Here is a 287,172-nt window from a genome sequence, read left to right as displayed (position 1 = left end):
TTGGAGAGGTGATGTTTTGACATTGTTTCATTTCCTCCTGGTGGGTGGGCTTAACTTGTTTCACAATTTAGGCAGAGCAAAAGGGAGAAGTATTTTAAATTGCTTTGATAGTCCAAGTTGGTCTCACCTTCTAGCCCCTGAGAATGAGCCCCAAATTCTCTCCTATTCTCCTAAGATATTTTGGCATTTTCCAATGCCTCTAAGTGCCAGTTTCCTCCAACGCTCTCCCTTCCTCCTTTCACCTTGTCCCTTGCCATTGAATTTTTTTTTTTTTTTTTTTTTTGACCAGTAAGGGGATCGCAACCCTCGGTGGGGTGTGGTCCGCACCACGCTCAGCCAGTGAGCACACCGGCCATCCCTATATAGGATCCGAACCCGGGGCCTTGGCGCTAACAGCCCCGCACTCTCCCGAGCGACCCACGGGGCCGGCCCTTAACAACGAATTTTGAAATAATATCTTCATCACATTTCACATTCTTATGGTGCATTTTTGTTCACTAAGTCCTTTCATATCCACTCTTCACAACTGGAAGGTATTATCCGTCCCACTGTATGGGAGGCACAGCTTAGGCTCAAAGATGTGAAACAGGGTGCCCTGGATGTCTGCCTTCAAGCAAATGCCACTGTCTCCTGGTGCAACAGGAAGACAGTCTTTACGAAGACAGACACTTTTCTTTTTATTGTGCTAAAATATATGTAACATAAAGTTTACCATTTTAGCCTTTTTAAAGTGTACAGTTCAGCGGCATTAAGCATGTTCATGACGCTGTGCAACTGTCTCTATCATCCACCTCCAGAACTTTTTCATCTTCCCAAACTGAAACTCCATACTTATTGAACACTAACTCCCCAATTTTTCCTCCCCCCAGCCCCTCAACTCTCATTGTGCCTTCTGTCTCTATGAATTTGACTACTCGAGGAACCTCATGTAAGTGAAATCACATAATATTTGTCCTTTCGTGTGACAGACACTTTTGCATCAAGATATCTGGAGAAAGGTACCAAGTCTTTCCTCCACTGCATTTGTTTTGGCTAATGTTGCACACTGGCCAGAAACAGTGTCTAGTCTTAATCCTAAAGTGACCTACCCTCATGGACTTAATGCCATTCAGGCACACAGTGGGACTTTGATATGACAAGACCTTCAAAGCAGACGTTTTCTAATGTTTTGTTTTACACCAAACGTTGTTCATTCCTCTTGTCCTCCGAGTAATTACTTGAATTGTGGCCATCAGGAAAGAAATTTTTAAAAGCTCCTGGAGAAAGACATAAGGTATTGGCACGTTCCACCTCCAAAGATCCCAAAGCCCCCTCTCTCCTTCATTTGCCTGTGTGTGTGTGTGTGTGTGTGTGTGTGTGTGTGTGTGTGTGTGTGTGTGTGTGTGTGTGTGTGTGTGTGTGTGTGTGTGTGTGTGTGTGTGTGTGTTTGGGTTTTTAAAAAATTCTGTGATCCATTTCAATTCATCTTTTGCCCAGAAAGCCAACACAGCTGCAAATCCTTTCTGCCCAGAAGGCCGTCCAGCCTTTCCAGAAGACTCTTTGCTGGTTCGCTGGCCACCTCCCTCCCTCTCAGGCTGGCCTCTCCCAGCCCACCGTCCGTGTCACCCCCCACTCCCACCCCACCTCCCCTGGCTGACCGCCCAGCTACTGAGAGGGCTCCACTTTCTGGAAGAGACTAAGCCTTCTCTGTGGGATTCTGTCACTTGGAGAAGCACAGGCTACCCTGGACACCCCTGCCCCCTCCTTGGGCTTCCCTCTCAGAAAACTGGCTCTGCTGCCGGCTGGTAAACAGACTGGCCGTCACCGTGGCAACAGCCTGGCAGGGAGCCGGATGACGCCAGGCCTGACTCCCCTCCCAGCCTCACCCAAGTCTGTTTGTTTGGGTTCCAGCTGCTTTTGTTGGGCTTTGTTTGGCTTGTCCGTTTGAGGCAGCTCCTCTGCTGATTGGCTGCAGGGGGCTGGGATCAGAATCCTGGGATACCGGGAAGTCAGCTCCCTGCCCGGGCAGGAATTTCCCGGCACACTGGGGTATCTCCCCATCACAGTAACAAGCTCTAGAAGAGCCCAGTCTGATGATCACATCTTACCCTCCAGGCAAGGCAGAGCTCCCAGGAAGACAGGCATCAGGTAACCCGCTAATGCTCTGTCCCCCACACCCGCTTCAGTAAAGAGCCCTGTCATTAAACCAGGTTGGTTTCACACATGCCACATTCATGACAAAAGGCCAGGCTGTCATCTGATAAAATTAAAGAAGCATAGAACCTGTTGACAGAAAAATCCAGCTGTGTAGAAATATCACAAATATGTAAATCCAGGAAGCAGAAACAATTACATGGATTTTGAGGAGCAGTTTAGGTGAGTAGACATCTCAGTGAATTTTCACCTCAACAATTGGGGCAGTTTTGCTTCTGTTATTTGGATAACTATAGAAGCAGGAATCTGGAATATGGTATGCGATTAATTTAAAACATGGCTTCTAGCCTTTTGTCATTTCATCAGGTTTTTATCTCCCAAATAACTCATTTTAATAACTTGCTTTGCCCCCCAGGGCCCCCGAGTTCACCCCTAGATCCTCTGATTTGTGATATAAAAGGTGTTTCTTGTGTATTATGCTTTGAAGCTGTGTAAGGGCAGCCTCAGCCCCTCGTTTGTAAAATGGGGATAGATAACACCAGCCAGCCAGGTTGTAAATTTAGCTCCGTTTGGGCACTTACTTAGCTACGATCATTATCGTTAACTCCCATCTGTGCCTTCTTCCTGAGGCCCCTGATATTCTTTATACAAATTGTGTCATTGAACAACTTTCTACTAAACACCTTCAATGAGCCAGGCACTGTGCTAGACACCAGGGATAAAATAATAGACAATGAAAAGACACAGTCCCTGCCCTTTAGCAGCTTCAGGACTAGTGAGGGAAATAGACATTAGTCAAATAGCCACACAAAATGGAAAATTACATTTATGTCATGTGGGTCAAGCTATCTCAGGTTCTCCAGATCAGCCCATCCCCCAGCTAATACCACAGAAGAACTCAGTCATTGCCATGTTGAGCAGAAAAATTTCCCAGCCAAGCCCTGCCTTAATCCCTGATGCACAAAATCATGAGATATAATAAACTAGTTGTTGTTTTAAGCAGCACCCACCCAAATAAAAATCATTACACGTATAGTAAGTGCCTAAAACATTAAAAGAAGATAAAATAGAGAGGAAATCAACCACATCTTAGTCCCTTTTCCTAGTTAGGAAACTAGAGTTAAAGTAGGTTTAAATATATGAATGGAATGATTTGACCCCCTAAGTCCTAAAGCCTAAAGGAAAACCCAGAGATGCAAATTCTCGAACAATACTGCAGAAAGATCCCAGTAATTCCTTGTATCAAACCTTGTGTCACTGAAGAATGCCCTCTTCTGGCTCTGGACCCTTTCTCCAGCCACGCTGCCTCCTACTGTGGTAGCTTTTATTTTCATTTTTTTCCACAGTTTTTATTTATTTTTTATCAAAACCTAGTTGATTGTACACATCTGTGGGGTACAGCGTTTAATATCAATACCTGTGTGTAACATGTGATGGTGAAATCAGGATAGTTAGTATATTCAAGATGACACAATGTAATCATTTTTTGTGTCCCTTTGCCAATTTCTTCCTAACCCTCCCCTCCCCCTTTCCCACCTCTAGTGGCCTCAGTTCTATTCTCTCCTTTTGAAAGTTCCGTGAATTATTGTGATTGTTTTATCTTTCTTTCTTTTTTATTTATTTATCTTTTTAGCTCCCACTTATGAGTGAGGACATGCAGTATTTCTCTTTCTGTGCCTGGCTTATTTCACTTAACATAATTTTCTCTAAGTTCATCCATGTTGCTGCAAATGGTGGTATTTCATTCTTTTTTATTGCGGAGTAGCATTCCATTGTGTATATATACCACATTTTCCTTATCCAGTCATCTGTCGATGGACATTTAGGTTGGTTCCAACTCTTGGTTATTGCAAATAGAGGTGCAGTAAACATGGGGGTGCAGGTATCCCTTCAACATGATGATTTCCATTCCTTTGGGTATATACCCAGCAGTGGGATTGCTGGATCACATGGCAGTGCTATCTGTAGTTGTTTGCGGAACCTCCATACTGTTGTCCATAGCAGTGGTGGCAGCTTTTAAAGGGAATGATAAGATATGGTGTCTATTCAGCACTTAGGCCCCAAGGATACAGCCTGAATTGGACACAGGCTCCCCATCCCTACAGGGTTGACAGTCTTTTGAACATCCTGACACCTCTTGAGATTGTAGAGCAAGCTTCCTAACTCCTATTTGATAAATAAGAAACTGAGACAGAGAAGGCAGATAAAATTTTGCTATCTTATTGATGATTTAGGACTAGATTTTAGGGCTTTAGGAGATAAAGAACCTCCCACTGGACATTAGACTGGGCCCAAATTCCTCATTCTCCATAACCACATCTGCCTCCTGGCCCTCTGCTTCCTAACCTTGAGTTCCCTCCAGATTGGGAAGTCTCCTCGTGGTCCCCTAAACATGCCATTTTTATTCTCACCTCCACATCTTTGTGACCCTAAATGCCTTTCCCTGCCTCTTCATCTCTGCAATTACTCTTTCTCTAAAGCTGCCTCCAGTCTCCCTGTTCTCTAAGACTCTCCAGCCCTCCCTGACATATTGTCCCAGGTAGCTCTGATACTGTGGACTGTAACATACATTTGGGCACATACATTCAGGAAAGCACCTCATTGCATATCCATCAAGGGCACAGTCTTTGGAGGGGATCAGACAGGCCGGGGGTTCAAATCTCAGCTCTGACACCTAATAGTTGTGTGAGGGGAGGAAAGTAATTTCACCCTCTCAACTCTAGTTTTCTCATTGGAACCCTGTGGATGGTAGTTCCTACCTAAGAGAGATGTTCTGAAAACTAAATGATGTGTTTGAAGCACTTAGTACATAGTAAACAATCAGCACATTTTAAGTCTAAGTTGTTTAAGATATTCAGTGTGGTCACCTGTTTAAAAAACAACATGACCCTTGAAGCATCTAGTAATAATCTTAGGCTCACTATAGAGGGATATAACCCCGCCATCATGTGGAGAACAGGCGCACACTGGAGGCATGTGCTTAAGGTCCACGATATTTTTAGGAATCCACAGAACTGTTTTAATTTCTTCTAAAAATTAGAAGAAAAAGATAAACATTTAGGTCAAAAGAATGTTTTAGTATACAGTATTAATATATTCATCTTTATACCAATGCAGTCATAAAATATATTTTTAATGGTCAAATGATTTTTTAACGAGTGTCTCTAGACCATTCAATGAGGAAAGAACAGTCTTTTCAACAAATGGTGTTACAAAAACTGGATATCCACATGCAAAAGAATGAAGTTGGGGGCTTGCTAGTTAGCTCAGTTGGTTAGAGCACAGTGCTATAACACCAAAGTCAAGGGTTCAGAACTCAGTACCGGCCAGCCACCAAAAAAAAAAAGGGGGGGGGAATGAAGTTGTACTTTTACCTAACACTATATGCAAAAACTAACTCAAAATGTATCAAAGACCTAAAACTATAAAACTCTTAGAAGAAAACATAGAGAAAAAGCTTCATGACATTGGATTTGACAATGATTTCTTGAATATGACACCAAAGGCATAAGCAATCAAAGAAAAAAATAGACAAAATGGACCTCATAAATATTTTTAAATTTTGTGCAGCAAAAAACACTATCAATAGAGCAAAAAGGCAACACACAGAATGGGAGAAAATATTTGCAAATCATATATCTGATAAGGGATTAATATCCAGAACATATAAAGGACTGCCAAAGCTCAACAACAAAAAAGCAAACAACCTAGTTCAAAAATGGGCAAAAGACTTGTATAGCTATTTCTCCAAAGAAGACATACAAATGGCCAATAAGCACATGAAAAGATGCTCAACATCACTAATCATTAGAGAAATGCAAACCAAAGCTACAATGAGATAATCCTCACATGCATTAGGATGGGTATTATTTAAAAAAAAAAAAAAAAAAAAAAAAAACAGAAAATAACAAGTGTTGCTAGGATGTGGAGTAATTGGAATTCTGTGCATGCACTCTTGGTGGAAATGCAAAATGGTACAGCTGCTATGGAAAATAATGTGGTGGTTCCTCAAAAAGTTAAAAATAGAATTACCATGTGCTGCAGCAATTTCACTTCTGGGTATATACCCAAAAGAATTGAAAGCAGGTCTCTAAGAGATATTTGTACACCCATGTTCATAGCAGCATTATTCACAATAGCTAAAATGTGGAAGCAACCCAAATATCCATCAATATATGAATGGATAAGCAAAATGTAGTATATACATACAGTGGAATATTATTCAGCCTTAAAAAGGAAGGAAATTCTGACACAAGCTACAACAACGATAAACCTTGAGGACATTATGCTTAGTGAAATAAGTCAGTCATAAAAAGACACATGTCAGGCTAACCGGTTAGCTCAGTTGGTGAGAGTGCAGTGTTGATAACACCAAGGTCAAGAGTTCGGATCCTGCCCTGGCCAGCCACCAAAAAAAAAAAAAGACACATGCTATATGATTCCACTTACATGAAGTCCCTAGAGTAGTTGAAATCATAGAGACAGAAAGTAGAATGGTGGTTGCCAGGGTCTGGGGGCAAGGGGGAACAGGGAGTTATTGTCTAATTGGTACAGAGTTTCAGTTTTATACGATGAAAAGAGCTCTGGAAATGGATGACAGTGATGGCTGCACAACATTGTGAATGTATTTAAAACCACTGAGCTGTACATTTAAAAATAATTAAAATGGTACATTTATGTGTATTTTACCACATTTTTTTTAAATGGGAAAAAATATGTAGGAAGCCTGAATAAATTAATGCAGAGGAGTTCACAAAGGCAAAAATGTCTAGAGCCCACGAAAGTCATAATGCTGATGACAAAAGTCCTCTGCCATTAAAAAAGAAAACAAAAAAGTGGGAAAAGCGAACGACAGTGGCAAAAAGAAAAGAAAACTGCTCATCACATGAGTGTAAGGGTTCCTCCCAACCCTAACATCCTTCAGTTCTAGAAATTCCTTTCATCTCAGGATGGCAGGGATCTTTTATGTAACATATTCTTAAATCTCCTAACGCTATCAGAATCTGTTTGCCCATCTGCTTTTAGCAGAAGATCTGGTTCCCCAAGAATTTTGTGTGTTTTTAAATTCATGCATGCTAGGAAGCACTCCGGGCTCTCCCGAGCTGGGGCGGTGCGGGGCCTCGGGCCTTGGCCATGCCCCCCCACACCCACAGCCACAGCCAGCCCAGCCACGACCACCCAAGCCGCAGCAAGAAGGGTCCCGATTTCCCAAGCTGTGGAGGTGGGAGGCAAGGGCTTTTGCCACACCCCCTTGACATCTGCACCCAGCCTGGCAATGACCAAGCCACCACTGGGAGTCCCCTGTTTCCCCCGTGGGAATGTGGGAGGTGACACAGACCTTAATTTCACTCCCCCTCCTTCTTCCTTCTTCCATCCCTTTTCCTTCTCCTTCCCCCTCTCCCCCTGCCTCCAAGCTGCTCCTCCAACAACATCATAGAATGCAAAAGAAAATATTCATAAAATAAAATAAATATAAAAAAATAAAATTCGTGCATGCTGTCTCATCTCCATCAAAGATTTTCATATCCCTTATTGACCAATAGGCGGCGCAGCGACTCAACCTGAAGCGTGGAAATCACAGTGGCCTGCAGAGCGTTCCTAACGCCAACTGCATGGGCATCGCCCGGGAGCTTGTTAGCGATGCAGAATCTCGGACCCTACCTCGGACCTCCTGTGTCACATTTGCATGTTAAGAGCCCCCGGTAATTTATACACACATTAATGTTTGAGAAACACTTTCTCAAGGGAAAGAAAGGGAGAGGAGCTGGCTAAGGATCCCTCACAGACCCCAAATGTGTTCCTTCAACCAAGCAGCCAGCATTATCAAGATGGAATTGAAGCCACAGGAGGGGATGTAAAAGCATTTTGCAGGTCATAAATGATCTGGCTTATTCTTCACCCTTTTCAATAAATGCTTATTGAGTGCCTGCTCTGTGCTGGGCATCAGGGATACAACAGTTAGCAAAAAACAGACCCTGTTCCTGCCTTCGTGGAGCTTTCAGCCTAGTGGGGACATGAAGGATGCATAATCTGCATAATCCCACAGACACACATAATGACCAACCTCAACCTCACTATGCAGGTGCAGAGAGAGGGCCATGAGAGAATAAAGGGAGGGAGGGGAGAGGAGGGAGATCTGCAGGATGCATGCGAGTTCGGCAGGAGAAGAGTAGGAGTTCCTGGTGGGGGGAACAGAGTGTACAAAGGTCACACAACGGGGAGGAACATAGTGCACTTAAGGAACTGAAAGAAGACGTGCATGGAATGATGCAAGACGAGGCTGAGAGGAAGGCAGAAAGCAGCAGCCTCAAGGGAGCAGGGGCCAGAGGACACAGGCTCTGCTCCAGACCTTGCAGAGGTGGCCTCCCAAACCCCAAAGTGACTAGAACATGATTGTGTTTCCCAAGGTCCCTGCTGCAAAGGGGCCATGTGGACATGTCACCTCTGTTTATTGCGTTCCCATCTTCCTTCAGGCTGCTCTCTCTCTCCTACTGCTCTCCTCTCCCACCACCACCAGGCCCTCCTCTACGGCTTGTATCTTCCAGCATCTTCCCTGTTCACCATTTCAACCTGCTCCAGTTCTGCTCCCAGTTTTCCCAGGAAACTAAACCTCAATCTCCAAGACAACTTCTTGCCCTGAAAAAAAGACAATCTATAAATTAGAAACAACCACATTTACTGAGAGCTCACCATATGCTCTGCCAGACACCACTTTACACATTTCTTTCATCCAGTCCTCGCAAGTCTTACTGGATGTCTACCACCATTCCAGATCTACCGTTGAGGAAATTGAAGTGTAGAGAAGGTACGTAATTTCCTCAAGATTACGCAGTTACAAACTGGTTGAGCCAATACTACCTTCCTATTTGACAACAGGGACTGCACGTCGTACTATCTGACACTGTACTGACTGCATGGCTACATTGCTAAAGCCTTAAAAACGAGCACTTCCTTTGGCCCCCTTCTAAAGAAATAATCTTGGATGTGCACAAAAATTTAGCCACAAAGATATTTACAGCATGTCTATAATAGCAAAGAATTTAGAAACAACCCAAAGGTCCAACAATACAAGATTGGTTAAATTGTGGGATGTTTATAACTAGAAACCTATTTGACTATTAAAGCGATCATGTAGAGAAATATTTGATGTCCATGATCTACCATATAGAAAAAGCAGATTACAAAACGGTATTATGTCATGGTCCTATTTTTGCAAAAACTACAGTATATAAACTGAAGTATAAAACTAAAATGTATATTGGAAAGGTAGAATAAAAAATGGTGACAGTGGTTATCCCTGCGATGGGATTACAGTTGATTTTTATTTTCTCTCTTTTTTGCTTGTCTGAATTTTTGACGGTTTCTATCAGGAGCATCTACTTCTTTTGGAAAGAGGAGAGAAAGCAAAAGAAAAAAAGTGAGGGTGTTTGAACCTTCCCATTTTTTACGTTCTGTTATCTACTTTAAAAAACAAACATACTGTTCTGCTGAGAACATTTAAAAAAAATTTTTTTTCTTATTACAAAAGCAATATGTACTTGCCAAAGACAAACAAGACAAAAAAAGCAGAAAGTACAGACAAGCAAAAAGAAAAAATAGTTGATAACACCCAGGTCAATGGTTCAGATTCCCATACGGGCCAGCAGCCAAACAAAGAAGAAAATAAACACACATTCTCTTCTCTCCAGGGACAACCAGTATTATCACCTTTGTGACTCTTCATAAACTGTGTCTTTTTAAAGACAGTTTCTTCCCTCAAATTCTGCTCTAGGGGCAACTCATTAGCGCACACCCTGTCACCATCACTGGAAATATGCGCTTGGAAGGAGGCTTACCGATTCCTCTGTAATCCCCAAACCGTTCCTAAAGTGGATTTGTCCAGGACTCAGACTATGTTTGGGTTCCCTGAATAACAGCTTACTTCGTGGTAGACCCCCTGTCCCTAGCCTGTTTAGGGGGCACAAAGTTCCTTGTGCGTCTCGGGAGACAAGAGTGTGAGGTCCGTAAGAGTGATTCCCAACATGTTTGGGATTACAACACCCTATCACAGTGTGATTTTGCAACCTTCCCCCCTGCCAAAAAGAACTCAAAGGAATACATACGGTATTTACATATTCTGTTTAGTACTTTTCCACACATGTAGTTGAAGGGAATTAAGATTAATTTGGCTTTTAAATGATCATCCCCCCACCCCTCGGGAAATTGCTGGCAATCAGTCTGGGGTGTCCTCCACAGGGTCGGGAAAGGCAGCTCTTAGGAGCTAGCTGTGCAGGCAGGTTCTGCCATGAGGGAGTCCACACCAGGCCTGGGAGTCCATCCCAGGGCAAGATATCTCTGGGCCATTCCCACACACACACACACACCCGCCCCATATACACACACACACACTCTCCAACAACAGGTTTCCAAGGCCCACCCAGCCCACACCTTCTCCTACTAAAGGCCCCCCCTCAGGGGCCTCGGCGCCTGGCATCTGGCCCCACTGGGTCCACACCCTCTGCACAGCCCTCAGGCAGAAAATGTTCCTGGAGCTGATGTGCAAGTCAGACCATTCCTGGTTTCTTCAGATGTTGTGATATCTGCTCCTGGCCCAGACCCAGGGCCCACCTCCCCCCAGGCTCCATAAGTTGAGCTAGTCTCACTGCTATTTAATCTTTCTTGAAATGTCAAAGATTTTGGAAATTCTATTCTTTATATGTGGCTCCTCATGCCCATAACAATAACTATAGTTTCTGTTTATTAAGCTCCTTATGTGCCAGGCATTTTACAAACATGTAACACTCATAACAGTCTTTTGAGGTAGACACAACTATTTCCACTTCGCAGATGTGAAAACTGAGGCTCTAAGAATTAGTGATCTGTGCAAGGTCACACAGCTACTGACAGAGACAGGAGTCAACACAGACCTGCCTGACCCCAAAGCTTATGTATTGCTCTGAAAGGTCAGTGCACAAAGGAACCAAGAGATCATATAGTCTTCCCCACTCCATTTACAAGACAGCTAAACTGGAAAATTCATTTACAAACAATTATATAGTAATTAGTGCATGCCAGAAACTGTACTAGCACTCTATGAATACCGACTCAATTCATCCTCATTGTATTTCTATGAGATGGGTCCTTATTTTTACACATGAAGAAACCGAGGCACAGAGAGGAGAGTAAACTTGCCCAAGGCCACACAGCAAGTGGTGGAGTCTAGATGTGAAGCGGGCTCTAGAGCCTGTGCTGCCTCTCCAATCCCAGGAGCAGAGGCCCCCCCCCCCCCCCCCCCCCCCCCCCCCCCCCCGCGCCCTCTTAATTCTTAGTCCTTTGACCTTTGCACATGGCTACCTCTCTTCATCTTCCTGACAGTCCACTCCAAACTCCAAACTTCCTCATCCGCTCTGGGTGGTGTTGGTATTCGCTTGTGAAACTGCTTTATGAAGCAACTTATTGTGCAAAAGCACATTTGATTAAGTCACTATCTCAATTACCCCCAAGAACTAAGAATTCTGGAAGGTTTAGGCAAGAAAAGACTTGTGACAATTTCTGTGGAAATTAACCAGTTAATAGTCAATCAATAGGCAAGGGTTTATTGAGAGCAGTTTTTGTCCCCAGCCATGTTGGGCACTATGGGGTCATGAACACAAGACACACAGACATGCCCCTCCCCCCCCCCAAGGAAACCACAGTAAAGAAGACAGCATATAAGTGCGCACTGCGTGTTGGGTCTGTGTACAGCCATATTTCAAAAGGTGTGTAGAAGAGGAAAGTCAGAAAAGTAGTAACGAAGGAGGTGGAATTCGAAGCAGTGTTTAAAGGTGCAGGGTTTGGATAAGAAGCAGTCCTGGCAAGAGAAACAACGGAAGTGTTTTCTGCGTCTAAATCTACTATATCCTCAGAAATAAACCAGATAGAGAAAAAACTGGAGTGGTTTGTGTTTTGGTTTGGTTTGATTTGGTTTCTTTCTGCCAAGTTTTGCTATTTCCATGAGAATAAAGAAAAACTCTTCCCCTAGCCAGCCCTACCATGATGACGCTTCTGATATTGGAGAAGGGTGCTCTGCCCCTCACGTCCACCAGGTGGCAGATCTACTATTTGCTGCTATAGCTACGACGTACAGAGAGAAAATTGAAGGATCTCCGACCCTCCCTCAGATCGGCCACTTGGCATGGCAGGCGGGCAATTGGTGGGAACGACTCTTCACTCTGAGCTTCATATTCAGCCTAAAAGTTAGGGAAGAGATGGAGTGGGAGAGGAAGACGGGAGAGACTGAAAGGGAAAAGAGAAAAAGAGAAGCATTCAAGAGGCACTCTTCTCAGCAACGCACCTCCATGTACCGTGAAAAGACCCTTCGAACAGCAGGAGTTTCCATGCGTTCAGGCTACTGGTGCCTTCTGCTGTAGTCTTAGCTGAGAAAAGTTTAATGCAAGGCTTGGGTGACTATGAAAAATGACACTGCTGGTCTAAGACTGGTTTCAGACAGCTGACTCCTGTTCTCTGGACAGGAGCAGCCAGTCCAGCCTCTGTAAAGAGGAATGCTAGTGGCTTTAGGGAGTAAAACACCTCTTGGCCATCACCCCAGGCTCTGGTGTCATGCTGTGGGCTGTGTATGGCAGACGTGTCGGTGGCATCCTTCAGGACCCCTGAAGTCAACATTTAGGCTAACTGTACTCGCTCCTCCTCCCCCCACCAGCTGAGCCAGGCGCACAGGAGGTTAGAAGTATCTAAGTGAGGTGGAATGGACACGATTTGTAGCCAGAAATCCTGACTTTTATCAAGTTTGAATGGGTGAACCAACTTCTCTGACCTTAATTTCCTCATTTGTGAAAGAGATTAAATTAGATAATATCTCTGATGTGCCTTCCAGCTCTGAATTGTGAAAACGCACACTCCTTCGGCCAGAGGAACTGGGGAGTCAGGGGAACGGGAGCCGGGGGTGGGGGTGACTGGCATCGTGAGGATTAGTCCCCGCCTCCCCTCGCGATCACGATCGGCCGCCGAGCGGGGGCCACTGCGGCACGGCCCGCCCACCCCCGGCGGTGCACACCCACGGCACCCTGAGAGACTTCTGGAATCTCGCTGGATTCCTCCCAGGAATGCTCATTGCCCTTTACATCTGCAAATCGCTTGACATCAGCAACCCTACGCGCGATTAGTAATCATCGCAATATTCCCTCCGCCCGTAAGAGGAATTACAGGGGTCCGGATGTATGCAGGTGAAATCCGGAGGTAATTTGGCAAGGATTATTACATATCATTCATTCAATCGTCAGTTACCTGAAGTTAATTAAGCGCCTAATACGAGCAAGGCGCAAAGAGACACGCAAACCCAATTACTGCAGGGGTCGGAACTGTCAAGGTCCTCAGAGAACTGCACTGACATTCCCATTATGTCACGGAGTGAGGGGAATAGTTAGAGGTAATGGAAGGTCTCCCCGCCCCCCCGCCTGACAGCAGTGCGACGACGACGACGGCCCCACCCTCCACAGGTCATTTTTCCAGGCCAGGGCGAGGAAAGTGGCCTTCCCAAGGTCACTTATCCCTGAGGGGCAACACTGACACCAGAACGTCGGTCCTCAAAACCTTCCACTACGGCATGGGCGACAATTTTGAGTTCAAGCCTATAAAACATAAAACAGAATTAGGCGAGGGGTGGGTGTCTCCACGACTTCCGGGCAGAGAGTGAGAAAATCGTGATCCCAGATCGCCCACCCAGAGCAGACGAGACAGCCCCAAGTCTTTACTGCAGCCGCGACCCGCAGAGACACACCGTCCATCAACCACCCTCGCCCTCTACGGGGGTGGCCAGCGCCCCGCCCCCCGCCCCGGCTCGGGTCTCGCGGAAGGGCGGGGGGCGCGCAGAACGCAGGCCCGCAGCATGCGCGGGGGCGTGGCCGGGGCGGGGGGCGGGGCGCGGCGGGAGTCCCGCTCTCGGCCCCCTCCGGAGCGCCGGCGCAGGGCGCTGCCAAATATGGGCAGAGCGGAAGCGGCGGGCAGACGTCACGGCGCCGGGTGGGGGCAGAGCGGCGGGGCGGGTGATGGGCGGTGCAGACGGCGCCTACGTGTCACCGTGGAAACCAAACAGTAAATAGAGGACTCGCGAGCTCCTGGCACCGCCTGCCCTAGCGACCTGACCTGGAGCAAAGGGCCGGAAGCTGGGAAGGGCCAGGAGAAACCTTGGCCTCGCAGACGAGGGCAGGGGCGCCGCGAGGGAGCTGAGAGAGGGCGGCGGAGGGGACGCCAGAGAGCACCTCCCAAACGTCCCTCCGGGGAGGTCCCTGGGAAGCCAGCTCTCCCTCCGCCCGGGAGCCGGCAGGGGCTGCTCAGGAATGGAGAGGAGCCCTCCTGTCCTTTCTGAGAGCGTGCAGCGGCCTGCAAGGTTGTTGGGGATTTTGGTTTTGCTTTGCCTTTCCATACTGGTGGCTAAGAGTGCGGGCATTGGAGCCACACTGACCAGACTGAAATTCCAGCTCAGCCACTGGATGATCTTGAGCAGATCACAATCTTCTGCGCACCAGACTATATTACTATCTATAACATAAGGATAATAGCAGGGCCTACCTTTGAAAGTAGTTGTGAGGATTTTTTTAAATGTGTGTGTGTGTGTGTGTGTGTGTGTGTGTGTGTGTGTGTGTGTGTGTGTGTGTGTTGGAACAGTGTCTAGCACATCGTGAGCCCACTTCAGTGCTAGCGTTTATTTTTATTCCAAGGCAGCACAAGAAGCTTACTTAGTATTAGTGGTACAACTACTAAATCATACTACTGATGTAATGATTTCTCGATTTGTTCTTTAGCTTTAAAATAATTTGAAAGGAATTTTCCGCTTTCAAGATATTATTCAAATCTAGTAAAAATATTTCATATATAAACTAAAATGTGCACTTACCAAATAAAAACATGACAAAACATTACATTTCACTGCCTCACAATTTTAAATTTTAAACACAAATATAAACTCCAAATAGTTATATAGCATAACAGAACTAAAGTAACTCAAGTTCAGTTTCCTTGTCTTCACAGTCACTATGTTATCTTTCCTTATTTCAGATCTACTGGTATGTACTTCTGTAGGGGTTGGAGACATTTACTGCACCCAAAAATGTGAGATCATTCTGAACTATTATAAATTTATTCTTAAATGAAGGCATATAGCTGAGTTCATATGTTGGGGGCCAACTCTTAGAGTAACTGGGAGTTCACTTGCATGTAGAATACAGTTCTTATTAAAGGACAAGTAATTTTTAAAAGAAATTTACAGATTCGTTATTCAAAACAGTAGTAATCCCAACAGCTGTTTAGAACTTAAAACTACAAAAGATTTTTTCAGGAAGGAGTATTTTGTCACTGACACCTGGAACTGCCAGCTCATGGTGTTCATAAAAAAAGCAGACCAACTTTAGTTGATTTTTTAATTATTTTTAAATACTAAGTAGGTAATGAGACCCCTTGTGAATGATGAACCCTAGGGTGACCCCCAATAATTCCTGCTCCCTGACGTCCACACCTTCGTGTAATTCCCTCCCCTTGGGTGCAGGTAGAACCTGAGACTTGCTTCAAAACAATAGAAAATGCAAAGGTGATGGGATGTCACTCCCATAATTATGTCACAATACGTATGTCTCCATCTTGCTAGCACCCACTAGAGAGGCTCTCCTTGCCCCCTTGATGGAGTGAGCAGCCATCTTGAAGAAGCTCACACAGGAGCCTCTAGGACCTGGGGGTGGCCTGCAGCCAACAGCCAGCAAAGAGCCAGAGTCCGTAGTTCTGCAGCCACAAAGAAAGTCTGCCAAGAACCTGAATGAGCTTGGAAGTGGGCTCTTCACCGTTCAAGTATCCAGCCAAGAATGCAGCTCATCTGACATCTTGATTTGTACCTGTGAGGCCTTGAACAGGACACTGTCCAGTTCAGAAGATGGGTGGAGTTCGCCAGATGAGCAAGTGGCTGTGCCTGGACTCCTGACCTGTAGAACCTGTGACATAATAAATGTGTGTTGTTTTAAGCTGCTAAGTTTGTGGTAACTTGTGATACAGAAGTAGGACACTAATAGACCCTCATCGCCTGCAGTGGGACAGACTGCTCCCACCTCTCCATGTTTGGTTCACCACTGCAGCACTGCACACACTGCTTGGGTACTAAAAAGGCTCCAAGAGAGGAATACAAGAAGTGTCAGCCACAGGGCATGCCCCAGCATTGCTACCAAAACATCAAGTACCTAAGAATGATGTGGTATGGGCCCCTTTAGTGTGTTTCCCAGCAGTCATCTGATGTCATCAGAATTTTGAAACTGGAAAAGGAGTTTTGAGATTTTTGAAACCCAACGCTGGTATGGCATAAGAAACAATATCAGAGGGATTAGAGGCTCACCCTAGGTCACGTAAGTACATCTTTGGGGGCAGATTTTAACATTCCAGCAATGTAGTTAAGCACTTTGGGCTTTAGAGTCACAAGAGCTGGGTTCAGATCTCAGATCTGCTACTTACCCAGTTTTGTGACCTTGATCAACTTATTTAACCTTTCCTAGATCATTTTCTGCATCTGTAAAATGAGGATATTAATAATATCTGCCTCCTAGGACTGTTGTATGAACTAAATGAGAGCATCCATTCAACAAAATAATTATTGTATGCCCATTACGTGCCAGTTGCTAGAGGTACAATGATAAGCAATGCAAATCTGGTCTCTGATTTAGCATTGCCTGTAAAGTGCATAGCACACCCTGGCACATGTGAAACATTAGCCATTTTCAATATAGAATCCCAGGGCTCCAGGTTCTATGCTGGCCATGTTCCTCCAAACAAGCTCTATAAACTCATATCATAGAGTAATTTGAACTATTGTGTAATCTGAACTGCCTCCCTATCCCCCTGAGTATTCCACAGGCATTACAAACTCAACAGGTCCAACATAGAACTTGTCTTTTTGTCCTCCAAGTCTGCTCTTCTTCCTATAGTCACAAACTCTTTGGTAGAACCACAATTCTCTTTGTGTGTCAAGCCTGGTAAACCTGAGCGTGAGCTTGGATTCCTCCCTCTCCCTCACATCCCACATCCACTCAATCACCAAGTCCTGACAGTCCTACCCCTTAATTACCTCTGGTTCCTCTCCATTCCCACCACCACTGCCTTGGTTCAGCCTACACACAACTGAGTTAAGTAAATACCAGGCTCTTCATGATCTGGCCACAGTTACCTCTTCTTGACTTATGTCTGGCCCCCTCCCCTTTGATGCTGCAATATTGATGTAAATGAAATTAAATGTACTTATGTGATGTTCTGTACTTTACATCTCCACCCTCTCCTTTCCCTCCCCTGTCGCTTCCACCCCCCACCCCACGCACACACTTTATAGTCCAACAAAACCAAATTCATTGTTTTATGAGTCTGTTCCTTTACAGAGCTATTCCTCTGCCTGGAATCTTTCCACCCTGCCACTTGCTCATCTAGCAAACTCCAACACTTTCAAAGCCCAGCTAGATAGAGTTTGGGGGAGTCACATTTCCACATGACCCCTATATCTGGTGTTAATTTCCATCGGTACAGTGTATTATAATGTATATGTTTACATGTCTTTCTCCCTTACTAGACCATAAACTCTTTGAAGATGGGACTGTGTCTTGCTCACACTGAATCTAACACCTAATACATAGTAGACACCCAGAAACTTTTTATTGAATGAAATGAAGCCCATGCTTCCTAGCCCCTGTTACCATAAATTATAGGGATAATAAATAACAGCTAACCCTTCTATCATACTTCTGTGTGCCCAGGAACTATAATAAGCATTCTATACATACTAACTTATTTAATGCTCACAACAATCCCAAGAGGTGGGTACGATTTATTATCCCATTTTACAGAGGGGACACTAAGGTGCAGAGAGGTTAAGTAACTTGCTAAAGATAAAAGAGCAAGGATTCAAAGCTGGGATTCAAAGCTCTGGACCACTATGCTTTATGGGATCCAATTCTTCAAATCCAGATTATTTTATCATATTGTTCTGATACATTTAGCTGTAGTAATAGTCACACAATTGACCAAAAAGCTGGAAGATGAATCACTGTGTCTGTAGATCTGACCACAAATTACTCCCCAAAGTAAACATGGCAGCAACTGGAACCTGGGTCATTTGCTATTAGGAAAAAGATGTTGCTTTTTGCTCCAGACCGTTTGGCAGGGCCCCCTTCCTGTGAGTCTACTTCTAATGTAACGGACAATTAAACTCCTGTAGGTTCCCAGAACTCCTAATCACCTGATTGAACCAAACCCAAGCACCATGCGCTGAAAGTAAAAAGGGCTTCTTCATTAGGAAGAGCTGTTGGCCATCAGGGCAGGCAGCCTTCTTGGGAAAATGTCCAGAGCCCTTTCTGCTTTGCATCCTCTTGAACAACTGAACGATGCTTCTTGGGCAAAGAAAAGGCAGCTTATTGCAACTAAACTAGTTTATGTTTCTGTCGCTTTCTCCTGTATGCAAAGAAAATGGAAATCTATCCAACCAGCCCCCTTTAGAGACTTTGAACTCGTTCATCAGAATTCAGTGCACCTGGGCCGGCCTGTGGCTCACTCGGGTGAGTGTGGTTCTGATAACACCAAGGTCATGGGTTCGGATCCCATATAGGGATGGCCGGTTAACTCACTGGGTGAGCATGGTGCTGACAACACCAAGTCAAGGGTTAAGATCCCCTTACCGGTCATCTTTAAAAAAAAAAAAAAAAAAAAAAAGAATTCAGTGCACCTTACTGCCACCTGCTTTTCCTCAGGTCTGGGCATATTCTTGGCAAATGATGATTATTATGATATTGATATAGATAATGATAATGATAGTAGCTAGCCTTTTTCTTCAATTCTAATGCAGACTAAATTATAGGTTTTATTATTTGGCCCACTGATTGCTAGGAACCAATGAACTCAAATGAATTTGTGTGATAGTCTGAAATTTTTATAGCAATAAGAATGAAAAACAATTTTGTTTGTTTCTTTGAAGATGATTATACCTAGATTTATATATGCATTTATTCTGCATCTGATGTTGAAACAATTCCTAAATCTATAATTAGTCTAGAAGGGTCACTGACCTGAAGATTACTTGTATTTTTTGTACCCTTTAAAATTCCTTCCCAAGGGCCAGCCCGTAGCTTACTTGGGAGAGTGTGGTGCTGATAACACCAAGGCCACGGGTTCGGATCCCTTTATAGGGATGGCTGGTTAGCTCTCATGGGAGAGGGTGGTGCTGACAACACCAGGTCAAGGGTTGAGATCCCCTTACCAGTCATCTTTTCTATAAAAATAAAATAAAATTTCTTCCCAAGCTAGCTGGTTCCTCATCTTAATATTGCAGAACCCTTGACAGAGTTTTTTTTTTTTTAAGGGGCATGCTCTTCTCCCCTGAAAGAAATCTATGTATTAAACAGGTCATCTTCACTTTTAAGTTCTAGTTGTCTCCCTTTAGACATTTTTTTTTTTTCAAAAGATGACCGGTAAGGGGATCCCAACCCTTGACTTGGTGTTGTCAGCACCACGATCTCCCAAGTGAGCCAACCGGCCATCCCTATATAGGGATCCAAACCTGTGGCCTTGGTGTTATCAGCACCACACTCTCTCAAGTGAGCCACGGGCCGGCCTTCCTTTAGACATTTTTGTAATTTTCATTCTTCATTCATTCATTCATTCATTCATCCATCTTCATTCATTCGACAAGCGTTTGAGTACCTAATAGACACGGGATACAGATGTGATCAAGGACAAAAAAGGTCCCTGCTCACATGGAACTTACAGTTCAGTGGTGAGGGGCAGAAAGTTTTTAAAAAAGAAAACATAGATTAGATGTTGCAGATAGTGATAGATGCTGTAAAAATGAACCCAGCGGGTTAATAAGATAAAGAGTACTGGGCAAGGAGAGTGTGCAGAAGTTACCCTAGATAGAATGACCAGAGGAGGCCTCTTAGAGGAGATGTCCTTTGAGCTGAGACCAGAATGACAGGAAGGAACCAGCCTGGGAAAAGAGGCCAAGCACAGGGACAGCAAGTGCAAAGGTCCTGATGCAGGAGCAAGCATTATATGTGTCAGGAACGGAAGGGGAAGTCCTGTGAGCAGAGTGACTACAGGGGAGAAGGACATGAGATGGAGTTAGACAGGAATCAAGTGTCAACTCTTTAATGTTAATAGCAAAACAGCACAATTTAAAGCACTCTTCTATTCAGGAGTCAAGTGATGCTAGTATCTCATTTACTTTTTGAGGAATTTGGTTATTCTATATTTGGAAGGAGTCTGATACACTGTTTAAAGATTGATTTTGTGTTAGTGCCTCAGTCTCTTCTCTGTCCATTAATTAAAGATAACATAATTGATTTACTTTCATTCATGTGTGGGAATTGCTGGGGATACAAAATTACTGTTATTAGAACAAATTATTAAATGCTACTCTTTAATTTTGATAATTAACAAGATGCAGTGATATGCAAAGACGATGCAGAAGCTACAGTCCACTGTTCTACAGAAATATTTTTTTCTTCTACCCATATTCCATCTAAAATTAATTTGGAGCCAGAAGTGCGGTGGTGATGCATTCACTTTGAAGTTGAGTTGGCAGAGGTAATCCAGGGGAGGCGGTGGAGGAATTCCAGGAGCAAAGGATGGAGGTGGGGTGTGTGCTTACAGCCAGACGTAAAAGATGTGAAATTCCCATTGCCTAATATCCTAACAGGGCCTAGAATAGGAGAAGTTGGAGAATATGTGTGGGATATATTTCAGCTTGTGGAACTAGTGCAGAATTTATTCATTCACCCACTGAGCAAAATACTCATTAACCCTGTACGATGTGCCAGGCACTGAGCTAGGTCTGGGGATTCAATGGTGAGCTAATAGGGTCCCCATAGGAAATGACTCCTGCCCCCATCCCCTTCTATTACACGAGTGAGTCTTTTATCAATGTTGAATGGTGGTGCCCTGAGATAGTTATTTTATTGAGACTGGTGTGAGGCCATGTCTTGTGGGTGAGGATTGAAGTCTTTTCCAAAAAAAGTTGACATTCCCAGTATCAGTCATCCATGGGAGTGGTTGAATGCTGAGTCAGTAAAGGAGGATTTGGAAGGAGCCTTTTAGCTGGAAAGAGAGGGAATTCCTTTCTTCTCTCAATTCCCGGGAAGTGGTCAGCAGGGAACTCAGTGTGGTACCAACCCTATGACCTCTGAGAAGTCTGTTAAAGAGATTGCCTCTCCCTGGACAGTCTTGTTGCTGGAGCATCCTGGTCTGAGCTGGGCTATGGTGAACTAGAGGAAGAGTCTATGTCTGGCTTCGGCCAGGGCTGCCATAGGGAAAGCGATACTCTCACTCCACAGGCAGCATGGAGCTGACCAGAGCCATTAGCAAGATCCCTAGGAGCAGGTCAATGTTTGGGGCTGGAGGTCCAGCTGCCGCTCTCCATCTGGGAAATCTCCTTCCTCGGGTTGTTATTATTGCGCACTTAAGGGAGTTGGCTGCGTACAGAGTATCACCTGGTTATTTCAGATCCGGCTGGTAGTTATTAATTCTGTATTTACTTTAGGTCATATTTAAAGGCTATAGAATATTTACCCTTTGAACAGCAAACAGGGAGCCTAAGGCCACTTTCATTATTGCAAGACTGGCAAAAAGAATACTCAAGTGGTATGTGATAGGAGAGTGACCTAAAGAGCCATAAGTAAGTTGCTCTCAAATATCAGTTACTATGGGAGGAGCAGGGAGATCATAGGTGAGAACATTAAGCTCAATGGAACTGTCATTTTAAATTAAAATTTTTGACTTGGCTGAGTGTGACACTCCATAACCACCCCGTGATTTTCCTTATCACCAAAGTATTAGAAGACTGGCATTGAAGCTCCTCTTCCCCCTAAGCATGAAAACAGTCTCTGGCTTTCAAGCATGGTGCCTGCATGATACTTGAGAGCAGGAGTAGAGAGGCCACAGTCTCTTTTCTATGTGGTTATTCGTGTAAGTGCCCCATTACCTGAGGTGTCCCAGACAAAGCCATGTTATTCTTTAAGACGATAAAGTTTCTAAGTTAAACTTATTCAGAGTCATGTTGACTTCGCCTTATTGAGCTATTATGTAACTTTTTGTTTACAGAATGATCAACCATTATTTGTACTGTTTGAGAGCTCTTTCAAATTCTCAGAGCCTTTTTCTTCCCCTGGCATAAAACTGAATGAAGGGCACATGGCATTAAAGAAAATTCAGAAATTACAATACATTTATCACTATGGGATAGGACAATAGCCCCTTTTCCTTTCGAAAATAAAACAGTCCAACCAAATGTATTTACGTTAAAGGACTGAAAAGTTTTTTTAATCAAGTAAAAACTTATTTTAACCAAATATTAAGAGGCTGTTCAGCCTACCGGATAGGATAAAGGGTGGGGGGTTAAGATCTAATGCCAGTGGTGGGATACTGAAAGCCATTCATTCCTACCATTCTTCAATTTGCTCACCTTTAAGGTAGGAGCAACCCTTCATATGATTTTGTCGGAATAAAAACTTAAATAGTTTGTGCAAAGCTTAGTTCTGTTTGCTGAAAGAATTCTTTTAAGATCAAGACATCTAAATTTAGTATTAGCATGACTAGATTTAAATATTTCCCCCTTTGACTGTCAAAACAGGTGGGGAAAAAAAAAAGCAGAAAGACGTGTTCCCTCAAAAGCTATCACACAGCAGGTTGCTGGTGCCAGAATCAGTAAATAGACAATTTCAGTATTGCAATGTGAAGATGAGTATTTGTAAAATATTCCCAAATCAGCTTTAGAGTTTTCTTCTCCTCTTTGATAAGGGACCAAGCAAAGGGTGTGTCCCCTTCCAGAAGCTACCCTTCTTGACAAACTGGTCTCCAGCAATACCTTTCAGAATCTTATAAAACTTCCAGAATGAAAAGAGCACAGGGTTGGTCGCATTCAACTTAAATGCTTTTATTGACAATGTTTTGGAACAATAAGCAAACAATGCTTAAATTTTTCATTCAAATTCACTTTCCACATGTCAAAAGACCTCAAGGTAGAAAAAAATAAAATAAAAATATAAATATCTGAGAATCCATCTTAATAAATAAATTAAAAACACAATAAAACGTTTTCATGGAAAACTGTTAATGTCAGAACATTCAGACCACCTCAACAATGCATGATCAGTAACATTACAATGAACGTTGATGTTGAAGAAAAACTACAGTACATGGATATAGCTATTTATTTCTATCTACTAGAAAATAAAGTCATATCTTTTCTTAGTTTAATATTGGTCATCTCTAATCAGAACACACTATTGCCAGGAACACAGTAGTTATTGTTAAAATCAGCTGCACTAGATACAATTTGAAAATATCCAGCACCAGGTTAATTCCAATAATGAACCCAATAGATTAGTTAATGCTATGAGAAGACTAAGGAGAAAGAGAAAAGAGACTCAGACCCAGGCCTGGCTCAACATGCTACTAACTACCAGCTCTCTGATGTGTCACTGGGAACAATACACATTCCATGCGTTTTGCTACATCTCCGGAAGAGGTAAGGACTTGAGTCCACACGTGGATGCTTTCAAGTCCTTGAGGCCCACAGCCTGGTGTGTTTCACGCACAGACAAGGTCCTTCCTAGGTCTACAGGAACCCTCGAGGGAAGACGTGTTTCTCCTCTCTGTGATGCACCGACTCAGGCAGTGGCACCTGGGTGTGCCGGCTGCCTCCCCTTGCCCATCCGCTCACAGGGCCAGCAGCGTGGGTGAGCTGAGCGAGTCAGACGAGGGCTCGTTGCTGCTGCTGCCCTTGCGGTGGGCAGCCGCACAGCTGGGGAAGGAGTCAGCCTCGGGGTAGGTGAAGACGAAGGAAGACGTGTAAGTGGTGCAGCTGGGAGTACAGGTGACCACTGGGGTGCAAAGGGGCTCCAGCTCTGTGGCCATGGGCCCCATCCCCAGGGAGCCACTGTGCAGGGGCTCCCAGTCTGCTGCATAGAAGGAACCAGACAGGTCCATGTCTGGCACAGAGCGGGCGGTCTCAGAGCCGCTGGGCCTGGATGATGCTGGGAACAGGAAGTCATCAAAGGGCTCGGCCTTCAGCTCCATGCTGCTGATGCTCTTGACAGGCTCCACCGAGGGTTTGGGCTCAGGGTCATTGAGGAGGGGCAGAGTGAAGGCCTCCTCAGACTCTGGGGTGGCAGCCTCCGGCAGGCCCCCACTCAAATCAATGGAAGCCACAGACATCTCTTCTGGGAAGCCCAGATCATCGGGGATCTTGCAGGCAGGGCGGTGAGCTGCCAGGATGAACTCCAGTTTTTCCTTCTCCTTCAGGAGGTTGGCAATCTCGGTCTGCAAAGCAGACTTCTCATCTTCTAGTTGGTCTGTCTCCTGTATACAGAGGGATAGAGGAAAGCATAAGACACAGTCTTAATCAAGGGCTCTGCTCCCTCATGCTCAATTTCCAACTTTCCCCTTAAGTTTTACAACGGAATGACCCACAGGGTCTACCTACCGCTTGGAGTGTATCAGTCAATTCCCTCCTCCGATTGCGGCATTTGGCTGCAGCCATCTTATTCCTTTCCCTTCGGATTCTCCTTTTCTCTTCTTCTTCTGGGGATAACTAGAATAATAATTTTAAAAAGATCAACATTCAGTAACAGTGTCTGCCATCACCCCTGTTCTCCCAAACTGGCTCCTGCAGCTTCCCAGCTTCCTGGCACCTCTTCTGTGAAGCCATTTCTAACCTGCAGTGGCAGGCTGGGTGTGACTTGCATTTAAAATAAGATCCTCAGCAAGAGAACAAAGAGCACAGTCGAAAAGCATGAGATAAGAAACTATTAGGGAAGAAGCTCTTAAGGTACTTCTTGGTACCTGATAGTGAGACTATCAAGGGTCTGACTTGTGATGGAAAGGGTTTGGAGCTAGCGTTCCTGATTCAGGATGTGCAGTCAATTCCACCAGTGGCTTCACCTCTCTACCGTGTTCCCCATCTCCAAGGCTGTCCCCCACCCCCAAAAGAAGGTATAGAAGAGCTGCTCACCTGTTCCACCTTGCCCCTCCTGCCAATGCTCTGCGCTCTGCCTCCTGTCATGGTCTTCATGACTCCAGCCCTGGAGTAAGCTCCAGCAGAGGGGGTGGGGACTCCATAGGGGTGCGGGGCTCTGGTCTGTGATGGGGCCACGGAGGAGACCAGGGTGGGCTGCACCAGCCACTGCAGGTCCGGGCTGGTCGAGATGGCAGTCACCGTAGGGATGAAGTTGGCACTGGAGACGGCCAGATCCGTGCAGAAGTCCTAGAACAAAACAGAAGCGGAGAGCTGACGTGAGCGAGCAGGTTCCGGACACAGGTGGGGCGAGTTCCCAGTGCCGCATGCAGCAGGGAGAGAGGGAGAGAGAAATGGTCCTGCCACGGACTGCTCGTGTCTTCCTCTAAGTCCCTTATTGCGGATGAAAGGTCTCCCTCTTTCCCCGCAAGAATTACACAGCGCAGCGCCTTTGTCCTCCATCCTGGGGCTGTGTTCCCGTTATCCCTTCAGCATCACGCTTGAAAGGGGGTTTGTTATAAATATCCCTGACGTCTGCGCTGACGCAGGCGCCGCTCCGGAGTCTCCAGAATGAACTCGCTTTTTATCAATGAAACTGCCTTACACACCCGCCTGCTGCACCCTCCTCCTCCCTCCCTGCTCCAGGCTGCCCGGGGAGGGGGGATTGCCGCTTTCTGCCGCCTCCCCCGAGGAGCCAGGCTCTAGTTAGCGAGTCTTTGCTCGGGACACGACTGCCCCAGCTCATGTCAGAGACCAGCCGTAGAGTACGGACCAGGGGCCGCTCAGGACGAACCGATTCTCACTCTGACGAGCGTGCGTGCGCTCAGAACAAGTCGGGGGCTCCCGGGTTAGGGCTGCTCCGGACGTGGCAGCCTCCCTCCCCGGCACGAGGGAGACCCCGACTGGTCTCCCTGAGCGTCCCGCCCCGGGGTCTCCTCCCCGGCGGCCTGGAGCCCCGGGCCCCGCGGCGGCGCGAAGCCAGGCTTACCTGCGCATTGACGGGAGAGCCCATGCTGGAGAAGGAGTCGGCCGGTGAATGGTAGTAGGAGAGACTGTCCCCCGCCGGGGAAGCGCTGCTGCAGCGGGAGGAGGACGCCTCGTAGTCGGCGTTGAAGCCCGAGAACATCATGGTCGCAGTTAATCAAAGGCGGGCGAGGGGCCGAGGGGCGGAGACAGGTGGGAGCTGTGGAGCGGAGCTGGGTAGGAGCGCGGTCACTGCTCGCTCTGTGCGCCGCCGCCGCCGCCGGCTCTGTCTCGGCTTCTCGGCTGCTCGCTGCAGAGGCTGTTGGAGTACGAGGCGCCGCAGCCACCGCTTTTATAACAGCATTTTATGAATGAGCTGAGCACGTCACCGGGCGTCAGTATTGTGGCGCTGGAGGGGTGGCGCGCGGGCCGGGTCGCCTGTGCGACCGCCTTGCCGCCTCCGCCGCGTTCCCAGCCCCCTGCCCTCGCCTTGCCGTGTCTCCTTATCCCGTGAACGTTCCGTGTTTGGGGTCTTAGGGGTCTCTTAGACCCCCCCGACGAGGGACTTTGGGGCTGGCTCCCCCCGCGACTCCAGGGAACGGCCGTGGAAACCTGCTGACGCAGATGTCCTAATATGGACATCCTGTGTAAGGGGGAGGGATTGACGGGAACTGCTCGCAGGCTGCAGCCAACACGGACGGTGCAGCGCGGGGGGGCGGGGGCCGCGCCGGGGTGGGGGGGGAGGCGGGAAAGGCGGAGAAGGCGAGCGAACGCTCGCACCTGGTTCAATGCGGACCCCTGTTCCCGGGATCGGGGGGGACGGGGATGGGGCGCGGGGGGGCGCGCTTCTTTGCCATTGCACAGAAGCTGGGAGCAGCTCTGAGGCTCAGGGAGGGGAGAAACAGGTACAGGGCCCCGAGGGCGAAGCCTGGGCTCCCGAAGGAACGCACCCCTACCCGCATGTCCCACTGTAGCCCTCATTCAGAGCAAAACGTGGAAGCAGACCCTCACCCCGTCGCCTCGAGCCCCGGGCTCGAGCACTACTAGGACTGTTACTGCGTCTGGAAGCAGAAAGTGGAGGATCCGAAATAAATGAACACGATCACCTACTTTACGATCCTGGGTCCTGTCGTGTTAAATTGTGTTTGTTTTTAAGGAAGACAGCCCGTCTGTTATGTGTCTTGGCCGTATGTGGGGATATTAGTGTCACTGTCAGATCCCTGCCTGAGACGCTAGCCGAGAGACATCGTGCAAAACCTCTGTGCGGGGATGTGTGAAGGGCTCGTGTGCCTGGTTCCCAGCTCGGGCTCGGGGCGGGGGTGACGGGGAGCGTCATGTGGGCCGGGGGGCAGCTCGGGATAACACGGCGGGGTGAGTTTCTTGTGGGGAGGCAGGGGGCGGTTCGGTGCCGCCAGGAAGCTGGGTTTACAGGGAGCCGGCAGCGGGTGATTTTCCAGCTCGGACTTGGAGGGGGGAGGACCGCGGGCGGGTGGGGGCGCTGGAAGGACCGCGCGCAGCAACTCGCAGGCGGGAGGCTTCGGTCGCTGGGACCCCAGGCGCGGCTCCGTGTCCTGGAAAACGGAGCTTTGGGCTGGCAAGGTGCTCCAGAGTGTGCCACGCCCCCAGACGCCCCCAGACTACTGCCCTGCTGCAAAGGACAGCCGGGGTCACTCGGCCCCAGCGCACCGGTCACCTCCGGGGCGCGAAGCCGCAGGTCCCCGCAGAGCCCCTGTGCCCCTCCCCCATCCCACGGGCTGGGGAGTCGGGACCAGCGGCGGGCACCCAGAGAGGGGCGAGGCGGGACTAGGGCAGCGGGACCACGGACCGGCCTCCCGCCGCCGCGCCCGGGAGCCGGGCGATCCTGCTATAGATAGTAACAGGGAAGCGGCTGTTTACAGCAACACAGCGCCGCCAGGGCCGTCTCCAGGCGACGCCGCGCGGCCCGGCGAGGCCACCCTCCCTCGCTGCTCCCCGGGGGCCGCGGCCTTCCCTGGCCGACTGCGGCCGCTCCCGCCGCCTGACATCATCCGCCGGTCCGGGGGCTGAGCGCGGCTCGCGCGGGGCTGTGCGCTAACCTCCATTCTTAGAGATCCAAACCGCGGGAGCCGCGAGGGCAGGAGGCGGAGATTCGTGGAACTGGGCCACTTGCTATTTTTGCATTCTCTGTCACAGGCAGAGGTGAAAACAGAATTTCATCATTGTATGTCATTGGTTTATGTTGGGAATTTAGGCGCTCCCCCCCACCCCCACCCCCCCCAGTCAAAAAAAGGGAGAGAAAAGGAAAAACACACATAATACGTAAACACAGACTTGGAGCTGCTCTGAATCCTAAAGCAATTCTGCTGCCTTCAGTTCTCCTAATTCTGTCATCTGTCAGGCGGCTTCAGTGTCCTTGATTATGAAAGCGAGAGAGAGAGAGAAAGAAAGAAAGAGAGAAAAGAAGGAAGGAAGGGAGAGAGGGAGGGAGGGAGGGACGGAGGAAGGAACGAAGGAACGAAGGAAGGAACGAAGGAAGGAACGAAGGAAGGAAGGAAGGAAGGAAGGAAGGAAGGAAGGAAGGAAGGAAGGAAGGAAGGAGAGAGAAAGAAAAAGAAAAAAGATTATGAGGGCAAATCCATCTCTCCTTATTGTTAGCTTCCAACGAAGTAGGTCAAGCTTTGAATTCCTCGGTCTGGCCTTGCCTTCCATTCACAAGTGGATCTCAGGGCCACTTAAGAGAAAACCTGGAATGATTTGATTTACTTTCCCTTCAGGTCTGAAGCAGCTCAGGCCAGCACCTAAAAGATGTGTCAAGATTTTATATCCAGGATTTATTTCATGTATCACTTATCCTGCCTTTGCCAATAAAAAAGGAGAAAAGTCTTTGGTGAGCCTGTCTCCTCCAAATAGCTTAACTCTTTCCTTCCTGGCACCATTATGACCGGAGAGTTAAAGACTTAATAAATCCATCCTCTGAAAAGGACAGACCACTTATTAATTAATTCATTTATTTATTTAACAAAGAACTATTGAAAGCCTCCTATGGCCCAGCACTGGGCTGGGGGCTCGTGCTGACTGTAATGAACAGGGTGAACCTGTCCCTACCCTCAGAGAGATTCCAGCCTCATGGAGAGAACCAACAAGTCAATAGAGGATTGCAGGGCAGCAGTCAGTAGTTCGACAGAGGTAAGAGCAGGGTGCTACAGAACACAGAAGAGGTTTTGGAAACAGGTCCCAGAGGAAGTGACTGCAATGCAGAGATGAGGCCTGGATGCTCTGTCCTCGGGGTAATGAAATGATAAAGATTGAAAAGAGCCAGAGCATCATCTAGGGAGGCAAGCACTCAACCAGAAACAGAACAGGATGATACAATCTCAGGCTCCCTCTCCTGCCCCACTAACATCTTTTTTTTTTTTTTTTTTTTTGCACCTGGCCCATTCAAGGATCTGAACCCTTGACCTTGGTGTTATAACATCATGCTCTAACCAACTGAGCTAAACGACCAGCCCCGCACTAATATCTGAACCTGTGATCATTCTAACATATCCTAACATCTCAATTTACTCAGGGTATCCATTTCGAGACTGCAAAATAACATTTTAAAAAGTGGAACTCATACAATGTCACCTAAAAATAAAGGCAAATCAGAACATGTGATATTATCTTTGCTATCTGCAAAGGTCAGGGTGACTTTGAGACAGGTGTGTTTATGCCTCTGTGAGCATGGTGCCACCTTAAAGCAGGGCAGGGATTCTGTGTTCTGGACAAGTCTGAACATTTAAAACCAAAACTTCCTTAGTTTGTGATTATCCATAGCTGAGTTCCTCCTATCCAGGAATCCAAAAGTGAAAAGGAAGGTAGAATCCCACATCTGATTTTAACCCAAATTGAACACAAATTTTTCCTCTGAAGTTTTTCCTTGTCAGATACAGACTTTTCTTATTTTGTACTCCCCCTGTGGCACTTGATTGTAGAGACCTGAACTACATCAAGATGTTCAATAACTTTAAAGTTGGTGCACATTGTTTAGCCTGGTGTTATTGCAACATTAAGTGAAAGGCTGCTGTCTGTGCCACCTACGTAAATGCTGCCGCACACAGCCCATCCCAGCATGAAGAAGTAGCTATTTGTTTGGGGAAGTGTGGTCTAGTGGTGAAGGGTTGTGGTTGGAGCACGGGACCAGAAGTCAGGAAGATGTGTATACCAAAATCAACTCTTTCAGGGACTTGGGGAAGTCACTTGTTAGATTCATTTGGCAACTTTGGCTTTTGTCTTTTTCATATACTGATATTCACTTAGCACCCGGCGCAGTGTCTGGCACATAGTAGGTGTTCAATAAATATCTGTTAAAGATGAATGTGTGAATGTCCTCATCCAGGCAAAGTGAACATAGATGTTTGTCCTTTAAAGGTAATTAGAAAGCGAATAGATAATGTTCTTTAAATCTTTGGAAAGACTGAACAGGCTCCCTTTTATTCCCGGGTATGAATAGGCAAAAATTGGGGAAGACAAAATAACAAGATGTTTAGGCTATTTTCAGCTGATGCAGCCTCTGTGTACCACCATACCCAGTGGTTCATGATGAAAAAATCAAACTTACCCTTGTTGTTGAGCCCCATGAGAAAGACAGCCAGTGCCCATACATAAATACCACATTGTCTGCAATGACAATGACTGTGTTACCACCACCCTTTAATTTATTCATCCTAAATGTCTGGACCCAACAAGGGAGAGAAATATTCCACAATTCCTGTGGGACTCACACACACGCGAGCCTAATGAAGGGTCTTAGGGGTCAAGGTTACTCACCCTATGGCTCAGACTGTGAGCAAAAAGTTTGCCCCCATTTAGAACAATGAAGGCACAGGATTACACCATTGCTACCCCCCACGAACACCACCACTGCAACTAATTAGTACTAGGGAATTAGTCTCTTTGGGAAAAACTGTTTTCATTCTGAACAACTCTTGGCTTTTTGACAGGAGATGATGATTCAACGGGATCCCCGTCCTTCTGCTAATGTGAGCATTCAAACAAAGCTCTGTGTGGTCTCTGGGACACACTCCATCTGGAGCTGAGGAAACTGGGGAACAGCTATGGTGCCAGCGACAGACATACTCCAGCCCAAGCTTGAGGCACCTGTCACTGCCACCGACAGTATCGGACACTCGGTCTGGCAGTTAAGTCGAAACCTGTGGCAGAAACAAGAGCTCCCCATCGGCAGACAAGCAAGTCTTCTCCAGGCTGTCAGCTCCTCAGATGTCCCCAGCTGACCTCTGTAGCTCTGGTGGACTTAGCTACTGGAATTCCAAAGAAACCCCATCTACGTCACTAAACCTATAGGACAACACACACTAAGAAACCTCAACTGCAGGGCTCCCATCCAATGAGAAATCTCATAATCAGCAATGGGCAGGGCCAGGGTGGCTAGCATGGGCAGGCACGTGACGTAATCCAAGGTGTTAAGACATCTTTAGCACAGTTTATGCCATTTTATTCACCACCTTACTCAACAGGACACATCTTTTAAAAAGACATTGAAAAATTGTAATGCAAAAAAAAAAAAAAAAAATCCCCTTTCCTAAACCAGGAACATCCTGACCAGTATGCAGGAATTCAGAGTTATGCTGCTTTCTGGTACATAGATCATATAGTTACATCTCAGATGTTACATCTTTTTGTCTTAGTTTATTATTTGATTGTGTTCTACAAGAAAACTTCCAGTTGCAACTCCCAGCTGAGGTCTGATTTTCTCCATTGATGTTTTACCTGGAGAATTAATGAGTCAGGGATCACTGGTGAAATTCACAAAATGACTCTACTGAAGAATTCAACCTTCAGTCTCAGGTCCACCCCAGACTGTGAGGTAATCAGAACAAGGACAGCTCTTATACTGACAGCATCTACTTCCCCAGTTAGGGGGGCTCTGAATTAAATCATAACACTGAACAGACCTGTCTATCCCTCCGATCTGTTTAGAAGCCAATTTACAGAATGACACAGAAAAAAATCTCCACTCCTTACCGGGGTCTTCCGAGTCTGTGGGATACAGCCCTGTCTAGCTTTCCGACCTCCCTCCGCTCCAGCCACATTGGTCTTCTTTCTCTTACTCAAATATTCCACGTTGGTTCTGCCACTGGGTCTTTGTGCTCACTGTTCCCCTTCCTCCCAGATCTTGACAAGTTGACTCTTTATGATCAACATCTGCTCAAATATCACCTTCTCCAGGAAGCCTGTCCTGCCCCCACCCCATGTTGCACTCCTCCTCCTTGCCCTTCAGTCACTTTCTGTCACATTACCTGGTTTTCTTTTCTGTCTAGCACTATTGCCCTGTTTGTTTACTTATGTACTTTTTCATCGTCTGTCTTTCTCTACTAGGCCATAAGCTCCACACCAGCAGAGACCTTATCTGTCTCATTTAGTAGGATCAGTCCTCAGTACTTAGCTTCCTGATGCTAGTAGGCAGTCAAGAAATGTTTGTGGAATGAATGAATGAACACTAAACAGAAGGCTCATCAGCTATCATCCTTGTGGCTGAGAAAGCAGTGTGAATTCTCTTTTTTTTTTTTTTTTTTTTTGGTGTTTGGCCAGTATGGGGATCTGAACCCTTGACCTTGGTGTTATAACACCACACTCTAACCAACTGAGCTAACCAACCTTTTTTGTGGGGGAGGATTCCCTTTTGGGACAAAGAGTCTTGATGGGTGACTTCCTACCTGAGCCCTCCTCAGGTGAGGGGAAGCTAAATCCTGCTCAGCACATATCAGGCATCATAATTTAGATGCTTATAAGCCCCAAGGGGTATACTGATACTCAGAACTGCATAAGCCCATCACACCTGCTGTCTGAATGTTTTCACTACCTGCCACAAAAGAGGGTATGGGATGCCTTCATTTTAAATTCACAACTACCCCACCCAGAAACAGTGATCAGCACAAAGAGAAATTTCGCCTGGGGTGGGTTACACCCCGGATCCTTTCTTTCCCACAAATTCAGCCTAATACTATAAGCAACTTTTTAGAAAATGTTTGGACATAAAATTCAAAAACCTAACCAACTTTTTAACTTAAAAGCACTGGCCACCCGGCCATAATAAAACTTTTATGACCTCGATACTAAACTGGTTATAGTCTCCCCAAAGTAATTCAAAATAAAAACAATATTGAATCATAAAATAAATTTTTATTTTTTAAAAAAGTGAAACTTACAAGTATGCTGAAATAATGCCAGGATGTAAGTTCCATGAGGGAGGGAGAAATTGCTGTTTCCCCAGTGCCAGGTACAATGCGTGACCCAATACTAAGAACTCAATATATAGAATAGTGGATACAGCTTTCGTATTTATTCCTTGAGTGCCCCCCATCCCCGCCCCAGTGCATGCTTACTTCTTGAGTAATCAATCTGTGACTGGGCATGTGGCTGGGCCAGGGAAGTATTTGTTAATTGTTTGAATTGCACAGATCAGAGGGACTGGAGTATCACATACCACAGGATCACCTGAGGCCTGGATGCAGCATTACATCAGCCCCATCTGGGCTGCAGCTGATCTCCGCAGCTATAAACAGAGCAGCACGCATGTTCCTGCCTGTTTCAGATTGGTTAGCGCAGAGGGATGGGATGGACCCACAAGATTCCTCACTTGAATTGTTTGGCAGAACCATGCTATTCCTGTCTCCAGATTCATCAGGTGGCTTGGAATAAATCATGGGTTACCTGCCCAGAGGGTGTCTGTGGGTGAAGAATCTTTGTTTTTACCTGGACTCTGCTTGCTGTGAGTGGGAAACTTCACAGTATGTGGGGATTTTGGAATTCATTTGCTACTAGTGCTTCCAAGTCAAATTTATTTGAACCCTTGGCTTCATCCAGCTGATGTCTCTCTGAGCTTAGAACTTGGAAAAGAGGGAAGCAGGGAGTTGTGAAATAGGCTGGGGAAATACCAAAAAAACAAAAAACAAACCCCAAAACTGATGTTCTTCACCTTGCACTCTACTCATTGGCCCACCCATCAACAGGTTCACCAAACGACAGCTCCAAGCCACAATGAATAATTTCCACATTTCTTACCCATTTCTGGCCCTTATGGCAAAATGACCAGAGAATAATGGAGAAAGTCAAAGAGTTTCAAATTAAGTGGTTTTAGATTGTTGTTGAGATAAGAGAAGCTTTGGGCCGGCCCGTGGCTCACTCGGGAGAGTGTGGTGCTGATAACACCAAGGCCCCGGGTTCGGATCCCATATACGGATGGCCGGTTCGCTCACTGGCTGAGCGTGGTGCTCACAACACCAAGTCAAGGGTTAAGATCCCCTTACCGGTCATCTTTAAAAAAAAAAAAAAAAAAAAAAAAAGAGATAAGAGAAGCTTTGAGGTGTTTATATAACACATCTAGTTTGAGATTAATTTAGTTGTACTCTCTTATCAGATATCTCTATCCTGCTTTCTATTTTTCCATTGGTTTCAGAATTCCCTCCGGGAAAGAAAGGGGTTTCACATACCTCAAAATATTACTACTCTGTACAAGAGCCAGAAAAAAACAATTACCTACAGGTTCTGGGGTATGGCCTCTGCAAAGTTAATTTTTTCTTAACTCAAATTATACAGTCAACTATCTTATTCTTTATTCTTCATTCAGTGCCTTTATTGAGCACCAACTGCATGCCAGTCAGTGGTATCCTCAGGAAACATACAAGCTGCCTACCAATATAAAGCTTATAGTCTAGTAATGAATTACAAGAAAACAAACAAAAATGTCAGATAAAAGTAAGTGCTAGGAGCAACTGTGTTGCTACTTTGGATTGGGTGGAAGGAGATGATATTTTCCTTGAGAAGTGAATGAGAAGGAACTAGCCATGGAAGAACAGGGAGCAGAGCATTCTGGGAAGAGGAAATGCTTCCCAGTATAAGGTTTTGTTATGAGAAATATAAGTGCCCATCCCCCCACACCTCTGAGCCCAGCTGTCCTTGCAAGGTGAGCCTCCAACCCTACTCTCTGACTTACCAACAACCATCTCCCCCTCCTCCAGACCCTAACAAACAACTTTTGGATCAGTTCTACCAAATTTGGAAATTTCCCAGCTACTTTCAGCTCAGTTTCTTTCCTAGCTGTCCCTCCACTTCAAACAGGATATGGACAGTTGTCTTTCATTCTCACAAAATCAAAACCCATCTAGATCTTTCTTATAGATGGCTCCACACCAATATCGATGGTTGGTAAGATCTCTCTCAATTGCTTAGACAGTCTTAAATGAAAGCACTGAAAAGTAGTGAAGTAAATCGCCCTAAGCCAGACTTTGAGGCTTTCCAGAGCCCTTTTTTTACAGGAATTTGAAAACAGGCACATTCCATTTTGTCCTTTGTTAGAGAGCTATTGACAATAAACAGAATTCAGCTGGGAATTTGCACTGTAAAACAGAACACTGAACAAACCAAGCTTTCTCACCCAGTGTACTACTCCCCCAGATTCTGCTGATCCTCACACAGGGTTCAAGCAAGTACATTTATTTGGAAGTTTATGGGGGACTAAACTCTCAAGCATTTGTTTCTTGAATTCTTTGTTATTTTGACTGGGCTGGAGACTGGTCCACAAGCCACTATCAGAATCCACCCATCTTCAGTTCCTGTAAATATTATGTCTACACAGAACTATGTGAACTATTTCATAGCTAGAATACAAACCAGGCTATGAAAACTTGCTAATGGGAATGATGTAAGAAGAGCATTAAAACTTAAATGAGAGAAAATTCAGTAGCAAAGGGAAAAGTGGGCTAAAGGATTATATATGTGTTGAGGGAAGAAGGAAGCTCAACCCTCAGAGATTGATTATTCAGCCCATGCTTGATTATTTAAATCCAGCAGCAAATGTATGCTGACACATTCCTGGGTGCATTAGGGTGACTTTCATTACAGCAAGTAAAATAAGCCAAGTTCAGTTCCCAGAGAGGTCATTCCTATGGTAGTTGATACTAATTGTTCCAGGCAATGGAGTCCTAAGGGAGGCTGAGGCAGCAACTGTTGAACTCTCAGTGATTCCTAGGAAGAGGAACTATAGGCAGCTGCTGCAATGCATTCTGGAGCCGAAGACTAAATTCAATCTGACTGCAAACTTCTGTATCAGGGACCGTCTCCCGTCTTCAGCAGGCCCGGCCTCTAGAACATTTGTGAAAACGCATCATTCCATGAAATTAAATATGAGTTACTAGTATTATACATATGTTCTCTGTCCCCACCTCCCACTCATCTCATTTCAGCCTACTCTTTCTCCAGATCTCAAAATGTCACATCCTCATAAAGTATTTCTCCTGAGCACCCAGGTTGAATTAGGAACCTTTTAGAAGCCCTTACTTCACCCTGGGCTTTTCATTATTAGATCCTAACACCATTTGTAAAAATATATATTTGTTTAGAAAACAATTAGGAGGGCCAGCCCGTGGCTCACTTGGGAGAGTGTGGCGCTGATAACACCAAGGCCTCGGGTTTGGATTCCTGTATAGGGATGGCCGGTTAGCTCACTGGGTGAGCGTGGTGCTGACAACACCAAGTCAAGGGTTAAGAGCCCCTTACTGGTCATCTTTAAAAAAAAAAAAAAAAGGAAAGCAATTAGGGACTGATCAGTTAGCTCGGCTGTTTAGAACACGGTATTATTATTATTTATTTATTTATTATTATTATTTTTTTTAAAGATGACCGGTAAGGGGATCTCAACCCTTGACTTGGTGTTGTCAGCACCACGCTCAGCCAGTGAGCAAACCGGCCATCCCTATGTGGGATCCGAACCCGTGGCCTTGGTGTTATCAGCACCACACTCTACCGAGTGAGCCACGGGCCGGCCTTAGAACACGGTATTATAATACCAAGGTCAAGGGTTTGCCTCCCCTGACCCACCAGCTGCCAAAGAAAAAAAAAAGTAGTAAGCAACAGTGCCAATATCTAAAAAGATAAGATCCATAAGAGCAGGTATCTTTGTTTTGTTCACTGATGTACCCTAGAGAAGTCCTGTTACTAACAGCTGTTAGTTGATGAATGAATTTGTTGGTGTCTATATCCCCCCTTCAGGAAGGCAGACTCCTTGCCTATTCTGCTCCTCATAGCTCCTAACACAGTATCTGGACCATAATAGCTTCTCAAAAAATACTTCTTGACACAGCCTTATAACACCAAGGTCATGGATAGGTTCAGACCCCCCTACCTGCCAGCCGCCAAAAATAAAAATTTAAAAAATAAATAAATAAATAAATAAAAAGCCTCTTGAATAAATGGAAATAATAATAACTAACTTTTATTGAGTACTTGCTTGGGAATTACGTTAAGTGCTTAACAGATATTGTTATGTTATTTAATATTCACAATTCAGTAATATAGGAATATTATTATGCCATTTTGGTTAAATAGGTTCAATATTTTTAATCTTTTTTTTAAAAAGATGACCAGTAAGGGGATCTTAACCCTTAGCTTGGTGTTGTCAGCACCACGCTCAGCCAGTGAGCAAACTGGCCATCCCTATATAGGATCCGAACCCGTGGCCTTGGTATTATCAGCACCATACTCTCCCGAGTGAGCCAGGGACTGGCCCAAGGTTCAATATTTTTTAAAATAATAGTCTTGTGATTTTTCTAATCCCCCATGGATAATTTGGCTAAGTATTCTCCCCAGTGTAGTAGGTAGAGTTTTGGTGACCTGAATAAGTGAATTTATTTCCCTAGGTACTTACCAGGAAGTGACAGAAAAGAGAAATTCAGTCTAATGGGTCTTAATTATGCTTATGTTGCTTGGAATTAAATTATAGCCTCTGCTTCTTGATACATTGGGCTCTGGAGAAAAATAAATGTATATATATATTTGTTGTGCTGGTTGCATTGGGTTCATATACAACCACAGAACATGTAGAATTCTTCCACTTTTGCCAGATTCGGAAACTGAAGCAGGAAAAAAAAAGTATGGGCCAAATCTTGCCCAAGATGTTGGTTAAACTGGCTCTGCCAGTGTCTCCTGAACCTGAATGGGACACCAGTAGGAAAGCACACTTTTTTCCTCCTCTGGGAACCAGTCAGCCCCATCTGATCTGGCTGAACCAGGCACATGACAGTGAAGAATCCCACCACCCAGGTAAAACTGGAAGTGTTCAGGGGTGTGGCATGATCCAAACAAGGATTGGACCAACTGAAATGAAACTGATCTTCCCCCGAGTGGAAGTAATTCCAAGAGAATTATTTGAGGTATTGTATTGCTGGCACTGGGAACCCATCCTGGAGAGATTATGTTACTCTCCTTTACCAAAGAAATGTGACCCAAGGATGCATGTCCTTTTGACATTTTTGCTAAAATGTCCTCTCATTTATGACATGATGGTGATAAGTGGTAATTGTTGTTTGGTAAAATTAAAAGTTGGCAACCGGTGTCAATTCCCTAACTTTTAAAAAGACTTTGCTCCTATAATCCAACAGTCTGGGAAGCCCTGGATTACCATGTAGTGGTGCCTTCAGAGGCTTTGGGTGAGAATAGGGAGAAAAGAGTCTCCCCCTCTCATGTGTGAGTGGAGATACAGGTCTGCTGGGTGGACTCCGTGTATCCTCTGTCACCAACTGGCACAACTGTGAGGGTTGACTTTGATTAAAACAAATAATCTTCTCTAGGCTTCCAGCATCCTGATTCTCAGAACTACCCAAATGCCCACCGCTCCTGTCTGTTTCCATCTCACCTGTCGGGGAGGAGCATATCTGGTAACCTAATTTACATTAAACTTCAGGAGCTTAGTGTTCACAAGAGAATTTGTACTTAAAACTAAGACCTGGGGCCGGCCCATGGCTCACTTGGGAGAGTGTAGTGCTGGTAACAACCAAGGCCATGGGTTCGGATCCCTATATAGGGATGGCCGGTTAGCTCACTTGGGAGAGCGTGGTGCTGACAACACCAAATCAAGGGTTAAGATCCCCTTACCAGTCATCTTTTAAAAAACAAAATAAATAAATAAAACAAAGACCTGAAGTGAGTGTCAAATGCTTAATCCAAAGGAATATATTGCTGATAATGGAATATTAAGAACAATGAGAGAGCTCTCCTTGACCTAGCGCATATCAAATCACATAGGGGGCGAGGGGCACTCATATAGTCTGTCTGTGAAATACACCCTTCCAGTCCACCTTGACCCTGCTCCATTTACAGATAACCTCATCTTGCAAAATATTTTTAAACTTTAAAATGCCTTGTGCTTTATGGTTTTCAAAGTCCTTCCACAAGCATTACCAAGTGTGACCCTTATACCAGTCCTGAGAGGTAAGTAGGGCAGGTAGCAATGTCTCCATTTTTATATCTGAGAAAAGCCAGACTTGAGGAGCATGAGTTGAAGAGATAAATCCCAACATGGCTGGGATGTGGAAGAGGTACAGTGTGCACCTGCATCTTGGAAGGCCAGGTAGGTCACTGTTCCTATACATCCTGATCTGGGCCAAGGCCTCTTTGCTATGGAAGCTTGGTAGGTGAAGGCTCTATTCAGCACTAAGATGGAGACGTGTGGGGGAAATTGTGCCCACTTATAATAATCAAGCATTTACACAGCATTTAGTATATCCACAGTGCCAACTAATAATCACTATATCATTACAATGCTCTTGGGTCAAAGCAAGCATGTGAGGTCAGTGAGTTCTCCAGACCCCATTTTACAGATGAGGAAATAGGTTGGGGAGATGAATTATCTCGTTGTTTAAGAAAGTCAGCAGTATAGAAGGACATCATGGTCCTTATGCTGAAGGCGGTCAGCTAAACAGAGCGGATCAGTCAAAAAACAGGACAGGAAGAATATGTGCATGTGTGTGTACATGCAAGTACATATGAAACAAACAAACCACTTCTTACAGTGCCATCAAAACTATAATCTATTTGGTATTTCCCGGATGAAAAACTCCCTGGGCTACACACCATGGCCCATGACCATGTTTGGGTCTAAGAAAAAGAAAGAACTAAGACTGGGAGATGGAGAAGGACATGGAAGCTTGGAGGTTATAACTGATGCCCTTTGGACAGAGTCATAAAATCTGGTTCATGTGCTAGAGTCAAATGAACGTACTTAGAGACTATAATCTTCCACTTTCCTCCACAATTCCTCATCCATAAGAGAAGGCCCTCAGTCACCTCTTTCAGCTTTTTAGGTCATCTTGAACGTGCAATGTAAATATTGCCTCATTATTCCTCTTTTGGTGTAATCCAGATTTAGTGGCTCTCAGAGACCAAGACACTCTGTATTCCTGGAAACGAAAACAGAGATGATAGAATTAGAAAGGGATATTTGATGGCCTAAAAATGATCTTATATCAGACTTTCAAATATTCCCTGGCAGTGTCAGGACAGGAGGGAGACTTGCCTGGCAATTTAATATATTTACTGGGTAAATAGTAAGCACTCACAGTCCTTGACTTAATCAGAATGAAGTTCATTACGATAAAGAGCTGTGCCCTTTGGTCCTATTTGCATTAAGCAGGCTCCCAATTTCATTTAATTTCACTCACATCTCCGAAGAAAATTATAGGCTAAGAGGCTGGCCAAAGGGTAGGGGGAGGACAGTTAGCAAGGATATTCACCAGAGCAGATAAAGGAGGAAGGAGGTAGTGGGCTAAGATTAGAGCAGAGAGAACAGATATCCTCCTTATCAACCTCAATCTATGAAAGTAATTTTACTTTCTTATTTTTAACTTGAGGTTTGCATCAGTCTCTCTCTCTCTCTGTCTCTCGCTCTCTGTGTTTTGAAAACATGTTATCAGGTCATCTAAACCCTTTATGAAACATTTGAGACTTGTATGTGCTTGAGCTGGTGGAGATTTATTATATTTGACACCATAACTAAAGATTTTAAGGCATTCTTTTAAGCACAACTTGATTGAAACCCCTGAGGCTAGATTGTTATCTCTTCCCAGATGTTAACTCGGTTTCACTGATGGGAACCCAGGGTAAGGTTAAAACTGTTTCTGGAGACATTATTTATGCCTTGGAATGTTTAATTCTATCAGTATATTAGTATTATATATCAATAAGTCTAGGATCTTGATGTGTAATACTCTGTTCATCTCTGTCCTCAATTTATTTCTATTTCTTTTAGAAAAATCAAAGGCCTCGTTTTGAATTAAACGGGCAGAGAGAAAAGAATAAGATTCAATGAGTCCATGAACAGAAGTACCCACCCAGGTCCTTTGGGATTCTTGGTATTTACTCAGGATACAATAAATCTGGACATCTCTCTGTGGGAATATGGATAAATGATGTCATTCAACAGAATTAGGACCAGGGAGGAAAATGTAGCCAAATCCTGCAGGGGGCTTCTGGCATTAGGTATGAAAGGCCCTCAAATGCCCTTGAGAGCACAGACAACTGTAACGGCGAAGGCAACAGTTTCTGGGATGTGGCTGGGAGGGGGGACGGCATTTCTGACATGTGATGAGGGTTGGGGGCAGAGATTATAACACCAAATATTGGGTTGTGACCGACACAGGGCATGAGGGCCACGACTCCCACAATGAACACGGTCACAGTGGAACTATGTCATCTGTTGGGCTGTAATCAGTGGGAGCAAGCTGCACGTTGAGCACGTTTTCTCCTGGATCCCATCCTTGGCGACGGATCTAGACTTCAGCCTTCAGGATCTGTTAGAGAAATAAACAAGGGAGACAACAACCAAAACAGCAACACAGTAGAGCGGGCGCAGGAGACGAAGCTCCGCCCTTGGCAGCCTGGGGCCAATCAGAAGCCTGTTGCTGGGGCCCGGTGTTTGGCCGCCTGACGTTCCCATGGAGACGGAAGAACGTTACACACTAAACACTGGCGACGTTGACGTCTATGCATTATATCCAAGGAGACGACCGAGTAAACGTCATCCACCCGTCTCCCCGCCCTCCCTCGGAGCCAGGGGCAGAGGGAGCGACGCAGGCGTCGCCGTCACGTGCAGCAGACCGGGAGCGAGGCCGGTGGGCGGGGCCTGTTGCTATGACTGCGGCTGCGGCTGTTGTTGTTTGGAGCTGCAATTAGAAAGTGCTGAGGCGGCAGTGGTGCCAGAACCGATTCTGGAACAGCGTCTCACGCCCCCGGGCCAGAGAGGGTTCCCCAGCCCCTAGAAAGTCAGGACACCCCCTGCGCTGTCCCGGCACGCCTCAGTCTCAGGTCCTGAGCCAAGATCTCCTTGTGCTGCCTGTGACTCCAGACTGAGGACGAAACCTAGACACGTCCCTCCACCCTCAGTGGGTCATAATGGTCAGGGTGACCTCCCTAACCGCAGTCTCTTCCAGACAGCAGCCCACAGAACAACCACTGACCACACTGCCTTGCCCATGAGACAGGAACAAAACCCAGCTTAGAAAACTTTCCCACTGTTGGAGTAAACCCCAGAATCAAGGAGAATCAAAAAAAAGTTTGGATTTGTCTTATGTAGTTTAAAAGCAGCAGAACTTGAGACATTCATTCCTCAGAATTTTGTTGAAGCCTTGAGAAAGAGTGCTTAATAACCCCATTCAAGAGCGGTTCCTCTCAAAGGGAGAGAAAACTTAGAAATCCCCCAGGACTGCCACACTCAAAAATGGGAAGGCCTGGGGCCGGCCCGTGGCTCACTCGGGAGAGTGCGGTGCTGATAACACCAAGGCCACAGGTTCGGATCCTATATAGGGATGGCCGGTTTGTTCACTAGCTGAGCGTGGTGCTGACAACACCAAGCCAAGGGTTAAGATCCCCTTACCAGTCATCTTTAAAAAAAAAAAAAATGGGAAGGCCTGAAAAACCTAGGTCAATAGGAAACGAAGCTTTGATTTCTACATTGCTTAATTGTCCTGACGATACACACCAGCAGAGTGTGAGAAACCTCTGCATGCCAGCCTCCCTTTTCTTCACACAACTCTGGAAACAGTTATGGGAAGATTGCAGCAACAAACTGTAAACAAAACCAGATCAAGAAACAGGAATGAAGGGCTCAGGTGACCATGCGAAGGCAACCACCCAGAACAGAATGTAACGTCTGAGGGGCCCAGAACTTTGAATTTTCTCCAAATATCACCATCTTCCAGGCTGGCTGAATTTAAATTGTCTTTTGTGTTTTTGTGGGGTCTTTGGGTGGGGGTGGGATCAGAGGGGGTATTATTTGCTGGAATTAAACATAAGCCATTGGGGTGAGTACACAGGGTCTGTTTCAGATAGTGGAGTATGGAGAAGACAAATTTCATAAAAATGAATGGCATTTAGGATCAGCCTGGGATCCTTCCATTCTGTCCCCAACACATATCTAATCCCATTTTCCATCTCTGACAAATCAGCACCTCAGGGTTCCTTCCCTGTCACTCCACAATAGCCCTCCCTGGGCTCCCCGTTGAGATATTTTAGGATATCCGTTCCTTTTCAACATTCCCTTGCTCCATCCTCTGACCTACCTATTACTCACTTCCCTGACTCCCTTCTCTAAACAGTTCTCTCCTAACTCCCTACCTACTCTATTGCCATTCCCCTGGTTTCTACCCAGTAAACCAGCACTCCCCAAACCTTTGCCCCATCCACCTGTCCCCACCATGTTTTCATGTCTGGTCCACACTTAATGGAAGACAGTAGCCTTTTGAAGGAAGGAAGAGCATAGAGAGTGGAACAAAACCACCACCAGCACTTAAAAAAAAAAAAAAAAAAAACCTCCAGATAATTATTGAGATTCATGCCACATATGTTCCCACAATGCAGATTCTGATTATCATAGGACTATGGGCAGGACAGCAGTTGACTAATTCTGACATTTTCAGGGAAGCAATGATAATTTCTACTTTTTCCTGTCGACCAATGGTCAAGCTAGACCCCTTTGAGCAGGTCAGTTGCCTCTTCTGACTCCCAAACTCCACCTAGAGCATAAGGCAGATAGAAAAGAGAGAAACCTCAAATTCAGGTTAATGGGAAAGCCTGACTTGTGGGTAGATTAGATTGAATCTGTTTTTGGCATGAGAATGAAGTGGTTTGTGTTTTGTCTCAGATGGGAAAGCATTGATATGATTGACCTCCAGACATAGAAATAACCCATCTCTCCATCTAGAGAGATCTAGAAAAGAAGTGGAGTAGCAGTCCTTATCTTCCTTACTTTAAACTCAGAGTTAGGTTAGAATAAGATCTTTTTTTTTTGGCAGCTGGCTGGTATGGGGAGAGAATAAGATAGTTTGGTTTACTGTACTATTACATTGCTCTCAAGATCTCTCTTCCAATTCTTCAGGACAGTTAAGGACCCAGCAAGCCACTGAGTGTGGGGAAAGGGAAAAATTAAGGCAAGACTGATGGAGTACTTTTGATGTGCCAGGACCATTTAGAGTACTCTCATATGTTATCTTAAATCCTCTTCACATCCCTGAGAACTAGGTCTTCTTATGCCTGTTTTGGCAACTGAAGAAACCGAGGCTCAAGAATACAGTGCAAAGCCAGGCTTCCAACCCAGGTGTCCATTTTCAGAACTTTTGCTCTTCCTCCATCCCCATGATGCATGGAATGCAGAGAAAACCTCCTCTTGGATCATTCCACAAGCTTTCCTTGCCAGGGGGAGACTCTAGCCCCTTTTTCCAAATTTACTGAAAAGAAAAGATGGCAGGGAGATTGAGGATCTTTTATGAGATCTTCTAGAACTTCATGAAAAGGTGCTGACACCACAAAGTAAGAACATGGATTCATCCTTGCTTCTTGAGACTAACCTGTATTCTCTCATTGGCCCAAGATCCAAGGAGGCAAAGAGAGACATGCCCCAGAGCACACGCAGCAGAAAAGTTTGGGCGGGTTCTGGGAGACTCTGACCTGCTCCGGGCTAGGGAGGGCACTGCCTGAGTTCACTGGCTACCTAGAGAGTTCTGCCCAGATTTATCTGAAGCTGTCACTTGGAATCAGCCCCACCTTCATTTCCTCCCTCCTCCCCCATGCCTGACCCTGTAGGGAAGCACGTCCAGCACGAATTCCTTCAAACCTCAGATGCCTTTAGGATTTTAATGTGTCTGAAGAGTTCCCTCTTTGACATGCAGCATTAGCCAGGTTGAGTGGGTGGAAAGGGCATTTCCCAGTGATCCAGGGCTCCAAGGAAGGGGAGACCCTCCCCCTCTCTGCTTTGGCAAGCAGCTCCTGGAGAGATCCATGTGGGTGGCAATGAGTACAGACAAGCCACAGGGTTTCTTGCTGGGCAGGAATGCCCACGGGCCACACCTTCCTCAGCCCTCAGAGCACCTCATCATGTCTGGACCCGTGAACGGGTGGCAGTGCCAGGGAGTAGGTTCTCCTGTGTCTGGCTCCAACAACCGGTTTATTGTGATGGTTCTATTTGTGTTCTATGTGTTCTGTTTGACTTGGCAGCAGGGAAGGGAAAGGGCAGCAGGTTCACTCCAGTTTGTGCTGGGTGGTTCCTGTAGCCACACCCAGGCATTAAAGCAGAGGCGGCTTACACCAGGGATGCCTTTACCTGGGGGCCTCTGCTGTGCAAAAGCAAGGTGTGGGAAGTATTTCCTTTTTATGGGCCAGCCAGGTGTGGCTGGCATTTCACCTATTCCCATGTTACTAACGTCACCCAGATTCAGGTCAAAGGGCAGGATTACCAGACTCCCACCACCCTGAGATCCGGGATCAGGGGATAGTTGGTCAAGTCCATTTGGGCTGGATTATCCTGAGTTTCTACTACCCATAGGCACCTTAACTCCTGCTTCTAAAACAAAAATTCAAGGCCTAACAATTGTGCTCTACTTTGGGGGATCAGTGTCCTCAAAGTTGAAATATGAGCTTTTCTAAAGCATACAAAGTAGGGATTATTTTCACACAAAGAGACCAGACTACGGACTGGCCGGTTAGTTTAGCTGGTTAGAATGTGGTGCTGGTAACACTAAGGTCCAGGGCTCAATCCCTGTACAGGCAAGCAGCCAAAAAAATAATAATAAAAGTCACAAAGAACAGACTTCAAGGATAAATAGACTTAGTCTAGAACTCTGAATTTGCCCCCTTATTTATATGACCCTCTGTACACAACTAAACTCTCTAGCATATGGGAAATAACAGCTAACACTTATGCCACTACATGCCAGGCACTGTTCTAAGCATTTTTATAAAAACTCATTTAAGCCTCAAAATAAGCTAAACAGGTGAGTAGGTGAGTACTAGCATCCCTGCTTACAGATGAGAAATGAAGGCAAAGAGTGGTTACGGAAATTGCCAAAGGTCACCCAGCTAATAAGCAGCAGTGTCAGGATTCAACAGAAGGTAGTCTGGCTCCAGAACCCATACACTGTTACACAGTGGTAATGTCACTCCTGGAGAGCCATACTGTGCTGGGGCTAGATGCCGAGGAGAGCAGACCTGGACACAGCCCCCCCAGTCCCTACCTCCAGGTTTCATTTTTAAGGCTCCCAAGTTACCTTTGAAAAGGGCCTTTCTACTAGCTGAAAAATTGCCCTTGCCCTGGACCCTGGGGTAGCCTTTCCTTGAATATATGGCTTTCCTTGCTGAATGTTGACAGTCACGGTCACACAGTCTGGTCAATGAAAGGACCTTCGGAAGTGCACTAGCTTTCATGGGCTCCTCAGTTGCTCCAGGGGCAAGAACAAGGTCTAGCATGATGACACTCCAGGCCAGTCATGAATGAGCACTCTAACCAGCAGGCAGGTGTGTGCCTTGCTGTGATCCTTCGCACCATGGGGGCTGGCAAAGCCAGGCTGAGGTGCTGGGCGTAACCAACCATGCTGAGCAGGCAAGGCCACAGAGAGCCCTTCCCTGAAGAAAGTGGCCCTGACCTAGACAGCTGGGTGATGAAACCATTTCCTCTCCAAGAGAGGCCTGAGCACAGGCCTGCAGGGCCTGGCAAGGCCACAGGCTTTGTTCCTGAAGCCACTCCCTACCGGATGTGATAATGTGCATTGCAGGGCTTGAGACAGTTAGAATAACTTCTTTTTTTTTTTTTTTTTTTTTAATAAAGATGACCAGTAAGGGTAGATCTTAACCCTTGGCTTGGTGTTATCAGCACAGCACTCTGCCAAATGAGCTATGGGCCCGCCCATAGAATTAGTTCTCAAATGGAGGTAAGGTGTAGATAATTACCATCACCTACATTTATTGAGCACTTAGCATGCTTTAAATGGATAATGTAGATTTGTTTATTTAATCCTTAAAACAACAATCAGGTAGGTTCTACTATCCCCTCTGACAGATGAAGAAATGGAGGCAGAGAGAAGTTAACTTCCCCAGGTCAGCACAGGAATAACTGATTTCCCAGATTGTGCACAATGATCTGAAGCAAAATGGAGGCCCTTGCCTGAGAGTGAGTGAAGACACGAGACCAGGGAAGAGTCGTGAGACATTCCTATGTCAGACTGGGTATTCAGGGCCCCAAAGTCCAGTTTACTGGGGATCCTTGGGACCCACGTCTCCACAAATGTCTGATTCTGGCACCCAGGCTCTCATTGGCCACTCTGGAGCTCCATTAGCCAGAGTTGACTCCAGTAATCCCTCAGACTAACTAGATCCTTACTAAGATCTAAAACTGGGCTCAGACAATGCAAAGTTGTTGCAGGAGCCAGAAGTCCCCAGGGTCCTGAGGCGGCAGAGGGAGGCACCACCACAAGCCTCAGCCAGCCACCACCCACCGCCCAAGCAACCAAGCCAGAGACTGAGCCAGCCATGGGGTAGCCCCGTTCCCCTTCTCTTTTCCCCCATCCCCCTCTTTTTTCCCATCCCCCTCCAACATCTTAGAATGTACTTTTTAAAAAAATTTTTAAATAAGTAAATAAAATGGGGCTGGAACATGGTGGGCCCCAGGAGAACAGAAAAGAATGGGGACAGAGTAAACACAGATCTGTGACTGTTTTATCTTTGCTATTTGTCTGGATATGCCCTTGTCCATCTGGGCTTGAATTCTGTTCTGTGACTGGTTTGGTATCATGCTAGGCCAAAGCCAAAGCCCCCAAGACACCTTTCTATTTCTGGTCTCCTTACAGTGCCTCCTTCCTTCTGCCTTCCCCCAGTAAAGTATACATACAGTATCTTGGTAGTACTTAACACCACTAGTCCTGGAGCCAGACTCCCTGGGTCAAATCCTAGCTCTGCCACTATTTGTGAACTATTTATCTTCCAAATTATTTAATCTTTCTATGCCTCGGTTTCCTTATCTGTAAAATGTGGATAACAATAGGACCTTCCTTATAGTGTTGTTGGGAGGACAAGATAATGTGTGTGTGGCAAATGCTCCATAAATGTTAGGCATTAGTATTGTGGTGGTGGTTTATAATATCTTTGCCTCCTTTCTCAGAATACTGAGATGCTTGTTGAACACTGGCTATAAATTATAACTTACCGGGCTGTTTTTACTTCTCCTTCCAGGCCCTCCTATTGTCAATCCTCGTGTAGTCCTTTCCAGAGAGATCAAGGGATAGGTACTCTCAGAATGGGACAGAAATCTCATTAGATTAGGCAAGGGGTCTTTGGGAAATTCCTTAAAGCCAATTTTCTTTAGAATTTTAATGGGCCAACCTGGGAAAGCAGCCAAAGCTACTAATTTGTAACAGCTGCTGAGAAATCGTGTCAACACCGCAGTACAGATCCTCTCTGCTGGGGCCAGAGGTTAGGTTGAAAGTCATAAAACCTAAAATAATTATTGAGCAACAGCATTGGTGGGGATTACTGATGGCAAAATAAACAACTTTTTGAAAAAAACATTCCCCTTGGCTGTACCCTTCTGGAGACTCTCACCTCCTTTTCTTAGATTGTCATCTCAGTCTGACTACAAACCATGTGTTAATAGGTTTAACTTCTATCCAACTTCTAATATAAGGGCAATACAAACCCATGTGCCTACTAAATATAAGCTGCTGATGATACGGGCCTAGGATAGAAAGTGAGCAACTTAATGGGTGAGTTAGTGCCGCAAAGGAGAGTCAAGGTGAAGGGGTGCCTTATCTCAAATCTGAACAAAGGAGTACATTTCCTGTGAAGTCTGATGAGAAAAAGTAGAAAAAAATGTGGTTTGACTCTATCATACAAGTTACAGTGGGTCCTGCCCCGCCATAGAACTTTAAAGACCTGAGCGGCACATTTGTGGTTTGGTTGTGTTATCCGATTCTGGGGCTTATACAGGCTGCTTTTAGTTCATGGCTGTAGAGTTTCCAGTCCTCCTTTGGGCTCTTACGTTATGGTTTCAGTGTGGCTGCACATCTCTCTCCACTATTCAGATGGAACAGCTTCAAGGGTACCCCCAAATAGAGACCATGATAATAACAGTAGTTGCCACCAAGGGCTGCCACGTGCTAGATACTGCTTTGTCTGCAACATTTCATTCATTATGCCCACTCTACGGGTTAGGAAACTGGGGTTTAATACAAGTAAAATAATTGATCCCAAACCACACAGGTAGAAAGGCACCAAGTCTGGATTCATACCCAGGACCGTGTGACTGCCGAAACTGAGAGCTTATACACCAAATTTGCTGCATCGACATATTCTTTCCTCACGCTACAATTTGTGTATGCTGTGCTCTGACCCTCCTGCACACCTACCGAGGATGTCCTCTTCACTCTCCAACTCCTCCAAGAACTTCCTCCTCTGTTCTGCTATCTCAAACATCCCAGTCTCTCAGCTTCTGAACTTTTTCGTCTGAGTCATTTACTTTGGTACTTAATTATGCATTATCTTGTATTATTATTAAAATGTTTGATTGCACAGGCTCTGTCTCCCCAACTAAATTACAAGCCCCCAGAAATCAGGATTAGCTTCTCATATCTCTTTGTATTCCCCCCAGCACTCGGCCTATAATTGTGCACACAGTAGGTGCTCCATTAGAGTCTGAACAAATGAAAGAAAATCCAAGGTAAATATTCCAAACGTGGCCTCTACACAGAAGTCATTTTCAGCAAGTAGAACTCATTTTGCGCTCAGTTGCCTTCAACCGTAAATCTTTTTATTGTGCCTCAACCAATACATAGGTGACCAACAAATATTCAATGAATGAAAGAATGAATGAAACCTCAGTTCTAACACTTATGAGTTACTTGGGCAAGTCATCTTAACTCCTCCAAGCCTCAGTGTCCTCATCTGTAAAATGGGAATGATTCTTGGAGAGCTTATGCTAGAATTAGAGATCTGTGAGGCAATTCTCACAGTCCCTGGCACGGGATAGCTACCGTAATTATCAACATCAGCATTATTTATCCTTTTAAAAAATGTTTTTTTCTTAAAAGATCAAAGAATAAATCACCATTATTACATTCTAAACCTTTCATGGGAAATGGTTCCAGCAGCTCAAAAATAGAGGACACGGCCATTAGTCTAATGAGTCTGAGGTGGAAAATTGCTGCATGAGATGATCAAAACAACCCAAAGCAAACTTATGGCCCACAGTCTTCTGCATATCGCTGTTTATCAGATCCGGGGTTATGTTTTGTTTTTGCTTGTGGCCAAGTCGGAACCCCCGTGGTGTCTTCCTATGGAACCCAGCGTGCCGTTGCTGCGGGGGCCCACTTTTCCTTTCTTTATTAAGAAAAGGAAACAGGAAATCGAATGTAAAACCCTCCGACGGTTAGTGTCACACCAAAGTTGTGAATTTAACCACACCCCTGCCAGGAAATGAAAGTACAGTTCTCACAATGATGTTCCCTCACCTTTCGTGGCCTACACGGTGTTTTTCAGATTTTAGTTAGATAGTGTAGATGAAAGAGCTGAACTTTGGTCAGTGGGCTGTCATTGGGTACTTGTTGATTTGGGCAGAGATTGGCACAAAGATTTAATATTGCAGAAATGGAGAAGGGACTTTCATTTACTGTATGTCAATACGGCTCCATCAGATGTCACAAACAGGGAGGGGGGAATAGAGAGAGAGGTGTCCTCAAGCAGACTCTGACCCATTGATATGTTTGTTTCTTTTGACCCATATAGAGTTTGTTTGTTTGTTTGTTTGTTTACCGGTAAGGGGATCGCAACCCTCGGCGCGGTGTTGTCTGCACCACGCTCAGCCAGTGAGCGCACCGGCCATCCCTATATAGGATCCGAACCCACAGCCTCGGCGCTACCAGCGCCGCACTCTCCCTAGTGAGCCACGGCGCTGGCCCATATAGAGTATTTTTAGATTTGCTTCAGTGGCCAACATTTAAAAACAGAGAGATTGTGCATATGTGTGTGCACAAACATCCAATCTGGATTTACAGCCTCTCTTGGGGAAAAAAATGGTGATAGTGGGTGACAGCTGCCCCCTTTAGGTAGACACACGTCTTGGGTTTGAAGCAGCAGCCCCCTGCATTCTGCCTTACTTGGCTGCCCTCAGGGACATTTGAGATCCCAGGCTTATGTCCCGTGTATCTGAAAGGTAGTCACAAAGCTGCCACTCCCAGGGAGACAGGTAAAGATTCCTGACACCTCAAGTCTGGCCATCTCCTGGATATTCAGTCCTTTACTTTGACCTACTTGTCCCTGCATGAGTCTTCTGATTCCAAGTCACTAGTCCTGGCTACCCCAAATATAGACAGTTGTTTATGCTCCGCCCTAGCCTGAGCATAAAGAAAGTTTGTCATTTCCTTCAACCTCCCTAGGGTAGGTCTGTATGTGAGAAATGTCTACAAAGAGCTTTGCCAATTTGGATGAGCAAATCAATTGAGATATGGTACCATTAGATCACCCCCCGAACTGCACGTTTTCCTTAGTCGATGTGTTAGACCTTTTGCTTTGCCACCCAACACTCATTCATGCTTCTGACAACTACCATCCCATTTTCCTCCAGGGAATCACTCATCCCCACTCTCAATCCCTGTGCATTAAGTGGAATTGATTCTACCTCTCACTCCATAGGCGAGCATGTTACAAAGGCCTGGCCAATCAGAGCACTGCTCAATTTCTCTACTATAGTGATTGGTCCAGAGGTGGGCACATGACCCCAGTGAAACCCAATGAGAACTTTGCAGGGATTGCTGAGAGAAGAAAATGTGCTGTTTTCCCACTGGAGGTAAACCTGGGAGCATAGAGACCTGGAGTTGCTGCTGTGAGCCACATTGTTAACATGAGGATCCTGAAAATAGCACCAACATTGGAAGAGAGCCCTGCTGAAAGATAAAGAGAGATGGGTCCTCGAGCCCTAGATAAAGCCTTGCCTGATGCAGACTACCCTGGACTTTTCAGTTCCATGAACTGCTCCATAGAGAAACTAGCCCTGAAACTTTCTAGGTCTCCTACCTGAAATCAACTTTTCCCTGGGAAACAGGCACAGGGTAGGAGAAGGTGGAAGTGGTACACTTTTTATGTACCTCCCAGGTGACCCACTACATTTCAACAGGGGCCTCCAGAGGAACAAAATAAATAGTTGGTTTGCTTTTTTAATTACAAAAGCAATACATGTTTTCTTTAATTTCAATAATCAAGAAGTAAATGACACAAATAAAAAGGCAAAAGGTAAAGTCCTTCCCTCTTTCTCTCCCCAAGTCAAACCCCAGAGGTAACTATGGCTCCTAATGATGTTGATACAAATAATCACTAATGTTTACAGAAGGCTTACTGTGTTCCAGGCACCATTCTAAGAATTTTACATGTATTTTCTCATTTAGTCTTCACCATATCCTATGACAATCATTTGTGCTTTACAGGAAAAGAATGTGTGGCATAGAAAGGTTAAAGCTGCAAAGCTAATAAAATCCAAATAATCTGACTCCAGAGCCCAAATTCCTAGCCACTGGGTTAACTGCCTACAGTTTGATGGTTAGCCATAAATACACATATAAACATATCTAAACCACAACAGATTCATGTTACACATTCTGTTCACAATTGTCTATCTTAACTGACCATCATCTTTTATATCACTCCATGTCGCTTTGCTGATGAAAACTTCAAGCTCTTGGGTGGGAAAACATTTCTGGACACAGGTGAATTTCAGGGATGACAGCCAATTCAACTTGTGGTTGGGCTTCCCCTAAGGCCTCCAGCAAGTAGTAATAACCCTTCCAACAGAGGCAGGTGACAAATGGACAAGACATGGGCATCAGGATTAGGATATTGTTAAGCTTTTAACCCACTGGTCATTGGCTGAGAGATGTCCGTGTAGTCCATGCTTCTTGAGAGCAGGAACTGCCTTAGTCCCAGTTTGATTTCCAAAGCCTAGTACAGTGTGTCTGACAAGCGTGGCGAACAGTAAGTGCTCAATAAACATTTACTGAGTGAACGCATAAGGGGATCACTTGTTGAATACTTTGGGGCAAGGCATCTAAAAATGAGGGTCACCTTGAGTCCTCTGTGGAGATGCTGCAAAACCCTGAAGGTGACGTGACTGACTTGGATTCATAAGCACTTATTAATAATGATGCCATGCTGATGTTCTCATAGGATTTCTCATTCATATGTGCTGAGGTAAAACACACACCTTTCATCCCGCCAACAGTTTTAAGCTGGCTGATTAGCCCAGTTTGTTAAAGCACAGTGCTGATAACACCAAGGTCAAGGGTTTGGATACTGGCCAGCCAAAAAAAAAAATGGTGGTGGGGGGATGCATATCAGCTACCCCAAAGGTAGTATAGAATAGTGGTTACACGTTTGGGATCTAGAGCCAGACTGCCTATGTTCAAATCCTAGCTCTAACATTTACTAGCTGTGTGGTCTTGGGCATGTTACTTAATCTCTCTGTGGTTTCATTTCCGCACCTGTAAAATAGGGATATTAAGAGTACCTACCTCTAGGGCTGGCCCGTGGCTCACTTGGGAGAGTGTGATGCTGATAACACCAAGGCCACGGGTTCGGATCCCTATATAGGGATGGCCGGTTAGCTCCCTTGGGAGAGCGTGGTGCTGACAACACCAAGTCAAGGGTTAAGATCCCCTTACCAGTCATCTTTTAAAGAAAAAAAAAAAGAGTACCTACCTCATAAAGTCGTAAGGATTACCTGAGCTGATGGTGTAGAATAATTGGAAGAGCAATAAACATGCAATTAGCACTCAAAAAATATTAGCTATTATCCTCGCTATGGAGAGCCCTGTTTTGTGACTTCTGGGTGGGGGCACAGCTGGCTAGTACAGGGATTGAACCCTGGTCCTTAGTGTTACAGCACCACACTCTAACCAACTGAGCTAACCGTACAGCCCTGTTATGTGACATTTACTTTATTATTATTATTATTGTTATATTGGCGGCTGGCTGGCAGAGGGACAGAACCCTGGACTTTGGTGGCATCAGCACCATGCTGTAACCAACTGAGCTAACCGGACAGCCCCATGTGACTTTTAAAAAGAGACCAAATTAGGCTGGCTGGTTAGCTCAGCTAGTTAGAGTGTGGTGTTGACAACACCAAGGTCAAGGGTTCAGATCCCTGTACTAGCCAGACTCAAAAAAAAAAAAAAAAAAAAGGATAAAAAGAGACCAAATTAAATGACAAGATGAGATCCTTACAATTTCTCCCTCATCATGCCCCGTAAAGCCAAATGTGCTACTGATTTTGAAATATCATACATGCTGAGTACAGAAGATATTGTTTTAACTTGTTCTCATTTCTGGAAGGTGTTCCAATTCATGATTAGTTTCTTGGCAGTTAAAGAACATGCCTCTCTGAGTGATGATAATACCAGCTAATACACATAATCTCTCGTACCCACCCACTGCGTATACCGAGTTCCCTCTCCTCCTCGTCATCATTCCCCTAAGTGGCCCAGCGTCATCTCATTCTCTGCTCTAACCACTGCAGCTGTTCTGCAGTTGTGAGCATGCCAACAGCCATCTCCCTCCCCCCAAGCTTCTATTCCCCCAGACTCCTATTCATGCAGGCTTTCTCCTGGTCCCCCTCTGTCGCAGCAGGCTGAGAGTCTTTCAGGTGTCATAAGCCTAAAAAGACACTGTCTGAAATTCTGAAAGTTTCTCAGAAAATGCCAGTTATGGGCTGGCTGGTTAGCTCAGTTGGTTAGAGCATGGTGTTACAACACCAAGGTCAAGGGTTTGGATGCCCGCCGTGGAGGCCAGCCACAAAAAGAAAAAAGACATGTTCCCAAAGGACTTAGGACAATACTTGCATGTGTATGTGCACATGCATGCACACACACGCACAGATTTGTCTTTGGAAGATAAGTAGGCAGGGTTTTTTTCGTTTGTTGCTTTGGCAGCTGGCCGGTACGGGGTTCCAAACCTGTGACCTCGGTGTTATAAGGCTGCACTTTAACCAACTGAGCAAACCCGCCAGTCCAGTAGGCAGTTTTGACACAGTTTTTTTGTTGTTGTTTGTTTGGGCGGCCAGCCTGGGGATCTGAACCCTTAACCTTTGTGTTATAACACCATGTTCTAACCAACTAAACTAACCGGCCAGCCCTTGACACAGTATTAAACAAAAATATTTGGGGCAGTGATGTCTTGAGAATATAGAAAAGGTAGTCCCCACTTAAATAAAGCCCAATAAATGCAAATGTTAAAACAGATGAATTAGGTGGTGATTAGCCATCTTATAAAAATTATTTTCTATATGAAGACTGTATCAAGGATTTAACTAAATAGCCTCTCTCAGTGTATTTGAACCTGATTTATAGTGTGGGGCCTTCTCTAATCTTGTCTGTTTCCTCAGAAACACCAGTGTCAGCTACCACCAAAATTGCTAAGCTGAATTCCTTGACACAAGGTGGCCTAGTTCAATTCTGTCAAGTATTAGGTGCTCAGCATGCTGGATGATTCTCTCCTGTGCCCAAGTCCCTGAGGTCAGGCTCACCAGGTTATGGCCTGGGCAGAGGGAGAAGCCAGACCTCTGGGATGGAGCTGTGAAGTCGTGATGGGCTTGGCAGTTCCTTGGTGGGACAAGGCCAGAACAGGCCAGGTCTATTCTGTGCCTCTATGTTTTAGGCTTTGGAGACAGATGATTGTAGGCCTACTGGTTTTATTCATGGTCAGATTTCTCAGGACCTGGCCTTTTTCCTCTTCACCTTCATTGACATTTCCCACAAACACTATCCCTCACAACATTTGAGGAAGCTTTAGTTCTAAAATGTGGCTTCTGCCCCAGTTCAGTCATTCATTCAGCAAACACTTGTTGGACATGCCAAGCAGTTGGCCAGGTGAGGAACCACATGGCCTTGTCCTCTAGAAGCCCACAGTCTAGGCAGGAAAGACTTCAGAGCATTTAAGCACTCCAGGAGAGGTGGCAAAGATGCCAGGGGACAGGCACCTGACCCAGGCATGGAGGGGTTAACACGACTTGCTTGAGTTGAGGCCTGAAGGAAGCTTAAGCATTTTCCAGGGGGTGGAAATGGCAGGAAGGGCATTCCGGGCTGATGGAACAGTCCGTGCTAACACATAGAGGACAAGAGAGTTTAGCACATTCAGCTTTAAGGTGTCAAGGAGTGGAACAGGGAGAGGGGGCAGTCCACATCAGGAAGGCTGTGTAAGCCAACCCAGAAAGAGAAGCAGGCCCAGATCACAGAGGACCTTGTCTGCCTGCTAAAGCATTGGGGTTTTCTCCAGAGAGAGAAATGAAGGGCCACTGCAAAGATTTCCACAGCAGGATGATCAGATTTGTGTTTTATAAAGGACACACTGACAGCAGACTGAGGTGGGGATTTGGAAGGCAGCAAGCAGACCACCAAGGAGCCAGAGTGGTGAGTACCTGCCCCCAGACAGGGCTGGAGGGGAAGGGCATGAGTGGTGAGGTTCTGCTGAAACCAATTTTTTTTTTTTTTTTTTTTTTTAAAGATGACCGGTAAGGGGATCTCAACCCTTGGCTTGGTGTTGTCAGCACCACGCTCAGCCAGTGAGCAAACCGGCCATCCCTATATAGGATCCGAACCCGTGGCCTTGGTGTTATCAGCACCGCACTCTACCGAGTGAGCCACGGGCCGGCCCTGAAACCAATTTTTAATGAACTACACACAGTCATCTAGACCTTCTCCATTCCTAGGTTCATTTCACCACCAGGCCCCTAGAAGCCCTGTCTTTGATTCTGGTCCATTTCCCCTTCCTTCTTTTGTTAGCAGCTCCCTTCACTGGAAATCTCTAAGGTGCCTTTTCCCTTCACTCCTATGTAGCTGGCTGCCAGATTCTCTGGTTTCCTTCTTGGAAACCTCCCGAGTTTTACTCTCTAAAATCCCTTAGAAGTGCTTTGGCTGGTGGAAGAGAAGGGTCTTCAACACCTTTCAAAGAGCAGCTCGGGAATAATGCCTCTGTCAATTTACAAGTTCCGGGAACCCCACTGGTGGTGACAGCTGCCAGTGTCGGGAACCCAAATCAGCAATCTGGGCACCAGCCTCAGGCCTCACATGCTGGCAGGCTCCAAGTGCCGAGATGTGTACATGCCAAATCTTCATTCCTCTGGGGAATATTTTACGGGCTTCATCACGTCAGTCAGAATATACCCTGGGAAATTATATATGGGAAACACGTAGCTCACCAAGTATGGGACATCTCTGGTATTGGGGGGACAGGACAGACAAATATCTGTGTGATGAGCTCATTGAGCTCTGTTAGGCTTGTTCTATGAATAATTTATATTTTGAGAAATTTTCAAATTCATAGAATAATGAGTTGTGTTATATTAGAATTCTGTTGTATGTTCTTCGATCAAAATTTATATACGTAAAAACAAAAATAAGAAAACATTTATATATCTAAAAATATTAAGATTCAATACTTGGAGATACAAAGGTAAATTAGATATCATACACAATTAACTCAAACAAGCACATATCTTTACACAATAGTCACAATACTAGTAATACAGGGTTTTTTGATCTGTAAGGCAAAATTTCCAGGTGAGATTTGTCCCCGATGATGTAGGAAATGCCATCTTCTGCCATCAACCCATACCTAAATTCAGACTATCGTGTTTGTTCATGTAGATGCTGCTCCTAATTCTAGATGAAAAATTCCTGCCATTCAAAGCCAGAGCCAGTTGTATATAATTTATGAAACCCTTGGGTTCCTTTGAAATGAAAAGAGTTACTGAAATAGAAGTTATTCTTATCACCATGCCAACAGCAGACAACACACAACATCAGCTCACAAACACACTCTGTCTTAAACCTTAAACCACATAGCTTCACATTCCTCCATCAGAAAGATTTTTCCATTTCTTTCAAGAACAAGCCTCCTTCGTGTACAATACCCCTTCCCAGGAGTACATGCAGGCCTCATCCTGAGGGGAGCTGGCAGGAACACACACACACACTCACACACACACACACACACACACACACACACACACACACCACCCCTCCAGCACACACCTCCCTTCTCATTCCCTAAGAGACCTGGGGGTGTGTATGTGAATGTCTGAACTGATGACATATTATGACAGAACGCGCAAGAGTGAGGCACAGCCTCAAAGCAATGCAGGTCACAGCAATAGGCTTTATATAACCCAGAGCCACGGAGAGACCCAAAATAGCAGCCTCCCTGCTGCTCAGTTAGTCTCCTCCATCAACCAGGGATAAAATTAGAGCAGGCGCTGACGTGCACCTGCGTCTGCAGAGGGACTCCAGGGAGACAGTGAGAACAGGCTCGACACTCTGCCATCGGCCATGCAGGCTGCCAGATTTTTCAGACCCAATCTGTCGCCAGACAGAGCTCGGTGTGTGGGGGGTGGGTGGGGGGTATGGGTATGGGTGTGTGTGTGTGTGTGTGTGTGTGTGTGGGTGGGTGTACATGCATTCCATGTGGAGCCCTATTCTGGGGAGAACATTCCAAGGGAACGACCGGAGAGCTGGTGGCAAGGAGCTCGACTGCAAGAGGCTTTGAGAAGGATGTTCCAGGCTTTTCAGGAGGAAGTCAGTTCCCACACAGTCCCCATTTTACTCCACAGTTCCTTCGCACTGCCCTCCACACCACTTCTCTCTGGCCTATGCTGGGTCATGCTGGGCTGGGATGTCTCCCTTTAAAACTTCATTCTGTAAAACAAACAAACAATAAAGAAAAACAAAATCCTACTGAGTTTATTTCAGTCCAACCAAACACACACAATCTGGAGATTAAAATGTTGTGCCAAGAAGTCAAGAGGTAAGACAAGGCTGGGTGAATTTGGCTGGCCGTTCTATAGGCCTTGGGGCCTTGATCTTGTCTGGAAGCCATGAGCACTGCTCATAGGTGTGATGGGCAGAAATCCTGCCCAGCTGAGGCATCCGAGTGATTTGTTCTTTTTCTGTTGGAGAGAAGGAAGGGCAAAAGAATCCCTCCATCCCCTCCCCCCACAAAAAATATGTAGTTAAAGATTTGTCATCTTGATCACTGGGTACCAGATATAAATTCAGAGAGGAAGCATGGCTGACCTCAGGAACCAGAGACCAGAAAAATAGTACAGACTAGACAGAATGAGACAGAGCTGTGTTTTTATGAGGAAAGAACGATTATCCCATACCATGACCTCTGAAATTTTACTATTACACGTTCATTTTTTGGAGGTGGTTCTGTCCTTGGAGTTCTCTTTTAAGTAAATACTTCAGAGAGTGGTAACATTAAACTGTTCCTTGCAGAGTGAAATCAGTGAGGTAATCAGTGACTTATTAGATTCTTTTCCTTTTAAGGTAACCCAAGTAAATCCTGGAGTTCCCATGTAACCCAGGATCTGTGCAATGTCATCTTTCAAAAACAAAACAACACACACACATACACACACACAAGTTTAAATAATTTAAACTAATTTTTTTTTTTTTTAACAACAAACGTTTATTATCTCACAGCTTCTGTGGGTCAGGGATTCAGGAGCAACTTAATTGAGTGGTTCTGGTTGAGGGTCCCTCATGAGATTTCAGCCAAGATTCTAACCAGGGCTGCGGTCATCTGAAGGCCCAGCTGGAGCAGGAGGATCCAATTCCAAGATGGCTCCCACGGCTGTTGGAAGGAGACCTCGTTTCCTGGCTACTCGAGCTTTTCCATAAGGCTGCTTGAGTGTCCTTACAACATGGTAGTTGGCTTCCTCCGAGCATGTGACCCCAGAGAGAGCATAATTCCCATTTTTATTTAAATATTGAAAAGGGCAGTGCATTAGTCCATTTCTGTTGCTTATCACAAAATACCTAAATCTGGGTGATTTATAAGAAAACAAAATGTATTTGCTTATACTTTCTGAGGCTGGGAAGTCCAAAGTCCAGGGAACACAGCTGGTGAGGGCTGGCCCGTGGCTCACTAGGGAGAGTGCGGTGCTGATAACACCAAGGCCACGGGTTCAGATCCTATATAGGGATGGCCAGTTGGCTCACTGGCTGAGTGTGGTGCTGACAACACCAAGTCAAGGGTTAAGATCCCCTTACTGGTCATCTTTAAAAAAAAAAAAGAAGAAGAACACAGCTGGTGAAGGCCTTGGTCGTGACAGTACCATAGAGGTCTCACATGGCAGAAGATGGTAGAGCAGAGAGACCAAAAGACTTTGTGCCCCGCTTTCAAAGTCCTCAAAACCACATCCCTGACCACCATTATTAATCCATTCACTATGGCATGGTCCTATAATCTAATTGTTTCTTCAAAGCCCCGCCTTTCTATACCTTAATAGGATTTCCCACCCTCAAGAGTTACAATGGAGATTAAGTTTTGGTGGGACATTCAACCCACGGTAGGCAGTAAAAAGGATCTGATCGGTAAGCGTAGCCACACTTCTGATCCTCCTCTTTTCTTTTCTTCTCCAGACCTTACACCTGCTCTGAGCCCTGTAAAACTTCCAGACATTCATGGATATTTCTCTCCCTCTTCCAACTTCTCTCTTAGCTCTTTCTTTTTGTGTAGATTGACCAGCATCTCTGGCTTCTAGTCCTCTCCAATCGGCCCACTGTTTGTCTTTCCCACACACAAAAAAGAAGCATCCAGAAGCTGACTCCGTCAGCAAGAATCTGTTCCCCCTTCAGGCATAAAGGTCCAGAGAGAGTGTGAATACTCATCTTGCTAGACCAACAGAGCTGTGATGTCCTTGATGGGTGAGGTAGGAGAGACCACTGAAGAAAGGACTTTGCTAAAAGAGATGGAATGCGGGTGGAGAAATGTCGTGGAGGGAGCTTCAAAGTGAAATTTCTGTTGTTTGACAGTTTTTGTCTTTAGCCTACTCTGTATGTTCACCAAGAGTTGCGACCAAGAGCCTATTGAAAGAACAGGTATTCAAGGTGGTATTCTATCCACCTTCTCTGTACTACACATCCCCTTTTATCCTATGGCCCCACTAGCCCCCCTGGACATTGACTCCTCTGGACAGCTCCACTGCTGCCGAACAGGTTTCTTCATGCCCTTTGTTCATAAACAATCTCTGTTCATGGTCTTCTTTCTTTCCATAATGTCCTTTACCCTACCCACCCACCTCCCTTCCCTGGCAGCCTAGAGAACTTAAATTCATTCTTCAATACTCAGCTCAAAGGTTACCTAACCTGGCACTTTCCTCTCCCCTCCCCTCCCCCACTCTGGGTAGGCAGAGTTCTAAAATGGTCCCCAAGACTCCCTCCCTCTGGTGTACACATCTTATATAATCCCCTCTCCTTGAGTGTAGGCAGGACCTGTGAGTATGATGGGATATCACTCCCTTCATTGTGGCAAAAGGGATTTTGCTAATATAATTAAGGTCCCTAATCAGTTAATCAACTAATTAACTAATTAACTAATCAGCTAAGTTGATTAACTAATGAGTTAATCAAAAGGGAAATTATCCTGGGCAGATATGACCTAATCAGATGAGCTCTTCGAGAGAGAGTGGGACCCTCCCTGAAGTCAAAGAGAATCTCCTGCTGGTCTTGAAGAAGTAAGCTGACGTGTTATGAGAGGGTCTCTGGAAGGGGCCACCTGACAAGAACTTGAGGGCAGCTTCTACTTGATGACACCAGTCCTTGTGACAGCTAGCAAGACAACAGGGACCTTAATCATACAGATGCAAGGAACTAAATTCTGCCAACAACCATGTGAGCCTGGAAGAGGACCCCAAGCTCCAGAAAGGAATGCAGCCCAGCAGACACCTTGATTGTCACCTTGTGAGACCCTAAGCAGAGGACCCACATAAGCCATGCGTAGACCCCTGACACATAGAAACTGTGAGATAATAAAGGATCATTGCTGCAAGCTAAATTTGTGGTAATTTGTTACATAGCAATAGAAAACTAATACCACTCCCACATCCTCTGGACTCTATAACATACTGTGCTTACCAATGTTATGACCCTCCTCACCCCACCTCATACTCACCCCTTGCACATCTGCTGTCCTATTATCACCGCAATCCTAGGCAGCCTTCTTTGGCCTGGCACGAGTATCTGGAAACTAACAGCTAGGAAGTAATACATGTTTTTTGGTCAAGCAAACTCAAAATTCTCTTCTATTTCCACTTGCTAAGTGTTTCAGAGGTATCTCTTTGACCTCTTATGTGTACAGGGCTGGCTCAATTCTCTGTGTATGGAGAATTAGTTCCTTGCATCTGTATGATTGTTTCAGATCTCCCCTCTGGCTTTCGTCTGTAATATTTCTCTTGAATGATCTGGGAATATCAGATCCTCCATGACGACATCATTTGGTGGGGGTGGGAAGGTGGCCAGCTGGTACAAGGATGAAACCCTGGACCTTGGTGTAATTAGCACCACGCTCTAACCAACTGGTCAACATTTTGAAATTTGCTTATAACACTTATCCTTAATCAGCTGTGGGCAGCCCTCAATTCTATGCTTACATATCCAGGCCTCAACTCCTGGCAAAATATTATCTCTCTCAGAGGCCTCTAGAATGCCCCCCAAGGCACAGCAGAACACACCTGCTGATGTGTTAGCCCGCAGCCTTTGTATCTCACGTAGATGGTATCAGTTTCGCTGTTGTTACACTGTCTCTCAAAGGCCAGTTCATGTGTCCTGACTTTTGGTTCATAAATGCAGTCACTGTAGCCACATACAAACCCAGAGATGGGGAACATGTCTGTGAGATTGATTTGCCTAATTTCTACCCCACCTCTATATACATGCGTGTGTACACACAGACATGGGCATGCACACACACACACCCCTTTACTGGCTCCACTGATAGTACAAAATACCTGTAACAGGGGACAGAGTTTTTATTTCTCTGTGTAAAAAGATTTATGGGGTAAATCCCCTGAACGGGACTCTGGATACACCCACGGCACATATTTTCTTTGTCACCATTTTGCAACCCTGGCCAGATGTTCCTTTGGCCTTACAAAAGAGGAGGAAGGATTCCTCATGGATCAGGAAATCTATGCCAAGGGCCTTGGGACAGAAGAAGGGGGGGGGGGGCATGGCAGCTGCCGTCTGTGTCTTTGATTCAGACATTCTTGGTGTTTACTGGGTGTAGACACCTTTCTCTTCTCCAAGCCTGTTTCCTTGTGTGCAGAATGGGTGTCATAATCATACTCCCCTCATGAGGTTGTTTTAAGGATCATATGAAACAGTGCAGGTAAGGCACCCAGCACCAGGCTTGGCATGCAGAAAGCCACTCAGCACCCTTTAGCTATTACCATTATTTGACCTGTAATCAGGATCAAAGGGGGTCTCAAAAACTGGATGGAAATTGGCCCACCCCCAGAGTTGCAGGTCTTAGGGTTTCTGCAAAGTAAGTAGATCTGACAGATTCCTCGCTATAGGCTGTTCCCCAGTGACTTCACCCATTTCCTGGGAGTGGCAAGGAAGGCATTTGGCAAGAACCCCAGGAGCAAGACAATAGGTATGAATGCCGCAACAGGAAGTCTGGGTTGGAAGTGAGCAGCAGTGGTAAACCACTCATGGAGAACACCTTACTCAGGCCGCTGATGGGGCGCTGAGCCATCCCTCAGATCACGCTTCAGCGGGAAAGTTTGTATCAGTGCCCAAAAGTTAAAGAATGTGGACCTTCAGGTCACCAGGCAAACTGATTTGACTGGTGACCAGGGCTCACTTGAGACAGCACAGACTTTGGCCTTGTGGGTTCAAATCCTAGGTCACCCCATAACTACGTTGGGCACGTTATTTAACTTCTCTGAGTCCTGGCTTCCTTAGCTTTGAAAGGGATATTGGGAGGGTTGAGATAACATGCAAAGGGGCTAGCACAGTGCCTGACCCACTCCATAAATGTCAGCTTCCTCCCAATTCCCCTCCCAGGCATCTGGGAACACCTCTACCCCTTCCCTGTCTGCCGGGAAGACAGTTGACCTTGCTGCCTGGGGATGATGCTGGTTCTTGATTCGTTGATATTGCCACACCATCTAGCCTTATCATCGGTTATTGACTGTAAGACTGGCTGCTCTCTGCTCCACCTGTCTCCTTCCTGCCAGGTGGCTTCCTCTGACGTACTCGGACAATGGTGAAGGGTTGGGCCAGGTCACCTGGTGACACCAGCGTTATGTGAAAAGGTTTCTGCTTAATCCAAACATATGGGAAGAGATCACTTTTAAAATGCATATATATATCTATGTGCCTGTAACACACATGCCTTGACAAGTTTATCTCTTTAGGGTACTTGGGCTCAAGCCCTTCCTGTGAATGCCTTGTCTGGTCCTCCCTCCAACCACTTTTGTAGTTTCCAGGCTTCTTTTCAAGATTATCTATGGGTTACTCTTCCTCAGTCCACCCCCTAAGTGTTGGGGCTCAGGGGGCTCCACTCTCAGCGCTCTTCTCCTGCCCCTCCACCTGCTCGCTGGGTGACCTCAACCACAACCGTACCCTGTTGATTTCTGGGTCTGTCTGTCTGGCTCAGACCCCTCTTCTGCCCACAGATCTGTACATACAGCTGCCTCCTGAACATTTCTCCCTGTGGTTCCACAGACCCTGAGACTCAATGTGTATAAAACAGAAGTGTTGATCTCCTCAACACCCACCTAACTCTTCTGTATTTTGTGCCCCAGGAAATGGCACATCATGAAAAACCCCTCACTCGTCTCCCTCTGCTGTGAATTCTATTTCCTTGGTAGCTCTTGACTGGATCCCTCCTTTCCATCTGCATTCCACCACCTCCCTTCTGGCTCTCATCGTATCTCCCCTGTAATACTGCCTGAATGGACTCTCTGCTTGTAGTTTTCATTCTTCACAATTGCACCTAGAGATCTCTCTAAAACGTAAATCTGACTGTGCTCCTCCTCTTACTTAAAATCCCTCAGCCACTCTCCATCAGGTAGGGTCTACACAAGGAACCGAAAGCACACCAGCTATTTTAACAAAGACAATTTACGATAAAGAATTGTGTGCTAGTTCTAAAGCTGTCAACTAGGAAAGTAAAATGACAATGGGAGAACACTAGGGTATCAGCTACCCACCCACTGAGGGATACCACCCTAGGGCTGCAGAGCAAAGGGAAGAAGTTGGGATTATTTATTTAGCAGCCTAGAGGAGGGGTCCATTGTCTTAATGATAAGAAACAAACTAGTTTGACATGCGGAGCCCTCAGAGTCTGTCTCCTGCTTACCTCCCTGGCCTTCTCTCTCTAGGTAGACATGGCACCAAGCTGAGCCCTTCTATTTCACACCTCTGTGCTTTTCCACACGTGCTGCAGCTGCCTGAAATGCTGCTCCCTGCCGTCTTCCCTTGTAATTCATCCCTCATGAACAGCTCAGTGAAGCATCATGTCATTCAGAAGTTTTTCCTGACTTCTATCCTCACTTCAGGCTGAATTCAGTGGCCAGCTCCAGTGATATCCTGGCCATATCACTACCACATCACACTGTATGATCACTGTCATTTTAGTCATTTATGAGCTCCACGAAGCTAGACTCAGCAGTCCTTTTTACTCTTTGCATCTCCAGCTTTCAGTACAATGCTTGGCACATAGTATGTGATCAATAAACAGATGAGTATTAAAATTGAACCCACATTGCCTGTCACATAAATAATATTCCTCTGCCTGGTTCCCTCGCTAAATTCATCCTTCCTAAGGGCCAGATCTAGTCATATCTCTCCAATGATTAAAAAACCTTTAGTGGCTCCCTATTGTCTGTAGAATAAAGTCCAAATTCCTTAGCCTACCATGTCTGGCACTTGTCTCTGACCTTCTTATCTAGACTTACAGCCCTCTCCACCCCTGAATGTACCACAGGCACCTCCCATGCCAGGCCACTCGCTATTTCCTCAACACCTTGTACTCTGTCCCTCCAGATCAGAGTTCACTCTGTGGCCTTCACCAGGAATGCGTTTGGAGGCTACCTTGCCTGTTGCAGTTCTCTCCAACCTTCAAGGCTTTCTATCTCTAGAAAGCTTCCTGGATCCTCCTTTAGTGGTAGGGGATAAAGTCTCAAATGTTTCACAGGGCCTTCATATCCCTGTGGGGCCTGGCACCTGCTCACTGGTCTAGCCTTCTCTTTTACCTCCTTGCTCTGTCTGCCCTATAGTGCTGGCCTTCCCTGGGTTCCTGGGATGTGCCTTGCTTTTTTATGCCACTGAGCCATTGTGCATGCTGTTCCCTCCACCTGGAAAGCAGTCCCAACCCTCCCTTCACCCCCCTCAGTTTCCTGACCTCCAGACCAAGTGAGTGCTCTTTGTTCGACACTGTCATGGCACCCTGTATTTGTCCTTTCATTCAGCTATTGTCCCTATGTCTTTCAGCTCTGCTGGACTGGATGCCACATGAAAGCAGGGCCTGTGTGCGTCTCACTATCGTCATATCCCTGGTGCTTGGCACAGTGCCTAGGCACACTCTAGATGCTCAAGAAACGTTTACTCCCTAACAGTTCTCCCGTTGTTAGCACTCTCAGCAATCTGTAACAAACTAGTTTTTTTGTGTATACTTCTCCCCATCTTGATCATAAGCTGCTGTTGAAATTTTTATTTTTATTTTTATTTTTTATATAAAAATGACCGGTAAGGGTATCTTAACCCTTGACTTGGTGCTGTCAGTACCACACTCTCCCAAGTGAGCCACGGCCGGCCCCTGCTTTTAAAATTTAAAAAATCCCTTTCTGTTATGGACATTTTCAAAGATACACAAAAGTCAACAGAATAATACAATAACCCCCCTTTTCCATCATGCTGCCTCAACAATCATCAACACTTGGCCAGTTTTGTTTCACCTGTTCCCCATTTTTTTCTTTCTAAAAAGTTTTAAAGCACGTCTCAGACATCATAAATCAAACGCTTCTTGTGGGTTGATGTGTTTTGTTCATTTTTACTTTTCTCATAGATTTTAACTTAGCATCTGGCCCCTAACATGATAAATGTTAACTGAACTCATTACTAGAGAAAAATGTCATTTGTTCAGAAATTCATTCAACAAATATTCACTGAGCAGCCACTATATGCCAGGCACTATTCTAGGCATTGCGGATAGGTTCTAGTTGGGGGACACAGAGAATGAATAAATGAAAAAGCACCCCGTGGTGGTAAGTGCTATGCAGATCATTAAAACAGGAGGCTGGGATAGCAAGTGGTTAAGTGGCTACTCAGAACAGGTGGTTAGGGAGAGCCTCTCTGAGAAGGTGACGTTTAAACCGAGTCCTGAATGGTAAGAAAGAATCAGCCATGGGAAGCTGGGTGGGAAAAGCAGTCCAGACGGAAAGAACAACGACTGCAGTGTCCCCAAGGTGGAGCCCATTGACAGTTTGAGAAACAGAGAGAAGGGCAGCGTGGCTGGAGTGGGCAGGCTGGGGAAGTGGCCAGCGTGAGGTCTGAGAAGCAAGCCGAGGCCACATCCCGCAGGGCTTTACAAGCCAAGGCAAGGGGTTTGGGTTCTGTTGAAGGTTTGTGGGGAATCCATTAGGGGCTTTTAAGCAGGGGAGTGATATAATCTGTTTAAAAGGTCATTTTGGCCGTGGTGTGGAAAATAAACTGTTAAGACGGCAGGTAGACCAATTAAGAGACAATTGCTATAGTTTAGGAGAGAATGATGGTGTTCTAGGCCAGGGTGGGAGCAGTAAAGAGGGAGAGAAGTGGAGGACTCAGGAGATGTGTTAGAGGCAGAGTCCACAGGTCTTGCGGATGGATTAAATGTGCAGGTGAGGGAAAGAGTCAAGAATGATTCCTGAGAGGCAGAAGGTCACTCTTACAGAATGAGGAAGCGCCAGTGGTGGGGGAGGGAGGTAGAACCTGCTAGTGAACAGCAGTGTGGCCATACATGATGACACCAGGTGGAGTCAGCTGTGCTCACACAGTTGTATTTCAGAGGCTTTGGCACCAGCCTCAGGTTCCTCATCTGTAAAATGGGCACGATAATACCATCCTGAGAAAATGTGTAAAGGGCCAGCAGTGTCTGGCACACAGCCAAAGCACAGCAAATGTAAGTTTTTGTCCACTGCCACTCCCTGGAACGTACCCCTCCACCCATCAGCCACAGTCTGTCTAAAGATCCATCCTGGGGAGTGGGTGTACTTCCCTTGCTCCTCCAGGAGAGTCACAACCCCCAGGGAGAACCTGATTCACCCACGCCCTTGTTAGGTAATTCTTATACTTTTGGTACCTCCAATAGGAAAGGCTGGGACAACAGGGAAATCGTTGCCCCAAGGCTAAGATTTCTTTGGGTGAGTGAGATCCAGAACTCTTGGGGGATCTGGACTTCCTGAAATATGGGTAAGAATGAGAGGGGAGCTGGCACAGTGGGAGACAATGTGTACTGCTCCTCTGCCCCATGTGGGATCCAAGGTGACAGGACCCACAGAGACCCACTGCTCTCTGCTCATGGATCCTCCCCCAGCCCAGTGACTCAGTGAGCACAAAGGGCCCCAGGAACTTGCCTCAACGTGCATTCAGGGGAGATGCTTCTGGTTCTCCTACAACCAGACCAGTGAGCAGGGCCCAGGGTATCCAAGAATTGCTCTTTCCGTCCTTCCTCCTGGCTCCCCACACAGCACAAGTGCTAATCTTTTTAAGTTACACATGTGTGTGTATATGTACGTGTATATATATACATATGTCATATTTTCTAAGTATATATATATGGAAACACTAAAAAATAGACATTAAAATGTTAATGGTAGATTTTTCTCTGAGTGGCAGAATTATAGTGATTTTTATTTTTATCTTTGCAATTTTTCTGTATTTTCTGCACTGTATTTTTTCCAGCAAGGGCAAAATATTACAGTTAAAGAATTTCTAAAATATCTCCCTTTCAACATGCTCAAAATCTTCCATGATTCTAATCTCTTCCTGAAACTATCTAGGTGGGGAATATTTGTATGAGAGCAATGGTGAGAAAATTCATTCACTTGTTCCTTCATTTCAAGCGTTCATTTCATTCATTCTTTTATTCAGCAAATATTTGAGTGTTTGATGGCTATTACTGCTGGATCCTATGTAAATAAAAGACATTCAGAATAGTTTTTTTGTTGTTGTTGCTATTTTTTAAAGATGACCGGTAAGGGGATCTTAACCCTTGACTTGGTGTTGTCAGCACCATACTCTTCCAAGTGAGCAAACTGGCCATCCCCATATAGGGATCTGAACCCGTGGCCTTGGTGTTATCAGCACCACACTCTCCCAAGTGAGCTATGGGCCGGCCCTAGAATACAGTTGTTTTTAAGTTAGATTTTAACAAATTTGTTGGCTCAGTTGGTTAGAGTGCAGTGTTATAACACCAAGGTCAAGGGTTCAGATCCCTGTACTGGCCAGCCACAAAAACAAACAAGCAAACAAATTAAAGCAAAATAAGGCTAGGAAATAAACGAGTAATGCAGAAAATTAAGGGTCTCGAGGAAGATGAGATAGCTTCCATCTGGAGGCATTAAAGGCAATTACATGCAAGAAATGGGATTTCAGAGGCCTATGGGATGAAAAAGACTTGGAGAGTGGAGCAGGTGGAAGCGCATTCCAGGCCAGGTGAATGGCATGAGCCTTTCTGTGAAAGGCACAGAAACAAGGAAGTATCGGGAGTAACTGGAAAACAGCAAGTAAAGGACATTGTGCCTCTTAACTGCTGTGGCTAACAAGCAAGAATTTACTATATGTAAATGTATACGAGGGCTCTTCAAACAGTTCATAGAAAGATTCTTACCTTTTAATTATATTTTCCCATGAACTTTTTGAAGTACCCTCATATATCCTCGAGAGTTTTGCTCAGAGTAATCCTATAAAGCAGATGGGGCAGAGGCATGCTCTCATTTCATAGGCGGGAAAACTAGGACTCTGAGGAGATAATGGCTTCTATCCAGTGAAAGATATAGAAAGAGAAAGTTTCCCTAACCCCATGGGTGCTCACATCTGGGGAAAAAACCTGTGGATATAGACACAAGATTTCTCTATCTATAGCCACAAGAAAGCCAAGTTACTAAGAATATGTAGCAGCATTCCATTACTTATAAATAAATGACCAAATAAGCCCTCTTTGTGTATATAGGCTGTATATCATTGCTGGAGCATAGAGAAAGGCGGAGAAAAATATATACTGTGCTGTCAAACATTTGTTTGGATGGAGGAGAGTGCAGGAAAAGAGAGAAGGAAGGTGGAAGAAAGACGTAAGGAATGAATAAAAAGTTTTTGAGGGGCCAAGCCTGTGGCGCACTTGGGAGAGTGCAGCGCTGGGAGCGTGGCGACGCTCCCGCCGCAGGTTCGGATCCTATATAGAAATGGCCGGTGCAATCACTGGCTGAGTGCCGGTCACGAAAAAGACAAAAAAAAAGCTTTTGAGAACACAATTAGAAAAAGCATAAAGATGCATGCATGTTGCAGGCGTAGTTTATAATGGCAAAAATGTGAACTAATATGTTTAGGTATAGATTTTAGTTAAAATAATCATGGCACGTTTATACCATCAAAAAGCTTTTTAGCTCTTAAAAATGATAAAGAAAATATGTATAATTATTAACAAGAAATAGCGTTTAGAAAGAATATATTTAAGTGGGGGAAAAAAAGATTATGTAATAGTATTACATTATGAGTCCAGAGCCCAGGTCTTTATGTTAATTTGACCGCGGAAGGCAATTTAACAACAGCTGTAAATGGCTGTAAGATTATGTATGCCTTTCCCTTTTATTTTTGTTTCACTTTATTTTGCAGTTTTTCTAAATTAATTTATGTATTTTTAATAGGCAATCTGTTTTTTGTTTTTTGTTTTTTTTAATAAAAGATGATCGGTTAGGGGATCTTAACCCTTGGCGTGGTGTTGTCAGCACCACGCTCAGCCAGTGAGTTAACCGGACATCCCTATATAGGGATCTGAACCTGTGGCCTTGGTGTTATCAGCACCACACTCTCCCGAGTGAGCCACGGGCCAGCCCCTGCAATCTTGTTTTTAAGATAGGGAAAGTTAACAAGAATTCTAATCTTTTAAATTACATTTTCTTATTCGCGGCACTTAACCTTAAGGTTCTCCTTCCTTTGTTTTCCTAACTGTTCTAATGGCACAGCTGACCCCAGCAGCACAGGGTGCCTGCCAGTGCTGCATTTTCCCTGAAAGGTCCCACGTGGGAAGACTTGTCCTACTGCCCGACCTGGGGCTTATTCACAACAGATCCTCAGTCCCAAAATAAACAGTCAGGGTGTTTCCTCTTCCTAAAGGGGAAGCAGAAGCCCCTGATGAGCAGAGGGAAGGGTGAGCCCTGTCTAGACCATCATCCAGGGGGAATTCTGTCCACACAGTTCCCCGTGGAAATCCCCCAGGCCCAGAGCAGCTGTGCTGACTCAGGCCACCCATCATAGTGGCACCCAAGATCCCAGCTGACCTTCCCTCTCCAGCACCTCTCCTCCATCTCATACCTCCTGAAGAAAAGCAAAATATCCAGGGACACCTCGGTCCAGGGTAATCTTCAAAAGCAGAGTTTGCTCAGATAAGGTAATGGGTCCAACTAGAGTCTTCTTCGTTGATTGGGCTATCAGTGGTCTCCTTGGGCCCTGCCTGGAGATAATCCTCTCCTCCCATCTCTGGGAACTTTTGCTAGCTGTGGCATGGCCTGAAAGAACCCTAAGAACAAACACATTTGAGGCCGGCCCGTGGCTCACTCGGGAGAGTGCGGTGCTGATAACACCAAGGCCACAGGTTCGGATCCTATATAGGGATGGCCGGTTCGCTCACTGGCTGAGCGTGGTGCTGACAACACCAAGCCAAGGGTTAAGATCCCCTTACTGGTCATCTTTTTAAAAAAAAAAACACATTTGACCAGTGCAGGTACATAAGCTCCATGTCCATTTCTGGTTAAAAGAATCAAGTGGGCCGTAGTTCTCAACCATGGGTGATTTGCCCCCCAGGAGATATTTGGCAATGTCTGGTGACATTTGGGATTGTCACAACTGGAAGGGTGTGTGTATGCTACTGGTGTCCAATGGGTAGAGGCCTGAGATGCTGATAAACATCCCACAGTGCACGGGATGGCCCACAGCACTCCCACTGCACCAAAGAATCATGCAGCCCCAGATGCCAGTAGTGCTGAGGTTGGGAAACCCTGGTCTAAGTTATGCCCTGTGCTTTATAGATGCAAAGAAAGGGGCTCTGGGGTACCCCAAGACTTGGGGAGAGTTGAAAAGGAGACCTACTTGGAGGAGGATTTTCCTAAAGAATAAAGGCAATGTTTCTAAGCTGCTGGCTCCCATCAAACCATGGTATAGCTCGGGCCGGCCCCATGGCGCACTCTGGTGAGTGTGGCGCTTGGGTGCGCAGTGGCACTCCCACCGCAGGTTCGGATCCCATATACGGATGGCCGGTTTGCTCACTGGCTGAGTGTGGTGCTGACAACACCAAGTCAAGGGTTAAGATCCCCTTACCGGTCATCTTTAAAAAAAAAAAAAAAAAAACCATGGTATAGCTCTATTTCACAAGCATTTCAAAGCAACTGTCTTATAACTACTTTTTTTTTTAAGAAAAAAAAAAAAGAATGTGGGAAAGTGTAGAGGACAGAAAGAGAAAGATCTGGATTCTGGCCACTAGCTTTGCTCCAATTCGGAGCATTTGATGATTACAGACAGACTCTCCTGTCAGGAATCTGGCAAATAAAGCAAAAGAGTAGAATCCCTTGCTTGTCATGTTAACACTTATAATTGTCTGGAACCTTGGAAATATCTTTGACTGTGCCTGAAAGTGTATCAACACAATACAAAGTGAACTAGAAATTTAATAACATTCTGGTTCGTTTAGCTAATAAGTACTAAATGTCTATGGTTGAAGTTTTGAAGGATTGAGTTAAGGATGTCTGCAGTGATAACATTTCCAGATCTTCACTTTGTTTCTCCCTGAAAATCCGCGGTATTTACTTGGATATCTTGAGCTCATAGTAGGATGCTGTTACGTGTCTTCCTCCTTCAACTCCTTTCACAAGATCTGATTTGGTGGACAAGCATTTAGTGAGTCCTTACAATCAGTGTCCCTCGGAGCATGCTAGCTGCTGTAGATTCACACATGGTGTGTGGATGCTAATTTGGGATTAGTCTGGGATCTAGAGACTGAAGGCTTGGAAAGATGGTGTTACCTCTAATGGAAGAGGACACTACATGAGTGAGTGGGAGCTGGATTGGTCTGGAAGACAGTGACTCAGGGCAGGAGATGATAAAGACACCCCCCTGGAAAATGTTCGTAAAGGTGTTGGAGCTGGAGGATTGAATGTCAGGCAAGAATATGAACTCAATAACTAAATGTGTAAGTCTTCACGTAAAGATGAGTCCACTGAGACAGACAGAAAATAGGACAGAAGCCCAGGGGCTAGACCTTGAGGTGCAATTCAGAGTTGAGGAGTAGGAGGAGAAAGAGAAAGCAGCAAAGGAGATGAGTAAGAACAATGAGAGAAATAGCACGAAAACCAGGAGAGCTCAGCACTATCGCAGTTCAGAAGGGAGAGTTTTTTGTTTTGTTTTGCTTTTTATATTTTTTTAAGGGACAATCAGAAAGTGTCAAAGCTGCATAGCATGAACACTAGAAAAATACCCTGGGATGTAGGGCGACCCACCATCTGAGTTTGCCCAAGACTGCCTCAGCTCTAGGACTGAACGTCCCACGTCCCAGGAAACATCTCAGTCTGGGTAAACAGGACAGTTGGGATGTGCAAAGCTGTAAGCTGGATACTAAGTCGCGGCACCAAAAACGAATAGCTCAGCTGCCGGTAATGTCCATATATACCCTCTAAGAGACCACATTTTAAAAAATCAAATTCTGCATTTGCCACATTCTCTGGACACGACCTTGGCCCGGACACAGGCCAAGGTTAATAAACTGAACTAGTTGGATCCAGTCTTTGAAAACCTTTGATCACTTTTGAAGTTTTTGGCCTCAAAAGAGTAGAAGCATTTCCTATCATAAAATTTAGTTAGTCAAACTCTTATTTGGCTTAAGTACTATTTCTCTAAATTGCCTTCACCCAAGTGATTGCTTTTACTGGAAACTCAGCTGTCAAGATAGAGTTGATGGCCTTTCAGAAAAGAAAGTAAACCTCAAAACTGACACACCTGATAGAAAGATTTAAGAGAATTAGTTCACTCCATCAAAGCTGGAGATACAGTTTTGTGGAAACTGCAACAGATTTGGGAAACGACAGGGGATATCTCTGCCAACTTCCAGAGCCCACAGCTTTTCTAAAGACTAAATGTATTGTGTTTTTGTTAACAGTTGTCACAAAGCTCTTTTCCAGTAGTATCTTGCGGTGCTTGGAAATCAGAAGAAACTGTGAATGATTTTCATGTGTTTTGTTTTTTGCTTTTTACATGCTTCTAGTTCTGCCCATTTCCTTTAAGCTGTAGGCCAGAAACTGGCAGCTTGTGGGCCAATTCACCCTGTGAATGTGTTTTGTTTGGCCTACAGAGTGTTTTTCACAATTCTGAATTAGTTACCAGCATTTAAAAATCAGATTTCACATAAAAATTCAGGTTTTCTGCTTTTCTTGAAAAATTGGAAGACCTAAAGACATTGGGGCTGCATGTCCACATGGCAACAACCAGCAGGAGCTGGGCAGCAGCTGCCCCCTTGGGATGGGGCATGTGCCCTTTCCTTTGCCCCATCCCCACCTAGCCTGCACTTGCCTTTACCTACAAGACCCGTTCCAAGACTCCACAGAGAATGAGGCTTCCCAAATACCTCGGTCATTAGTTCTGAACCACTTGCCTTGGCCTGTTTCCTGTCCTACATCCCAACATGTTCCCAAGCCTTGGAGGTTCTGACGTCATGAATGATTTCCTGTTTGTGGATTCGACTCATCCTCCAGGCTTGACACCTGGCACCATTCCCCCAGTCTACCTGTGCTTCCTGCCCACTCTGTCCCTACCCCTCTGAACTAGGAAGACCCACCCATGTTCCATGCTGCTGGCATCCACAAAACCCAAACCACAGGCACCCCCACTTGGTTGGCTCTCACTTTGTATCTGTCCCTGGTTTTTTTCCCACTCTCCACTTCTTTCAGGACCCACCTGAATGCTGGCGCTTTGACTTTCTCTCTTGTTTCCATCCTTGAGAACATCCCTTGGACTTGACCAACAGAATTCAGCTCTTCTTGTTTCAACTCTCAGCCTCTCCCCAAAGCGTGAGCTTTGCTTGTGCCTCTTGCTACTTAACAAAATCTTCAGCTCAATCTGGATCCAGCCCTTGGAATGTATTATTGAGAATAATGCTGGCCACTGTAACAAATAAATCCCCAAAATTTCAGTGGCTTAACACAATGAAAGTTTATTTCTCATTCATGTAACAATCAAATGTGAGTTTTTCTGGTCTGAAGGCAAAACCCAGTCTCCTTCCAGCTGTGGCTCTGCCATCCTTGAGGGCATCAGAATCCTCCCTATCCAGTGGGTGGGTAGCGAAAAGGAGAGAGTGGTAAAGGAACCCCTGCTTCTTAACTGCCTCCCAACCTGGGAGTGACACACATCACTTTTACTCACATTCCACTGGTGAGAGCTAACCACGTATATCCACCTAACACAAGAGGAGACAGGAAATGTAGACTGCAGTGAAGTGCCATCCCCCAGTGACGGTGTCATGCAGTGGAAGGAAGGGCCTGAATGTGGGGTGGACAGCTGGCTATCTCTGCCACAGTACCCAGTCCAGGCAGAGTTCCACATAGCTGCTCTCTGGCTGAGCTGGAACTGGTTCCCAATAGGTGTGGGAAGGAAATTGCACATTTTTCTCCAGGATCATAGAAGTACTCAGAACTCTCCATGGCAACTGACAGAAATCCAAATCAGCCAAAGGGAAAGGGCATATGTTGGCTCTCAGAATCAGGCAGTTCAGGTGGTTGAGGAGGCCTAAAGAGCAACCGGACCCAGGCACTCAAACACGGACATTAGGTCTTCCTTTCTCTCCCCATTTCCCCATCTTGGCTGAGTCTCCTCTCTCCACATGGCAGAGAAAGTTGTCTACAGATGTTCTTAAGTCACATCCTCCCAAATCCATGCTCAGAAAGGCAAAAGCCTCTTCTCTTCCAGCTCCAAGTTTTAAAAACCACAGAAAAGGCTCTGACTGACCTGGGAGAACTGTGAGCTCCTTTCCCACCACATGGGAAAGCAGGTACTGCAGGACAGACAAAGCAATGAAGAACTGACACAAACATAATACAGACTCTCCTTTGACCATGCAGCCTCTGACCATACCTGTATGGCCGGCCTAGACCCTGGGCCTCAGTGGAGGTGTCAGGGAGCAGCCTCCTGAAACCAGAGCACACTCACTATGCACGATTTTAGAGTCATGGTTTCTATAAAAGTCAACAGGATCTTCATGACTTTCTATGAATTCACCAGAATTAGAAAAGGCCTATTGATAAGTTTTGGGGTTGTTTTTTTTTTTACAAGATTTAAAGAGAAAGTCATTGAAGGAGTATATTCATGACATATCACTGGGAAATTCATGCTTTTAAGGCAGGAATTTACTCCAAATGTTAAAGTACCTCATTTAGTCATCCATCCAACAAATAATTATTAAGCACCTTCTACGTGCCCAGTTTGGAGTTAGGTGCTGGATGTGCAATGATGGGTAAGTTCAAGTCCATGGCCTTGCCAGATTCAATGTCTCTAGCACAAAAAGAAATGCAGTTGAGGAAAAATGTGATGCCATGACCAAGTGATGTTTAAAATAATGTTATTACACAAACAAGCAAAGACATTTTGAATCCTGAGTACAGAATTCCTGGATTCCCAAGAATGGAAGAAATTCCTGCTATGCTGAAGAAAAGAAGATAGGAATCAAGAGCAAATGGCAATCAGAATATCTTGGAATTCATAATGTACAGCAAATCACCTCCGGAGTGTAGGTACCACCTGTATGCTACCTTGTAAGTAAGCTGTTGGGACCAGCCACGCCACCATTTAGCCCCTTCCTTCATTGCTACTTAGGTTTGATTAGAGAATCTTTTCCATGAATACACATCTCCAATTTCACATTGTTATGTCAATGGCAATTGTTTTATATTTACAGAATACTATTATGCAAAATGAAGAAAATCTATATAGTCTAGCTCGTGATTTTTTTTAGTAAACTTTTTATTTTGGAATAACTTTAGATTTACAGAAAAGCTGCAAAGATAATACAGAGAGAGATTGTCGTATACCCTTCACCCAGTTTCTTCTAATATTAACATTCTTCATTACCGTGGTACATTTGTCAAAAATAAGAATCTAACATTATCAATACATTGCTATAACTAAACTCCCTACTTTATTCTGATTTCATCGGTTTTTCTCCTGATGTTCTTTTTCTGTTCCAAGATCCAATCCAGGATCCAATCCAGGTTACTACATTGCATTTAGTAGCTCTTGGTTTTTTTGTTGTTTTTTCTTCCCCCAGGGCCTACTCACCATATAAGCATTAGGAAACACACATTAGAAAGAACATAAGGGGCCATCATCCCCGAGCCCTGAATGGTGCGTCAATGCAAACACAGGGATTTCAACACAAAACAAGTCGTTCCATCAGGCTCATGTTGCGACCTAGTAGCTCTTGATTTTTAAAGATTGTTATTATTCAGGCATAGGTTAACTCTGCTTTTTTTCCGCCTTGCTGCCAATGTTTTAGACATTTCACGGTTCATTAGCACCTACACTAGAATGTGAGCAAGGGAAGGAAACAGTTTTGAAATGCAAATCAGCCAAATGTTGTTATTTATTCGTTTGTGGCAGCTCAGTTGTTAATAAGGCCAAGGTTATTGACTTCATCTCTGTAATTGAGTCAGCTGGCTTAGCAATGACAGGGGAAATTTTGTCCTGTGGCCAATATTTACACCCTAAACCCTGTCCAGCTTCTCTTAAATGCAAACTTTTTTTGCCACAATGAAGTAATAGTGGATGAGCCTATCCTGTTACCTCACTACTCAAAGTGTGGTTGGTGGATCAGCAGCATCAACATCACCTGGAACTTGATAGAAATGCAGAATCTCAGGCCTTGCACAGATCTAAGCATCAGAATCTGCACTTCAGCAAGATTCCCACGTGATTCAGAAGCATGGCCATTCAACAAATCTTTACGGAGAGCCTACTCTGTGTGAGGTGCTGGAGTTCCAGAAGTGAACAAAAGAAACATCTCTCTGGCATCATAAAACATATAGTCTAGTAGGAAATAACAGTCACAATTACAAAGACAATTGTCATGATGGGGTACTGCCAGGGAACAAAAGAGGGCCTGATCTTGAACTGGAGGACCACGAAGGCATTTCAGAGAATGTCATATTTGAGCTGAGACCAAAAGAATAAGAAGATTTAACCAGTTGAAAGAAGGAAGAAGATACAGGAGGTGAGGTTGGAGAAAGGCAAAGTAGGGACGAAGGAACTCAGAGGCAAGGGAGACCACGGTGTCTCCTGGGAATTGCACGTAGTTCAACATAGCTAGAGCACCAAATACCAACATTCGGAAGGTTTGAGGGGGATGATCTGGGATTTTCCTCTCTCTAAATTCATCAGCAGCAGCATCACATATTATTGAGCACCAACTATATGCTAGGCATCATGCTAGGTGATGGGGATATGGTTAATAAATGTCACAGTCCCATTAGATATAGGACTGCAGTCCAGGTCTGTTAGATATTGTAATTATCCAAACAACTGGAGGGAAGAGCTGCATGGTAGATCAGAGGCATTGCCGGTATGGCTCAAGGATCCCCCACTGGAACAGTTCAAGGGAGGCCAGGCGAGTGTTCACATAGGGTCAGTACAATGTGTTAAATATTGAGGAGCTAAGCAAAGGGGTCCCAGTTAAAGTATCCCATAATGAAAGGGTACATGGGTTCAATAGAGCCAGTAAGGGCTGCCAAGGTCAACACTGGGCAGGGCATGGGAGGTATATTAGTTTTCTGTTGCACTATAACAAGTCACTACAAACTTAGTGCCTTAAAACAACACCCATTTATTAGCTCACAGTTCTGTAGGTTAGAGTCCAGCAGGCTCATGTGGGCTCTCTGCTTAGGTTCTCTTAAGGCTAAAGTCAATTTATTGACCAGGCTGGGTTCTTATCTCAAGGCCCTGGGGAAGAACCCACTTCTAAACCTACTCAGGTTTGGCATAATCCAATTCCTCTTGGCTATAGGACTGAGATCCCTGTTTTCTCACTGGCTGCCAGCTGGGTCTCTGCTCTGTAACTAGATGCCACCCACATTTCTTCTCAAATGGCCCCCTAAATCTTCACAGCCAGCAACAGTGCATCAAATATCCCTCATGCTTTGAATCTCTGATTTCCTCTTCTGCTGCCAGCCAAAGCTCTCTGCTCTCAAGGGCCTGTGTGATTAGATCAGGCCCACCTGGATAATCTCCCTATCTTAAGGTCAGCTGTGCCATGAAACATAGCACAATCACAGGAAAGAAATCTTATATTTAGAGGTTCTGGGGATTAAGACATCTTTAGGAGACCATTTCAGAAGTTTTGTCTAGTACAGTAGCTAGGAATCAACATGGAGGTTTGGAACACTAACCAGCAGGTCTCAGAAAGCAGCCAAAGTCCCAAATGAAACTTACGGGAGGGTGGAAGTAGAATCTGTATTCTGACAACCTCCCAGGTGGTGTGCCTTTGCACCATCTGATTGCACACATTCGTAGAAGGTCTCATACCCACCCCATGATTTCTGTTATCTCCTGGGGGATTCTGGTGATCACGGTTACTTCAGGAGCCAAGCTCCTCCTTCCCCTGAATGAGGTCAGTATGTTCTCACTGTCCCCATGAAGGATCCCTATTATGTCCCAGGACAGCCCAGATCTGGAGCTCAGTCCTGTTCTGGTCTTGGCACAAAGACCCACTCACTGTGGCCTTGGTGGGAGCAACAGTAGACCTTCCTGAGGGTTTGGGACAAGCACCCCATCCTCCTCCAGCAGCACCACCCATCCCTCTCCTTAGCGATCCTTCATCATTCGTGGCTCTCTTCTCTCTCTCTCCCCCACAGCTTCCCCAACTTCCTTTCTATAACTGCTTTTCCTCTTCCCTGCCTCTCAGAAGCCAACCCTGTTTCTCTCTTTTTCTTTGCTTTTTTTTTTTTTTTGGCAGCTGGCTGATAAGGGGATCTGAACCCCTGATCTCGGTGTTCTCAGCACCACACTCTCCCAAGTGAGCTAACCAGCCAGCTCCTCCCTTTTCCTTATGCAGAGAAATTCTATTTTCCTTACCTCCGGAGTGTCTTTTGCACATCTAATGATTTGGCTAAAACTTTGGGGTCACCACTTGTGAAGATCTACCGGACTAAATCCTTAAATCAAGACTCTCCTCCCAAGCCTTTGTCTTGCAGTGGGAGTGAGGGCAGAGGTGGTTTCCCTCTTCCGGCTTCACATGCTATGGCCATGAACACTCAGTCCAACAGGAACACAGGGTAAGAGCATCTGCCCAAGTAGGTTACAGAGGAGCAAAGACTTGACAGAGTGACTGGGAGAATGGAAACCAAGTCCCAACTAAGGGAAAGGGTATGTCCTAATACAAGGAGAAGGCAAGAGAGCAAGTCATGTTCCAGTGCGCCTGGAAGGAAGATTAAGACTCAAATAAGTGAGAGGAAGAGGACTTGGCTTTGCAGGCAGCACTCTGTTGACAGGAAAGGCAGGGAGGGGGACCGTTTTGTTGTTTCTTGTCCAGTCACTGGAGCTGTGTGACTGGACTGGAGGGCTATTACACAACACGCTGGGTGTTAAGATTTGAGAGGTGACTAAGGGCGAACTTGTAAAAGGTATAGAACACAAGGCTATTACTTCCACAGGCAGTGACGAGCCATTGAGGTTTGGACACAGGATATCAATTCGTGCTACCAAGGTCACTTTTATTAACTTAACCTGTATTTTTGCAAGTGTTTACCTTAGGATTACACAAAGCCTTGTTTTATATATACATACATTCCAATTCACAAGAGAGTGACTGTTAAGTAACATAAGAACCTGCATTGGTCATGATTTTTTTTCCTTTGGCTTAGTGATTTCTTAGTTCACAGGGAATCTTCAGCAGAGATGCCACAGATAGACAATGTGTTGGATAGAACTAATTAGCTCTCAGCATCCATTCACACTTTTTACTGGGCCTTCTTACATTGCAGAAGCTGGAGAGCTATAAACTATGTTTCTCAGACTCCCTTGCAGTTAGGGTTCTGGATGATGCAAATTAGTTTCCATCAAATTAGATGCACTCAGGAGAGATTTAAAAGGCAGAGAGAGTAGAGTCGGGGACCTCCTCCCTGCTGCTTTGGCTATGTTCTGCTGGCAAGCAATATCAAGAAGATGTGGGGATCTGCAGCAGCAGTCCAGAATGCAATTTCCAGATCCACAAGTGTCAAGTAGAACTGTAGCAAAGGAGGCAGAGGTGGTACATGATCCCTGGATCACAGCTGTGGTGGTGAGCTCTTAAACTGAGCCATCTCATTAGTAGTCTCCTGACTATGGAGGAGGTAAAGTTTGCCTGGAAGGTCAGTTCTGGGGTGCTCTGGTACTCAGTGCCAGAGGGAGTGCAGTTCCCAACCCTTATGATAATTATAAAATTATTAATTTCCTTCTTGCTTAAAATACCTTGAGTAGTTTCTGTTTACTACTCTGAACCTTGACTTCTGCAGCAAGAGGATATGAAAGTGTAGCTTTTCTGTAATAGACTCAAAAAATATTACAGTTGGCACCTGTATTAGTCCATTTCCTGTTGCTTATAACAGAATATCTGAAACTGGATAATGTATAAAGAAAAGAGATTTATTTCTTACAGTTTTAGAGGTCAGGAAGTCTAAGGTCTAGAGGGCACATCTGGCGAAGGCCTTCTCGGTGGGGGTTCCATGCAGAGTCCCCAGGCAACATTGGGTGTCACCTGGTGAGAATGGCAAGAGCATTTCCATGTGCTCACTTCCTCTCCTTATAAAGCCCCCAGTCTACTCTCTGATAACCCATTAACCCTTAATTCAGGAGTGGATTAATTTATTCATGAGGGCACAGCCTTCACTATCCAATCACCTCTCAAAGGCCCTGCCTTTCAAATACTATATTCGGAACTAAGTTTCTACATGAGCTTGGGGGGACATTCAAACCATAGTAGCATCCAAACTATGATGAATTGAGGGGTCTGGACACATGCCTCCTACCTCATGCACTTTCCTAGGATGATGTTCCCAAAGTGTGCTATTTATACCTCTAGTGGTGCACAAGAGGATTTTAGATAGTTCACAGATGAACATCTATATACTTTCAATAAGTATGTATTTATTTTAATGTGCACTAGAAAAAATGTATAGGTAGTATATCCGACTCAATTTCATAAATCAGTGATTTCGTGAATATCATTGCTTATGGCAAGGCTAGAGTGGGTAGTGATTATTCCAGCAAAATGTGTTAATCAATTTAATAAAAAATAAAAAATAAACATCAGATGGAATGCAGATTTGGTAAAAATCATGAAAATGGTATTCAAATGACTGAAATTTGGGAAAACTTTCCAAGTTACTCATTCTTATGAGTCCCCTCACTGTAGAATGGGGAGGAGCATGTTGGAACCATGAATCCTGTTTTCCCACCTATACCATAACTGCCCTCCCCCCAAAGACCACTACTCTTTCTAACTCCAGCTATTACCAAAAAGTCAATACTATTCTGCAGTGTCCCCCCCTCCCAAAGACCACTACTCTTTCTAATTCCAGCTATTACTGAACAGTATTGACTTTTTGGTAATAGCTGGAGTTATGGTTATGGTTATGGTATGGAGAATACCCAGACCTGCAGGCTGTCACAAGCCAAGGCTGGATGAGCCCATCAGCAGGACCAAAGGTGGAGTGGGGAGGGAAACCTGCATAATGAGCCTGGCTCTGGGAACAGTGTGTATTCATCACAGAACCATAAGTTCAGAAATACCAGACTTGGATGTGTCTGTTATAGAAACTTAATGTAGTGAAAGGGAGGCTAAGAATCCAGGATTAATATCCTCACAGGAAGAGCTGACAAACTCATCTTTGAAGAGTCCATTTTAAAAGCCACAAAGCCCCAGATACACTAACAAAATAAGGGGACAGCTAGGAGCCACCATACCTCTCTGTCCTTGTTTTCATCCCAAAGACCTCAGAAGAGATCCTGCAGATATATGACTCTAAATGTAATGAGCACAAATTGCAAGCACTCAAAAGCTATGCCTTGATAACGCTTAACTGCAAAAGCAAAGAGATAAGATGAGAAACTGGACTAGAGGACATTTAGAAAAAAGGGTCTAATAGGTCAGTGTTTTCCAAATGCCCATCTACAGACCATGTCCAGCTAGCTACAGAATAATCACTCCATAGAAGATGGCTGTTGTTTTAAAGTTACAGATTTCCAGTCACTACCACCCAGAGAAGATTCTGGTTCAGGGTGGAAATAGACTCCTGGGGTCAGTATTTTTAAGAAACTGCCCCAGATGGTTCTAATGCTCAGTCAAGCTGGCAAGCTATTTTCTGAGCCCTTGTGCCTCATACCTAGTCACTTCCTTCCATCCCCCACCAGCTCAGCCTGGTTCCTTCCTTGCAGGCTGGTTGGACAGCTTTCTAACTCATCTCCTGCTTTGCTTTCTCTCTAAACACTGCAGCCAAACCAATGATTCTAAAAACCAGGAAAATCATATAGTAAAAAAGAAACAGGATTTAATGTCCAAAGAGAATTTTACCTCTTAGGAAAGTAATTTAACCTCTCAAAACTTCGATTTTCTCATTTTCAAAAATAGAGGTTAATATATGTGTCCACATCTCTGGGTTGCTGTAAGGATCAAACAAGACTATCAACTTAGTACTTAGTGACATATGATCTAAGTTAATCACATGACTTCTATGCTCAGAAATGTAGCTACTAGAACAGATAGGTCTTGTCTGTCTGGCCACTCCTTTGGAAATGGTCTCCTTTTCCCTGTTCTGTAGAATTCTGGATGACAATCAATCCCAGGTTTAGGTGTGGGGGTGGGGGGCACATGACCCAAGCTAAGCCAATCAGACACTCTCCTGGGAATTTGAATTTTGAGGGATGAGCAGTTTGAAGTTGAGTCATAAATTCACCCTCTGGAGATCCCCTCTTGGCTGGTCAGTTTTTCCTTCAATTCTGTAAACTCCCCAATATCCTTAAAACAGAATCCTCTTCTTTTTTTTCAGTTAACCCAGAATTGGTTCCTCTCTTCTGAAACCAGAGCCCTGACTGATATAGCTCCCATTGTCTATAGAATAAAGCATACAAAGTTCTCATTCTGCTTTACAGATTCTCCACATTCTGTTTATATCTCATTTAATGGCTCTTCCCTAACTAAGCTTTAAGCCCCTGTATAACAAACTCCTGAGAGCTGGCTAAAATGTTTCCATTTTATAGACAAGAAGGATATCGTCTCTGTCAGACCTTGAGGTTCCATGCTTGATGGCTTGATATATTTTAATCAGATTTAATTGATAACTGGCTCTGACATTTAAAAATAAGAAAAGGCATCTTTCCATTTAGAAATGGTTGCCAGAGACTAAGATTACAGACAACCTGGATATAAACTAAGTTCTGGGGGTATTTTAACAGGCATTTTGGGGGGAGTCAGAGGGGGCGGCTGGCCGGGACAGGGATCTGAACTCATGACCTTGGTGTTACCAGCAACATACTTTACCAAGGAAGCTAACAAGCCAGCACTTCTGGGGGTATTTTTAAAAGTATATTTAGGGCCGAGCCCGTGGCGCACTCGGGAGAGTGCCGCGCTGGGAGCGCGGCAACGCTCCCGCCGCGGGTTCGGATCCTATATAGGACTGGCCGGTGCACTCACTGGCTGAGTGCCGGTCACGAAAAAGACAAAAAAAAAAAAGTATATTTAAACAGTAAATTCTATCCATTTGGCTAGAAATTAAATTTAGAAGTTTAAGATAGAGGGCCCAAACTAACCAGCCTACTAACTCTCAGTGAGGCCAGACCTCTTTGGGTTGTGCATTTTGGTGTTCAGAAAAGTTGTTTGTACCCTCAGGACATCCTAATGACCCAGGAAATCTTACTCAGAGGTGTTGCAGTCTGGGAACTTAAATCAAGCAGGCTATATATAGGGTTTTTGTTTCTGTTTTTGTTTTTCTTTAAACAAAAGCAAAGAAGTGGAAATTCTTAACTGATCACAAATAAAATTGAGAAACAGTTTGATTCTAGATTGATGGCAGGACTATTAGTAAATTCTCTTTCCCTTCCTTATCTGCCCTGCTCCCTCTGCCAATGTTATTTGCTTCAGTCACCAATTAGCCATTGCAATCCAGGGCCACATTTACCAGAGTTTTTATATTCCCTGATAGTGGAGAGAGGTAATGATTAAGGCAATTTCTCCTTCAAGAACGATACAGTGAGCAAGACTGCCTTGGAGTCCAATACACACAGGTTTATATCCTGCTCTTGCTCTCATTAGTAGATTAACTTTAGGCAAGTTATTTCCATTTTCTAAGTCATAGTTTCTTTATCTGTGAAATGGGGCAGTAATGCGGGCCCCCCCAGGCCCAAGATTCTGATTCTGCTGGTCTGCGGTGGCCTGGCCCCTTGGAATTTTGTTAACAGCGCCCAGTAGGTTGTTGTGAGGAACAAATGTATGGAAAGCTCCAGAATAGTGCCTGGCACTGAGTCAGTGCTCAGTAAGTCAGTGCTTTCCCTTCGCTTTTGATGCCCTCTTTCCTAGTACAATGTGTCCATTTCCACTCCAGACCTCTAATCGCACTAGGTACAGGTACATGTATATGTCTATGTGCATAAAACCACAGCATTTTAATATACAAACATATCCTATGTGCATAATCACTCGTTTGTTCTATAAATAGTTACTTTCCAAGAGGGGAGTATTCCAGGTGATGTGATAAGGAGGGACAGGTGCTGTAGACTAGGCAGGTGAGAGAAAGCGTCTCTGAAAAGGGAGCCTCTGAGATCCGGAGGATGAGGAGGAGCCAGCCACGCACAAACAGACTGGGGAAGAGCACCCAGGCACAGAGCACAGTAAGGGCAAAAGCCCCAGTGCAAGAACACTCAGTGTCTTTGAGGAACAGAAAGGTTCTAGTGATGAGGGTGATGAGAATGACAGGGAATGGTAAGCGAAGAGCCACATCACGCAGCAACAACGTTGCCGTTGCCAGAGGTGAGAAGTCGGGATTGAAATGTGACGCTCTGCAGATATTGAAGCGGGGATGGGATGGGATCCGATATGTGTTTAAAGGCATCACTCTGGTTGCTGCATCTCAAAGAATGGATTGCAAGGGGCCAGGATGGAAGCAGGTCCACGTGATGACAACACGCACACACCTCATAGCAGACATGTGCACTCCTAGAGTTAGAAAGGAGTGCAGAGGAGCTCTGGTCCAGAGGCACAGGAAAGCCTGGGGGCCACCAGCCTCGGGAACACTGGTCCCCATCCCCACCTGCAAAATGTGGTCACCTGGGACACTGTTAACAAAATTCTGAAGATCTACAGCCACCACAGACCAACAGAATCAGAATGTCCTAGATAGGGGCCAGGCTAATGGTATTTTTACATAATTCCCAGAATATTTTATGACCTTCAGAGTGGAGAACCATAGTGGTATCTGGGTGAACTCTCCAGGGCCCTCCCTCGCTGCTGCCTGAGACAGCTTTCCAGTGTGGGACATCTCCTTACGACAACATCCTTTTCCATAGTGGATTGAAATCAGCCTCCAGGTACCTTCCCTGTACACTCACTCTTGTGGAACCAGCCAGGCCCCTGCTTTCTCTACTAAAGTCGCCTCTTCTTCCACCCCCATCTCTACCCACCATCACCCAAGGATAATATTGGAAGGGGAGTGAGGGAACCCAGACACAGGGAACTGTGATGGGGACGGGAGGAGTTGCCAGGCTTCTGGGCATCCCCTCCACCCCCCTGGCAGTCTAACAGTCTCTTGTACCCAAGGGCACTGGATGTGCTGCTCAGAAAGTGACCAAAAAGTCCCTCAGAAGTGAACTGTCTTCTCCCCCCAGTCCAGTCATATTACCAGAGAATTTTAGAATTTTAGGGACTTTAGCATAAATAGCTTCATTTTAATTTAACTATGGCTTGGTGGGAGAGGGAGCCAGACACTAAATAGAGTCAGTCCTGTATTTCTGGGGCATTCCTAGAAGCTTGAGAGCGGTGACAGGAACTTGATCACCTACATTCTGACTGTCTCTGTGTTATATAATTTACAGTTTTCACAAAAGCTCTATGAGACAGATGTTATTCTCACTTAGAGATCAGGGTGCTGAGAATCACAGAGATAAGGTAACACAGCCAGTCAGTGCTGAGAGCCCCATGAAAATCAAGGTCAGCCTCACACCAAACCTCACTCTCTGTTCGTCACTGCACTGTGCTCTTTCTTGGTGTCCTCTAGAACGTTCCTTCCACAGAGGGATCATCAGCACATCCTCTTTCCCCACGATACCCATTTGAAGCCAGGAGGGCAGCTGGCCCAGCTCTCCGATTCCTGCTGCTCCCAGCCCATCACTCCACGTCCCCTGCTGCCCACTCCCCCAGTGCCTTCCACCACTGTCTAGCACCTTCCAGCCCTTCTCTCCTCTTCCTTCCCATGTTTCCTACAAACTCAGGCTAGAGCACAAAGTGACCCTAAAGTGTCAAGAAAGAACCAAACTTGGGTGCTTGTTTTGACAGGGGTGGGGGTGGGGTGGAGGGAGGGAGCCGTTTTCACTTTTTGTGTCTTGATATGTTGACGATTCCTTTCCTGGGTTGCTGTGTCTCCCCATGCTGACGCCTCAACAGTGAGAAATTTCCCGACTGCTCCAGGTCTGCAGTGATCTCTCCAATACAGGCTGTTCCCACAGAATTACCATTTATGGAGGAAACAAACTTATCCTTTAATATTCTCTTGTTGTTGCATTTGAGTATACACACCTCAGTTCCACTAGGGGGTTATGTTTTGTACTTCATTTGTGTTCCCATGTTATCCAGTACAGAGCCCAACACATGGGTTTTTAAAGCACCCTTGTTCACTGATTGGCTGACCTTGTAGGAGGCAGGGACCGCTCAGTGTATACCTGAAAGGGGGCATCACATCTACTCTTGGCTCCTGGAGCTAATGCCCTTATCTCAGGTGCTCCACCAGGCCCTTCATAAATCTTATCTTAGGAACCAGCCATCCATCCAAAAAATAAAATCTTATCTTAGTTAATTCTCACAACAAATCTAGAGAGCATTATTCCCATTTCACAGGTAAGGAAATTCACATTCACAAAGGGTAACTTGCTCCAAGGTAAGACAGTGAGTGACAGCAGAAGTGGGATTAGAAGGCAGGTGTGTGGGGCCACAAGGCACCACAGCAGCTCTTATTGGTTTGTGTGCTTCACCTCTGCCAGGCTTGAGGCCTTAGCGCAGAAGCCTGCATAGGGCACTTGCATAGTAAATGTTTGCTCAGTGAATTGCCAGAGGAAGTTTACCCTGATTACCGATTGTGTAGAACAAGTATTGTGGAAAGAGGAAGTGTTTGCACAGCGATAAGACCTGATGGTACCCTCCATGCCCTGGGCCAGTGACAAGGTGTGGGAGGTGGGCAGCAGAATGGGGCAGTGTGACATGCCCTGCCCTGACAGGGCTGAGGGAAGGCTTAGGGCTGGCCAAGGGACCTGGGATTTAGTGAGGGATGAGAAGGGCAACCCGAGGGTCGACTGGTTGCTGGCTTCCCTGGCATATAGACTTACAGGTTTCCACCACCAGAAAGAGCGACAGAGACAGGCAAGAGGGAGACAGCCTCTCCATGGACAAGGGTCACCTGGGGGTTGTGGGAGAAGCTTGCCAGAGTGGCTGTGTGTGAGGGGAGGACTCTGGGGATGTGGGGGAGGATTTGAGTTTGGGAGACCCTGGAGACAGAGGTAGGATTTGAAGTAGCTCCACAAGAAGATGGGGGAGGAATATAGTCTGATTCAACAACTCCAAGAACAGGACGTTTTCTTGGAAGGCCCAGAGGCAGAAGGCAATGGAAAAGTACAGCATGAAGGGATCAGAAAAGATGGAACTTGATGTGAGGAAGCCATGTGAGGGGAGGTTTAGGGAGTTGGTTTAGACCAACAGCTGGGCCTGATGAGAGTAGGGGAATGTCTTCCGCGTGATGTGGAAGTGCAGGGTAGCAGTGGAGGCGGGGCCCAAGCGGATGCTTCACGTCCCTGCCTCTCCGTTCACGGGCTGTAGGACTTTGGGCAAGTTACTTAACCTGTCTGACCCTCAGCTTCCCTATCCACAGAATGGGCGATACTAATACCATAAGCCTTATGCCATTGATGTAAGGATGAAAGGAGATAAAGCATGTACTACACTTAGTACAGTGCCTGGAAGAGAAAAACATCCAATAATTGTTGACGGTGGGAAGATCAAGGTGTGTTTCTGGGAGGGAGGAATCTAGGAATATAGTGGCAAGAAAAGGCTACTGCCAACCTGTTCTGTCTCACAACAGCTTAAATTTACTGGGACATACCATGTGCCAGATGCCATTCTAAGCCTTTTACACACTTTATTTCATTTAAACCTCACCACAACCTTATGAAATAGGCACTATATTTATCCTAATTTACATGGAAGCAGAGACACAGAGAGTTCATGTAACTAGCCTAAAGTCATGCCATTAGTGAATAGCAGAGCTGGAACTTGGTTGGTAGCAGAACTCAGGCATTCTGACTCCAGGGCCACACACATAAATCCTGCCTCCCATCAGCTTAAATAAATAAATGTAAGACATCTAGGGATACAGCAGAGAACCAGTCATGGAGTTCACAGCATGTCAGGGGGTGCTCAAGCTTCAGGTACATTAGAATCTCCCAGGGAGATAATATAAAATGCACACTCCTGGGCCCTACCCCAGAAAGCCTGACTCACTGGCAGCAGTGATGGTGGGGGTTGTGGTAGGAAAGCCAGAAATTTGTATTTTTAACCAGTTCCTTAGGAGATTCTGATGCAGGTGGTCCGGAGGTAGGAAGAAAAGACATGGACAATTCAAGAGTAACTAGATAGGTTTTGGAGTGAGCAAGTCTGAGGCCACGTTGGAACCTGAAGCCACATGGGCGCTAAAAGACTTTAAAAGGACACAGATTTTAGGGCCGGCCCGTGGCTCACTCGGGAGAGTGCGGTGCTGATAACACCAAGGCCACAGGTTCGGATCCCATATAGGGATGGCCAGTTGCTCACTTGGGAGAGTGTGGTGCTGATAACACCAAGGCCACAGGTTCGGATCCCATATAGGGATGGCCAGTTGCTCACTTGGGAGAGCATGGTGCTGACAACACCAAGTCAAGGGTTAAGATCCCCTTACCGGTCATCTTTTTAAAAGAAAAAAAAAAAGGACACAGATTTTTTTCTTGGATACCATTTTTCTGAGCTCTTTCTTTTCCCATGGTTATTTGATATTTTGAACCTTGGTTACAGGGTAAGATGACATTATTTGCATGAATGTAAAGTTGTTTTCCAGTCAGCCTGGAGCTGCAGGCTTGCATGTACTGTCCACACCCTGGGAAACCAAGGAAGACATCAATAAAGTTACGCTGATTCCACTGCTCTAGCAGGACCTGAGATAACAGCAAGGACGGGAACAGAAACCAGACCGAGCCTTGGCAAGACCTTGCACCTGGCTCCTTGCATGGAGCCCCCACAGCTCACATCCCCCTCCCTCCTGCTTTTCGTTTCCCACACTCTTATCCCTCAAGCCCCTCTTTAAAAAACCCTCAGTAAATCTGAGTCTATGAGATGGCTTTAGTCTGGCCATTCTCTGGTTTACCAGAGAGATGGGTTACCTAACATCTCTCCTTGGGTCACTGGCGTTCCTGAATAAAAGCTGGCTTCCATTTTCACCAACATTTGACTTTTGAATGATTTGCTTTCGTCTGGGGGCAGGCAGCCAGACCTGTGCCCAGTAACAGAGGAGGTCATGTCTGTGTGTCATGAAGTGGCAAGGCCTCTTGGACAAGGCAGCATCTGACCTGGGCTTTAAGGGTTGGTAGGATTTTGCACATCCCTCTACTTTCCTCCATTTGGAAGTTATATTGGGTTGAATTGCGTCATCCCCCCACCCCCACCCCAAACAATACACGTTGAAGTCCTAATTCCTGGATGGTGATCTCATTTGGTAAAAGGGTCTTTGTGGATGTAATTTAAGATTTTGAGAGCATCCTGGATTATCTGAGTGGGTCCTAAATCCAATGACAAGCATCCTTATAAAAGACACACAGAGCAGTGACACAGAGAGAAGAGAGAAGGCCATGTGAAGACAGAAGCAGAGATTGGGGTGATGCAGCCACAAGCCAAAGACTGCCTGGAGCCACCAGGAGCTGGAAGAGGCAAGGAAGGATCCTCCACTAGAGGCTTCAGAGGGAGCGTGGTCCTGCCAACACCTTGATTTCAGACTTCTAGCCTCCAGAACAGAACAGAATATATTTCTGTTTTAAGCCACTTAGTTTGTGGCTATTTGTTACAGCAGCCCTAGGAAACTAATACAGAAGCTTTTCATCCTCGTTGCACAAGCTGCCCTGGGGAGATCTTTGCAATTAGACTGAGCTGTGGAGGTCCTAGCCTGCGGACAGCTCAGCTGTGCTTGCCAAATTACCAGCTGGGACCCCAGACCCTGAAGGAGGATGGCAAAGGACAACTGTTAGTGATGTAGTGTCATCGCCTTTGTGAACTTACTATTTCTCCATTCTCTTTGGATGCAGGTTTGTAAAGTCCAAAAAAAGAGGCTCCGTCTTCAGTCTCAGATTAACATTTTACAAAGCAGGAAGTCAACACCTGGAAAGTATAAATATCAGCCCAAGGTCACCCGGTGGGTGGGTGGCAGGGCAAAGCCAGAACCCCTGCCTAGAGCACAAATCACCTGTGGGATGCCCAGTCTATGCCACTAAGACCTGGTTATGATAATGCTGTAATGTTACTTTAATTTAACTCCCAAAGAGTTGATTGCTTCTAATGACTTTGCTTGGTGGTCGGTCTTCTTGTCCCTGACCAACATGTGGGTAGTGGCTTTTGACCTCTGGCTTAGAGACTCAGATGGTTCCCTTCCCCATAGTTGGGTCTTCTCCTTTAGGGATGCAAGTCAAAAGCCATCATCTGAAATGCAGAAGTTGGCCATCTGTAGGACTGACAGCACTGGTTGTGGTCTGTGAAACACCAAATGTTGGAGAAGTATATGTTTAGAAAGATTATTAATACTTCCTTTGTCCATGTGCCACAATGACTTTCTGCAAGGGAGAAGACAAAGGCTTCCCCATGTGCCTGTGCAGAGAGCTTCCTCCTCTTCTGGAGCCCTTGCTTCCCATTCCTCCCTCTTTGCTGACACTTGAGCTGGTGGCATGTGGCCAGGAGAGGAATGAACCCTGTCCTCAAGCTGGTATTGCAGGTATGCTACTTACCAGAGGACAAGTTTTGTGTTGTGTTCCCGGTGAAAGGATGACAGTGCTTCCGCAGGAGAAACAGGGATGTAAATCAGACTGAGAAATATTTATTGAGGGCATGCTACTTGAAAGGCATGGAAAGGTTAGGTGCTGAAATAGGCGTGGTCAAGGGTTAGGTTGGAGCATTTTAACCCTGGATGCACATTGGATCACAAAGGAGTTTTTAAAAATCCTGATGCCCAGGTTGCACCCCATACCAATGACATCAGAATGTCTAGGAGTGGGAGCCAGGCATTGGTATTTTTTAAAGATACCCTGATGATCCCCATGTGCAGCAAATTTAGGGAACCACTAGAACATGCTGTTCCCGAGCACCATACCCAGATATTCTGTTTTCATTTGTCTAGGTTGGGTCCTACGCATTGGTAGTTTTTAAAAAACTGCTCAAGTGATTCTGGTATGCAGAGGCTATTCCAGTAGATAATTAAGGGAAAGCAGTCACACAGGTCTTAGCAAGATACCTGCAGCTAGTGCTCTTTTTCCACCTGTATGGTCTATCACTCTCATAGGATGGAGGCTTTGATGAAAGAAAATGAGTTTTGGCAGATTTCAGAGACAGCATGCTGATGGACACCAGATACTGACCACTTGATGGCCTGGCAAGGAAAACGCGTTGAAGAGGCAACCCAGAACTTTCTCAGCAGCAGGAGTGAAGCCCTATAACAGTATGGTTCTCCATTCTAGGTCACCAAGCTTTAAGGTTTCAGAGACCTTTTGAAGTAATCCCAAACTCTCTGAGATCTGCATGTGTGCAGGTTTCAGGCATGGCTGTGTCCAGGTGCAGAGTGTAGCTAACGTTTGGGGGTAAATGCCTTTTGACTCTCTATTAATCCTTCTTTGGTGGTCTTTAACTCCTGGGGCTACGTCACAAAATTTGAGCAACTTTCCTATTTCTTTCTTTGTAGCATAGCTAGCTAGAGACATAAGGTAAACAGGGGACCCCTGCAGTTCCCATCTTACCTCCCTGCCCCTACATCCTTCTTCCCTAGAGACCCATCTTTACAACTCTATGCTCTTTTTCTGTCCCTTGGTTCCTCCACTCCAACTGGCCCCGTGGGTTTCATTTTATCTCATTCCTGCCTTGGGATTCTGCCTTCCCAGCCTCCAAGACCTGATCTCTCTACACTGGGCTCTGGGGCCAGTGTTCTCTACAAGCAAATAGTGCTTACGGGGCAGAGGAGACACCTCACTTCTTCCAGTTCTGTTCTTTTCAACTTTTATCTGTTCTCAAGGCAAGTGAGTAGTGGTGATGGTTCATGTGATGATTCTTATGTTTTTTGAAATATGTTCTTTTGAGATGCATTTTGTATCTTTTGATTGCATCATCTCTAAAATTCTTCCTAATAAAAAAACTTTTATAGGTTTTTATTTTTGTTTTTTTGATTTTTGGGGGTTTTTTGGCTGCTGGCCAGAATGGGGATCCAAACCTTTGACCTTGGTGCTACCAACACCATGCTCTAAAAATTTTTTGTTAAATCCAGACTTCTTAGTGTTCTCAGCCCATATATATCACTAGAAGAACTTTGATCCCGGCAATTGGGGCTTACAGGCTGTAGCATATAAGGCAGGGCCCTGAAAGTTTATCTCACAGTGTTCTACAGACAACATTGATGAAGGGCATTAATTGCCATGGGGAAATGGTGAGGGGCTCATGTGTTCCACCTAGAAAGATAAAAATGTAGCATCGTGGGAATCTGGAGAGGAAGATAACTCTTGTTCTTCCAAGCAAAATGAATTGAGGAGAGATGGTAGTGGATACGACATGTTTCAGTAGTAACAATTAACATCTTCATGGATGCTGTGGAAGATTTAGTCACGTATAAACCACAAATGCTGTATTACGAATATAAGTGAGGGTACAGAAAGACTACCAAGGAAACAAAAACTTCTTAGTAGAGTGTTAACTAGATAATAAATACCAAGTTTTATCAGATGTAATGATAGTTATATCTGAAAACTGGTCTGCAGTTAGGAGCTCTCATTTCTATTTTCAGCTTTAACACTGACTCATTGCATGGCTTTAGGCAAGTCACTTAACGGCTTTGGACCTCAGCTTCTCCATATGAAAAATTGCAATTAAAGTACTTACAAGATAGAGGAACTAGCATTTATTGAGCAACCGCTCCATGTTCATCATGTGCTAGGAGCTTTATATCACGCTGTAGTATTTCATTCTATAATTCAACAAATATTTGTTGAGCACCCACCATGTACAGGTTGTGTCTGATCTCAGGGATCTATCAGGCAAAAAAAACAAAGCCCTTGCTCTTGTGGAGCTTAACTTCCACTGGGGTGGGGTGATAATAAACAAGAAAATAAATATACGAGATACTCTCCATAGTGACAAGTGCTGTGTACAGAATAAAACCAGATAATGTGATAGAAAGTATCCTGGGGACACGGTTACTTATGGAGAGTGAGCTCTCTAGGAGGTGATGTTGGAGTGGGACCTGAATGGTGAGGAACAGCCTGTAGGGGCCGGAGTCCCTGAGACAAGATCTGAGGAGGAGAGCTCCAGGTACACAGCAAGTACAAAGACTCTGGTGCAGAAAGGAGCTTAAACTGTTTGGAAGACCAGGCAGCTGTGGAAGAGTGAATGGCTGGTGAGAAAATGACTAGGAGGAAGTCATCATTGGGTAGGATGAGATTAGAAGGCAGGAGTCAGACCACAGTGGCTTTTTGGGCTGCGGTAATGTCTTTGGGTTTTATTCTAATTGACCTGATTTACATTTTTAAAAAAATCACTCTGGGTGTATTAGTAAGTATGACTGTAGTTAGACAAAAATGGAAGCAGAGATAACAGTAAGAAGGCTGTTGTGTGAGAGAAGTAAAATTTTTCTGTAAAAGTCAGTAAATATTTCAGGCTTTCCAGGCCACATAAACTCTGTCATACGTTCTTCTCTTCTTTCTCCTGCTCCTTCTCTTCCTCTGTTTTAAACAACCCTCTAAAAATGTAAAAACCATTCTTGGCTCTTAGGCAATACAAATCAGGAGACGGCATGTTGGATTTGGCCTGCCTAGTTGAGCAGTAGTTTGTAGAACCCTAGTTTAGACAGAAGAGGAAATTGATTAGCATAGATTTAGGACACAGAACTGATAGGACTTGCTGATGAACTTGCCCTTCATGGGTAGGGGATAAGAGAAAGAGGAAACAAGGATGGTCTCAGTGACTGGGTAGAAGGTGGTGCCATTTAGGGCTGGACCGTGGCTCACTCGGGAGAGTGTGGTGCTGATAACACCAAGGCCATGGGTTCGGATCCCTGTATAGGGATGGCCAGTTGGCTCACTGGCTGAGTGTGGTGCTGACAACACCAAGCCAAGGGTTAAGATCCCCTCACCAGTCATCTTTTTATTAAAAAAAAAAAAAGAAGGTGGTGCCATTTATTGAGATGGGGAAGAAGCAGATTTGGGAGAGAGGGGAGAAGGGAAATCAAGGGTTAAATATGAGTTCCCTATTAGTCGTCCAAGTGAAGATGTCAAGTAAGGAGCTCAACATAGACTCTGGATCTCAGGAGAGAGGTCAGGGCTGGAGATCCAGCTTGGGAGTTAACCTATGGGTGCATTTAAAGTCATGGGATTGGATGACATCACCTACAGCACAGCACAAAGTTTCTAGGACCAGGTTCTGAGGGACTCCAATATTTAGAGGACCCATTGAAGGGATCCTTGGAATTACTCTCTCGGTTAAAGAGTATGACACATGGCAGACTGCCAAATTGCTTTCCAAAGGGGTCATTGCATCATCACAGAACCCATATTGTCTTAGCTATGTAAATACACACTGCAAGTGGAATTGTATACATGAACGGGCAAGGACACCCAAGTTAGGAATCCTTGATGGCTCTTACATTGAAGCTGTGGAGCTTCAAGCCACACTGGAGGATTAGGCTGGTTAAAACAGGCATCAGGAGAGAGCCAATGCACTTCCAAGGATTCCCACCAACCACAGAATTGCCCAGCAAGTTTGTCGCAAATGCATATTTTTAATAAGAGCTTCTGATTCACTGTCTGGGGTGAGGTGTGTTTTAAATATGCTCCCTCTTATACAAAGGAAAAGTTGAGAAACCTGTGGCTTAGGGATAGACTGGGCAGAGGGTGTGTCCTCATGACATTTCTTCACTTCCAGAGGCTCCAGTTGCTCAGGAAACTTAGGTAGGTCTAGTTGGGAAAGTTTTATGATCAGGGGATGGCAGAGGACTGCTGGCCAAGAAGCAGCATTTACTCTAGATGTGGGACTTTATATTTGTTCTCCGATTCCAAATGAGGCCTTTCTCCCACACAGATGTAAAATGGTATCTTCTTCAATGCAGGCACAGAGTTTAAAAGTTTCAGTTCCCTAGGGATATCCCCCTGCCTTCTAATTCCACAGCATAGAGGGGAGTTTTTGTTTTTGCTTTTGTTTTTCCTGTGTCTTTACTTGGAAACAAGAACACGTTTTCCAATTTAAAAAAATGCATGTTGTTGGTGAAACTGAAAGCATACCTACAGTTTAGATAAATTGTCAATTAAATAAACTCGTGTGAAAACAGCTAAGGAATAATGTAAGGAATTTGCTATTTTGCCTTCTGCTAGGAGCTAAGGAAACCGTCTTGAATTCACTGAACCATTATTTACTGTACCTAAGTGCTAGGCACTTATTTTAGGTTCGGAAGATAAAGCAGTGAACAAAATAGACTGAAATCCCTGCCCTCACAGAATAGATATTCTAGTTAGGAAGACAGATTAATAAACACAATAGATAAGTAAAACCTATGCTATATTAGATAGTAGTGAGTGCTAAGGGGGTAATATAAAAGCGGGTAGGGAGACAGGAAATGTTGTGAGTTGGAGCTATGTGAGAATATAGGACAAGAAAGGACTTGAGAGCTGTGAGGTAGGAAAGTACCTCAACTTCTCTAAGTCTCAGTTTCTTCATCTGTAAAATAAGAAATAATAGCATCTTCCTGAGGAAGGCTCAGGCCCTCAGACTGCCTTCACCACTTTTAAGCTATGGAATTTTCAGTACTGAGAAAAATTCTGTCCTTGACCAAACTCTACTCAGGCTTTTCTTTTTTTTTTTTTTTTCAATATATTTATTTATTATTATTTTTTACATTCTAAGATATCATTGTAGAGCAGTTGGGAGAGAGGAGGAGAATGGAAAGGGGGGGTATAGGGTGGGAGTCCTGGAAGGGGGGACATGGTCAAGGCTTGTGGCACCCCCTCATTCTGACAGGGGAGCCCAGGGGACTTCTGGCAGTGGCTCAGTTGTGGCTGGGCTGGATGCAGACTTTGGGGGGGCATGGCTGAGGCCCTTGGCCCCCCACTGCCCTAGCTAAGGAGCCCAGGGTGCTTGCGGTGGCAGCCTGGTAGTCTTTGCTGGGCTAGATGTGGACTTGGCAGCCTGTGGGGCTTCAAGTCCTTCTAGTTTTGTTTTTTTTTAATTCAATCATAATTGATTATACATATTTTGGGGGTTCAACATTAACATATGTTGATCAAATCAATATTATTAGCATACATATTATTACAAATTGTACTTATTCTTCATGCCCTTTACCTAATCTCTCCCCATTCCTCCTCTGTTCCCCCACCCAGCTCTGATAACCCTAGATTTCTTGTCTCCTTCTGAAACAGTAACAGGCCCTGTGGAAGTGGCGGCGTGCCTGGTTGCAGGAGGAGAGGTACTCAGGATTTTCTGAACTGTCTTCTCAACTAGGCCCTGACTTCTGGACTTCCGTGTCTCTGCATTGTCCAATTATAGCAAGATCCTGCTAAGTCAGTTTAGCCAGACTCTCCTTTACCCCTGATATTTTCTCTTAATCTTCCATCCACTGACCCCCTACCCTGATCCTTGGCTATAAATTCCAACCTTTCTTTGTATTTGGAATTGAGCTCCATGTCTCTCTACTAAAAACCCCTTTGTAGTAGTCCTCCTTGAATAAAGAAAGTCTGCTTTACCATTCTCTAACAAGTGTCAAGAATAACTTTTTCTTTTAGTCCAAACATTCTCTGGCCTCTCAGAACCTCAATTTCCTCATCTGTAAAATGAACAGACTTGCCCAAATCATTTCCCAGGGTTTTTTTAAAATGTCAAATGAGATCACTAAGGTATGAGAAAATATTTTAAAATTCATACCCTATTATGTAAATATAAGATGGAAATTTAAAGAAAACACACACATGGGTATTTCATGGGTTGCAAATCTCTTGCTAATGGTCAGCAGAGCCTCAGAACTTCCAGCAAACAATGAATTAGATATCTGCTTCTACTGATTCCTTGCATTGGCAGGGGAAAAGCCAATGCATGTTATCAGGATGTACTGAGTAGACTAGCAATCTTATCTTAGATCACGGATAAAACAATCAAACTAAATGTTCCTAAATGGACACCTCATAAAATAATTATTATATGGCATTTGTTAAATTTTAAAATGCTGAACAGCTCCTTTAAGTTTGTTCTTCTTTTGTTTGTGAGACTTCAGTTCCAGGAAAAGAACTAGATAAACTGAAAGGAGTTATTTTTAAAACAACTATCATTTAAATTACTAATGGCAGATATTCCATCTTCTGGGTATTTCTTAGATGCTCAATAAACATTAATCAATGTAGATAACATTTCCAAACATAGGCTGTTTTATATTTCTTGTCTATTTTTGTATATCCTTCAGCTCTGAATATTTGATAGCATCCCAACAACAGTTTATTAAATCAATAAACATGTTGGTATACATGCATAGTATAGTGTCTGGCACACAGTAGGTACTTAGTAAGTATTTACTGAATGAATGCATGAATGATTACTGTGTGAATTTACTTACTATAGACTAGCCAATTTGATCCCTAAAGTGTCAATGCATTTAAAACACACAAATACTCACTTCCCCTGACAACGCTCATCTGCTGTTTGTAAACCCGTATCATGTCCATCTCTCAGACTGGACCAAAACACGGTGTTTTAGTCAATGTAAACACAAACTGCAGATTTAGTTTGAATATAACCTAGCATGGTAGACACTCGATGTTTGCTAAATAAATAAGATGCACATTCAGAAGGCCAAACTCCAGCCCAAATACCCCGCTCGAGGGCATGAACTGGACGCCTGCCCAGCTCACATTCACCAGGTGACCTCTACACCTTCTCTGATACACTGACCCACACTCGCTAAAAATCAAATTAGAATCTTTCCTAGAAATTCCCCTCTGGGCCTGGCCGGTTAGCTCAACTGGTTACAGCGTGGTGCTGATAACACAAAGATCAAGAGTTCGGATCCCCGGACCGGCCAGTTGCCAAAAAAAAGAAAGAAAAGAAAAAATTCTTCTCTCAAGTGCCTCAAACTCGCGGCTGTCATCTAGACGTCTAGGCGCTCAGGGTGGCTGCAAACCTCCCCAGCCTCAGTCGGACGCATAGCTTCAGGCTCCGACTCCGCCCCGGGCACCTAGGCGTCCGGTGGGCGGGCCCAGCGAAGAGCCCCTGTGGCTGTTCCTCATTGGGGCTTGGTTGCTATGGTGTCACCGACATTAAAACTCGCGGGTACAGCTTCCGGAGGTTAAAAGAGAATTACTTCCAGGGCTGCCCATACTTCCCATGGCTGACTCGGTAGTCACTAACCTCAACAAAAATAAAACTTTTGCGGCAAATTTCTAGGAAATCTCCTTTAACCACTTAAACTTGTGGTTAATAACACGGTACCATGTCCTTTCTTTGCCTTCAAAAGATTCGCTCTATAGTCTTCGTCTATTTGCCAGTCTCCAAAACGGCGCCAACGGCATCGGTAGGTCAGAGGTGAGTCACGTGGGTCCTCCCGGTTCCGGCGCGGTAGAGGGCCGGGGTGGTGAAAGAGTCTCCGGCACCATGTCTGGTTTGTCTGGCCCGCTGGCCCGGCGTGGACCTTGCCCCTTGGCGTTGCTGCTTTTGCTCCTGCTCGGCCCCAGCTCGGTCTTCGCCATCTCCTTCCATCTGCCCATTAACTCTCGCAAGTGCCTCCGCGAGGAGATCCACAAGGACCTGCTGGTGACGGGCGCGTACGAGATCACCGACCAGTCTGGGGGCACTGGTGGCCTGCGCAGCCACCTCAAGGTGCGGCACTGGGCGACGCGGGGCCGGGAGGGGAGGCTTGGGTTCGGGGGAGTCTGGCCGGCGGAGGCCTCGGGGTCGGCCTGGCCTCTCGGTAGCGCCGAGGACGTGGGGTGGAGACCGCCCCCTCACCCCGCCGTTGGCGTTCGGGGGCGGGGCTGGGCGCCAATGTCCGGGAACTCCTAGGAGGGCTGCGAAGCCTTGGCGGATGTGGTGACAACTGAGCTGTGGCGGCCTCGACTTTGTGTCGTTGTCGAGGTCCTATACCTGTTTTGCTCTCAGATAGCTTGAACTGTAACTTGGTTTTTCAAAGAAGTCTTTGGATGTTGAGTGTGGAGATTGGCATCATGACGCCGCGATACCTGCAGGAAAATAACGGAGACAACTGTGATTAATAAAGTCTGTATTGACTGAGTATCTGCTGTGTCAGTTCCTGACTACTTTACTTAGGTTATCATTTAGTTAGTACACCGCCCTTTGAAGTAGGTGGGTACTGGTAGCCCCAATTTACAAATGAAGAAACTGAGGCTCAGAGAGGTAGAATAAACTAGTATCAGAAATGGAATTGATTCTTAGTTTGGTTGTTAAGTATGTTGAAGGGAAAGTGCTGCAATCTTATTCTCACCTTGCTTTTGGTTTGTAATTCTTGTGCTTGATTAAAGTCGATTATTGGTCACAAAATGATCTCAGTCTCTAGTCCTTTCCCTCTGGTACACCAGAGTCTGGACTTGGCTCAATTTTATATAAATCTCAGCTGTACTCTTGGATGGTGGCAGCTGCTAACAATGCCAGTTTAGTCCCATTTTGCAGTGAAGAGCGACCTGGCCTGATCTTTGAAACGTTTATATGATTTGCTGTCAGTCAAGATTTGATTGTGTTTTCCATCATTTTAGTCATTCACAAGCACGGTGGAGGTTTTTGTGTTTTTGTTTTTTCTTTTTAACAGAATAGGGCTTTTCTTAGACTAAACAGGAAGAAATATTTTTACTTTTTAATATAACTTCAGATATAATAAGCTTCAAACATAATTTATGTTTAGGGTATTGGAACCCAGTAGTGGTAATAGATGTAATTTACTTCTACTTTATTTTGGAGATGTAAACTATTTTCAGGACTATCACTATGTGACCCATCCTTTTATTATTCTCCTCTGGTACCAAACTTCCGTCTACTCAAGGAAGCAATGATGGCATAATTTAACAGTGGGTTGGTGGGTCACGCTTATGGCTTTTCAAAGGATATAGTTCATGGAATCAGAGAATTTAAGCAATAAAAGAGACCTTGCTCTCAACTCCAGTGTTGCTGTCTCTGATTTGTTCTTGTATTTTTGTTGTTGTTGCTGTTCTTATATTTTATAACCCTTCAGTGGCTCTTTGTTGTTCATCTGATAGTTTAAATTAACCAACATGCTGTGTAGTGCTCTTCATGATCTTTTCCTGAAACTACATGTTGTCACTTCCAGCTTTGCATTCTACACAGAGCCACCCTGAACTGTCCCCTAAACTCACTTATTTTCTACCTTGTATTGTACCTAATACTTATGTTTATGCCTTGTCTTCCTTATTAGACTGTTACTATCCTGAGAACAGGAATTATTTTCATGTTCATATTTTATTTTCTTTTTGGCGGCTGGCCAATGAGTTACCAGCACCATGCTCTAACCTGGTGAGCTAACCAGCCAGCCCTCATGTTCATATATCTCTGAGTGTCAAGCATATTGCCTTGATTCTAGTAAGTACTCAATAAATACAGGAACTGTAGTGTAGCATGATCTTGTGGGAATGATGTCTGGACCTAAGGCCACTGAAGGGACCTCAACAGCAGGAGTTTGTGCATGTATGATAGCATTTTGCCATCACTCGTGGCTGCTCTGTTGTCTTGCTAATAACCAGCTTAATCAGACTATCAGTGTCCTAAACCCAAATGCCAAGTAGGTAATCTCACATGCCAAGTAGGTAACATAAATGAATGAATTGGGCCAGGTATTTAAAAAACAAAAAACAAACAAAAAACAGAAATGAAGGGCCGGCCCGTGGCTCACTTGGGAGAGTGTGGTGCTGATAACAACAAGGCCACGGGTTCGGATCCCTATTTAGGGACGGCCAGTTAGCTCACTAGGGAGAGGTGGTGCTGACAACAGCAAGTCAAGGATTAAGATCCCCTTACTGGTCATCTTTTAAAACAAAAACAAAAAAAAACAGCAATGATGATAAATGAGGGATAACTGGGAGTAGTAGAGATTATTAATTTGGAGTGATCAGTACTCAGCTCTTGGTGAGACTTGCCATGCAAGCATGGGGGCCCTTTTGCCGCACTGATTCTTCAAACGAAACCAGAAATTCAGATTTTGATGTGAAAATTTCCAGTTTTTAAACGTCACCAACCAATTCAAATTGGTGTTGGCATTGGTTTGTTTTCAGTGTTACAGAGAATAGTATAGTGAATCCACCTTTATACCCATTACCCAGATTCAGCAAGCATCAGGATCATGCCACACTTGTTTCATCGTAACTGCTACCCCCTTGTCAGTTTATGATAAACTGTTTTAAAGTAAATGCCAGATGTCGGTATTTCAATCCTGCATACTTCAGTGTGAATTTCTTTGAAAATTTGAACATAACCAGCAATGTTATGTGGCTCTACTCACACCTCACAAAATTAACAATGATTTCTTAGTACCAACTAATACTCAGTCCATGTTCAGTTTTCCTCACTTGTCTCAAAAATATCTATTTAAAATTAATTTGTTGTATCTCCCAAGTGTCTTTAATCTTTAAGTGGAGCAGTCTGCTCTTTCCCCTGCCTTTTTTATGCTTCGCAGTTGCATTGTTGGAGTCAGTTGTCTTTAAAGAATGTCCCATATTTTGGATCTGTCTCTGCTTCCTTGAGGTGTCATTTAACCAGTTCTGTCCCCTGTATTTCTTATCAAATGAATCAGGTATAGAGATGTAATCAGATCCAGATTTATCTTTTTTGGCAATGGTACTTCATGGATGGTGCTGTGTACATTGTGTGGTATTATGGCAGGAACACAGAGTACTTTTTGTGCTAAGTGGGTTCAAATGTGTATTAGTATCCTACTGCTGCTGTAACAAATTACCACAAACTTAATGGCTTAAAACAGAATCTTAACAGTTCTAGAGGTCAAAATTCCTAAAATCAAGGTGTCAGAAGGGCTGTGTTCCTTCTGGAAGCTCTGGGAGGGAATCAGTTTCCTTGCCTTTTCTAGTTTGTAGAGACCACCTGTGTTCTTTGGCTCATGACTCCTCCCTCCATCTTCAAAGCCAGTAAGTAGCCTTGTATCTTCAAATCTTTCTCTCTCTCTCCCCACTTCCCTTCTTTCTTTCTCTCCCTTCATCCTTTCTCTGATTCCAACATCTCATCTCCTTCTCTTACCCTCCTGCCTCCCTCTTTCTGTTATGAGGGCCCTTGTAGTATCTTCCCATCTCAGGACCCTTAATTTAATCACATCTGCAAAATCCCTTCTGCCATGTAGGATAACATATTCACAGGTCTGGGGATTAGGATGTGGACATCTTGGGGATGGGGGGCATTATTCTACCTATGCAGATAGTAACAGCCTGAAGCATCCATTGTAAAGCTTCCCATTAATCTTTCACTTTTGAATCCACTGATGACTGTTGTGTGAATTTATTATTTCATTAAGTGGTTGTGAAATTATTTTTCTAATTCTTTTATTCCTTCAATATTTATTAGCTGGAATTATTCTTAAGGAATTCATCAGTTAAGACAATTTGATTAAGGGGCCGGTTCCTGGGTCACTTGAGAGAGTGTGGTGCTGATAACACCAAGGCCATGGGTTCGGATCCCTATATAGGTATGGCCGGTTAGCTCACTTGGGGGAGCGTGGTGCTGACATCACCAAGTCAAGGGTTAAGATCCCCTTACTGGTCATCTTTATTTTAAAAAAAAACCAAAAAACAAAAAGACCATTTGATTAACAGAAAATTTACAATTCATATAGGCAAGATGAATGCAGAATTCTTTCCTTTTTAAAATAATAATAATTTTATTGTTGCAGTGACTTGGAAAATTCATTCCTTTTAATTGACAATTTTCAGAGTAAGGAATTTTTGCCTTTGTCATTTGCAGTGTAGTCCAACGAGGGTTTTGGGGTTAAAAAAAAAAAAACATTATAATGAACTTTTTTGTTTGTTTGTTTGTTTCTATTTTTACAGTCATTGTGTGTTTGTTAGTCAATTGCCTTTGTCTTTTATGCTCAAATTGTCCCTGCATCTTCTTCATATTGGTTGCTGTATTTTTTGGCATGATCCCATTGCTGTATTTTTTGGCATGATCCCATTAGGCTTTGATAGCTTTCTTGGCACAATAAGGTGTCGTAGGCTTATCCTGTAAGTGTCCATCTGCTGACCTCAGAGCAGCTGTTTCTCCTAGGAGTTCTGGTTCATTTTTGTGGGGAATGGTATTTAGAGACCACAAGCTGGGTGTAATTTTTTAAAATGTAGTATACTGTGTAGGTCACAGAAGACACTTGTGGGCTAGATCCAGCCCCTTAGCCCCAGTTTGCAATGTTTTTCTTAGTGTCTGTTCACTTAGTTTCGCTTTTTATATTTTGATCACTTGTGGTCAAGGATTCTCTTCATGCGTTGTTTCAGCTTCTGAGGTGCAACTCCTGAGAGCAAGAGCTCCTTTTTATATGCCAGGCCACATTCTAAGTCTCCGATCAACCTATGGATTGTCTTCTCTTTGGTCACATGTCCCCCTCTTTTTCACGCAGCTGTGGTTTGAGTTGAGTTAGGAAAAGAACTGGGGACTTTGTGTAGTGCAATCCCTGGCTAATTGGGCTCAGTCTTTGGTGGTCACTCTGAATGAGGTGGTCTCTCTTAGAAGGATCTCTGTGAATATAGTGCCTTGATAAACCTGTCTGATTCCCCTTTTTCCTGTCTGGGAGCATCCTAATGTTCAGTGAATGCACCTGTGTTATATGATGGTACTTCAGAGGGTCTGTGGAAAGATTCATGTTATCTTTTAATTCTATTTTTTCATGAACTTTTGGAAATGCCATTGTATATCACTCTTTGTTGCAGTTGTATGTTTACCCATCTCCTTCGATAGACTTGAGCAGAGACTATGTCTCACTCATTACGGCAATGCTTGTATCTAATATAGTGCCTGGCACATAGGACTTAAGGAATGAGTGAATAAATGAACGGGCACCGTTGTTGCCTCATCTCTGATCTTTCCCTCTTCCTTCCGCTTCACTTCCCTCCTCCCATTCCCTGACTTCAGCGATACAGAACACCTGGCAGTTCTTTGAGTATAATGTTCTCTTAACCTGGATCAGTCTTTGCCTTTACGCTCCTCCTGGGTACTTCCATTACATCCTGTTTAATATGGCAGTTTTCATGTAGCATGATTCTTATTTTGTAAACTCCTTAAAGTCTGATTCATTTTTGTGTGCTCAGTTTAATGTACACATTGTTGTACGAGTTAAATGTTTTAGTCTTCTTGAGGAGCCCTGTGGTATTGTGGAAAGAGCCTGGATCTGGAGTCAGATAGATTTGAGTCAAATCCCAGCAGCTCTTCTTCTTCAAGAGTGTGTGGTCTTGGAGGAGATTACTTAACCCTTCTGCTCTGGTTCCTTATCTGCAGGATGAGGATGATAGAGCTCATAGAATTGTTAGAAGGACTAATTGAGATGTATGGATTCTTTGTCGTGCAGGGCCCATCATGGTGCTTTGTAGATATTAGTACTCTTTTCTTTGCTCTCTATTGAGTGAAAATTGAATTGCTTATCTGAGCCCCTCACCCTGTCACTGAAGTGATCAGATACGGAATTTTTAATGAGAAGAATTTTGAGTATTTTGTTTGTGATTCTCCCATTTATTCAACACATGTTTATTTAATATTTAATATGTGCCACAACAGGCTGGGGATGAACAGGGGACAAGGTCCTCGAGCTCTCATGGGAAACAAAGGCAAAAAACAAATTTAAAAAATATAATTTCAAGTAGATAAGTACTATAATGAAAAATCAAGCAGTAGGGGCGAGGGAGTAATTGGGTAAAGAATATTTGAGTGGTCATGGGAGGAATGTCTGAACAGAGAGAGAGAAATGCATTGAAATGATGGGGTAGGACTCTGTTGCAAAGATTTGTTTCAGGCCTATATAGAGATGCATTTTATGTTGAGATTTCCAGTTGAATTTCTCCCGTATCCCCCTTCTCTACTCATTTCACAAAATGAGGCTAAATCAAGCTAAATATTATCAGATATAAAGACTTTGCTGTTCAAAATTGAAGCAGGAAGTATCAACTCATCATTCATAGTGAATGTAAAAGTTTCCTCATTGCTTCAGTTCCTTAATAAAAGCCTGTCGTAGGGACTCAAAATCTTAGCTCCCTTGGTTTTGAATTGAAAACTAGATTTTCATGAAGACTAGATGATACCATAACAGTTTGATAGGATCCAGTACTGTTTAGTATTTAGAATGCTTGTTAATAGTGAAAATTGGGGAATGAATTAATTTTAGGGAATGAGAGGAGATGTTGCCTAAGGACAATTTGTATTTTGGAAATAGATTACAAAAAGAAGAAAAGGAAAGAAGAGCCTGATGGTAATAATTTGTCATTTATAAACACTTTCTCAGCTTCTTCCAAGTACTCTAATTGGTCTAACTTTTTTTACATTGTCTTTTTTCGAGCCTGCTAATGCTAATTAACAATTTTACTAGATGAGACTTTTAAAAATTTGGATATTATACCCACCTACGCTCTAAATCCTTCACAATTAGCTTATAGATAAGAAAGCCAAACATCATTTGAAGAGTTCATCCTTGAGTCCCACTGCAATTTAAACCTAAAAATTACGAAGAAGCAACTTGGCAGTTGGGAAACCATTGGCTTATAACTCCCCCCGAAAGCTATATGAAAAGATACAATATATGCTATAGTTTTCAGATTATTTTATTTGGAATGATTATACTTCTGTTTATTATTACCGGTTAATGTATTGAGGGCTGTTCTGTGTTGGAGAGGAGAAAGAATAGGGTGCTTGTTGCTCATTTCTCAAAAGTAGCCATCCTTTTTATGGACCCTTAGGCTAATCTTTTTCTCTTGAGAAAAATTGGCCCTTTCAAATTTGTATTTAATGTAACTGTTTTCTAATGGGTTAGAAACAGTCAATAAATAGATGGTTCAGTATAGAAAGCTAATTGATACATTAACACATAATAGGATTAAAATCTAGTTTCTTTTTGTGTTATATATAACATTTCCAGCTTTTAGATAAAACCTCACCTGTGTTTCCTTTATCATAAAAGTTAAAGGATACATTACTTCATTTAAATCTCTTAATCAATGTGCAGTTGTCCACAGCCTTCCCTGTTTTTAACTGATCTAGAGAAGGAAAGGTGGCTGCTTAGAGTTTGAAAATGCTACCCTGTATCTTTATGATGACTTCTGAGGACTGAGTCTAGTTTCTAGGAAAGTGGAGCAAATTTATAAAGGTAACCAAGCAGGATGCAGTGACTTCTGTGTTGTTTCTTGTATGAATTGCTGACTGGTGGTTGATCTGAGCCATTGCCCCCATATGCATACACAGCCTGGCAGCCTGGACAGTAGAATCCTCTGTGAAATTAGCTGGTTGGCCACAGATCAGGATTTGGGTTCCCAAACAAGCCTCCGACTTGAGGGAGGTTGATGTCATCTGCTTTATCCTCTGCCCCTAAACTCATTGTTCAACATAACGTGTGGGAAATCAAGGGACTGGTTGTTAAGAAAGAACAAGGCTTTGTTTGTGCCTAAGAGGGTCATGCTGGAGGTTTTTACCGTAAATAACTTTGGAACAGTATGAAAAAAAACATTTGATCTGGCTTCGCCCCCGCAGTAGTATTGTTAGGGCAGCGACTGGTCTTTCGTTCTCATTCTCCTCCCTTCCTCCCTCTTTCCTCCTTTTTCTCCCCCTCCTCCCACCCCCAAGTCAAGCATGACATATTGCCTATGTTAAGTTAATGTAGCAAATGCTGATAGAAGCAGAAAGAGAACATCCATCTAATATCATACCAATGCCTGGAAATTTTCTGTTTCTGGTTTTCAATACTTCTAAAAAAGCCTCCTAGATGATATTTTAGCTTAAGTAATACTTCTGTACTGTGCTATAACATCACTGAATTGTGTTGGAAATTTGAAAGAATTTAGTGTTGCTAAATGCTGCTTGTGGCCCAATTTGACTTTGTTCTGGGTAAAATCTGGAAATGATCCTTTGATTTCAGAAATGTAGTTGACAGACTTTATACTTGCTCTTGTTTGAAAGATCAGGGTAAATTCATTTTGTGCCCATTAAATATAGCTTCTACGCCATCAGAGTTGTCTATGTTCTTCATTTTTGAGATACAGTGATTTGTGATAGCCTTTTGAAAGTGTTTCTGATACTGTTTTTCTAGTCTAAAACTACAGCATCTGTAATGAGTTGGTATTCTTTCTGCTTTTGTATGTTTTAAGTTATTAGGCCCCTTGGCTCAAGATTCATTTGTGAATTCTTACCAAATGAAGTACATAGACCCACAGCCCTTGATCTTTATATGTGCACATACAATCTGCTCTTTTCTTCCCCCCATATCTGATGTTGGATCCTTTATGTAGTTTACTCATTATCAGGTTAAAAACCACATGCAGGAAATGCTGAAGTTATCTTGGATTCCTTACTATCCCTTTTTATCAACTAAAAGGATTGAATACCTGCTCTGTTAGGCATTTTGTATCCCTTTGGTTTCTAAATCTTGCTGCTGCTTCCTTGAGAGTTTACCTGTCCTTTTCTCTGTTTCCATGCAATAACCATTTGGGCCCTAATCATCCCTGAGTTTAGTCAGTGTAGCATACTTTATCTGGTTTGCCATCCATTAGCACTGTTAGGTTGGAAGTATAGTTAATGACCTAAATGTTTACAGAGTTCTGCGTTATCGATAACAAACAGTTATAATAACAATAATGCTAACAGTAACAACAATAATAGTAGCATTTATTGAGGCTCTCTATGTGACAGACACTGTTCCAGGCACTTTACCTGTATTACATTTAATCTTCACAGTACCCTTATGAAGTGTGTATATCTATTGTCCTTATTTTACAAATGAGGCACAGAGAGGTTAAGGAACATGCCCAAAGCTTTATAGCTCGTAAGTGGCACAACTGTGATTTGAGCACAGACCGGAGAGTCTGACTCTAGAACCTTCCATCTTTACTATGCTGTACTCTCTCTCAAAGAGAGAAAAGGCTAGGTGTTCTGTTTTAGTTCATTTTTATTCAATATATAGAGGTTCAACAACGGACTTGCTGTTTCTAAATTCCTGAGTTAGTCAGGAACTACAAGGTTAGTGGTTATCCTTAAAATAATATGTATACATTGTATACTCAGTATTACACCACAGACTGATCATAAACTTGAAGACAGTACAGGAGGGAGCCTATTTGAAGGAAATTACATCTTCATGCTATCACCAGCTACACCAAAGCCACAAGCTGATTGATTGACCTCTGCTGCTCCCAGAAAAGAAGTTTGTTTTGTTTTGTTTTGTTTTGTTAAAGTGAATCAAGGGGAACATATTCTTGCACTGGTGGGGTACGGAGCTGACTCAGCAAAAGAAAGCTATGTGTGACCTGTGCCGATAGGAACACAGAGACTTGCCACCTTCCCTATGGGTCATATGTCATTTTACATGAGTAGATACAGACTTGTCCAAGTGAACTATCTGCATATACTGAACCTAATGAAAAGTATGTGAAAATGCTTGTTCACTGCTTGGCTCTGAGTAGACTAAATTTCTTGAGGCTCTAGAGATGTGTGTGTATATCTGTATATGTGTTTGACTTCATCCTTCTGTGTAGTGTTTTTTAAATAAACTTTTTATTATGAAGTTTGAGATTTTCAGAAAAATAGTGAAGATAGTATAGTTCCCACTTACTCCATACCCAGTTTCCCTGCTGTTAACATCTTACATTAGTATGGTACATTTGTCACAATGAATGAACCAGTACTATTACTATTAATTACTTCATTCAGATTTTCATAATTATTGACCTAATGTCCTTTTTTCTGTTCCAGGATCCTATCCTAGATATATTACATTTAGTCATGTTTTCTTGGGACTCCCCTAGTTTGTGAGTTTCTCATTTTCCTTGTTTTTGATGACCTTGTGAGTTTTGAAGAATATTGGTCAAGTATTTTGTAGGATGACCCTCTGTTGGGATTTGCCTGATGTTTTTCTCATGATAAGACTGGGTTTATCGGTGTGGGGAGGAAGACCACAGAGGTAAAGTGTCATTTTCATATGAACATGATTTATCACCGTTGATATTGACCTAGATCATCTGGCTGAGTTAGTGTTTGTCAGATTTCTCCGCTGTTACCTTTTTCTCACTTTCTATACTATGTTCTGTGGAAGGAAGTCACTTTATGCAGCCCACATGTAAGGAGTGGGAAGTTATGCTTACCTCCTTGAGAGCTGCAGTGTCTACATAAATTGAGAGTCTTCTGCGTGGGAGATTTGTCTTTTCTACCCCATTTATTTACTTATTCAAACATTTATATCGGTGAATTCATGGATATTTATTGTGTATTATGGATTATAATCCAACACTACTTTATTTGTTTCTCCAGTTGTTTCAGCTTTGGCTTTTGGAAACTCTTCTGGTTGGCTCTTACGTTCCTTTGACATACTCCTGGTTTTTTTGTTTGTTTGTTGTTTTTTTTTTTATTTTTGTTTTTGAGCACTTCCTTACTTCTGGCACTACAAGATGTTCCAAGCTCATCTTGTACATTTCTTGCCTTAGTCCTAGAATCAGCCATTTCTTCAAGGAGCCCTGGTTTCTGTTATTTATGGGGTTTTTTTGTTTGTTTGTTTGGGGTTTTTTTTTTTTTTGCGGCTGGCTGGTCCTGGTTTTTTTAATTGAAGAATGTATTAGAAACCAAGATCTGGATGGAAAGTATTATTTTAAGACATGTTTTCCTGGTGCTTTTTTCTTTTTGAACACAATTGTGGTAGCACACAAAAGTGGCCAATAGTAGTCCCATTTTTCTTGGAACTTTAGAGTAAGGCTGAAATTCTGTGAGCAGCAGGAGTGGAGGGGCCTAGGGTGAGGAGAAAAGTGGTAGTGCTAAAGGGCAGAGAACCAGGGCATGCAAGCATTCATCTAGTTCCTAGGTCCCACCTCTGCATTAGGTCAGGCCATTCATTGTTATGGAGGGTCACCAAAAGCACCCATTTGAACAATATAGCAAGACCATGGATGAAAATGAGGCTAATATTGGTCACAGTTCTTTTACAAGGACCTTCCTGATAAATTATTCGTTGTTTTTTTCCTTTTTTTTTTTTTTTGTAGCTGGTTGATACAGGGATCCAAACCCGTGACCTTGGTAAATTATTCGTTTTTAGTTCCAGGAAAGTTGTCCCTGAGATAAATTTGTCAGCTCTCCTCAGAAAACAAATGATGTATAATCCATCTTGTTTCTCTTTTAATCTTGACTTCCAGAAAACTTAAGAGGCAAATTTATTGTGCAGATATCATTTGCTCAAATTGGGTTCTTGATAATGCCTATTTATTTCTTCCTCCAGGTGAACTCTATTCTGTTTTATTCCTAATTGCTTTATTGGCCTAAGATACTTAAAGATCCCTTTGAAGTAGGCCAGAGAATTATGTTGAATATTTGGTAAAGGGAATTGGGGGCAGGCTCCAGGATCATGACATGCGCAAGAACATATTTCCAGCTACTGGCTAGAATGGCCCAAGACAATCCAATTCTAAATGAGTTTATTTTCCCAGTTACCTGTCTTCTCACTTATTTGACAGTTTCAGTGTGAGTATTCACATATTCTTGACATCAGCTACTTTGTGCATACAATTAACACTTTTTTCTCTATTTCTTAAGCTGTGAACTTTAGTTTTCTTTTCTTCAGAAGATGTTATCTAGAAATAAATCTTTATTACTTACCATTCCTTGATGTCATATGGGCAAATTTTATAGCTTGATGTTACCTTTGTTTAATTAAAGAACTTTATGAATGATATTATAAGTATTTTTATTGTTAAAAGGGAAAAAATCCTTTAAATACTTGCTATTTTAGGAGGTGAAAGTAGCAATTATTAAGCATATTACCAAGGTGGTTCTGTAGTAGAATTTAAGAAAGAAAAATAAAACCTCTCGATTCTTGAGAAACCAGATAATCTTTTAAGGTGATCTGTAATCAGAACATTTTAATTAAAGGAAATTAAAAACCATCATTTCAGCTTATTGGACTTTGCCAGCTTTGGTTAGTCATTTAGCTTGGCCCAGTTTCCTGTTCCCTAATTTTGGCTACCTGCTGGTTTATGTAATGATGATGGGGTTAGGGGGTGTGATTTTTTTCTCCCCTTAAGACTAAATGGCTTGGTTCCTAAATAACTGCAAAGTTATATCAACTAGATAGGAAACTCTACTGATTTTCAGAAAAATCCTAGGACCTTTTAGAGTGCCTAACATTTCTTATGATTTTAACCCAACCTGAAAGTTCAGTTGTCAAGTTGTCTGCCCAGATTTCCACCTATTCAGATACTTATGTTCATATATTGCATCAGCTTAAGGTTATAGGGAGTATAGAAATGTGGAGTCCCTGAGAGACTTGCGAGCATTATCATACACTATTTCTGGGAGGTAAAATTTTCATGCTGATGAAAGGTACAGACTGCAGTGGTAGGTCCTCTGCCTTCAGCTTCTTGTGATGCATTTGAGTCCTTGCCCTAGAATGAATCTTTAATAATTTTTTTGATGTCATAGAGCAAAGCACGTGGTTCTTCTATGATTGCAGTTCTCAGTACAACATGGAAGAGGACAATTTAAACAGTTTTCACCCCTTCTGAATACCAGTTGAAAGTGTGGATTGTTCTGGAATCCTTCAGAAGAACATAGCAGACTTCTTAGTTCATTTTGCAAAGTATTCAACAATGGATTTTTACCAATGCCTTAATAAACGTTTTATGATCTGCATTTAAGCCCCTTTACAATCTAGAGAGACTCCTCTCCTTAAATTAAAAAAAAAAATTCTTTTTTTTTTTTTTTTTTTTTTTAGGGGATCTTAACCCTTGACTTGGTATTGTTAACACCACGCTCTCCCAAGTGAGCCAACTGGCCATCCCTATTATAGGGATCTGAACACGTGGCCTTGGTGTTATCAGCACCACACTCTCCCAAGTGAGCCATAGGCCGGCCCTTAAATTAAAAAAATTTTTAGTCAACTTTCTTTTTTTTTGGTGGCTGGCCAGTATAGGGATATGAACCCGATACCTTGGTGTTATAAGGCTGCACTCTAACCAACTGAGCTAACTGGGCAGCCCTAAATTTTAAAAATTTTCGAATGATATTTTTAATATCATAGAAAATAAAGAGATTATAATCTGTTCTTCCAGGAAGTAAGGTGATTGGGCAAATGTGTGCCAAATCTTGTAAGCCCTGTTTAACTGGGTTGTCCTAGGCCGGTGACTGGTTTCTTTCCTTGCCTGTGTGTGGAAATGACAAAATCATTCATAACTGTTCGATGCTCTAAGCTTAATGCTTATTTTCTGCTGTCCTCTACCAGTTTCACTTAAACATTCCTAGTAACCTGTAATTCTTATCTTCTCCCTTAAGAATTAAACTAGTGTGGTGAGCAAATCTGGAAACTTATTTTACCTGAATTTGCCTTGGAGAAGTTTTATGTTGTCTGCAGCTTTATTCATAGGAGCCAAATCCAAATTAGGTTTTCAGACCAGCTTGGAATGTGAAAATCTGTTATTCCTGCCATCTATTTTTTTGAACTTCCTCTTTGCTTTTAAGGCTTGTCATTGGGCTTTGGGGGCTAGGGAGAGTGTAAGTGAATATCTGAGAGTCTGAACTGATTCTGAAGAAAGGCAGAGTGGCACCACACTGGTGACTATACATAACTTTGGGATTTTATTAGTTCCTAGACCTTTTTGCCTTATTTGTGTATCAGAGATTCTAAAGTATTCCATTTTTATGCTTTTTCTTTTAGTTGGTGATTCAGTAAAAGTATCACATGAACAAGAGGCTTTAGGAATCTTTAGGGCTAAATTTTCCCTTGCAGATTTTTTAGCTATTGCTGACTTCAAGGTCTTTACCTTGTGGCTGCCTGCTGATATTCTAATGTGGTGAATGCAGACTGAACAGTGCTGTGTCCCATTTGAGAGGACTCTGGGCTCTCTGATTTGCACTGATCCCAAGAATCCAAAGATTCTGTTAAGTCTTTCTTGACTTCTCTGCATTCTACTTCTTTTAGACATTCCTTTTGGGAGAAGGTAACATGGAATGTGGAAAGAGCATGGGTTTTAGACTTTTTCAAATCCACATAACAATTTTTTAACAGTGATAATGGGCAAGTTACTAAGTTTCCTCATCAGTAAAATGGGGATAATAAGATTGGCCTCCATGAGATTATTGAGAGGATTAAAGATTAAGTTTGTAGAGTATATAGCATGATTTCTTAATTCCTTTATCCTTCCAAACCATCCAGTTGTGGAACCCCAGGCTTAGATCAGTTAATAAACGTGCCTTTTCTTTGCTTCTGCATCCCAGCTGCTAGGTTTTGCCACTAGAAATTTGTGGTCCATGATCTCAGCTGAAACCTCAGTTCTTCCCAGCAGTTTTTCTATGTGATTTTAGTCAGCTTTCTTTCAGTCCTGTGCAGGGGTCGAAATTGGTGGCCCAGAAGAACTTTGTTTGGACTTGAGATGGTTTTTCAAATGTTGGGACTGGTTGTGAGGATTTAAATATTAGGAGATTTCAAATAAAAGTTAAAATGTTTAGCTTCTCTTGAAAATTGGATATCTGAAAACCTGGAGTACCCAGGGCAGTCATTGGCTTCTCCCTTGAGATGGGCCCTCTTCTTTAGTTTGCCAGTGTCCACCACTCCATGTGACTTATGCTGGCCTCTTAGATTCAGTATGTTTCTTATTTGATCCCTGAGGGTGTTTACTTTTGGCCTTGTCCTATAGGCTCTACCTCCTTAAAATTCCTCAAATCTGTCCCCTTCTGTCCATATCCAAGGCCCTCATCTAACCCATCTCCTTATCTCTAGTGTTGTCCCTCTTTAGTCTACTTTACAGTACTGTCAGATTCATCTTTGCAAATCGAATCATATCACTCTATTTCCGTTCTGTATTTTCCATTCCGTATTGCCTCTCAGCATGGTGTTGGAGTTCTACATGATTTGGCCAGTACCTTACCAGCCACTTTACCTCTCTGTGCCTCAGTTTTGTCCTGCGGAACATGGGAGAAATAATAATTTTTACCTATAGCGTTTTAGTGAGGATTAAATTTAAAATGCATATACAGCACTTGATACAGTACTTGACACTTAATAAGTGTTCACTAAATATTAGCTATTAGTATTATTATGATGATACCGTGTTTTTTATTTTTCTGTACCCTAACCCGTTGCTGTCTTTTTTACACTGAATGTTTTTACCCCTATGCTTTCCTTGATTGATAGTCCTCCTTCAGGACTCAGCAGCTCATATGTTGCCCAGATGCACTACCTGGCCTTCCATAATGTTGTGGCACCTGTGCATACCTCTAGTCACGCACTTTTCAATTGCAGTGAAACTTTCTCCTTTTTTTCTTTTTTTTAAAGCTTTATTGAGGTATAAATAACAAAAATTGTATATATTCAAGGTATACAATATGATATATGTGTACATGGTAAAATGATTAAGATAATAAAGCTAATTAACATATCCCATCACCTCATACAAATGGTAAACTGATATATGAAAGGTGCTCAACATCACTAATCATCAGGGAAATGCAAACCAAAACCAGAATGAAGCTGTCTCATTTCTTACGCTCCTCCTCATTTTGACTCTTAAGCAGACAGGAACTATCTTACTCGTCTTTGTATCCCCAGTGACCAGTACAGATCTAAGTATCGTAAATGCTTGACAAATTAATGAATGATGTTGGATGGCAGAAGACACTTGATTAACATTAACTGCTGTTATTATTAGGGAATTTGGAAATTGTGCCAGAAAACTTTTTTTTTTGGCAGCTAGCTGTTATGGGGATCTGAACCCTTGACCTTGGTGTTATAACACTTTGCTCTAACCAACTGAGCTAACTGGCTAGCCCACATAAAATCTTTTTTCTTAACCCATTGTTTCAAGTTTATCTAGTATTTATCACTTTTCTTTAGTTATAATGGTTTTTTCAAAACAAAATAGCTTTGTTATTATTTTTGACCATAAGTGTTGTATTCCTTTGTAGAAAATTGAAAGAAAATAAAGTATAAAGAAAAAATCTCACAACTCAGAAATAACTGTTGTTATAAAGTGCTTTTAAATATTTGAATTTAAATGTGTGCTACTCAATTTTTCTTGTAAAAGTTCACCTATTAAAAAGAATCCAGTTTTAACAAAGCATTGGAACATCCAGTTTAATATAATGAAACCACTACTTTTGTGTTCCACATTGCAAAGTAGCTTCATGTCTTAGGTGATGAAATGTGCCTTCCGACAGCCATGTGCTCTGGAAAAGAAGCCTGGGATTTGATTTCTTAAATTACTGTGTCATTCTCTTACTTCATATGTAGCCATTTACTTAACCAATGTATGGCCCTTCATCTAATGGAGCAGTTTAAGTTTGGAAAACTAAAGCTAAGGACTTAGCAGAAAGGAATAATCATTTGTAGAATCCAAAGATATCTTTTTAAAGAGAATCTTCTTATTTATCCCGAGTCTTGTTCCCACCATGTGTAGCCATTGACATAATTAACATGAAATTTGCAGGAATAGAACTCCCAGATTTTTTTTCTCTATGCATGCCGTCTTTTCCTTCTGTCCTTACATCAGGTGTCCTAATTCCATTCTACACCCTTACCCCTGCCCCATCAAGATTTTTTTATAGAAGTAATCCGTTTTTATGTAACTTTCTCCTTTTGTATTATTCTTTTGGTAATTGTTCACTTCAATTTCTGTGCCATGTCTCTCTATAGGTAATGATACTAGTCTACATTCTATAAAGTGAGTTTTTGTCAATAAGCCCAATTTATGTAACTTGGAACATTGGTTGGATCAACTTTTTGGTATGGTATGTCTTACCTATAGCGGTAACAGATTTTAGCCTGCAGTGTAGTTAGGCTGTTTGAATTAATGAAATTTTCTGTGTTTGGATTTCAACTTCTAATCCAGTTTCTGTCTTTGGGGACAGTTGGAACATAGTCATCATAATATTTATCAACAGTCTTTTACAGATAGTGTCTCTTTCTGTCTCCCCAGTTTCTATAAGCTCCCTTTCTGAGTGTTATTTGCTGCCACTTCTTACTTTTTAATTTTAGATCACAGATTCTGCTGGCCATATTCTGTATTCCAAGGAAGATGCAACCAAGGGGAAATTTGCCTTTACCACTGAAGACTATGATATGTTTGAAGTATGTTTTGAAAGCAAGGGTAAGTAATCAGAATATTTTCCCTGAATTAAGTACACATCTTCTCCAACTCTGTAGTGTCCTCTGCTATATAATCAGCACTCAGTTTCTAGTTTCATTTATGTTCTTTGTTTATTCTGATATGGAAACCCGATACCCTTTAGTTTTTGGAGCACCTTTTAAAAGATTGTTTAGGCGAGTAAAAGTTTGAATAGGTGGAGCACAGAGGATTTTTAGGGCAGTGAAAATATTCAGTATGATAGTATAATGGTGGCTACATGTCAATATACATTTGTCCCAACATTACATTTGGAATATACACCAAGAGTGAACCCTAATGTAAACTGTGGACTTTGGGTGATAATGATGTGTTAGTGTAGGTTCATCATTTATAACAAACGTACCGCTCTGGTGGGAGATGTTGGTAATGGGGGAGACTATGAATGTGTGGGAGTAAAGGGTATATGGAAAATCTCTGTACCTTCTTCTCAGTTTTGCTGTGAACCTAAAACCTAACAAAATTGTCTTTTAAAAAAAAAAAAAAAAAAAAGGATTGTCTGTTTGCCAGGGAATGCATAGAGAGAAATTACTAAAGTATCTTTTACAAAGGAGACCCTTTAGGGCTGTGATATCACCTAAGGGGATAGGCTGAACTGTTCTTTGGAAGAGACTATAATCTGGACTGTGACCAGCCAGAGGTCTGTGGTTTTATGGTTTCACTTGGCTTACACTATGCTGTGACAAACAGGGAGATAGTCAGAAGACTCTTGTTAGGAAGAGGTTATCTTGATAATTTTGACTAGGTGGGACTGTGAACTCCTTGGGTTTCACAACTTTTTAAATGAAAAAGGAGAAGCAAAAGTTTGCATTACATCTCCTCTGGGCAATGTCATAAACAGAGTTACATGTGGGATTTGGGAGAAGAGACTACTCTGGGTGCAACATTTTGTTTTTTTTGGTTGGTGACTTGTTGGTTTAATGCTCAGGAGGCATCTGTGACTTGTCTTAGTTCTTAACTTTACCTATGCAGTCTTATTTCTCTTGCTTTCCAATTATCTTTCTAGTCTGTCCAAAAGAAGTTCTTCACAGTATTTTAAACATGACATTCTTATTTTATTATCTCTTTGTCCATGCTTTGCCTATTGCCTAGAATGCTTTGTCCAAGTGCTGCCTTCAGGTGCTCCCTCTTTAGTGAAGTCTATCCACCACCCATCTCTTCCCTCTTTTTTTTTTTTTTAAAGATGACTGGTAAGGGGATCTTAACCCTTGACTTGGTGTTCTTAGCACCACACTCTCCCTAGTGAGCCACAGTTCAGCCCCTCTCTTCCCTCCTCTTACCATTGCTTGTAGCTGGGGTTATCTGAACCAGTTTTGTTTGTTTGTTTTTTGAGGGCTAGCCAGTACAGGGATCTAACCCTGGACCTGAATGTTTCCAGCAGCATTCTCTAAATAGCTGAGCTAACCAGCCAGCCCTGAACCAGTTGTTTTGGCTTAAAATTTTACATTCCTTTGCATTTTCACCATGGTTATTATGTGTACGTAGTCTTGGCTCCCCACTGAATTAATTTAAAGGCAGAGATTATACCCCATGAAAATCTCTAACACAGTTCAAGCACCCAATGAGTTCTCAATGAGTAATTGTTACTGAATTCACTTCAGTGGATTTCAGAAAACTTCCAATGTCTCTCAGGCCACAAAGGGTGTAGTACCATTCTCTGTGGCTTATGGTCTCAGGAACCCCTGTCCTTAAGTGGCACTGTATTTCCCAAAACTTCTAATTTCATGTAGGCAGTATTTTATTTTATAATAGTCAGGTAAATTAAAGGGATTGGAGTTAACTATTTTCCTTTAGCTTCTTTGGGTCTTTCCCTTTCTTCTACTTGGTGATTTAAGATTACAATTTCCCTTTGATCAGATTAACTTTTCTCATATGAACATTGCTTTGTTGGCTCTACTATCCCAAACAGACGTTTTGCTTTCTAAGAAACATCCCTGAGAATGGTACTCTTATTGTAAAGTTTTTCTCATGAGCTGTTCTAACTCTTTTAAGGGCTTAGTTATATAGCCCTGTAACATTTTATTTACCTATTTAAATAGGTCTGACATTGATCAGAATGTTTGAATTAGAGTGGAATATTAGATAAAACCTAGGTTCTTTTCAATACTCAGGTTTATATTAAGAAAATCCAAGCTTAGCTAGGATTAATCCTAATTGAGCATGACCTCTCAAAATTTGACAGGCCAACCATTTCAGATGTAGAAATGTGCATTTTTCAGCCTAAATTGGTGCCCACTACCTATTGATTTTTGTGCCACTTATTTTCACACTCTTTTGACTTATGAGTATTATTTACGATTTTAATAAGCCAATGTGTTTTGTCTACTCCTATTCTATTCCTCTGTAGTACCAGTTGCAGTATCCTGTGTCCTGCCTGCTCAGAGATTTTTACCAGCAGCATGTTCTCTTTGCTTTCCGGCACCCCACACAGATAGAGGCTTTGTCCAGAATGTTTGTGATTTTAGCCAGAGCCAGGAATTTACTGCAGCTGAGTATGGGGAGGAGTTGTGGCTGTTTCCCTCTATTGAGAGGGTAGGGGTTAGGGAGAAGGAGGGTGGGTGGGTGATTTCCCGGAATTTTAAATATTCCACACAATGATATCCTTTGATTTCTTTCTCAGGAACGGGGCGGGTACCTGACCAACTCGTGATCCTGGACATGAAGCATGGAGTGGAGGCAAAAAATTACGAGGAAGTATGTCCTGCTGTTACAGCCAAAGGAGGCAGTATCGTGTTGTGCTGTGAGGTTTCCGTGACCTAGTGAGGCCAACAGGCTACGCTTTGCCCAGAAGGCGTGGTTTTCTCAGCAGTCATGTGATAACCAGCTATGGTCTTATTGAGACAAAAAGTTGTATTAACAGCCTGGAACAATAATTTTGGCTGTGCTGTTAGCCAAAGGACTGAACCAGCTGTCTCATAGAAATGTTGGTGTGATAAAACACTCAAGCATATGCCATTAGCTCTCTTGGTGCAAAAATCGTGTGTGTGTGTGTGTGTGTGTGTGTGTGTGTGTGTGTGTGTGTGTGTGTGTGTGTGTGTGTGTGTGTGTGTGTGTGTGTGTGTGTATGTATTATGTATGTGTATATATATGTATGTATATATATGTATATAGTTACAATTTTCAAAAGCTGGAATTTAGTTATGTGTTAATGTCCAAGATTAAGAGAAGTGATTTGTTTTTAATTCCTAAGACTTTTTTCCCAGGACTGACAGGTATATGTACAAGTATACATACATATATATATATAGAGAGAGAGAGAGAGATGGATTCAGTGCTGTTTAGTCTTGAACAACTGTGCTGTCTTTGAGAAACAATAGTCAGAAATAGCTTTTAGTTCAAATAACTTCAGACCTTTAAGGAAGAGGGCAGGATAGAGGAAAAAGCTGCAAGAGACTAGGGTTAGTGATAATGAATAGAAATTTTATGCTGACAGGGAAACTAGAATAATAAAAACTGACATTTGGGTGAAAGGGAGGTGGAAGTGTGCATAGAATGAGGAGAAGGGCAACAGCCTTTTTCATCTCTATTTGAGAAACTTTTGGGGCAGCACAAAATGGTTCTGCAAGTGCAGAGCACCTTTGAAAAACCACAAGAACTATTTAAGACTGAAGAATTGATCTGTACAGAAAGATAAGAGTATTTTTACCCAGCAAAACAGTACCTGAGGGCATGAAAAAGAAGGGTACAGGAAATGTAACTGGCTTTTGAAGAATGTAAACTAAATAAATGAAGGAAAGTTAAGGAATGGTGGAACAGAAGTTCTATCATTGGTCAAGACTTTGGAAGAGAAATATCCTAAAATGGAAGAAGATTCAAAGTGACGAGGTAATTCTACAGCAGGAAGTAGTAGTACAACAATTGCAACTCTTCATGTCTTTCCTCTTTTTCCTTGTTCAAGTGTTCAATGGAATGAAACTAGATAGTTATTTGGAGGCAGTAAATAGGAGCAAGTGATACAGTAATACATGGAAGACAGTTCCCAGTAGAGACTTTGAATTGCTTATTTCTGTCTCCAGGCTAGTTTAATTAAAAGAAATGAAGCAAGAGGGCCTCTTTACTTGATGAATTTAAGAGTGAACTGAAAAATCTTTTTAAACCTTCATGATTCAGAAGAATCTTAATTATAGATAAGTAAGGTAATGAATATAAAAGTGCTGTTGTAAGATATGAAACAGTAGGAAAAATGTAGTTATAAGGTGGAAGAATAGATAAAATGATTTTCAGTTTGTGGTTACTGCTGCTGTTCCCCAATTAGGGACCATTCTGTAAGCCAGCATTCACTGAATTTGTTCTCTGTGTAATTTTACCTGTTGTAACTTTTTCCTTCAACATGATGGCTATCATTGAGGGGTATTTATTAAATAACAGGACACCTGATGCCCTATTATTATTACTTTTGGCAGCTGGCCAGTATAGTGATCTGAGCCTTTGATCTTGGAGTTATCAGCACCATGCCTTAACCAAGTAAGCTAAGTGGCTAGCCCCTGATGTCCTATTAGACATTAGACATGGCCTATTGCCCTTGAAGACAGATGACATTATTGTGGGTTTACATAAAGAATGGTGTGAGTACCATTGTCGTATAGCATTTTTGAACCCCTATAATTCCCAGAATTTCCATCATCCTTGGGCTTTATTGACACTGGGAAAGGGGCTTTATCTTTCCTGACCTTTTGCCTAACCCAAAGGGGAATCCCTAGCAGAAAGGAAACCACAGTGCTTCCTGCTTCAGATGTCTGGCACGTCCTAAGCCTTTCTTTACGCACATGGTTACAACACAGCTGTACGTTTCTGCTTCTTAACAAAAAACTCTTCCCCACTATTTTTTTTTTTTGACCTTTGGCCAGTAAGTGTATCTGAACCCACTACTTTTTTTAACGACTCCCCCCACAAACAGCAGATTGAGGCAGAGGAGGAGTGGTCATGACACAGGCCAAAACCTAGCCCTTTTCTCAGCCTGTAGCCAGGCTCCCTCGAACCTTGCTTAGAAATAATTTAGTTGTCTCTGGGCTAATGCCTGTGACATGGATAATAGAAGCACTTTGTTCCCATTAATTACCAGAGAGCACTGAGCATATGTAGAGTTTTTGAGGCATTTAATTTCAGGCCCTTGAGATAATGGAGATCCTTTATCTCTAGAAGCTCCAGAGAACCATTTGGCATCAATATTAAGATTCAGGAAGGTGGCACATTTCTTTCATTTTCTTCACATATAACACATCTCTCCCTTGTATTTGTGGACTCATAGTTCTGAAATCCCATACAGTCCTATAAAATCAATAGTAATCAGTGTCTTAATAGCTGGGCAGAGTATCACACTACCTACCTAAATTGTTATGCAGGATTTTAATGAGTTAACGCATGTGAAATTGCTGTGTAAACACAATACAAATGTAAGATGATATTACTTAGAAGACAGAATGCTTGCCATATCATGAAGAAGCATAAAGTCTTATAGCTTGAATTTAAAGAGAAAGAATGCTTACATCCTCAGAAATAAAGCACTTTCCTATGTGCTTTATTGATTTCCTATGTCATATTTTATTTATTTATTGGCATTTGTTTTTATAGTTTTTCTTTCTGTTTTACTTTCTTTTTTTATTAGCATATTCATTGTTACAAATCATACTTATTCTTTATGCCCCTTATCCAAACTCTTCCCCTCCTCCTATTTCTTTCTTTCTTTCTTTCTTTGGTTTCTTTGAAAAAGTAGTTGTGTTCAATTTTAAGGACCTCTGACCACTGTCTTGCTTTTGCTCTTCAAAGGGGGCATTTTGTACATTCAGTATGTGAATTGAGCCATTTCTTTTTAGTCTGTGGTCTGAACTAGAGCTATTATTAGGAGGGACTTACTGTCTGATTGTGCAGTTGGGAGAATAAAGGCAATTACTGTCCCAGAAAGAAGGTGCCATCTGACATATTCTCTGACTCCTGGGGTATATGTCCCTTCTTGCTGTGGATGTCAGCATTTTCAACATAAGTAAAATCCTGTTTTTCCTAGGGGTTTTATTAGTCTGTAATTTGCTATCAACAGGTACACCAAAAACACAGTTGCGCTGGTAGGAGCAACAGCTGAAGACTTTCCAAAAGTTCTGTTTCTCTGAATGCCCTCAGGAAGGAGGAACTCTGATCCTATATACCAGATAAAAAATCCCTTTCTTGACATAAGTTAAATAAAATAACACTAGTAAGGCACCTGATACATGACTGGTCAGTTCAGTAGATTTTAGCTCTCTTCTCCTACCTGTTCTGGAAACTGCCAAATGGCCATAACAGAGTAATTTGGATCTTTCTAAGTTTCATTTAGCCTAAAATTGGCAGTATTACCAGGACTTTTGGGGGGGCATCCTGTTGACCTTTTAAACTGCTGTCGATAGGCCTGTGATTCATATTGCCCCCACCCCCAGGTGCAAGTAGATTTGTCCTTGGATGTAGGTCTGTCCTCTTTGTCTTGATTGCATTAAACTGACTGGTTTTCACATTTATTGCTGTGCTTCTGGGGTTTGTGGAGGCTCTAGTGGGGGGTGTAGAGACTGCAAATTAATTTGACTGAATTTGGCTTGCCACAAGAAGCTTCTCTTGATCTCCATGCTCCACCAAAGAAAAGAATCTAGAGCTTCTCTAGAGTCTGGATTCATACCTATGTTTTAAGAAGGAGTTTGTCAGAGTTAACACCTTTCCTTGGTACAGTTACATATAAACTCTGTGACCTCTTTAGATTCAAATCATCATTAGAATGGAAGATTTGGATATAATTTAAGAAGAGTTTAATTTTACTGATATTTTGGACATGTTATAGATACACAAGGAGAGGCTTTATAGCTTTTCACTTTTCCAAACAGTACCTATGACTACAGATGAGAGTGATAGATACTGTGATAGGGAGGGCTTTCTCCTAGGCAGTGGGCTTCATGAAAATGAATACTGAGTGAAAATAGATGCAGAGTGCTTAGCATACAAGAAGCACTTGCTTCAGGAGACCAGCAGCACTTTCCTACTATGAGAAAGTTGGCTCCTTTGAAGAAGGCATAGAATGGACATAACAGGTCAGTTACAGGTGTTTACTGTGTATCAGGTATTTGGGACTATACAAACTATACATTGTTTTAATTTCCTTGAGTGCAGGGGCCAAACTGATATGGGGAAAGAAATAAAAATCAAAACAATCTGAATATGACAGTGTATGATTGAGTGTTAATTGTGTGACGCAGTCTAAGTGGTGCAGGGCTTTAGAGAAGAGGGAGTCAGCATGGACATGAGTGCTTGAAGGCCACTTCACGGTTAAGGTTTGAGAGACAGGTAGGATTTGGATACAGTGAGCATGTATGCTTTTGGAAGTCAGGGATTCTGTTCTTCCATTTTACAGCATAACTTTGCAGTTTGGGTACTGAATAGATGCTCTGAGGATCCTGGGTAGGAGTCAAGAGACCATGGTGTTACTAATCTTGATCTGCCATTCAAAGGGCTGAGTAACTTAATGGAATCTTTAGTTTCCTCATTTGTAAAGGGAGGGGCTCATTGTAAATTAGTCCCTTGTAGCTCTAACATCATTTGAGTATTTAACAGCTCCATGCAGCCTTCCACAGAAATGCCACCCCCTAGTGGAGAACCTATGGTATACATTGTCATGGAGACTTAACTTTTATCAAGCTGTTGGCAAAACACACTTTATGCTTCCAGCCATAGAGGAGAGAAGTAGACTAGAAAAATACCAGCTTGTCTTCATGAAATGTGTGCAATTTGGCATTCTTATAGATACTCTGAACATCAAATCATGTGTTTAGAAGATCAGAACAACAGTCAGTGAGTATTTTGATACTGAGGTTTTCTTTATTAGCTTTTTGTACTGACTGATCTTGATGATATTCATTGAATGCTTAGTCCTGGACAAGTAAAGAGAGTCTTGTTGAGAATATTTACCATAATTTGTTTTAAAATTTTACTCTGTTGCCTACAAAAATTAGAATAATAGCAGTGGGAAACCTAGGAAGTTTATTACTAAACTAGACAACTTATTCAAATCTTTGTGTCCTAGTATAGCTTGTTCACTTCACATTGATTTAGGAAAAACTTAGTGTAGTCATCTGATTTTCTTCATGAAATGTCTGGTACCTACAGAATGAAGTATAAAGTTAGGTAGACTTGGATTTCAATCCCAGCCTCACCAAGCTGTGAGATTTTGGCAAACTATTTAACATCTTCAAGCATAGTTAACTTATCTGAAAAATTTAAGGATAGTAATATTTACCTTATAGGGTTATGAGATTACAAGATACAAAATACATACCATACCATAATCTGAGCATATATTAATAGGTCTAATTTATTATACTATCTTTTTCATCCCTTTCCCCAATTTAGCTTCAGCCTAACTTTTGAGCCTTTTATTTGATATTATCCACCACCCTCCCCCAAGCACACAAGTGTGTTGGCGCATATGTGTGTACACACATGTACACACATACTCTATTCTAGCTTCTAGCACATCAGACTACTTATGTCTGGACTATTTATAGTCTCCTAAGCATGACCTGCACTTTCCTCCCTTCGTGTTTTGGTTTACAGGTTCCCCGCAGCCTTGAACGTCCTTCTCATCCCTTTCAAAATCCTGCCCAGTTTGTGAGACCCAGCTCACCCACTTCCTGTTAAGCTTTCCTTTATCCTCCCAACTAGAATTAATCTCTCACTACTTTCTTTCCATTCTGCTTTTAATGTGTATCTTTGTTGTAGAAGTTAATGCATAATGCTTTATATTGTGGTTGTAACTTTATATGTGAGCCTCTCCACCAGATTGTGAGTTTAAGATTGTAATTTATCTTAGTGAGTTGCACATAGTAAACACTCAAAAAAAAAAAAAAAAAAAAAAAACATTGCTAGGGTCTTAAAATTTTTTTCAAAAACTAAAACTTTTTACATTTTAAGCTATCTAGTCATGAAAGTCTATCTCTGATTCTATATTCTTCTTGCAATGAAAAGTTTTTTTCCACTGACTTCTTAACTTGATTTGTGTTTATGTCCTTCTTTCCTTTCCCTCGCCATATTTGTTACTATTTTTTAGGTCTTCTTGATTTACTTGTCAATTTTTAGTTCAGTATAATGGTTTCCTTTTACAACCAAATATTTTTATTATTATAAATTTTCTTCTTTATCTCTTCTCTTTTTTTCCTGCACAGAATTACTTTTAATTTTTTTTTCAAATAACAAATTTATTTCTTGTAGTTCCGGAAGCTAGGAAGTCTAAGATCAGGGTGCAAGCATGGTCAGGTTCTGGTGAAGACCTCCTCTGGGTTGCAGACTGCTGTGTTCTTACATGCAGAAAGGCAGAATTACTTTTCTTTTCTTCCTTTTTTTTTTTTTTTTTTTTTTTTTTTTGAGAATTTTCTTAATACCATTTAATCGCTAAGTCACTCAGGATAGTTGTTTGAACAGATTTGTTTCTTGATTCCCTCCAAATATTATTTTGATTTCTAGGTTTAGATTAAACAGAAATATATCCGTGTTTGTCATTTACCATTGAGTATTCATGATGTGTTAGGTGGTTGAAATGGCAAGTTAGTTTTCAATATTGTTTTATAGTTACTTGGGGTTTCTTTTAAGTTTTCTAGATCTTAAATTAATATCAAGAGGAAAGGTAGTTATTAGGGAAAGACTTTTCTTAGGAAATGAGACCTTCATCCCACTAGTGAAAGTCTGAAAAAAATTTCCTAAATGAAGGATGATATTCAGTAGAGATTTCATTGAGGAAGTAAAGTCTACTTGGAAGACAGGAATTGGCCTATTTGATTATAAATAGAGGTGTAAGAGTCTGGGGTAGCCCCTATACTACAAAAGGGGTTGAGGAGTTGAACGATTAAATAAACAATGTGGATTACTAGCAATGTGGAATTCTTTGCAGCAGTTAAGAAGAGTTAGGCAAATGTACAAGCATTATGTTTTTGGAAAGATCTTATTAAATGAAAAAAAAAAGGCAAACCATAGAAAAATGTGTACAGTATGATCCCATTTATAAATATATTTTAAACTATATTCTTCTGTGTACATTTACATATATGCAAAAGCATAAATAGTGTGTATCTTCTAATAAGGTCTGGAAAGATAAACACTAAGTTCATAACCCTCATTACCTTGGAAAAGGAATGTGGTGATTTGTGGTAGATGAGCAACTATGAAGGTGGACTTTTAGTTTTTATTCTCTTTGTTTCTGAATAGCTTAAATTTTTAGTAGGAGACTATTATGTGTTGATTATACCAATAAAAAATAAATACTGGAAAGTGATTTGGAACAGGTTTTGGGGCTATAATGTACAAAAGCCATCCTCAATACCAGGTTTAATTTCATCATCTTTTTTCAGCTTTTAGGCCTTTGGGCTATTGTTGTTTAACAATAACAAAAAAGTTAGAAGTTGTCTTCAAAGTAATTTTAAAAAATACTATTTTCAGCTGGCAGAGGCACAGCCATAGTTTCACTTCCAGTTCCTTTTGCAAGTTTCTATTTAGGGAGCCTTAAATAATTTGTCTCTGAAAAGTACCATGCCATTTCCTTTCTACTATCTCATTCAGGAAGCTTTGGAGGGGAAAGCATAGAGCAGGAGGGAAGATGTTAAACAGACTAAGGTTTGGCTTGTTATATATCTCTTGTATTGCTGTCTTTACCTGGGGAATTTTTTTGCTCTGCAGTTCTTTATGAAATCAGTCAACAGATATACAGTCATCCCTTGATATCCATGGGGAATTGGTTCTAGGACTTCCCTCAGATACCAAAATCTGCTTATGCTCCTGATATAAAATGTCATAATATATGCACATCTTTCCATATACTTTAAGTCCTCTTTAGATTTTGTAATACCTAATACAATTTAAATGCTATATAAACAGTTGTTATACTGTATTGTTGAGGTAATAATGACAAGGAAAAAGAAGTCTATGCATGTTCAGTACAGATGGAATTTTTTTTAAAGATATTTTCAATCCATGGTTGGTTGACTACATGGACGCCAAACCCACAGATATGTATGGCCAACTGCATATCCTAGGTTAATGGCAACACCTGGCATTTGAGCAATCACCTAGGAAAGGTAGTTCAGTGCACTAACCATTGGTTAATTATTATACCCAGGTGAACTGTTCTGCAGCTGCCAGGCACACCATTAACTGTAGCCAACATATTACAAACGTAAGAAAATGTACATCTGGTGAAAGAAAGTTTAGCTGTATCGTTGCAAACCCATCACCATATTTTTATGTACCTTAAATATAAACTCAGTTTTAAATGTCTCTATCTTAATTAGCAGGAGTTTCTAGTTTTAGTTTAAATAACTTTTGTCTTGCTCTTCACATGTTCAGTGAAGAATATAAATAAGCAAAGACAACATAAAAATCATCCTTAAACTCTTCCCATTCATCCCATGTTAACTACTGTTAACATATAACAAAGAGAAAAGGGAATTGAATGAAATAGAAGAAAAAGTGGGAGTTCTGCAGAGAATGTACAGTAAATAGAGAGTAAAAAAGCAGTTGTAGAAAAAGAATTGTTGAAGAATTCCCTATGCGGAAGAAACTTAAGAGCAATTGGTATGTAAGAGTTTTAAGATCTGGAAAGTTCTGCCAGAGTTCTGCCATTTTAAAGTAAATCATAATCTAAGATTGATGAGAAAGAAACATAGAATAATGAAATCCTTGCTTATGTGATATATGCCTCTAATTATTAGATATTCTTAGATATTTCATAGTGGTCTAGGTTGAGAAAGGAAAACAGTTATTTCTTTCTCACACCCTCATTCCTCAGTATGCAAGGAAATCCTTGGAGATATCTTTTAATTGGTTGTGTCATTCTTAAAAAAAAAAAGAACCTGAAAAATTCAGTGCAATTTTTTGAGCAAACCTAGGAAGGGCAAAGTAAAGTGCTTTATCAAAGTCAGAAATCTTACGAAAATAGCATATATTACTTTATATCTCACTGTATTATATTACTTCTACAGAGGTTTTAATCAAAATTAAAGTATAAAAAAAGTCTGAGATGGAAAGATATAGTTTGTAAGGAAAATAAGAAACCCAAATTTTAAAATGTGTTAGAATGACCGACTGGAGAGAATTTAAGTCTGGTGAAAGTTTTGAAAAGTTGTTGTCTTGTGTTCTCGATCAGAGCAATTTTTTCAGGGAGTGGATTCCTAATTCCTTTCTCTTCCAGATTGCAAAAGTTGAGAAGCTCAAACCATTAGAGGTGGAGCTACGACGCCTAGAAGACCTTTCAGAATCTATCGTTAATGATTTTGCCTACATGAAGAAGCGAGAGGAGGAGATGCGTGATACCAATGGTGAGAGGAAGGTGGCTCTTATTTCTCAATAAGTGAACCATGAAAGAGACAGATCCCCAAACTTTAAATTCTGGTATACCCTTTTCTCAGTTTTGCCAGAGAGGGGTGTATAAAAGGAAAAGTGCTTGTTTCGATGTTGTTACTGCTAAAGGTAAATGAACCTTGTTGGATTTTCACAAGAATAGAAATGTCTTCTGTGGTATGCAGTTGACCATGTTCTCAGTGTATCAAATTGATAGCACTAATCTTTGTAGTTTTTAATGTTTATATATAGGATAATGAACTTAAAAATAATTATCTGAAATCCTGCTGTTAGACCTAGGGACAGAGTGAAGTTAGTTAATTGCCTTTCCCCCCAGCCATTGTTTAGCCAGCTGAGGAGGCTCACTTCATTACATTTATAATACTTTTTTTTTTTTTTTAAGAGTCAACAAATACTCGGGTCCTGTACTTCAGCATCTTTTCAATGTTCTGCCTCATTGGACTAGCCACCTGGCAGGTCTTTTACCTGCGTCGCTTCTTCAAGGCCAAGAAGTTGATTGAGTAATGAGGTACAGTCTCCTCCCACCTTGTATCTCAGCCAGCAGAACATCGCTGGGATGTGCCTGGCCTAAGGCATTCTACCAACAGCACCATCAAGGCACGTTGGAGCCTTATTCCCAGAACTGATCTCCTTTGGTGTGGGAGGACGTGGGGTACCACATATACCCAACAAGTCAATGAGGGACTTCTTTTTAACTTGGTAGGCTTTGGACTGGTTTTGCAACAATAGGACTATTATTAGAGTCACCTATGAGAAACAATAGGGGTTACCTAGATAATGCCAAAGTCAGCATTTGTACTGGGTTTCCTCATGTGATCTGCTTGAACCATGTTTTTTTTTCCTTCTCTCACTTGCTTTACCAGCTTGGGCTTCCATTCTAGTTCTTTTACCAAGATTTGTATGACCATGTCGAACTTATTTTATTCTGATTGTCCTCTTTGGGTTTCCTTGTGAAAACACCCTTAACTTTCTCTTAGCCCATAGCTGAAATGCTTAGGTAGCTTCTGGTGACATCCTTTCATGTTTACGTCTCTTAAAAGGGTGATGGATATGACACCTCAACAAAGTTTCGTTTTAGACAATTAAAATATTTGTGCTTAATTGCTTGAACTTTTTCTTTTATGTGTATTTAGTTCTATACAGTTCTGTCACATGTATAAATTCATGTGTCCACCACTGCAAGATACATACAATTCCATGCCCTTTTATAGCCACAGCCATCTCCCTTCCTTACCCCCACACCCCAACCTCTGGCTACCACTAATCTGTTTTCCATCTCTATTCTTTTGTCATTTCTAGAATGTTATATAAATGTGGTGATACAAAACGTAACTTGAAGACTGATTTTTTTTCACACAGCATAATTTTCTTGAAATCCATCCAAGTTGCTGTGTGTATCAACAGTGTGTTCCTTTTTTGTTGCTAAGTAGTATCCCATGGTATGGCTATACCACAGTTGTTTAACCATTAACCCAGCATATGGTTGTTTTCAGTTTTTGGCCCTTACTAATAAAACTGTTGTGAACATCCATGTACAGGTTTTTATGTGAACATAAATTTTTATTTCTGTGGGATAAATGCCCAAAAGGGCAATTGCTGGGCTGTGTGGTAAGCACGTTTATTTTTATATGAAACTGCCCTACTCTTTTTCCAGAATGGCTATAGCATTTTACGTTTCCACCAGCAATGTATGTCTGATCCAGTTTCTCTGCATCCTCACTGGCGTTTGGTACTATTACCCTTTTTTTTTTTTTTTTTTTTTTTGTCATTTGGATACACTTGTGTAATGATATCTCATTAAGGTTTTAATTTGCATTTTCCTAAAGGCAAATGATGTTGAACATCTTTTTATGAGCTTTGAGAGTTCTTTATATTTCCTAGATACAAGTCTTCTGTCAGATATGTGGTTGCTTGAATTTTTAACATAACTTCTACCAAGGAAAAATAAGTAAAACTTATCAACTCTTCTCACATCACCAGTCACTGACTTAATTCCTGCCCTTATGTGTTCTATCTAGAGAATTAAGACATATAAGGTATAAAATAGACATCTAGGAGGGTCACGAAAAGAGCAAATACTAGAAAATACATGTTGTGAAAGCAAAGCCAAGAATCACTGTGGGAATATGAGGTGCCTAAAGGCTAATACTAATGTGAATAAGAGAAAATGTGGATACAAATGACCATGTTCATAAACAGTTGTGATAAATACTATCATTTGAAATCTTTCCCACATCTCCCAGGAAAGTAGGTAGGAGTTTATCCTTTCTGTAATTTCTTTTTAACCCTGCTGATTGTTACAGAGCTTGTCTAATCACAATGGCAAGAATTACAAGACTTAGGACCATGTAGCTTGCAGTAAAGAAGCAAAATATTGGAATTATCAGAGAACACTGTTGTATTGACCTGGGTAAGTATGAAGGTGTAAGAGGGAGTAAGTTATATTGTTAAAAATCTCAAGCTATTCTGTTAATGTTTCAGCTACTGTGAACCAAAAGCCTTTTTCTTGCTTTTGACTCCTTGTGTATTCCTCTTCTGTGGCGTAAAAGTGGTTCTCTCATTAACTGTGCGACATTGCCATCTGCTGTTGAGAATTGATAGGTACTACTTCTGAGAATCTGGCAGTAGAATCCTTGCCATAGGGGCAGCAGATGTTGAGAAAGTCTATGTGTGGTATTACATATACTGAATGACAGAGAGGGTGCATCCAAGTAGGGAAAAGAATAAACAAATTTGTGGGTTAAGATTCATCCTTAGACTTTTAAATGTGAAATTCTATTCTGTACCATTAGCCTAAGAAGATACTCTTTCATATTTCTGACTGGTGCCTTTCCCCTTTTTAGGAGCAATGAAAGCTGCTCTGTTAGTTATGGTCTTCTGTTCTGACAAAATGTCAAAGCAGAAGAGAGGAGAATATTTTGTTAATGTTTTTGTTCCCAAGTATGAGTCTAAACTCAAGCTTTGTGGAAATGAAATTCTTTCATGTCCCTTCCTTTTACTCATGCCAAAACTCCCAAGTTGGACATTTGTGCTTTTGGTTTGAAAGTTAATTAGTTTTATACTTTGATTTTTACCTAAAAAGTTTAAAAAAAATTTTGCCTTTGGAAAAAGGCTAGTACAAGAGTAAATCAGCTTTAAAAACAGCGATATTATCTGCTTTTCTCCATTTTTGAGCATACTATTCAAAATGGTCTATATAATGTAAATGAGAATGATACAGTTTAAGTAAGCTTTGTTATACCATTGTCATGAACCTCTGTCATAAAGTTATTTTTCTGTTTGTTTAATGGAAAGAGGCATGTGGGATTTATACAGATACAGTTGTGTTGGATTGGGAATTTTTGTGTAAATTTTCTCAAATAAAGGCTAGCAGAAACCATTTCAGATGTATTTTTCTGTTACTCTTGAGTACCTCTTTGTCTAGATAGGCAATAATTCTTCCATATTCCTTCCGCATTTTAAAGTATGGCAAATGACTGATGAAGTAGAGAAAAAATATTGTTGTCCTTAATTTACTCCAGATGGATAAAGTTTATGTGAGGTAGTAAAAGTTTATTATATTTTATATATGTAATATATATAAATTATACTTTTATATATATATAACTAATAATCCTTAATTATGCATTCTCAGAAAGACCAAATAATGTTCTGTAAGCCAGGCATTCTCTGTAACTTCTCTCTTTTGGAAACTGCTATTGAAATTATTCTTACAAAGAGACTTCTCCCTTGCCCTCCATTCCTAAAATACCCCTCCCAATTTCGAACCCCTTGGGACTTGGTTTTTGGGCACATCACATCTATGTAAAACCCAACCCCAGGAGGTAAAGGCCTTTTTCTTTTTTACTTTCACTTACAGTTGAACATTTTTCACAAAGCTTCTTTCCAAGAGCTATCATGAAGTGCTTTGCACATTCCCTGGCTGGCATCTTATTCTCTACCTCAATTCTCCCAATAGCCAAATAAAATTTATTAATGACTCCATAGTCTATATAGTGATTTTCCCAATATTTCGATATAAATATTTTAACAAAAAAAATGTTTTGTTTCTCACTGATGTTTTACTTTTAGAGAACATAAATAATGAATGAATTCAGCAAAACTTATAAATGAATTTAATAGTCTCAGTACTATCATATACTTGTTAAGTGATAATACATAGTTTGAAAATGATTTATTCAGTCTGCTGCAGTGGTGTCCCATTTAATGTGAGCTGCATGCATCATTTTAAATTTTCTCATACTGCATTAAAAAAGTAAAAATAAATAGGTGAAATTACCAAAGATATTAACATTTCAACATATAGTCAATATAAAAATGATTAATGAGATATTTTACATTCTATTTCTCATATAAAATCTTTGAAATCCAGTGTGCATTTTACAGATATGGGACATCTCCATTCAGACTAGCCACAATTCAAGTGTTGAGTAGTTACAGGTAGCTAATGGCTACTGTAACAGACAGTGAACATATAGACTCTTCTTGGTTTTTAGTGAATTCCTTAATCTTTACAGTAACTCTGGCCCATTGGAAACTGCCATTTACAAACTGGGAACTTATGTAGCATTCTGACTATTCACTTGTTAAAACATGGGAATAGTCCATTTTTGACCAAAGGCACTTCAAAATCAGTTACACCTTTAGAATAAATGTTGAGTATTTCTGAACTTAGGAATATTCAAAGGTAAGATAATTTGTTTCAGTTCTATATGATATAATGAAGAACTCAGCATGAATGTTTCTGTATTCTCTAAGATGCAGTTGGACATTTAGTTTATGATATCTATGCATTATAACTAGAAAAATTCACAATTTCAGGCCAACCAAGTTATAGAAAAATATTTAGTTGCTCATTGCAATGGTGCCAGAAAAATGAATTGTTAAGCTTTGGCTGAAACTTATTCAGCTTTTCTGAATGAAAGTTAATACTTCTGATTTTAAGTAATTGTGTTTTTCATTCTTTCAACTCAAAATATATATATTTACTTATTTATATTTATTATTTATGTATATATATTTATTTCCATTCTTTCAACTAAAAAAGCATATGTATTTATTGAGCACCTATTTTTTTTTAACAGAGGTAATAGAGTAGCAGGGGTAATGGCAGAATTGACAGTCAAGCCGAGCTAAACTCTGGAATATGTCTAGATAAATAAGAAGCAATAACTATCCTCAAAGTGCCTTCTGCTTTATAGGAGGTGGTAAATGGAATGGTCTCTTTCTGGAATGATTTTCCTAGTTTGTTTAGCCATCACTAATTTAAATATTTGGATATTATTCCAGGAAACCTTCACTCACCTAGGAAGTTTGGCTTGGAAAGATACCCCTCCTAAATGCCTTTCTAGAATCTTGTACTTTAATAGCACTTATTACAAACAGTTGTATTTGCCTGGTTATTTCCTCTTATATGGACCGTAAACTTCATGAGAGTATTAGCCATGTTTATTTTGTCTTCTGTTGTAACCCAGCTCCTGGCACATGTTGGTGCTCAGTGTTTGTTAAATTAATCAATTGAAAATTCAAAAATACCTGTACAATCTGGAACCCTGGAATGAAGCCAACAGAATAAAGTGTAACAGAGATTATCAGTCAGGCAGTCTTACATTTAGGTTTAAAAAAATGTTATTTGTTCAACAAATAATTTTTGAGCCTCTACTTTAATGCTAAGCACGTTTCTAGGCACTGATGATATATAACTGTGAACAAGAGAGTGAAATCCAGGCTCTTATGGAGCTAATATTCTAATGAATAAAGTAAACATAATAAGACATTGTATTTTACAGATAAGCATTCTGCAGAAAATAAGGAGTGATGTGATAGTCTGGGAGGGTTGTATTATTTTGATTGGATGTGGAAAAGAGCAAGAGATTCAGTTAAGTATAAGCACGGTATAAGCAGACTCTCACTATAAAGTCTGGTACACTAACAGAAATACTGGATACAGATATAAGAAGATGGAAATTCCCTTGTTCTATTTACATCTGATTTGGAATGTCATGCAGAGTGCAGGATATCATATTTTAAAAGGAACATTGATCAACTATAGAGAAGCCAGAGGAATGTGAACTCATTAGCTCTCAGCCCCCACCCTGTTCTACCAATTCTGTCTTCCTCCTATATTTGCTAGCCCTATCTACCTAGTTAAAAACCTAGAAGTGAGTCTCCTAAACTCTTAATCTCCCTCACCAACCATATCCCACCGATCACAAAGTTCTAAATGTTGCTCAGATGGATTTCTTAAATCAGGACCTGCTCCTCACTCATTGATACTCTCTCTGCCTCTATTCTTAGAGTATAGATTGCCTCCTAACTGGTCTCCCCACCTCCAGTCTTTGTCCTCCACATTGTCATCAGAGTTCTTTGTAAAACATAATTTTGGTCTTATCTAAGGTGACTATATTGTTTATTATTGTATGAGCTGGGCACTCAAGCAAAAGAAGGCTCTATTATGTTGGAGGAAGAAGGTATAAACTGGGATTTCCCCAGCAAATTGGGACAGTCACTAGTCATATACTCCCGTTTAAAAATCTCCAATAATTTCCCACTGCCCACAAGAAACACTAAACTGCAAAACATGAGGCCCTATCTCTGGCTTCTACCTCACATGCACCCTGTGCTCCAGCCACATGTTCTCTTAGACTCATTACATCCTGCTCTTACATAGCTCTGGAGGGAGATTGCTGGGTTTGACTTACCAGCTCCTCTTAACTGGCTGTGTCACGTTGAGCAGGTTACTTGGCCTCTCTGTATCTCAGTTTTTGTAAAATGGGAATAATGTGAACATTAAGTAGAATAATACATGGAAAACTTTTAGCATGGTGCCCAGAACTCAGTAGATGTTAGCTGTTATCCCTGTGATATATTCCCAAAACTTTATAGATTAAAAAAAAAAAAAAAAAAAAAAAAAAAAACAAGCTTGGACATACGAAGTTGCCCCACATCACATAACTGAGGGAACACGTATTGCTCACTGGATTGTTTTCTTAGTGACTTGAAGGCAGGGAGCATCTTATTGCAGATTTCCCATTCCCCAATACAGTGTCTGGCACCTAGTGTTCAAAAAATATTTCATGAGATCAGATGGTCAACGATATGGAAAAACACAATGTTGAATCTGCAAAATGAAGGCGGAGAAGGAGAGTGTCAGGAGAGTTGACTTAAAATATTTTGAGAGTTGTGTGGAAGAGGAAGGGCGGCTCTGGGAGAAAGAGCTGGGCCCACTGACTAAGATGAGACAAGGCCAGTATTTCGACTTGCTATAATATCTTTACTATCATTATTATAATCTCTCTCTAAACAAGAGCACTGTCCAACGTTGCAAGGGACTGCTTCCCCAACGACCCTCATGAGGTAGTTCTGACGCCAAGGTGAGAGTGGACGACCTCCAGACCCCGGGCTGTATGGGGACATGGCCAGGGATGCCGGGGTTTGGGTCTACAGATCCCACAGGGAGTCCCGTCGGTGACGCCCTTGTCCCTGCGGGAGCCCTTCGGTTACACATGGTCCCCACCACGCGCCCGCCAACCCAGCCCGAGGTCTTACTTTCCCGGCCGGCCCCGAAAGCGGGAAGCGATGGCCGTTGGACAACCCAAGTGGGCAAGCGAAAGCGGAGAAAACCCCGCCGGGCCGGAAACACTGAGAACTGCTTCCGGGCCAGGGGGCAGGAGCCACCATGGAACCTCGCGGGGTTGCGGGGCTGATGGAACCGCGGGCCGGCGTCTAAAGCGAGCAAGGCGCAGCGCGGCCAGCGTCGCCGGGGACACGCAGGCAGGTCCTGAAGGCCCGCGGCCGCCACCATGTCGGTGCTGGGCGAGTACGAACGGCACTGCGATTCCATCAACTCGGACTTTGGGAGCGAGTCCGGGGGTGGCGGGGACTCGGGCCCGGGGCCCAGCGCCAGTGCGGGGCCGCGAGCCGGCGGCGGCGCGGCGGAGCAGGAGGAGCTGCACTACATCCCCATCCGCGTCCTGGGTCGCGGTGCCTTCGGGGAGGCCACGCTGTACCGCCGCACCGAGGTAGCGGCCCCCGACTTTGGCCGCCCCGAGGCCCTCTTTCTCGGCCCCGCTTTCCAGTCCTGTCCTGCTCCGGGCTTTCCCCGCGTCTTGAGCCTCGTTCTTGCTTATTGTTTAGGGGCCCTCAGTGTACATATCTTCACCACCCTCCCAACTCACCTGCATTAGGAATTGGTTAGATCATTGCTATTACTAACTGGTCATTTTTGTTTAACCCGGGGAACTGCCAGAGCAAAACACTAAACTGTCTCTGAGCGTTAGTTTCCTCATCTGTAAAATTGGCTTAGTGATAACCACCTTAAAAATCATCTCTATTTTTAAAGGTTATTTTGAGAGTGAAACGATGGTGCTTTGCACACTGTAAATTGAAGCGGCGTAAATATATGAGGTATTGCCAAAACTTCCTTTCTCTCATGCTGTATAGCTCTCCAAGGTCAGGGTGGGGAGGAGAAACATAGCATCAAAATACCCACACTAGTGGCAACTCCGCTGTCTTTGTCATTAAGTTCAGAAGTGATCACTCAGTTGGAGGTTTTTCTTTAGGATCATTGGGAAGATCATCGTGTGATTGTTTCAGCGTTTATGTATGGGAAATACTTTATTGATATATTCTAAGCCATTGGTTCTTAACCTTTGAGGGGACAAGGACCCCTTTGAGAATCTAATGTATACAAAGTAACCTTCTCCCCCTCCATCCACAGTTGAACATATGCACATCCTTTGGAGAGGTCCATGGATCACTGTCTCCCAAGTTAATAATGTATACTGATCTAAAACCCTGCAATGGTGATTCTACTTCCAAAAATAACCATAAACTGGATTTGATCACTAAAGTCTTAAAACTCTAGCTTTAGGGTGAACATTTAATGAGAACTTGCTGGGATTGCTGAAGGTGATTCATATATCAGTGATCCATCTACAGTTTTGTTATGTGTTCCAAGCCAGTACAGCGTTAAGGCTGAAAGATGGGGAAGAAGAGAGGTGATTGCAGGAGAATACTCTTAAGTATATTCTTTTTCATCTTAGTGCCACATTAATGCATGATATTAGAGTTACTGTTATTCTTAGTAGTCTGTTTTTTTTATTTGCACTCAATATGAAAAGGAGGAGATGAGCATTGGCATTCCTATTTTTTAGTTAGAGAAACTAAGACAGTATATTTAAGTGACTTGCTCAACGTAAGTTAGGAGTAAATCTTGGACTATAGCTAGTCTCAGTATCTCCTTGCCCAAGCCTTTCCATTATTATCTTTTTAAACTTCATTACTGGGTTTGTTTTGAGTTAAATTTGATTATACTTCCCCAAACGGCATAGCATTATCTAAGTCACCCAATATTTATTAGATCTGTGAATTTACAAAGCATTAATTAGAAGCAGTCCTTTTACTCTAGAAGCTTATATTTCAGTGGGAAGACAAGGTAGCCATGCTAGTAACCAAATAGCATCTAGGTTGTGTATATGAATGAAAAAGAATGGACGAATATCGTCTCAGTGTATGAGCTCTGGAAATTAAGGGAATGGTTGCACTGAATAAATGTACAGTAAAAAGTTCTTCAGGGTTTTCCCCCCAAAAGTTTTAACGGCCTGGCAAGGGCATTCAGAAGGATGGGGAAAGTTATATAGGTGGGGATGCTCCTAAGTTGAGAAGCAGTGTCAATAAAGAATTATAAGTATTATCAAAGGGAGTAGACACTGGGAGTTGCACGTTAGTTTTCATGAATAGAGGAAAATGTGATACATGACAGTATGACAGGAGATTACAGAGTTGCAAAATGGGGCATGACTTATTCTCATACCCTTCCAGAAAGGGTAAGTGAAAATCACTAGAGAAGTCTAAATTTATAGGATTATAGACAAGTTTAATATTTCCATTTTACAAGAAGTTGTGGTCATCTATAGATAACTGCTCTCCAGTTCTCTACTTCTTCAATATTCCAGCCCAACCACAATCCCCATCATGACTAGCAGTCTGTTATAGTGTCCCTCAGTAGAATCTTTGAGATCTACCCCCATCCCATGGAAGTGACATTATACAAATTAAGTGTAGCAACAAAGTAACAACATCTTAATGCTTTACTTTCCCTAGTCCTGTGATAATTTGTAATGCTCAATTGTGACATAATTAGTCTGTTTAGTGGGGGAAAAAATGGAATCAGTCTCAGCCCCTCTAGGAAGTTGTCTTTCTAGGCTTACAGATTCATTCACTGCCAAGCAAGAGGGAAGCATGACACCTCTGTTACTGTGTTGCAGGATGACTCACTGGTTGTGTGGAAGGAAGTTGATTTGACCCGACTGTCTGAGAAGGAACGTCGTGATGCCTTGAATGAGATTGTTATTCTGGCGCTGCTGCAGCATGACAATATTATTGCCTACTACAATCATTTCATGGACAATACCACCCTGCTGATTGAGCTGGAATATTGTAATGGTAAAGGAGAATTCAATGGGTCTTCCTCCAGCAAGACATTCTTATGCTTATACTTACCATGAGGGAGAGAGTACGAGTGATAAAAACTTTAAATGGATTTCTAGAGTTTGAGAAATATTTCAGGCCTTGGAGAGTTTTGAAGTGAAATGCAAAATAAGGAGAGGGATTCTTCCCTGCATACTCAAATCCTCCCTTGTGATAATAGTTCCATCTTCAAATTATTTCTTCAGTTGGATTTTGCATTTATTTTTCAAGGTTTTTCCTCATGAAATGACATTAGTTGGTCATTAGGGACTTACTGTGGCTTGGCACCACTTAATATAATATTGAAATCTTATAAGTCATTTTTAAAAATATGAATATATATATATATTGAGTTTAGCTAAAGCTATCCTATTGAAAAGTGGTCTAAAGATCATAAGTGAATGAAAATGATATACAGTTAAGCATGGCCTTATTTATCTGATCTTTGATTTCTTTGGACCATGTTGCTTGTAAGACAGTATAGCCACGTTGTTAAGAAAATAGACTTTGAACCAAGTTCCACTACTTTCTAGCTCTGTAACCTAGGGCAAGAAACTTAACTTCTCTGTGCCTCAGTTTCCTCATCTTTAAATGAATTTGTTGACATCAGTATCTACCTTCTAGGGTTATTGTGTTAAATGAATATGTGAAGCCCATACCATAGTATTTGATATGTAGCAAGTGTGTGATATATATTATACTGGCTATTATTCTTCTTAATGCACAAGAGAACCTCCAAAGCCCTTTTCTGAGCTCGTGCTTAAGAGGTACCAACATATTCTTCTCTTATAACTTTCTTGTCTAGACTGGTATATCGTGATGGTTTCTGGTTGTGCCAACCGAAAATATATGGGATTATATTAGAAATTTTTAGAATAGCGGAAACCTTAAAATTAAATAAGTTAACTTCCTTTGTGGTTAGGAGGAACTAGACACATGATACATTTATTGAAACTCCGAGTTACTGTATTACAGAGGAAGAGAAGTTATAAATACCTAGCCAGGGCTAAAGCGTAAGTTACAGTAGGAAATAAGATGAACCATGATCATTTGCAGTCTGTCTTACTAGACAAAGGAAGGAGAGAATCAAATTCACACTTATTCCACAGGAAAGAATTAGTAAAGAGAGTAATGATCAGAAACCGTCTAGGGGTTGACCCTAAATTTGGGGAAACCTTTTTGGTGTGAAGTAGAAAGGAAAAGTTTTCAATATATACCCTTTGTATACAAAACATTGCATCATAGGTGTAACCCAAATGTTCTAGTAGTCACACTGGAAGAGTCGTTACAAAAATATTTCACATTCCTTAAAAGGGAGTTACAGAAAAGAAAATTATATAATTTTGAAGATATTTCGCTAATTGGGATACTATAGGAATGGTCTTTACTCTCATCTTTTCTAAAAATGTCATGCTTCCTATGTTTGTAGTGAGTTTCTTTTGTTAGGGAAGGAAATCTTTGAAGAATATTTCTGATACAGCCCTTGAGAGAGGGGAAGAGTTTTGTACCCAGGTGAAAAGCCAAGAGGGAAGACAGTTTTCTTTGAGAGGAAGCAGAATCCTTCATTTCCATTTGTCACCTGTTAAAACCTTATTAGATACAGGAGCCAAGCTTTGATCTCTATTATGCAAATCAAACTTGTCTTTCATTTAATTTCAGGAGGGAACCTGTATGACAAAATCCTTCGTCAGAAGGACAAGTTGTTTGAGGAAGAGGTAATTCATACTTCTATGGAAGGAAGCTCGAATTTTAATGCTGTAATTCTTGCATTTTAGTTCTGTATTTACTCTTCCAACAATGAAGAGAGTTTTTTTTCCTTTTGTTCAGACTCCTTCCAGGCTCTGATTGATATTCATGAGAAAGGAAACCTCTAACAAGGAAGCTGTCTATAGTTGCTTCCTAAACGTTTTACCTCCACATCATGATTCTCTATGGGCTTTCTTTCCTGGTTCTATTACAACAGACTGGTATGCCCAGTTTTCTATACCTTTGCATTCTTCCTGGGTTTCTTTCCACAAGTCTGCTTCACTATACTACGTTTTTTAATGACATTGGAATTATTTTATGACCTGCTTTTTCTTTTTACCCCTACCACTTTTCTTTGCCTATTCCACCTACAAGCAAGAGATGTCAAGTCATGTTGAATCATAACCTCTGGTGTAGCTTCCTTTGTTTTGTTTGTTAGCGTATGTTTGTGTGTATGTGTTTATTTAAATGGAGGTTTTTGGTTCCAATCCAAATATAATTTATTTTGTCTTTGCAGATGGTGGTGTGGTACCTATTTCAGATTGTTTCAGCAGTGAGCTGTATCCATAAAGCTGGAATCCTTCATAGGTAATGAATGAAAAAATTTATGGGATGGATTTCTCCCCACCAATCCAAACCCCACCCTGGGTACCTTCCATCATCACTTTTATTTTCTTGATTAAGCAGTCAGGGGTTTTTCGTTGATATGATTAGGAAAGGAAAGAGTGAGTAATGAGGGATGTTATCTTCACTTCCCGAGGTTACCCCATGTTTGTGATCTAGGAAGAATCCTCTCAATAACTAAGTACCACTTAGTCATTCCTTTTACAGATATTTTAGAGTTCTGTTCATTAGTTCATCATTAAAGCCTGGAAGGCACTAAAAGAAGTACTCTTCTTAGTTCAGTTGGAATTCACACTAAGTGTTTCCTCTGAGCAATAATGATTGGCAATTGTTTAAAATTCTATAACTAAGCTCTTTTAATTTAAATAAAGGCCTGTTTATTTTGTATAATTAATTATACAATTTTACCACATCTTTGTGGGGGAAAAAACAGATTTCCATTTATTCGTAGCTGTAGAAGAGAATGTTATAAGAACATTAACACATCATTATACCCTTCCTAAGTGAATCATTGACCGTTGCCAGAGATTAATTATAATATTCTAGGGTTTTTTTTTTTATTGGTTTGTTCATTCATTTAGCCTGTTTCTTGATAGCTATTAAATGGCTACTGTTGTTTGTTATTTTCTTTTTAAAAGTAACAAAGTGTATTGTTCTCATTTATTCACATCTTTCAGTAAAGGAAGCCAGAGTGTGAACCATGCACAATTTTGTTTTACATATGGTCAATTCATCTTTAGAAAAATAGCTCATGACTTCATTTAGATGATCTAAATAGCCTAGTCATGTTGTTGCTAGGATGTGCAGCCTATTCTCTCACCTTAACAGATTATTTGAAAATTTGAGATCAACCAAGTGTTATAATTGCCTTGATATTACCTAATTCAAGACAATACAAGTAGTAGTGAAAGAGGCAGTGTACCTTATAGGAATTACAGTTACTTGGAGCACCATTTTTCCCATCTGATCCTCTGAACTTTTCTTAATGGCTTCGGTGGTATAGGATACATTCCAAAGCTGTGAAGCTATAAAAGATGAAGTTAATTCTCTGCCTTCACTCCCTAAGTCCCCTCTTCAATGTTAAAGTGTATGTGAAAGTGATGACCACTGTATGGGATATCTGGGACCCCATAACAGAATCTAAGCAGTGGTAATACACTCATTTTTATTCTGTACTAATCACTGGTGGGATGGGAGATAAGATTAAAACAATCATGTGCATGGGCTTAATATGCAACATCTTTTTTTCAGAGATATAAAGACATTAAATATTTTTCTGACTAAGGCAAACCTGATAAAACTTGGAGATTATGGCCTAGCAAAGAAACTTAATTCTGAGTATTCCATGGCTGAGACGGTATGTGTTGCCTTTATCTTAATTTTTTTCTTTTCTATCACTGTGAGATATAAATATAACTATACTTCCTAAATCTTGTACACTTTTCTCAATATTCTTGCCAGTTTTCCATACTTACAAGTCTTGAGAAGTCTTTTTCCTGGGCTCACAAGCAGGTGTTTACATGGTCAGGTGTTTTCTCAAGAGTCACTGTCTTTTTTTTTTCCAGTGGCTGGCCGGCACTGGGATCTGAACCCTTGACCTTGATGTTATCAGCACCATGCTCTCCCAAGTGAGCTAACCGGCCAGTCCACATTGTCCACGTTACAGCTGTGACCTCATAGCCCTTACCAACACTTACTAGAGACTTTTCTAAAAGCAACAAAATGTATTACTGTTTTTCCCAGGCTAGGTTCTTTAATAGATTTCTTTTTATCTCTAATTTAATGTTTGAGCGCAGGTGTCAGTCATTTCTTTTTGTGTTTTCTTTGAGTACTACTTCTGATTCAGAGAGAAGCCTTATATTACAGATAAAGGCTGATGCCCATAGAACAATCTGTTCTTTAATATCATACACAGTCTGAACTGCAGGGCTCCCTTCTCACCTGATTTTGAGAAAGATCATTGGTAGAAAGTACACATCAGTTGATCTTTAGGACAATGATCTTATCCTTTTAGAAATTATACCCAATTATTACTCTTCTGCTTTCACAATGCTCTGTCCTTAAAAGACCTTGAGAATGTAAGTTAATGAAATTAATTTCATCCTGGTGTTTTTTCATAATGTCAAGATATGCCTGCAAGCAATTTAGACATCCCAGGTTGGGAATCTCTGCTTTAGGGACTCAGTTGTTTATATGATGGTAGCCAAATTGAGCTTCTAAGGAAGCAGTCATGTCCTTATATGTATTTTTCTCATCACGAACAATCTGATGAAACCAAGACTTGACCTTTTTTAGCCAGTTAAATGCAAAGAAGGATTAATGTGAAAATTTTAAAATGCCATATAAGCCATCTGAGAATTTCTTTGCTTCGCTGATTAGAGATGGCTATCAGTTTTATTAGAACTGCTGGGGCATTCGTTGTCTCTAATCTTGGTTCTATTCAGGACATTTTTATTTCTAAACCCTTTCTTGAAGTCAGAAAATCTTTTTCAAATTCAAAAGAAATTCTTTAGCTATGTTACTATAAAAAAGGTCATTATCAGGCCATTTAAAAGGTTTCATTACTGTGCACTTCAGTCAGAATGTTTAACCCCTTCATTCAGTTACCTCTCCCCACTGCCAGTCTTCCGTTTTTTCCCATTGGTGATCTTTATTAAGTACGTCTCTATCAGTGTGAAGTCTTTAGTAGGCCTTGAATGCCAAAAGACTCTCTGACCTAGGAATCGCAGAGCTATTGAGCCACCCCCCCGCCTACATTACCACAATTCCTTTACCACAGAAATTGTCCGTTTATAATTGGCCCAAGAGATTTGATATGAATAAGATTTATACCCATAATGGCATCATATCATAAAAACCATTTGGAATCTGCTGATTTTTGTTTTATGGTTGTTATCACCAGTTCCTGGGAAATTTGATTTAGCTGTTGAAATGTTAATATAGTTACATCAGAAGAGAAGTTATTCTTTAATTGTTTTCTTTGTTGTTCAGCTTGTAGGAACCCCATATTACATGTCTCCAGAGCTCTGCCAAGGAGTAAAATACAATTTCAAGTCGGATATCTGGGCAGTAGGCTGTGTCATTTTTGAATTGCTTACTCTAAAGAGAACATTTGATGCTACAGTAAGTTGATGTTGTATTAGCCCAACATTGTCCCCCACAAGGTACAACTTGCTTAAGACAAGCAACTTCATTTATCCCAAGCTTCTGATTTCTTGAACAGAAATCAACTGTAGGCAAAAATAACCTGTAGTTAAGCCCTGGATTAGTAGTATATTATTAAAATGTTATAGGCCGTATGCATCTCCAACGTGAATTCCCCACCCACCGAAATGATCATAATCAAGTAGTTTAAGTGCTGTATTTGAGTTTGTTGACTATAATTTTTAAACTGGCTCCAGGGTCAACAGTGTGATGCTATAGTTTGGAAAAGTCATTTTACTTCTTATGCTTCAGCCACATCATCTTTTTAAAAGCTAATGCAAATTATATAATACCCATTGAAGTGTTTTGATCTTTTTTTATGAAAAATTACACACTGACTCATGTTAAAGGTTATTTTTTTTATGGACAACAAATCCCTTTAAGTCTTTTTTCTTTTCTTTTTTTTAAGTAAAGTAAAGCTTGGTGTAAAGTAGTGCTTATCAAACTATAACATGCATACAAAATCACCTGGGCATCTTGTTAAACTACAGATTCTGTTTCAGTAAGTCTTGGTAGTGTGGGCGCCAATATTCTACATTTCTAATAAGCTCCCAGGTGATGTTGATGCAGCTAGTCCATGAACCACACTTTGAGTAGCTAAAGTGGATTATTGGCATCCAGTCTACCAATGAGGTATGAGAATTTCAGCAATTCTCTTCATCTCTTTGATCCTCTGTTTGATTATCTATGACATGGAAACAGTATATATCCCTCTCACAGAGATTCTGATAATGTATATGAAAAATGGAAATGTAAGGTAATGCAAATCATTGGCCTTTCTTGAGACCTATTTGTTTTTCTAAATCCTGAAGTTTGTTCTGGTGTATCATCTAATTCTCCGAAGTAATGTAGTGGAAGAAAAATGGCTTTTGAAGTCAGATAGACTTTGGTTGGAGTTATGGTTCCATTTTTACTCTCTGTGTGGTTTTGAGCAAGTTACTTTATATCTCTGAGCCCCATTTTTCTTGTGTACAAATTGATAATGATAACAACTTCCTTGCATGGAGTTTGTTAAAAAATAATTTAAAAGATCATGTATGTAATATGCCTGTCTAGTTCATAGTGGTCTCTGAATAAGGTGGTTGTGATGGTATTATTTTAATATTATTATTTTTTTTTTTTTTTAATTTTTAAATTTTTTTTTTTTTTATAAAGATGACCAGTAAGGGGATCTTAACCCTTAACTTGGCGTTATCAGCACTACACTCTTCCAAGTGAGCCACTGGCTGGCCCATTAATAATATTATTATTATATTATTATTCACTGCCTTGTCTATTGCAGCAGAGTATTGCCTATACAGCCATTGTTAGGATATATAAATTAGGAGGCAAATTAGTTGGCAAGGAAGGTACTTGAAGCCAAGAAGCATGGCTAGTCTTGCTTTCCTTTTTCTTGGGATTCAGTTGAAGAGTCAGATTAAATATACTCTGACCATTATGCTATTGGCCACGCAATCATGGTTTTAATGTCCATACTGGCCAGTTGGCTTCATTCTGTCTGATGGCAGCAATGCATCTCTAAGCGTTTCTTGTTGATGCATACTAATAGTTTTAAAAAGAAATCAGACCTAATGCAGAACTATTGCCAGTTCTTTAAGTAATGGTAACAGACATCTCAGAGACCTTACTGGGAGATTATAACATCATCTTTACATAACCAGGAACAATGCAGTCATCATTTTCTCATAGAATCCACTCAACCTGTGTGTGAAGATCGTGCAAGGAATCCGAGCCATGGAAGTTGATTCTAGCCAGTACTCTTTGGAATTGATCCAAATGGTACATTCATGCCTTGATCAGGTAGGTGTGAGTTATATATTGATTTCAGTTTTGTGTTTTCCCTTCTGGCCTCAGTGTTTGGGGTATGGCATGGATATAAACCACATAACAACATCCACTTCCCCAGGGTAGGATTTATTTGTGGCTGTACCCAGAATAGGGATTGGCAGTTTATGATAGTTGTGTGCTTTGGTGAACAAATTCTTACTTTATTCTGCTTTGTAACTATTAATTTTTGAAATGATTTTTCCATCTAAATTGTGCTCGATTATTCATGACCAAGATTAATTTTTACAGATTGTTTTTATAAAACTGTAGTCAAAGATAATTTAGAGTTCTTAATGTTTAGAATTTATGCTTAAAATATTTCACAGTTCCCTCACTGTGTAGTTGTAGTATTATTCAAAGTATGATCCACGAACCACTGACATCAGAATCACGAGGGAGTGAGAGAGTGTTATAAGAAAAAAAGATTCCTGGGCCCCAGGAATATGTAATATGCCTGTCTAGTTCATAGTGGTCTCTCACTAAGGTGGTGGTGATGGTATTATTTTAATATTACCAACTGGATAAGAATCTCTATGGATAAAACTCAGAAATCTTTATTTGTAGCAAGCACCCCAGGTGATTCTTCTGTGTGCTATATATATTGAGGTTTGAGAGCCACTGCCCTTACTGAACAAGTGAGGAAGGTACATTGCAAACATCCTTGTTCATGTACAAATGTTGATGATAATGAGATGATAAGCATGAAACATGGAATGTGACATAAGAAATTATGATTTTTTGAAACAAAAGGATAATATACAATGGTCTTTGACTAACTAACCTACAGCCTTCTAAAATGAAGTAAAATGCCTTCATAGATCCCATATTGCCCATTCCCTTTCAGTGAAAACTTATTGTTTTTACTTTGTAGGATCCTGAGCAGAGACCCACTGCAGATGAACTTCTGGATCGCCCCCTTCTCAGGAAACGCAGGAGGTAAAGTACAAAGAAGGCACTTTGCTGTCTTGCCAGAAATGGTTGACTGTTAGAGGCCTGATCAGAATACCACAAGAAAGGGTGATGTTTCCTGGCTTGGCCACTGTAGTGCTATTTTCTACTGACATCTCTGCTTTCATTGCTTGAGTGTAGCTCCTGACTTTTACCTCCTTAGCCTGTGCTATTTTGTTCTAAATTTGTACTGATAAGACTCAAGAGCCCACCACTCCCCCCGTCTGTGGGTTTTTTAATCTAAAGTTGAGGCATTAGTGTATAGTAATTAAGGGAGAAGGGACTCTGGACTCAGACATCCTTTAGTTTACATCTGAGTTCTGTAATTATCTTTGTCAAGTTATTTAACATCTCTATTTCTTAGTTTTCTCTTCTATAAGGTAAGGATTAAAGAAGGTAATACATATAAAGTACTCAGCCGAGGCCTGGCATAAAGTACTTGACAATTGTTGTATAGTAGTGTGAATTTAGACCTGGGCCTTTGTTTTTTAGTGCATTTGTTAAGATGGTAGGTTGGAGTTGGAGGAATCCTCTTCAGATACCTTTTGCCTATTTCTTGAGGTCGACCTTTATTGACTGCTGACAGGTTATTTCCTGTTCATTGTGTGTCAGAGGTCTCTAGAGGTAGGAAAGATGTCCTTTATCCCTCACTTCCTGTAGGAGGCTTCAAACATTAACTTAAAGGAAGTAGTATTCTCTTTTTTGTTTCTAAATATATATTATTATTATTATTATATTTTTACATTCTAAGATGTTGTGGGGCAGTTGGGAGGGAGGGGGAGAGGGGGAAAGGTGAGGGGTATAAGATGGGAGGGGCATGGTCAAGGCCAGTGACACCCCCCTCATTACAGCAGGGGAGCTCAGAGGGCTTTTGATGGTGGCTCAGTCATAGCTGATCTGGATGCGGATGTCACAGGGGGCATGGCTGAGGCCCTCAGCCCCCTACCACCCTAGCTTGGGAGCCAGGGGCGCTTCTGGCAGCAGCCTGGTGGTCATCACTGGGCTGGATGCGGATGTCAGGGGAATGTGGCTGAGGACCTCAGCACCCCCCTCCCTACCCTGGCTCAGGAGCCCAGAGTGCTTCCAGCAGTGGTTCAGTTGTCATTGCTGGGCTGGATGTGGATGTCGGTGGGAGTGAGGGGGGCATGGCTGAGGGCCTTGGTTCCCCCCCCACCCCCACCGCTCCAGCTCGGGAGCCCAGGGCACTTCTGGTGGCCATCACTGGACTGGATGCAGACATGGGCACAGGGATCATGGCTGAGGCCCTCAGCCGTCCCCCAACCGTGGCTTGGGAGCCTGGGGGCCTTCTAGTACTTCTAAGTTTTATAGGTGTTCTTTGGTAATATTAGACCTTTACTGGTTAATATTAGAACTTTGTCTCTGATCTGTGGGTTTTTTGTCTTTTCTTTCAGTTCTGTGTTAGATTATTTGCTGTTCCCACCACTTAAACTCTGCCCTAGAACTAATTGGTTGTCCTTTGCTTACTTCTAAAATGAGGGAACTTCCTGTGGGGACCAGCACTTGAGCCTTGTGGTTGAGCTAAATTGTTGCTGATTCTTTGGGGAAGGCTTATTATGCAGCTTGGGTTTTAATTGTTGACCTTATAAGCACTTCTGGGTGTTGTGAGGTCCAGTACATCTGGGTTATTTGGAAACTTCGGTCTGGGCCTGAGTCTTTTCAGCAAACTGTACCCCTGCAGTCCTGTATTCCTGACCAGTCTCCACTAAGTGGGCCTGTGCTGATTGGAGAGCAGATCAGCTGTCCATGCTGTGTCCCAGTGTTCCCCTCATTGGCCCATCTCCCCGACTCCCCGCACTCCAAACACTTCCCAGGGGCAAGCCGTGCACTGGTCCCTTGCAATGACTCACTGGCCTCTGAGTGGCTCATTTTTTCAGTTGTCTGTGGCCCCTTGCTCATATGTGGGTCCACAGGAACCCTGTTAGTGGTCTCGCTGGCCTGGGGGCCACCAAGGCCCTCTTCTCCCCAGCATCCTCTAAGCAACTTCATGTGAAGGACACAGCAGCAGCTTTTGCCAGCTCTTGCTGTGTGCTCACCAGGGCAAACCTTGAAGTGTCTGGGGCTTGAAATGGTCAGAGCAGTCCTTTCTTTCTCTCATCATGGGCTCTCTTGCCTTCTTGAATTCCATAGGTCTCTCCTCCTCTTCCCCTGAGCCCCAGCTTGACATTCATTGCTTTTTAATAGTTGTAAATTGGTTGATTGTGGGAGAGTAACGCTGAGTACCATCTATTCTGCCATCTTGATCCACTTATCCAAGGAAGTGGTATTCTTTATCTTTCTTAAATTTTCTAGTCTGTATTTCATCCTATTATACTATTTTTGCCTTACTACCCTTTTTCCTCCCCTACCAGTTCTTTGTTTTTATATCCTCCAAATATTCAAACATTTACTGTACTCTTTTTTGAGTCTTTCCTCTAGATACATTTAGTCCATACCTAATTCCGTAATCTTTGCTGTTTGGTCAGTATCTTTATTTTGTTGTTTCATTCAATTCATCTTTTCTGGTTCTTCTCCGGTGTTTTGGTGCCTAGAATTATTTGTAATACTCCAGATACAGTACCACAACCTTCCATTTATGTTCTATGCATATTTAGGCAGTATCATCACCCTTTGGGTGATTTTAAGCATATTTAAAATTTTTATCTGGTTTATTTCCCAACAATATAATCATTTTTAATCACTTAGTGAAATATTCTGATTGATAATTTTTAATTGAAATTTTTACTGAGATAGTTGTAGATTTACATGCAATACTTTGAACTTTGTACTTTGATGAAAAAACGTAAAAGTTTTGCATAAGCAAAAGCACAGGCATAGGAAGTTGTGGAAAATACAGAGTACTATTTGGCTAGATTAGTGGTTCTAGACCTGAGGCTTTCAGTGAAAAATCCCTGAAGCTTTAAACAAATACCGATGCCTGAGCACTACCCTAGTATTTTGGCTATAGTTGATTTAGGCAGAATGACAATCCTGGGCTAGAACAAGGGGTATATGTAAAGGGAAGGAAGGCCAAAAAGATAGTCAGGGAATCGTGAATGCCAGCCAAGGAATTTGTGCTTTATTCAAGAGATAGTACAGTAGTATTGGACATTTGTGAGAGGGCAGTTCAGGTGATGAGGGCACTCTACCTAAGGAAGAGTTAACTTAGCAATACAGGTACTAGTGTCAGGGTTAAATTAGTATAGTGAAGTGGATCAGGACTGTAGTAGTGAGACCGATTAGGAGGTGCTACCACTATACAGTTGGGAAGTAAAGCTGTGCAGAACTAAGGTGGTGAGACTAGAAAGGAAGAGGTGAGTATAAAATGTACTGTATAGGTAGAATCTGTAGAACTTGAATATTGACGAAAAGAAGAGCGATGAGTCAGAGATGATTGAGGTTTTAAGCTCAGTTGATGGGCAAAATGGGGGAGGGTTATTGCCAGTCACAGAAAGAAGGGAGTCAGAAAGAAAAGCTGGTTTGAGAGAAAGATAATTAGCTGAGATTTGGAGATGTTGAGTTTGGGGAGTCAGTGGGCATCCTAGATAGAGATGTCCATCAGGTACTTAAACATGTGTATTAGATGTCCACGAGGCTCTCTGTTCTAGCCTGGACCATTTGTCAGAAACAGAAAGCAAATGACCCCAAACTGCCCTCCCTCTTGAATTTAATGAATTGTCTAATGCCAGGCCTATATAATGGTTTGAGTTATATTGAGATAGGATACATGTGGTTTATAAGAGAATTAAATCTGTGAAATGTAGTAAAGTGACACCATTGAAATATAGGAACCTATTATTTTTGCTTATGTATCTTTTCTTTTCTTTTGGTAGAGAGATGGAAGAAAAAGTCACTCTGCTTAATGCACCTACAAAGAGACCAAGGTAATGCTCAAGAGACTCTTGCAAATTAATATATCCTAAATTACCACCAAGGTAATTTTGGGGGGTTTATTTGTTTTTGTTTTTGTTTTTGTTTTTGAAGTCTATTCATTATTTGAACCCAGTAGCCTTTGGCATCCTTTCAGAAGCCAACATCTGCTTAAGTGTCAGAGTCATTTCTGAGAAGAAGAAAGCTAGAATTTCACCCTCATGCTAAAGTGGCCATCATTACCACGATGAATGTTGAAAAGTGTAGGTGTTATGGATCAGGCTGGAACCTGATCTGGCTAAGCTGTGATGAAGCCCTGAAGCAGGAATTGCAAAGCTATGCTATGATAGAGGGTTGAAATAAGTTGTCAAGAAAGAACATACTTTCTCATACCATAACTGGCAGTTTTTTTCAGGGAACAGACTGGAAGCGTTTTTCTTTGATGTTGTTTTTATGTTAAATGTGCCTTTGTTCTGGGGGTTGCTGGTAGGTCAAGTACTGTGAATGAAGCACCCATTGCTGTGGTAACATCACGAACCAGTGAAGTCTATGTATGGGGTGGTGGAAAATCCACCCCCCAGAAACTGGATGTCATCAAGAGTGGCTGCAGTGCCCGGCAGGTTTGCGCAGGAAATACTCACTTTGCTGTGGTCACAGTGGAGAAGGAACTGTACACCTGGGTGGTAAGTGAACAGTGTTATAAGCCTAATTGTTTGCTGGGCCAAGGATGTCTATGCATTTAGTTAGTTGAACATGTGCTGCAGAGTGGCAGATTGGGTGATGGAATGTAAGCTCTTATAAGAGCAAGGATTCTGTCTCTTTAATTCACTGATGTATCTTCACTGCCTGGTATATTTTAGATCATATATAAATGTTTTTGAATGACTTAATGAGAGAGGGAGAGCAAATTAAAAGAGCTCTAGGTTTGGACTCAGGAAACTAGACTTTTCCATTTATGGCTGGATGATTTCAGACAAGTCACTTAATTACTCTTTTTCTATTACCATGAAGTTCAGAGGAACTAGTATCTGTGAAATAGCTGTGTAAACAAATGAAGCACTATACCATGTCAGGAAACCTCCGAGACCTCCACCAGTGATTGAAGATGGCTAGGTATATCTTGTGTAGAATTGCCCTTTGTTGCCCTCTGGATTCCTCCCTGTCTCTCACCTTCTTAACAGATTGTGTTTGCTGTCTATTTCCTTATCTCCCACTCTCTCCTCATTCATCCATAATGCAACTTCCATCCCTGCCACTCAATTGAAACTGCTCTAGACAAAATGACCTATAAATTAATTGCTAAAATAAAACACATACATTTTGGTCCTTACCTGCGTGATCTCATTTGACATAGCTGACCACTCCGTCCTTGAAGCTTTGTCTTCACCTGGCTTCCATGATAGCATGTTCTTTTGGCTTTCCTCCTATCTCTTTGGCTGTCCTTTCTCAGGCTCATCTCAGGCTGCTTTTCCTTTTTCCAACCTTGTCTTAGGCCCTTGGTTCCTCTCCCCACGGGAGCTTATTTTTTCCAGTGGTTTCAGGTATTGTCTTCATGAGGACAGGGACTGTACTTGTCTTATTCACTGCTTTATCCCCACTGTGTGAGAGGATAACACTCCATGATTGATTGATTGAAAGAAAGAACAAATGATTTAGCTTCTATTATAGAGTGCTGATTTGCTGTTATTTCCTATCTCTTAAAAAACGAGCTGCTGGTGGTCAATCAGAAGTGGAGTGAAATTCGTGCCTTAAAAAACATTTATAGAAGGACTTGTAGTTGAGTCATTGAATGGAAAAAATTGCTTATCTCTATAAAACTGATGAAAGGTCATTGAGGACTATTCTCAGTGTTGTATAGTAGCCTCTTTATATAGCCAGATTCTCTATAATTGCTCCATGTTTCAGGGAAACTGTGACCAAAATTTATAAAACTTATAGTGCAGACTTCCAAGAGGCTGTACTCCTGTAGAAAGCAATCAAACTGGACTCTGTAAAGAATTTTTTCCCATCACCCATTAGTTAAATACATAGTTAACCTTAGACTTGAAAGACAAAGACAGAAATGGGAATTTTCTTTTTTTAAGGCCTGATGGTTATCAAACTGGATACTTTTTAAATCATCTTTACCTGTTGGTAGGGGTTTTATACTACCTACCATTAAAAAGTTTAATCCCATTACCCATTTTTTTCTAATTTCTAAATTTCCAGCTATTTTTTTTCCTACTGTTTTTCTTCTTAAGAAGTTACATTGAAGATTAGCTTTTGGCATGGAAAGTTAAAACTTCACAAGACTTCTTTATTTCACAGAATATGCAAGGGGGTACTAAACTCCATGGCCAGCTCGGCCATGGAGACAAAGCCTCCTATCGACAGCCAAAGCATGTGGAAAAGCTGCAAGGCAAAGCTATCCGTCAGGTGTCATGTGGTGATGATTTCACTGTCTGTGTGACAGGTAAGCCATCAGCAGAAAGCATTTAAGTGCATTTAATGTGGGGCATTGTGCTTGGCGCTGTGCAGTTTTAGTTGGGATTTTTACAACAAAAGACAGTATTCAAAGAACCAAAGACCTTGAGCAAATATACTCATTAATAACATTCCCAATTTGGTATAGTATTAGGGGGTCTTGAACAAGAAGGCGGGTGGACAACAGAAAAGAGGTGGGGTCAGGAGGAATATGTTGCATTTTGAGGAGAAAATAATCTCACCACTTCATCAGGCTATGGATAACACAAAATCAGGATCAAGTGTTAAATTTAATTTTAGTCTTTCATTATTTACCTTGTGATTCTTTGGTACATCTCTTTTTATCTGTAAAATAGAGAGGGCCCTCATAACATGATAATACTACCATTTTTTTAACTATTATACTAATAGAAGTACACATCACCCCATAAATACAGACAACTCTAGATTTGTACAGACCTTCAAGATTTCTCTGATGTAGTGATCTCTTGTGAGATCATTGGCTGGAGTGTTTCTCATTCCAGCCCTGCCCAGCTTTCTGATAGGACAAAATAAGTCAGTCCTTTGATAAGTTCTGTTTTCCTTCCTTTTGCAGATGAAGGTCAGCTCTATGCCTTTGGATCAGATTATTACGGCTGTATGGGAGTGGATAAGGTTGCTGGCCCTGAAGTGCTAGAACCCATGCAGCTGAACTTTTTCCTCAGCAGTCCAGTGGAGCAGGTTTCCTGTGGAGATAATCATGTGGTGGTTCTGACACGAAACAAGGAAGTCTATTCTTGGGGCTGTGGTGAATATGGTACGTGTAGCCATGTCTCTGTCCAGTTCTTCCCAGTTGCACAACCTGACTTCAGGCTTGTATGCATCTAAACACATCATGCAGCCTCTATTTGAGAAGTGTTAATTCAGTAAAAGAGAATCTTATAGAACATCTTCATCAGGAAGGAGGCCCTCATTATAAAGATTTTCTTTCTTATGTGTGTTTCAGGACGACTGGGTTTAGATTCAGAAGAGGATTATTATACACCACAGAAGGTAAAGTCAGAAACATCTTCCTAAAGCCTAAGTCACAAAGACTCCAATCCTTTTCTCCTGCCTCCTCAAGGTGTTTATTTCTGAAATATTTCCTATCTGGGAGACTGTCAATCTAGGATTCCTGATTTAGCACTACATGGTCTTGTCATCTAACTAAGTCTTAAAAAGTTGAGAAAGTGGATTGTATTAGTCTGTTTTTGTTGCTTATAACAAAATATCTGAGACTGGGTGATTTATAAAGAAAAATGAAATTTATTGTTTACAGTTTCTGAGGCTGGGAAGTCCAAAGTCCATCTGGTGGTGGCAACAGTGAACCAGAGGTCTCACATTGCAAGATAAAATATATCTAAGTACTCTCGGCACTGCTGGAGTTGGCACTGGGAGAAGGAAAAACACAGTCACCTCTCTCTCACACCCACCCTGGGGCACAGGCTTAGCCGCTGGAAGTTTGACTATAATTGACTATACCATTTTGTTATTTGTTTGTTTTGTTTTGGCGGCTGGCCACTTCAGGGATCAAGCCCTGGACCATGATGTTATCAACACCATGCTGATACCAACTGAGCTAATCGGCCAGTTCTTGACTATACCATTTACTGTTACCAGTTTTTATTTACATTTTTAAAATTACATGTTTATGAGGACCATCCTCAAAGAATTCACAGCTGTTCCTCTTCTGAGAAGGCTATAGTGGAAACTGTGAGGCTTAAGGTTTCAAGTTTCACACACATCCATTGTGGCCCCATCTGTCACCCGACCATTCTCCAGGTCTAATTAGCTGTAGAAGGATGTGAGCATTTGAAAGTCCTAGTTGCTACCTCAGTACTCTGTCACCTCTCTTATAAAATGACCAGATTAGACTGCTACCGGACTACTGAGTTTCTTCTGTAACTGTCAGGAGCCTTCCACCTCAGAGGACAAAATTGGCAGTAGATCGATGCGTCTCCTTTCCTAACTTTCTCTGAGAAGTCTCCCTAAGTAGGACCTATTGCTAAAACAAACTGACAGAGGCTGTCTCTTTAGTCCACTTGGAACTGCTACCTTTCCTTTATATTATAAAACTTAAGCTCCTTGTTGAAAATAGTAGCCTCTAAACTCCTGGGCAAATCTAAAGAGAATAGAGCAACCCATACTTCCCTGTGTCATTCTGTTAAATGTAGCATGTCACTTTGGAGAAAATTTGAGGGTTTTTTTCCTAATACGAGTTATGTATTTGGGATTTTATTTTCTGATTCATTTTTTTCTTGCAGGTGGATGTTCCCAAGGCCTTGATTATTGTGGCAGTTCAGTGTGGCTGTGATGGGACATTTCTGCTAACCCAGTCAGGCAAAGTGCTGGCCTGTGGACTCAATGAGTTCAACAAACTGGGTCTGAATCAGTGCATGTCTGGAATCATCAACCATGAAGTGAGTGCCCCCTTTGGTGCACTAAACACATTGTAAGAACTTTTCTAGGTTGAAATTTCTTTGGGATGCTATTATTGGCTAGTGACCAAAGAATTTGTCTTAAGAATAAAGGGATGATCTCACAGACACTGATCAGGAAAAGAAGCCAGTCACAAAGAGTACATGCTATATGATTCCAATTACATGAAGATCAAGAATAGGCAAAATTAACTTATGATGGCATAAGTCAAAATAGTGGTTACCCCTGGGAGGAGGGGTATGGGTATTAACAAGAGGTGGGAGGGATTCTAGGGTGATGGGAATGGTGTGTACCTTGATCTGAGTGGTTGTCTTACAAATATGTGTATCAAGCTATGTAATATTTTGCATTATGTTAGTTATGCCACAATAAGTAAATTGATTACAAAGAATAAAATGATGGAATTCAGGTTCTACCTTATCATTGAAATAGGAACAAGAAAATTAACATTATGAAAAGAAACATATTTCCAAGCATCACCGCCCTGGAAAGTATTTTAGATTTATTGCTCCCCATTTACTGATCCAGTAGAGGCTTATTAAATACAATTACCATTCTTCCCCTTTAAGGCTATCATGAAATTCACCACTGAGAGCAAGTCTCAGTTTCTTCTTTGTGTTAGTATAATGAGTTTTTGTTATTTTCTAAAGAATCACATTAAGAGATAGAAGTTTCCTGACTCAAAGGAAAAGGTAAGAGTTAATTTCAAAGCAATCTCTGAAGTAGTGATTCTCAGTTAGGAGAGTACGAATTCAGGGCAAGGCTGGAGAGAGTGTCTTTATAGTTTGAAAAGGCATATTCAGAATTACCATTATTTGATTTGTGTTTTGTTATAACATTGGCTTTGTTGGAAATTTTAAACTTACATGAGACGGTATTTTTCATACTAATTCAAAGGTAACATGAGTTTTAACAAGTTCAGAAACACTACACTATAGATGAAATTAGGTCACAGTAAACTGATTGCTTTATGGACTGGATAGAGTCCTCAGGATTTCAACTCTTTGCCCTGCCCTTGCTAGATATGCAGAATGTATAACCAAGACAAATGTCAGTGATTCTATCCTTATATAGATACCTCGTGGGATGGAGAGTTCATGTTTCACATACCCTAATTCAGGATCTAAAACTTTTGTTGTCAGAAAGTCCTGCCTCATATACCAAATTCTCTGATTGCATATTGAGCTTATTTCTTCTTGTATTCTATTGGAGATGGAAAGCTACCTGGCACCCTCTACTCAGTAACAAGATTTGCTTGAAAGGCCTTCTGGTCACCATGAGCGTTTTCCATTCTCAGCCTGATTATCCCTCAATTTTTTAGCTCATTAGTCTTTGCTTTGTGTTTTACCTTGTTTCAGGCATACCATGAAGTTCCCTACACAACCTCCTTTACTTTGGCCAAACAGTTGTCCTTTTATAAGATCCGTACTATTGCCCCAGGCAAGACTCACACAGCTGCCATAGATGGTGAGTTGATTTACAGCTGTTTCACGTGCCGTAGTAATGCAGCCTCTGTTATTCTACCAAATATTAGCTTTTCTTAACAACATACATCCTTCTCATTTCCCCCTAGCATCCAGTATTATCTCATTAAGAAATTAGGCATTCAAGTACACATTTTTGTTAATAATCATTATAATGCATGATAAATACATCCCTTAATTAGAATGTGACACCTATAATATCAGACATCTATTGTCTCTAATTAGCACCTTCTTCAAGTATTATAAGTTAGGTAGTACCTGTTTTACACGTTAAAAATTCAGTATTGAAGATAAAATAACAATATTGAGTCAGTTCCTGGATCTAATTGGTCATAGTCCCTAGATACCTTAGCTAGCATAGGTCCAGGATTATGTGGCCAGCTTTATATTTGTATATCCTCACAACCAGAAGCTAGTCCATGGAACTCTGCATTGACTTTGTCTTCCTTCTGTTGCATGACCTGTTTGTGCCTGGTTATCTATTTTTGCTTCTCAGAACGAGGCCGACTGCTGACCTTTGGCTGCAACAAGTGTGGGCAGCTGGGCGTTGGGAATTATAAGAAGCGTTTGGGAATCAACCTGTTGGGGGGACCCCTAGGTGGGAAGCAAGTGATCAGGGTCTCCTGTGGTGATGAGTTTACCATTGCTGCCACTGATGGTGAGTATGTACATATAATTTCAAGCTTGTTGGACAGATGGCTATGTTTTAATTCTTGGTTGGGAAAGAGGTGGACTGGTTATTTGTATAGCTGAACTATGCATTTACTTTTTATTTGTATTAAATTTGTGGCCAGTTATTATGCATATTGAGCTTCATTAATTTTTTATGTGTCCAACATAGTGATTTTTTTCTTAAAAAGGTCAGATTTCTTGATATTGACTAGTTAATATTCCAATTTCCTCCTTTTTAAATTTCAACTTTTTTGGCAAAGTGTTTCAAGAATTATTAAGTACTTCTATATTATCTTGCCCAGCACCTTGTTGGTTTCAATAATCGTTACTGGGTGGCTAGGAAGAACAGCAGCATCATTTAAGCTTGCTCCTTGGCCAGTGATGGCCTTAGGGACTGCTAAGGCTTGAAGGGCTATTTTCCTCTATGCTGTGGCTCTCAGATTTCTGAGCTGGTCTAATTGATTTTTCTTCTCTCTCTTCTCTTATAGCTCTTTCTTCTCTGTAGTACCTCTTGGCTCCTATAACTGCTTCTCTTCTTTACTGCCACTTTTGCTATCCTTCATTCCTTTCCCTCTTTCTTCTGCTATTTTTTTTTTTCTCCTTTATCTCTTTTCTTCCTGTATTGTCTTCTGAACTTTTTGATTTTTGTAGCCACTTTTTTCTTGTGACTGGGGAGCAACAGATTGCATTTTATCTTTTACTTTTCAATTTTTTTGTTGGTGGTGTTCATGCTCTTAGATATCCTTGTTTTCTTTTGGTCTGTGCCTGTTGTGTACACAAGGGGTCCCAAAGATCATGTCAACTAAGTGATCCATTACTGAATTAAATGAACCAGCTTTCAGAGCAGTACATTAATGTTCCCACTTTGTCCCAAAACAAGAGACTTGAAGGAGCAAACTGTATAGGTCAAACTTAGATAAACAGAAATAGTAGCTAGAAGGACAGTCAGGATGTCACTGATAAACGTAGTGCGGCAAGTTCAGTAGCACTTTCAGAGAGGTAGCCTCAGAGAGGTAATGTTTCTTGAATAGATCTGTATACTTCATGAGTTAAACCTCAGAGTGAGGAGTTTAGAATTGGATTCAGTGGATGGGCATATTACCCCTTAATAAATGTTACTGTACTCCTCTGACCTGTACTTGGTAGCCTCATTCATGTCTAGGTCCTCTTTGAGGCTCTGGGAGTACAGAAGTGAGTCTCAGAAAGCCTTTGTCCTCAAGGAGCTCACAGTCTATCTAGGGTAGGGGAGGGGCTAGTACAGGCAAGTCTATCAGGTGCTGTAGTAGCAGCATCCAATTCCTCTGAGTCCTGCAGTGCCCCAGGGCTCGATCCTCTCTTCAAAATGAGGTCATTCCCTTAAATCCCCCCATATACCGACAGCTTTATATCATCACCCCTGACCTTTAGACTCATTTTTTCAACAGCCCCTTGACTTGGATGTCTAAAGATAGGGTGGCTATATAGCCCAGTTATCCTGGGCCAGTCCTGATTCATGCCTGTTGTCCTGGCTTAATCATTAATAGCACCTTTTCATTTTTTAAAAAATGGCCTGATTTGGATAAGAAGTAATAGGCATCTCAGATAAACTTAGTATATTCAAAGTCGAACTTCTCATTTTCTGCCCAGACCTGTTCTTTCTGCAGCCTTGCCATCTCAGTAAATGGCAGATCCATCCCCTCCACACATCTCACCCATCAGCAAGTCCTATTGAGTATCTTCAGAATATATCCAACCTCTTCTCACCATCTGTACTACTACAGCGGGTCTCCTTGCTTCCACCCTTGCTCCCCTGCAGTCAGTTCTCCTTATGATAGCCTGAGAGGTTCTTTTAAAATACCTACTGCTCAGAACCTTCAGTAGTTTCCTATATCAATCAGTAAAAACCAAAGTCATCATCACAGTGGCCTGCATGGCCCTCCATGACCAGGAACCCAGTCACCTCCTGACCTCTTCTACTACCATTGTCCCTCCCTTACTTTGCTCCAGCTGCAGGGGCCTCCTTGTTCCCTGTTCATGCTACTGATGTTACCTACTCAGAATCTTGCACTTGCTGTTCCCTCTACCTGGAAATTCTCTCCCTCACTTCAATCAGATCTCTGCTCAAGTGTCAGAAAGTACTTCTCAACTACCCTATCTAAAATAATGATACCCCACCCCACTATTTATTTCTACTTATTTTTCTTTACCATTTATCTTCCTTCATAGCACTGATCACTACCTGCAATATTAGATATTTATTTATGTTTTATGAATCTTTCCCTACTAGAATGTCAGTTCCACAAGGGCAGGGACTTTGTTTTGTTCCCTGCTCTATCACCTCGAGCAGTGCTTTTCATGAAGTAGATGCCCAATAAATGTTTGAATGAATAACCAGTAAAAAGTTGTTGAATGAGTAAATGGCAGTACATAGGAGTAGTGGTCATTTTTACCTGGGTGGGATTAGGGAAAGTTTAGGCTTTACATAGGGGAATAAACAGCTTTCCCTTGTTTAGTGCATAGTGGGAAGACTTTCTAACTCTAGGGCATAAAAGTGAGGAACCCAAAGAGTTGGGAAGACTATTCTGTTAAATGATCTGCTGTTTAACTTTTTTTCTAGATAATCACATTTTTGCCTGGGGCAATGGTGGTAATGGCCGCCTGGCAATGACCCCCACAGAGAGACCACATGGCTCTGATATCTGTACTTCATGGCCTCGGCCTATCTTTGGGTCTCTGCATCACGTCCCGGACCTATCTTGCCGTGGCTGGCATACCATTCTCATTGTTGGTAAGGGTTTCATATGTATGAGATTGGGATGGCTTTGACAGAGGATAGATGCACACCTAAGTCACTGATGGTCACATTCTTGGAAATAGAAATGTCCTAAAGAGGAGGCTACTTCTGTACGTCTTGTAATGGTCATGGGTGCCAAAAATTGTCATTTCCTGAGCCTTGCTATCTGCTGTCTCTTGACTATTTTTTAATATAACTTTGGGCTCTGCACCTACCCAATAGAATTTGTTATTTCTAGTAGTCCACTAATTAATATGTTGTCTGTGTTCATGCTTTCATGAGAAACATTCAGTATATCTTTAAAAAGAAACTTTAAATCATAAGTGTTTTCTGCATAAAGATTACTTGGTTATGATCTAAATTATAAAGGCCTATGTAAAGCTTTACAAGTCCATTCTTTTAGATCAGTGGTTCTCAACCTTGGCTACACATTAGAATCCCTGGGGAGCTTTTAAAAATCCCATTGTCCAGACCCTACCCCTGACCAATTAAATTAGAATCTCTTTAGTGGGACCTAGGCATTGTTACTTACTAAAGCTTCCCAGCTAGTTCCAGTGAACAGCCATGGTGAAGAATTGCTACTTTAGATAGGGTGTATAGTTAGAGTAGCTGGTGGTGCTTGAATTATATTTATTTCTAAAACAGTAAGTAAATAATTGTAAAATTATTTGGAGTCAGGGATAGCAAATATCCTAGTCTTCACTCACTGTTCTTGCTTATATCTTTATATAGTGCTTACCTACTTAATATTTTTCCTCAGAGAAAGTACTGAATTCTAAGACCATACGTTCCAATAGCAGTGGTTTATCCATCGGAACTGGTAAGTAGCGTTGTCTCACATACCAGTGGTTTTCTGAAGTGAGGTCTTTGGGTTAGATTCCATGCAGTCTTCAAAACTCAAAGGAAAATAGAAAATTTCTTTGGGAAATGAGGAATACAGTGATTAAGGGGAGGAATCATATTTTGGTGGGTTTCACAATAAGTTATGACTTTTACATTGTGGTCAGTGGGAGAGTACATAGTCTTTGCCTCCAGCACATATGGAAGTAATTAAGTGGCTTGCCCAACACTGTAATGTGACTTACGTATTATTTCTTTCTTTACTATCCTAGGGGTTATGGGTCCTTTCTGCCTTTTACTTCCATGATGTTCCCAGGGATATTCCAGTCTATAGAAATAGTCCTTCAAGGGCCGGCCCGTAGCTCACTCGGGAGAGTGCGGTGCTGATAACACCAAGGCCACATGTTCGGATCCCCATATAGGGATGGCTGGTTTGCTCACTGGCTGAGCGTGGTGCTGACAACACCAAGTGAAGGGTTAAGATCCCCTTACCGGTCATCTTTTTAAAAAAAAAAAAAAAAGAAAAAGAAATAGTCCTTCAAAACAGACCCTCAGATATAAAAGTCAGATAAACTTTCAGTGTGGTTAGGAGAATCATCCCAAAGCTCTCTGATAGTTTTCGTTTGACTGCTTTCTTCATGATTCTCTGTTATTTGGGACCATGCCAGGAACTTGACTCTATATTCCTTTTTGATTTTCTAGCTGTAGTCTTTGATGTCTCAGAACACGGATTCTGACATTTTGTGGAATCAAAACAGATAAACACCCAGAGTAAAAGCAGATTAATCTTCCAAAAAGAAACAGTTGAAAATCTGATCTAGACTTGTTGAGCTTTAGTTTACACATATTCACACACTTATGCCTTTTATTGGTTTCCTTAAGTAATCCATTGCTAGGTATCTCTATTTGTGCATATTAATATCTGTCACAAATGATTAAATATCTTTTTGTTACGCACAACTGTTTTATTACAACTTTGTTTTGCTGGAACAGTACTTAAAGGAAAAACATAAGATTACAAGCAAATGTCCATAGGCTGGAAAATGTAAACTCCAGTAACAGCAGGGATTTTTGTCTTTTTTAATCATTAATTTTATCCACATTACCTAGAACAGTGCCTGGCAAATGGTAAATGCTCAATAAATCTTTGTTGATTGAACAATCAGCTTTGTATCTCTTGAATATTGATAATAAATAAATACATAAATAAATAAATAGAATCTTTGTTGATTGAATGTGTTATAACCATCCATTGGACAATTACAAAGGAGTGAAAATAGTTTCTCCAAATACTTCCATAATGTGAAATGTAAAAAGGAAGTTCCAGCAGACTGCATTCCTTTTTATAAAGTTCAAAAACAAGCAAAATAAGTAGTAATGTATTATTTAAGAATACATAAATAGGTGATAGAGTTTTGGGTTTTTTAGAGAAGAAACAATAAACACAAAATTAACCAGCGTGGTTTTATCTGGGTTGGAGGCCAGAGAAGGAAGGAATTCACAGGCAGATATGGTGTTGCTGTGGTTCAGCAGTATCCAATAGATCTTTCTGCAGCAATGGAATGTTTTATATCTGTGCTGTCCACTAGAGTAGAGCGTCATATGGCTATTGAGCACTCAAAAAGTGGCTAGTGTGACTGAGGAACTGAATTTTTACTTGCTGTAAATTTAAATGGCCACATATGGCTAGTCACTATCATATTGGAAGTATAATTCCAGTTCTTCTAGTGGTAGATTCACATAGGTTTATTTTATTATTAGATATCACAACTAACTCATGTTAAAAATAATCTTAAGGGGCCAGCCTGTGGCTCACTCGGGAGAATGTGGTGCTGGTAACACCAAGGCCCTGGGTTCGGATCCCATATAGGGATGGCCGGTTAGCTCACTGGGTGAGTGTGGTGCTGACAACACCAAGTCAAGGGTTAAGATCCCTTACCCGTCATCCCTATAAAAAAAATAATAATAATAATAATAATCTTAAGAATATCTCAAATGTAACAATTTTTAAAAGCCATTTAAAACAAAAAACAAGCTTCAGAGCTTATTTTGGTATCTACAGTTCTGCTGCTTCAGTAGCATCACACTGTGGTACATTCATTCCTCAAGGAGAGTAGCAGGTGATAATTTTAAAAACCTTTTACTTTTTTTTTTTTTTGGCATCTGGCTGGTAACGGGATCTGAACCCTTGACCTTCTTATTATAACACTGAACTCTAACCAAATGAGCTAACCCGCCAGCCCCAAAAATCTTTTGCATTTAACCTCAGAATATACCATGTTTTGTTTTTATGTTTTTTTGTTTTTTTGCTTTGGCAAATTAATTTCTTTTCTTTTTTTGCTTTGGCTGCTGGATGGTAAAGGGATCCGAACCCATGGCCTTGGAGTTAAAAGGCTGCACTCTAACTAATTGAGCTAACTGGCCAGCCCCTACTTTCTTAATTATATTTTTCTTTGGCCTATATTAAAATTCATTTTCATTTCCTGACCACACATCAGCTAGTCGGTCATTAAGGTAACTTGGAATATGCTGCATGATATGAAAGAACTAGCCATCGTATTTTTAAAATTTATACAAACACTCATGAAAGAATTTAATACTCATGTGAGTGTTGAAGAATTCACCATTCAGGCATTTCCCTAAACAGGGAGTTAGTGTTGAACAACTTTAAGAGGTTTTTGGCTCAAATATTAAAGAACATTTTATATAATATGAATGTCTATGGAGGATGCTGGAGTTTGAATGTATCTATTAAAGAAGCAGGGTAAGCATGGGTGCTAGATTTGGTGAACTATGGTTGGGAAGATTGTTCAGTAATGTTCTAGAATATTGATAATCTGCTGTGGATGTAGGATAAACAAGTTTGGAAAGTGGAAGTGAATTATTATGAAGATCCTGATATACAGATACTTTGTGTAAAAACTAAAAATTTAGTTCCAAATATCTGATGTGCACTCTTATCATTCCACTTCATGCAACTCTAGAAGCTTTTCCAGGGGTAAGTGTGGCTGTCAGATGGTAAATCTTTCTTGCTGCTTAGCAAAGCTCTTTACTTTTGTGCTGTGTATTTGTCAGTAGTTCAGAGCTCTAGCCCAGGAGGTGGTGGCGGAGGTGGTGGTGGTGAAGAGGAAGACAGTCAGCAGGAATCTGAAACTCCTGATCCAAGTGGAGGCTTCCGAGGAACAATGGAAGCAGACCGAGGAATGGAAGGTTTAATTAGTCCCACAGAGGCCATGGGGAACAGTAGTGGGGCCAGTAGCTCCTGTCCTGGCTGGCTTCGAAAGGTAATTCCTTTGGAATAGATACCTCAGATAAAATACCAGGCACTAATGTGCATATATCTAAATTAAAATCTCTATTTATAAAGACTCAATCAATAAATCAATAAATAATAAAATACCAGTTCCTTTGCAGGGACTAGAAAGGAACTGTCAGGATCTCTCAGTTTCCCATGTCCTATTAAGCTGTTTTGTAGCAGTAATCTAGGTTTCTAATTTCTACTTGGAAAGAAATCACCAAATTGCTAATCTTTTTTTCTTTACAACAAGAATACAAAATATTCTTATACCTATTACTTAAGTGAATGTAAATTTACAGAACCTACCTTGAAGGCAGTTTTTGTTGTGCATGTGTGCAAAGATTAAGTTTATAGATTTTGTACTGTCATTTATAGAAATGGAATATTGGGACAACTGGAATGCCTTACAAAAGGAAAGTGGTTTATGAAAGCTGAGGTGCAGTCAGTAAAAATGTAGAACTATATTTATTTATATGGAAAGTTGGTCACAACATAGGGCTATGCAGAAGAGGATGGAATATCAGTGTGATCTCATTTAGAAAATATGTAGTGCACAGAAGAACATCAACAAGACTATATATTGACAAGTTTAACAGTGGTTATCTTTGACTGAGGGAATTGCTGTTGCTTTTTATTAGCTTTCTTTGACCATCTGTATTTTCTACAGTGAACATTTACAGTTTGTGAAATTTTTAATTTTTACCAAAGAAAAAAAGAGGATCTATAGATTTAAAGCTTTATCCAGTCTAAACTTGATAGTTATTTGAGAAGTATGAACAGAAGCAGCAGCATACTGTTCTGTCTAAACCTTCAGCGCTGGCCTGGCATTTGGCCTCACTGCCATCCCCTTAAAGCATCCCAGCTCATTGAATGGACTGTGTAGAATAAGTGTGTTGAGGAAACACACCAGACACTCCAGACTGTGTTCCTGAATTTGAGTTTGAATTTGCCTCACTGTTACTCTGATGAAGGGATGGCAGTTTGTTCACAAGTATCATGAGATGTGTTGTTAACCACAACTGTCCTGCCCCACTAGAGGGTGCTCATGTCATGACAGAGTGAAAGTTATAGCAAAAGAGAGACGGGAATTTGGGAGAAAGTAAATTACAGCAAACAAAACTGATGAGATTCTTTCTCATATACATAGGAGCTGGAAAATGCAGAATTCATCCCCATGCCTGACAGCCCATCTCCCCTAAGTGCAGCATTTTCAGAAACTGAGAAAGATACCCTGCCCTATGAGGAGCTGCAAGGACTCAAAGTGGCCTCTGAAGCTCCTTCGGAACACAAGCCCCCAGTGGGAGCCTGGGTAACTGAGCTTTTTGCCTTTGAATCACAACTAGGTAGACAGTAACTCTGAGCTCTGCCCAGTTCTCCTGGCCTCACTGTCTCCTCCTCTAGCTTCATTGGTCTTCCAGCTGCACTGCATCAACTTATTTTACTGTCTAATTCAGTAGAACTTAGAGCCTCTACCCAAGGCTAACCAGAGTTGCCTCAGAAAGGTATTTACCCTTTCACGTTTCTGACAGGCTGACACCTTTCTACACCAGAGGATCATCTCTTCTCTCTGCCGCAGAAGTACCAAAATTCAAATTCCAAAATTCAGATTCAGTTTTTCATGACATTGCTAGAGTGGATTGGAAGCTCTGAATCTAAGTAGGAAGTAGTGCTTGTAGTCTAGTGAGGGAGCAACACATGTGCACCTAACCTTAGTAGAAATGAAATGGTGGTAAATATCTCAATAAAACTGTAAACCCCAGGTGTCATCACTTTTTCTATAAAGGGCTACATAGTAATTATTTTAGACTTTGCAAGCCTTACGGTCTCTTGCAACTACTCAATTCTGACATTATAGCACAAAAGCAGCCTGAGATAAAACAAAATGAATGAACATGCCTGTGTTCAAATAAAACTTTACAAAAACGGGCAGTAGGCCAGAGTCGCCCCATGGGCTGTCATTTGCTAACCCTTGCTATAAACAAAATACAGTAAAAGAAGGGAGAAAAATCTAGACTAGGATCATTGAAAAGCTTCCCAGAAGAGGTATTAAAACCTTTGAAATTTCAAGGTTACCATTTTAATTCCTCTGTCAGTTAGCCTTCTTGAATTGTGTTGGCAGTCCTGTTTACTGAACACCTCTCAAATATTTTCTAAAGTGTGATTCATCACATTTCATGAATATTGACCCTTTGGATCAGTGTCCTCACTGTAACCAGAAGGATTTGTTCCATACCCAATCATGCTTTCCCCCACTTTAGCATTTTAAAGGAGAAGATATCAATGCACTTTAAATTTTTCGCAGTCTTTCAAAAATAGATGATTGTTCTTCTACCTTAGCCTAATGGTGACTGAGGCACTGAGAGTTTCCTTGCCCTGTTATGTTAGTGCCAGGTGCTATTGTAATTCCAGCACTCTTCTGTTTCTCTTGCATATATTCATATATATATATATATGTGTGTGTGTGTGTGTGTGTGTGTGTGTGTATTATCTTTTTTTTTGGTGGCTGGCCATTACCAGGAACTGAACTCTTGACCTTGGTGTTACAAGGTTGTACTCTATCTAGCCAACTGAACTAACTGGCTAGCCCTGTTTTATCTTAATTTAAAAGTAAAATGTTATTGCTCTTAGAGGAAGTTTGGACTAGGGAGCTGTGGCACCTAGGCAGAACCTCCTGCAATCTCTTCTTCCTATCTCTTTAGCCACCACGGCTGAATCCTGCAGTAACAAGTGCTGGGAAAGAAACACCATTGACTCCTCCTGCGTGTGCATGTAGCACTCTGCAGGTGGAAGTTGAAAGATTGCAGGGTCTGGTGTTAAAGTGTCTGGCTGAACAACAGAAGCTACAGCAAGAAAACCTCCAGATTTTTACCCAACTACAGAAGCTGAACAAGAAATTAGGAGGAGGGCAGCAGGTGAGAGCATTAAAAGAATAATTCCTTTTCTAAGTCTGTTTTGAAGAATCACAGAAACAAAAAACATCAATTGCAGAAATAGACTTACTCCTTTGGAAGTCCTTACCTTTTAATGATGTGATTTTTGTAATTAATCCCAGAAGCCTTAGGCCCTGTTCAGTCACATGGATTGAATCATTTTCGTCACCTTTCATTGTTTTTTCTTACTGTTTGTTGTTACTGTGGTTTTTAAAAACTTTATTATGAAAAATTTTAAATGGTACAATATATACCATCATATATCCACCATCTAGTTTCAACAGTTATTAACATGTTGCTGTGTTTGCTTCATATGTGTGTATAAATATATACATTCTGTTTATTTTGCTGAACCATTTTAAAGTAAATTATAAATATCGTGACATAGTCCCCCTTAAGTACTTCATTATGCACCTCTGAAAATGAAGACATTTATTCTCCTGGACAACCACAATATTATTATCACACCTAACGAAATTAACACTGATATTCTCAATTTTCATCCAGTACCCAGTTGATATTCCAATTTTCCCCACAAAAATGTCCCTTTTGGGCGGGGGGGAGCTAGCCAGTACAGTGACCGAAGCCCATGACTTTGGTGTTATGAGGCTGCACCCTAGCCAACTGAGCTAAACGGCCAGCCCAAAAATATTCTTTATAATTTTTTATCAGACCAAAATTCAATCAAGTACCCCCACATTACGTTTGGTTATGCTTCTTGTTTCATTTGTTTATTTTTAAATTTGTTTATTTTTGGCAGCTGGCCAGTAAGGGGATCAAAATCCTTGACCTTGGTGTTATAACACCACTCTCTGACCGCCTGAGCTAACTGGCCGGCCCCTCTTTTTTCTTTTAATCTACGGCAATTCCCTCCACTACCATCACCCTTTTTTTTAAAATATATGTTTTCATGATGTTGACTTGAAGAAAGAGCCGGAATGTCCCACATTCTGGATTTGTCTTGTTTTCTTGGGATGTTGTTTAACTTGCTCTTCTTTCACTCTGTCTTTTCTGAAAACTGGAAGTTAGACTAAGGCTTGATTATAGACTCAGGTTAAACATTGTTGGTAAAAATAAAAGTGATGCTACTTGCATTGTTTTTAAAGAGCCATATTGCTCTTTTAGAGTGAACTAGGAGCAGAGAAATAGGGTTCAGTCCTTGGCTTTGCTGTTTACCAGCTATGTGTTTGGACGAGTTACTTTGTTTCTCTGAGCCCTGGTTTCTCACCTAAAAGAAGAAAATAATGCCACTCACCTCAAATGGTTGTTTTGAGGGTTAAATGAAATAATATCTATGGAAGTATATTAGAAAGTAACATACACACTTGAGGTAAGATTGGCAGCTGTACATACAAGAAGATTATTCTGCCCAGGAATATTTTAGTTTAAAACTGAGAGTGCTGCATCCCAGAAACCCCTGCAGTCCTGGACGAACCAGGACAGTTGGTCACCCTACCTGCAGCAAATGTGATGGTGTGTACTTTATCTGAGATAGTGCTGTGAGCTTCTCACAAGTCTGTGCTACAAATTCTTAGAGGAGGTTGGCATTGAAAATGAAAACCTAAACTTCTGTGACTAGGTGGCACTGTTGCTAATGTGGAACTGTCTTTTATCTGAACAGGTGGGGATGCATTCCAAAGGAACTCAGACAACAAAGGCAGAGATGGAAATGGATCCAAAGCCTGACCTAGATTCAGATTCCTGGTGCCTTCTGGGAACAGACTCCTTTCGACCCAGCCTATAGTCTCTGAGCCTGTATAGCCCCCAGGAAACTGGGATCCAAAGAACTTCACAGCACACTTACTGAATGCAGAGAGCGGCTTTCCTGGCTTTGTTCACTTGCAGACAAGGGGCGCAAGGTAGAGGCTCTGAAGCACTTTCCTTGTACATTTGGAGAGTAGCATTGCCTTTTAGGTAGGATCTAGGAGTGATTTTATTGTTTTGGAGAATGGAAGGGCCCCATGGTCCTGGCTTTGTCATCAGTGACTGCCACAGCAACAGCAGCTCTGTACCTCATCTATCGATCCCACCTTTGAAAAGGAGACACAGTGCTCACCTTAATTGCGCTGGTAGCAGCTGATATCCCATTTATCATTTTCACCATTGATTGGAAGCTGCCTTGGGAATTCAATACCAGGCATTGCACCTCTGGGTGGGGGAGGGAAAAGTGTAAAGCTAGAGTGGGCTGGAACCAGGCATGGCCCATCTGGGGTCCTCTGGAGAGTGGTGAAGTATTCTGATCCCTTTCAGGAGCCCTGAGTCCAGAAAATACGTCTGGTGGCGTCAATCTAGGGCTTGTTTTCAGAAAGTTCAGTTAATTCGTGCAGCTAAATGCTTTAGGAGGAAAAGTGGGTTTAGATTGCTTTTCCTCTAAGAGTTGATTGCAATGTCTTCAGTGAGGAGTAGAGAAAGGGCAGGTCACACAGCTGGAGTTTCAGGCTGTGGCTGATGCAGGGTGGGATTTCCTAGCTTTGGAAGATACCTCTGAGGGATGAGGTGTCTCTTAGAGAGTTGAGTCAGTGGAGCAGTAGGAACGGCCTTAAGAGAAAATCGTGAGGGAGAGGAGGTCCTGCCTCTACTTGGTTTCTTAGAGAGGGCTTTGAATGACTCTGAGTCTTCTGCCCCTGAGAAGGCTTCTTGCATCTCTGCCTTCATGGCTCTTAGGGTTCTAATTTTGACATCAGCAGCCCCAACCACTCCTTTTCTGTATGTCTAGTCAGTATTTTTCCCCTTTTGGTGTTTTATGAAGCCATATCATAGCCAGTGAGTCTGTATCATCTTTCCTACTTGAGTGGCCCAGAGCCAGCACCAAACCCTGGGAGTCCTGGAAGCCTAACAGAACAGGTAGAACCTGCTAAGTGAAAGGAATTTGACTGAAAGCTTACTTCTTATCACACATACATTTGTCCTCGTAGACAGGAAAAAGCTAGCTTTCCCAAAGAAATGGTGTCCTAGAAGAACAAACTTCATATAGAAAGTTCTAGGCAAGCATTTGACCGTTTCACTAAAGACTATGAGCTTTGTTTCCATCTAGCCTTATGAAATGTTCCTTTAGTATTTGGGGTTACAGGAGCTTCTTGGATAAGTCTTACATCCTATGTCCTTACACATAACTAAATTAATTTTGTTTCATTTTCCCTAAACCAAAATATGTTTGACATCTGTTTATTGTAGGGGGACCTGTGCAGTGGAAATTTTGCCATTTCCCTAAAACTGGTGGTGTGAAGGCTGATGCTCAGGGAAAACCCCATGGCTGGGGATGGGCAACTCTGTTCAATGGGATCTTCTTTGGTTTGATGATCCCATTGTTTTCTCAATTCTGGGAAGCCTAGTACAATAGTACTAATGTAATCACTGAAGCCTCTTGAAATAAGAGAAGGGGCCTACCCTGGATTAAGGTTACAAGTTCTGGTTACTTGGGGGTTTGCTGTAAACTCTAACAATGGGTTTTGGTTCATCATATAAATGTAATTTTGATTTTTTTAAGAACTGACTGGCCTTTCATGTCCCTGTATCCTCATGCTCACTATCTCAGCAGGCCTGAGAGGCAGGGTCAGTTTGGGTGTTCATCATGAGGATTGCTTCTGCTATGGAGCTGAGGGACATGGGCACGTTGCTGAGAACTGTGGGGTGAAAGTGAGTATTGAGAGTGGGGAGGATTGAGAGTCCTGCTCTTGTTTCCGAGAGAAGTCATTCCCTAGCAGTGGAACACTGTGGTCATTAGCTCTAGCAAATTCCCTTGGGAAGGCTAGATTTGGTATAAATCTGGCTGAGAATCAAAGTTTTATGCCTTAGAGACAATTTGCACTTTCCCAAATTGTGCCTGGGACAGCCATATGATTTTTCCCACCTGACAACTATGCAAACAGAAACCAGTTCAAAGGTGGCAGCCATGTGTTGGATAGAGTGAAACGTGAAGCAGTAGAAATGCCTTTGAATGGTTTTCTGTAGCTAATTCTCTAAATTTTGTCTGCTTTTCTTCTTCATGCAGTACTAGGTGTTTTAAGTTTTCCAGTAGTATTGCTTTTGAGTTATAATCTGAGTTATTCCTTTGCTCTGACATTGTTGCTGAAGAACTAGCTTATTGTTAGCCAGATGCTTGAAAGGTTGAGGGTGGAGTGGTTTGGCATTTCGGTTTTAAATAAACATTTAAACTCTCAATCAGTGCTGTGCCTCAGTAAGCCTGCGCACGGACCTTAATCACTGGGAGTAAAACACCCAGATTCTAGGCCTTTGTGGATCTTTGATTCAGTGAGAACAGAAAACAACACAAGGACATTTGCACAGAAATAATCTTTGCTTCTTTCCATTTCCTTATTCTTGCCGGCAGAATAATTGCTGCTGCCACAACTTTTTCCCCAAAATCTTCTTAAAGTGCTGAAAGTGCAGATGTAAAAAAGTGAGCCATTATAAAAAGGATCCTTCTTGTACTTACCTCCTCAGTCTCAGTGGGGGGCTTTTCCAAATGTAATGCCAATCTGTGTTTATAAAACTTTTCCCTCAACGAGGTTGAACTGTAATTGGTCTCCCTGGCATAGCACAGCCAAGTTATAACTTCTCTTGGCTGAGCATTTCACTAAAGTTTAAAGCAAAAGCAGACTAAAACTCCAGTTTCACTTGGTTTGCCATATTTTTGGAAAGATTCATAATAGAAAGAACAGCTCAGGAGCAAAATGTATGTTAAATAAATTCATTCAAATGAGATCCCTGGGCCTCCAAAGAAGTATTATTCATGGTAGTGTCAGGGCAAAGTAGGCTGTAGTCAGGACTATAAAACATGTTCCTTCCTGCTGCAAAGCCAAAAATCATTTATTGCTTCAATGATTAACTATGAAAATAAACATGCTGATCATTAAACCTCACAGAATCATGAACATTAGGGATAAAAACTCCACTATGTCACATCTCTGCTACCTCCTGTGTAGTTGTGGAGAGTGATAAATTGATGACTGAAAGCAAATGTTGGCCAGAACGTACTGTGCTGCATTAAATACATTGCTGTTTAGAAATATCATCTCAGCACGTCTGCATACACTTTTAAATGAAATGAGTTTACATCTGAGTTTCATCATGAGATTTTTTTCCCATTGCTTAATCTTTTGAACTTTAAAATTTATAACATTTACTTGCACCAAAGTTTCTTAGATAAACTAGTATAAAATATGGACAATAACAAGCAGCATTTATTTATCCACTGTCATCCTTTGAGATATGCAGGAAGAGACTTAGATAGAAAAAGATTTACCTCTTCCCAAAGACCAGATCAAGCTACATTTAAAAGACTAATAGATATTCTTAATATAATCAAGGCCTAAACATATAGAGATCAAAGGGAACACTAAGGCATTGACTATTGTTTTATTTCTTCAGCAACATAAGAATGAATAACTGCTTCCTTGTGTCTATAGAAAGCATTCCCCCCACACACATTTGTTCTCTCTGAAGGGTCCTGATCTATGACCTTAATAATATCATCCAGGGATCCCAAACCCAAGCACTATGGGGCCAGGCAGATAAATAAGTGAAGCAGGCCAGGTGGGGCTGTGGTGATATGGTATCACCTGAAGAAGCAACTGATTCTGAACCCCACCCAATTCGTGCTATGCAGGTTGCTGGCCCAGTGTTCCCAGAACTTCCAGTTTTTCAAGAGATGCTCCATATCCCAATTTTTAAATGTCGGATCAGATTTTTAATGTTGTGCCAGCCAAATAAAACACATCTATGAGGTAAAGCAGTCCAAAGACTGTGGCTTGGTGGCATTGACCACAGCTTATTCTTGCCATTTATTGCTTACTTGTCAGGGGGATGTACATATTGAGTTAAATATGCAGTGTCTCTATGTGTGCTTTCCTTAAGGAGTTAAACAAAACCCACATTAAGTGATATCTTTTTTTTTCCTTTGGAACAATTAAAAAGAGCACAAAGCAATTCAATATATGTTGCTCTTTAAATACACAATTTGGTTTTTCAGCCTAGTGTCCTGCAGCTTTACTGCTAAAGCCTTAAATTCACATTTCAAATTGATCTGATCTGTTAGCCCAGCGACTCAGCAGAAACTGCAGAGGAAATGGAACAAGAGTGAGTGGCCATTTGTTATTTAGTAAAATACAGTTTTGTTGTCTGCCCAGTCCACTTTGCACAGTTCAAGTTGGATGGTTTTTCTTCAGTATTTTAAACTAGCAATTTGAGTAATGCTCTCAGGACAGTAATCCTACTAGTATTTATCATCCATTGTGCTACTTCACTCCTATCTAAACTGATTTTACCACCTCAGACATTAACTTATTGGTTCCCCTATTTTACAAGTCTACGACTCACTCATTTTTTGTTTAATTTTAAATCCCCAAAACCCATTAATTGAGGGCCTAACTTGTGCTAGGCACTATTCTACACAGAGAAAATTAAAAAGACCTAGTCCCTTTGCCTTCCAAGTTCATTCTCTAAAATAGAAGTTGACTATGCTATAATTGGCAGGGACATGTGACACTGTGCAACATTGCTTTGATGGTAGATTTTGCTGCCTCATTTAAAAAGTCGTTCAACCAACCTGATTTGAAAGCAGAGTGCTAGCAACAAGCTGAAACTGAGGTTTCTTCCTTTTTTTCTTTCCTTTTTTTTTTTTTTTTTTTTTTTGACATATGAAACCCATTAGAAAAGAACAAGTAGAGGGAAATATAATGTGCCTTTCCTCCATCCCTACCCTGTAAAGTACATAAAGATATCTCCTTTATTACACAGTACACCATAGGGAAGGTTTAAGATACACTGATGCACTAACCTTACACATTTTTATTGGCTTTTGGCCAGGACTGTACATCATGGAGGTCAAGGATATACTTCCGTTAATAATGCCTTACAGAAAAATCTTATTGTCTTTTTGAGAGTTACCATCTGGGTGAGCACTGTTCTCTGACACCAGCTCATCCTAACACTCCAACTTCTTGCAAGAGCAAGAATAGTTAACAGGAACCACAAACATACATGCAGTGGCTGGAAGGCACAACCAAATGCAGACACTTCACTAGCACAAACCACAAATCAGGCTTGCAAGAAGAAAGCTTTAATGTAGCCTGCTCACTACTCTTCAGTGTTTTCACCCATCAGTTCTATCAGGGCAATAACAAGGCACACCAGCCCGGGGTTGTAATTTAGTGGGAAATTGAGGCTTCCTTCTGCCTCCTGCTGCTTGGCAATGGCTCTCTCCTCACTGGTTTTAGCTTTGCAGGCAAATCTGGGAGATGTAAAAGTTTTGTTACTTTCTGCTTTGTATGGAATTCTACTCCCATTTATTGCTGAAGAGAAGCAGAGCATTCTGAACTATCCAAGGAGATTTCCACTGTTGTCTGCTCAACTGTAATGCTTCCTTGGAGGTGGAGGACGGTTCTTGATGGTCTTACACTTGGGAATATGTCGCTCAGCCACTTTGGGAGCAAAGTGGCGGCTACAGTGAGGACACTGAATATAGTCTGGGTTTTCTGCAGGCAGGATGGGAGGCAAGTCAGAAGGGTTTCCACCTTTGGCAATTACCTGCTGGACCTCTCGAGCATGACGGAGGGTACGGATGAAAGATTCATGCTTCTGCCTCCAGTTGCTCTTCCGAGGAGGTTCAGCCTGTAGTGTAAAAGGAAGATTTAAACTTAAATATGATTAGGCAGCCAAGGATCACCGGTCATTCAACTTGGCATTTATCTCTCCTTCCTGAGTCTCCATTAGAATGACAGAATGGAAATAAGGGTGTTAATCCACAAGGTCAAAGAGAACAAGAAAGGAGCAATAGTGATGACTGACTTGCCAGAGTGGAGGTACTTAACCAAGGGCCTGCAAAGGGATATTCTACTGAGAAAGGCAGGCCACTTTCCCCAGCAGAACCCCTGAGACGTTCAGTGCTAAGAAGTACCAAGTAGTGGGAAGAGAGGGGTGCAGGGCTGAAAACAAGCTGAACCCCAGTGCTCCTCTCCCACCTTGCACATCCAAGTGTCCTACACCCTCAGCACCCTCACAGGAGAACAGGTTTATTCTCTGGAGAAACTGAACTGGACAGGTTTCAGACTCAGAAAATCCAGAGAGAATGGAGAACAAAGTTAATCTTGGGGCTGAATGTGGAGTTTAAGTGCAAGTGTACATACCAAATTTCGAACTGTCAACCTCCTTTCCCCACTCAGCTTCCAGTCTACCAAGTGCATTGGTATCCTCTAATGAAAGAGAAGGGTTCTCTGGATGCACTGGGTGGTTTAGAGAAAAGCCTTCAGACACTGACCTTGGGGAACCCTAATTGAAATTCAGCTCAGTATTTGATAACCTTAATATGAATGTCCTTAGTCAACAAGCCCCTCTTAAGCTTAAATATGATTAGACAGCCAAGGATCACCAGGTATTTGATGAAAGCTCTAACAAGAAAAAGACCTCAAAAGATATACAAACAAAAACCCAGGACGCAGCAACAAGCGAGACAGCAGAAGACATTTTTTTTTTTTTAACAAAAAAACCATAATATCATCATAATATATCATCAGTATCATCAGAAAAGGATGATGTTCATTTCAAATTATTATAGTTCATTTCTTTTTTTTCCCCTGAGCTAAGTCAGCAACATTTATTTTTGATATTGTTTTCACTTAATTTTGGAATAGACATTACATTTACATGCTTCAAGAAATATTAAAAGATATAGTGAAAAAAAAAAAAACATAATATCAACAAAATGAGTATTAAAAGAGATTGTGCCCATAAAACAAGAAGAGTATATTATGAAAAAGGAATGACCAGAGAACCAGAAAGAATTATTATAAATTAAAACTTTGATAGCTAAAAATAAAAATTAAATAGAAATGTTGTAAAACAATGTCAAGAACATTTTTCAGAATGGGAAAAGAGATCAAGATGGAAAGTAGAAAAGAAAGATTAGAAAATGAGAAAATTAATCCAGGAAATCCAACATGTGACCAATAGGAGTTCCAAAAAGAACAGAGAAAGAAAGCACAAGGAGAAAATTATTAAAGAAATAATACAATTAATATTTCTAGAATTAAAGGTCACAAGTCTTGAGACTAGATACCAGGTGTCTAGCAAAATCATTGTAAAATTTCAGAATTTCAGAGTAAAGAGACAATCCTGTAAGTTCTCAGAAAAAGAAAAGAAAAGGTCATATAATGGAACAGGAATCAAAATAGCAGTAGATTTCTTAACAGTAACACTGAATATTAAAAGTTTTAACAAAATCATTTTTCACCTGGAATTCTATACCCAGCCAAATAATTGAATAGAAGGCTATTGTATTTTTTCATTCATTCCAAGACAAAAAAATACCTCCAATGCACCTTTCTTAGCAAGCTTCAGCAAAGCAAGGAGTAAAGCAAGGAAAAGGAAGACACAGGATGCTAAAAACAGGATACCCAACATAGGAGAGAAGCAAAGACCTGTAACAGCCAGCCACCAAAATAAATAAATAAATAAATAAGTAAGTAAGTAAAGTAAGTAAGTAGAAGCAAAGAGAAGTTTTAAGATAATGGATCTGCACCAGGACTACAGAATAACCAGTCCAGACTGGAGTAAGAGGAAAAAGTGGAAGGGAGGTTTCCAGAATAAAAAAAACAAACCGATAGATTATGAGAGGTGTTTGAGCATTTACAAAAACATTAACAGATGTCTGACATCAGATGGATCATTTAGAAGAAAAAGAAAGTAGAAATAGGTATGTAGAAAACAAAGGAAATGAAAACATGTCAGTTATTATGTCCAGGTACATGTGGGCAGGGTCAGATTTTGTTCACTTAATAGTGAGCAAAATTTACATGGTCATTATAATGTAAAAGCTGACTCTTGATTCAACTCAAAATTGTGATTCAACTACAGTAGAAGGATAAGGGAAAGAGAAAAGTAAGGGGAGAGGATATATGAAAGAGCTTCACTCACAGCTTCTGTAAGAGGAAGTCACCAAATAATGTGGAAAATTGATAAATCAAGAAAATAAGTGTATTATTTAGAAATATGGACATGCATTCCAGAAGAACCATCTGACAGAACTGAAGGCTGCCTCGGGGGGCTGGTTTGGAGGCTGGAGAGGGATGAGGCAGGATAATGCTGATTGCATTATTGGTCACTTAGTACTTTATGATTTTTAAAATGCATACAAATATTATTTCAATTAAAACATTTTAAAAAGACAAATAGCTCTTGGTGATCTGACATTGTTAATGATGAATAATAAGAGAGAGTATCAAAAGAAAAGGAAGAATCTATCAAAAGAGTCTCTTACTGAGACAGACAAGAAGGCAAGAGAGTCAGTGTTAGACATGGTATCCAGGAACCTTTAAAAGAATTCAATTAGGGGCCGAGCCCGTGGCGCACTTGGTAGAGTGCTGCGCTGGGAGCGCGGCGGCGCTCCCGCCGCGGGTTCGGATCCTATATAGGACTGACCGGTGCACTCACTGGCTGAGTGCCGGTCACGAAAAAACGACAAAAAAAAAAAAAAAGAATTCAATTAGGGGAAAGTTCCTCAAGTGTAAGATACGTATACTTTAATTATTCAGTGCATTGAAATTGTATTCAGTTAACACCAAAGCACAAAGACGTGGTCCCTGTCTTCAAATGTTTAGAGTCCAATAGAGAGACAAAAGGTGTAAGTGTGCTGGAAGTTATGTGAAGATTAAAGGATACCAGGAAAATAACCTGTTCTTGTGAGTACACTAAAGGAATGATAAGGAGATACAAACTCAGCTTCCAAAGGCACCGAGCTCTGTAATAAGACTTGGGACATTCCCAGGAGGGGTGTTCATCTCAATCCAAGTCCTTTCTGCCTTGGTGTCCTCAATGCAACACATTCCTCTGAAATAGTTTTCACAAAACTGGGGCATCTGATCTCAGAAACCCAATTACTTCGCTTCACTGCTACATATTTAAGAATTTAAGAAACTCGGGGTTTCCGGTCAAGATGGCAGAATAGACGGTTGCCAGTGTCACTCTCTCACACAAATCAATCAATTTACAACTATTAAAAAGCAATGACAACCAAGCTGGGGCTACTAGAGCTCAGGGGAAGAGGAGGAGAGACCTACGGAGTGCGTGAAGGCAGATGAAGCCACAATGAGAGAGGACTGCTCCAATCGTTTCGAGCCCGGGCTGCTTCAAGGCTGGAGCTGGTGAGCGCTTGGAGCAGGAGCTGGCAAAAGCCATAGCTGTGCCCTTCAGATGAAGTTGGTTGGAGGCAGCATGGGAGAAGAGGACCTTGGTGGCCTCCAGGCCAGAAAGACCACTAATAGGGTTCCCGTGGACCCACATAGGAGTGAGGAGCCACACCTGAAAGAAAGGAGCCATTCAGAGGCCAGTGAGTCACTGCAAGGGACGGGCACATGGCCCACCCCATGGAAGTGTTTGGAATGTGGGTGATGGGGGAGATGGGCCCACTGGGAGAACACTGGGGCACAGCAAGGACAGCTGGTCTGTTCCCCAGTCAGTGCAGGACCACTCAGTGGAGACTGGTCAGGAATATAGAACTGCAGCGGGTGCAGTTTGCTGAAAAGACTCAGGCCCAGACCAGAGTTTCTACACAACCCAGTTGTACTGGATCTCACAAGACCCAGAAGTATCTATAAAGTCAGCCATTAAAACAGCTGCACAAGGGCCGGCCCGTGGCTCACTCGGGAGAGTGTGGTGCTGATAACACCAAGGCACAGGTTCGGATCCTATATAGGGATGACCGGTTCGCTCACTGGCTGAGCGTGGTGCTGACAACACCAAGCCAAGGGTTAAGATCCCCTTACCGGTCATCTTTTAAATAAATAAATAAATAAGTAAGTAAAACAGCTGCACAAAAAGCCTTCCCTAGGGAAGCAGCAGCAAAGCAACAATTTAATTCAACCACAGATTTCAAGTGCTGGTCCCCACAGGAAGTTCCCCCATTTTAGAAGTAAGCAAAGGACAACAAATTAGTTTCAGTGCAGAGTTTAAGTGGTAGGAACAGCAAATAATCCAATACAGAACTGGAAGAAAAAATAAAATACCCACAGACCAGAGACAAAGTTTAATATTAACTAGTAAAGGTCTCACATCACCAAAGAACACCTATAAAACCTAGGACTGGAATTCCCCTGGGCTACCAAACCAGGGAGGAGGGAGGGTTGGGGGCCACAGCCGTGTCCCCCCAACACCTACAACCAGCCCAACGATGACCACCGAGCTGCTGCAGGAAGCGCCCAGGCTCTCCCCAGCCAGGGTGGTAGGGGGCCAAGGGCCACAACCAAACCCCCCTAACACTCACAACCAGCCTAGCAACAACCACCAAGCCCCTGCAGGAAGCACCCAGGCTCTCCCAAGCTGTGGCGGTGGGGGGACCAAGGGCTCTGGCTACACACACCCCAACACCTGCAACCAGCCCAGCAATGACCACTGAGCCACCATAGGAAGCACCCTGAGCTCCCAAGCTAAGGCGGAGGGAAGATGAGTGCTTCAGCCACACCCCCCTGACATCTGCACCCAGCCCAGTAATGATCGAGACACTGCTAGAAGCCCCCTGGTCTCCCCTGCAGGAGGAATGGGGGGGTGCCACAGGCCTCAACCCCACCCCTCCTCCTTCCTCCTTCCACCCTATTTCCTTCCCTCTTCTCCTCTCCCCTTCCCCCCCAACTGCTCTGCAACAACATCATTGAATGTAAAAAAAATAATAAATAAACTTTTTTTAAAAAAGAAAGAAACAAGGGATTCTCTTAGGTTCTGGTCAAAAATAAATTGCTATAGTGGGACAGAGTGAATCCCCAGTGGATTATTAAGTTGACTGGAAAGAAAACAGAAAAAAAACAATAACTGGCATATCATTATCTGTAAGAGCAAAATGTTGACTTCGTGCTGGAAGCAGGGAGATTGCCTCTGAACACAGAAAAGACTTTTCTATGGCAATCTCTCAAATTGTACCGAAAGAAAGAACTCTAGTTGTAAACTACTTCATATAACAGCCATGACATAAATATGAGTTTTTAAAGGCCCCAGCAAATACACACATAAACTATTAAAGTCTTAATGGACAGGAGGTGCTAGCACAGCAGAGGAAAGGTTGGAAAGAAATGAAATCAGAATAACACTCTTATTTTTCTAGAATAATAGAGCTAGATGGGGCCTTGGAGATGATATGGTCTAGGCTTTCCCAAACTTTGATTACTTGCATATCTCTTGTCCTTTATCCCCCTTATTATTAATTACTTAATATTTTTCTTTATATTCATAATCCCTGGAAATCAAGGGCTTAATATGTTGTTATATTTTTCTAATATACACTAAAACTACTAAAATAAAAAATGTTTATCAGCGTGCCACACTTGTTTTTGAGAAATAACTCATTTTACAAACCAAGAGGCATATCTTAACAGGTTATTTATGAGACGATATCCAGATCTGCTCAAATGTGCTCTGAAGTTCTCCTGAACTTATCAAGTGTCTTGAAGCCTTTACTTTTTGCAACCTGGTTTTTCTAAAGTGAGGAATGTTTTGAAAGAAAACCAAAAAAAAAAAAAAAAGAACCAAAAGGAAGTCTTTACTTTCAAGGTGTTTACATGGGGAGAAAAAGAACTCCAAACTTAGTTCTGTTTCATGTATTTACTAAGAAGGTGTATTAAAATTGAGCTAATCTTGAAAGAGTAGATACAATTAAAGGAGTGGTAATAGATCCTAGTGTCTAATGTTGGAAGGTGGCAGAGTATATTGCAAAGAGCGACAGGTTCTCTCCAAGTAGAGAAATGCTGTGTAATTTTTTTCTTTAGATTTTTCATGTCTTTTAGATTTTCTACAGTGAATGTTTATTACTTTTATAATCAAAAGGACATGTAATTTTAAGTCTAGATTTTGGAGTCATTCCAACCAAGATTTATATACTGACCCTGCCACTTAAAACTGTGACCTCAAGCAAGTTACTTAACCTGCTCGAGCCTTGATTTTAGAATAGATAAAATAAGAGAATGAAATCCTCAGAGTTGTGAGGATCACATGAAAATCTGCCGACACAGTGCCTGGCGCATAGTAGTAATCAAGAAAAATTAATTCTCATCTTCCTACATGACACATGCATTTTTCCTAAAGAAAACTGGTGAGGACATATAGGCCCTTATAATGATCCCCACACAAAGTCAGATCCATAAGTCTCTTGTTACCTTGACTGAGACTGGCCCCTTCCAGTTCAAGTACTGCTCTAGTTCTGTGCCTTTAGCCCGGGCCCTGGAGGAGTCAAACACTTTCCTCTTGGAACCCTGCATCCTGCCACAAACGTTGGAGTGTCTCTCCAGTCTAAGCAAGAGAAACTTGCGTCCACAGTGGCTGCACTCGCCCAGTGATGGCTCTTCAGCAGAACAGCTGGAACCTGAGGAGTCTGGTGCTCTGGACAGGCTAGAATATCTGGTGTGTCCATGCAAAGGACTGCCAGGCACTTCTGAAGGCTGAGAGAACTTCTCCATTGATGGCCCTGAGATTTGGTCTCGAATTTTGTTATTGCTTGCCACCAGCCTTTCCCTTTTGAACCTCTGGATTCCATAATCAGAGAACTGTAATGGAATAGAATTTTCTTGAGACTGTCCCCGAGTTTCATCTTCTCTCCCTCTCCTCTCTCTATTGAACACCTCCACAGACCCAAATTCCATGGAGAAGATGGGCTTGTATGTGGTGTTGCTGTTATTACCTTTAACTTTCCTCCTGGGGAGTATCATTCTCTGCAGCTCTCTGTTTTCGTTTTCTTCAGCCTGTTCCTTTTCCTTCTGAATCCTTCTGAGTTCCTCCTCTGTCTTCTTCAGCTTTTCCCTAAGGAGAATCTCCTTTCTTCGGATTTCCTCCTCTAAGCTCTCCCCTGCAGCTTCTAGTCTTTGGATCTGCATCCGCTCAATCCTGTAGAGGTTTGCCAAGCCCTTGTTGTCCTGCATGGTGGCAAGGACAGTACCAACCACAGATGAATTCACCTGGATCCCTGAACCAAAGTTGCTGTATGAAAACTCTCTTGGTTCGGTTGGTCTTAGGTACACATTCTGGTCCCCATCAGTGCCGGCCTCACCTGTACTACGAGACTTCCGGTGAACCACAGGTTTCAGTGGGTATGCCCGGTCCACCCCAACTCTCTTCTTCATAAAGGGGATGAGGTCCTGGTTATTTGCCTTAGGATACCGGGATGGAGAGCTTGACGAGGAAACCAAACCCTTTCCTCGGCCCTGGGGATCGCTTCCTGAATCTTGCTGGCTCATTCCAGCACAGTGGGAATAGTAGCAGCTCTGGGCTTTTGTGTAGGTGTTCCATTTGGGGTGAGTATAGACATTATCCAGCATCACGTCATTGTTGCTTAAAAGCTTTTGTTGGAAATTCTTCCTCAGGTTCCTCATTAAGGACTGCTGGGAAGAGTCACTTAGTTCATAACGGTCTTCCTTGGGTGAGTGGAGCCTTGGAGCTTCTGACTTATTGTGTGGGAGCATAATGCTCTCAGGCAGATGTGGAGCCAACTGGAGACCAGCCATTCGGGGCCTGGACTGAAACCTAAGGGAGATTTAAACCAGATACCTATGAAGAGTTTGCCTGAGTTCACTCCCAGCTGCTTAAGTAAACTGTTTCTACATTTGCCCCACCCACATTTCCCTTAAACTTTTCTAGGGACGGTGGTGCTGGATCTGCCAGCGCTTTCGTTCAATAAGCGTTTGGTGGTGATTATTATCTTCCAGACACTGTGTAAGGCCCTGAGGAAAGAGAAACAAATGTGATACAGGTGTTCCCGCCATCTGGCTTTCCTTTCCCCCAGTACACAGTTTACTCCCTAGTAGGTGGAGAGAGCTTTGGGTTTAAAGTCAGGTTTTAGGCCTGTGACACAGAACAAGCGACTTCCTCTTGCTGGCCCCCGTTTCTTCACCTGTAAACTGAAGGGTACACTCTGGGTCCAGCCCCATCACATTACAGGTGAAAAAACTGCGGCCCAGAGGTAGTGACTGGCACAAAGAGCTCTCAGGGCTTCTTCTTGACTTCAAAGAGCACGGAGGCCGCTCAGGGTCTGGAGCAGGTGCCTGGCTGTCAAAGCATCATCCAAGCAGTCCCCGCGGAGCAGATGGCGGAAGGTCTGTAACGTGAGACGTGGGGGCCACCTGGCCTGCAGCCGGTTTTAGATCTGGAACGCGGAAATCACATTCTCTCATGGAGGGTTAACGGGGGCGCCCCCACTGAGAACTCCGCCTTTGGAGACAAGCCCTTGTTCTCCTGTCCCTAGGGAGGTCGAGGTGTTGACCCCTGTCTCCCCGCCCGTCCGCGTACCTGAGGCTCTCGGGGACCGCTTCTGTTCAGGGGAAACCCCAGGACCTAGTTTTCCAGACCTTATCCCCGCCCCCGACAACAGGCGGCCGCGCAGGCGCACTCAGCTGGTCACTGTTACTCCCGTTGCCTGGAGACGCGAGCGCCAAGCGCGCGGAGCCGCGTCTTGCCTCAGACTCCGCCCGAGAGGCGCGCGCAGGCGCAGTCCTCACGCGGTCGGGGCGACGGCGGGGGGGGAGTGCGGTCAGTCTGAGTGTCGCTTGACCCAATTTCCCGCCAACTCTGCAGCTCAGTTCAGCCTTGCCCTTGGGGATAGTGGGAGGGAGCGGGAGAGGTTTTCTAGGGCTCCAGCAAAGAAAAGCTTGCATTTTTCTGAGAACGATGCTCCCAGACCCTCGGGTGTGCCCTTCTCTGGCAAGGAGCGGAGACCCTAGATGTGACCCCGAGTCATTCCGCGGCAGGAATCCTGTGTCCGCCCGCTTAGCGCGAGTGGGCCTGCTGATAGCCTTTCTTAGCACGTTCGGCTGCTCTGGACGGGCCCCAGATATGGCTGTATACCACCTCTCCGTGCTTTCCTCGCCGATACCTTGGAGCTTGCTGTCAAATTTTCTGCTACCTAGTAACTTTCTGGGGTAGTTTGTGGTCAGTCTAATTATTTTGATATCAAAATGTTTTACCCTCACGTGGTAATTTTAGCCGTCTCTACTTGGGGGCCCAGGAATGACTCAGTCAAATGTAAGGATAATAAAATTAACTACCAAATAAAAAATAATCAGTATAACCTGGTTTCAACACTAAATGATACTTTATAACTTGTTGACATGAGAAGAGTTTGTCTTCACGCTTCAGTTCGTTTGGAACAGGCAGATGACTTCAGCTCACTTTTTTACTGTAACTGCTCAAGATTCATGCACATGGAGACTGCAGTAGTCGGTGTCCATACTAAAACATGTCGTATTACAGCTTTTACACATGACAAATTCCTTGGTGGGCCCTCCAGGGCAGTCTTTTTATTCCTGTTTTTCTTCCTGGTTGGCTCTACTGCCTTCTCCATGTATGCAGTTCCAGACATTTCCCACTCTACTCAGGTTCCCAGTTATCTCAGCCTGGGGCCTGCCTCTGATCAACTCCCACGGCCTCCCTCCAGTCTGGCAGAATTTTCCAGCGTACCTCTCTCTCTTGATTTCCTTCCCTTCTTGTCTATGAGGAAGAAAGGTCTCCCTCTTTCCATGAGTTCCTTGAATTAGTTACTTTTAGTACCCTCCAGGAATTGACTCCATCACTTTACCCCTCCATCTTGTGAACTTCAAGTTGTACCTCTCCACATACTCTTCGTTGGTTTTAAGATAAGGTTAACTTTCCCTTGCAAGACAAACCTCGTTTCCCTGGGCCTCCCACCTCTCAGGTTAGCGTCCCATTCATTTCTCCTCTTCTCCGTGAGCCTTCTTAATAGAAAACTCTACATTTGCTGCCCCACTTCCTCATCTCCCCCTCATTATCCCATTCATTATGGTCTGGTTTCTTACCCTCTCCACTTTATTTAACTGCAAGGCTACCAGTGACTTCCAATGACCAAAGACAAAAGCTTCTATTGCTTCAGCCTACTTACTTATGATTGATTATTCACCCTTTTAGAACTCTCTTTTCACTTGCTCCTATGCTCTCTTGGTTTCTTCTTTTGTGACCTTGCTCCATCTTCTTCCCGGTCTCTAGCATTTATGTCTTTTCCCCACCTGCTCCCTAAATTTAGGTGTTCCCCTAAGCTCTCTTATTTCTCATATATATGTAGTTCCAGACATTCTCTTTCTTAGTGATTTCAGTCAAATGCTGAAATTTCAGGTTACAACTATGATTGAATGATATCCAGCTTAGTTTTAATCTTTCTCCTTAGTTACAGACTCAAATTTACATTGACCCATTTAGCACCTTCACATGGTTGTTCCTCAGGAACCTCAAACTCAGAATGACAGAATGCAAACTCATGATCTTCTCCCCATTCCCCAATCTGCTTCTTCTCCAGTGTTCCTGTTCACGCTCAAGGCATCAGTCATCTTCTGATCCTGCCTCTTTGTCATCTCTTCATTCTAACTGACCCGCAGGTCCTGTTGAGTTTACTGCTGCAATGTCTCTCATATATGACTCTTCCTTTATGTTTCTGCTGCCCTAGGTGAGTTCCTCCTCTCTTCTCTTTAAGATGGCATCACCTCCTAACTGCTATTCTTGCCTTCAACATTGGCTCCCCAAATCCATCCTTTATGCTGCTGTCAGAATCATCCTAAATACTCCCTCCCAGCTTTATTAAGATATAGCTGACAAATAAAAATGGTATGTTTACAGTGCACAACATGCTGTTTATATATGCATACATTGTGAAATGATTAAATAAGCTAATTACTAAATATTTCTGATCCTATCATTTCTCCTCCCGAGTGGCTTCTTCTTTACTTGTAGAATAAAGTTGAAAATGCATAATTTAGTGTGGTATTTCTACATCTCAGATTAGGTCCAGCCTACCTTCCCACTCTGCCTCCCTTTAATAAACTCAGAGACTAGCCCAGTGGGTCTCAACCCTGGCTGTGCATTAAGACTACACGGAAAGCAATATCTGAGAGTGAAGCCTGGGCATAGATATTTTTTAAAGCTCCCCCAGAGTTTCCAATGTGCAGCCAGGGTTGAGAAACCCTGGTCTGGCCACAACTGATTACTTGCACTTTCTCACCTCAGTGGTACTACCTTATCCCAAGCTCCTCATACTGGGAGGTGGTAAAGCATAGCTTTTATGGGAGTGGATTCTGGACTGACTACCTGGAACTAAATCCCAGCTCCATCAGTGACTGGTTGTGATTGTATAACCTTGGATAACGTGCTGTTTTCTCCAAGAACACTTTCCCAATCTTCCCAGTCAGAATTAATCTCTTTGCTCCTTCATAATATTTTCTGTCCTTGTTATAGCACAGGGCTGGTTCATGAAGAGTTCTCAGTGGATGTTCATAGAATTGAATTACCATATTGTGCATTTTATTGTCATTACTTGCAGTGCATGTTTGTCCCTTACACTAAATTAAAAACTCTTTGAGGGCAAAGATTATATATCATCTTTGTATATCCTACAGTGTCCCATACATATTAGACATTCAGTAGGTTTTGAATACTATAGAAAAACTTTTTTAAAAAAAATTTTTTTAGAGAAAGAAATGTCAGTTAGGTACTCTGTTTAGCATTATTTTCAAAATATTGTCAAGCACAACATTCAATCCGGCCTCGCTCCCATGCCTTGCCTCCCAGGACTAAGGCTGTACAATTCTCTAGGATCTAGATCCTCATTCTGTGGTGGGGGGGGGACTATTGGAATGATGGATTTCCATGGCTACCATTGTAAACCCATATCACCTTGCCAAGTCTGCAATAAACACTGCAGTTTTCCTTCCTACACATTCTTAATCATAAGGGTAGCCAGATTCAAATGTCTACCAATTGACTTTAACCATCCTCACCCACAACCCCCTTTAACAATTCCCTTTTCCCAAAATAAGTTCATGCAATTTAGTCATTTGGCTTAGATTGATTAATTCCATTGTGATTCTGGAGCCATAAGTTACTTTGCTTGTGCTTGTGCTTTATTTATGTAGTTAGTTAGTTAGCTATTCAATCATTATTTGGCGTTTTCTTATTAAGGTAGACTTTGGTGGGCAGTTTCCAGAAGCCTAGAAGGAGAAATAACCTCCACTGGGACCTCCTTTACATTTATCTCCCCTGCTACCAATTCCAAGTTAGGCGTGACTCAAAATTTGAGGAGAATGGAAAAAGAAAGAACAGAAAGCTTGTATGTGTCCTATTCAATTTATCTATTTACAATGTTTAATGTTTATTGTCTGTCACCCACCTCCAGAATTTAAGCTCCTCCAGGGCAAGCATCTTGATTTTTTCACTAATGTATGCCAACCACCTAGAACAGTGCCTAGCACACACTAGCTGTCAGTTAATATTTATTTTACGATTGAAGATATCACAAGGGCTTCTTCCTCTATGCCTTTCTCCCCACGAGAAAATAAAAAGAGGGGGGCGCTTAGTGACTGGGGTCGGGGGTGAAGGCTTGGTCTGTAGAGGCCAACCCGAGACCTCGGACAGACAGACCCCCAACCCAAGGCTCTCTGGGCTGCGGGAGAACAGCATCCTGAAATCCCACTCTCTGGGCGGGCTCGGGCGAGATCCCTTCCCTGATTGGTTGGGAGGAAGTGATGGGCATGAGAGACAGCCAAGGAGGAGCGGCCTTCTAAGCTTCCGGGCGCGGCGGTTCGCGCGTCTAGGGGAGCCGTTGGTGTGGTGGTTGCCCCGGTGGTCCCGGCTCCCTGTGGGTAAGATGAGGAAGGGGTGCGCGGGAGGGGGCCCCGGGGCCAGTCCGTCAGTTCGATTCACCCTAAAATGTTAGTAGAAGGGGATTCTGGCGGCCGCATAGGAAAAGAAAGGGATGGGGAGGGAGCTGAGCGCGCACGGGTGTGAGGAGGTAATTGGGAAACAGGTCATTGCCCAAAAGAGGCCTCAGTGGCAGTTGCGACCCGCAGCTCCCTCGACCAGGAGTCTCGCTATTACCTCACACGCGCGCGTTTATACGTGCCGTCGCACAATCTGAATTTCGGGGACCGTAATGTCGGCAGAGGTCGCATTGGTTAAGGATGGAGAAGTGTGGGTGTGGCCCTTTCTGCCTCCGCACCATTGGGGGTCCTGAATAGTTCTTCACCTTTCTGCTTTCCTGGTTTCTGACAGGTTTGAGCATGGCAGAAGGGGACACCTTGATATCAGTGGATTATGAAATTTTTGGAAAGGTGCAAGGGGTCTTTTTCCGAAAGTACACTCAGGTAGGTGACCTACAGGCTTTGGGGACATACGTAGGTTAGGAGCATGGAAACAAAAGACATGTTCCTGACGGGTGTGAACTGGAAGAAGCTGGCTATTTGGTAACTGCATGCAGAGAGGTAGTTTGTAGAGCAATCAGTATGAGAATGCTTTGCAGTCGGTAAAACACGATGTGAGTGGAAGATTCCCCTGCTCTGACAGTGGTACCTGAGCATCTAGACACACATGTCAGGGAGGGCTTCCCCAGTTCTCCCTGTCCTGGCATCCCCAAATCAAGTCACATTTCTTGTAGGAAAGCTATCATTGGTCGAAGATAGGCATTTCGGATGAACTGATGACATTTATATAACTTAGGTAAATGCTGCTGCTTTGGGGGGGGGGGGGGGCGGGTGTGTGTGTATGCGAACCCTTGACCGTGGTGTTACACAGCAGCGCTCTAACCAGCTGAGCTAACCGGGCACCCCTAAATGCTTCTTGCTGCTGCATTTTATTCAGACCTCTTTCATTTTTCTTTCTTTTTTTTTTTTTTTTTTTTTTTTCCTCTTTCATTTTTCCACCCTTCCCCAAATTCTCCATTTAGTTCTTTTTGGCTTTGAAAGAACATTTTCCTTTTCTAGCTGAAATTTTTCTTTATTTTATTTTATTTTATTTATTTATTTTTTAATAAAAAGATGACCAGTAAGGAGAATCTTAACCCTTGACTTGGTGTTGTCAGCACCATGCTCTCTGAAGTGAGCTAACCAGCCATCCCTATATAGGGATCTGAACCCGTGGCCTTGGTGTTATCAGCACCACACTCTCCCAAGTGAGTCATGGGCCGGCTCTCCAGCTGAAATTTTTCTAATGAAAACTACTTTATCCATTCCACGATAGGTAATGATAACACTGAAGATGGAGACTGGTATTCCTACTAGAGTAGTAAGGAGTATTTGAGGGGATGAACAAACTATTGACAGCCTCTACCTTTGCTTTAGTGTCACTAATCTTCCCACAACATGCACACACAAATACAATCTCAATGTCCTTTCTGCTTTCTGTAGTGGAGTATGAGGCTATTGCCTTCCTGGTGCATCACAATCTCACAGATAATGAATTAAGTTCCACATTCCTGTGGAACTTAAAATTCAAACCTGAATCTTTGAAATATGAATGTTAATTGTTAATACCTCTTTTTCTAATTATTTGCAAATCATTTTTTCCTGTTTCATACTCACATGGGAGATACCTGTTGAAAAAAGAATTGCTGAAAGTCATAGCAAGAGCTATGTTCCAATTAGCTTTGCTACCAATTATGCAGGGTAAGTTCCTGTGATTTAGTAAATGTAGGTAACAGCTTCAAAGAATAATCAAAGTTGTTGAGGGAAAAGGACCAGATGGTGGTACAGCCCATCTGTCTCTTGCTGCCTTTCCCATCCCCCAATTTAGCGAGAAAATAAAAGAAAACAAATATTGATTTAGAAAACTGCAAAGAAAATGTAATCTTTTTTCCTAATTATGCTTGTAGCTAATTCTTTACTATTTATAATCATTTAAATATATATGTTCATTTTTAAAGTTGTTTTGTTTTGCTACAGTCTGTTTGCATGTTGATATCATCCAGCCTCTAAATTAAATTCCATCACTCCTAGAGGAGTAGTGAATGAGAATGTAGGGACTTTTTTTTTAAGTTGGAATACAATGCAGCTCCCATAAATTCACCCTTTTAAAGTGTATAATGTATATTCACAAAGTTTTGCACTAATTGTAGAACATTTTCATTACCCCAAAAACAAACTCCCTACCCATTAATACTCACCCCTCATCCCCCAAGCCCCTGGAAACCACTAACCTACGTTCTGTCTCTAAGGATTTGCCTATTCTGGACCTTGAATATATATAGAATCACACAAATGTGGTCTTCTGTGTTTGGCTCCTTTCACTTAATGTTTTGAAGGTTCATCTATATCATAGCATTTGTTAGTACTTTATTCCTTTTTATGTCTGTATAATATTCCACAGGTTGGTAATACCACATTTTATTCATCTGTCCGTCAATTAATGGACATTTGGGTTGTTTCCAATTTGGGGCTATTATGAATAATGATATGTGAACATTTATGTACATGTTTTTGTGTAGACAATGTTTTCAATTCCCTTCTTGAGTATATATACCTAGGAGTAGATTGCTGGGTCATATGCTAAATCTATGTTTAACTTTTTGAGGAACTGCCAAGTTTTTCCAAAGTAGCTATATCATTTTACAGTCCCACAGCAATATATAAGAATTTCAGTTTTTCCAGATCCTTGCCAACAATTGTTACTGTCTTTTTTATTATAGTCATCCTTACTGGGTATGAAGTAGTTCCTCATTGTGTGTTTTTTGTTGTTGTTTGTTTTGTTTTCAGGTATCAATGAATTTTAAAAGATTTAAGTCAGACAAGGAATGTTCTCCAACCACATTGGAACTAAACTAAAATCAATAATACAAACGTAACTGGAAGGCCCCCAAATATTTGCAAACTGTTTAACGCACTTGTTTCTAAAATTGTAGTAGAATAACGTATAACATAAACATTACCACTTCTAAATGTATAATTTAATGACCTTAGTACATTCACATTGTTGTGCTACCATCACTACCATCCATCCACAGAACTCTTTTCATCTGGCAAATCTGAAACTCTACCATTAAACACTAACACCCCTTTCTCCCCTCCTCCCAGCCCCTGGCAATCACGATTCTTTCTGTCTCTATGAATTCGACTTCTTTAGGTACCTCATATAAGTGGAATCATACACTTTTTGTCGTTTTGTGACCGGCTTATTTCACTTAGCATAATGTGTTCAAGGTTCATTCATATTGTAGCATTTATCAAAATTTCCTTATTTTATTTTAAGGCTGAATAATATTCTGTTGTATGTGTATACTCTCAGTGTGGTTTTAATTTGCCTTCTCCTAGTTACTAATGGTGTTGAGCATCTTTTCACATGCTTATTGTATATCTTCTTTGGAGAAATGTCCATTCAGATCCTTTGCCCATTTTTTAATTAAGTTACTTGTCTTCTTATTGTTGAGTTGTAAGAATTTTTTATGTATTCTGGATACTAGTCCCTTACCAGATATATATAATTAGCAAATATTTCTCCCATTCTGTGAGTTCTCTTTTCACTTTCTTTCTTTTTCTTTTCTTTCTTTTTTTTTTTTTTTTTTTTTTGGTGGCACAGGGAACCAAAACCTTGACCTTGGTGTTACAAGGCTGTGCTGTAACCAACTGAGCTAACCAGCCAGCCCCACTCTTCACTTTCTTGATAGTGTCCTTTGAAGTACAAAAGTTTTTAATTTTGACAAAGCCTTATTTGTTTTTTGTTTTTTGTTTTTTTGCTTGTGCTTTTAGTGTGATAGCTAAGAAACCTTTGCCTAAGCCAAGGTCATGAAGGTTTATGCCTATGTTTTCATTGTTTTGTTTTGTTTTGTTTTGTTTGGCGGCTGGCCACTACAGCGATTGCCTATGTTTTCTTCTAAGAGTTTCATAGTTTAAGCTCTTAGATTTAGGTCTTTGATATGGTTTGAGTTAATTTTTATGTGGTGTGAAGTAGGAAGTCCAACTTTATTTTTTGCATGTGGATATCCAGTTATCCAACACAATTTGTTGAAAAGACTATTATTCCTCCCATTCTTTTGTCATGGCAAAAATCAATTGACCATAAATGTAAGGTTTTATCTCTGGACTGTCAATTCTATTTCATTTATCTATATATTATCCTTATAACAATACCACAGTCTCGATTACTGTAGCTTTGTAGTATATTTTGAAATCAGGAAGTGTGAGTTCTTCAACTTTGTTCTTCCTTTTCAAGATTATTTTGAGCTATTCTGGGTCCTTTTTATTTCCATATGAATTTTAGGATCAAATTGTCAATTTCTGCAACAAAGGCAACTGGAATTTTATAGAGATTGTGCAGAATCTGTAGGTCAATATGGGGAGCATTGTCATCTTAACAATATTAAATCTTCCAACCCATGAACACAGATATCTTTCTGTTTATTTAGTTCTTCTTTAATTTCTTTCAACAATGTTTTGTAGTTTTCCATATGTAAGTATTGCACCCCATTTATTAAATTTATTCCTAAGCATTTTATTATTTTTGGTGCTATTATAAATGGAATTATTCCCTTAATTTCAATTGTTCATTGCTAGTGTATAGAATTTTGTATACAAAATTGATTTGTACAGTTGATTTTTGTATATCAGTCTTGTATCCTGCAACCTTGTAAACTTGTTTATTAGCTCCAGTTTGTGTGCATACGTGTGTGTGCCTTAGGATTTTTCTGTATACAAGATATGTCATCTAAAAGTTGAAGTAGTTTTACTTCTTTCTTTCCAGTCTGAATGCCTTTTCTTTCTTTTTCTCTGCCCTGGCTAAAACCTCAAGTATAATATTGAGTAGAAGTGATAAGAGCAAACATCCTTGTCTTGTCCCTGATCTTAGGGGGAAAGCTGTCAGTCTTTCACCATTAGATGATGTTAACTGTGAGTTTTTCACAGATACCCTTTATCAGATTGAGGAAGTTACCTTCTGTTCCTAGTTTGTTGAGTGTTTTTATCATAAAAGTGTGTTGGATTTTGTCAAGTGCTTTTTTTTTTTTGCCATTTATTGAGATGACCATATAATTTTTATTTATAAATATTGTATATTAAATTGATTACTTTTTTGAACAAAACTTGCATTCCTAAAATAAATCCCAAGTTGTCATGGTATATAATCCATTTTATATGTTGCTGGATTTGGTGTGCTAGTATCTTGTAGAGGATTTTTGCATCTATATTCATAGGAGATATTGGTCTATAGTTTTTTTGTGTGTGTGTCTTTGGCTTTGGTATGAGGATAATGCTGACTTAATAGAATGAGTTGGGAAGAGTTCTCTTTTTTGGAAGACTTTGTGAAGGATTGATTCTTTAAACATTTGGTAGAGTTCACCTGTGCAGCATCTGGCCCTAAGCTTTTCTTTGTGGGAAGTTTTTTGATTACTAATTCAGTCTCCTTATCTGTTATAGGTCTATTCAGATTTTCTATTTCCTCTTGATTCAGTTTTGGTAGTTTGTCTTTCTAGGAATCTTTCCCTTTCATCTAAATTACCCAATTTGTTGGCATATAATTGTTCATAGTATTTGCTTATAATCCTTTTTATTTTTGTAAGGTTATTAGTAATGTCCCCTCTTTTATTTCTGATTTTAGTAATCTGAGCCTTTTGTCTTTTTTTCTAGATCAGTCTCACTAAAGGTTGTCAATTTAATTGATCTTTTCAAAGAACCAACTTTTGGTTTCCTTGATTTTCTCTATTTTGCTATTAACTTCTGCTCTAATCTTTATTATTTCATTTTTTCTGCTTGTTTTGGGTTTAGTTTGCTCTACTTTTTCTGGTGTCCTAAAGTGGAATCCTAGGTTATTGATTTGAGGAGACTTTCTTTTTATTTTTGTTATTTATTTATTTATTTATTTATTTTATTGAATCAAAATCGATTATACATATTCTGGGGATTCAACATTGAGATATGTTGATCAAATCAATATTACTAGCATATATATTGTTACAAAGTGTAATTGTTCTTTTTGCCCCTTGTCCAATCTCTCCCCATCCCCCTCTCCCTCCCTGCTCCCCCTCTGACTACCCTAGATTTCTTCTCTCCTTCTGAAAGAATAATGATTACTCTGTTGATTTGTTGCCTAGATGATCTGTCCAATGCTGAGAGGTGTGATCAGGTACCCCAATATTATCAGAGAGCAGATGCTTCTTCTGTCACTCTGAAATGGGCTTTGTGGAGAGAGACATCCTCTTCTTTTCTTTATCTCTGCTGGTGACTCTCCTTGTGTCAATGTACTTCAGTGGTTGGCGGACCATCTGTGTGGTGGTTGTGGCGTCTGGTTGCTTTCATGGCAGCCATGGTTATTGTGGTGGCTGTGGTGCGCCACCCACATGGAGGTGATGTTTTTGGCAATCTCCGTGGCACTAGTGGTGTGCCTGGTTGTGGGGTGTGTCTGGTCCCCAGATCCATGCCTCAGGTCCCAGGCGGGCCCCAAGGCACTGGCGCAGTGTGCCTGGTTGTGGGAGGGGGAGAGACTTTCTTTTTAGATTGCAGCTAGTGTTGGTGATTATATTCCTTAAAATGTTGTCAGATGACTGTGTAAACTGAAAGGTAGTTATGAGGTAGAATTAGCTTTTTGGAATTTTCTTAGGGAAAAAACACTGTTTACCTGTTTAGACAGATATTCAAAACTGAACATGAATCAGCAACATTACACTATCATTTAAAAAATAAGAACAGAATTGAGTGCACAAATGCAACCTGTAGGAAATTCCCATTCTCAACACCAGTCAAATTCTGGAGTGTGTTGTTCACTCTCAGAAGTTCAGATAAATCACATTGCAATTTAAAGTTTTATTTGATTGTTATAACCTGCTCAAAACTGCACATTTTTATAGCTATTTACCATATTTGGTAACCCTAAGAACTAGAGATAGCCAACTCCCCTAGGTTCATTTGAAGCAGAAGAGTGAAATTGTTTTATGAAGTCAGTTCTATATGGAGCCTTCCTCAAAATCCATTCTCAGCATTCTTTTATGCTATCTTCTTTGGCACTTAGTAGTGCATGGTGTAGGTATCTCCTATTTTTCTTCATTCCTTAATTTCTCCTGTATCCCTTAAACTGTTATTTATTTGACTGGAGTCTCTTGTTCATTATGTAAACATGTCTTTGCTTTGAACATTACTGATTTGATAAATACTTCAGTTCCTCATCAAACATTTTTTTTGCTGTGCATAACGTTTTCTTTGGCCAACTCCAGCAATCTCCCACATTTACTAGATCACCACTCTGGCATTTGGACATGCAATCATGTTAACTCCCATTTTCTGTTGTAATCCAACTCCTTTTATTCAGATAGGTTACTTTAACAATCAATGACTTTCATAAAATGCTAATTATATATTTATACAAAAATAAAATTACCTCTAAAACGTTATTTGCTTTCCTAACTTTTCAGTCTTGCCACAGTTTAATGACTTAAAGGAAAGAACACTGAAGAGGCTAAGAAAAGAGTCACTACAATGATTAGGTGGTCTTTATAAGCTTATTCAACTTTAAAGACATTGTGTTTACTTAGACAGAAGAAAAGGAAGTCAAAGAAAACCTAGTAGTAATGTAGTCTCATGAAAGTTAGGTGTCCAGAGGCTGATCACCAGCTGCTTTCTTTCTGTAGGAGGATGGCAGAAAGTGGACTTTGGATGCAACATAAAGATGTTCGGTTAGACAGTTTCTCTACAGTGAGAACAACAGGATGAATTGCCCAGGAAATTGTGAAATATTCTCTAATGATCTTTAAGGATATAATGGACACTAATTCATCTGGATTTGTTTAGGTGTGGTCCTGGTTAAAGACAAAAAGAAGGATCAGATAACTTCATGCTTTTTTCATTTCACATACCTAATAGATTCTTGATTTGGAGAAGGAAAAATAAGCAAGATACAGCCCAGTGTCCTAACAACAATCAGCCTTAGGGGATCATTTTGAAAGCATCTGTTTAGGACTTAGGTCTTTAGTACTTTACCAAATTGACTACATAGTGAAAAATTCTAGTGCCTTGATTTTATAGGGTAGAAGAAGGAAATGGAGTCAAGTGACCAACACTTGATATTAATTAAGACCACCAATGAGATCCTCCTTGCTGTCTTTCTGTTTTGACTGTTCTGGACAATATCAAATTAGTTTCAGTGGCTTGCTTCTAGGCCATGATGATTCTGGCAAAAAGATTGTAGTCTCACTTTGTTTTGTTCAATCTCACTGGCTCACTCTTTTTTTCTCCTTAGGCGGAGAGTAAAAAGCTGGGATTGGTAGGCTGGGTCCAGAACACTGACCAGGGCACAGTGCAAGGACAATTGCAAGGTCCCATGTCCAAGGTGCGTCATATGCAGGAATGGCTTAAGACAAGAGGAAGTCCCAAATCGCACATTGACACAGCAAACTTCAACAATGAGAAAGTCATCTTAAAGTTGGATTACTCAGATTTCCAAATTGTGAAATAATGGCCTGAATTTAAATTTTCCAGAATAAACTCAGTGGTTTTGGTTATTATTGTTAATAGAGATAGAACTATTCTGTGTTTAATATTAGAATTTGTCAGTAAATTATTTTAGTATCAGATATTTGAATGTTATTGTAAATTACATGTATGTTGAAAGGATTACAGTTGTACATAGTTCTAATCAATAAAAACACATTAGAACCTTCTGCTTAGGGTCTTTTTTTTTCAATCTTCAGTGAGCTGCCTTTTGGGCAAAATAAGAGATATTTATTCAATAAACATCTGTGGGAAGAGTACTTGGAGGTAATTTAAAGAGGCCTCAAAGAAAAAGAAAGTTAGCAGTTACTTTGAATCATTTATTTAAATGGTTTTCATGAAGTTTTCTTTAGGAGATTGTGTGCCTAATAAGAACAAACACCACAAGTTCAGTTTTGTTAGTTTTGTTCAAATGATGTTTTGGACTAATTACTTTTAGTTTTCTGGAACTTCTATTTTTATTCCTTTCCTCTGGGTAAGAAAGTCATGTAAAGTAATGTTACGGGCTGAACTGTGTCCCCGCAAAATTCATATGTTGAAGTCCTAGTCCCTAGTACCTCAGAAAGTGATTGTATTTGGAGATAGGGACTTTAAAGAGGCAACTGAAATTAAATGAAGCTACTAGGATAGGTCCTAATCCAACGTGACTGGTGTCCTTATAAGAAGAGGAAATTCGGACACAGACGTGCTTGCACAGATGAAAGATCATGTGAAGATGGCCATCTACAAGCCAAAGAGAGAGGCCTCCCTGCCAACACCTTGATCCCAGACTTCTAGTCTCCAGAACTGAGAGAAAATAAACTTATGCTGTTTAAGCCACCCAGTCTGTGGTATTTTGTCATGGCAGCCCCAGAAAACTAATATAAGCAATAATCAGAATTTTGGTTAATCAGCACTAGAAGTCTGATGTGGTTTGGTTAGTCATTAAACAAGTATATATCAAAAACTTACTGGGTCGGACAAATTTGTCGTAAATTCCTATTTTTTAAAAAAATAAGATTTCAATGAAAATGAGACGGGAAGCAAAAACAGGATTGGTTAACAGTTCCCAAAACACTTTATTCTCAGTGTTGGTAAAGTTTTGCTCTCCTTCAGTAAGTAAAGAAGCTGCAGTGGCATTGGGACCATACCAAAAAAAACCAGTAAAGTGTGTCTTGGTGTCCTCATTTGTAAATTAAAATAGTTGAGCTTGTGTCTCCGTCTTTCCCAGCTCTGAAATGCTATAATTCTAAGATGGAAGGTTCTAGATTTATTCAGAGTGCCTACCATAGGGCCAGCACTGTTCTTGGCCACGGGGATACAGCAGTAAACAAAACAATTCCTGCCTTCATAGAGCTTACATTCTAGTGAGAGAGGATAATAACCAAATAAGTCAAATACATACACTATTGAATTAAGTGGTAGTACGTACAAAGGAGAAAGAGTGAGAAAAGGAGAAACGTAACAGCAAAAGTAAAAATGGCTAGAAAGAGCCTTTCACAGCATGCCAAAAGCGGATAACGACGGAGAATTGGAGGTACCCGTGTGAAGAGATCCTGGGACGCCTGAATTCAGCCGGCATGCACCTGGTGCGCATGCGCCCAGGGGTGTCGCCAACGAGTGCGTGTTCTCGGCGAGTCCCGCAGAAGCGCATGCTCGTGGGCTCGGGCGTGCACGAGCCTCGCCAGCCAAGTGCGCGCGTCCGGCTCGTGAGGCGGTTGGTATCCTAGAATTGGTGAAGCGTGAATGAGGTGACTTGGGGGAAAGCACGGAACGCAGGGCTGATTCCGGGTGCTCCTCTAACTCGAGGCGGGTCCTGGTGACCGCTATGGGCTGGCTTTTCGGAGACAGAGGTGCAAGGGCCGCGCTGCGGGCGCGGGGGCCCGAGGCGGGGGCCGGGAGGGCGGGGCGGAGCCTGAGGCGGCCGGGGAGCGCGGCCTGCTCGGCCCACCCGGCTTTCGGCTTTCCTAGCTCTGGACCGGCCGATTCGTCCCGTGTGTCCCTGGCTCTGCGGCCCTGAACGGACTGGGATGTAATCAGGAAATGCCGATTCGTTACCTTAGAAGTGGTCAGAAGTACCGCAGTTATAGCCCTGATCTGCCCTGGTTTGGAAAAACAACCCTACCACCTGCGAGAGGTCCAGCCCGTGCTGCTGTCTCACTTAGGAAGAAAGGGGGACATTTAATGGCTCTAGAATCTTTTTTCTTTTTTTTTTTTTACTTGCAAGAAAACTTAAAATCAAGTTCAGACAACCCCGTGCTATCTTTATTATTGCCAAGGTGTTTTATGCCCACCTGTAAAGACCAAAAAAGAGTATTAGTAAGAACCTTCTAAAGGCTTTTTTTCAAAGTAATGCGTGAACAAGATTTAAAAATCAGATGGTAAAGAAAAGCTTATATGAAAAGGAATTTTCCTGCCTTATCCTTTCCCTAGGCAACTGCATTTAACCAGTAATAATAATAATCTCTTAATGCCCATCTCTCCTTGATACAGTTTGCTTTTACTTCCTCCTGTTGCTTTTTCATCTTTCTCATTACAATGTCTTAGCACTTCATTATAAGTTTTTTTCTAAAAGTCATAGTTATTGTGTAATGTATAAACGTTATGAAACTAGCTTGGACATTTTATTTCATGAATAATCTCTAGCTAATGTTTCTTAACTGAATTTAATTTAGGCATCTGTTTTTGGTGATGCGGTTAGAATTTTCAATACTGTCTTTCTGGGTCAACTTCAAGTGTAATTATGATTTCACTTTAGGGCATGTGGGATTTAGAAAGGAGCAGTGAAAATTATGAAATTATGAATGCTCCTTTGGATGTTTAACTCATTACATCAAGCATGAGCTGTGTGATCTGCCTAGAGATCAGAGGTATAATTTTGTTTTGTTTTCACAATTTGGTTTAATAAAAAAGATTTCATTTACCTCAAATGATATTTCTTCATAATGCTTGAGAAAAATGGGTAATGCTTTATATCTCTGAAGCTTTAATAGTGTGTGTGTGTTTTTTTCCTCCCATAGGCAATTATTTCCAGTTAGAGAAGGAAACCAATGCCTGGCATTCTCACCAGCTCTCTACCTGCCATGATCAAGTGTTTGTCAGTTGAAGTACAAGCCAAATTGCGTTCTGGTCTGGCCATAAGCTCCCTAGGCCAATGTGTTGAGGAACTTGCTCTCAATAGTGTTGATGCTGAAGCAAAATGTGTGGCCATCAGGGTAAATATGGAGACCTTCCAAGTTCAAGTGATAGACAATGGATTTGGGATGGGGAGTGATGATGTAGACAAGGTGGGAAATCGTTACTTCACTAGTAAATGCAACTCGGTACAGGACTTGGAGAACCCAAGGTTTTATGGTTTCCGAGGGGAGGCCTTGGCAAGTATAGCTGACATGGCCAGCGCTGTGGAAATTTCATCCAAGAAAAACAGTACAATGAAAACTTTTGTGAAACTGTTTCAGAATGGAAAAGCCCTGAAAGCCTGTGAAGCTGATTTGACTAGACCAAGTGCTGGGACAACAGTAACAGTATATAACCTATTTTACCAGTTACCTGTAAGGAGAAAATGCATGGATCCTAGACTAGAGTTTGAGAAGGTTAGGCAGAGAATAGAAGCTCTCTCACTCATGCACCCTTCCATTTCTTTCTCTTTGAGAAATGATGTTTCTGGTTCCATGGTTCTTCAGCTCCCTAGAACCAAAGACATATGTTCCCGATTTTGTCAAATTTATGGACTGGGTAAGTCCCAAAAGTTAAGAGAAATAAATTTTAAATATAAGGAGTTTGACATTAGTGGCTATATCAGCTCTGAAGCACATTATAATAAGAATATGCAGTTTTTGTTTGTGAACAAAAGACTAGTTTTAAGGACAAAGCTGCATAAACTAATTGACTTTTTATTAAGGAAAGAAAGTGTTATATGCAAGCCAAAGAATGGCTCTACCAGTAGGCAAATGAATTCAGGTCCTCGGCATCGGTCTACCCCAGAACTCCATGGGATATATGTAATAAATGTGCAGTGCCAATTCTGTGAATATGATGTATGCATGGAGCCAGCAAAAACTCTGATTGAGTTTCAGAACTGGGATACTCTCTTGGTTTGCATTCAGGAAGGAGTGAAAATGTTTTTAAAGCAAGAAAAATTATTTGTGGAATTATCAGGTGAGGACATTAAGGAATTTATTGAAGATAATGATTTTAGTTTATTTGGTGCTACTCTTCAGAAGCATGTCTACTCTGATGAGAAGTGTGACAAGGGAAGTTTCCAGGAGGCATGTAATAATATTTTGGATTCCTATGAAATGTTTAATTTGCAGTCAAAAGCTGTGAAAAGAAAAGCTACTATAGGAAACATAAACACAGAGAAGTCAAGGGATTCAGGAGCTATCAAAAAAATGACAGATGATTCATTTTTATGCACTTATGAATCAGATGGCCCAGGCCATGGTAAAATGACAGAGTCATCTTTACACAACAAAGATAGCTCTTGTTCAGAATCAAGGATGTTAGAACAAGAGACAGTTGAAGCATCAGAATCAGGAAAAAATGAGAAACATAAAAAATCTTGCTTGGAAAATAACTCATTAGAAAATCCATGTGGAACAAGTTCAGAAATGTTTTCAAGCCCTTTTCAGGCACCACATCACTTTGAGGAGGGTGCAGAAGATCTAGAAATACAGAAAGTAGGTACTACTGTTAATGGCATGGCTGCCAGCATCCAGAAAAATAATAGAATTCAGAATCAACTAGAGAGATTTAAAGATGCTACTGAAATGGGATACCAACCTCTGCCTTTTGAGACAACATTACTGAGAGTACATAGTCCGCAGAGAGAGAAAGAGAAAAAAAAAGAACCCAGTAACTGGGGAAGAATAAATGTTTTTAGTTATGGACAAGTTAAATTATGTTCCACTGGCTTTATAACTCATGTGGTACAAAATGAGCAAACTAAATCAACTGAAACAGAACATTCATTTAAAAAGTATGTTCAACCTGGTCCTGCAAATGCCCAAGAAACATTTGGAAATGGAACACATCATTCAGTCGAGACTCCAAACGTTGAAGATTTAACCAGTACTTTAAGTAAAGAATCTGCTCAACTGCCCAACAAGAAATTTTGCAGAACAGATATAAGTTATGGGCTAGAGAACAAACTTGTAGGAACTTATAAAAATTTTGCTATTTTTCAGGAAGATAGTAAAAAATCACACACAGGTTGCTTATTAACTGATACATCGTCTTCTTTCCCTTGGTATAGACATGTTTCAAATGGTAGTAAAAACACAGATAAAATGGTTGGTTCCTCCAAACTCACAGCACGTAAGAAGCTATGCTTGAGTTCACAACTAGGATCTTTAGAGAAGTTTAAGAGGCAATTTGGGAAGGTTAAAAATCCTGTGGATACAGAAGTGCTGGAAAATAATATTGAAGTCACTATTAATCTCAGTCCTCCAGTTGAACCTGACATTCCACCCAAGGACAAGGACCACTTACACAATTCTGATATTTGTAAAATCACAACTATGAAGCATAATGATTCACATGATAGTTGTCAACCAGTAAGTCACATCCTTTACTCAGAGAAGTTTCCATTGTCCAAGGAAGAAGATTGTTTGGAACAACAGATTCCTTGTTTGAGAGAAAGTCCTATAACTCTACAGGAGTTATCTCACGTTAACAGAAAGGCTTTGGATGTTGAGAAGTCAGCTGAATCACTAGCCTCTAAATTATCCAGATTGAAGGGGTCGGAAAAAGAGACTCAAACAATGGAGATGATGAGTCATTTAAATGAACTTCCAAATTCAGATTCTTGTAGGATAGACAGTGACTTGTGCAGTAGGCTAACCCTAGATTTTTGTAAGTTATTTAAAAATGAGCATAAAAAAACAGAGAGGAGCATCATCCCAGTGTCAGAATCTGTCACACAGGATAATTCCTTCAATAAAGATAGTGAAACACATTTTAACAACAGTACCACAGAGAACTCTGTAATATCAGAAACTCCTTTGGTATTACCCTGTAATTCTAAAGTTATCAATAAAGATTCAGATGTTCTTGTCAGAGCTTCGGAACAACAAATAGAAAGTCCCGACTCTCCCAGCAGAATGTTAATGAGTCAGGTAGGAGATTCCACAGCTGACCAAAATGGAATTTGTTTTCAGAGTGAGAAATCTAAAGCAAGAGCTTGTTCTGAAAATGAAGAGTCAAACACATGTTCTTCGGATTGGCAGCAGCATTTTGATGTAGCCCTGGGAAGAATGGTTTATATCAACAAAATTACTGGACTTAGCACATTCGTTGCTCCTACTGAGGACATTCAGACTGCTTGTACCAAAGACCTGACAACTGTGGCTGTGGATGTCATACTTGAGAATGGTAAGTATATAGTGTTCACTGGCATGAAATGCTTTCAAAGATGGGAATAATGGCCAAAGAGTAAGATAATCATTGTTCAAAGAGATGGTCTCAGGGGGAGGGAGAGAGAGAAGGGAAGAGATTGGGTAAGGGGCATAAAGAATAAGTATGACTTGTAACAGTGAATATGCTAATTTAAAAAAAAAGATCTCAGCAGATAGAACATTTTGAAGACTAAACATACAAAATATATGTTAAATTTATGGTGTATGAAGATTCTCTAGGTTCAACACTATTTAAATATAGAAACAATGAAAAACTGATATGGGATATAAGTGTATGTATATGTGTCTATGGGTGTATGTATGTGTAAGAGAGGGTGAGACAGTCAAATTTTAATGCAGACGGTACTATTAATAGCTAAGAAGATGAAATGCAACTGCTTTCCTACCCTACTCTCCCTTCCCTCCCAAACACACAGATCTAGAAAATTGTCTTTAAAGTCACCTACAGTGCCAATGTGGTATTTTTTTGGAAGTTTCTTTCTGTGGTTCTCAGATTAAGGAACAGAATGATTCTGCAATCATCCTAGGTTTCCCAGTAAAATCTGTGGCTCAGTACAGCACTATATTTTTTTTTCCCCCAGAAAGTAGTACTTGCTTGTACATTTTTCAAAATATAGCTTAAGTATGTACTTCTGTAACTGTACTTTTCAAATATACTTTATATGATAATGTATATGGCAATCCACTTGATCTGTTTATGGTATAAGTAGCTGTTATTCAGGAAGACAATAATGTGGCTTTTAGACCACACCACAAGGCTACATTAGAGCCTGGACTAGGATTCTGGGTTCTCAGGTCTCAGTCAGCATTAAAAGTGACATTGTTTTGGCAGTGTATTGAGAGCCACATGTTGGGAAATGGTAAAGCTGAATTCCATCTGGCTATCATCTTGGCTTTGCCCTAGGAGGATAAACATGAAATCTGCTTACATATAAAAAGTCTTAAATGTGGCAAAAGAATGTAAATTGTATGAATGTAATTGCAAGTCAATTTATAATTTCTCCTTAGTATGACTACTATCTCTAGCAGGAGTCTCTGATTTATTTAAGGTTAAATAAGACCTTTACTTTTCAGTGTTTTTCAGTATTTTCCTGGTGAAAAAATAATCACTGTAGTAACTTTCAAAGTATTAAATAGGAGTAGAAAACCATTTTCTTTCAGTATTGCTCCTGAGACTATCAAGTTGCTCCTAAAGCAACTTTATGTGCCTTTCAATCTATTGTAGTTTTATGTCCTGACTTATGCTGAATGCTTATCAGAGGTAAATCTAAGGCACTGGCACTTCATCTTCCTGAAATGCAGCTGCTTCCAATACAGTGCCAAAAAATAACTGGATTACATTAAACTGTGAGATAGTTGTTGCTAAAACAAAGAGGGAAATCTTACTGCCGTACTCAATATAAACATCTGCTCCTGTTAAATAAATCTAGATGTTTAAAACACTTCAGTGTACTTAACTTTCTGGATTAGCATATCTTGTAGTGCGATTTTGAAGGTCATGTTAACTCAATTTCCTAATGAAAAATATTTTTGGTATAGAAACAAGCTCTATGGAAAGATGGCTCCTTAACACTCTCTGTTCACATAGCATAGAATGTTGCCTTTCTGAAAATTGCTGACGTACAGCAGGACATAAGGACATTGTTGAGCCATACATAAAAATGTTACATGAGATTAATTAATAGGTAAATTTTATCATACAGAAGAGAGGATCTGTAAAGGTAATTTTATGGAGTGGTGTCAATCCCCAAGCCCTAGCAATTTTTTCTTTAAAATGTCTTTAACTCAGTCCTTTCCATTACCAACAATACAATCTTATTCCTTCTCATATCTTCATTTAATCATTCTTAACCTCTCTCTCTCCAGTTTTTTTCCAACAGATTTATCTTTTTGAAATAATACTTACATCATGTTTTGCTCCTGTTCAAAAACTGTCAAAGGGCCATGGGGGTGTAGCTCAGGGGTAGAGCATTTGACTGCAAAAACTGTCAAAGGGCCAGCCCGTGGCTCACTTGGGAGAGTGCGGTGCTGATAACACCAAGGCCACGGGTTCGGATCCTATATAGGAATGGCCGGTTAGCTCACTTGGGGGAGCCTGGTGCTGACAACACCAAGTCAAGGGTTAAGATCCCCTTTCTGGTCATCTTTAAAACAAACAAACAAACAACTGTCAAATTCAGCATTGTTTTTAAAACTCAAATCTGATTATCCTTCAGAGAGAAGGGTAGAATTGGGGCCAGATTTTACCAGACTTTGAAGTTTGAATTGAGAACCTTTCATTCATTCATCTATTCATTCAGTATTTGTGGCATTTCTTTGTGTTTTTTTGGTGGTTGGCTGGTATGGGGAAACCACGCTTTAACCTAGTGAGCTAACCAGCCAGCCCGTTCAACATTTGTTGATCGTTCACACTGTGCTAGGTGCTGTCACATCGCAGATTAACTGACTTTGCTTTGAGGAGTTCAGTACATTAGGGAAGACAGCTATCTAAACATAATTGTAATATAATGAGATAAATGTTATCCCCAACATATGTTGGGGATAAGAGACATATAAAGTGGAGATTTGTGAAGCCTATACCAAATTGTGGGTGACAGTTAAGTACCACTATATGTCTAATACAAGGTTTCTCTTGATAATTCTTTATTGTAGGGTATGTCCTATGCATTGTAGAATATTTAGCAGCATCCCTGGCCTTTATCTGCTAGATGCCAGTAGCACCCTTTTCCTAAGTTGTGACAACAAAAAACGTCTCAAGACGTTGCCAGATGTTCCCCTACCCCATGCAAAATTGCCCCCCCATTGAGGATCACCGTGACCTATTCTAGGTCTTCATTCTCTATGGAATAGATGAATAATGGGACTAAGCATTAATGTAGATTCCTAAGTGAGCAGAATAATTTCCCTAAAGAACTTCTGATTCTTAATCAAGTGTTTAGTAGTCCACCTTATGTCTTGATTCAGTTTGTGCAGAAAGTTTTTATGTAATTTAATTTTTTAATAGTTTATACTTTGAACTCAAATTTCTAGGTTTTTCTTTTTTATATTTAGGGTCTCAGTACAGGTGTCATCCTTTTAGAAGCGACCTTGTTCTTCCTTTCCTTCCAAGAGCTCAGAAAGAGAGAACTATGATGAGACAGAATAACAGAGGTAGGAGCATTAACAGAGATTGTCGTGACACCCAGTACACAGTGTACCACCTAATGCAAAAAACAAAGCAGGATTGCATTAAGCTTGATCGGTGCCAGCTGTGCCTTACTGGAACCGGGAACTCCCCATGGCCCTATTTAACAGCAGAACCAAGTAATTCAGTGCATGCGTTTAGATCAGAAATTACTTTTCCAGACTTGAGGTCAATACTGGGTGATTATGCATAGTCTGTGATGTCACATGATTGGAGAAATGTTTATTTTTAAAAAGATTGGGGTTGCATTCCATATTGCAGTAGTTTTATCTAAGCAAAACCCTTTGAAAAAAGCTACAGACATCTGTTATTTTTTATTTGTTTGTAAAAGATTGGAGTTGCATTCCATATTGCAGTAGTTTTATTTAAGCAAAACTCTTTGAAAAAAGCTACAGACATCTATTATTTTTTATTTATTTGTAAAAGATAAGGTTTATTTTACCTAAAGGCAGTGAGGTTACTAATTTGAGCCATAGTCTTGGACTTCTGGGCTTGTATTCTGAGATATCTCTTGTAAGCAGTTTGGAGAAAAGCTATAAGGCCAGAGATACAGTCATCGACACTAGTTTAAAAAGTAACAGATCAAAACAATTTAGAGATACTGCAAATACTGAACATTTGTAGAATATAGGAACAACGTGTCTGAGTTTTGTTCTTGATACTGCCGCACCCAAAACAAAAGATGCCATTCACCCTTTTCCCTGGGGCTCTTGATGCCTACTTTACCTGTCCCTTTTTGCCCTAGATACAGTGGATGAAGCTGTTGGTAGTGAATCACTTCAGTCTTTGTTCTCAGAGTGGGACAATCCAGTATTTGCCCGTTATCCAGAGGTGGGTCTGCAGCAATTTTTCTTTGCCTGTTATTTTAAAGTTAGAATTTCATTTAAAATCAGAATGGGCATGAATGACTATACTGATTTGTAATTATGAATGCAAAACTGAGCATGTTTCCAAATAATTTATTTGGTAATTAATGTTTAATGTAGAGAGGAGGAATCAGAATTCATAGCATTTGGGGATCTCAGGCATTTTGGATTAAACTTGTATAATCAGTGTGTGAATAGTGAATGTGTTTACCACTCTTAGAAACCCTGACTTGCAGCTTTGGCAAAGTATTCAGGGTGGTGATAATAAAACTGTTATCATTAGATAAAGTAGTGAATCTTCTACTGAAGGAACAGTTCATCATTGGACCTGGAGTATGTTCTCTCCTCAGTGTGTTATCACTGATGAGGTTGTATAATAGATGAGCTTCTGAATACTGAGTCTTCAGTTAAGATGTCTTTAAGGACTTGATCATAGAGCATAGACAAATTGTTGTTCTGAAACAATATTGGTTTTTGTCAGTAATTTTGTCTATTAACAAAAATTTTTAAGACTAATTTTTCACAGAGCCTTTTGAATTTCTGTAAGTTCCCTGAATCCAACCCACCTCTGGTAGGTTATATGAAAATTAATGTTTTAAAAGCACTTTGGTATCTTTTATAAAACAGTTCTGCAGACATAAAAAATTAAAATTTAAATGATGTTTGTTCTGGGTCTTTCTAGGTTGCTGTTGATGTAAGCAGTGGCCAGGCTGAGAGCTTAGCAGTTAAAATTCACAACATCTTGTATCCCTATCGTTTCACCAAAGAAATGATTCATTCAATGCAGGTAAAAGATTGACTTTGAAATCTCATTAAAATATATAGAAGGTCTAAGCTAGACTAACTCTTCTGAAATTAGATTTATTTAATGATATAGACCACCCTGGTCAAAACACATGTTGTTGTTTTAATCTTACTGGAACTTTTATCATCAAAATAAAAAGCAAGGGATTAATCATAATTACAAAGAAAGAAATGTCTTTAATAGTATAAGCAGGTTTGCAGAGAGTGAATTATAGATTTGGGCTCACACTTTCAAGGATTGTTAAGGTATTTCTGCAGAAGATTATATATTGACTTTATATTTTACAATAATTTATACATCAACAAAATGCTTTAGAGATATTATCCTTAAATAGGCAACAATGCCCTTTTTTAAATGACCCTCTATTGTGTGAGGCTACCAAGCCTTAGGAAACCCCAGATTAAGGAGTTCCATTAACAAAAGAGACCCTGTCTCATCTGCTTTTCTGCTTTGCTCGCTATACACCATTTTGGCTGTCTTGAAAATAACTAGGAATTTAGACAGTTCTAGATAAACTCCTAACCTGGCATTGACCTGGTACCAGAGCAAATGAGTAGTTGATCCAGAAATAGACCCTGGGGCAGTGGTATAGATTAGGGGGTATTGGGGGATCCCCATGTACCTGGACAGAGAGGATCCACCAAGGTCTAAAGCCACCAGTGGCTTTTAACTTATTACTTTAATGGACTAGCTTCTCTAAATGGTTTTCCTTGCTTTTGCATACATTTTAAAAATTTATTTCAGCCCTATTTGTTAGCAGTCTCTGGTTATATTAATAATTCTCTGGTCATTTTACCTATTATTAATAATCATTCTGTTGGGAACATTTCAGATCTACCCTAGTTTTGTCAGCATCTCTCTGTTAAATGCCTTAGTCAGTCTTCCTTTATAGTCTCTCGCCTTTTATGTCTTCTGATCACTGTGCTTGTTGCTTTGCCTCCCACAGATTTGTCACCCTTATTCCCCTGGGTGACGGAGCCACCAAAGATTACTCAAAGCCCATCTCTTCTGAGCAGTGAGAAGTCCCAAAAAGGGGTTATTCTCCCGGTACCCTCAAGATAGAGGCAGATATGGAGTATACATAAAGCAAATGTACTTCACAGGGCCTGGTTTTCCAAAGCCTTGCAGTTTCAAATGTTAGCCTTGCAAAGGATAGGAAATTTTCCCCAGGCTAGTCTCTGTTGTAAGATAAAGAATCGTAGCACAGCAAGGTTGCTGGCTCAAAGGACAGACAGGTCACTGATTGATATGTAAAGATACTGGGAAATTGCTGTAAGAAGAGAATGTTTGCTAAGATCAAGCTTTTATTGGTGGATCAACTTAATTTCTTGAAAATTGCATTATGGAATGTCACTTTGCTTGTTTTACTGAATGTTACCAGCTTCTATTGTTAAACTTGTTAAAATATACTTAGCAAAAACCCCACCTGTGTTCTCTTCCTGTAACTTCCTGATCTGGAGAATAAATGTGGGAAAAGAACCCCAGTTCGTGGTTAACTTCCCAAATGGGAGGAATGCCTCTATCTTTAGGGTTCCAGGAGATTAGCCCCTTTTGGGGGCTTTTCACTTCTCGGAAGAGATGGGCTTTGAGTAATCTTTGGCGGCTCCATCACCCAGGGGGAAAGGGGTGACAAATCCGTGGGAGGCAAAACAACATGTACTTGCCCATCCTTTTATCCTTCCTAATGACTCCCTTAGATTCATCAGCACCTTACCTCAGTCTTAGATATGAGTGTTATAATGCAAACAACTCTAAATAAAGTACAGTTTGTCTCTTTTTATATAGATAAACCTTTGTTAATTTTTATTTAGTGTTGTACTACTTATTTGAATGTATGGCAGGTTCTCCAGCAAGTGGATAACAAGTTTATTGCCTGTTTAATGAGCACTAAGACCGAAGAGAATGACAAGGCAGGTAAGAATGGAGGTTAGCCTTGACTAATAACCAGATGGTCTTCTGATAACCTTCTTTTAAGGTTATTTTTGGTATACAATACAATTTCAATGATTTGGACAGCTTAGAGAAAACCAATCTAAATTAAGAATATTATGAAACAACAGTTTGAAGTACATTTAGTTTTATGTACATGTGTACATATACATACACATATACATATACATATACATATATAAGATACACATTAAATTATTAACAGTAGTTACTTTGGGAGTGAAAATGAGAGTGGGGAAAGCTGGAACCTCACTCTTTAAAATAATTTATATTATTTGACTTTTTGATAATGTTTTCATGTTTTTTCTGTATAATAATAGGAAGGTTATATAATGAACTCTGCTAGGTTTATTGAGTTACATAGAATCGCTTGGTGATCTGCTTTAATAAAACAATAATAGTTTGTAAATAAAATTAATTCAACTATTCAAAGTAATTCTAATATTGATTGAGTACCTATTGTGTGCCAGGGACTATACCAGGACCTAGAGATACAATGATGGGAAAAGATGTACATGCAAGAGAGATAATTACACACATAAAATTTTAATTTAGCTCCTGTTATGGAGGAGAGATACAAGGTGCTGTAAGAACCTATACTGGGAGATTTGATTTCATCAGCGAAGTCAGGGAAGGTTTCTTGGTGTTATAACGCCAAGGTCAAAGGTTTCAATCCCTGAAACCAGGCAGCTGCCAAAAAAGTAAGAAAGGAAGGAAGACAGAAAGAGAAAGGAGAGAGAGAGAGGGAGGGAGGGAGAGAGGGAGAGAGAGAGAAGACAGAAAGAGAAAGAGAGAAGAAAAAAAGAAAGAAAAAGAAAGATGGTTAGTTGGGACCAGGGTGGACTAGAGAGAAGTGAATCCATTGGAAAGATATTTAGGGGCCGACCCCGTGGCGCACTCGGAAGAGTGCAGCGCTGGGAGCGCAGCAGTGCTCCCACCGCGGGTTTGGATCCTATATAAGGATGGCCGGTGCACTCACTGGCTGAGCGCGGTGCAGCCGGTCACAAAAAGACAAAAAAAAAAAAAAAAGATATTTAGGAGATAAAGTCAACAGAGCTTGGAGATGACTGTCATAGTTGAGTGGATGATACTGCAGGACAAGGCTGTAGGTGGAGCAGGTCGGGAGGGTGAATATCATGAAGTCAGCCTAAGTTCTCTTTGAAATATTCAAGAAGAGATGTCAAGAATGCGGTTGGATATTACAGGTCTGGACTGGAGAACTGTCAGACATGGAGATATAAATGTGAGTCATCAGCATAAAGTCGGTCATTGAAGTCCTGCGTGTAAATTTTATCACCTAGAAAAAGAGTAAAGAGCAAGGAGAGGTCCTGAATGTAGAATAATTTCAACATCTAACAGCTGGGTAGAAAGGGGTGTACCAACAAAAGAGATTGTGAAGGAACAGCTAGAGAAATGAGGAAAACAGAAGAATGTTGTGTTGCAAAGCCAGGACTTCATGCCAAACACTGCTGAGACATATGCTAAATAAAACGAGGACCGTTTGGTTTTGTGACAGTGGAGATTAGGGCCTTTAGCAAATGAGAGCTGTTTCAGAGAAGAGATGAGGCAAGATGCTGATGATGCTAATGGAGACCACAGGGTAGACCCAGAAATCTGTCTGTGACATGGAAGAGAGGGACTGGAAGAGGATAAGGGTAAAATAGGAAAACAGGTATTATCTATTTTGATCAAATTCAAGAGGAGAACTTTTATTTCAATATAATCAATGGCAATAGACCTCAACCCTTTGGTCAAGAGTAATAAAATTACAAGCTAGAACAGTATACTAATGTTTTTGAAAATCAATGTTCCTGTCCGTGAGAAAGGGATTTCCCTATAGGTTTGGCTTTTTGGGTCAGGACATTCTGCCTTCTCCCTTGTATTTGAGAGTCCAAAGCTTTTCTCCTCAAAAATGTGGCCTGTAAACAGCATCATCTGGGAGTTTGCTAGCATTGTAGAAGCTTGTGTCTGCATTTTAATAAGATCCCCACGTGACATGTATGCCCATGAAAGTTTGAGAAGCCCCAGTCCAAACCAGCGCAGACTACAGCCTGTGGGCAAATCCACCCATCACCTGTTATTGTACAGCCAAGGGTGTCAAAAATGGTTTTTACATTTTTAAATTGTTGGAAAAAAAGCAAAGGGAGAATAATAGTTCTTGACACATTAAAATTATATAAAATTCATATTTTAGTGTTCACAAATAAAGATTTATTGGAACATATCTACAATATTCACATATTGTCTGTGGCTGCTTTGGCTCAAAATGAATAGTTGAGTAGTCATGAGAAACTGTGTGACCCAAAAAGCCTAAAATATTTACTTTCTAGCCCTTCACAGAAAAAAATTTACTGGCCTCTGATCTAAAGTGTACTAGAAATACATTCTTCGTGGGTTTCAGAGTAGCTTGCTAATCAAGGTCAGCTGATTATTATAATGTGTTAATGATCCTTCATTATATTAAAGAGGAATTCATAAAGCAAAATCAGTATTTAAACATTAGGAATGTAGGACTTTAACATTGTTTTATAAGTGAAATACTGATGAACTAAAGAGCTTTTCATCAGGGATAAATTTATCATTTTCCCTATAATTTCAGTTTTTTAGGAAATAAAAGGTACGATTATTACCACTCAGTATGTTTTCTGTTATGCTCATGCTGTTAAATAGTTTGAATTAAGCTTTTTCTCCCTTCACACAACATGATTATTTTAACCTGGATCTGAGAATCTAAAACTCCAGTAATCCTTGCTAATCTCCTAGGTGGAAACCTGCTAGTCTTGGTGGATCAGCATGCTGCCCATGAGCGCGTCCGTTTGGAGCAGCTTATTATTGGTAAGGATCTGTTTGCAATTAGAAAACATTTGAGACTCCCCATCAGGATTACTATACCTGAAAGAATTTTTCTAACTGTGACCTTTGTGAGGAAAGATGCATTGTACGAGGGTGTTTCAAAAAAGTTCATGGAAAGATTCGTATTATTTTTTAATTCAATTTTTTCACAGTCTTTTTGAAGTATCTTCATATGTTTAAAATATTAAGCTGAAGTCCTCTAACTGAAGCTTCTAACTGAAAAAATGTAGTACAGTAGTTCACTTTACTAATTTAAATATGTGAGAGCTGGCCGGTTTTCTCAGTTAGTTAGAATGTGGTGCTGATAACACCAAGGTCCAGGGTTTGATCCCTGTAATGACCAGCAAAAAAAAGCTGACACACAAGTGGGTCTTATTTACATGGTCAAAGGCGTGTTGCCATATTTATTATTAACCCAGAGGTACTTCATTATGGCATCCAGCACAAAGATGCCCTTCCATATGCCTATGTGACCTTGGTGTGCCTTCTTCACAGTGCATCAGGCAGGCCACCAACAGCTCTGAAGGCCCAATATATTGTTTTTATTTTAAAATTTAACTTGCTTTTGAATAGGTGGTATAATCAAATAGATCCAACTCTGAAAGGTATAAAAGGGAATATAATAAAGTCCCCTTTATACCCTCGTCCCCCATCCCACCTAATTTCTCTCCCAAGAGCAACCAGTATCACTAATTTTTTATTTATCATTCTAGAGTCAATATATGCTTTTTAATTTTTGCTACCCATTTTTCTCATCCTGAGGCAACATGTTCACCAAGCAGTAAAATACCAGGAAAATCTTTACTCCTGTGGTCAAGTAATGAAAAAACTTGATGTCAAAGAGTTAGGTGAGGACCTAGGGAGGACTAGAATGACAATGATATTACTACTATTTTCACTTTTCCTTACAAAACAAAGGCCTAAGAGTTGGGAAAGATATAGTAAAAACAGTGCTAGAAAAACTTACTTTCTACAGGCCCTGCACCATTTGAGAATAGTACAAATTCTCTTCAGAGACTGGGAAACCCTTCTAAAGGAAAGAGAAGACCATCTGAAGTCATAGGATTGTGTGGGAAACCCATCTATTTCTCCAGTAATCCACATAATTCACCTGTTATTAAAACCACATTTATTAACTACAGGAACTTTGTGTTACTGGAATGTAAGATTTAAGTCTCATATTTCTTATTTTAGAAAATACTTCTTAAATGAGTAAACAGACTGGATATTTATTAGTTTGACTTTAATAATGGAAATTCAAAGTTTAAAACTGAACATTGAAAACACTGCTAAGGACTAGAATAATTATATCATGGCTGTGCCTTACCATGCATCATTTTCATCTGAATCAAGAAGACTTCCCTTCCTACTCTTAACCCATTCATCTTTTCTCCAATAGATTCCTATGAGAAGCAGCAGCCACAAGTCTCTGGTCGGAAAAAATTACTGTCTTCTACTGTAATTCCTCCGCTAGAGATATCAGTGACAGAGGAACAAAGGAGACTCTTGTGGTTAGTACCACCATGAGGATGTGATGTTAACAGTATAAATTCCCACAATAATTCTCTGAGCTATAAGCATAAATATTGTTCCATTTTTCAGATGAGGAAACTGAGACAAAGAGAGGTTGCCTGACTTGTCTAAGGCTGTAACAATTAAGTGGCAGAGCAGGCACCCTAAGGCAGGTTTTCTGACTCCATATACTGTTCTTTCCACTGTATCACAGCTGTTGAATATAGAATAGAATTTCCCTGATAATTTTTTCCAGCAGTTGGCTTAGAACACTCTTCTTATTTCTTGGATCAGTGTTTATTCTGTGCTTTTTCTGAAAACAAAGTAACTACAGTAATTGCTTCCACTCTGCTTTGTCTTGGTGTATTCTAGATTCTTAGTTTTCATTACCATAATCATATTGAGAAGAAAGTAAAACACTGGATGCAAGGAAGGGGCAAATCATATAATGAGTCATAAGATAGAACATTTACCCACTTCTGGGCAGCACAAATTACTGAGAATGAAAAAGAGAATTCTCTCTCAATTTATTTCAGCTTTGGGAATATGCTATTGCCAATAAATCTTTTTCCCTGGGGCGTAATTTATATTAGAGGCAGATCCATTTATTTACATCCGTTAATCAGGATTTCTCAGTTCCTGGGTCTGTTAATTATCTCCCTGCTTTAAAGTTGTTTCAGAACATTCTCAGATCTTTTCTTTGTGCCAAACTCCTTTAAGTTCCAGCAACAAGAAGTTAGCAGTGCCTCCGTGAAGAATAAAAACTTAGGAACAAGACTTAGAAACAAATTGATTCTCTGAATAGAAAAGAGAAAAAAAATGAAGGTTACTATAATTCAAAAATGAAATTTGATAATAAAATCCTAAACAAACATACATACTGTGAGAAAAACAATACAACTTTAAAAACCTGTGGCAGCTTGTGAGTATTTGGAACCAGAACTGAAGTGTGAATGAAGTAATACTTTTACATTTGAGTTTATGTCTTTAGGTGTTACCACAAAAATCTGGAGGATCTGGGCCTTGAATTTATATTTCCAGATACTAGTGATTCAATGATCCTTGTGGGAAAAGTACCACTCTGTTTTGTAGAAAGAGAAGCCAATGAACTTCGAAGAGGAAGATCTACTGTGACCAAGAGTATTGTGGAGGTAAGATAGCTGCAGATGTTGAAGAAATTGCTGAGTTATAGTAACCTCATATTTTGTCTAGAGATTCTCTGTATTCATCTTTTATTCAATAAACATTTATGGTACTTACCTGTGGTATGCTAAGTGCTAGAAATTTGTAGATAAATTAGCTCAAGGTGAGGAAGGAGGACATCTAAATAATTATAGTACGGTGAAATTTTGCCAGTAGAGGTATGCTCTAAAGTGTGTATGTTCAAAATACAGAATGATTAGTGTGCCCGGGGAGGTAGATGTCAAGGAAACTCACAGAAAAGCAGTTTTCTTAAGAAAAGTCTTATTGAATGATAGGAACCTGCTAAGTACAGAAGAGGAGAGAAGGGCATTCTAGACAGAAGAACACATATCAGAGACTTGAAGCAGATCCTATGTTTAGGTAACTCTCAGTAGATATGGCTTGAATTAAAATATTTATGGAGTAGTAGTGGGACTACATGAGACTATATAGGTTGTCAAGGCCAAATCATAAAGGGATTTAGCATACTCTGCTGAGTAGTTTGCATTTCATCCTATAGGCAGCCAATGAAGAATTTTAAGCAGGAGAATAAGATACATTTTAGATTACATTTTAAATATGATTACATAAGTGTTTTGGTAAAGATTTTGAAAGCTACTGCTGGGATGTGGCATTGGAGTGTTAGAGAGGACCACTGGTTTTCCTTTGATTGTTTCTTTTTTTTTTTTTTTTTTTTTTTACAAAAAATATAATTTATTTTGTCTTTGTTGTCTTTTCCCCCTTCCTTTCCTGTTTTCTGTTACAGTTTTATTTCTCTTTTTTTCTTTTCTTTGCTGGTTTAGAAGTTATATATTCCATTTGTATCCTTTAAAGATGACCGGTAAGGGGATCTTAACCCTTGACTTGGTGTTGTCAGCACGACGCTCTCCCAAGTGAGTTAACCGGCCACCCCTATATAGGGATCTGAACCCGTGGCCTTGGTGTTGTCAGCACCACACTCCCAAGTGAGCCACGGGCCAGCCCTCCACTTGTATCCTTTTAGAGATTAATCTTAAGTTTTAGCACGCATGCTTAGCAAAGTTTAAAGCTAATTTTTTCTCTTTCTTCTTTGAACTAATTCTTTTTTTTTTTTTTTTTTTTTTTTGGCCAGCTGGCCGGTATAGGGATCTAAACCCTTGACCTTGGTGTTACAAGGCTGCACTCATAACCAGCTAAGCTATCCGGCCAGCCTTGTTTCTCTATCCTCTTCCTAAACTGTATAAAAACCTTACAACCCTTTATCTCCCATCATTCTCCTCCCATCTTCCATGTTGTTGTCTAATATTTTAGTTCCACCTTGTTTTGAATACCCTGGTGATCAGTAATTTTGTAGTCAATAATCAGATATAACCAAAATCTTTTATTGAGTCCATGAATGAGAAATAGTCTTTGAAAATATATTTATTTTACCTTCACCCTTGCATGATTGTTTAGCTAAAAATAGAATTTTACATTGCCAGTTATCTCCCAGCATTTTGAAAATATTACGTGACTTTTAACTTTCTGTTTTTGCCATTGCAGTTCATTGTCAATCTAATTATCATTATTCTGTAGGTAATCTGATTTTCTCTCTGGTTGCTTTTAAGATTTTCTCTTTGTCTTTGATGTTCTGCAATTTCCCTATGATGTATCTTTGTATGGACTTACTTTCATTTCCTTTGTGAGATGAATTGTGCTTTGATTTGGGAAGTGTACTGTCATTATCAATTCAAACATTGCTTCTTCCTCCAATCTTTCTTGTCTCCTGGAAATCCTGTCAGATGTCTACTGGACCTTATTCGTCCATTCTCCCTGTCTCTTAAACTCTTTTATATTTCCCATTGATTTATCTCTCTGTGAGGCATTCTGGGAAATTTCCTCATTTATGTTCCTGTGAACTAAAGTCTGTCTTCATCTGCTGTTTAATTATACATTTAACTTATTCACTGAGGTTTTTATTTCAGTGACTATATTTTTTACTTCCAGAAGTTTTTTTTTTGGTTCTTTTTCAAATCTGCTTGTTCTTTTCATGGTGTCCTGCTTTTTTCATTATGGTTTCTACTCCATCTTTATCTCTAGCTCTCTCTGTTTGGAGCACAGGCAAATAAATCTACGTCAACTCAGTCTACCATTTGTCTAGAAATCTGAATTACTTTAGTAATATCTAAAAAATTATAAGATGGAAGTAATGGTTAAATTGTGGGACGGGGAAAGATTTGAGGCAAGGGGAGAAGTTGAAAGGCTATTGCACTGGTTCAAATAAGAGAGAATGAGGATTTGACTAAGTCAATAATAGTGGAAATGGAGAGGAGGAACATATCTGAGACATAATTTGGGAAGTAGGATTGAGAGGTTCTGGTGAGCAACAGAATATAAAAGGAATAAAGGAGAAAAGATAAGTAACACTTATTCTGAGGGTTCTAGCTCATATGACTGGAAGGATGGTGGTGCCAGTGACAGAAAAGAAATGAGGAGGAGCACACCTGGCTGGGTAGTTAGATCATGAGTCTAGGTTTAGACACAGTGAATGTGCCATCAGGTAGGGATATCCATTGGGTAGGCAGACTTACAGATCTAGTACTTGGGAACCAAATCTGGCCTGTACCTATCTATTTGAGAGTTAACAGTGTATACATATTGATAATTTCAGAAGCTGGAGAAGGGCCTAGAGGAAGTGAGATTGTACAGGGCGAATGTGAAGAGTAAAAAAGGAAGAGAGCAAAGGGTAGAGCCTGTGGAACACCAGCATTTAGGGTGTATGTGTTTTCACAAAGGTCTGGAAAGCTGCTGCTGAAAAGACGGAAACGGTAAGGATGATTGAAAATATTTGGTCATGGAGGGAGGAGGAAAACCAGGACAAAGTAATATTGCCAAAACCAAGGGAAGTTTTAAGCAAGAAGGGAATGGTCAACAATGGCCATAAAGTAATGCCAGAAAAGTTGGATTTGGCTATGATGAGGACATTGGTTATCTTGTGGAATCATTTCCTGGGGACGAGGAGGGGAGAAGACAAGAGTGCAGTGGGTCGGGCGTGGGCGAAGGGAGAGGAAGTGAAGCTAAGTAGACTACTCTTTCAAGAACTTTAGCTATCACTCTATCTCTCTTCTGTATGTAGACAAAGGTTGGGGTGGTCGGGAAGTGTGGGGCAGGACACAAGGCTGAGTAAGGAGTTTTGTTTGTTTTAAGAGACTTAAGCATGTTTGTAGGCTAAGGGTGAGGAGACATTCAAGAGGAAGAGGCAGTTAACAGTGCCAGCTTTTGGATTACCTTGATTTCACCCTTTCCAAAATTGCTTTTTGATCAGACAACCTTTGCTTTGCTTTCAGTAGAGCTCTTTTCTCCCCACAGAGCTTATTTTCTCTAAGACTCCTGCTCCAAATTGTCTTAAGTCCAAAAGATAGGATGTTAAAATCTTTGATTGTAATTCAATCCCTAAATGTTTAACCAGAAAATTATAATGAAAACTTTTCTTGAAGTAACTTCAAAGACTACTGTTAAGGAGTTTACTTCAAATTGAAACAAAGCTTATGGTTTCAGAATATCTTGATTATGTTAAGTTCGGCTGCTCAGGAGAGATTTTGTTGATTCTGGAAGAAGCTGGAACAGTTTTGCTGTCTTAAGGAGGTAGCTACTTAAATCCTAGCAGTTGAAAGATCATTAATACATCCTTCTGTGTAAAGTCTTGTCTTCTAGCCTGATGATAATTTAAATTATCCAGCATTAATTGAATCACTGAAATATGAAATGAACTGAAAATGAGACCTATCTCCCCTTCACCAGGCTTACAAACTGATGTTTTACAGTCCCAGCTATACAAGCACAAGAGAATAGCAAAGTTAGGTTGGATCTCAATCCACACTAAGCTTTGTTAGTGGGCTGGGTATTATGAGATATCTTTCTGTTAAGGTTTGTTTGGGAAAAGATGTGGCTTTTAAAATACATATTAACTAGTATCTACTACCTATTTCTTACTAACTGTTCATATATAAGCATGACAAACTAGAGTGTATATGAAGGAGGGAGAGCATCTTTTCAGTCTGTTTTTTAAAAAAATCTACCATGTTGAAATCTTTAGGAAGCTGATTTATATGTAGCCATTTCCAGGAGTAAAAAAATCCCTAAATGTGCCATATCTGAAAACATTTTTTCACCTGCAGAAGTTAAACAAAATGATAGCATGAAATAGTGTCTGCTTTAAAATTCTTTAGATTTCTTTTGTTAATATTAATATCTACAGGGATATAACTATTGAAAAGTTTACCCCAGGGACAGAGATATACAAAGGAGGAGAAACTTCTCAACAAAATGCCTTGGAAAATAAGCTTTTTGACCTGAAGAGAATTGTCCAAAAAAAGCCTGTGGGAACTAAAGCGACTATTTACTTATGTTGATGATATTTAAGCAAGTGTTATACCAAGTGCCTGGTTTTGTTGATGATTGTTGTGTATTTATTCTTAGTTTGTTGTAATATTACACCAAAGTTCTAGCAAAGGTTATAAATACAAACAGACAGCCTCTTAGTGAGAAGTCTCCCTGACATTTTGAATTGGTTGAATCATCAAGGCTACTCTCACCAGTTACATAACCTCATTAGTTGATGAGCTATCTCCAGAAGAAGTTTCAGTAGCTAAATATGTTCTATATTCAATAACAGTTCTATTCAATTGTCTTGGTATTTCATATTCAAAGTGCCTTACAACAAATAAATTTGTACCTAAGTGCTGTATTGCCAGAACTCTCCAGGAGGTGTATTTCAAAGAAGAAAATTGGGATATTTTGTAAATTGTCAAAGGACAAGTTATAACATATAGTAGGTTAATGTATGTTTTCCTTTTTGCTTTGTAGGAATTTATTCGAGAACAAGTGGAGGTAAGCTTTTCTCTTATTTTGGGGTTTCACACAGAGGAACCACACATGAAAGACTTCATTGTCCCATTTCCTTTTCCTGTTAATAATGTGTTTATGCATTAGCTACTCCAGACCACAGGAGGTGTCCAAGGGACATTGCCACTGACTGTCCAGAAGGTGCTGGCATCCCAAGCCTGCCATGGTAAGACCCTCCACACACGAGGTATTAAGTGTCTCTGTGTGCTGAGCACTGGCAGGGATACAGTGATTACAACAGAAGCAGAAGGGCACATTTACTGCTTGCCTCTTAGAGAGTACAATTCAGATCAAGAAACTGAATACACATAAAAATGAAGCCTAAAAACTATTTTTCCAAAGCAAAATACCAACACGTACCTTTGACTATAAAACAGACTGACTTACATGAGTGGAGTAGTAACTTCTGGGGTAGATGCATTTTGTTTTGAGTTTTTAATTTGCTGAGGGACGTGAAATCATAGCATGGAAGGGGGGTTCACCACAGTGCAAGGAAACAGCCTAGCAGAGATGCAAAGGCAGAATACAAATTAATTATATGAGGAGCAGCAAAGAGTATCAAGAAATTAGGCTGGTAAGAAAGAACAGAAGCCTGGGTCACAGCAAACCTTTAGATTTGATACAGAAGACATTAGAAGCATTGCGGGTGCCTGAGTAGGGTGATATGATAAAATACAGAAAACGGTATTGGAAGAACTTACGTTAGGGAGCATGACAGCTACAGAATCCCCTGCAACTATCATTTGGCCACAAGTGGGTCTCCAATCCACTGGCCCCTCCCCCCAGTTTTATCCTCTCCATCAACCTTCTCATCTCTTCAGTTCCTATCTTTCCCAGCTTAGTAACCAGTCCATTGTTAGTTTGTCTCCTGCAAATATCCTAAAGTCCTTTGTCCCTTTATCCTATCTTTGCTCCTCATATCTACCTCATCACCAAATTTCGTCATCATTGCCTTCAAAATATATCTGATTTGATGTGTCTCCACTGCTACGTCCTTGTTCTCGCCACTGTTGAGTCCTCTTATTTAGTTCCTCACATCTGTTTTGGCTCCCCTTCAAACCATTCTTCCCTCAGCACCCAGAGGAGTTTTTTTGAGACATCCCTCTGAGCATGTCATTCTAACTAAATTGTGTCAGTGACTACCCATTGCTTTTAGGATAAAAATTTTATTCTTTACCATGGCCTACAAGGGTCTTCATGATTTGGCCCCTGCCTGCCTCTCCAGATTCATGTCACATCACTATCCACCTTGCTCATTACATTTCACCTGCTGCTTTGTTCTTGTTCTTCCTGTGTGCTAATCTTCTCTAAGTCTCCGGGCCTTTGTGCCTGCCTTTTCCTCTGCCTGAAATGCCTTTCTGCTCCTTCTTCAATTAGCCATATCTTTCTTAACCTAAGGTCTCAGCTTAAATATCATTTTTGCCAGGAAAGCCTTCCCTGATCTCCTAACTGGGTTTGGTCTTCCTATATATTCATATTCTGTATTTTATAGTACTTATATTTATAATCTAAATTGTTGTGTAATTAGGGCCGGCCCGTGGCTCACTCAGGAGAGTGCGGCGCTGATAACACCAAGGCCACGGGTTTGGATCCCTATATAGGGATGGCCGGTTAGCTCACTGGGTGAGCATGGTGCTGACAACACCAAATCAAGGGTTAAGATCCCCTTACCGGTCATCTTAAAAAAAAAAAAAAAAAGTGTTGTGTAATTATTTGTTTAATGTTCATCTCACCTGTTAGACCATAAGCTCCATGAAGATGGAGGTCATCTGTCTCATTCACTGCCTGGCAAAGCTCCTAATACAAAGTATACACTTAATAAATATTTGTTGACTGAGTGAATTAATATATTCATAAGGCAGGTTCTAACAATATGAGAGTTTAGATTAGGAAGATTATTATGGAAATTAGAAAAAAAGAAGCAAATAAAATGGACATTGTAAGTAAGGAAACAATCAGAGATTGCTATTGGACAGTCCATTGACAAAAGATAATCTCAACTTCACAAACCCCTAGGAGGCAAAAATATTGTTCTTGCCTCTTTGAGAAAAACTCCGAAAGCAAGATCCTAACAAGTTAAAGAACGCCTCTTACAGGAATTAAAAAGACAAATACTCCATAAGGAAAAGATGAGAGACAGAGGTCAGTCTGAAGTCTTAGTTTCATCCATAGCCGTTAAGTGCCAATTTCAGGCAATATTAAAGCCACATTAAAGAAGCCTAAGAAACATGTTACTTTTTCCAGGTATTTGGCTCTGACCCAGGGTCAGCATTGGCTTTCCACCTTACACACCATCACCTTCTTGTTTCTCTCTTTCATTTAGGAGCCATTAAGTTTAATGATGGCCTGAACCTAGAGGAGAGCTATCGCCTTATTGAAGCTCTGTCCTGGTGCCAGCTGCCATTCCAGTGTGCTCATGGGAGACCTTCTATGCTGCCATTAGCTGACATAGACCACTTGGAGCAGGAAAAACAGGTACATTAATGACTAACAGGAGCAGGAGGGAGCAAAGTTTATCTTCTCTTTCTTTTCCAGCTTCCACTATACAAACGTAATCTGTCTTAATCCTTTCCAGAAATCAGAGTTTTGAAAAATATGCATTTGAGGTTTCATATAAGGCCTTACCCATTTCATCTTCCAGCTCAAATTCAAAATGGAGTTTAGACTGAACTGTCAGATTATCCACATAATGGCTTTGTATTTTTAAGCTTAACACGTGCAGACTTAGGTATCCTGAACATTTGTTGCCTACTGGCTTTACGTTTGATAATAAGATGCAGAAGTTCTTCCTGAGATTACAGAAAGTTGGTAGAAACACAAACAAACTCACTTTTGGCAAAATATGGCCTAAATATCCAGTTTCTTGATAGTACATGCTGGAAATGGTGACCTGTGACCGTAGCCAGCCATCTCCATAGATCTATTGAGTTGTGGTTTGAGGATCGTCAGGTAGGGAACCAAGCTTAGGAGAGCTCTACATAATGCTTTGGCCCTAATTACTCAATAGCCCATGAACAATGATGTGGATAATGCAATAAAGGCACAGAGTGGTTTAAATTAAGAACATTTTCTGTTCTTGTTATAATCTTAAATGAAAGAGAACATGAGAGCATAATAGGAATATCCGTGTTGCTGCTTTTCAGAATCTTTTCTTTTGTTTATCTTTCCTGCTAAGGGCTCTAAAAGTCTTTTCTTGAATGGAGTTTTCAGGTACTAATGTTGTCTGACTCATCCAGTCGATTTTATTCCATTAAAAACTCTTTATTTCACATGACAAACTAAAAATGAAAAAAGTTTTGTCCCCATTGCTGAAGGGATGGGAATCTAGACTTAAAAGTTTTCAGTCTCACTGATCCTAAAAAATCTGAATCTTTTCTGAAACCAGAAATTAGAAATATAAACAGATTTGAACAGCCATACTTCGGAAATATTTGTATGCTACCTGGGTTTTCACATTGCTAATAAGAGTTATTCTCTTTCTTCCCATAGATCAAACCCAATCTTGCTAAACTTCGCAAAATGGCCCAGGCTTGGCGTCTCTTTGGAAAAGCAGAAGGATGTGACACAAGGCAGAGCCTGCAGCAGTCCATGCCTCCTTGTAGCCACCATGAGGACAGAATTATTAATCCATAAGGAACCAAATGGATGCTAACTGTGTGCCTCTGAACAGAGGGCATGAGCAGCACATACTAGCATAGCCTTGACTGAACCAGCCCAGTGCACCTGAGCAACTTCAAAATGGCGGGGCCCTTTCTGTCAGTCTTTCTTGAGCACATGAGTAGCCAGATGCGATTCGAGCCTGAAGACAGTTTATTCATTTGCATTCATGGACACAGGAGGTTGCCTTATAATATCAATCTTTTCTAACTTATTCGGGGATAATATTTAATGCTTAACTGTCTGATTGGTTGTTTGAGGGGTGTGGTTTTTGTGCAATCTTTTTCAACCTTCAAATTTGCATTTATGTAATTTAATCGGTACTAAACTCCAAGGGATAGTGTGCCTTCCTAGACTGCCCGTGTTTCTCCAGTAGTTCCCTCCTTTCCCTTCAGTCTTCACTTCTCTCTGCTTCTTCTTTACATTCTAAATCTCAGAGTTAAGGAGTTTCTCTGCTCTCAATAAAGACATTACCTGGGGTCTTCCATCAGGCCTTGAGTTAAATTTTATTTTAGAAATAAAAACTATTGATAAAAAAAAAGGACAAGGATAGAAAAGAGGAAATTTAAAGTCTTGTTCCTGGTTTTTTGTTTGTTTCATTGCCTCTTTAAAAAGTTAGAGACTTTAAAAACTCAGTTCATATATGAAACCAGTGAAATGGTGAAAGTACCATGAGCTTGATTTTTACCTTTTTTTTTTGGCAGCTGGCTAGTATGGGGATCCAAACCCTTGACCTTGGTGTTATCAGCACCACGCTCTAACCATGAGCTAACTGGCTAGCCCCTATGAGCTTTTTTAAAATATGATTTTCTCTTTTTGTATTTTATAAGGTCTCTTTATTGTGAAAGCAATTGTCCTATCAAAATGTAGCATTTGGGCTGAACCCGTGGCTCACTCAGGAGAGTGCGGCACTGGGAGTGCAGCAGCGCTGGGGAGCGCCGAGGCTGCAGGTTTGGATCCTATATAGGGATGGCTGGTGCGCTCACTGGCTGAGCGCGGTGCGGACAACACCAAGCCAAGGGTTGTGATCCCCTTACCGGTCACAAAAAGAAAAAAAAAAGAAAATGTAGCATTTATTTTTTCAGCCTAACCAGATGTTCTTTTTTTTTTCCAGGAGACAAGGGTTTTTTTGGTTCCTTTCATATTGTACCTTGGTTTTATTAGAGTATGCTTGTCTAATGGCCTTATAATTTCATTTGGGACCACGACTGATCTTTCTGCATGCTTGTTATGCCAGTCTCAATCTGTACTTCCCCCGCCTTTTAAGATGACTTGATTTGTGGTTAATAGGACTCAACGGACTAAAGTCATATAGATGGAAGAAAAAAAAAGTGAGAAACCAGCTGGTAATGTTTATCTTGACTGGGATGCTATACAATATGTAAGATGTTGCAATGAGAATTTCCACTTTTGTATTTCCTGACCAGCCTGCTCAAATTGGCCTTCATATCAATGGAATGATTTTCCTCATTTTTTAGTACAGGAAGCAAATTTGTGCTCATGGAAGAAAAGGTCGTTTGCCAGCAGCCCAGGAGTGATTGTTACAGGAGCAATGAAAGTATTGCATTCATTAGTATGTGCCTCAGAGAATGTTCAGGGAAAGCCTTCGCTCATTTTCAAGAGTTACGTAATTGGAACCCTAAAGAATAGGCACTACTGTCTAAAAATGGCCTTTATCCTTCTAAATACATATACGCAGAGGTTTCATAGACTGGGAGACATGACTTTAGAAAGGAGGGTGTTTTCAGGGGATTTTTGAGGCTGTCAGGGCTCTGCCTCCAGGCCCAGTGGGGTGGCATGGCCTCGAGCTCTGCCTCCACTCTTGACAGCTGCATAGAAGCCAACTGTCCTGGGAGTTTTTTTTCCTAGATGACTGGTAAGGGGATCTTAACCCTTGACTTGGTGTTGTCAGCACCACGCTCTCCCAAGTGAGCCACAGGCCAGCCCTTGTCCTGGGAGTTTTAAAAATCTTTATAGGTCAGACCAATTTGTGGGATTTAAAAAAGTGTTATAATACCTCTTATTAGGATGATGGGGTACGATTTCAGAAGGTTTTGCTATATATAATCCCAAACTACCATTTTCTTGAGAGTGGCAGAGGACTAGAAAAAGTTCTCCATAATTTATGTAACCAGTCTTTCTGGCTAGCCTGACTCAAGCAATGTAAGAGATAATTATCCTATTTTAATAACTTATAAACTCAGTAGCATGCATCAGCATAAAAACAACCTATTAGCCAAAAATATCTAATAGATTACTTTTATTGCCTGTTAGGGCTTCGTTTTGTTCAGTTTTGTTTTCAACTCAGGTGCCATAAGAACAAAGATATATTTAATTTTCTAATACATAATAGTAATCATTAAAATCAATATGATGTGTTAAAATTTATGAAGTAATTTTTCACATACCTTATCTTTGAATTTCTTGACAACTTGTGAGATATGGTGGTATTCTCCCCATTTGACAAAGGGGAAACTAAGGCTGAAAAATAGTAAGTGATTTATCTAAGATCACACAGCTAGTAAGTGATAAAGCTGAGAGTGGTATCCAAGTTTTCTGACTTCAATTACAACAATAATCATTACCATTTATTGAGGGCTTACTATATACCCAGTGCTTTGTATACATTATTTCTGATCCTTACAAAAGCCTCTTAGGAAGCTGGTATCACATTTTTACAGTAAAACTACCAAAGCTCAGGTGTTAACCAGTTTGCTGAGGACCTAGCTAAGAGAGCCAGAATTCAGACCCAGGTCCATGCGACTTCAAATTGCACCCTCCTTCCCATTATTTACCCCATGCTGCCCCATATCATATATCTTCAATTTATTAGAAACTCATTAGTTTGTAAACTTAGTGGTTCAATTTTACTAGATTCTGGTTGAAATGTAACTATTCTTGAGAGTTCTGATTCGGGTGACATCAAAATTTTATTGAGAAATAAAGGTGCATATGGCTGTCTCTGCCTTCAAGCTTAGCTTTAGTTAGGGAGAGAAACAGGGAAACTGATGATAGAACATGGTGACTTCCTCTAGGTTTAGAGATCACTGAGCCACAGCTAGTCACAGCTAGCTCTTATTATTGAGATATGAGGTGATAACAATTCTGCCATCAGAATTAAAACTACAGATAGCAATAAGAGCTAGTATCAGAAAAGCTTAAGGCAAAGCATAGACCATAGTGCTAGAATGAAGGGGAGAACAGGGAGGGAGTTCAGGCAAGGTCCAAAACCTAGCTGGGGATCCAGAACTCCACAAGCAGTGAGAATGGAGAGGTTCTAGCAGTCAGAGGTCAGAGCAAGGTAACGGGTCAGACACAAATGAACAGCTGGGATCTGGGCATAACAGACTGAAAAAACCAAGGCAAGCAAAACAGGGGTAGAGCAGAAGGGGGCCCAAAGCCAAATTCTAGAGATGGGTAGGGGGCTGAGGAACCCACGCCAAGTGAGAAAAACAGATGTGGCTCATCAGATCCTAGAGAGACCTGACAAGGCAGCTCCGCTGAAGCTTCAAGTGGGAACCAGTCACAGCACATCTGAATGAAGGAAGAGCAGTTTCTGGCACAAAGAACCAGGCTCTCACTACCTGTTTTCCACCCAAAGTGTCACTGTATCCCATCAAAGCCCTTTACAAAAGCAGCTAACAAAGAGAACTGACTGGTACGTTACCACTATATATCATGCCCATTTCACACTTTCTCAGCTGAAGTTGTTCATCAGCAGTGAGATGGCAAAAAGGTGGGCCCAGAAGAGAAGAAAAGAAGGAAGTCTGGGAAACCAAAATCCTGAAAACACCAAATAAACCCTTCTCTCGTTTTCCTTCCAGCTCCCTATTTATTAATTTTTTTCATCATTCAGTAAATAGTGTGTCCCTTCTAAATGTATTGCATCAGAAATTGTGGAAGATATAAAGAAAAAAAGTTATCATGTGGCTTATGATTTTTCAAACCTTTGGATCATTTTCACCCCGTGCCCATTTTTTACAAAGTACTCAGTCTTATCCAGAAACATCTGATAAAGTTCAGGCAACCTGATCAAAGCCTGTGGGAATCTCAGTGTCTTTCATATTGGAATTTATTGAGCCAGTAAGCTAGCATGACTCAAGCAGCAGTCTGAAGAAGTGAAATTTGGCTAGACTTGCCTGACATTAGCCTTATAACTTGCTCTTGCTTGTTTACTTCAAAAGCAAGGAATAGCCAGTGATGGCCCCCTCACCCCAAAAGAAAGGTGCTTTGGAGTAAGCTTTTGCTATTAGGACATAGTTTATCATTATGCAACATTGCATTACCTCCCCTTTATATTAGTTAACTGCAGAATTTCACATGCAAATTATGAATTTTAGGAATCTTGTCATGTTTGTTTTTCTTCACTAAGTAGCGTCCTTTCTTCTCTAGGCAGGTCTTTATTCTTAATGTAAAATGCCTGAGAAAACACTACTGAAAGGCTCCTCTTCAGCACAGTATTTAATAGAAACATCAAGCAGTCACCGTTTCAAGTGCAGTTAGGCTCAAGGCCTACCCTTCATTGTGTGAGGGATGTGAAGAGACTGAAAGCTTAGACTACAGCTCTTTATTAATAATTGCGTAGCCATTACACAATATCCTGGAACGGCTGTTTGGCGAATGAAAGAATAATTCAAAGCAAAGTAAGCCAGTATAAAACACTTCCAAACCACACCAGAACAGCTTTTTTGTGTCAACTAGGTGTATGTCTGCAGAGAGAGTTTTTGCGAGACAGGCGGACAGTATGAGGCCTTCACAATGACATCACCATATGGTACTGCCTTTATGGCAAAGCAGTTCTGGTGTACCGACTTCTACATAAGTAGTATTATGGAGTCACACTGTATAAGAGTCACGCAGGGATGGAACTGTGTGACAGGCAGCCTTCATTAACCCAAATGATGCAATAGATTGCTTTGGGAAATGGTTTTGAAGCACATCTGTGAAACAAGATCCTATGGGTACCAGCATTTATTTCTTTGAGGTATCACTCTACACTTAAGTTTTCTTGGTAGATTATTTTTCAAAGACTTCTTTTTCGAGGCTAAATTAGGAATCTCTGCTCCCTATTTGAGTTCCAAGAATTGCGCCTTTCCTGCCCTCTGCCCAAACTGGAAGATATAAACCGTGGGAAAAGTGTCTTTACAAACTGCATTATCTATCTTGGTTTATTTAGCATATTCAGGAAGACTTTCACATTCATGGAATCCTATTTCCATTAATTTAATCCTGTCCAAGCTACAAGAGTTTTTTCTGAGCTTCTGGTTTCTGGCTGCACACGAGCTGATAGGTAGTGAGTCGACATGGAACTCCTGTTTCTCCCTCTTCAGTTCACTTCTCTCTTTCCAATATTTACACCTCCTTAAAGAGGAAGAGGGAGAGAGGGAAATAGAAAAAGGAGGCTTTGGGGGGTTTACTTAATTGAGGTCATGAAGATTCTAAAGAATACACATTCCTGCAGTTCTGTTCTAGGCACTGTAAGAGTTGACCAAAGAGACAGAGCTTTCACCTCATAACCTTCATCCATCTCAGTTGCGCCTGGGAAGGATGTTGCTGCTAATTTTAGACACACAGACTACGATGCACAAAGGACAAGTATCATAAAGCATTTTTGGAGCCAGGAACAGATTTAAATTCCTTGACTCACTGCTGCTCTTACTCCAAACCACACAATTGTACCCAAGTGAATTGCTGTTAGAACTGGTGCCTTCAGAGGAGACAACTGTTCATAATTGGTAGCTTAAGCCACTTCACTGAGAAAGCGTAGGTCCTAGATGCTTTAAGAATAATTGATAGACTGAGGCCTGAGTGAGTCAGGCAAGTCATAGCTTTTAGGTCAGTCTAAAACACGACTGACCCTCTTCAGTCTTGGTCCCCTCTCAGGAAGACGGGAGGCCTAGGGCAAAGATCTAGCTCAACTTAGTGTCAAAGAGTAGAGCCTTTCCCTCATAACCTGCCCTGATCAGTTATCAAATCACCTATTAAGATGCCTTAGGGTGCTTATTTCTTAAACACGCAGATTCCTAGTGCTTGCTCCCTCCTCCACCCCACAGACAGTGCCACAAGACGTAGGAGGCCAGCCTTGTGACAAGCATCCCAGGGGGATCCTCTGCTTTGGACCACTAGTTCCTAAATATGGCAGATCTTCTGGATCACCTGGGGAGACTTTAGTTAAAAACTGTAAATTACTAAAGTAGTACATATTAAGAACAGAAAAAATACATAAACATATTAAATAAAATTAGAAGATGTCTGCCTGCTTGCCACTGTTTGGCATTATTCTTACAAACTTTTTCCCTATGCATGTACATATAATTTTAATGAAATGAGGGTCATGTTGTACATAATACTCTACAGCTTGGGTTTTTTTCTAGCTTGTTTTTAATTAACAGTATACAAAATGGATTTCTTTACAAATCTATCCCATTCTTTTAATTCAAGGTTCGCAACTCAAATGCCTACAGGGGTTAGGCAGATAACAAATGAGTTAAATGGATCTGATAGGAACTTCAGAAAACTGGAGGTTTTCCATCTAATGGGATGATACTACCCAGCTACAGCTAATTACTGCCATTTGGGAATGTGAGCCGAGTTGCCAAGTCTGAATTTTCAAGGAAAGTAAGAAATCTGAATTTTTAAAATGTGCAATCTCCCAATTTTTAAATATTGGTGAATTTAAATTAAATGCTCGGTGACACCAGCCAAAATGTCTTCATTCCAGACACTGCCTTCAAACCATCCTTTTGAAATTTCTATTGCAGTGTATGCATAATGTTACACAGTGTAAATGTCATATTTATTTAACCTTTCTCCTATTGCTGGACACTTAGGCTGTGCCAGTACAACTGCTACATGGAGCAGTCTTATATATGTCTCTGTGTTCTTATACAAATAATTCTAAAAGTATAGGTTCTAAATTGCCTTCTAAAAGTTGTACTAATTTATAGTCCAATTAACAGTACATGAGAGGGTCCTTTTCTGGAAAGCTTTAACCAGATTCCCACGTGCCAACCTGGAGATCAGATGCAATAGGTCTGAGATGGAGCCCCAGACTGTATTGTTTTTTAATCTCCCAGGTGATTCTGATGATCACAGAGGTTTTAGAACCACTGTCTTAGATTACTAACAAGTTGTTTGAGGCCACTTCCAGTGAATTATAAATGAAACTCAATACTTTCATTTGTTCTTCTGTTTTAGACTGTTCCCTCTAATTATAGCCTCTATGAAAACACAAAAAGGGCTCTGCTGCTGCTGTTTCAAGCAGGCCAATCAGAGCAGGACAATAAACCAACCAACTCAGGAACATTCAAGTAGCTTTTATTGGCACAGCCTAGGAAAAGGTGTGGTAGCCAATTCTGAGCAAAAATCTGTATCCCAGCAAGATATTCAGTGTTATGTTTAACATACCACTGAACCAGAAAGTTTAAGTTCCTGAAACACACAACCAGGTCACTGAGAGGCTCCAAAATCAATAGGTTAAGCCCTGCTGCTCTGTTAAGACCTGAAAGGCAAGAAACAGTTCTGGACGTGTGCTTTTGTTATGGGATTTAAAAAGGCAGGATACGGTACCGAGTCTTTTTTAGGTTGACTCCCGTTCACTCCCTCACTGCAAGGAGGATGCAGCAGCAGCACTGAAGTCTCCGCTCCATTCTGTGTCTGCCTAAGCAACTTCTGCTTAGGACGAGGGGTGGTCATAGGACATGATCATCAGGATGGTAGAGTTCACTCATCAGGCGGTAGATGTAGGAAGGTGCATTCCCGCCAATGTTGAAGATAAAGAGGGTAATGAGCTCTGGGGGGACGTAGTCGAACACAGGGCAATGAACGCTGACCTTCTCCAGAATGTCCCCTGAAAGGCAACCACATGTGCTAAAGATAAAACTGAGGATCCTACTCTAATAATTGAGTAGCATATAGATTCTAGGCTTGATAATGCCGGCAAGGAAGGGAAGCTACGGCAAAATGCAAACCAGAAGAGATGACTTCAGATCATAATACTCCCTGCTTAAAACTCTCCAATGCCTTTGCATAGCCCTTAGAATAAAATTCTAACTCGGGATTGCAACCTTCAAGATCTGCCCCCCCACCCCCACACTAATAATTTGTACCACTCTCCCCCTTGCGCATTATTCTCGTCACATGGCCATCTTTCTCCAACTGGCCAAGCATGCACCCATCTCAGGGCCTCGTACCAGCACCTGGAAAAGTCTTTCCTGATCTTCACATGGTGGGCTCTATTCATTCAGGACTCAGCTGAAATGTCATCTCATTGAAACCCTTCTCCAATCTAAGTTAGTCCCCTAGCCACTTTCCATCACATCACCCTTACTTGTTTTCTTCCTAAAACATTTCATGACCTGACATTTCCTCATCTGTCTTCCACAATAGAATGCAAGCTCTGTGGGAACAGGCATCACCCCAAAACTAGCTAAATGTATTTTGTCTCAGAACAAATTAACGTGGACTAGATCAAGTCCCCATGCACTCTAAACTGCTGAAGAAAGCAGTCCCCACAAGAAATATGATTAAAAAACACAACCTGACAGCATTCAATGCTACTGACCACCAAAACAAAAAGACAAAAACATTTGCACACACAAAACACACACATATACACACACACACACAACTTCTATACCTTCTGTGAAAGGCAGGACTTCCTCAGGAGCCACAAACTTGTGAAATGAATCTTCTTCATTGGGGAACTAGAAAAGGAAAAAAATTTTTTAAATAGAGACCCAGCAATTCCACTCCTAGATATGTACCCAAGAGAAATGAAAACACGTCCACATAGAAAACTTACACATAAATGCTGGCAGCAGCATTTTTTTCACAAAGCCAAGAGATGGAAACACCCCAAATGCTTATCAACAGACGAATGGATAAATAAATTGTGGCATATCCATACAATGGAATATTTACTCAGCTTAAAAAGAAAATTCTGACATATGTTACAACATGGATGAACCTTGAAAACATTATGCTAAGTGAAAGAAGTCAGACACAAAATGTCACATACTGTATGATTCCTTTTATATAAAATATCCAAAATATGCAAATCCATAGAGACGGAAAGCAGGTCAGTGTTTACTAGGAGATGGGGAGAAGGGGGAATAGAGGGTGGTTACTTAATGGGTACAGGGCATTTTTCCAGGATGATAAAAAAAGTTTTAAAACTAGAGAGAAGTAGTTGCACCATGCTGTGAATGTACTAAATACCACTGAATTGCACATTTTAAAATGGTCAATTGTATGTTATGTGAATTTCAGCTCAATTAAAAGAAAATGAAACATATAAATAGGCCGGTGTTTCCAAAGCAAATAGCTTCTATCACTGATGGCTCTTCCCTTACTGCTTGTATTCAGGCTACAGAGACAGGCCCTGGAACAATGACAAATAAAACTAATTCTATGATCCTGTTTTCAACCTGCTTAGCATTTTCAGAAATTGTCAGGGCAATGCAGACAGGTGATAACTGTAATCAAAGGGTCTTTCCCAACTGTGTATTGTCCTGATGTTATAATTTTGACTTCCTAAAGTGGCACGTTATTACTATCAATTGTTATTCCTGGATTAAGACTTCTTTGGCTCTTTCCAGCCTCCGCTGGTCTAATCCATTGAGTAAACACAATAAAAAGAGGCCCTGAAGTGAGTAGGTCAAAGGCCCAGAGTTCAAGCCTACACTTTGGGTGCTGGTGACCAGCTAGAGACAGACAGACATACCTGCGGGGAAAGCTTGAACATAGGTGCACAGACGATGAGAGGGGTAGAATGATGTTTCGCTGCCAGTGCCAGAGTGTGAGTCCCTGTCACAGCTCTTAGGGCACCATTGGCCAGGATAGTCTTTGTGCCAATGATCACCTTTGGGACAGAAAGAAAAATGTAAGCCATCCAGGGGGTAAAGCCTTACAAGGCCTTTGGCCACAACCAGCTGAATGTTCAGGCCTCAGTCTTGGCATCCTGAGGTGTCACAGACCAGCAGAGGAGAAGGGATCCTAGGATCAATACCACAGGTTCTAGCTTAAAAGTGGGTTCCAAGGAAAGAATGAATGTGGAATGTGACAGTAAACTGCAATACCTACTACTCTTAGCCCTGTCTTTTCTGGGAATCTGCACACCACACTTCCTGATAAGCCAGGAGGCTTTTCCATTCACCCACCACTGCCAAGCTCTCTGAGCACAAGGCAGGAGCCCTGGAGCCAAACCCTAGCAGCTGACACTCTTAGATTAGTTCAGCTCCTTTCTTTTCAATGCTTTAATCAAATTTAGAGGCTATTCCAAGTGAAGAACAGTGAGTGATGCAGATAAAGGGAAAAGAAATTCAGTTAAGAGACTAAAAAGGCCTAAGTATGTAGTTTCAAAAGGTGCTAGAAACTTTCTTCTCTTACCATGCAAACTGTAGGAGGAGGAAAAAAAGTAAATATTTTGGAAGTATAATCATCATGAATTCAACATAATAACTCCAAATACACCCACCTTGTTGACTCTTGACATAACAGCAAAGATGGCAGCATCAGTCATGACAGTCGTCTCAATACCTGCTTTGGACAAATTGACGGCCATTTCATGACCCTGCAATAGGAGGAAAAGGCTGATGCTGCAACAGTGAGAGATATAGTGAAAAGAGTTCTCAAATATAACTAGATCTGGGGATTTCTGTGATGTGGGCATATCCAGCACACAATTTCCAACAGATACATTTTTCTGCCCATGGTAGGTATTTTCTGGAAAGATGCAGTGAAGCCCTAGGGAAGCTAATAAATGCATAATACACCACAGCAGCACTACAGCAGCCACAAAACTGGAAATACCACTTGTTTACATGCCTGACAAGATAGCTCCTGGCTCGTTATTTTACAACATCCTACATCCTTACATATATCCTTTTTGAGAATTATTATTTACTTAGGGATTGAGTGAGGTCAGATCAAGCATCAGCCATCCCCAAGGTCATCTACCCTATTTTAATTCCTAAAAGAACCAATACTTACCTTTCGTTGGACCCAGGAGTTCACCCAACTTTCTTAAACCAATGTTTAAGAATGTTCACAGGATGAACAACTTGAAAATTCCCTCAATGTTTTACTTTATCTTCTCAATGTCTTTCTTATCAGCTCAAAGTTGGCATGGACTCCACCACCCATCCTTTCTTTATTCCCACTTCATTTATCATTTTTCTTAGCAACTCCAGCAGTCCATTTACCTGGCAGAAAGGAGCACACTCTGCCACAATGACGTGGAATTTTCTCTTTCGGGCAGCTTCTTTGAGGAAGGCCTCTACTGTTCGGGAGAAGCCAATGGTCATGATCACCTCGTTGGAGTGGATGTGTTCCAGAGCCTGGGCGGCAATGTTCTCGGTTGTCCCTTCTGCAAGAACAATTTTGCAAGGAAAGTATGAAACTACCATGCTACATCATGGAGAGACATGACAAGAATATGGAAAGGGACATCTACCCTTCCCATGCACTGCCCACTTAGCAGATCCTGGTACCACAGGGTTAACGAGCTTAAAGTGAAATGTCATGATTTCTTAAAAGCCCCACTGCACTGGGACCTTCTACCTCCCAAGTTCTCAGCATGCCTTCTTTCCTAACAGCAACCCTACTCATCAACCACTTCCTTGCGACTGCACCAATTCCTTACGACTGATTTTGAAGACAAGGAACTCAGGCAAGAAACAGCAATATGGGAAATCCTAAAGTGCTGAGAGTGGAGTAAACAGAACTTCCTCCTAATAGAACTCTTCCTCCAAAAGATGGCCACAACACCTCCACCTGAGAGAGGGAGGCCAGAAAAGAAAAACGGGGGAGGAATTTGGAAGCAGCAGCTTGGGGCACAAATAGAACCTAGCTGCTTCGTCCTCTGAGGAACTCTGATTGTAACGAATATCTGCAGGTCTCTTGGGTGACAAAGACAAGGGGGATGGAGGTAGTATATGTGTGTGTGTGTACAAAAAATCAAGAGGAAGTTTAGTGAAAGAGGGTCTATCAAGCATGGTTTTAGGGAATTCATTTTCTTTGAAATGAAAACAAATCTGTTGTAATAAAGTCTTTGCCACAGTGGATTTACAGTCTATAAAGTGTTGGTCTGTAAAGAAAAGTAGAGTGGGTTACTTTAGTCCTGATGCCTGTTCCAACTCGTCCTAATCGGGATGGAGGACAAACCTCTGAGAATCAGAGGACTGGTAATCTCCCATCTCTGCTGATGAACAATTTCGAGAGACTTCTGGTTCCTCATCTGCCTGCGACCTGTCCTATCCACCCAGCAATCAGGCCTCTTACCGAGCTCCACTAGCAGCTCATTAATCGCCTCAATGATGTTGGACTGGAGTTGGGCATAATGGAAGCTGAAATCCTCGCTCAGACCTCCGGATGTCAAGAGTTTGTGCAGGGACTCCTGCTGATCGCTCTCATCGCTGCGTCCGTGGAGTCTACGGAGGCAACAAGAACCAAAAGAGGGAGGTGGGGAGGAGGTGTGCTCAGGTAGGTAAACTGCTCAGCTACAATAAAGGCTCCACGCAGGGAAAGGGGCTCGTGCAAAAAAGTGTCACTCTGTCCAACCCCGAGCCAAGGACGTGAGCCTGACCTGCCATACTCCTCCCGGATGATCTTGAGCACCCTCCGCACCATGTTGCCGACGGTGGTCTCAGACGGCTGCGCGGCCGTCATCCTTCTGCCCTCTCTGCGGATCAGCTCCATCAGCTCCCCTGCCGTTTAAGAGAGAGACGGTGAGTGGGGCCAGCGGGCGGTGAGGCCAGGGCGACTTTGCAGCCTTGGGGTCGGGAACGGAAAGAGGCCGGGGACGCGGTCTGGAGCTAGGCCTGCCTCACCCGCGTTGCTCCAGCGGTGGTCGGTGATGATACGGCGCAGCAGCCCCAGGGTCTCCCGAGCCATGTCCTCGGAGCTGCGCTGCTCGCCGCCCCGTTTCAGGATCTCCACAAAGCTCTCGATCCTCTCGGACAAGTCCGAGCTCTTCGCCGCGGCTCCCGGCATCTCGTAAGCACCCGACTTCACCTGCTGAATCCACACCTGGGAGACCCCTGGGCTTGCACTTCCGGGGCGGGTGAGGTCGGCTTCCGCTCTGAGAGAAAAACTCCAATTCGAGAGGCGGAAGACCACGCCCCTCGCTACCGTCTCCCGCCCCCTCCATCTTTCTGAGCCAATCAGAGACGTGGAGCTTTGGGGGTTGTTACAACTGAACGTCTGCCGCCCTCAGAGGCTGGAGGACCGGAAGTGGCCTTTCCTGGGTGCTCGGACGCCGAACAGAAGTGATCCGTCTGGCGTGAAGAAGGTGGCTAGTCCCGTTACTATGGGAACAGCAAATCTCTATGTCCCCCTCCCCCCCTCGAACCACGACCCGAGACTAGGTTGGAGGAGTTGCCGCCTTACTTCCTGGTGAACCAGCTCGGTGTTCTGACACAGACGCTCTGAGGGCGCGTCCAGGGCCCGCTGCCCCCTGGGCAGACGCTCCATCATAATGCTGTCACATTGCATGGTACTGTTCGCGCCTGTGTTTCTAATAGATTCAGCGCCCTGAGAACAGGGACCATAACTTTTTTTGCCTTTGTATTCCCAAGACCTAGAATATTTAACAGAGGAAACAGGGATGAGGAGACTACCCACCAATAAGGAGATAAAGTGCGAGCTAATACTGGAGTAAGATGTCTTCTCTTTGGACATACTTGTGCTCCCACAGAGGCCGGAGAGTATAACATAGTAGTAAGAGCTACCATTTACTTAAAGCTTACTAGCTGTGGGGCACTGTGTGTGAATTGTCTCATGTAACACAACTCTGTGAGATAGGTCCTCTTATCCCCATCTTAAAGATTGGGAAACAGACCCACAGAATTTAAGCAGTTAGTAAGGGAATGACTTTATACTTAAATCCAGGTCTATCTGAACCCAAAGTCTATGTGGAATAAAATCTCTATTTCCTTAAGATAAATTCACATTTTTGAGACCTTTGTTACAATTGACAAATTGCCCTCCAAAAAGATATCAGTACCAAAGTTAGACAAAGATAGTATAAGACAACGACAGACCAATATCTGTCATGAACATATATGCCAAAATCCACAACAAATTAGTAGCAAATCAAACCAGCAATATATATAAAAGAATAGTACATAATTACAAAGTAGAATTTAAACCTAGATGCGAAGCTGATTCAATATTTGAAAATCAATCAATGTAATACACCATATCAACAATTTAAGGGGAACCATATGATCATATCAATTTCATATCATATCAATGTCAAAGAAGCATTTGACAAAATTCAACATTCATTCATGATTAAAAACTCAGAAAACTAGAAATAGAAGGGAACTTCCTCAACTTGAAGGGGCATCTACAAAATCCTACACCTAACATCATACTTCATGGTAAAAACTGCTTTCTCCCTAAGATCAGGAACAAGGCAAGGATGTCTACTCTCACCACTCCTATTTAACATCATATGCAATGTTCTAGCTATTGCAATAAGGCAAGAAAAGGAAATAGACGAGCATAACAGAATGGAAAGAATGAGACTGGCTCTATTCATGGAAGACATGATTGTCTACATAGAATATCCTGAAGAAGCAACAAAAGCTACAACAAAACCTGCTAGAACTAATAAGTGAGTTTAGCAAGGATACAAGGTCAACACACAAAAATTAATCATATTTCTATACACTAGCAATGAACAATCAGAAACTGAAGTTGGAAATAATTGCTCTAAAAATCCATAAAATATGTGTCAATTTTTCTGTGTGCTCATTTTTAAATGTCTTTTAAATTCTATCAGTTTACATGTTCTCTAGCAACTACTACATTCTGGCCAAATTTGGGTATTGTCATTCTTTATTTTTCCATATATTAAGCCATTAATATGTGGTTTGACCTCTGTACCAGCCAGCTGCCAAAAAAAAAGTTATGTACTATTTTATACATATAAAAGAATCTAAGGTCTGGCCCATGGCTCACTTGGGAGAATGTGGTGCTGATAACACCAAGGCCACCGGTTCAGATCCTTATATAGGGATGGCGGGTTAGCTCACTTGGGAGAGCATGGTGCTGACAACACCGAGTCACGGGTTAAGATCCCCTTACCGGTCATCTTTAAAAAAAAAAAAATAGAATTTAAATGTGTGTGTGAGTGTGTGTGCAAGTTACAAAGTGTGACAAAAAATGAATGCTCATGACCCAATCCCTCAACTTAAACTAAAATATTCATAGTCATAGAAACGGAAAGGAGAACAGTGGTTGCCAGGGGCTGGGGAAGGGAGAGAGTTGTTGTTTAATGGCTACAGAGTTTCAGTGTTACATGATGAAAAGCATTCTAGAGATATATGGTAGACTGTTAAATGTATCTCTATTTCTCTTATTTGCACTGCTACATAATATTTCATCATGTGATATATCACAATTTATGTATTCCCTTTTCTTCAACAGACATTTGAGTTGTTTCCAATTTGGTGGGGATGGGTTGGGGTGGTCAGTACAAACTATAAATATTCTTGTGTATGTTTTGGCATATCTATCAGTGGAACAGCTGGATCATAGGCTATATGAATGTTCAACTTTACAAACAGGTCTGGTCTTCCAAAGTGATTAACTTAATGTATGCTGCCTCCAGCAATATTTAAGGAATTCCAGCTGATTTACATCCTTACCAACATGTGGTATTATCAAATATCTTCTTTTTGTTTGAAAATCTGGTAGTGTAGCGGATTGAATTATGTCTCCCCCAAACTCACTGAAGCTTGAATTGTGTCCCCCAAGTTTTGTGTATTAGAAACTTAGCCCCCACTGTGACTGTTAAGAGGGTGGGAAGTCCTATTCTGATAATTGAAAGGTGGAGCCTTGAAGAGGTGATTAAATTGTAGGACCATGGAGTAGTGAATGGATTAAAAATGGTGGTCAGGGACATGGTTCTCAGGGCTTTAAAAGAAGAGAGAGGAGAGTCTGTCTCTCTCTCTCTGCCTCCACCATCTTGCAATGTGAGATCCCTGGGTCATTGTCACCACCACCAGATGTGTTCCTTGGACTATGGACTTCCCAGTCTCTGACACTGTAATCAATAAATTTCATTTTCTTTATAAATTACCCAGTTCTGTGTATTTTGTTATAAGCAACAGAAATGAACTAATAAATTTAGGTATAAAACGTTTTTTTTTTTAAATTAAAATGTAATTGATTATACATATTTGTGGGGTACAGGGTTGACTATCAGTACTTAGGTACAATACATGATGGTCAGACCAGCATAATTAGCTTATTCATCATTACAATACATGTCATTCTTTGTGTCTAATAATTTTTTCAGTCATTTGTCTTTTAAATATCTTCTCACAGTTTATTGCCTATCTTCCTTTACTCACTTTGAGATGTCTTTGAGCAGAGTTCTTGATTTTAATGTGTTCAAATATATCAACTTTGTCTTTTATAGTTAATGCCTTTTGTGTCTTATTTAAGAAATCCTTCCCTAATCCAAAATTATAAACATAATCTCCTATATTTTCTTCTAAATATTTAAAAATTTGTCTTTATATATAATTTGGAATTACTTTTTATGCAGGGTGAAATGTGGGAATCTGATTTTATTTTATTTTTCTATTTTTTCTCTGATGATTTTTAATGTCACCACTGTCATATGTCAAGTTTCTATAATGTGTGAATCTTTTTTAGGACTCTCTATTTTGTTTCATTGCTAAATTTGCCTATTAGCGAACCAATATTGAGATAGGAGATGCTCAGTTTCCATGGATTTGGGTTTCAGGACACACCTCTGGGTTTCAAGCCATTCCCTGAAATCTCAGGTCCTTCCTCTAGGCATTCCCCTAGAGGAGAGTTACTGTTGTTTGTTGGACCTATTTTGGGCACCAACATGGGGAAATTGAGACCTCAGGGAGCTGAGTTATGCAAATCCAGTGGCTGGGCATGCTCAGTAGAAAGGGGTTATATAACACTAATAGCTGGGCATGCTCAGTAAAGTGGAATTTATCCTTTGACTTTCCACTAGAGGTGCTAAATAGCACGAATATTCTTGAATACATTCAGTGCATGTAATAGGATTTGACCAATTAACATGCTCTAAAAGGATACCACCCAAGTATGTGCAAGACTATGTTATATAACTGGGAACCACTCCCTTAATTGAATATTCATTAGATATCATGAATATGTATTAGATAGTAGAACTATAAAAGTGGAATCCCGGTAGGAGGCGGGGGTTGTTGCTCACTTTTCCTGGGGCCAACCTGTACTTCAGTGGCTGAGGTGTGTATGCTTTCTTTTTGTGTTAAGTTTATCTTTCAGCAAGTGGCTGCTCACCCTCTTGAGCCAGCCTGTGATCTGTACTAAACTTAAGTGTGTATTTCTTACTTTTGTATTAAACTTCGTGTGGGTCCTGCTAAGTCTCTGGAGCTAGGCTACACTCTCTGTGAAGTCTGTATCTCTCATTCGTTACATTAAACCTTTTCTCACCTTCTTTTGTGTCTCTGCTCTTGAATACTTGCCTATGGCTGGGTCAAGAACCTGGTATTGGGCCTCCCAGACCATTACTCCGTTATCAATATGACAGTATCTTAATAACTATTGCCTTATTTATTTATTTTTTTTAAAAGGGGAAAAAGCCTTGCTATCTGATTTTAAAAATTCCTTGCCTAATTCTTTTCTTTAAAAGAGTCAACTAGTTTTGAGCTTTTGCTCTTCCATATGTATTTTAGAATCAACTTGTCTATTTGAGAAAAAAAGAGTCTATCGAGATTTCATATTCTGATTAGAATTGCTTTAAATCTTTGAATCAATTTGAGGAGAACTGATGTTTTTAATATATGGAGTCTTTCTATCCACGACCATTTATTTAGGTCTTTAAATGTCTTTCAGTAAAAATTATTATTTTCTTCATATAGGTCATGCACATCTCATCTGATTTATTACTAGCCACCTATGTTTGTTTCTGTTGATTATCATTCTTTTTTACCACTGACAACTTGATAGAGAAAATACAACTCCTTTTGGTTTGTGTGTTTTGCTTGTTAATCCAGGTGAACATTTTTTCATATGTTTATTGTCCATTTGCTTTTCTTCTCTTATGAATTGCTGGTCATATTGTTTGCTCATTTTTTCTAATGTGGTTTATGGCAAACATTTTGGTTGTCTACCTAATATCCATTTCTTTCTTCTTTCTTATTAATAGAACTGATTTTGTTTGGTTTCTACCCACAGAGAAAGTGGCCCTAGCTCTTAGGTGAATGGTTTAAGCCAATCGTGGTAATTCCATTCTCCTTTTTTTATAGATTGGTGTAGGGGAACCCATTTTCTAGCCAGCAGAATATGAGGAATGTCTGTCTGGGACTTCATGGAAAGGTTTCCCTTCTCTTAAGATGGCGACAGAGAAGATTACTTAGTCTCTTCTATATCCCGTCTTCTTGCATATGATGCCTAGATATTGCAGCTATCTTGTGATCACACATTCTCAAAACTAAGGATAAAGTTAACATGCTGAGGATGGAAGAAAAGAAAAACAGAAAGAACCCAGGCTCTTGATAATATCAACATTGAGTGGGTACTTTGCATATATTAACTCTTTTCATCCTTACAACAATCTTGAGATAGGTACTGTTAATATTACCATTTTCAAAAGAGGAACCTGAGGCATAAGTAGAGTAAATAACTTGCTCAATGTCACACACCTATTAAGTGGAAGGGCTAGGATGTAAGCCCAACAGTCTGGCTTCAGAGCCTGCGCTGTTCGACTGTACAGCGGTGTTTTATATTAACGCTATTGTGTGAAATCAACAAATCCAGAAGTTGTCCTACCATTAGACTTCTTATTATATGAAATGGAACATTTCATAGAACACTTCTCTATTGTTTATATAATTTTGAATGAAGTTTTCTATCACTTGCAGCCCAAAGCATCTTGATATTGGGTATTTATCTTTTTCCAGTTGATTCGTAAGATCTATTTGTACATTAAGGATACCAACTATTTGAATGCCATTTGTGTTGCAATATTAGTATTTCTAGAAACTTCGCTGCATTTCTCATGTATTGCTGTGGGAGTTAAATTTAAGCACCTTTCAGTAGCACAATTTGGGAAAACATAGCAAAAGATTTTAAAATGTTTGAACCAGCATGTTCATGTTTAGAAATTTATTCTAAAGAAATAATCAGAAATAGGCACAAAGAGTTATCCACAATAATATTTTCATTTTATTATTTATAACACAAAAATCAGAAATAAACCTAAATATTAAAAATTAGGAGATTGGTTTAGTACATTATAGTATAGCCATACAAAAGAATGTCGTGTTTTAGAATAATAATGACATGGGAAATGCTTAATGATAAGGAGAACTGTTGACAACATACAGTTAAATTTAAAAGGCAGGTTGTATACAACCGCTCTTGAAAATAGTTTGGCGGTTCCTTCCAAAACTAAGAATGGATTTATAATACAGCCCAGCAATTGCACATTTGCTCATTTATCCCAGAGACATGAAGAATGTCCATGTAGGAACTTGTACATGAATGTTTACAGCAGCTTCATTTGTAACAGTGAAAAACTGGAAACTACCCAAATCCAACAAACTGTGGTACATCCGAGTTATGGAAGACTGCTCAGCAATAAAAAGGAACAAACTTTTGATATATGCGGCGACTTAGATGAACCTCAAAGAAATTATGTTGAGTGAAAAAAAGACAGTCTCAAAATACTGCAGAATTCCATTTATGAACGTTCATGAAATAACGTAATTATAGGGATAAAGAACGGATTAACAATTGCCAGGAGTTAGAAATCGGTGGGGGAGGGGCGATGGCTATAACTATAAAGGAGTAACACAGGGAGTCTTGTGATAGCACAGTTGAGTTTCTTGATTTTGGTGGTGGATATGCAAGGCTACTCATGATAAAATTGCATAGAGCTACACACATACACGTACACAGAGTGCATGTATACTGGTGAAATCTGAGTAAGGTCTATGGATAGTACCAATGTCAATTTCTTGGTTTTGATATTTTACCATACTTGTATAAGATGTTACCATTGGAGGAGGCTGGGAGATGGGTGTACATTTCTTTGCAACCTCCTGTGAATCTACAGTTATAATAACTCTGGCTAAATTGTTAAATGACAATGCTAAAATAAGTAATAAAAAAAAACTTTAAAGTCTGCAATTTTTTTGGGCCGAGCCCGTGGCGCACTCGGTAGAGTGCTGCGCTGGGAGCGCGGTGCCGCTCCCGCGGCGGGTTCGGATCCTATATAGGAATGACCCGTGCACTCACTGGCTGAGTGCCGGTCACGAAAAAACGACAAAAAAAAAAAAAAAAAAAAAAAAAGTCTGCAATTTTTAAAAAAGCAGGATGCAAAAATATTATATTTAAGGCTGGCTGGTTAGTTCAGTTGGTTAGAGCATGGTACTGATAACACCAAGGTCCAGGGTTCCGTCTCTGTACCAGCCAGCTACCAAAAAATAAATAAATAAACAGCATATTTGATAGGGCCTCAACTTCATTCTAAAAAATTCATGTATGTTATTATATATATATCAATTATGTATAAAAATACACACACCTATGTACACATATATATATACGTATATAAATGCGTGTGTGTGTATAATGACATATACCAAGATGTTAACAGTGACTATCTCTAGGTAGAATGATTAGATTTATTAGAGCCTCCTAATTGCTCCAAAAGCCATTCTCCCCTTCTATAGTAGTAGAGTTTTAGCTGAGCCAATAGCCACCCAGAATGAAGACTACATTTCCCAGTCTCCCTACCAGGTAGGTGTGGCCACGTGGCTATGTTCTTACCAGTGGGATGGTGTGTAAGTGCGCTGCAGCTTCTGAGAACCTTCCCTAGGAGATAGCTGGGATGGGTCCTTGGCCTCTTTACCTCTTTCTCTTTCTTGCTGCATTTCTGCTCTGCCAGCTCAGATGATGAGGAAGCATGCCATTCTGTGGGGATGGCAGAGTACTGAGCTGGAAGGAGCCTGTGCTCCCTGAGTCCTCTCTGAAGTAGGGCTCCCATACCAGCCTGGACTGTTTACCTTTGGACTTCACGTAGCTGACAGCAAAATAAAATTGTCTTGTTTAAGCCACTGTTATCTTGGGGATCCTATCAATTGCAGTCACACCCAATCCTAAAAAATGCAAGAGTGGTTTTTATATTTATTTGTGTACTGTTCTGTTTCCCAAAATTTCTACAACAAATATATTATGTTTATAATCAGAAAGAAAAGTTATTTGTAAGAAAAAGAAGAAATCCTTCATCAGGCCTATTCTCTCAACCAGGAATATGATTATGTTGATCGAATCTTCCTGATTTTCCTGAAGCATCCTAATCCCAAACATTCTGGCTAATTGTCTGCATAATTATCAAATAATAGCTTCCTGAACTTAATTTGGAGAATAAGGTGGCTATGATAATTCACATGGGGGGAAGGAGGCTGACTGAAATATTTGTGTCTTTTTCTTTCTGCTCTAAAGAATCTCCTTTAGGCCATGGGATCACTTCCTTTTCCTGAAGGGCTTTGACTCAACACTTGGGCATGTGAATGCGTTACTGTTTTGATCCTTCTCTGATTGTTTTGGTGGATAAGTCATGTCTCTACGCAACCTGAGAACAAGATCTATTGTAGTGGACACCTGTTATTTTTGTCTGCCCTGCACCCCCTTTCCGCTGGGAACTGTCCCTCCTCATCCCATGTGATTTGGGTGGAACTATCAAGTTTGGCACCTCCTGGTGTCCCAAGTGGCCCCTAACCACAGGCCTGGCCCACCACCCAGGTCTGCTCCATCATCCAGCTTCCACACCCATCAGTTGTGAAAAGCCATTCAGTCCTTCCTTGTGATTTGCTATATAGACCCCAGATCTGTCCTTTAGATCATTCGTTGTAAAGAGTTTGGCTTTGGAGTGTCAGTGCTCACTTTTCCTGCCTCAGAGAGCGAGCTTGTCTGGTGTAGGACAAAGTCAGGCAACTGCTCCAGGAGAAGCCAGCAGAGCCAAGTCCTAGAGTGAGAGAGAAAGAGCAGATTGAGCTGATGTAGGCCCCTAGATCTAACCATGCCTGTAGGTAGAGCCACACTTGGACTTCTCAACAAATTGCCCTTTGGCTAAACTTTTTGAGCTGCTACAGTCTAACTAAGCTTCTCTTTTGTCCTACTGGGAGCACAACACTATTCTCAGCCAAGATAGGAATTCATTATTTGATTGCTTCTGTTAAACTAGAAACTAATCTTGCTCTAAATATGGATTTATATTTTTGTGGAATCTGGCTCTGTTCTTGAGATTCCTTGCCACTGGAATATGGTAAATTGCTAGGAACTTGAAGGGAAATTCTAATGACAGACCCAAGTAGTGGTACCAGGGCATATGATTAGAAAGAAATACTGTCCTATTGTTATTAGGATTGTGTGTCAACAGTTGCTCTTCTGAGATCCACATATTCAACACGTACCAAATATTTACTGAGCACCTTTATACCAAGCACCATGTTGCATATTGGAAAACAGCCCCTATACAAGGGGAAACTCACTAATAATAAATAGCATCATCTCTTACACTTTAGAAGATTTTACCTTTTGGTCTTACAGACCAAAGTCTTACAGACTTTCATATTCCTTATCTTTTTTGGTTTCTACAACAGCCCTATGAGATGGGCTGGTTGTGGTCAACAGATCAGTTATTCCACAATTGATAGGTCAATTCTGCTAAATGAGAATGTATCAAGCACATAGGTAGACAAAAACAAATACAGTCTGTGATTCTGAAAAAAAAATGTGGAGACCAAGACCCACTAGCCAGTTGTTGTCTTAGCTGTAGTAGCAGTGTCATTGAATGTTAAACCATTTAAAAGCCCAGGTTTGAAAGTCATACAGATCTCCTAAGTCTGCCCCTCACAAGATGGGTGATCTTGTCTGTCAGTGGAGAGGATAAAAGTGACCCTTGAGAAACGGTAACAATCTCGAAGATTTAAAGATATGTGCTACTACTGATCTTTAAAGTAGTAGGTCTGGATACCCATTACAGAATCAAAAGAATTTTTAAAAAATTTCCCCAAAAGGTAGTTCTAGTGAACTTAATAAGGACCTGGTTGTAATTTCAAAGACCAGATAATCCATAGAAAAATAATGCCAGCTTCTATTTCAATAACTCCTCTCTTTCAAGGACTCATGAGTTATTTTAACTACCTGAGAACGTTTCCAAATAGCAGTTTTGTATGATGGATGCTGTGGTCCAGTCAGGATGCCTGTGTCCCGGGTCCTAGAAGCTTCCTGCCACTCTTGGTGCATAAGTGACATTCCGTGACTAACTTGCAGACAAAGGCTGCTGGCCACTCCCAGAGGCCCAAGGCTCACCCTCTCCTGCCTGGTTCCCCTCTGTCCCAGGAATAATTTCTGTCCACAGTTTGATGACTGTGGCCAGGAACATCCTAACAATAGACAGTCATTGACTAACTTCAGGGGGTAGTTTGATTAGCTGATTCCTGACCAGAATGGGGAAAAAAGAAAAGGCAAAACTCCTCGTGCTTGCTATCTACATTGTGCAGAATGGAGCGATGGAGGGAGGGGGTGGGGACATCAGAGCTGAGAACTGAGGTCAGAAAGTTTCCCATCTCAGTTAATTTCCCTTCTTAGGGCTTGAATGGTAAGAATCACAGTGACTTCCACTTACGAAGCACCTACATCGTGTGCCACAGACTTCACATATATATTACCTCGAAGCCTTCCAAGGCTCTACTAGGTAAGGTTAACAACCTCATTTTACAGTGGAGGAAGCCGAGGCTCAGAGAGCGTGAGTGGCATGAGCACACAGCTAGTGAGGGCACAGGGTAGCTTCTAACCCAGGTTTGTCTGTCTCCAGAGACTTCCACACTGCCTGCCAATTCCACAGCATCCACATCCTTCATGTTAGAGTGGGAGGAACGGCCTGTAGGGGCTGAAAAGGGGCCGGGCTCCCACCAGTCTCTGAGGCCTTCAAGGTCTTGGTCCCTATCAGCTCTTTGTCCCTATCCCTGTCACCTGAGCGAGGATCCAACAGATGAGACTGGAGCAGATGCTGAGAAAGCTGAGTAGCAGGCCTCTGAGAGCCATGCCTGGCCTCGCTAGGCTGCCAAGCACACACCTGTGGGCACCAGGGGGCCCGAGGGAAGAGCCCTGCAGGGTTCTGAGTCCAGTCTGCCAGCCCCTACGCCCTGAGGGCGAGATAGCACGGAAACCTCCCAGGGCTCATAGGCCCTGGTCTGGGGTGGACAGCACCAAAGAGCCCAGTGTCCAGTCGCACCCCGTGGGAAAGCCTTGGCCCTGGACCGCCCGGGAGCCACGGTGGTGCCGCCTCCTGCCCACGGCTTGGCTCAGTGGGTTCCCAAGTGGCTTTACTTCCTCCCCCCTCCGCCCCCACCTCCCGCAGTCCCCAGGGAGCCAGGAGGCCACTGGCAGAGTTGGCCCTCAGTCCCTGAGTCCCACAGACCTTGCCAAGCCTCCTACCCACACACCTCGGAGTTGGGCTTCCCCAAGGGGAGCAGGAGGGTCCACTCTCCTCCCCAAGGCTCCCCTGCCCCTAGGTCTGTTTAGGGCTGGAAGGCCCCATCCCCTCTCCTCTGCTGCACACTGAGGCTCCACTCTCGGCTGCAATAACAGGGCTCCGGGTATGGGCTGTTGTTTTTGCAGCTGGGATGGGGCGGAGCAGCAGCGGGAAGGCGTCTCGGGTACTGACCGTCTGAGAAAGCCCCAAGCCCACATTCCCACTAAGGCTGGGCAGCCCCTTCAGGCTAGTGACCGGGCTGTTACTAGGGAGAGGCATCCCTGGGCAAGGGCCCATGTGTAGAGGGAAGGCAGAGGAGGCCAGTGAGAGGGGCAGAGAGAACTGAGGGGAGCCTGGGAGTCCATCCCTGTCTGAGCCCCCTCCCCCAGCAGCCTCCCCCACTCCTTTCTAACTGCAGCTGGCCCGAGCCTCCCCCCACCCCAGCCCCCGCACACATCTGGGAGATCTGGAGCAAGCTTCCTTAAAACAAACAAGAAACAACACAAAAAATCTCATGCACTGCGGGGAAAACGTTGGAAACGAAAAACAGTACAAGGAAGATCACCCATAATCCCTTCACTCAGAAAGATTCATTACAAATACTTTGACCTATTTCCCCATAACTGATTTTTTAAATTGTAGTAAAATATGCACAACGTGAAATTTACCATTTTAACCATTCTTAAGTGTGCAATTCAATGGCGTTAAATCCGTTCACATTGTTGTGCGACCATCACTGCCATCCATCTCTAGAAGTTTTCAGCTTCCCAAACTGAAACTCTGTACCCAGTAAACGAGAACCCCCCATTCCCCCCTCCCCCAGGTGCTGATAACCACTGTTCTACTTTCTGTCTACAAATCTGACTGTTCTAGGCACCTCATACGTGTAAGTGGAATCATACATTATGGGTGCTTTTCTGTCTGGCTTATTTCACTTAGCATAGTATCTTCCAGGCTCAGTAATGTTGTAGCATGTGCCAGGATTTCCTTCCTTTTTAAAGCCAAATAATATTCCATTATGTGTCATATTTTGTTTATCCATTTATAACTTTTTAAAAAATGTGAGCAAGATTATACTTGGTCAGATTTTAGCTGTCCTTATTTTTCTACTCAGATGTTGCCATTTCATTAAAATTTCTTCCTAAACATAATGTTTAGTGTTCAATCTTTAATTCCTTGTGGGGATGGAAATAGCATAATATATTTAACCAGTCTCTTACCCTTGGATCATGATGTTGTTTGTTGGTTGGTTTGCTATTATAAATGACACTGAGAAGAACATCTTTGTAGAAATGGTTGATGGGCCCTGCCTGACTTCTGGCATTTCAGATTATTTCCCAAAGGAGAGTACCAGAAGTGAAATTGCTCATGGAAGTGATAAACACTCCTCAGTCTCTTGATAAATATCACCTCAAACTTTCTAGAAAAATTATGCTTATTAGTCCTCGCATGAGCAGTGTAGAAAACCCAGAGCTTTTTCTTTCCTTCGCCTCCCAGTCAGCAAGTTTCTGAGCACCCGTGTGCCTGGCACTGAGGGGCCAGGGGTGCTATGCTAGGCCTTATCTTTCCCTGGAGAAAGGTGAAGACCACCACAAGCAGGGATTCAGGGAACCCAACCATCTTCTTCGAGTGCCCTCTCAGGTTGCTCTGTCCCGGTGGACTGGTCTATCTGATCGAGGTGACAAGTCCTTGATGGCGATGGGGCAGAGTGGTGCAGGAGAGAACCACCCTGGGCACAAGGAAGCAGCTAGCAGGGTGGGGGTACAAGATCTCCATCCTAGGTGGGCTCAGGACCACTCTGCGGACCCCACAGTGACTGCCCAGCTGCCCCATGCAGAGGGCTCTCTATACAAACAGGAGCTCTTCATTGAGAATTACCAGAGGCTGGGCCCACTGATGCCTCACACAAGCCCTCAGCTGTGGCTACCTCTGTTGTCCCCATTTTGCTGATAAGGTGACTGAGTTCCACAGCCAAGTCATTTCCTGTTCAAGGCACACAGCTGGTGTGTTGTAGACCTGAGGTCATAGTCAGTTGACAGCTGTGCTCTAGACTACGTCCATGTCCTGTTGCTTCCCCCAAGGTCCCTGCTGGCACCCCAAGTCTGGGGAGGACAAAGGGGAGAGCTGTAGACCAGTGTTGGTGGGACTTGGCTCTGCCCTCTCTTCCCAGCCCTGCCGAATCCTAGGCCAGAGACCTCCAGTCCTAGGGACTAAGGAGCACTCCTTGCCCCAAAGGGAGTCGGCTGGCATAGGGATGGGGGCAACTAGGTAGGGGGTGGACTGGGACCACACCACACACAAGCAGCCTGATTGTGTCACAGACTCTGCTCTTTGGGAAAATGAGTATCATGAAGCCATCTTGTTTTGGACAATCTGGTGTCCCCGAGACCCAATGCCAAAGAAAACATGGGCCGAGGAACCAGAGCCAGCAATGCTAAAGACTGCAGGTGAAGCCGGCCCTTTTGGGGCCAGGGATAAGAGCCTCCACAGGCTCCCCAGCTGGAACCCAGGTGCTGAAGGCTCCCTGGGGTCCAGGCAAAGGACATGCCTTGGGTTGGGGAAATTATTTCACATATAGATGGGAGCAGGAGATCAGAGGTACTCAGAGCCCCATACCAAACCATAGCCTGGAAGGCCACATGCTGAGGAGCCTCACCACATCCAGAAGCACTGGGAGGCTCAGAGATCTGCAAATCCCATGGGCTCCATTCCTGAGCCTGAGGAACAGGAAGGGAGACAGCCAGGTTGGGGGCTGGCCAGGCCTCGGGCGTCAGAGCACCCTACAAGGCAGGGGAAGTCTGCTCAGTATGAACCTAGGCGGGGAGGGGTGATCTTTTTTCCAGAACAGGGCTCCCTGCGGGGTGCAGGGCAGAAGTCAGTGGGCTCAAGAGTCCAGACGAGCCTGTTTGACTCAGCTCAGGTCAAGAGGGCAGCCCACTGGCCGGGCCTCACCAGCCAAAGCCAACACAGGAAATGCCAACCAGACCTCAACATCCAGGCACCTCATTTGCTCTGGCTGGCAGGGAGCGCCCGCCTTCCTGAGCTCAGTTGCTGGTAGTGCCGGCTGGAGGGAATGATGGGATTAGTGCTCAGGGGATGCGCAGTCCCCGGGCCAGTCCTGGGGCTCCCAGCCCCGTGGCAAGAGGAGCCGGGAGAACACGGGGAGATCAGCAGGCAGCAAGAGGGAGCCAGGCGTTGCCCTGGACGGCAGCCACCAGGCTGTTGTTGGGATCCAGTTTCATGCTCCTTCGAGGAGAGCCACGAGGGGTCATCCCCTCCACAGCGCCCCAGGAAGGAGACTGATGGGCAGACAGTTGTTAACGCCGCGCCGCCGCCGCCACCGTGGTGATTAAGGCTGCAGTAATTGGCCTCGCAGCCAGGCAGGGGCCGGGCCTGACAGCCTGCAGCCGCCAGGGTCTGCGGAGCAGGGGAGGGGGCCGCGGTGCGTGGAACAGCCCGTGCTGTAGCTATGTGCGCTGATCAGATTAGTCTGTGAATTGACACTCAATCCTCCTTAGTGATTTCCTTCCTGGGGCCCCAGCCAGAGCCAGGACTGTGGGGGTGGGGATGGGGGTGGGCAGAGAGGAGACACCAGCCTTCCCAGTGTCCTTGCATGCTGGGCAGTAGCTGGGTTGGGGGTTCAGTCTCCATCCTATGTGTGGCCTAAGCAGGGCCAAAGACCACTCTGCAGATCACTTAGTGACTGCCTAGCCCGCCCCAAGTGGAGGATCAGCTCCCCTGCTAGGGACCCTCTTTCCCATATTCCCAATAGTGTCTGGTACTAGTCAAACCTTGCAGGTTGACTGTACTCCCAGGCCCAGCATGGCACCTGGCACAGAGTCAGTTTGCCAAGGATATTGGCAAACTGAGTGGATTAGGGTCCTCTTCCCTGATTGGCCTAAGTGCCTTGTGGGAGCATCTCTGTGACCCTCTCCAAGGTCTGGATGGTACCTGCGGATTTTTCCAGACAACCTCAGGAATGGAGAGCTTTCCAAAGACAACCCGGTCCATGCCTCTGCCTCTAAGTGAGGCATCCCTTAAGCCCTCTCTACTAGGCAGTTGTGCTCTATTTCCGCTGAGTTCTCCCTCTCTGCATCAGTGTGTGTGCACATGTGTGTACAGAGCTGCATGCCTGTGACTGGGTGAGTGTGCCCATGTCTGCCAAGGGAGAAGTGTGGATGCCCCAGGCACATTCAGGGACACTGGAGGAGGCGCACCACTGCATTCCAAGCAGATCCTGAGCCCCCTTCCTAGCCCGCAGCTCCGTTCTCATTCTCCAACCCTTCTCTCCATCCAGACCCTTCCTGAGGGGGTTTTAGCCCCTCTGTGCCATCATATCCACCCTCCCCAAGGAAGAGGCTGGAAGTTGTGGCAGGGTGAGAACTAGGGCTGGCTGTGCAGTCTGGGACAGCCATTCAATCTTTCTGAGCCTCAGTTTTCTCATCTTTAAAATGGGAATGAGGAATATCTGCACTCTACTTACTGCCTTGAGACAATATTAGTGATGCATTGTTGAGTGAAAACAGCAGGATGTATTACAGAATGCATTGAAGATGTTCTGGAAGGATATCTAATAAATTGTAGACATATAGGTCACCCCTGGAGTATGGGGATGGTGGGGTAGGGGAAGAGTATTGGGTGTGCGTTGGGAGGGGAATTTTCACTTTTTGCTTAATATACTTTGATATTAATATACCTTGAATTTTGTTCCAACAAGTATGTACCTCTTTTAGAATTTAAAAAAATGTAAGAATTTTGTTTTAATGGATTGTTGCCAACTTCAAATGTCAATTTATATTTGTTGAATGAATGAATGAATGAGGCTTAGTGCACGTCCGGCTCAGGACTCGCCGCTCTCTCCCCCTGCAAGCTAACTCTGACTTAGGTCTTCTCTCCTCACTTATCCACCTTACTTCCCTGAAGGAGTTAACACAGCAGCACTTCTGGAGCACAGTAAAGGGAGTCCAGAAGCCCCAGTGAGGCCAGAGGTGGGGAGGCCCCAGTGGCACACATGGGGTGGCATGGAGGCAGCATCCCCCCACCCTGCCTCAGTCCCCACTTGTCTCCTGGATGCGGTGGCTGGCCCTGCAGGCCACTAGGACCGCCCACTCGGCTCAGCTCTGGACCTGCTTCCAATTATCCATGAAATCTGAGCTGGAAAAGACCTATTAAAGCCCCATTTAGTTTGATCCCCCTGGGGGCCAGGGATCTTTTTCAGGCGACATCCCCCTCCTTGTCCGACTGGGACTCCAAGCCCTTTGGATGTTATCTCCTCCTGGGTCAATATTGTGACAACTCCAGCTGTGACCCAGGCCACCCTGGAGCCAGAATGGTCTGGGCCTGGTGCAGTGCAGGGGGGGCCCAAATCCCCTTCCTCCTTGGGGATCCCACTGCCCACTGTCTTTTTTCTTTTTCCTTTTTTCCAGCCACAGCAGGACCTACCCACCTCCAGCCAGAGCCCAGTCCAACTTGTACCCCATTTTCCAGGCTGGTCTCCTGGACCCACCTGCTCATCCCATGAGCAGCTCTTACTGGTAGAGACTGACTTTCCCATATTCCCAGTCGTGCCTGGTACAAGGTTGCATGTTTCACAATTCCCCGTTACATAAGAAATAATAAATAACAGTGATTAATGACCTCCTCCCCTCATCCCTGGGCTCGCCTGGGTCAGACCTCCCAGGGAAAGCACAGGAGCTCTGGGAGGACGCAAAGGGAAGCACAACTTGCGGGGGCACCCGGCTCCCTCCACACCCTCCCCAAGCACCTCTGCATGTCCCCTCCCACAGACCACTCCCTAGGAAGCAAGCGGAAGCCACCAGAAAAGACAAGGCAGGGGCCCCAAAGCCCTGCAGAGAAGGGGGACCCCAGCACCAGACAGTGGCCACCGGGACTCCTCTGATCCCACCCTGACGCATAATCTCCCATTCAGTTGGCCTCATATCCTCAGGACCACCCCATTGGAGGGATGGTGCCCACTAAGGCCACTGTCTCCCTGCCTGCCGAGGTGCCGCCCTCCAAGCGTTGGGTCTCTGAGCACCTCGTGGGTGGGAGGTCCAGGCTGCACTCCAGGCACCAGGCAGCACTGGGCTGGGCCTTTGGGGGTGGTCTGCTGGGAGAGTCTGTGGCTTCTTTCCTGAACTCTAGGGCAGCAGGGAGGGAGGGAGGAAGCCACTTTGGGGGCACGGCTGGGGCAGCCACGTGGAGGTGAGAGGAGGGCAGCAGGAAATGGAGGATAAGAAGGTTCAGGAGGGACGAGTAGAGAGCAGGAGCTTAGGTGCAGCGCATGGAAGCGCGCCTGGCCAGTCCTCCTCCCAGGCTCCCCTCTCGGCCCCCTCAGAGCTGCAGAAACCATGGGACAGAGCCAGGACAGTGGGGGAGGGGATGCTTCTAAAGGTCATCTCAGCCAGTCTCCTGCCTCACTCACCTGCACTAGCCCATGGGTGATATGGATCCTGTTGTTCGGATCTTGGTGGATACAGATTTTGTGACCTTTGTCAATGAAGGACTCCTTCCTTAGGTTTAACCTAAGCCTATCTTGCTGTGCTTTAAACCTGCATTTCTTTGTTCCATCTAAATGGGTTTATGTGGATAAATCCTTCCTCATCTTTAACCTGTTGCTTTGTTTCTCCCAAGTTCACTCCCCAGAGGAAAGAGCACCATAGACCTGACATCTCCTGGGTACTCTGGACCTGTCACCATCCCCACTGCCAGAGCACAACATATGCAGCTCCTCACAGGCCCAGAGAGAAATCCTTTGCCTGGGGACCTGGGCAGAGCCACAGTCTCCTGCTGGAAGCACCCTAAACCCTCCTAGTCCTAGTTGCCTTTTCAGTGGGGGACAGGAGGTGCTGAGGGCTGGAGGCCAGAGGCCAGGCCATCATGGGGCCAGATCCCTGCCACTCAGAGCTGCTCATTGCTACAGCCCACAACATCACAGGAATGCTTCATTTGTCTCCGTCAAAAGTCAGGATGCAGTGGGCAGACCCTCACTCCCTTGGAGGCTGGGGAACAGGGGGTGTGCAGAAGGAAGACTATCTGGCCTCAGCCTTCCCCAGTACCCCTGGACTGGGCAGAAGGAAGCAAACCAGTACACATACACCCACATGCACACAGAAATTCGCCTGCACATACAAGCACACACCATCAGTGCACATAAGTGCATGCACATGTTTTGGCATGCATACAGAGGCATGTTCACCCACTTTTATACAGGCACAGGTACATTCATTCCTGCACAATTCCAAGCACTCACACAGGTCTGTCCTCATGCACAGGCTTGTTCAAATCTTTACATGAACATCTATATGTTCATTCATACACAGTGACACTCTCCATGTGCACGCACATGGGGTCATTCATGGGAGGCTGTCAGCTGCTGCTTGCTTCAAATTTATGGATATACAGTGGGAATTGTTCAACACCATTGGCTGTAGAGAGCGGAAGCTGGGGGAGGAGGTGGAAGAGGAGCCCTGGGTACCCCAGGGGAGCTCTCCCATGTCCTTTGGGAGCAATCAGCCTCCCAGGGCACCAGGAGACCCCAGTCCTTGCAGAGTGGGAAGGGTTTCAATAGGCGAATGTGATGGTAGTGCATTCCAGGAGGGATGGCCCGAGCAGGAGAGTAGAGGGGGGAAGGTTCAGGGTAAGTTTTGTGGAAAGCTGAGAGACCACTCAACTGAAGTGGAGAGTTCTCTGGCACAGCCTAGGGGATGATGATGCTGAAAAGTGCAAGAGGCCTTTTTGCAATGGGGAGCCATGCAACATTTTTGAGCAGGAGAGAGTCAGGATCAGAATGGCTCATTGGGAAGTTCATTCACTCAGCGTCTGCTATGTGCTCTGTGCTAAGGGAGCACAGAGGGGGAGGTGCACAATTCCACCTGCAGCGGGTAAGGAGGAGCAGGAGCATCTTCCCATTTGATGTGGGCCTCAAAGGATGGATCAGAGCTGTCTAGACAGGGGAGGACAGAAAGAATGACCAAAGCTGAACCTGGCAGCTGTATGTGTGTCCCATGGGGTGGGGGGGAAGGGATGGCTGTGTTATTTATTCATCTGTGCCCCATAGAGCCAAGCACAAGTTGTCCTGAGGAGCTGAACACAGTGCACCAGAATTGAGGAGTCCAGGCAGCTATGACAAAGTCCCCCAGGACATGCAATAAGAGGCGAGTGAACAGTGCCAAATGCTACCCTAGGCCAGGCTGACCTGACCGCAGGGAGGAAAGGAGCTATTCTTCTGAAGGAGTGAGAGTCATCAGGGATGACACAGAAGGGGGGTCTAGGACCAGCTGGCTGGCCTGCCAGAGGGACCCCCTCAGGTCTCAGGGGCAATGGCCCTTTCTTTCCCCACTGGGATAAAGAATGGGTGGAGGTATGGGGGGGCCACCTGGCCCTGATCCTTTGACACATCAACCTCCATCAAAGACATCCCAGCCAGCCTCCCACCCACCCCTGACCCCATCATCCGGCTGAGGTTGAGTAGCCAGACCCACACTCCAGCCTCCGGCCCTGTCACAGCCCCATCTCCAGCCTCCATCTCTGCAGAGCGGGAAACACCACATCCCAGCTGTCTGTCCCAAATCCACCTGGAGGCCAGCCAGCTGGGCTGAAGCCCAACTTAGTTAGGCCAGACCCAGGAGACACTGCCGGGAAAAGGCAAGGACTGGAAGGAAGTGGCCGAGCCAAAGATGGGCCCCTTTCTGGGGCCTGCCCTGTGGGGTTCCTCCTGGCACACCCATGGGCTTGCCCGTTACCACGTACTCTGAGCCCCTGGTCCCCTAGGCAGTGGGTTCCAGGCCTTTCTGTGCAGTCCTGGAGAGACATAGATTGCCATGACAGCTGGCGGTTGGACTCCACCCTGACCGTGAAAGGCCTGGAGGCCTGGCCTTGAGCCCCACTTGGGACAGAAGTGAATCTGGTTGGGAACCCGGAGTCCTGTCTTGCAGACTCAAAAGCTTGTCAACAGGCTTACTCAGAGACCCTCACTCTGAGAACAACTCCCTCCTTCCTCCCCTCCCACCCATCCTCTCTGGCCACCAGCTTGCATCAGCAGGAACAGCTGCTACAGCCCTAGGGCAGGCCAGGGCCGCCAGCTAGCGGAAGGTGAAAGGGGCTGGCTGTGGGGGGCCCAGGGCCGCTCCACCCTCCCTAGTTCTGGGGAACAGGAGCTGCTCATCCTCCAGACCCCAGCCCCAAGGCCCCCCCAGTCCCTGAACATAACCCTCCTCCCTTCCCCTTGGCTTTATCCTTTACCCATGCAGCTCCCAGCTGGGGGACACTTTTCTGCTGCCCATGGCAACTGGGGGCCACAGTTAGAGGCAGAAATGTCCACTGAACAGGTTGTTTGTCACATTCCATGCAAATCCCTCTTGTCCTCTTTTGCCTACCAGAAGGAAGAGCCAGAGAAACCCGGAGTCCAGTGGCACAGAGTAGAATTGACACAGCCAGAGGAGGAGAAAGACAGCCATCTGAGAGTCCCCAGGGCACCTGTCAGAGAGAAGGAGACACAGCAGAGGATGGCGATACAGGCCCAGGATCAGGGCCTCTTGCTGAGTGGCATCATGTGAGGGACAGCTTGGGTGCTCCTGCAAGGGACACGTGGCCCGCACTGAGACAGTCTAAGGAGGGCAGTGGGCTGGCCCCTCCCCCTTTCCCCACTGCTGCTTTCAGCCAGGCCTGGGGCTCTGGAAGGGTGTGAGCTTTGAAGTCAGACAGGGAGGTCTGCCCTCACAGGCTGTGTGACCCAGAGGGAGTGCCTTCACCTCTCTATGCCTTGCTGTCCTCAGAAAATGGGGTTACTACTGACTCCGCTACTCCTGTGAGTCCTAAACAGGTTCAAGTGTACAATGCTCCGCGGAGTTCCTGGCACCTATAAGCAATCTCTAGATTAGGCTATTACTGCTCTTATGTTCTGAACTTGAGTTTCCTTGTTTGTTAAAGGGAGATAATAATCTATATAGTCCCAGTGGCCATGGGGACTGAGTGGAGTGAGCCCCCTGAGGTGGTGCTTTCAGTGGATGTCAGCGCAGGGGCCCGCTCCAAGCCTGCCTGCCCACCCACAGCCCAGCCCACTCCTGGCTCTGCTGCCAAGGCCCCAGGGCAGGCTCCTCCCCAGTCAGGCAACAGGTGGCAGGGCCGGCAGGGCACAGGTGCAGCCTCGCAGGGGATGTGGGGGGCGGGCCCTCTGCTTCCTCCCCACACACTGCTTCCCCCAGCTGCTGGCTGGGCAGGCTGAGCCTGGGAGGAAGGCTGGAGGGGGGGCGGGGAGGCAGCAAACCCAGCCACGTGCAGCCGGAGGCTGAGTAAGCGCCACACTTCCTGCTGCCGCCTCAGCAGCTACAGCAACCGTGGCCAGTGGGTGGCTCACAATACGTGCTGGGGAGCTCTGAGACCGGGTATGGTCACTTCCCTGAATTGTCCTCTTCACTGGCTCCCCCAGCACACCTGGCCAGCCTGCCTGCTGAACTGAGGGGCCATGAGGTGCCCGGCCCAGCCTGCAAGCCCATCCTGGGTGGCAGCCCAGGCCAGGAGGTGGAGCCTTGGCTGGGCACTTGCTCTGGGATCTGGACACAGCGCAGGCTGGGACCCACAGAAGAGCCAGGCTGGGTCTGAGTTTTGGCCCAAGCTCACTATGCCCTCAGCCAGGCAATGACATGAGTGTCCACTATGTGCAGGATTCTATACCCGAGCTGGGCTCGGGCCACTCTCCCGGCAACCCTCCCTGGCAACACCTCTCACTATCTCAGTGGGCTTGGGGTATAAAAGACCCCAGCAGGCACACAGCCAGAAAAAATGCAAATTGCCAATACTCATATGGAGAAATGTTCGACTGGACTAGCTAATAACCGAGGAAATGTGTCCAAAACTTTCTGTGAGACACAACTTTCATGGATCTGATGAGTAGAGATGTCAAAGAATGAAAATACCAGAACTGCCAGGGTGTAGGGATCTCATCACTCTCAGACATTGCAGGGAGTGTAAACTGGAACAACCTTTTGTAGGACAATTTGACAATAAGCATCAAAAGCTTTTGACCCAGAAACTCTACCTCTACGAATTTCAGGGACATGAGCAACAAATATTATAAAGATGCTCACGGCATTATTAATAATGGAGAAAACAGTACCCATAACCTAAATGCCCAACTATAGGTGAGTTTGGAAAGAAAACTTCAGCTATGCAGTTGTAAGTGTTCCCTGGTCGTGTAGCCATTAACAATGATGCCAAACAGCAGCACTATCAAATTTTAATGTACACAAGAAAATCCACCAGAGGTCTTGTTAAAATGCAGATTCTGATTCAATTGGTCTGGGATGGGACTTAAAATCCTGCACATCCGAAATCTTCCAGGTGATGCCCATGCTGCCTGTCCCTGGACCACACTTTGAGCAGCAAGGCTGTAGAGTTTTCATTGCCAATATGAAAAGCATTCCCAAAATATAATGAAATAAAGAAAATGCATGCTGCAAAACAATATGATGTCATTTTTATAAGGAAAAAATATGCACTCATAGAAAAAAATCTAGAAGTATATACACACCACAAAATATTAATAGGGGCTTTTTCTGGGTGATGAGATTGGGTGACTTTTCTTTTATTCTTTATGTTAATTTGTGTTTTCTACAATGAATATATGTTAATTGTTTAATTAAGACAAAGATGATGTGTTTTTACTGCTAGGCCACACCCCTCAATGTAGAGGGTGGATCTCATTTGAAAGGAAGCATTGCTGAGATCAGTTGTGAAAAGCACGCCTCTTGGCACGGGAGCCAGCCCTGAGCTGGAAAGGCCTGGCCCAGCAGAGGGCTGGGAACAGGGTTCTCTTGATCTGAACCATGAAGAAGCTGCAAAGTGTTGGGGGAACTCCCAGGTGGCAGGCTGTAAGATGAGCGCTAGCCAGGAACTGAGGCCAACAGCCATTGATACTGGGGGGCAGCTGTCTCAGGCTCTGGACTGTGACCCATTCCTATTCCTTTGGTGTTTGTTCCCCCTTTGACCTTACTTCCCCTGAGTCCCCCTGAGACCAACAGGGTGGTAGCTGCTGGAATCAGAAAGAGAGCCCCCCAAAGAAAGGTAAACGCGTTTTGAAGACAGAGATCAGACTCTCAGATAGCTCCTGCAGAAGTTCTTGGTTGGCTCTGCAGAGTCCGGGTTTTGCGTCAGTAGGGGACAGGTTCTTCTTACAAAGTGAATACTACATTCTTCTGCTTGAGGATGGGGTGACTCCAGAGAGGGTGATCAAGCATTTGCTCAGTATTTTGTGGGGTCACCTGCTAGATGACTGTGGGTGGTCCTTGCAACCCTCACTAGCTGAGGTTTCTCAGCCATAAAAGAAAACACCGTTTTGTGTGCTTTACAGGACTGTGAGCATCAAATGCTTAAAACATCTTTTTGCAAGTTGCAGAAGGATGTGCCAAAGCTGAGAAGTCTACCCATCTTTTTTGTTCTTTTTCAGAGAGAAGACGCCATGAACCCTCCATACGGCCCCTGGTGGCTTGCCACCTGAGGCTCTGCTCCCCAAGGCATCACATCTATCCTGACCATGGGCTTAAAATGTTCATTTTCTTTGCCACTAGTTGATCGGGTGAATGTATGAGATGATTTTAACTGCAATCGAACACAGCTTTAGTAACATTGAATCATGGAGTGAGAAAACTGTCCCCTTTCCAATCCACTTTCCAACCTTCTAATGAGTCAGGGGAAAAAGCCTCAGTTAAGGGCTAATATGTCTCTAATACCTCACTAACACTTGCTAGGTTTCCTTTTTAGGAGAGCAGGCCTTAGGCTCAGAGTCTTCGCTGGCAACATCCAGCTATAATTTAATTGATTTTTTACAGTTACCTTTCCATTTAAGGTAGTGATATAAAATTTCCTTTAAAAACATTGTAAGTACAAAAAACAAATTAATTAAATAAATAAATAAATAAATAGTGTAGGTATTTGGATATGGCAAGCACCATGAATGCAGCACTTGGCTATTGAGAATGTCTGGTCTCTGGAGAGATTCAGGTGGCCCTGGAAGGAATGATACCTCCCATAGACTTTCCTAAGACCCCCCCCATCGCTGCTGTACTATCTCTGTGTCTTAGGGGTGATTCCTCAGTTTTTCTTCCTATTACTGCTGGGTTTGAGCACCTCAATGTCTGAGAGTGTCTTAAGCCTTGAAATCTTCCTCAGTACCTAACACAGGGCCTGGAATAAGGTAGTTGTCATTCAAAAAGTGCTAGGAGGCCAGAGGTCAGAGGTCAGGCTCCATGCAGCCTAAGGGGCAGAGCCCCACCTGGGAGCCAGGAGAGTGTGTTCTGGCCCTGACCCCTACCCTCGCCAGCTGTGTGGCCCTGGACAAGTCCTTTATCCTTTCTCAGTCTCCATCTCCTCATTTGCCCGCCTCACAGTGGTGTTTTCAGCACACAAAGTATGTGAAAGGGGTTGGAAATTCAAATATCTCTATAAGGAATTATTATTATTATTGGTTGAATCATAAATTGTGTCACTCAAAACCTTTCCAGACATCCAGAAGTGAAAACAAGGCTGGAGGCAAAGGGACAGGTGGTGGGATGGGATGAGAGACAGGAGGGCTGAAAAGGCCCTGGAAAGGGCCTTCCAGGTGCCCAGGATGGGGCCCCTCCTTCACAATCTGATCTAGGTCTGCCACGACCTGGAAACTGCCCTCTGTGACCTCAGGCATAAGCCTCCCCTGCCTCTGGGGCTCCCCAGCGATGCCTAGTACAGAAAGTGTGGTCTTCAGAGTCACGTGACTCGTGTTCAAGGTCTAGCTCAGCATTTTCTAGCTGGGTGACCTGAGGCAAGTTACTTAGCCTTTCTGTGCCTCATTACTCTCATCACTAAAATGGGCAGACACCAACCTCTCGGGGCTGTTGTGAGGATTGAATGAGATCACACATGTCTACATGGGACTTGGCACGTAGTAAGTGCTCAGTAAATATGGGCTCCAGGGAAGTCTGCAGGTTCCTGGGAGAAAGATACAAAAGTGATTCAGGTACCTGATGTCACCTGGAGCACTGGATTCCTCATCCGGGAGAAATGGACTCCCCAAAGCTTTCCCAACCTGAAGCTAGAGCTGGAAAGCTAGAGAGCAAAATTGCAGATGTCAGCTTCCAGACCCAACTCCACCTCCCTTCCCACTCCATGCTCTCCCACCCCCACCTCATTACACCCAAAGTAGGAGCCAATCCTGCCCCTTAGGGCCTCTTGGGCTGTAGACTCGAGGCCCCCACCCTTCGAGATGATGGGAGCTGGAGGCAGAGGAGGATCTCTGCAGAAGCAGCCAAGTGTTCTTTGACTCACAGAAGAGCTGGGGCCCAAGGGGCCAGCTGGAGGTCCACTGTCTGTCTGCTGAAGGCTCCGCTAGACTTTCTGTCTCCTCCACCCCTGGGAATCCAACCATAAGGAGAGCTAATCTGGCTCCCCTTTGCACCGCTTGCCCCCAACACAGTTTCCTTTCTGTGCTCTCAGGGAGAAGATGACAGCCGGCAAGGGAGAGATTCGTCTGGAGAGGCTGGTCTAGTTTGGCTGGGTCGCAACATCTGTATCCTAAACAGTGGCCTCCCCCTGCCTGCTTTGACCTGGGAAGGGATGGGAAAGCCCTAGTTCTTCCTAGAAAACAGTGATATAACTCATCCCCCGGGAGAAGTCATGTAAGAATGCAGTCTTCTTTTTATGGAACTCGTACAACTGTGGAGCTCACTTACTCACCTGTGCTTTTTGTTTGTTGTTTTTGTGGCTGGCTGGCTCAGAGATTCATTTACTTGCCTTTGGAAGGCAAAAATGTGAAACAGCACACATTTTAACAGAAAACTCGAAAATAACAGTGGCTAAACAAGGTAGAAGTTTATTTCCCCTTCACATAAAACGATTCTGGATATAAGCAGGCCAGGGAAACTCCACAAAGTTTTCAGGGATCCAATTTCCTTCCAACTCATTCTTATGGTCCAAAATGACTGCAAGAACTTCTACCATCACATTTGAGTTCCAGGCAGAGCTTGGCAGATAGGGAAGAAGTAAGACGCGCTCCTTCCTTTAAGGGTACTTCCCAGAGGTCAAACCCAATACTTCCACTTATACCCACAACCCTAAGAAGTCCTAAGGGTCAGAGATTGGCCAGAACTTAGTCACAAAACCACAGCCAGTTCCAAAGAAGGCTGAGAAATGAACTCTTTTATCAAGTGACATTGGGTCTCGTCCTATCTCCTCCAACAGCCACTGTCCTGATTTAGGTCCCTCTTAGCTCTGCAGTAACCACAGATCTGGTCTTCTTGCCTCTAGGCCAAACCCTCAGTTGTCTCCAGTTCTTTATCCAAAATATACGCCTAGCCACATCATTCCCCTGCTCAAAAACCTGCGATGGCTCCCTGGGCCCTTAGAATAAACTGAACTGTCAGCATGGCCTTCAAAAGCTCTTCGCAATCTGACCCCAGCCTTCCATTCTAGCCTCACCTCCAGGCATAGCCCTTCCCGTCCCCTGCACCCAGTCCAGCCCCACCAGATTCCTCAGAGTTCTTCAACTAACCCACATCTCGTCCAGCTACTCTCCTTGACCACAACGCTCTTTCTGCCCTTCTATTCCTGATAAACTTCAATTCCTCCTGTAAGGTGCTGCATGAGCATTACCTTCTCTGTAGGTAATGCTCCTACGGAAGCATTGTGAAACCTTCCCTGACTCTTTCTTTTCCCCTCTGTGGACCTCCTCAGAAGCCTCCGGAACATTCTATCTTTCACATGCCTGAAGGCACTCGAGAGGACACGCCATCGGGAAGTTTCAGAGCCATTCACACACCCGCAACCGTGAGTCTGTGTCTGAGGCCCTGGGGTTTTGTTTTGCACACAGTTGGTATTGTTTAAGGCAATGTTAAGACTTTCCCTCAGGACTAGAAACCCCTCAAGGGCCATCATTGCCTTGGTGTCCCCAGCACTGAGCCCAGAGCTGGTGCTGAGTGGGACTGAGTGAATGAAGGACCCACAGGGAACGCAGCTTCTCTCTCCTCTTTGGTTAGCTCAGGCCAACCCCACCAGGGGTCTCCACTCTGCCACAGGGGCCAACTCAGCATCTACCACACAGGTCCTCTGGTCCTGCTGACTTGCCCCCTCCAGTCCCCCCTCTCTGAAGTACGGGTGACAACTGACCAGGGGTTAACACCCAAAGAAATGATGTTAAAATGGAACAGATGCAGGCCCTCACAGTTCTCACCCAGATCCACTCTGGTCCAGTGATGAGATGTTTAGTCCATACTGTCTCCACTGACCTCCCAATCTGTAATGGAGACAATGTCATTCCTGACAAGAACAGAAGCCTCTTGCTTCTGAACCCCCCTGGGCTCCTGGGATCAGGGTAAGCACTATGTTGCCTGCCAAGCAGAGACTCCAGGCTCTTCACCCCTCTGCCAGCTCAGGGACACCGAGCCACAGTCTTCAGGGCCAGACTGGCTGCCTCCCCAGACTCTGCAGCCTTTGGACACAGTGTCCTGAGGGTGAGGGGCTGCTTCCTCTGCTTCTGAAGGTGAAGAGACCCCAAGCCCCTCCCTCCTCGTTGCTCAGAAAGTCCTTCAGTTACTACCCAGAGAGTAGGCGTTACTTTTTTTTCCTGTGGAGAAGTCCCTGCAGAAGACTTGTCACACTGCCACCTTGAAAATATGGCCAGTAACACCTCCTTGCCCAACAAGCCTCAGGCCCTGGTTCTGGAGCTCATCTCCCCTCCCCTTTCAAAGAATCTTCCAGCTGGGCTTGGGTGCCTTTCCTGGGGGAAGAGATGGTTAGGATTCCCACGCCAGGGAGATTCAATATTTACTTTGATCCCCCGCCTCACGTGCGCACACATACACCAGCATCATGTTCCCCACCCTTTATGCACCTGTAGCACTTCACACCTTGCCTGTGGTCCTTCAGATGCTCATTCATAACTGTCTGTGGTTGTCTATGAACCGGCACCATCTCTATCTCTTCTGTGCCTGCTACAGAGAAGACGCTCGATAGAAGTGGTCGTCCTCTTCTCCCCTATCTTCTCCCCAGGTCCTCGCTCTTTGGACAAGGGGACCTTTGGAGCTGGCCCCACCCCTGGGAGGACAGAGGAATTACCCGGAAGCCTTGCCTCTTCTGGGACAGCTTCCCTGACTGGTGACCATGGCACGGTCTGCTTGAAACTTGGTGGAGGTGATCTGGTCCACCTGTGTCCCCCTTCTCCAGGAAATAATCATCATAGCTGAAGTTACTAAGCACTTACAATGTACCGTGCTACATAATCGACTTTCAGTTTCTCATTTAAAACACACAGCCAGCCTCTGAGATGGTTAGAAAGACTTGCCTGAGGTCACACAGCTAGTAAGAAGCAGGCTCTTCCTCCCTGCCCGACACTGCCTCCTTGCAGGGCCTCAAGCTCATTCTTGCCCATCTGCCTGCCCTTCTGCTACCTGCTGGCTGTGGGGCCCTGCGTGAGTTACTGCACCTCTCTGAACCTCCATTTTCTCATCTCAAACATGGGGACAATAATACTTCCCTTGAAGGTGGCTGGGAGATTTCCATACACTGAGCATGTAAAGTATGGAGCCTGGCACATAGTAGATGCTTCATGGGCAGAAGCTGCCAACCGCCAGCATCCCTCAGGCCTCCCAGCAGAGTGGGGGAAGAGGAGGAAGGGGTGACCCGCTGTCCCCATCCAGAGACTGAGGAGCAGAACCATCCAGCTGTCGTCCAGAGGCGGGACAGCCCCAAGCTATCGGCGGGCTCTCCATGTCCCCGAAGGCTCTGTTCCACATCACAGCCGATTAGTTACAAATGGCTTCCTCTGCTCAAGTATCACTTACACAACAGACAGAAAGGGGCGATTGTTCCTGAGAAGGAAGGTCTCCCCCGGCCCCTTTCACCGGAGCAGCTGAGAGACGCAATGGGGGTGAGAAACGGGCTTAGGAGGAGAAGCGGGTATAGTCACAGGAAACAAGGACATGGTGGGTCCCCGGCAGGTGGGAAGGGACCAGCCGAGTGTCCACCCCTGGTGGGCAGCTGACAGGCAGAGGGCCAAGGCTGAGTTGTGAAAGCAGGAAGGAAAGGTACCTGCTGGTGCCAGCTCATGAGCCTGATTCCTCGACAGCAGCTTGCCAAGTACCCCCAGCTGGGGAGGGACTGCCTCGCTCTTGGGTAGCTGAGCACAGCAGGTGCCTGGCCTCTGGATTTCAGGAGAGCTTCTGACACCACCGGGATCCAAACAAATGCCCTCCCTCAATGCACCCATGGATGGCTAGTCCCCCAGCCCCCCAGGTTTCACTAAAGTGCAGGCTGTTGAGGCTGGGGTCTGAAGAGTCTGAAAGAAGACTCAGTGTCAGGGAGGCTGTCTGGACATGAGGTGTCTCCCTTTGACCTTGGTGGTCCTTGCCTTTGCTGCCACCACGAAGCTAGGTCCCTCCATTAAAGCACAGGGCCAGGCATGCACAGAGTCCCCCTTTGTCATTCCTCTTAGCACAGCTGAGACCAGCTGGCATTTTCACAAAGGGCTTTACTAAATACTAAGGGAGAACAAAAGGGAAATAATTACAGAAAACACGAAAAACCCAGCCCTGGCTGCCAAGCTCCCAAAGTACAGGTTTCTATTCCTTTGGTGACGACACGTCGCCCCAGAGGCCTGGGACAAGGCTGTGGGCACCTTGCCTGGCTTCCCTTGTTCCCAACCCCTGTGGCGGGTGCCATCTTGTTTCCTACCCCTGGGAACCATTTGGTCACCCATGGGCTCTCCTCCTGGCCCCCTTCCAACTTGGCCCCACCTCAGGCCTCCCACTGGGTTCTGGGCTTTGGCCCGAAGCATGAGCCTTGTCCCCTGGGAGCTGGTGGGGCTGTGGTGACCAACCCAGCACATGATTACACAGTAACAGGAGGAGGTTCTCCCACACTTAAATCCCACCACCGCCAAAGAGGCCCACCCAAGTTGAAAGGTCTTGAGTACGGGGTCTCGGAGGGGGACCTTTGAGGAGCTGAAGGACATTTGAGTAAAGAAGGGGCCGACTTGGGACATTTTCTCTGTGGGGAGAGGACTAGTCGCTGAGGATTGGCCCACTCAACACATATCAATAAGCTCCTACTTTGCACCAGGCACTGAGCAAGTGCTGGGGATTTAAGGGTGAACAAAAGACACAGGATCTGCCCTCCTAGATCTTACCATCTTTGAGGCAAGACAGATGCAACCAGGCAGTCATGGCACTGAGGGACAGGGGCCACCATGGAGGGGCAATTCAAGATGCTGTGGGAACCTGGATGAGGGGCATCTTGCCCAGCATTGGTGGCCAGAGAAGTCATCAGATCCTGCCTGGGAGAAGCGTGTGGAAAGAAGGAGAAGGGCTTGGGGTTGAGGCTGGGGTGGTCCACGGGAAATCCCTGCCCAGGAGGGAGGGGGAGAAGGCAGAGGTCAACCAAGCATCTTCTTGGTGGGGACTTTGGCCAACTGTTGGCGATAAAGCACGTCCAGAGTATGAAGTGAAAAAGTCCTTGGCAAAGAGCTGCCTAGTGCTGTTCTCTCTGCCAGCCGGGAAGGGGGAAATTTCAGTCCTTGGACACGTCATTTCTCAGCCACCTCGGGTCATACCCAGGTCCAGGGCTCAAGGACAGGGTCAGAAGGAGAGGGCCACTTGAGACATCTCCCTGGAAGCAAATGCTGAATTGTCCTTAAAAAAGAAGGAAAGGTCATAGTTGGGGGAAAATTCAGGGGGTCAAGACAATGGAGAGGCTAGACCTAAATGGGAAAATGTCAGGAGGCTGAAAGCCAAGACGTTGGGATGGGTCGGGGCAGGCGTTTTCGGGCTAAGAGTATGACTAATACAGGTGTGGGAAGCCCTGCGTTTGTGAGCAGGCTCAGGAGCCCGGGCTGGCCTGCCAGCATGGCATGCAGACTGCAGTCCACGGCTGCTCAGGGTCCCCTGCACTGCTGTGTCCCAAGTGGTGTTGCTCCACCCTAGCCCCTCATGTTTATCTGCATTTGCCCAGCCCCCTGGGAAAGGGTCAGCTCCTGGTCAGCACCTGCCCCTCCCACACATCAGCCGTCAGTTTGTCAAGTGTCTGCTCTGCTCCCACAAGGGGAAGACCCTGCCTTCAAGGTACTTGCTGTCTGGTTGGGAGACAGAGCTCATGCTCACTGGAATGAGCTTTGGAGAAAGATCTGTGCTTGACTCCCATTGCTGTTCCTTCCTGAGTAGCTAAATGGCTATTGGCACATTACTTACACTCCCTGGGCCTCCATTGTCCCATCTTCGAAATGGGAATAATTAAAACCTAGCTCAGAGGGTTGTGGTCAGAATTCAATGAGCTGTGGGGTTCAAAGCACTAGGCACACCGCTTGGCATACAATAGGTGCTCAATAAATATTAATTCTCTCCCAGAAACAACAATAAGTGATTGTATGATAAACAGTTAAGTGCTGAATTGTGAACACTGACTCTGCTGTCCCTTTAGTACCTGGATCTACTCAGCAGGTCTCAGTGACAACTGAGAACTGATCGCCTGGATTGCGATGGTGAGAACTTGTGTGTGGGCATGTGTGTGTGTGAGTGCATCTTCTTGCTCTTCTGCACTTGGCAGAAGCATAAGATTTTTTTTTTTTGGCAACTGGCTGGTACAGAGATCCGAACCCTTGACTTTAGTGTTATCAGTACCATGCTCTAACTGTGTCCATGCCATCAAGGACTCTGTCTGCTCTGTAACTACAGCATTTTCATTCCTCTAATAAGAATCAAATCTTGAATTATAAATCACCCCAGGTGGTTTATCAGTCCTCACGCCACCCTATGATGTACGTACTGTTATTGTTCCCACTTCACAGATGGAGGAAGCCAGGGCTCTGAAAGCCAAGGGAGTTACTGGAGGTTCTGTGGCTGGTGGGTAGTGGAGCCCCAGTGCAGGGGAGCAGAGCTACCAGCACCTTGCCCTGGCCTGAGGGTGAGCAAGAATACACTTTTATTTGGTCCATGGAAATGTGGGAGTCTTCTTGGGTTTCTCCACCTCGCCTACCCTAGCTAATTCGTCTCACAACCCAGGAAGCCAGGTTTAGAAGGGTATGGTCCCAGTTTAGTGACAAAAGACTGATGGGCACTTATGAGAATCACAGACATTGCCCAAGGTAATAAGTTCACTCTGGCGTGAAGAAAGAGCACATCAGCACCCCCAGCCCTCTGTACCCCCTGATACACAGACATCTAAACATAAACTTCCAGGAACCTGGACATCACATCACCAGCACCTGGGGCACTGCCTGGAGCACAGTAGGGCTCAAGCAATATGACGTAAATGAAAGAATAAATGAATGAATACAAACCCACACATATACAATATACACAGCCCTATATAAACACAGTTACAGGCAAATATGCCCAACACATAAGTGCCCGAAACATTCAGTATAGACAAGCATATACAATACAGATACTCAAATGCACGCACATGCTCGCCCGCACACAATACACACCTGTGCCCACATACTCAAATCCAAATCCAAAAAATGAACACACATAAATGCACGCATATATATACACAGATGTTATGGGCAAACATATGATACAGATATCCACAGACACACGTCTGCTTACCCTCACGCACATGCACTGCAACCCTCCTCCATGACCCTGGGCCCAGGAAGGAGTCTGTCTACACAGCATGTTGGAGCTCGTCAGAATGTTCTTTGCAGCCCCCGCTGGCTCCTGGACCTCCAGGCTTAGGGCTGGCCAGGCAGGAGGCGGCGTCTCTGGCAGCCCCTCGTGGGTGGGCAGGCAGGCAGTGGACGCAGAGGTCACTGGGGTGAGAGCTGGGGCTGCCCTGGCCTTCCTGCCTCTGGCTGGAATGTGAGCTGTAGGGGCCACCTCCCAGGCCTTCCTCCTCCCCCTCAGCGGCCCACCATCCCCAGGCCCAGCCAACTCATGACTCCAAATCCTGCCAGGTTCTTGCAGCCAGGGAGCTGGGCCCAGAGGGTGGTGAGGGTGGTGGTGGTAAAGAAGAATCAAGGACCAAGGGGTGGCACACACAAATGCACAATCACACACAGACGCCCGTCAACATATTCACACACAAAGACACACACATGCAAAGACACAGGCAGGCATACAAACTGACAATCCTACTGAAACCCATATTCAGGCACAGCTGACTCAGAGATACACACACACACACACACACACACACACACACACACAATCACACAAGCCTACAGAGATGACAAGAGACCCGACCCACACCAGAGTCCTATTTGGACGTACACTTGGCACATGCAGACATTCAGACCACACAGAGACTCAGACACATAGCACACATGTCTTTACAGTCACACACAAATGCCCACGTACACGCATATACACACACAGACCTCCGTCCGGGGACCCCTGCCACTAGGAGCAGCTCCTCCTCTCCTAGGACCAGGAGGAGGTGCCCTAGGCCTCTCCTTGGCTTGTATCTCAGGGAGAGTCTGAGAGGACTGCTTCCCCAGGAGGAAATAGTGCCAGATCCCCAGCCAGGTGCCCTGAGGTGTCTCCCATGGGTGACCCACAGCTGGGCTGTTCTATTCTCTGACTTCCTGGCCAGCAGGTGGTGTAGCAGGTGGGTGTAGTGGATTGAATTATGTCCCTCCAAAACTCACTGAAGCTTGAATTGCATCCCCCAGGTTTTATGCATTAGAAACATGGCCCCCACTGTGACTGTTAAGAGGGTGGGAAATCTATTATGTTAATTGAAAGGTGGGGCCTAGAAGAAGTGATTAGATTGTAGGACCGTGCAGTAGTGAATGGATTACAAATGGTGGTCAGGGACGTGGTTCTAGGGCTTTAAAAGAAGAGGAGAGTCTGCGTGTCTCTGCTCTGCCATTGTTGCCACCACCAAGACCCTCACCAGATGTGTTCCCTGGACTCTGGACTTCCCAGCCTCTGAAAGTGTAAGCAATAAATTTCGTTTTCTTTATAAAATACCCAGTCATATGTATTTTGTTATAAGCAACAGAAACGGACTAGTGCAGTGGGGGCGCTGGTCTGGAGTCCCAGGGCTTGGATTTTGTCTTTGCGGGTTCCTCGGCCACCCGGGCGCGCGCGCGCACTTTCCAGAAGTGCCTCTGTGCGTTGCCACATGCAGGCAGGGGCACTCTCGGGGGCTGGGTGTCTTCTGTCAAACGGGGCTAGTGATCTCTTCACCCGCAGGACTGTGGGATGGCATGAGATGGCCAGGAAGCGCCAGACCAAGCTGCTGCCTTCCCAGGGATCTGGGGGCCGCGGTTCCTGCGGGGGCCGTTATAGTCACGAGCCTCGGTGGCAAATGTCGGGCTCCACGCCTGGATGCCGCCACCCAAGGGGGCTGGCCCAGAGGAGCCGGCGCGAAGCTGTGGGCCCCCTCGGCGGGCTGGCACCCCAGGGTGCTGTCTGGGTCAGCGGACGCCCTAGGCACCGGCCCGGGAGAAGCTGCGCGCAGGGCTCCGGCTGGGCGTCGGGATCTGTGCCCGGAGCGACCCCGCCACGCACCGCGGGGCCCAGCGCGCTCGGGCCCGCGCCGCCGCCGCCGCCGCCGCCGCCCCGGCCGCCCGCCCCGCGCTCGGCCGCTCCCGGGAGTGGGTCCGGAGCCTCGTCTGCGGTGGGCGGGGCGCGCCGGGTCCCCGCCCCGGTTCCCAGCCCCTGAAACCCAGTCGCCGACAAGCCTCGGTCCCAGAAGGGAGCCGCTGGCTGAGGAGGAAACTGCACCTTCAGACCACTGCCCAGCCGCGAGAGGACCCGGGGTGGCACTGCGCGTCCGGCCGACCCTCCCAGGGACCCGCCTGTCCCGCCCCGCCCTGCCCTGCCCTGCCGGGCCGCTCCCCAGCAGGTCCCCCAGCCACAGGCTTACCTGCGGGCTCCCGAGTCCTCCGGGCTTTCAGAGGATGCCCAGGCCACCGGCTGGGGCTTCGGGGCAGCAGTAAACGGGGCATCCAGCCCCTCGCTCAGCTCTTCCCCTCCTGTGCCAGGGGCTCCCCCAGGGGGACGAGCATGGTGGTTTTCCCTTGGAGCCCCCTGGCTCGGGACGTCTGAGAAGATGCTTGCCTTGAGGCTGGCCACGTGCTTCCTGCAGCTCCTGGCTGGGCTGGCGCTGCCCACGGTGCCCCCCCAGGTAAGAACTACCCCGACCCCCAGCCTGGCTCCCCAGATATTCCCATCCCAGCACTCGAAGCACGGGACTCTGAAATCACTGGCCCATTCCAGGGAGCGGCACCTCCAAGGATGTCCACACACTTCCCAGGGGCCAGGTTGTACCCACGCCGTCTTGGTGGAGACCTCAGGCTGGGTTGTCGCAGCTCCTGGGGGCTATCTTGGTGGGGGCAGGGAAGCCACAAGAGGGGAGGGAGGTTTCCTGTCTGGCCCCTGGAGCCCTGGTGGCTTTGCTAAAAGCATCTGTTCACTAATCCCAGGCGGGTCCCTGCCCTCGCGGTCAGAGTCGAGGCGCTGTGAGCAGCCAAGCACCCCCAGGACCTCTGACCTGGCCTGGTGGGGTGTCGGGGGGGGGGGGGATGGCTGAAGAGGCTGGAGGTGGGGAGGCTGGGCCCTGCCCCCACCAGGGCTTAGGGCTGAGCCAGGGGCTCCTAGGTGGGTGGGGGGTGAGGCAAGGGGTCCCACTATGCCCTCTCTCCTGGGTGGGTGGCCGGAGGTCCTGAGTGCAGGGCCTGGGGAAGTGAGCAGGGCCCTTTTCCCAGGAGCTGGGTGAGTCTGGCTGGAAGCCAGCTTGGGCAGCAAAATCCTGACAAAGCCAATGAGCTCCCTTCCCACTGTGCTGCCCCACTGTCCCGGGAGTCCCCAGCCCGAGCCCAGGAGAGGGGTGGGCTGGGCAGTCCTCCAGGGGCTAAGCAGCCCAGCCACCCGCCTGCCTTCTGCAGAGCTGGCCAGAGGTGTAACATTACCGGCAGCACCGGCTCATGGCGCCACCCGCTCCAGCCCCTGAGCTCCCACCAGCTGATCACCTCCCCCTGGGCTCTGGCACCCAGCCAAGGCGGGCTGTGCAGGGCCAGCAAGGCTGTCTGGGGGCTGGGTGGAAGGGAGACCCAGCAGGCTTGCAAGATTTGGGGGACACAGAAGACACAAGGTCCCCAAAAGCCTCCATCCTCCTACCTTTTTCCAAATGAGGAAACTGAGGCCAGAGAGGGGTGGGACCTACTCAGGGTCCGGTGGGTTTTTAGTTGCATCTGGAAAGAGGCAGCTCTGAGACAGGGCAGAGTGTGTGTGTATCGGGCAGGAAGGAGCTTGGATGAGCCTCTCCCCTCTTGCCATCACACTTGGCCCCAGAGCTCAGAGCCCCATGGTGTCCCCCCCCCAACCTTATCTTTGCATCTTTCTGTCCACAGCAGTGGGCTTTGTCTCCTGGGAACAGCTCATCAGAGGTGGAAGGTAAGCCGGCTAGGCTGGGCGTATGTGTGCTAACCAAGTCCCTCTTTTCTTTTCTTCCAAGCCTCAGCAGAGGATGGCAAGGGATTGGCATAAAGGATGAGTGCAGGCTGATAATAAGTTGGGGAGAGTCTACAAGCTAGACATCCTGGCTGATGAAGTTGGCAGAGCTTAAGAGATCCCCCCATTGTGACTCAGAGTCCTAGGGAGGTACATTCCTAGGCCAGGGTCACCCAGCACACAGAGTAGGGCTGGGGCCAACATACCCAGGATGTCTGGCCAGCTCAGAGCCCCTTCCCAGCCTGATGTAAGGATGCAGCTGGGGTCTAGGAGGGCAAGGTGGGCAGTGAGTGCCAGGGGTCAGACTAGGGGTCTGGGAGCTGGACATAGTAGGCCTCTCAGTCCAGAGGATCAGGGAGGGGTGAGGCCCCTCCCCAGCAGCCCAGCCCTGATGGAGCTGCAGGGATCTGACCAGGCCTCTCCATTGATTATAAACAGACAGAACATGAGTTACGCCCTCCCTGGCCCCTCCACTTCCCGCCCAGGTTGCATCAAGAGGGAATCTTCAAAGGGCAATGAGACGTTTGCCAAAGAGACATACGTGCAGAGGGCAGGAGACCCATGCCAGCCCCCCTGTCTCACTCCTCCTTCCCTGCCTCTCCAAAATGTGCAGAGCAGCCACACACCACTGCTGAGGCTTACCACTGTGCCGTGGGAGAGGGGGCGTGTAGGGACGTGCACACACACACACGCGTGATAGCTGTCAGGGACTGGAAACACCCTCTGCCGGCCGGCCTGCCCGCCCACCCGCCTGCCTGCCTGGCAGCCAGCCTCTCCCAGTTCTGGCTGAGACCCAGGCCCCTTGGCCACTAAGCAGGTGAGAGAAGTAGCTGCTCATGACTTCATTGACTTCCCCCTTGCTGTGTCCTCTGGAACTAGTACAATATTATGCTCTGTTGGATTTGGGGAGGAATGTATTCCCCACTTCCACACCACGCCTTTTTGTGTAGTTCAGACAACAGCTACCAAAGATGCCTGAGCCTCAGTTTCCTCATCTATAAAATGGAAGCATTAGACCACATAATATCTAAATTCCTTCTTTTTCTAAGCTTGTAGAATTTCTGACGTTATGGAGGAGACACAGGTGTATATATCTCCCAGGATCTGGGGTGAGGAGGCTTGGAAGTGTAGGTTTATTAGGTCAGCTCATCTGTCATCCTAATCAGGGAGGCTGTATTGGGGCCAGGAAAAGTACAATGAACTTCGGACCTCAGTTATTGAAATCTGAAAATGCCAGTCCCTCTTGCTAACACCAGAGCAAGAGACAGCACGGTCCAGCCGTGGATGTTGGTTTTTGCTACAACTGTTCATGGTAATAGTGTTGGGCATTTACTATAATTCCCTCCTGACCACAAGGCTGTGATCTAGGAAGGCATTAGTATTCTTCACATTTTCTAGAGGAAGAAGCTGAGGCTTAGAGAGGCCACTGGGGTCGCCTAATGCCTCAGACACTGCTCAGTATATCTGGCAGAACTGGAGCGCTCAGCACCAGGTCTCCTAACGGCTCAGCAGCTGAGCAGGCATGGCAGGGTGTCCCTTGTGGCAGGCTGGCTGTGTGCCCTGCCATTGACCATGGAGAGGACACCTGCTGGGCTCGGGCTGGTGGCCAGCAGCTCTGCCCAGCCCTGCGGCGCCTCCCCAGAAGCTTGCTCTCAGAATTAAACAGCTCCCTCCTGGGGCTCTGTCATCCTGGGCAGTAGGCAACGGGGGCCAGATGAGAGGCTCACCCACGGGGCTGGCGAGCAAGCTGAGTGCCCACTCGTGGCCCCAGGAGCAGCCCTCATGGGACCACCCAGCCTTGGCCAGGAGCCTCCCAGTCCTCTCCCCACGACCCCCACCCAGAGCGTGTCTGGGCCAGCAGCAGAAGTGCTCGCGGGTGCAGCTGGGCAGAGATCTTTCTTGAGGGGCTCAGCCCACGTGGCATGAGCGGTCACTGAGCTCCTGCAGCCCAGCCCTCTCCAGCACCCTTGGTTGCTCCCACATGCCTCGACAGGGCCTCCAGGGGTGAGCTGCCCCCTTTCCTGGTGACCGCCAGGCAAGTCAGCCTTGGCTCTCTTCCTCCCCAGCCCTCCCCCGACACAGTCTGGCCACGTGGCCCAGAAAGTGGCAGCTTTCAGGATTTCAAGGCCCTGAAGCCTGAGTTCTGTTGACGCAGAGTCTGCATGGTGGGATGTGGGGTGAGGAAAGGAAATCCGTCTTCTACCGCCGAGGCCCAGCAGCTCTGCTGAGCCCAGTGGGTGGGAGAGTGTTTGCCGGAGGGTTGGGGGCTGAGGTGCCCCTTTTCTGCTGCCCTTCCCCTCCCTGATGGCTGGTCCCAGGACTGGAGCCTGAGCCTTCACTGGTGCTTTGGTGACTGGCTATTCGTCTGCTGTTATTTATGTTTTCCAAGGTGGAGATTAAACGTTCAGAATCATGTAGTGCTCACGAAGATTTTAGACTAAACACACAGCTCATGGAGCTGGCGATAGGGAGGGAGGTGCTCTCTGACCCCGTATTGCAAAGGCAGACTTCTCTGGGCTTCAGGGCCCCTTAGGGGAGAGGGCCTGTTGCCCACTTGTGTCCAAGGGGAGTGTCCAGTGGCCTGGAGAGGTAGAGTCAGGGGAGGCTCCTGCATCCCCATCCCAGCCTTTGGCCCAGCCCTGGTGCCCCCTCAGCAGAGCAGGGCAGAACGAAGCAGCAGACACCCAGATAAGCACAGTTTATTGCCTCTGCAGCCACCTCAGCCAGCTCCACACGGATGGGCCACCTCCTGGGTATTTTCTACCAGCTCGCAGCTTTCCTGAGGGCCTCTGCTAGGACTGAAGTTTATTTTTCTTCTGAGATTACCCTGAGACTCCCATCCTCATAGGCTCAGGGGAATGGACTTTGGCCCCTTCTGCCTCCTAGGAAGGGCCCTAGGCAGTGAGGGGCTGCTAGGAGAGGCCCTTGATGCAGAGCAGGATGGCCCAGGCCCATGGTCTCAAGGCTGGGCCAACTGGGCTGTGTGCACAAAATCATGGACGGTCTGTCGGAGTGGGAGGGACCTTGGCAACCGTCTGTTCCCAGCCTTCTCCTTTTTCCCCAGTGGAGGAAATGGATACACCCAGAAAGGTTGATGACCTCTCCAAGGTTGCACAGCCGGTATAGGGCCAGGACTAGAAGCCAGCTTTCCTGGCTCTGCCACTCCCCGTGAGCCTCTGTGTGGCCTTGCCCCGAAGAAGCAGCATCTTTGAGGGGTTCCAGTTCAGCTCTCAAAAGATCCCATTCATGACCACCAGGACATGGTGGGGTTTGGGGATGTCCCTGATAATCCTCTGTGAACTATCACCTAATCAATCAGGAATTACTTAGCCCGTGTTTACCGGGTACCTCCTCTGTCCCTGTCCTCAGAGTCTCAATTTGGTTGTAAAGGAGATAAGAGCCACCAATGACCAAGATAAGGCAAGCCCTGGGGCCAAGCTACGCCCTAGGGAGGAACATCTGTTCATAGTGGAATAGTTGGAGAAGGCTTGGGAGAGGAGGTGGGCCCTGAGAAGTGGGGGTAGGCTTCATCTGGGTAGAAATGAGGGGAAAGGACAGCACCCAGATGGACCACGAAGCGCAAGAGCCCGAAGTCGCGAGTTAATGTGATGCTGCCCTGGCCCAGTGTGAGGGCTGTCGGACTAACTGGAGAGGCAGGAGGGTGCATTGCTGGATGTGGTCCTTGTTGCCAGGTGGAGGAGCTGGCACAGAGAGGGGCAGGAAATGAGGGAGCCATGGAAGGTTTTTGAGCAGAGGACTGAGGGGAAGGCCAGCCCTCCCCCCAGGACCCCAGAAATGACTGTTCCCTGCAAGTTCCCCAAGACGAAGGCAGTCCCGGATCAGGCCTGAGAAAGATGAACAGGGCCTGCCTGGAGAGCTGCAGGGCACTCTCCTCAGAGCTTCCAGGAACTAAGGCAGACATGGGTGCGAGCTGAGAACAGAGCAGAGAGCCCTGGTCACTGAGAGATTCTGTCCACTGGGGTTTCCGTCCAGCAGATGAGCTGAGGTCCAGCAGGCATCACAGAGGGATCACATCGGGAGCTCAGGGCAGAGGGAGCTCAGATAGGGCTGAGGGCTTCCTGGACGAGGGGGTGTGGGCTGAACCTGGAAGGCCCGGTAGGGTCTCGGGAGCCAGGCCTGGGGCTTCAAGGAGCAGGTCCCTGCTCTCCTGACCCAGCCTTCTTGCATCCTTGCAGTGGTGCCCTTCCAGGAAGTGTGGGGCCGCAGCTACTGCCGGGCACTGGAGAGGCTGGTGGACATCGTGACTGAGTACCCCAGTGAGGTGGAGCACATGTTCAGCCCATCCTGTGTGTCCCTGCTGCGCTGCACCGGCTGCTGTGGTGATGAGAACCTGCACTGTGTGCCGGTGGAGACGGTCAATGTCACCATGCAGGTAGGAAGGCTCTCCTCACTGTCGCCCCGCCTGCCATCCTCTGCACCCTGCTCGTGGGGCCACAGGACCTGTTCACTAGGAGGGACTCAGAGAGGGCAGGAGGCAAGCCACAATCCTGAGACTGGAACCTGACTCCCAGGCCAGTGTCCTTACCTCCCCAGCACAGGGCCCCTCCTTCCTGAGCCCCCGTCTTGGCTCTGAGCCCATTCGCCTCCATCTGCATCATCTTTGTCAGGCCTCCACAAACTCTGTCTTGACTCAGGATATCTAGTTGAGGCTGGAAAGAAATCTACTTGTATTAAAGAACTCCTTGTTTATACCAGGAGCTTTTGGTGCCCTCTTGAGCAAGCTCAGCCCCTGAGCTTTGCTCACACCTTTGAGGCAGGTGTCATTCCTGTTTCATGGAGGAGGAACTTGAGATTCAGAGATGTTATTTCACTTGCTCAGGAGGTAGAAAGGCTGAGATTTGAACACAGGTCTCTCTGCCTCCAGAACATGGGTCCCCTTCCTGTACTGTTGCGGTACTGGTGGTCCTGGGTAGGGAGGGACAGAGACCTCCCTCAGATCCCCATGCAGGTGTGAGCACTGTTTGCCCCACACTCAAAGCAGAATGAGGGCTGGTGGGAAATGGGGAGTCTGGTCCTCCTCACATGGGGGGAGGGGAGAGAGTGCTGGAAACCCATGGGCCAACCCTTTTCTTCTCGCAGCTCCTGAAGATTCGCTCTGGGGACTGGCCGTCCTATGTGGAGCTGACATTCTCTCAGCACGTACGCTGTGAGTGCAGGTAGGTCCTCAGGTGGGTAGCAAGGATAGGTCCCCTGCACTAGGCAGCATCAGCAAAGATGGGCCCCAGGGCAGGGACGGAGGCAGAGGCTGCACCCAGCTGAGGAAGACCAAGGAAGTCAGGGACCGGGGGCAGCCGTCATTCATTTTCTACCCCCACCAGGCAGTTTTGCGTGGGGAGCTGATCCCAGCGGCTGGTGACAGGGGAAGAGGAAGCTTGGGTCCCTCCCAGACTTGCAGGCCTCAGCACGTTGTCCCCTCTTCCAAGACAGGAGGCAGCTGCCACAGGCCCCTGGAAGAGGTGCTTGGAGACAAAAACAGTGTGAGTCTAGAGAGCCCCGGTCCATGCTGCCTGCCCCTGGGAGGGGGCAGACTGGGCTGAGAAGCAGAGAAAAGGACAAGCCCTGGTGGAGGAAAGGGGCAGAAGAAAGGAGGCACTGTGGTTTCTTTAAAGTTGCGGCACCCCTGCCACCTCTCCCTCCCCCAACCTGCAGAGCCTCTGACCAGCACCAGTCTTGCACTTGGGCCTGGGGCACTTGTCACCAGGAACAGCATGCCTGGCACTGCCAGCCAGGTTCAGGGAGGAGAGAAGCAGGCTGAGATGCTGCTCCTTGTACCACTGGGCCATGGATGAAGGCCCCAGACTCGAGGTCCAGTGCCCTGGCCTGGGGTGAGAAGAGGGGGGAACCACCATTTACTGTGCACCTACTCTGTGCCTAGCCCCACACTAGGCACTCAAATGTGTCCTCTCATTTATTCACAAATATTTATCGAGCACCTACTGTTTGCCAGACACTGTCTTAGATGCTTGGGACATAGTGGTGAGCGAGACAGACAGGGCCCCTGCTCTCATGACCATCATAGGAGGTAGGTACTATTGCCCCCCTATTTTACAGATGAGGACACCCAGGTTTCATACAGTTATGTGATTGGCCACAGCAAGTGAGTGTGGGAGGAGGGATCTGAGCTCCAGCCTGTCTCACTCCTCAGCCTGCGTTTTTTTCATGCTACCTCTCGTGGCCACTAGCACGTCTTCCAGTAGCCCCTGTACTGCCATGGGTGTGGCCCTGCCGAGCGTCCAGGGCTCTGGCTGCACCTCTTGCTAGGCCCTCTTCACTGTGCCAGAACTGGGGGCCCTGCCTCAACCTGCTTCCTCCCATCCCTCCCAGCCAGGGATCAGCCATTTAACAATAGCTCCTGGCACAGTGCTGGATGGTGACCTTTCACCTTCTACATCAGCTTTGTCCTCACAGCCACTCTTCTGGGGCAAGCAGATGAGGAGACTGAGGTTCCGAGAATGTCTCTGACTTGCCCAATATGGTGAGGTATGACCAGGCAGTCCCAAGAGGCCCTGGTGCCCTGCCCTGGCTCCCAAGGGAGAGGCCAGCCTAGGGCAGCATTTTCTGGCCCCAAAGCCAACTGTCCCATGCCTCCAACCACTGTTCCCAGGGAAGACTGAGGCCCTGTCCCCTTCCAATGGGCTCGGCAACAGGGACACCTTTCTTCTTGTTTCTGGGCCAACAGCCACAGCCCCTCGAGGCAGAGCTGGAACATGGCTGTTGCCTGGTGGGGGAGGGCAGCGCCCTGACAGGCAGACCGAGCTGGCAGCAACCATCCCCAGTCCCCGGCCTTGCCCATCATTTTCTGTCCTTGAGGAATCTTCCAGAGTGCGCCCTGGAAGGAAGGGGAGGAAGTGAACAGAGAAAGTGAAGCAGCAGAGAACAGACTCAGAAAGACCCAGATGTGATGCCAGGAGGCTGAGGAGTGCAGAAGGGTGTGGCGAAGGGCCCCAAGAGGGAATTCGCACCTCTCTCTCGGAGTGAGAGCCCAGGGCCCTCTGGCCATGTCCCCCTCACCAGCTCCATGCTACCCCCTAGTGGCCTCAGTGTCAACTGCAGGACTCAAGACCAGGAGGTCTGAGGGGAGGTGTGGGGGGTGGCAGGGACCCCCACTCACACTTTCCTAATTCGCCCTGCCCTCTGTCTTTTGTTTCCCCAGACCTCTGCGGGAGAAGATGAAGCCAGAAAGGTAAGTGGCCTGGCTGGGGCTCGGGCTATTCCTGGGCCTGCCAGCCCCTGTCCTAGCATGGGGGACCCCAGCCACCCTCTCCTGACGCTTTTGGCTTATTGCAGGAGGAGACCCAAGGGCAGGGGGAAGAGGAAGAGAGACAAGCAGAGACCCACAGACTGCCACCTGTGAGTGTGCGAGGGGCCCAGGGACGGCAAGGAGGCTGGGCCCAAGGGGAGCCCCGCCTTAGCCCTGCCAGCAGGCGTTAGTGGTCGGGCAGGGAAAGGCAAGGCTGAGGGCAGTCAAACTGTGCCTCCTTGAGGCTCTAGGGCCCAGGAAGCATCAAGGGACCTTGGTTCTTGTCCTGGTTTAGCCTTGTATGGCCTTGAATGAATCACTTCACCTTTCTGAGCCCAGTTTTTCTCTGTGTAGAATTAGGGGGTAGGGGGTCCACTGACATTTGGTCATTCTGCAAATATTTACCGAGCACTTACCGTGTGCTAGGTACACCAGTGAACAAGCAAGCAAGATTGGGGCGCTTACAGCGCTTATCTAGTGATGAACAGTTATCTAGGGCTGCTGCCTAGTAACCCTGGGGAAGGGGCACTCTCCAACCCCCACTGGCTCCCAGGCTGGTATTTCTGCCATGGGGTCCCCTTGCTTCCTCTTGCCCTCTTGGTGTTACCTGCCCACCTTGGCTTCACACCTGGGGAAGTCCCAGGCCTGAGTGTGTCTAGGAGATAAGGATTAGAGAAAGGAAAACCTGACTCTGTGAGAGTAAATAGTAAAAATAAAATATTTCCCATGCACAGCAAATTGGTCACACTGTGGTTCCCTTTCAGGGCCTAAGTCTTGTTGCAGCTCCAAGACTCCAGGAAATCTTTTCATGATATGGGGGCGGACCTGACCCAAGTCCTACCGCAGGAGCCCACTCCTCCCTGAGTGGAGATTTCCATCCCACTCAGTGAAGATAGGGATTCTGGGGATGTTCCTTCCCCTAAGGCTTCTGGCCCTCATTTCTCCCCTGGGCCCACTCAGTGATTTGGGGAAGGAGCTGGCAATGAGGTCATTTCAGGGCCCCAGCTGCAGCCCCACAGCCCCAGATCGAAAGTATCCATCAGTTCATTTCCCAGGGCAGCAGTCCTCAAACAGCTCATTCAGGAACCTCCTGAAAGAATTCCAGAAGTCTGTGTGCTCCCTTGCTCATTTTTAAGTTGACATTGAAATTTCAATATAATTATAAATAATTTCAAAGGATATAATTTCTGGCATATTATAAATATTAATTTTTAAATATAAGCCTATTATATAATTCACTCTTCAGGTGTTTCCTATGGAATATGCCATCCTGATTTAATACTCACTGGCACCCACTTTTAAAAAAACGAACAGCAAAAAAAATACGTGAGAACCCTCCGTTAATAGTTACCTATTTATGTTCCTTCTTTTTTCCTTGAACTTGTACTTCCATTTCACTTCCCCCACAGAATCTGAACCCAATGTAATATTATTTTTAATGTTTCAAAAGTTTTTTATTTATCACTTTGTATTTATCTGCCACAAAAATGGCATACGAGTTTGGATTATTTTAAATTTCCTGTGAGCATAAAACTAAGTTTTCTCCTGGAATAAATGACCAAAATAATTATTTGCACTTGATCACAACAGCACAAATACATCATATTTTAATAAATGTTAAACACAGAAGTACAATCAACCTTATTGGAATGCTTCTCAATGAGCTGGATGTAGCTACCTCTTTTCAATTAGTTAATGAATCCGTTAATGAATGTTACTTCCTGCCACACTGAGACAGGATCCAGCATTAATTCCATTCCTGTTTATTATTTTTTATAGATGAAAAGGTTGAGAAACCATGCCCACATAAATAAATAAATGGGACTGGATGTCACCCAATTACTTGAGTTCCTTCCAAGTTATTTGCCAAAGCCTCAAGGTGATCTGCTAACAAAAATTACTCCTCAGGACATACTGGCTGACTATTCGGTTAAGTTGTTCTTCAATTTTGTGGAAAGACTTGGAAACCACCTGACCTGCAAAAGGCTTAGTTACCCAGTCATTTGCCATATTTCTTTGCTCAACACCTACACCAGTATCTCAAACTGTTCTTTTGTTTCCTGTCCCCGGAAATACTTTTGCCTTGAGGCAAAGCACTTTAAAAGGATTTGCAATGGGCAAGATGCTTTCTTCCTTTCTGAAGGGAGAAGGGCAATTGTGGATGGGGAAACAGACTTCCAGCACTTTCTCACGCAAGCAATTTTAAGGCAGCGTGCATGTGCAGGCTGAAAATCGATTTCTTTAAAACTATCAATACTCAGTCTTCATATATGTCTAGGGATACCTGTTACCCCATTTGAAGACTGCTGCTGTCTTAGGGGGTAACCAGAGGCATTATTACATGAAGCCAGACTGAGTTCAAGTGTGACTGTGTCACTGACTAGCTGTGTGACCTTGGGCCAGTTTCTTAACCTCTCTGGGCCTCAGCTTCTCATTTGCGAGAGGACGATCCTAACAGCACCTTCCTCAATCCATGTTCTTAAGGGTAAATGAGATGGTGGTCAGTGCAGGGCTGGGCACTGGGTACGCGCTTGGTGCAAGGTGGCTCCCAGCTTATTGCTGGCCTCGGTGCAGGCAGGGATTCAGGAGTGCTGCATCCCTCCCATGCACCCTGTCCAAGCTTCCCCTCTGGGTCTGCACCCCCACAACAGGAGGGGCCCCCGCACTGCACAGTGCTGACACCCCGTCTCCCCCATCTGTGTTTGCTCTCTGGCAGGTGCGGCGATGCTGTTCCCCGGAGGTAACCAGCCCCTCGGCGGAGAGACCCCAGCCCCAGCTCGTGTATTTATTACCGTCACTCTGTTACCTCCCTGCTGGCACCTGCCCTCTATTTATTAGCGAACTGTATCCCTGCTGAATGACTTGCTCCTTCCAAACGAGGGACAGGGAGGGACAGGACCCTCAGGAACTCAGTGCCTTAAACAGACATGAGAGAAAGAAAGAAGCCAGCCACAGACCCATGGAAGCTTCAGCTTGGGAAGAAGCAAGATGTGGCCTTGCGAGGAACAAGCCAGGCCCCAGAGGCCCCGGGGGTCTCAGGGGACTGGAGAAGGACAGAGAGGAGGACCCACCACCTGTTCCTGGGCCTCGGGCTCTGCCCAGAAAAGCAGCCCTTGTGCAGGGAGCCCCTGGCTAAGGTAGGGGTGCAGGAGGCTGCTTGGCTGCCACGGCCCCTGCTGGATGGCTGGGCAGGCAGTGGCAGAGGGCATCGGCCCTTCCGCCGCCGCCTCCTCCTCCTCCTGGCAGCATCTCTTCGCCCTGGAGATCAGAACGTTCAGCTGGAAAGAACAGTGGTTGCCTGGGGGCTCTTGCCACTCCTTGTCCCCTATGGTCTCTCCTCTCATTCTGCCACCTGCTTATGCTGGGACATTGTTCCTTCCAGACAAGGCACCCCCATCTTGCCCCCTCTCAGGGACACTGAAAGAG

The 287,172-nt window shown here is 43.2% G+C and overlaps 8 protein-coding genes and 1 long non-coding RNA gene across 20 annotated transcripts in view; 6 read left to right on the top strand and 3 right to left on the bottom strand.

Moving 5' to 3' along the window:
- Positions 1–14,293: 14,293 nt before the first annotated feature.
- On the top strand, positions 14,294–16,087 carry LOC134371579 (uncharacterized). Its single transcript, XR_010022864.1, has 3 exons — positions 14,294–14,497; positions 15,166–15,219; positions 15,752–16,087. It is a non-coding gene; the product is annotated as an uncharacterized LOC134371579 (long non-coding RNA).
- A 6,942-nt stretch (positions 16,088–23,029) lies between these two features.
- Positions 23,030–26,446, bottom strand: FOS (Fos proto-oncogene, AP-1 transcription factor subunit). Its single transcript, XM_063091196.1, has 4 exons — positions 26,121–26,446; positions 25,130–25,381; positions 24,602–24,709; positions 23,030–24,477 (listed from the first exon to the last, which is right to left on the bottom strand). The coding sequence occupies exons 1-4, from the start codon at positions 26,259–26,261 to the stop codon at positions 23,836–23,838; spliced, it is 1,143 nt and encodes a 380-aa protein (XP_062947266.1). The 5' UTR covers positions 26,262–26,446; the 3' UTR covers positions 23,030–23,835.
- A 73,888-nt stretch (positions 26,447–100,334) lies between these two features.
- On the top strand, positions 100,335–133,846 carry TMED10 (transmembrane p24 trafficking protein 10). The gene is made up of 5 exons (XM_063091218.1): positions 100,335–100,627; positions 117,963–118,074; positions 120,731–120,804; positions 130,298–130,424; positions 130,850–133,846. The coding sequence occupies exons 1-5, from the start codon at positions 100,403–100,405 to the stop codon at positions 130,969–130,971; spliced, it is 660 nt and encodes a 219-aa protein (XP_062947288.1). The 5' UTR covers positions 100,335–100,402; the 3' UTR covers positions 130,972–133,846.
- A 4,287-nt stretch (positions 133,847–138,133) lies between these two features.
- On the top strand, positions 138,134–173,219 carry NEK9 (NIMA related kinase 9). Of its 6 annotated transcripts, none has more exons than XM_063089212.1 (22): positions 138,134–138,240; positions 140,736–140,913; positions 142,597–142,652; positions 143,201–143,271; positions 144,559–144,664; positions 146,299–146,430; positions 148,201–148,311; positions 149,210–149,274; positions 153,117–153,167; positions 153,644–153,836; positions 155,461–155,605; positions 156,212–156,412; positions 156,602–156,648; positions 157,899–158,054; positions 159,432–159,540; positions 160,054–160,215; positions 162,826–162,996; positions 163,763–163,822; positions 166,918–167,126; positions 168,288–168,449; positions 169,840–170,052; positions 171,692–173,219. In XM_063089212.1, the coding sequence occupies exons 2-22, from the start codon at positions 140,871–140,873 to the stop codon at positions 171,812–171,814; spliced, it is 2,586 nt and encodes an 861-aa protein (XP_062945282.1). In that variant the 5' UTR covers positions 138,134–138,240; positions 140,736–140,870; the 3' UTR covers positions 171,815–173,219. The 6 variants fall into 6 exon arrangements, with proteins under 6 accessions (XP_062945282.1, XP_062945281.1, XP_062945280.1 ...); XM_063089211.1 differs by having other exon boundaries at positions 138,134–138,244; XM_063089210.1 differs by having other exon boundaries at positions 138,134–138,286.
- A 3,969-nt stretch (positions 173,220–177,188) lies between these two features.
- Positions 177,189–185,553, bottom strand: ZC2HC1C (zinc finger C2HC-type containing 1C). Of its 2 annotated transcripts, XM_063091844.1 has the most exons (3): positions 184,206–185,553; positions 177,598–177,681; positions 177,189–177,301 (listed from the first exon to the last, which is right to left on the bottom strand). In XM_063091844.1, exons 1-3 carry the CDS (start codon positions 185,544–185,546, stop codon positions 177,284–177,286), a joined length of 1,443 nt encoding a protein of 480 aa, XP_062947914.1. In that variant the 5' UTR covers positions 185,547–185,553; the 3' UTR covers positions 177,189–177,283. The 2 variants fall into 2 exon arrangements, with proteins under 2 accessions (XP_062947914.1, XP_062947913.1); XM_063091843.1 differs by lacking the exon at positions 177,189–177,301 and having other exon boundaries at positions 177,418–177,681.
- A 5,065-nt stretch (positions 185,554–190,618) lies between these two features.
- ACYP1 (acylphosphatase 1) lies at positions 190,619–199,353 on the top strand. Its single transcript, XM_063091514.1, has 3 exons — positions 190,619–190,679; positions 191,089–191,180; positions 199,027–199,353. The coding sequence occupies exons 2-3, from the start codon at positions 191,097–191,099 to the stop codon at positions 199,240–199,242; spliced, it is 300 nt and encodes a 99-aa protein (XP_062947584.1). The 5' UTR covers positions 190,619–190,679; positions 191,089–191,096; the 3' UTR covers positions 199,243–199,353.
- A 1,609-nt stretch (positions 199,354–200,962) lies between these two features.
- MLH3 (mutL homolog 3) lies at positions 200,963–227,104 on the top strand. 4 transcript variants are annotated; one of them, XM_063091324.1, is made up of 13 exons: positions 200,963–201,007; positions 202,277–202,471; positions 205,415–205,628; positions 209,602–209,687; positions 210,405–210,509; positions 212,369–212,441; positions 215,241–215,312; positions 216,730–216,841; positions 217,834–217,993; positions 222,849–222,872; positions 222,975–223,053; positions 225,211–225,362; positions 226,377–227,104. In XM_063091324.1, exons 2-13 carry the CDS (start codon positions 202,307–202,309, stop codon positions 226,518–226,520), a joined length of 1,386 nt encoding a protein of 461 aa, XP_062947394.1. In that variant the 5' UTR covers positions 200,963–201,007; positions 202,277–202,306; the 3' UTR covers positions 226,521–227,104. The 4 variants fall into 4 exon arrangements, with proteins under 4 accessions (XP_062947394.1, XP_062947391.1, XP_062947393.1 ...); XM_063091321.1 differs by having other exon boundaries at positions 202,277–205,628; XM_063091322.1 differs by lacking the exon at positions 200,963–201,007 and adding an exon at positions 202,055–202,126 and having other exon boundaries at positions 202,277–205,628.
- Positions 227,105–233,845: 6,741 nt separating this feature from the next.
- EIF2B2 (eukaryotic translation initiation factor 2B subunit beta) lies at positions 233,846–239,611 on the bottom strand. Of its 2 annotated transcripts, XM_063090612.1 has the most exons (8): positions 239,375–239,611; positions 239,131–239,251; positions 238,827–238,975; positions 237,749–237,912; positions 237,022–237,117; positions 236,269–236,406; positions 235,183–235,249; positions 233,846–234,393 (listed from the first exon to the last, which is right to left on the bottom strand). In XM_063090612.1, the coding sequence occupies exons 1-8, from the start codon at positions 239,535–239,537 to the stop codon at positions 234,236–234,238; spliced, it is 1,056 nt and encodes a 351-aa protein (XP_062946682.1). In that variant the 5' UTR covers positions 239,538–239,611; the 3' UTR covers positions 233,846–234,235. The 2 variants fall into 2 exon arrangements, with proteins under 2 accessions (XP_062946682.1, XP_062946683.1); XM_063090613.1 differs by lacking the exon at positions 236,269–236,406.
- A 35,108-nt stretch (positions 239,612–274,719) lies between these two features.
- PGF (placental growth factor) overlaps positions 274,720–287,172 on the top strand; it is a 12,649-nt gene continuing 196 nt past the window's right edge. Inside the window, exons 1-7 of one of the 2 annotated variants that reach the window (XM_063090881.1) lie at positions 274,720–275,160; positions 276,386–276,428; positions 280,682–280,878; positions 281,586–281,662; positions 283,660–283,689; positions 283,794–283,856; positions 286,463–287,172. The exon at positions 286,463–287,172 is cut by the window's right edge and continues 196 nt beyond it. In XM_063090881.1, the coding sequence (XP_062946951.1) occupies positions 275,086–275,160; positions 276,386–276,428; positions 280,682–280,878; positions 281,586–281,662; positions 283,660–283,689; positions 283,794–283,856; positions 286,463–286,490 (513 nt within the window). In that variant the 5' untranslated portion in view covers positions 274,720–275,085 and the 3' untranslated portion in view covers positions 286,491–287,172. The remainder of the gene's footprint in view (positions 275,161–276,385; positions 276,429–280,681; positions 280,879–281,585; positions 281,663–283,659; positions 283,690–283,793; positions 283,857–286,462) is intronic. The other variant, XM_063090882.1, reaches the window with a different exon arrangement.

This window comes from Cynocephalus volans, chromosome 3 (genome assembly GCF_027409185.1).
Source record: "Cynocephalus volans isolate mCynVol1 chromosome 3, mCynVol1.pri, whole genome shotgun sequence".
Lineage (NCBI taxonomy): Eukaryota > Metazoa > Chordata > Mammalia > Dermoptera > Cynocephalidae > Cynocephalus > Cynocephalus volans.
The sequence above is the reverse complement of the archived record's forward strand: the minus strand, read 5'-3'. Positions and strand labels throughout refer to the sequence as shown.

What these genes read in the sequence shown, in the direction of transcription:
- ACYP1 (XM_063091514.1), top strand. Translation starts at nt 191,097, where the DNA reads ATGGCAGAAGGGGACACCTTGATATCAGTGGATTATGAAATTTTTGGA. An exon ending in TTTTCCGAAAGTACACTCAG is followed by an intron (nt 191,181 to 199,026) that starts GTAGGTGACCTA and finishes TTTTCTCCTTAG; the next exon opens with GCGGAGAGTAAAAAGCTGGG.
- TMED10 (XM_063091218.1), top strand. Translation starts at nt 100,403, where the DNA reads ATGTCTGGTTTGTCTGGCCCGCTGGCCCGGCGTGGACCTTGCCCCTTG. An exon ending in AGTATGTTTTGAAAGCAAGG is followed by an intron (nt 118,075 to 120,730) that starts GTAAGTAATCAG and finishes TTTCTTTCTCAG; the next exon opens with GAACGGGGCGGGTACCTGAC. An exon ending in AGGCAAAAAATTACGAGGAA is followed by an intron (nt 120,805 to 130,297) that starts GTATGTCCTGCT and finishes TTTCTCTTCCAG; the next exon opens with ATTGCAAAAGTTGAGAAGCT.
- EIF2B2 (XM_063090612.1), bottom strand. Translation starts at nt 239,537, where the DNA reads ATGCCGGGAGCCGCGGCGAAGAGCTCGGACTTGTCCGAGAGGATCGAG. An exon ending in ATCCGGGAGGAGTATGGCAG is followed by an intron (nt 238,976 to 239,130) that starts GTCAGGCTCACG and finishes TTGCCTCCGTAG; the next exon opens with ACTCCACGGACGCAGCGATG. An exon ending in TGTTCAAGCTTTCCCCGCAG is followed by an intron (nt 235,250 to 236,268) that starts GTATGTCTGTCT and finishes TTCCTTTTCTAG; the next exon opens with TTCCCCAATGAAGAAGATTC.
- ZC2HC1C (XM_063091843.1), bottom strand. Translation starts at nt 185,546, where the DNA reads ATGGCTGGTCTCCAGTTGGCTCCACATCTGCCTGAGAGCATTATGCTC. An exon ending in AGGGGCCAGTCTCAGTCAAG is followed by an intron (nt 177,682 to 184,205) that starts GTAACAAGAGAC and finishes TTTACACTACAG; the next exon opens with GCTGAACCTCCTCGGAAGAG.
- MLH3 (XM_063091321.1), top strand. Translation starts at nt 202,307, where the DNA reads ATGCCTGGCATTCTCACCAGCTCTCTACCTGCCATGATCAAGTGTTTG. An exon ending in TATTTGCCCGTTATCCAGAG is followed by an intron (nt 209,688 to 210,404) that starts GTGGGTCTGCAG and finishes GGGTCTTTCTAG; the next exon opens with GTTGCTGTTGATGTAAGCAG. An exon ending in TTATTCGAGAACAAGTGGAG is followed by an intron (nt 222,873 to 222,974) that starts GTAAGCTTTTCT and finishes TTTATGCATTAG; the next exon opens with CTACTCCAGACCACAGGAGG.
- NEK9 (XM_063089207.1), top strand. Translation starts at nt 138,270, where the DNA reads ATGTCGGTGCTGGGCGAGTACGAACGGCACTGCGATTCCATCAACTCG. An exon ending in TGAGCTGGAATATTGTAATG is followed by an intron (nt 140,914 to 142,596) that starts GTAAAGGAGAAT and finishes ATTTAATTTCAG; the next exon opens with GAGGGAACCTGTATGACAAA. An exon ending in AGTATTCCATGGCTGAGACG is followed by an intron (nt 144,665 to 146,298) that starts GTATGTGTTGCC and finishes TTTGTTGTTCAG; the next exon opens with CTTGTAGGAACCCCATATTA.
- FOS (XM_063091196.1), bottom strand. Translation starts at nt 26,261, where the DNA reads ATGATGTTCTCGGGCTTCAACGCCGACTACGAGGCGTCCTCCTCCCGC. An exon ending in GCTCTCCCGTCAATGCGCAG is followed by an intron (nt 25,382 to 26,120) that starts GTAAGCCTGGCT and finishes GTTTTGTTCTAG; the next exon opens with GACTTCTGCACGGATCTGGC. An exon ending in GGAGGGGCAAGGTGGAACAG is followed by an intron (nt 24,710 to 25,129) that starts GTGAGCAGCTCT and finishes TTATTATTCTAG; the next exon opens with TTATCCCCAGAAGAAGAAGA.